Genomic DNA, 207,723 nt, shown 5'->3' with positions numbered 1-207,723 from the left:
TCTTCTGGCAGCACCATGAACAGCAATATGCAGCCCAAGTTTATATGTGTAAACTCCACCTACTATCGGGTAAGTGTGTAGAAGACTGAAGTATTAGGTGGAATAATCTTAACAGTTTTCTACTTGCTCCAAAAACCGGGTTGATTATACAAGTACAGCAATAGAAACCAATGTCATTACAATAATTTGACATTATTGGCCAGGGATCATGGGAACTGTATATGCATATCCTGCAAGCTGTAGCCCAAACAAAGCAAAGGGAGAAAGAAACTCAAGGTTGCCTTCCTGAGTTTTGAATTAAATACATGTCAGGCACTGATTGTGTTAGGAACAACATATCTACAAGGACAACACATTTGTCTGGTGCTGCAGAATGAAGAGAAAGGGCAATATGCTCCTTTTCAACTGGAGAAGGGAGAAAATCTGACCAAACAGTGATTAGTGTGAATATAACTTCTAGAACAAAAGTATGCAGGTACTGCATGCTTTTGAGTACCCCCAGAAAAAAAAAAGCACAGAATATAACAAATGCTAATTTTATTAGATTCATATCAACAGACGTCTATTAGCAGCAAATAGTGTCTTTTGATTGGTGCGTGAAACACCCCTTGACAGGTAAACGTTGCAAATTGTTTTAGGACAGCATTGCTGCGAGCCTAGTTGTGCAACAGCAAACGACCCTCAGTGATGTCACACATATGACTTTGGCCATCGGTATGGGCTTGTGCTGAGGCCCATATACACATGCCCAACGCTGCTGTGTTTTTAGAGATGTCACATTGATTTAGCAATACTTGGATTTTAAAAAAAAAGCCTTACGCAATAGCAGACAGCAGGGTAGTAGGGTTGTGAGGCTGCTTCATAGAGGCAGAGGGTCACAGCAGTGGTCAGATCTGCATGGTGCAAACACTGGTAGGGGTGCCCGATTAGCTCTCCTGGACAACATGACAAACTCGTTGCTGCCTCACCCCTTTCCATTCCAGTGTGCAGCAGCGACATGGGTGATGGGTGTGTGTTACGATCTGCCAGTGAAATGTAGCATTCTGAGATAGTGTGTGTTGTAGCTTATTTGAGTGCAAATTAACTTCTGCTGACGTCACCTTGTGTTACTTCCACACTGTTATAAACTATTGCGATGCTCTGATGACAAGATACAAATTACCAGTTCTGTTGTAATTCAGTAATTGCTTCGAGGTGAGATCAGAATGAATTGTCAGTTTTCACAATATCAGGGGGCAGGGTAGATGAAGGTTGTCCGCCTCCAAATCTACATTAGTACCTTTTCATAACAAGATTAATGAATTGTCTAGAGGCTAAGTGGGGGAGTGAAATGGCAAAATTACGACAGCAACTGCTTTAGGTCAATTAAGTCTAAGTTGGCTGTGAATAGGAACAAATGGATGCCAGAGAGCTAGGTGAATGGGAAACAAAATGGCAGATGAATTTTCATGTTGAAAAATTATAATGGTGCACATTGGAAAAAATAATATTACAGTATATTGCTCACACCGAACAAACTCTTAGGGAAGTGAGTTTGTCCTCATTGTGGGTACCATCGTAAAATGGCAGTCCATTTTCACATTTCGTCCCCGTTCACTTCCAGTTTGGTTTATTACTGCTACATTATCAAACAACATTATTTTCTGATTTACAGATAAGTGGTCTTTAGCTTACCCACAAGTAAGCCGAGCCCCCTCCTTTAAAATGTAATATTTTAAAGACGAGAAAGGTCTGTGAAAGGAGGAGAAAGAAATACAGAGAAAGAGGAAAGACTGACATATAACATTCCAGGAGGTTGGACTAGATGATCCTCATGGTCCCAACTTTACAATTCTATGAGTCTATGATTCTATATGTATAAAATAAAGACTGAGGATAAAAATAGATTCCATTGTACCAACTGACATTACAAAAAGTCCATTATGCTTCTTTATAAAATTGGGTGTGTGTGTGTGTGTGTGAATTTAATGGACCTATGCATTCTGATCCAAACTGCATATTTTTTGTGCCTTATTGCATTTCTTGAGGGATTTTAGCGTAAACTACCTTTGACTGAAATGAATATACCAATATATCAAAAAGATGGAACGGAGCATATTCATTTGTAAACGGTGCTATCACTAAGCTATGCTGTATCACTGTCACAAACGAAACAAACAGGAAGAAGTATATATTCACAATACGTGAAATAGGTTGTCATTAAATATGCCATGCATTAAACATTCCATTAATGAGCAAGCAATTGATTAAGGCTTAAATATATTCATTGGTCCATTCACATAAGACTCACATTAAAAAGAAAATGCAATTAAGCATGGGTGCCCATTTTGTGTATTTTTTACATATAATTTCTTACACCTCTAAGCTTAGATTGTGACAAATACTTGTTTGATTCCAGAATTGCAAAAGCATATCCACTTTTCCAGTGCTATCTTTCTAGAAAAAGAGGCGCCGGAACTCACCATGAACTTCTAGCTCCGGTGAGCTCCAGCTGAAAAAAAGCCCTACACTTTCCTAAGAAATAGAACATCCCTCCCAAAACTTCTTTGAAACATCAGGTCTTCAACATCACTATATATATATATCATCACTATAATACAGGTTGGTTTTTTTTTTTAAAAAAAACCTTTCCAGAAGGAAATTAAAAAGAAGCAGTAGATTCTCACCTTATTTCTACGTGTTTGCACTTCCCCTAGGATCATGTTTGCAGCTTGTAGCTGATCCGATAATCAGAAGCCCTCAGGGACACAAAGTTTACCAGTTATAGCTGGTGTGCTATCTGCAAACTGTCCTGGACAGATATACGTAACCTTGCCACAGTTATCCTGCCATGCTCTGTTGTCACATTATTGGAACACTTTATTGTTGCATCCAGTAGCACCAGTAACTTCAGTTAGTACAAAATACGGCAGCTGGATTGCTAACCGGGACTGGACTCGGGGAATATATCTCACCAGTTTTGAAATACTGTAACTTACCAGCACCAGTCAATTTCCTAGCACATTTAAAAATAGGAGTGTTTTTTTCCTAACCTAAAGCCCTAAAGGGCTCAAGTCTTGGATACCTGAAGGAGCAATTCCTCTCTTTTGCAGCCGCCCAATTATTAAGGTAATAGTTAGAGGCCTTTCTCCAAATTCCTATATTCAGAAATAAGGTGAGTTTGAGAAAGGCTTGCCTTTTCTGCCGGGTTGCCCTGGTTATTGAATGCTCCTCCTTGGAAGGCTCTCTTGACACCAGGTTTCTTGTCTTTTCTTTACCACCTGAAGACCTTGTGATTTCTCCAGATGTTTAAAGGTCACTGGATATTTTAAATCTTTTTGGCGCTATGTTGGTTTTGTTTTAATTTCTGCCATTGTCTACGTTAAGTCAGAAAATTAAGTCAAAAGCATGCAGCCTTTAATGATTTGAATTTAATTTGTTTTGGTTGTTGGGTTCACTAATTAAACAAATGTCTGTTTCCTGATCTATGCTCAAGCTCAGTGGATGTTACACCTCACATCTGTGCATTCCCTCCAACATCTTGAAGCCAAAATCCAGGATACCATCTTTCTGGGTGCCATCTTCCTGTATTTTTTATCACCAGAGCACAGGAGCCATTTTGGTTGCCATGATCTCGCGTGATTTCGTGTGATAGTTCCCCCCCAAGTGCTTTTCTTGGGCATGGCACCCATAAATATGTGTTTTGGGGTGGCATGCCATATCATGACTTTATTTGGGGGGAGAGGGGGAATTGCTTTGCAAAATTGCATGAGATCATGGCAACCAAAATTGTTGCCGTTCTCTCACAATGAAAAAATGGGATGTCCAAGTTCTGGGACACTTGTGGTGTATGTCTATGGAGTAAACATATGAGTGTAATATTTTAGAAGCGGGGCGGTGGGGGGGAGTCCTGCTGCTCTCTAAGTCAGCAGATATCTTAAGCGCAAGTCAAGACTTAGCGTAGCTGGAAGATTGACCAATCCAGAGACAGGCTCCAGAGAGGGATGCTAGAAATGTGGGTTTCAGGTGATCACCTGTGCAAGCATTGACCAGACCAAGGCTTCAGCAAGGTGATGATCTCATATACCTCACCCAAAGATGGACATTGTAATCCTGATTGTTTGTTCATTCTGACTTGTCAGCTGCCCAGATCAAGATGGCTACTGGTGATACATAAATATAAATAACGTGTTTTCCTGTCCTGGAGTGCCAGGGTCTGTGGGAACTGGGGAGCCCACCATGACTAATGCTAGCCTCTCCGTCATCAACATCATCAGCATTTGATTTTTTAAAGAGCATGCCACTCTGATGAAGAGGACCATCCACACCATACGTTTAAAGGACACTTTACCCTGCACAGAGCTACAGTTGAAGAAGAGGGAGGAGGAGGAGGAGGAGGAGTTTGGATTTGATATCCCGCTCTATCACTACCCTAAGGAGTCTCAAAGCAGCTAACATTCTCCTTAAGCTGTGCGCTTTAAATTTGTTGAAATGCCTCTGGGCCCACCCCTGATGCTTCCCACCACATGAGCACCATCCAACTTGCTACCCCTGTTAAATTTGCTGGAGTGGGTAGGCAGGAGCTCGTGGTGGGGGCACCTTACCCAGGGCTCTCTCCCACTTGCTGAGAGCCCTGGCGTGTGTCATAATTTCTGGTGCATGCTGAGGTCAGCTCGTAGCCTTTGACATCAACAGAAATTCAGAGCATTGAAACTGATTTGATTCCAAGGGTCATTCTATGGTGAAGAACAGTCTGATTTGGCAGCCCAATAAAGGGAAGGCTCCAGGATCCGGCTGCTCCTTGAGAGCAACATTAACCTTTGCTGAGTGAATGTTCTACGGATAAAAGCTAGAGGGCGATCTTGTTTCTGAAAAGCTTCCTCTTGCCTGATCTCAACGCTATTTTTCAAAGCAGCTGTTAAACTCTTTCAAAGTACACCACCTTTCAAAGCTGCAAAGGACCAAAGAGTGAAGGTTCTGGCCATGCTCTCTGACGTCCAGCAGCATTGGTAAATGGTTTTTCACCTTGTGACAGAACGCGATAATGGGTAATGTGCTAAAGTATTTTTACTCTTGACACACCAACCACTGTGCAGTATCACGTAAGCAGTGCATTTCTTATTGAAAGAAAACACCATGAGGTTGTTACAGTAAGTGCCACATTTTTAAACAGAGCTTTTCTTCTAGAAAAAGGTGCCATTACTTCATATCCTTGAGTACCCCCAGAAAAAAAGCTCTGCATGTAAGGTAAGGTAAAGGTAAAGGACTCCTGGATGGTTGAGTCCTGTCAAAGGTGACTATGGGGTGCGACGCTCATCTCGCTACAGGCCGAGGGAGCCGACATTTGTCCACAGACAGCTTTCCAGAACATGTGGCCAGCATGGCGCAATGGGACACCGTGATGGAAGCCAGATCGCACGGAAACGCCATTTACCTTCCTGTCGCAGCAGTACCTATTTATGTACTTGCACTGGTGTACTTTCGAAATGCTGGGTTGGCAGAAGCTGGGACAGAAATCTGTACTGCTTAAAATGACTGCATATGATTGTTTTATTCTTTTTATGTCAGCCACCTTGTGAGGGCTTTGCTCTAAAAGTTGGCAAAGATATATAAAATAAAATAAATGAAACAATATTCTGAAACTTTCTGATCATGGGTAACTTCCGTACGAAAGTCCCAAGTACCACTGATCTGATCCTTCCATGCAGCCTCTTGTTGTGAGTAAAGATATTTTGACCGGGCTACTAATTGAATTCAGACCTTTAAAATGGAAATAGAAAAGCTCTCATAACTCTCATAAAAGTAGAATCATAGAACTGTAGAGTTGGGAAGGGACCCTTAAGACCATGAAGTTCAACCCCCTGCAATTTAGGAATATATAGCTGTCCCATGCGGGGATTGAACCTGCAACCTTGGCATTATCAGCACCACACTCTAACCAACTGAACTATCCAGTGCACAAATAAAACCTGATGAGAAGAAAGCAACAGCTCTCCCCAAGTCACCCTGGGATAATACGGCAATGCTGGATGGTGGTGGTGGTGGAACAGTTACATCTCCCATCCCATATGAATCATTGTGAGTGAGGTGATGAATACTGCATCTGCCTAAAGATCCTATCATTTCCTGGAACTTCACCAGCTACAGCGAGTTTAGGCTAACCAAACTAATTCCACCTTTTCCTGGGCGTATTTTACTCATCATTGTAGTCTACAGACTGCAAGAACAAATACCCACCAGTAAATTGGCTAAAGGTAAGATATTACATGCCCTTTATTATTTATGATAGCAATTTCCCCAGTACCTCCAGAAATGTCCAACATTTTTTCCCCTTTCATGTTCATGCATCATATCTGCAGTAATTTTACAGCCTTGGGTGTTTTATTCTCAATTATAGGCGCCAAATAGAAAGAAACCTTGAACACTGTGTGGATTCTGGGGATATGTACTTTATACCAAATTGCATCTAACTGTGAACTGAAAAAGAAATAAAACTGTCATTTCGGATCATACTCTTCCTCTTTCGTTAACTAAGTTATGTTTGGCAGTAACCAGCATCACTGAAAATGCATTTGCTATTGTATGTTTTACAATACTGAAGGCGGGACCTATAGTAAAGTGTGATATGTGGCCACAGGATACAGGGTCTATTCAGTGGTGGCTCCCTGGCTGTGGAACACCAGCGCCTTTTTCCAAGCGGACATTCTTTGAGGCTGTTTTGGTGCCAGGAAATGTTACCTTTCTAATTTCAACACCCTTTAAAACGTGTGTTCCTTTTTATCTTTTGGCAACTTGAGTTTTTATGCTGTTATTATATTTGAAATCATTATGGGTTGTTATGCTGTTATTATATTTGAAATCGGTAGTGATTTTGGCCTCGAGATCTCTTATAGGGCTGAATGATTAAATATGTGGTTACTTTTTGAGAAAGGAGACATAAAACTGGGCTGTAATCATTGGTTACCTGCATGGGGATGGGATTGGTGGTATTATTATTATTATTATTATTTATTTATTAATTAAATATATTTCTATACCGCCCTTCCTGCGAGGATCACAGGGCAGTTTACAAAACCACAGCAAACAAACCCAACAGACCCCTACCACACACACAACTTTAAAGGTCACAGGCTGCTTCATTAGCCAAAGGCCTAGATAGCCCTCCAACCCCGTACATTCCCGCCCCGTCGAAACCCCTCCGGCTTGGCTCTTCTGCTCCCCTCGGGGAACCTAGCGATCTCCATAAGGGAGCGCGTCCCGCTCGCTCTGGGCCTTCCCGGCCCCGCCCCCTCCGCGCGGCGATTGGCCGAGCGGAGCGCTTCCCCTAGGCGGAGTGGTCGGGGCTGCTGCCCGTCAGCCTCCGCCTGTCAAAACACACAAGCCCCGGCCCTGTCACAACAGAAAGAAAGAGAGCGCGAGTGAGAGTGTGTGAGAGAGGGGAGTGAAATCGGCGGCACTTCCTGCCGGTTGGCGGGCTCGCGGCTGGCAGCCCGGAGATGTGCGCGCCTAATGCGGCTTCTGAGGGGGGGGGAATAGGGGGCGCCTCCTGGCCGTGACCGGCGCCCCCCGCGCGAGTGAATGGGTGTGAGGGAAAGAGAGAGAGAGGAGGAAGAGCGCGCGCAGCAGCAGCGGCAGGAGGCGGAGTGCGCCTCTCTCTCCTCGCCTCACGATTCTCCTCAGCTGCAAAACTCCCTCATTGTCCCAAGTTTAGCGCCTCCCCGCCCTGCCCTTCCCCGCCGCCGCCCGCTTGCAACGGAGCCCCGGCGGCTGCGGAGGGGCGGCTGAGCCCGAGCGAGCGAGCGGGGCGGCTTTTCTCCTCATTTCCACGGAAAATGCAGCAGGCGAGCGCGGCGTCTCCTTCGCAGAAACTTGCCTCTGCGGCGCTTTAGGAGGGGAAAGAGGAGGAAAGGAAAGGGTTTTGTTTTTTCCTTTTCTATCCAGCCTGGCGCCCCTCGAAGTTGACGCGGCTCCGCTTCGCGATGGCAGAAGCAACCCCGGCGCCCGCGGCTGCCCCCTTGGCGGGCGAAGGCGATTCGGAGCCTTTCCCGGAGCCCGAGGCGCCCCGGAGGAGGGAGCGCAGGAGCGGGGTGTCTCTGGCGGCCGCCCCCGCCGACCCTGAAGCGATCCTCCTCGAAGCGGCCAGGGCGACCCCTCGCAGGAGCAGCATCATTAAGGTAAGGATTGGCCGCCTGAGGGTGGGTGGGTGGGTTCACACGTGACGCCCGGCGCCGCGCGTGTTCAGCAGCCGGGGAGCTCTGGAGCGTTCGGCTCGCTCGCTGCACCCGGGTTGCTGCTGCGAGCTTGCAATAAATAAATAAATTAATTAAATAAATATCGCTCCCCTCGTTTTCCATCCCTCTACGACACGTGTAGCGCAGCTCCGACGAGCGCCACCCCCTTAAAAAAAAACCGAAAACATGAACCCACACAGTTTGGGGGCGCCTGTCTAGGCCACTTAAGCTGTGGCGGTGTTCACGGAAGGGTAGGAGAAATCCGGCGTGTATTTAGGTGCATGCCGAAGAGGGAGGTTTCTTTTTTTGTGTGGTGGTGGAGGTAGAGATATTTCAGACTTGCTTCCTTTAAAAGTTTCTTTTCTGAGGTTCGGCTGCAAGTGGAACATGCAGAGAGGAAGGGGCCTCGGTAGTTTCTGAAAAGGAAGAGGATTGTCACAGGTGATGGAGAGAGCCACCACCACCACCTCCTTTTGCTGAGGACTGGCTCACCACGCGGTCTGTTCTCTTTGTTGCAAGCAGGGAAATAGTTGAAATATAGAAGAAGCAGAAAAGAGAGGAAATTTCCCTATACAGTAGCGAGATCTACCGCTACCTGTACCCGCTCTTGCTGTGACTATTTATTGTACCAGAATAATGTGTAATCCTCTGGAATGCCTTTGGCGGGTAAGGATGATGTTGGATGACTGGTTCTTATGAACGCCATGTAAACATGTGCTGTGGTTGTTTGCTTTTCCTAACTTAGGCTTGGAAATAACAGCCAAGAGAGGAGTTCGTACTTTCCCTTTTTCCATGGAGTAGGCAGCTATACTTTGCTTCAGTCTTATGTCATGTGCCTGCATTTCATCCTTTGCACTGGCTTGGCAGTGGTGCTTTAAAGGGTTCTTGGGGGAGGCTGCATCTCAGAAGGTTGCATTAAGCTAATTGGTTCTATCCAGGATAGCAGGAGTTATCCAAATCAGACATCCCTTCATGTACTGCTGCCACCCTTTTTATTGCTTATTCCTGGAAGTGTTTGGAGCAACTGCTGCGCTCCATAGTTTGATTTCAGATCTGCTTTAACTTTAATCTGCTGCTAGTGAAGCAGGTAAAATCATACAGAAACAGTACAGTAAGCCCTGACAGTTTAACTAGGAAACTGTCAGTGAGTGTTACATTTTTTTTACTCAGCAGAAAAACTTTTAGATGATGCAACACATATGGGGAATAATCAAGTGGGAGTAGCTTCTTCATTTGGTTAAATGAAGTCTGATCAAGAGGATATTTGTAGAAAAAGAATTATGGGATAAGATGCCCACAGCTTTGGCCCTGGAGTTATCCTTGATGTTGCGATTATTGCTGTGTGTCCAGTTTTCACTGGGTACAAGAAAGGATGCTTAAGGAGCGGTAAACTAGGCTCCCAGTTTTGTCCAATCAGTTGTGTAAATTTGCAAAGCAGAGACGTTCAGGTGCTTCTTCCCATCCCTGAATTACTGAAGATTCTTCTGTTGGTTGGCTGTCCAGCCTGGGCTAGGAGCTGAACTGGCTTGGGCAGGAAATTCAGCTTACATTTTCAATAAGTTACCATCAACAAGGGCTCCCCCTCCATTTATGTTTTAGGCTATGTTTTTTTTAATGTAGAAACATATGTACACATTCAAGGTTCAGCCATGTATCACAGGACTGGATAGCTGTTGGTTAGTGTATGGTGCTGATAACACCAAGGTTGTGAATTCAATCCCCGTATGGGATAGCTGCATATTCCTGCATTGCAGGGGGTTGGACTAGATGATCCTCAGGATCGCTTCCAATGTGGTCGGGACTGCATCAAATTCTTTCATGCAGAGTTTACCACCAGCGCTTTAAGTTTTCCTTCATTAAAATAATTAAAGTGCTTAATTTTAAAAGATCTCTAATGGATGTGTGTAAAAATAATATAAAATCAAGAATGCACAAATAAATTAGGCAAAATGTTAAGAACCAGGGTACATAAATAAATTTATATGTCTGGCTAAGCTTGCTGAAATAAACAGGCATCTAAAACAGTAGAGGGAGGGTGCCAAACTACTAAACATAACCTTGTGTTATCTTCTGAACAGCATAGGAGATAAGACTGGGGAGTACTGTATAAAGTATAAAGATTGGGGTGCACAAGTGTAGTTATTATGAATTGAAGATTATACGTAGAGTGATTTTTCCTGTTTTTGTTTTTTTGGGGGGAGGGGGTGACCGTACAAAGAATAGTTGCTGTGAATACTTTAAAAACAGAGTTTGATAAAAGGGAAGTATTATATGTACCTGTTTTTGAGAGACAGGCTTTATTAAGATACTGGGGCACAGCATACAGATTGCTAAGCATTTAGTAATTGTGTTACTAAACACAAATTGTTATTTGACAGTGGACATATTATGAAATTATATTAAAAGCAGGAGTTCAGTTCCATAGCTTTCCCTTGCTGTAGCTATCTTGCCAGCCTGCCACAACCATGTAAAAATCATTTGTATTTTATTTTTAAAGAGCTAGAGATCTGTATGTAAAAGAAAAAATGAAAGTGATGTATTATGAGAATGCTGTTTGTGTATGTGACCAGTGATGAACCTTGCTTCTTTGGGGTGACTCTGAAAACCACAGAAATATATTTTTACATTACCAAACATACCTAGTGGAGGGAATAATAAGCGATGGTGTGCTGATTGGGGAGATTCTGAATTGCTAAGACTGAAATCCTGTATATTCTGACTAGGGAGTAAGTACCAATGAAAATTGGACTTCTGGGTAAACAAAGAAATAGATTTGCCCTATATGTGGCCTGTTCTTGAGATGTGAAGTAGGGTATCAGCAGACAGGTCATTACTGGTATTGGAGTTCAGTGGAGCATTATATTTAGAAGTTGGAAAAAATACTTTATACTCAGATGGAAGATGATCATCTCCCCACCCATTTTCCTGCATGGGTTATGGTTTGTCTGCATGCGGCATGGTACTGTATATTCCGGCGTATAAGATAACTGGGCGTATAAGACAACCCCCAACTTTTCCAGTTAAAATATAGAGTTTGGTATATAAGAAATACGACCCGGCGTATAAGACGACCCCCGACTTTTGAGAAGATTTCCCTGGTTAAAAAGTAGTCTTATACGCAGGAATATACAGGTATGTCTCCTCATTGATTCTACATGCTAGTATGATGACTAGAGTCCTCAGTTATGGATGTGGTTCATATCCTTGCTCAGCCCTGCTGTGGCTGACCATTCAGTGGTCTTGTAAATCTCTCTCCCTCTAACAACCCTCTAGGGTTGTGATTGTAAGGTGCCTTGGTAGGTTGAATACACAAGACAAGAGCATTCCTGGCTGCTGCCTGCTAATTTTCTGATACTTGCTATAATTGCTAATCTGGTCGATTGTTTCCTGAAATATGTAGATAATATAGTCTGAGCCAGTTGTTAATATTTTATCAAAAGTATTTAAGGGCTGCCTTTCTGAGCAGAACTGTCTCAGTGTAACACACATAATAAAAATGCAAAAATGCAACAGTAATGTAAAAACCTAAAATTCAGGTTAATTTCTTCTTGAACCAGGAATAATAAAACACTCACTAAGCCCAAACTATGAAAACACAACTCTCCTAGTTATTTCACTGCAAAGGACAGAGCCATGGGGCCACCATGGAAAAGGCCATCTCACTTCTGCCCACTAATTTCACCTAGCTAGGTGGCAAGCAACCAAGAAAGACATCTATTAGCTTCAGTTTTTTGTTTGGACCTTCAGAGCCATGTCACTGATCTTGGTGTTTATCATAATTATTGAACAAAATTTAAAACAACAACCCAATCAGAATGCTTGTTGCTGTTAGTCAGCTTAAAGAGTACAGAGTAAGTCTGCAAACTTAACCCTACTTATCTGGGAGTAACGCCCACTGAATGACATTTGACATATTTAGATATGGTAAGGCCTGCACTGTAAGGCTCAAAAATGCTATTCTGCATGGGACATTTTATTATTATTATTATTAATCATATAAGAGGTATTTGAAGCTTTTTATTACGTCTTACTCTGATATAGTGCTACAAATGAATGGAAATGATAGAAGATGTGTCTTGCTGATTGCCATCTGCTTTGTTTCAGTAAGCTCCCCCACCCAACATGCAGGACAGAACAAACTTTGATCTGGAATTCCTTGAGTATCTTTCTGCTGCCATCTGGTTACAATGTTTCTTCTGCTTGCTTGATCTTTTGTTATCTGTAGTTCTCTCTCTCTCTTTGTGCCTCCCAGTCAGATTAGAAGAAACAACCATAGGAAAGAAGGCTATTGGTTGACTTGCTGACGGTGAACGTCTTGTAGATCAGTTTTTCCTTTATTAATTTCAACATTCATGGAGGAAGTTGTCAGTCTCTATTAGTTGTGGAGTAAATAGCGCCCTCAAAGTGACCCTCTGGCATAATCCTCATTCGCTTTCATGGGCCTTGTGCTGCTGTGGTTGTTTCTGAAGACCTTACAAGACTGAGGCATGTTTAGCGATTTTACATTTGCTCAGTTCAGCATAGTGGATTGTGCCACTTAAGGCTGCAAGAGGGAGATTGTAAATGGAAATACTTCTCTTTGACTAGTTTTACAAGTGCAGGGAGGTGGTTTTTTATTTTTTCATTTCATTTTGTTTTTAAGTGGGCTTTTAAAGCATGCTACCTTGTGTAGTGTGCAGCTTTGTAAGCATGCACCTGGCACTTCATGGGAGTTGGAGAAGCAGCTTGTGGGGGGCGGGGAGAGGGGGATTGGCAATTTGTTCCATTAATGTTTAGTGTGTAGTTTGTCTCTGTCAGCGCTTGTGAATGATGCAACATCCTTTGGATGATGGACTGAGGAAGGGGTGAGACACATGGAGCTCTTAAACTTGAACAGCTATGAGTGGCAGGAAAGCTGTTCTAACTTTCGGTAGCTGGAAGGCATGTCTTGCCTAGGAAAGTGATTTGAGTGCCTTGTTAATGGGCTGTTTTTTTGTTTTGTTTTTTTTGCTTCAGGAACTTCTATTCATCTCACTGACATCTTTACCCTTTAAAAGCCACCGATAACAGAGAATTTAATGCTTAATTTCATTCAGCTTATGCTCTTATAAGATACTGTGGGTCAGGCAGTTAAGATATTTCAGATGTCTGGTTTGCAATACAAGGATGCCAGAAGGAGGGTACACGTCTGTCTTTTTCTTTTAATAAAGCAAACATGGAATGAAGCACTGTGCACACCTCCTTGAACTAAATAAGACTTCAGAGGAAACGTTACTTTTATAGAGTGAATTAAATAAAAGTGGAGGGGGCGGGAGGCTATCTAACATATTGAGAACATGTCATGAACTTCCAACTTGAAACACCGAAATGTCTCAAGAGGGACAGCCTCTCATGAATCCTTGCTCCCTTGTTCTTTTTGCGAAGTTAATATTTTCGCTGGCAGATGCTGGTGGGACTGGATATGGTAAGAACACAAGAAGAGCCCTGCTGGATCAGGCCAAAGTCCAGCATCCAGTTCCCACAGTGGCCAGCCAGATGCCCATGGGAAGCCTGCACTCTCCCCACCTACAATTATCAGCAACTGGGCCTCCAACAGTGGAGATAGAACATAGACATTGTGGCTAGTAGTCACTCACCTATGAATTTGTCTCATCGTATTTTAAAGCAATCCAAGTTGTTGGTCATCACTGCATCTTGTGGAAGATAAATCCATAGTTTAAATATGCCCAGAATCTCATGGCCTGTATGTTGATATTGCTAAATAATCTTTCTCTATCTTACATATTGATGGTAGTTGTGGAGACGGCATAGTCCAACTTGAATGTGGTCTGAGTTTGGGTGAATTAATTTGGGCCCTATATTTTTTAAAGGTCCACCTTACACTTTGAATCGGGCGCACTCTGAATTGCCCATTATTAATAGAGCTGTCCATGGCTTGGCCATCCTTGCCTCTCTATCCTTATTGCCCTTTCACTCCTCCTCCTCGCCTTATTAACTCAGTTGTCTCCTTCCCTCTGAAACAACAGGTCAGTGTGGTGTAGTGGTTAGAGTATCAGTCTAGGACCTGGGAGACCAGGGTTCAAATCCCAAATGAAGATCAGTGGGTGAACTTGGGCCAGTCACCACCTCTTGGCTTAACCCTACTTCACAGGGTTGTTGTATGGAGGGGGAGTGGAGAAGCATGTGTGTCCCCTTAAACTCTTTGAAGGAAAGGTTGGGATACCATTGCAGTGATTAATATAAATAAGATACCTGAAGGAGTGTCTCCACCCCCATCATTTAGCCTGAACACTGAGGTCCAGCTCCAACGGCCTTCTGGCGGTCCCCTCACTGCGAGAAGCGAAGTTACAGGGAACCAGGCAGAGGGCCTTCTCGGTAGTGGCGCCCACCCTATGGAACACCCTCCCATCAGATGTTAAGGAAATAAATAACTATCTGACTTTTAGAAGACATCTGAAGGCAGCCCTGTTTAGGGAAGTTTTAAATGTTTGATGTTTTACTGTAGTTTTAATATTTTGTTGGAAGCCACCCAGAGTGGCTGGGGAAACCCAGCCAGATGGGTGGGGTGTAAATAATAATAATAATAATAATAATAATAATAATAAGTTAATAAGATAAAACTCTGCCTTTTCTGCCTTTCATACAGAAACTGCTTTAGTTGCCCTGATGATCTCTGTTGGGAGAGAGCGAGACCGTGGAAATGTGTCCATCTTAATTCTTCCCAACCTCTCAGTGATTTTTGATATCGTTGACCATGGTATCCTTCTGGACCGGCTGTCTGAGTTAGTGGTGGGTGGCACTATTTTTCAGTGCTTCTGATCCTATTTGGATAGTCACTTTCAGAGGATGATGTTTCAAATGTGATCTTCGGTTCTGTGGAGCCTTTATTGTGGGGTTCCTCAGGGTTTGATTTTATCCCTATGCTGTTTAACATCTACATGAAACTGCTGAATGTTAGCAAATATATATTTTTAGGAGATACATTTAGGACAAAAATATATTCAGTGTTACTTGTGAAAACACCCTCATGAAATGAATATGGTTCAAATGTTAATTGTACTGCAGTGAAGAAAGTAAAAGGTATATCATTTTTAACACAGTTTCTGTGTAACGTTGCTAGTAATCTGTGCCAGATTTCACAATAAAGGTATGGAGGTTTGGGTGTGTTTTTTCTGCATGTTTTGGGTTTTCCTTTTAGCATAGAACCGAGGGGTAACTAACATGTAGCACTAAACACCCAAAGTAAAGGTTGAGGAACTGTGGTCCTCCAGATATTGTTGCACTACAGCTATCACCCCAGTGATTGGTCATGCTGGCTGGTCTGATGGGAGCTGGAATCGAAAAGTATCTAGAGGCCATAGGTTCCCTATTCTGCTGTAATTTATCTATAGTCAGTAAATTTAATTGTTTATAGCCAATGACCATCACATTACAGTATGAGCACAAATCACAAAACTACAAAACGAAAGACATTGCCTGCACCAGACCAGGACAAATCTACAATGTCCAAAATTTAGAAACATTCCTTCTAATCCGCTTCCCTGCAAATAGTGCCACCCTATAGCTGATGCACTTATTGACATCTGCCAACAACCATTTAATTTTCAGATTTTCAAATCATCTGGTTGACCTAAGGCAATCTGAAAAGGGGAGATAAATTTAGTTCTGGGTGAATCATACAAAGGGCAATATAAAATGTAATGTACAAGGTTCTTGATAGGTCCTGATCCACATACACAAAGGTGCTTTTTTACGGATTTGTTAGTATATCCCCAACCAGATATTAATCTATAGATAAATTAGAATTGGGAAGCCATAATAATAATAATAATAATAATAATAATAATAATAATAATTTAATACCCTGCCCTCCCCGGCCAGGGCCAGGCTCAGGGCAGCTAACACCAAATATGAATTACAATAAAAGGTAATAGAAACAACAACCAACCAACCAAAAAAACAAACAATTAAAATACAGTTTAAAATGCAGCTTAAAATGCACCCCCATTTTAGTAGTAGCCCATAAATCAAGACCATAAAGGGAGGAAACATCAGATATTCACCCAAGCTAGCTATCCATGCTGGTCCTACATGGGCCAGCAAAAAAGCCAAGGGGAAATTTATATACCAAATCCCATATAAGGGGTCAGAGTGAGTCTAAGCCAAAGGCCAGGCGGAACAGCTCCATCTTGCAGGCCCTGTGGAAAGATGTCAAATCCCACAGGGCCCTCGTCTCTTGTGACAGAGTGTTCCACCACGTTTTATTTAACAAAATCTATATACTGCTTGATCTTTTTAATAAATAAAAATGCTCTAAATGGTTTACAAAAATAATACCTGTTGGATGTTACTGCATTATTGTGGAGAAAGATGTAGATAGGGCCATTATAGAAAATTTGATATTTGCCTAAGCTATTCAAATATTTCATCATAAAAGAAGAATGTGGCTTCTTTCTATAGGAAATCTAATGTGCTTTTCCTACAGAAAGAAACCACATATTTCTTTTATGATTAAATATTTGGACAGCCTCTGCAAATTAATGTGATGATACAATGGTTGTCTAGAGAATAGTAATGAACTAAAGCAAAATTGGTCATTGTGTTCAAGTAACATTATTCTCAGTAATGAAGCATCTTAATTATGAAAATGTGGAAATACTGATGCTCCTTTCAGGAAAGTTTATAATCTAAATAATAAATATGCAATTGAAATTGATGTAAAAATTGGAATTGATTTTCAATGATGCTGATGGTAAACAGGATAGCACTGGGATTTGGGAGTTGGTGGGAGGCTGTGGAAGGGGCAGGATTGCCATAGATTCTCACAATCCACCTAAAAGCAAAACAGAATATTGGAAAATGCAGCATGTCATTCATAAAGAGGGATTATACTTCCCTCAAAGATTACAGTTTTTAGGACTTATTTTGACTGACTGAGATTAAAGGTCAAAAGAGTCCTGCGGGATCAGGCCAAAGGTTTCTCTAACCAGTTTCCTGCTTCTATTTGGTGAACTGGGATATTGCCATCACCAGCTGCTATAAAACATAACAGATGTACATATTTTTCAAGGTGTCTAACCATGGAAGTTAAGAAATTGTTTTCTGTAGGATATGTGCCTGTTTGCCAATCTTTGATGCCATTCTTCTTAGGTTGCCTTGAACAGGGAAGTAAAACAATGGTTTCCAACTGTATGTCTTTTGCACAGGGGTCATCTCTGTAGCATTCTTTATGCGAAGTGTCAGGGAACTCCCAGCGGGTCCCCAGCCCCTCCTCTTCTCCACCACTTCTTCCAGCCGGGAAGCTGTCCAATGGGGAGGAAGTAGGGATACTCACAAGGGTGGAGATGGTGCCAGAAAGCCGTCACACTGCCTGCAACAGGAGATCTCAGAGGAGGAGACGATGCTGCCGTACTACGCAGGGGGGTCAAGCACAAAGAACGTAAGAGGCGCTTGGGGGGGTGTCTCCAAGTTCTTATGCTGGGGGAGGAGCAGGAAGGGGGCACTCCCAGATTCTGGAAGTGACTGAGATGGACATGTTTTAGTTAGCTCTGCATTGTACATAGTATGCACAATAAACCTGTAAAAAGGCAGGTTGGAGTCCAGCGTTGTTACTCGTGAGTAACCACCTCACGCTCATTACACAAAGCAAATTGGTTTTTCTCCCCATTAGAGACCATATTAGCATGGCCTCTGATTTGTGATTTAGTTCGTTACATATTCCACAGAAATTATTATGCTTCGGTAGAGCAATTACTGGGTAAATGCAGATTTGAGGCAGCCAGCCAAGCATGATGCCAAAGGAGCATTGCAGAACAGGGCTGACACATGCATAATACAGTATTTCAAAATCTGAATAATCACACCTGCCCAATATGTAACTAAGATGTACTACCTAAGTGCATCTGTTACTTCCTCGGTAAGTTTAAACTGAAGTTTACAAGGATGCTTCTGCAAATATGCCTTTGTTTTGGCTGGATAATCTGAATCTGAATTCTTGATATTATTATTATTACTGTATTATTATTAATAATAATAATAATAATAATAATAATAATAATAATAATAAATAAATAATTTATACCCCACCCATCTGGCTGGGTTTCTCCAGACACTACACTAGCACAGAGGCTACACCAGTCTTCCTGAGCTGCCCCCCCCCCCCCGGTTTGTTTGTTTTTTAGAGTACAGTTCCCATCACCCAGCATTAACTGTGGGGCTGATGGAAGCTGTGGCCTAAAAACATCTGGAGACAACAAGCCCATGGAAACAAAAAATGGGAAAGAAGAACCAGATTTTTACAATGGTGTTTTAGCTGCTGGAGGAGGAGAGGACAGAGGGTGAAGAAAGAGCTGTGAATACTTTGGACCCATGGGAAGTTCAACAAACCTGTTGCGTGCATGCGCGTGCGTGTGTCCACACACACACACACACACACACACAGTGTTTGTCTTTGTGTGTGTAACTTTGTATTAATGTAACATTTTAATATCTAACAGTATTTTTGGAATATTTGTTTCAAGTTGTCTGTTGTTGCTTAGAGATATTTTTAATACATCAAGTGGTATAGAAATAATAAAATAAAATGTTTTAACATAAATTGAGTTATTGTTGGATTTGTCATGTCATATTTAGATATGATTTAGTATAGTATATTCTGTATGTTTGATTTTTTTTTGTTTTTATATATGCTGTAAGACTCTCAGAATGGCTGGGGAAACCCAGCCAGATGGGCAGGATATCAATTAAAATGTTGTTGTTATGATGTATGGCTCTCCATTTTTTGTTGTTTTATTATGAGCAATTTCAAGCAGATTTATATGGAAAAGCAGCATACAAATTTAAATAATAAATATTATTTTATGCAGTAGGGCACAGTAGAGTAGAAAATTTCTATACTGTCAAATCATTGAATGTCAGGGCCATGTACAATTTTAACATCCCTACAGCCATAAGGTTTTGGGTATCTGAAGTGATTCTCTTGTCAAAACTCTGGGCTACATCCAGTGGATATTATATCTCAGATTGAGTTTTACATACCACGTATGTATTGTTCACTTTCTTTGGTGGAGGAATTTATGTCTGACATTTTCCATGTGTGCAGTTCCCTCTTACCACAGATGCAGAGATTGTGTAGTTACTCTATATACTCTGACACCATGTAGAGTTAAGAGAGACTCCATGGTGATGTGGTGATGTTCCATCTTCCCATACTCCCTGGACAGTGTCACCTCATGGCTCTTGTTTGTCCATATATAGAGGTAATACCACAAATAATGGAGAGAGAGGTCATTTTAAAGAGACCATTTTACCTTGGGAAGCTTTTTGAAGATGTGTCCAATTTGAATGTAACTCCAAATGCTTTGGATTGGCATTTATTCCACTTCAGAAATGCATATTTCCTACCTATGGACAAGTGCAGGTGCAGCTAGTGATGTGGGTGTTCTGGAAAATTTTGAATTGGAAAATGTTCAGCTTGCATTGGAAAATTTTCACATGCCCTGGGGAGCGATCATATTTAGCTTGTATTTAGTGAACAAAGCTTTTAAAAAGTACTCTTCTTCATATTTTAATCCAGCACACCACAAACATTTGACCTGAAATATTTGGGAGGGAAAATTTAAGCACATTTAATGTGCTTTAAGTCTTATAGTATGTAAATATTTGTTTGCTGGAATGCTAGCATGCATTTCCTTTCCATTGTTTAAATTTTAAGAATAAAAGGCACTGAGTACTATTGACATACTAATAAATTTTAGCGGTCTGAAGAACTGTGCATGATATGTTGACTGGCATACTTGCTAAGGATAATCATCTGAAAAACATTACTGAAAACCATTAATTACAATTTTGAAACTCCCCAGCTTGCCTATTATTGTAGTTCCAGTTGGCATTCATTCATTGTTCCTAATAAACTGGTAAAATGAAAGAAAATTCACACACACACACACACACACACACACACACACACTGGAAAGTGTTCTGTCTTGAAAACAATTCTGCAGAAAAGTTTCCATCCCACATCAATGGGTGCATCCAAATGGAGTTGTTTTGATACTTTGAATACTTGAATTCAGATGTGTGTGGATAGCAATATCCTAACTTGTGTTTACCCTGTCACATGGCATATTCTATTTCAAGCTAAGTCAGTATTTCATCTAAGCTAACAATGTGTTTGTGGCGGTGGTCTTAAACCCATCACTTTATGTGTTTTCCGTTGCCCATGAACAACTTCTTTTTTCCTTTTTTTAAAGCCTATCCGTTTTGCTCTGGGCATTTCAGCAGCTCTGTCCTAAATCCACATAAGCCTTCAACTACAGTACCTAAAATATAGCCTTAGGGGAGTAGATGGTGAGGATTGGTTGCTCCCTGGCTTGGCTAAGAAAGATATGCATGACCTTCTTCATGCATTTTTTTTCCAGATAGAAAAAAAAGGAAAAGAAAGAAAAGAAAAGAAAAGAAAGAAAGAAAGAGAAAGAAAGAAAGAAACACTTTCATATTAGCAATAAAAACAGTACACCAATCCTGTCCTAAATATACATACATGCCGGCCCGTATTTTCCTTATCCAAAGAGTCACTTATCTGCACATAAAGAATTATGCATAAACCTTGCAGATTCTTTTCTTTTTTTAAAGTCAGTCTGATAAGAGGGAACAAACTTACTTTCTCTTTCCATGAGCCTGGAAAGATACACTTTCCAGAGTCCTTGCAGGTTCACAGAGCCAGGGACTTGAAATAACTGTTCCCTTTTTGCCACAGTCCAATTCTTTTTCACCTCATCAATTTAAGTGCCAGAACATTTGTTTTCATGCTGCAATGGGGGCACTATTTTTGGACTCCTCCAAATCTTTTGGCAGATAGTTAGAGATGATGGGAGTTGTGATCCAACATAATCTGGAGGATAATAGGTTTTCCATTCCTGTTTCAGATGATTTAAAATACATGTTATTCATCACATGAAGTTTGTACAACCTCCAGTAGTGTGATCTGTCGTCTCTAGGCAATAGATGGGGGAAGTCTTGGAAAAAATGGCTAAAAACACTGCTTGTATTCTCTACCCCACCATATTGATTTATTTCAGATGTGCAGAGATGGGCATGCAGTGTAAGAGAGTGAATAAAAAGCCAGAATGGTTTGCTAGTTGGACTGAAAAGAACCACAATATGGGGAAGAGCATTGGACCAATCAATCTCTGAGGGGGCTTTGCTAACTGTGCATAGGTATACATTTTGGGATCTCCATGGGGTTTGAGGGGAAGATTGTACTGTAGATGGAGCAACAGAGCCCCCCCCCCCCAGGACAGTTAAAAATAATGGGGGAAGTTTACTGAGAGCAGAGAGGTTTATAACAGGACGATCTTGAATTTCTACTTTTTACTGGCTAGATACTGAATCTACCATTAGCTGAGGTTTACATTGCATCCTGTCACTAGGATGGTGTTTTTTTTTTAATATCAATATTTCTATAGCCACTAATGGCTTCTTTCAGTAATTTGTCCTGTTGCCTTCACATCTAACATTAAAGCGCTTAAAAATGAGCAAACACTTTTCAGCCATAAACTTAATGTCTAGCAATTAATTATATATATATTTAAAGGCAAGTCACATTGTTTCCCCCTTCAGCGTCTCTCCCTCAGAATGTTGTTCATTTGCTCAGTGTTGCTGCTATTCAGATGGCCAAGGCTGCAATCCTATTTGTCATTGTTTCGACCATAGGTAATGTCCCTTGAGCATGGTTGATATGGGTGTGCCTGAGGTTAACTGCTCAATTAGCAGTCTCCCCCTCTTCCTGTCTTTGTGCTTCAGGCAGCATGAGAGAGAGAGAGAGAGAGAGAGAGAGAGAGAGAGAGACTAAAACTTACATAGCAGCAGTGAGGTACTTGTGGTGGCCCTCTAAATGATGTTGGATTCCAGCTCCCATCAGCTCAAGCCAGCATGGCTAATGACCCAGGGATGCTGGGAGCTGTCATTCAACAACAGTCTGGAAGAGCACAAGTTCCCTATCCCTGCTATAATACATACAAGCTCCACCGTGAGCAATATGGAGTCTTGCAGAGGGCATTGGATCATCCCCATCTAGACAGATGTCTGTGCTTCCTACCCTGGTGTCCATTAAGGAAACACCTGTTGTTCACCTATGTACTATGAGGCTATACAAAAACCTAGAGAGAGGGAGGTTTTGTATAACATGACTGCATAACTGTAATCCATGTGACGCCGTTAGGCTAATTTGAATGTAGTGTTCAAGGTGTTTCCCCTGCTCTTTCTGAGCACAAAGTCCTCTCCTCACCCCTAACAGTCTGTGCACTGTTCATTCAGCTGTGCTCCGGTGCCTCCTTGATTAAAATGACAGTTTAGCTAATGGAGTACAATGACTTCCCCTTGAATTTGTTCACTGCTGATAACCTTGGCCTTTGCAGGGCAGCGGAAACCAATGGGCCGAAGTTGACTCATTATGTTCTTTTTCCTATAACATTTGAAAATACTTTCTGCCTGTTCTGTTTATTTTGCAGCTCAACAAACCAATATGTTAAAGCATTCATGGCCTATAACATCACTTACATTCCTGTAGTGCCAGCTGAATGTTAGATGGGCTATATACTCTCTTAAGCATTTATTTGCCTGTGGGACATGGAGTTAAGGGTGGATGGATCCATCTCTTATGAATTTATTCTGACCCAAAATATTATTTCAATGTACTTTGGCATATTTTTTTGAGCTGAGAGTTGTGTAATAAAATTTGAAGAGTACAACATATGGAGGAAATTACCTTCCAATCTGCACATTAATTGAGGAAGTGCTGATCAGAGCAGTGCACAGCAGAATTATAGGAACCATATCTCTAAAATATCCCACATGACTCTGAGCTAAAGCCATGAATTCATGTGCTCCACCACTACCAGGACTATGGTATAGCTGGTGCCCCCCTCCACTTTCAAGGAGAAGGGCCATGGCACAGTAGTAGAACACTTGCTTTGTATGCAAAAAGTCCTATTTTCAATACTTGGCATCTTCAAGTAGGCTCAGGAATGTTTTCTGCCTGGAGAGTCGCAGTAAAGGTAAAAGACTCCTGGATGGTTTAGTCCAGTCAAATTTGACTATGGGTTGTGGCGCTCATCTCCGCTTTCAGGCCAAGGGAGCCATTGTTTGTCTGCAGACAGCTTTCCGGGTCATGTGGCCAGCATGATTAAACTGCTTCTGGAACAATGGGACACTGTGCCAGAGCGCACAGAAATGCCATTACCTTCCCACCGCAGCAGTACCTATTTATCTACTTGCGCTGGTGTGCTTTCAAACTGCTAGGTTGGTAGGAGCTGGGACAAAGCAACGGGAGCTCACCCCATTGCAGGGATTCGAACTGCCAACCTTATGATTGGCAAGCCCAAGAGGCTCGGTGGTTTGGACTACAGCACCACCTGCGTCCCTGGAAGAGTCACAGTAGATCATTCTGAGCTTAGATGGACCAGTGATCTGGTGGTATAAGGCAATTTCCTATGTTCTTATGAATGGGCTCAACTTCCCACCTGTGTCACTGCTGCCCATTCACTTGCTCATTCCTGCTTGGGCCAATCTCTGCAACCACAGAGGAAGAGGGCAAGGCAAGTGGAGGATGTTGCTCTTTTGTCATGCTTGGGGGAGGGTAAGGAGTTAGAAAGTGACAGCTAGGAGGCTCTGCAGGTCACCCATAGGCCCCCTGTGGAGGTGTGGGCCTCAGCAGGAGCCTGATGTTGCCAACCCTCACTGTAGAAACCCACTAATTTTTCGCTCCACAATTTTAGTGAGTAGTGGAAGAGGAAAATTCTTGCCAATTGGGCACAAACAGTAAGATCTTTCCGGCATTTCAATCCTTGATCCTGTTTGTATTAAAAAGGACTTTGCGACAACTAAAGCTTCAGTCATGAAGTATTGATTTAAAAAGACAGGTCAGTTGACTGAATGCGTTTAGGAAATGCTTTGGAAATGTCATTATGTGTTTTCAGCAGAGCTAAATCACAGGTCGGGTTTAAAGGATTACATTTGCTGGCAGTAGACAAACACAAGTGAGATGTAAAAATTTTCCACAGTTAGAATTTTATTATGGGAAGTTAGTGTTAGTTGGCAGCAGGAATAACTGTCGTTGCAATCCTGTGCCCAGTTTTGCCTGTTTAATTCCACTGAAGCAAGGGAGTTTCTGCAGATGTAACTGATGAAGGATTGTAACCTGAATTTGCATCATCTTACAATAGGTTATTTCTTCTCTACTCAAACAATATTGCTGATACAAAATAAGTTTTAAAATGTTTATTGCTCTTGCTTGCCTAAGTTGTTGAGATGCACATGACTCCTTGTCTGGCAAAGCGCAAGGGAAACTACTTCTCATGTAGGCATGCCCACTTTTGCTGGGTTTTCACCATCATGAAAGCTGGCATTCTCACTATGGGACAAGCAAGAGCAACTCTCTTGTCCCAGTACATTCCTCTTCTACTCTGTGCACACAGGCACATTTTAAAAAGTAAAGCAAATGCTCCAGCCTGTTGTCTCAAAAACCAGTGTGGGTGACTAGTGAAGATTGCTACAAAAAGCAGCTTTGACAGGAATTCCTGTGTATATGTTCAGTGTGAGTCGGAAAGTTTCCTTTTCAGACAATAAGATGAGTTATTCAAATATTTTCATATTGTTAGGTTCTCAATTTTTTGAAGGTTCTGGAAGCTCACAGGGCTGTTTCATTTGTGTGTGTATGTTTCAGTCCTTTTCATTTACAAATGTTCACTTCTCCAAACCTTGGGTTGCCCACCCCATATGTATCAGCAACTTTGTTCTTGAATGCTTTTGTTTTGTTTCCAAACTCAAACCACCTGACTTTGCTATTAGAGGGAACATGATAATGGCTCTGCTTGTTGACAAGACAAATAATAGACTGCAGCTCAGTTGTTGTTTTAAATAATAAGTTTCCTGTATAGAAAATGATCAAGGTGAAGCCTGGGGATATGTAAATGTTAACCTCCCAAAGCTGTATTTAGCATAGCAAAGCATAAGCCACCTGCACACAAGAATCGGCAGGTACCACCCACCGTTTCAGAATTATTTTTTCCTCTGGGGGAAATATAAGTGTTGTCAACTTGGAGTGTGTCATTTTTGGCTGCTCCATCACTGTGAGGAGAAAAATATTGTTGACAACATTGAATGGTGCTGATCTATAAGCACAGGGCTCTATGAAATTATTTTGTTGGGACCTTTGCTTGTGCTGATATTCTTTGTTGTTCTTGTCTCAGCTAAACTGTTTGTATATGACAAATGGACGGTTAACCTGCTCAATACATAATAACAAGGTGTGCTGGAAATTTTAAAAAGAATGGGATCCCACCCCCGTCTTGGATGTGGAGGCCAGTCATGATAATGGATTTTGAAAGACATGTGGCTTGTCCTCAGCAACACCTTGCAAGCTGTGCTCTGTGTTAAGTGTAAATCAACGTACACAAAATGAGATGGAGCAATCAGCCATTTCACTTCTTCTAGTACAGGGTTCCTAGTGTGATCACCTGTTGCAACAACAACAAAATGGAGTGGTTCAGAAAGTTGATTGACTTCACTCATGACTCTGCCCTGAAGAGTTTGTAGTTTGTTGGTCTGGGACCTGGGAAACCCAGGGTTCAATGCCTGCTCAGCCTTGAAACTCACAGGGTTACCTTGGCACAGTCTCTCAGCCTAACTTCCCTCACGAGGTTGTTGTGAGGATAGCATGTACATACCACTTTGAACTCCTTGGAGGAACGGTGGGATATAAATGTAATAAACAAACAAATACATGTCAAACTTTTGCTCGCCTGGATTTGTGTTCTGCTGTTTGGATTCTCCTTCATTGGAGATTGGGAGCCACCAGCCCAGGATATTGTGATGGTGTGATTTCCTACATTCATAGGAGGTTGATGACCTTTGATGTCCTTGCCAACTCTGTGATTCAACTTCTATCTTTATCCTTGCTCAGGGAAATCCATTTGACTCTTACCCTTACAATGTTTTGATAACTCCTGGAAGCTTTTAAAAATTTTAGGCAAGTTGTTTGGTTGGTTTTCCTCTACTCTCCCTGGACCTTTTTGCCTGCTGCATTGTGTGTTATTTATTATTATTTTATTTTGGTTTGATCTTACTGTTTTAGTTGTACAGTATGTCATCTGCTTTTGAGTAGTTTACTTGTGAGCTGAGAAAAATGGGACATAAATATTTTAGAAAAATAAATAAGGATCCAGATATAGCCTGGCTTATACTGATACTTCTCAATGTCATTTTCTTAGCAGGAGAGAGAGAGAGGAGATAATGTGTGAAGAAAAAAAGCAGCCAGCTTGCTAAATGTGAACTGGCCCCTGTGGTTAGAAATACCCATCACTTCTGCTAGAGGTTGAAAAATCAGCATGCAAAGATGAAACAAAGTAGGGATGGAGGAACATTTTGTTTAGACTGCATTTTTAAATTAATTGACCTAATTTGCACATACCATACATTGAAAACACATTCACCCCCCTCCAAAAAAGAATCACAGGAACTCTAGTTTTCCCACAGCTTAACAAATTACAGTTCCCAGGAATCTTTGGGGGAAGTCATGTGCTTTAAATGCATGGTGTGTGTGCACAGATCAAGATCCAATTATCCTTTGGATTTCACAGTTCTGCCAATACAGCTATCAATACAGGCAACACACATACAATATAAACCACGGTCACAACTACTACGGTAAGATTGTTTGTTGCATAAAATAGAATAGCAGAAGATTCTCTAGTAAAATGTGCCAAATTAGATATCCGAATCCCCTTTGCAGTTGACCGCTGTTTTATCTAGTTCTTTCCTCCTGATATTCTTAGCTGCCAACGCATAGAGTGCTACTTTATAAGTTACAAAGTCATCAGTATCACTCAGCAGCCATTTCACCCTTTCCACCCTATTCAAGTGAGTTCCATTCGGAAACAGGGGTTTTATGAATCTGTCTCTTGGGCACTGCAATAAATAGTGGCACAGGTCCTCCACACAGGGTTGCCCACACAGACGAAGTCTTTCTTCATAATGTACTTTGTCGTAGTGTCCATCCAACACCGCCAAGGGCATCAATTGTAATTGTAATTCTGTGAAAGCAATTCTAAGCACGGCAAGTGGGAGCTTTGACAGGTAACTGGCCCGGGTATGCTCCGTTTTAATAAGTGGGAACCATGGCGAACTCTTGGTAGTAGCTATCATGGTTAGATCCCTTTCTGCCTCAGACTTAAAGAGACAATCACTTAAGTGCCTCTTGTCCATTTTCATAGTCACCTGAAAATCTTGTAATTGGTATTGGGACAAGAGGCGTTGGATACCATCCTTCCAACATTTGGTCTGTTTCTGTTCTGTTTTTGACATAGCGGGGAACCTCTCCTCCAAAAGAAATTGAAGTCTTTTCACATAATTTATGCACAGGTATTCAATTCTAGCCTGTATTGTTGTCACGTCAGCTTCAACGCAGAGAAGAGCAGCTGGAGTCCCGTTGGGGAGCGAGAGCACTTTCCTGAGGAATTTGTTCTGCACTATTTTTAAGGCTTTGTTGGCGTTTGGGTCCTTGCCCCATATCGCTACTTCGTAAAACATCTGGGAGGCCACTTTACTGGCAAAGATTTTCAACGCAGGTTCCAATAGCTGACCACCCGCCGTAAAATAGAATTAACAAGCTTTCTACGCTTTAAGTTTCATAGCCTTGATGTGACCCTTCCATGATAGTGTATCAGTGAAAAGGATTCCCAGATATCTGAAGGAGCGTCTTTGCTCCAAGTTCTGCTGATCTATTTTCCATTTGTATCTGGGAGCGTGTTAGGAGCACCACATCATTGGCGTACAGCAGGCAAGATATCTTCCTATTACTAATTGATGGGGTGGGGGATTGCACCTGTGCTAGTTGTGGCACCATATCATTTATATAAAAGCTATCAATACAGAAAACATAAAAAATTGTACTTTTGGATAAACTGCACTGCACTGTTATGTATTCAAATATATGTAACAGACTTATGAATGAATACATACAAAATTTACAATATAGTCTGTTCCTAAAAGGAACAATTGCCTGGTTTAAAATCCATTAATGAATTTTACCACACCCCCTTTTAAAAATCTGTAGCTTTAGCAATGTTTCTGTCAAAATAAAGTGTCAAAATGTTACCCAGTCTGCCTTCAGTTGATTTTGCATTTGATGAAACACTACCCCACAGGACAAAATATTTTGGAGATAGTAGAAGCAGGCGGATTCCTAATTCAAATAAACAGTAGCTTTGTGTTATTACCTCATTGCCTCATTCACTAGAGGGTCATATGAAACCTCAATATTTATAAACATATCATACTTGAGTATTTGCTTTTCCAACCTGGTAAAATGTGAGCATGATGCCTAAGGACGAGAGCATGAATTCATCACTATGATGAATCATTCCATTAACTTGCACATTACAATTGTGTATTTTTAAAAGCAGGTTTTAGTTAGGGCTTCAGCTTCTTTGTATAAGTCTGTGTGTCAGAAGCTGGTTTCGATGACTATAAAAGGAAAACCTTCTTCAAGATAGTAATAAGTGAGCATTTGAATCGAACTAGCAGGCAATAACTGCTGAGTCCAAAGGAAGGTTAAATCTTTATGAATGGCTGGCATGATACAAAAGAGGCAAGTCTCTGAAGCTGTTTAATTACTGAGCATCTAGTTAATTCTTATAGTTGTGTCCCTCAGGCTAGGTTTCCTACAATACCATCTGGGATGATAAATTAATTTCAGCCGTTAACATACAGAGCAGAGAATGCCTTGTGTCATCCTCTGGTGAGAAAATCTGTGAGTTTGTTCTCTCTTCTCCAGCTCAATATGCAAGCACTTTAAAAAGATCCCAAGAGTTTTATTCAAACAAGAAGTTTGACTCCCCTTGCCTTGGATCTCCTTGCCTTGGATCTACATAAAGACTGCAAGGCTAATCAAACTGATTTTACCTTTTGAAGGCATATTCTAGTATCTCTCCCTTCTTGTTCTTCCTTTGCTTCTTTGCCGCCATCTTCTCCTTACTCCTTTTTGTTGTTAATTTGTATTACAGTATATACCACTTTTCTGGCAATGTTGTTGATCCTTTCGGTTATTAAAATGGCAAAGACCTGTGTTCCCGTCAGTTTTGTAATGTGTATGGGAGGGTGCTGAAGCTCAAAGGGAAGTTTTCATTTAGCATAGATACTTTGCTTCCTTGCATTCCTCACTTCACAACTAGAATATGGGACACAGACATTCTCAAAGTGGCTAGCGAGATTAGAATAGCAATATAAGAACAGGAATACTTGTCAAAACATCATTGCAATAAACAGACTAATGCGCTCTTCCCCAACTCCCATTCCCTGGCCATTTCTCATGCTGTTTGTGGCTGATGTGAAGTGGAATACAGCACCATCTAGAAGGCTAAAGGTAAAGGGACCCCTAACCATTAGGTCCAGTTGTGACCGACTCTGGGGTTGCGGTGCTCATCTCATGTTATTGGCCGAGGGAGCTGGTGTACAGCTTCCAGGTCATGTGGCCAGCATGACAAAGCCGCTTCTGGCGAACCAGAGCAGCACACGGAAATGCCGTTTACCTTCCCGCTGTAGCGGTACCTATTTATCTACTTGCACTTTGATGTGCTTTCAGACTGCTAGGTTGGCAGGAGCTGGGACTGAGCAACAGGAGCTTTCCCCGTCGCAGCAAGCCCTAGGCTCAGTGGTTTAACCCCTGATTTAATACGCAGGAAGCTTAGGTCATTCCCACATGACACTTCATAGCCTTCCTGTTCAAAAAGCTGGATTACAAGTGAGCATTACTGGCCCTGCTGCCCATATTTGATAAAGTTCTTGGAATCAAGGTTTCATTCCATGGCTTAGGAATAGAAACAATTTTTCATATGACCAAAGACTGCCATTGAAATTGATATCTTTGGATGAAGTTACATATAACTTGCAGCAACTTACATATAACTTGCAGCAACAATTTTTCTTAGATGTGAAGTTTCCATCCCTTCAGCCTGCATCACATCACTATCCAGTAATGGATGACCAAAGGACCAGTCATTTCCCATGCTTTAGTGGTGAGATGGAGAAGTTGACACAGGGGTGCCATTTTCCAATAGAACTCCATGTGTGCGCAAAATATTTTGCTTATGAAATATTTGTGTGAAATCAGTGGTTAAAATCAGTGCAGTTTTGAACAGTTTAGTCTGTCATCTTGATTCAAAATAGCATCCAGTTGTATCCCAACAGAGATAAGAGTGTGCTCCTTGATATAGGGAACCATCATCAAAATTTGGTTATGATGTCTTTAGTGGTGTCCAAATGCATAAAAACAACTTTACAAAGTTTACTGTAGGACAATATTATTATAAGCAATAATATATTAGCATTTGGCTAACCAATTGGAATGGACTACAAAAGTGTGTGTCGTTCTGTGTTCTTATGTTATACTACCTCATGGAAATCCTTTTTCTTGGTAGTGGCCACGTCCAACAGGATCTCTTAAGGGGTGTCACCTGTGGCTGATGCTGTTAACAGGTTTAATTCCTGGTAATTGTTTAGAAATGAGAGAGAATGGATGTTATGCCTTAAAACCTAGAATGGATGTGTAAGTTCTATAACTTACTGCTGGACACATAAGAAACAACAAGAACTGGATATTGCAAAGGAAAGCATTGTATGTCTGAAGGTGCACAGCATTGCATACGGTACCTTCTTGTATTCCCCAACTACATGTGGTTGAGTCTGAACTCTATTCAGAATAAGATACCTCTGCCAGTACTGATACTTGCTTTCATGTGATACAAGGGGCAAGGGCAGTTCCATTTTTCATAACTATAAAAGTGATTTTACTTTGATGATGCAAAGTTAAAATATGGCAGAATTTGCTGCTTTCTTGAACAGCAGGGGTTGAATTCTGAGTCAGATAGATTATAATGAGCTGTTTTTGTTCAGCTCAGCATGTAGATGCTCCTGGATATCTGTCTTGGGAGAGAGCAAGTGGCTTCAGACATTATCAATGGTGGAAATAAATTATGTGGGCTTCCACTTTTGCTGGCTGTACTAATGTCCAGAGCTGCTGAAAAAGAGGTAGTCTTTTTGGCTGGAAAGAAATGGAGATGGCCAAACCAAAGTATCTTTCTGCTTTGTTTCAGACTGGGAAACCAATGTACAAGCAAGAATCTAATGAAATACTATGTGAATCAGCTAGTCTTTCTGCAATCTTTCTTTAATAAGTGTGTGTGCTGAGACTGTTTTGTTGCTCAGCATAGCAAATGTTTAGGAATAAAAACTGATAGTACAAATTAAATACTGGTATGTTTTGGGAAGCTGATGCTTGGGGTGGAAATACTGGAAGAAAATGAGTATATTGATCTGCACACCTATTACTGTATTTTTCCATGTATAAGACTAGGTTTTTCCCCTAAAAAAATAATGTCCAAAATTTGGGGGCATCTTATACACAGAGAGATCTTCCCCCATTTTCTTAAACCAGAGTCCCCCAAAATAGGGGGAGTCTTATACATGGGGGAGTCTTATAGATGGAAAAACATGGTACTTGCTAATACCAAGTTGTGCCCAAATAAGCTTTTACCATAGTTTCTCTGCATCACAACAATGCTGAGCCTGATTCCATTGGTAGCCTTATTTGGTGTTAAGTTGAATTTTAGTGCATATGTTGTTTATTCAGGATTTCATCAATTATATATGCATTGAGTTGGATGCCATGATGGAGCTGCTTCAGGTTTGAGTTAGCGATACATGCAAATAAATGCAAAAGTTAACTATATGCCACCAGTTGAGAGAGGTTGTTTTATGTCACAAACCACTCTGTGCTAGCAACCCATGAATGAAAAAATATCTTGTCGGTAGAAAAGTTACAAAAAGAGAGATCTCTGTCTTACATAAAATTTGTTAGTTAATCACGATTCACTTATCTTAAAAGTAAAACCTCTCTCTGGCAAGATAATGATCCCCATAGTTTATAAGCATGTAAGACAAATAGCTTGTTTACCAAAGGAGCACATTCAAACAGCATTTAGTAATTCAACTTTTAATTAAGTAAATTTTTATTAGATTGCCTAAGCTCTGTAGGATTCCATTTCAGAACTCTGTTTACCAATAGACGTCTTACTCTTTGGTTTAGTATTGCTAATTAGGTGGTGGTTAGGCACATAATTTTAAAAGTGGAATTAGTTTTTTGAAGCTTGAGAATCCTGGTTCTAAAGCAGTATCAAAGGGAAAGAATGGTTCCCTAAGGAACTGGCTAAGATTTATTTATTTTTTAGTTTTGTGCTACAATCTGTGTGTCTTGATTGGTTTACTTGACCCTGAACAGATGGAGTTGCTTTATATTGAGTCATATCACTGGCCCATCTTGCTTGGTATTGTCTTCCAAACTGGTAGCAGCTCCAAACTTTAGCAGGATGCACTGGGGATTCAGCCTGGGACCTTTATATATGCAAAGCATGTGCTCTCTCTTACTGAGCTCTGCTCCCTCTTATCAGTGTTGTATTGCATTTGTGGCAGTGAAGCCTTGGGCAGCTGCTGCAATGTCATGGAATGTTCACAAAAATTCCAAGTGCTCAGGGAACAAAACTGTTGGAATGTTTCCAGTTCTGTTTATTAACAGAGGGGAAAGCTTTCATTTTAGCTAGTATTAAAATGCCACACAGATCCTAGGGACAGCAGGTTTTTAGAGCAGCCTGAGGACTGGAAAGTCTGAGATCCGTGGTGGTGGGGTAACTAAGCAGCCGGAAGCCCAGAGGCAATGTGGGTGCAGGAAAGATTGGAACTGGGAAATAAGGGTAGGTGAAGGAGACTTGAAGAAAAGAGCAGAACAGCTGCGAAACTGAGACAAGGGGATGGGAGGAGGCTGAATTTTACATATTTATTTGAAATAAGTAATTATTTGGCCGCAGGCTTCTAGGCAACAGTGGTGGACTTCAGATGATAGGATTTAGGTACAATTGACAATATTTGAACTGGTCTTGTGTCAGCCCATTGTAACTGCAGTTTGAGCTACCGGTACTACGGTGATTAGCAAATAATGGTGTTAACTGCTTAGCTCCATGTCAGGAAAAGCTTCACCTGCTGATCAACCCTCTGTTGAAGACAAAGGAATCTAACGGCAGTTTTAATGTTAACAAACAATAATGCACTATGTTCAGGTCTGATTCCTAAAATAGCTGGGTACATTTAGGTACCATGGGTGCCCAAGTGGAACAGCACAGATAGTGGAGACTGTTTCAAAATTGCTGTGATACTTTATGATGCAAGATAATTGTTGGAATCCATCAAAAACCTTTCTAGTGACACTGAATCTGTTTAAGAGATGACATGAAAGGTGGACACCTAAAACTACAAGCTGGATCTTCTAAAATACTCTCCAAAAAAAGCTGACATTAAGTAAAACTTTGTTTTGTGGGAGGAAAAATATGGTGAAAGGTTTTGGAGGGGAAAAAATAGACACTGTATTCTAAAGTATCACAATCATTGTAATTAGTGTAATTCAATGAGGCATTCATTGTAGTGGATCAAATACACTGGAGGCACAAGACTAATCCAGAATTTCTCCTCCCAAGTCTGAAACAGAAAGAATACAGGGGGGGGGGGGAAGCATTAGCAGTCACTCAGGATTGTCTGATAATTATAAAAAGGATCTGGTATTTCTGGCTCAAAAAGAAGCAATGATTGATATAGTTTATTTCAAGAAGTAAATGCAGCTTGATTATATTATCTTTTGGAGGGCCACAGTGCAAGCACATAGCACAAAAAGTACATAAGACAGGGGTCGTCAACCTTTTGGGAGCAGTGGGCTGATTTGGAATTTGTGTGGGTGCCCATCACCTAATGGTTGCCACATCTAAACATATACAGAATGACAAAATGGTGTAGACATGCTGCTTCTGATCCCCATCAAGAGGAAAAAGGCACCCATATCAGTCACTATCATGCTTGCTCAAAGAGTGAAGCTTTTCATACCTGTCCTCTGTTCAGAGCACAGGGTAGGATGAGTGTCTAGTCTTAGAATCTAACAAAATGTGGGACTGTGCAAGGGGTCATGTTCAATGTAGGAGAATCCAAACTGGTGCAAACAGTAACTGAGCAGGAAGGGCACACAGCCTTGTGGATTTTTGAGGAAATATTTATTGAGAACTTTTGCCTTTTTATATTTTTATTGTGTTAACAACAACAACAACAACAAAAATACACACCAGGCTGGTGCAATAAAAACAGTGTATCTTTCCATGTATAGGACGCCCCCATGTATAAGACTACCCTTATTTTTTTGAACCCCAAATTAAGAAAACAAAATCCTAAAATAGAAGTAAAAATCTGGATGATCTGCGGTGGCAAGTTTATCTCTTTTGGGGCATGAGGTGCATGCAGTGCACCATGGTGCAGAAGCAAAGGCAGCTGCTGCTGCTGCTGCGGGGAAGCAAGGGGAAGGAGGCTCCCAAGCAGGATACCGAGGAAGAGCTGGGGGAAGGCAGCGTACACTCTGTGCCGGGCCATGCCTGAGAGGGGGGTGGTGAGTGGGACAGGGCGGGAGTTTGAGAGGGGAAGAGGGAAAAAATGAAAGAAGGGCAAGGAGAGGTAGCTGAGGCAGCTCTCAGCAGCGGCGGTGGCAACTGCTCTCGCTCCAGTGGTCGAGCCAGCAGGGGCTTCAGGAGGTGAGCCAGTGTCCAGCATGCAGCCCAGAGGGGGAGGAGAAAGTGGGGACGGCAGCAGGAGGGACCGCCTCAGCCCGCCCAAGCCAAAATCCCGGACATATGCTTAAATATTAAAAAAAAAAACTCTGGATGCCCATGTTCCATGTACAAGACAACCCCCATTTTTTTTAACTAATCTTTTAAAGCAAAAAACGTCATCTTATACACGGAAAAATACAGTAAGCTGAGTATACTTTTTAAGCATAGAATAAAATGGGTAGGATGAATCTTAAAGAGGAATAATATCATATATTATTGAATCAACCTACTACTGAGAACTTTTGTGAATACATTGGTGCTTGTGGGTTAGAGAGGGCAATCTACAATGTACTATCATTTTAAAAGCTTTTATTTTTAAAATCTGTTCCATTCCAGACATTCAGTGCATTAATGCAATTCTTTAAGGTCTGGACTTGGTGTACTACAGATAATGAAGCACAGATTTCTCCATTTGCTGACATGTTTAGGTTTGCTCTATACGGATCAACATAGTGATGACAGCTTATTCTAAGAGCCTGTTCAAACCCAGTTACTTCCAACAAGCTCTTGTCTATGTTGATGATTCATTTTTGTGGGGCAACATTTACTGGATCAGTCAGATGCCACATGGTAGACCAGTCTGCACTGTTTCCTGGGGCATGTAGTGCCATACGTATTAAAAACTGAGGGTTAAATTTCATGTGTATTGGATCCATGCATGCTGTAGGGTATGCACTATTTAGATATTACGTCAGATGACATGGATGCAGTGCCAGAAGTCTTATATTCCCATACATATAAACAGGCCAATTGATTACTAGTTGGGCTGTCACAACATATATATAATATTTATGTTACTACTGGCCATAACAAATGCTCTGCGATATCAAATTCTTATGAGTTCAAAATGTTAGTGTACTGTACATAAAATGATGTGGCATTCTCTTGATAGCATTAGACATGTATTATGCAATAAATAAAGCTGGGTTACATGCATGCCGTGGACTATGCAAACTTCATTTTCCCAGCAGATGGGAGAAGTGAAAGATGTTGCCAGAGGGGTTCAGGGGAAAATCTTTGTAGACTGAGCATAAGTTCTTTGTTCAATTTAAGCTCAGTCTTTTTTTCCTTTGGCTGAACCAGAAGTTACAGTGCTAGGCTGCATGGACTTCTTCATTCCATTTCCTTTTATTTGTTGCACTTTCTAGAAATTATTGACATGCAATTTTTCTGAAGCCTTGTTGGCAGTTAGAGTACAGCATAAATGATTAAGCGACTAATATTAAACTTGGCAAAGAATGTCTTGACCTAAATTACATGGACAGGTTGCCACTGTCTGCTTGACAAACAGAAACAATTGTGCTACAGTTAAGATTTATCCACTTGAACATATGAAGTGTCCTATCCTTTTGGCTGTTCACAAATATTCATCACCACTTCTTGCTGTTGATGTGGCTGACAAAGTGGGGGGTTTTGGTATCATTTTAGGATGTTACTACCGTAATTTATTTTCATCTTCCTCTGCAAATACTTGATCACCACAAAGAACAGAAGATCTTAAAGAGATGTCTCTTGAACTACATATAGCCAATAGTACACCAATAGTAAAGAAATGATAATACTGATGAATTATACCCATAGTTAATGTTACAGGTAGGTAGCCATGTTGGTCTGCCATAGTTGAAACAGAATAAAAAAATTCCTTCCAGTAGCACCTTAAAAAGGGGACCCCTGACCATTAAGTCTAGTCATGACCGACTCTGGGGTTGCGGCACTCATTTCGCGTTATTGGCCGAGGGAGCCGGTGTACAGCTTCTAGGTCATGTGGCTAGCATGACAAAGCCACTTCTGGCGAACCAGAGCAGCACACGGAAACGCCGTTTACCTTCTCGCTGGAGTGGTGCCTATTTATCTACTTGCACTTTGACGTGCTTTTGAACTGCTAGGTTGGCAGGAGCTGGGACCAAGCAACGGGAGCTCACCTCGTCGCGGAGATTCGAACCGCCGACCTTCTGATCGGCAAGCCCTAGGCTCTGTGGTTTAACCCACAGCGCCACCCGCATCCCTTAGAGACCAACCAAGTTTGTTATTGGTATGAGCTTTTGTGTGCATGCACACTTCTTCAGATACCATAATGTTAACCCATAGGTCTCGCATGGTAGTAATGGTGTGGGATCTTGCATATGAAAGGACTGATCTATGTGGACAGTTGCTGACATATTTTATAACAGATGCATGGAACTTTTTTTTAATAGGAACTACATACCGTGTGAAATAGCCCTAAGGGAACAGTTGTCAAAAGCAAATGATATGTGGCATTTTATGTACTGTAGCTGGAAATACGCCATCTTCCAAACTCCATATTTTCAACAGGACAGTGTAGTTTGATGAGCATTGTACAGCGGAGGTGATGTATTTGCATAATTTATCTGTGTAATTTACTTAAACTGGCAGATGCTGACTTCCTTCACTTCCTCTCATAATGACACCCATCTGAATATGCTTGTTGCCTTAGCATCAGTATTGTCAACAGTGCCCTAAAAGTGCATGCCAAAGTATTGTCTTTTTCAAGAGAGATTTGCAAGGCTGAGCTACCTTAGGGGTTGCCCTCCAGATGTTGCTGGACTACTACTCTTAACAAACCCTTCCCATTGGCTGTGCTAGCTGGGGGCTACCTTGGGGCACCACATTGGCTACCCTGAGCTGGATGAAAACATTGATTTTCAGGCAAAACAATAAGATTTGTCCCCCAAGTACCAATGCAATCCATTCCCTCATGTCTTGCACAATCATGCACACAGCTTTTGGAAGCATTGAGCATCGCTTGCTGAACATGCTTTGAAGAGCCCCTTTTGAGCCGTGTTTGACTCTGCTAAGTTTCATTATATTGTTCCCAGCAGGAAGGCCGCTTGCAGGATGAAAATAACCATTGCTCTGTTTTTGTGCTTTCCTTGGGAAGCTGAAACTAGTCATCAATCACAGTTGTGTATACAGGAAGATGAAAGCAAACCAGACTTTTGCAGCCACTGATCCTAAAGATATTTTTATACAAGAAAAGCTCAGGATCCCTTGGCAGTACTTCTGTTGCAATACCAAGTCAGCAAAGCTCAGAAGCATGTTTCCAAGTGTCCCCAAATAAGGGTACACTAGACAAAGCTGGTGCATTAATTTGTTTATGTATAGGACTTGGCAAAACTGCTTGACTTTGAACATATTCATTCAAGTCCTGTTGACATTCCAGTGTCAACTAAATATTGAGAGACCAGATAAGTATTTTTATTCCTTATGTATTAGCCATTCCACCTGGTTGAAGCAGAGGGAGAGGTGAGACAGTGTGGCTTGCTTCATTGCCCTGACTGGGACTAAAACTACCTTTTAGCTCATCTCTCTGGAAGTATCTCCATCTGCTACTATTCCATTTGGTTATGAAACTATTTGGAATTATGAAGAATAAGTGCCCAAATGTGCTTGTTTTCCTGTTCTCTACTTTGGCCCTTTGTCCATTTGGTGTCTGAGAGGAATTCAGTGTTGGGCTATGACCAACGTTCTGTCCGTGCAGGGATATCAAAGTGCCAGACAGAATGATCTCCCCTCTCCTCCATCCTCATGCTGTTTTGGTTTTCCCCAGAACCAATTTTGGGGGCACAAGGGTGCACTGGGGTAAGAGAGGGGGAAAGCCCATTATTCAAGCAGAATTGCTTGCTCAGGGCTTTCACTGATGGCGTTCATTAGGGGAAATAATCCTTTGAGAATGTAAACCTTTGAAGAATGGTTTTACTTAATATTTGCCCAACTCTTAGAAAACTAGAAAACTTTTATCATGCTGGGTCTGATGGGAGATGTCCAAAATGCCTGGAGGGGCAAAGCTCGACTGTTGTGAAGCCTTATGCTGAGCCATACAGGAAGGTAAAGAACTGGTTTCCACCCCAGCAGCTGTCAAAGCTCTACCCTTGCCATCTTGTATGGAAGCTGATTACAGCTGACCCTGTACTGAGCATTAGGAAAGGTTCAAAGCTCCCACAAACTATGTTTTCTCATCCTTCCCCCTTACTGTCCCACCCTCCAAGTTGTGGTGGGTGTTACTGAAACTTTAATTAGAGTTTAATTGGACCTTCCCAAGCACCATGGATTGAAGCTTGAGACGTTCTACACACGCAAGATATGTGTTCTACGGTCCTACAGTCCTTCCAAGGACTTTAAAAATGTGATGCATTTTTAATTCTTGCTAGTGTTGTTCCTGTCCTTTCCTTGTTAGGCCTTAGTATTCTAATCCCCTTGCAAAATATAAAATTACAGGTTGATGCTAAAGTTGCTTTATTTATAAATGAATAAAAGTCTTTGGAGCACCAAATGCTTATGAGTGGAGTTCATTAACAACGAAGTGGAAATGTTAAAATAAACTCTAAGCATTTCCATCCATTCTCTTTCTCCACAGCTCCATTTAATCTATGTCACAATATTAAGCATGACTTTGAGAAAAGCAACGAAGGGTTGATGATTAATGGATCAGCTCCAAGGGGAGTGCTGACATTTTTATTTTCATGTCAGTACAAAGCCAGGACACTAAATTTACGTTTCCCCCTCAGTGCTGGGTTGCTGTTGTGTTAATCAGTTGTTGCCTGTATAAATTAAACTTAACACGTGTTTGAATGATACACGATCGTGCACAAGCAAAAATGCCACTAAATGTGTCACTAAAAAGGCATGGGGTGGTACGCTTATATGCACTCCGCTGATGCACTTGGGGTTGGGAACAGAACCCAATGAGAAATGGTCGTTGACTGTATTAAACATTTAGCGCGTGGATCCTTTATGTGCTATGGCCAACTGGCTAATGCAATAAAATTTTGTTGTTGTTTTTGTATTAAACATTTATTGTTACACTGCATGGAAACTAAACAGATTTGTATCAGGTTTTTTCAATGGCTTAAGGATAACTGAATATTTAAGTACGATGGGGTGGCTAACCTTTGGCCATCTAGATTTTGCTGGACTACAGCTCTCATTACCCCTGACTGTTGGCCTCGCTGCCTGTGGCTGATGGGAATTGGAGTGGATCTGGAGAACCACAGGTTCCCATATCCTTATTCATGGGGTTTTGTGACAATCCTTGCTGGCACTTCTGTTGTTGTTGTTGTTGTTGTTGTTGTTGTTGTTGTTGTTGTTGTTGTTGTTGTTGCTGCTGCTGCTGCTGCTGCTTTCATGTGACAGTCTCTTTTGCTGGCACCCATGGCACTTTCCTACTGGCACCTCATTTTTTAAATTATAAAAAGCACTGGCGTTACTATAGCACAAGGGTTCTCATAGCCTCCACAGGCATTTGAAACATTCTAAAGGAAAGCTAAGTACAGTAATGGCAGTCGGACGGGTAGTACCCATTTGCCTGCTGTGAGCACAGTTATTCACCAGTTCGATTCTACTGCTGCAACATTCTGGTCATTCTGGACAGATAGTATGTTTGGTAGGAGTGGAGCTGCTAGGAACTGATATACGGTAGCTATACCTTAAATGAACAGACAGTTGTCACACTGCCCATGCCCCTTCCCAGGCTTTGTTCGGTACCATAAATTTTCATGTCAAAAGTTGGAAAATTTATTTGCTGTGTTCTGCCCAAGGTTCACCAGAATGCCACCTTTGTAATAAATGTGCTGTCCTTTCCTGCTTTCTTTCAATGTGATGACATGCTGCATGGATGGTCTGTCTAATCTCCACTTCATCCAATTCAGTATTGTCTCCTGAGCATTGAAGAGCTGTTATTTGCTACCATGATTTTAACATAATATCTGCAGACATAGGGACTAGAAGCTTGATGCAAAAACAAAGCCACAAACTCCTGATGGTTGAAATCTACAATGTTTTAAGAAGGTATTGCTGGCTAAACAACACCGTCTGGTCCCGTTTTATTCTTGTACTAGGACAGCCTTCTCTAACCCAAGTCCCTCCAGGTGTTTTGGGCTACAGCTCCTGTCTATCCCAGTCAGCATAGCAAATGATAAGAGATGGTTGGAGTCATAGCCCAGAGCATCTGAAGAGCATCAGACTGGGGAAGCCTGCAGTAGAAAAAAGTGTTTTTACATTATGCCGGAGGTAAAGGATTATACTGGAACCCGAGTAATCCTGGTAAGGTATACTGGGAAAATTATGAGATGTTAATTTTCCTATTCCCCAGTAGACATTATCTTCCTTCCTCTCTGTTCCTGAACACTTATAAATTACTGATGATGAACAGTAATTTAAAAACTCTCCCATGGCTGTTCATAATATCTGACACTTGAAGCACCTAGCAATTAGCATTGGTAATATGTGAGAGCATATTTCTGCATTGTGGGAGCTACCAGTTTCCCTGCCTCCTGTCTCTGAGTGGCTCTCCCTCTTATACTGGGATTCAAAAGCAAAAGAGCTGCCACATTTGTGATGCTAATCTTAAGTGAATGGCTTAATACAGTAGGTGTTCTTGTCATAATACATAAGCATTGTCATAACAATCCTGCTTAATATTTGCAAAGTACTGTGTTGAAGCAGGAGGTGGTTTTGGAGAAGTGGATGTAAATTTTACCTCAATGGTTGGATTATGCCAGCCAGTGACCTCACTCCTCTGTTTCTCTTTATAAAGCAAAATGTGGTGTGCCTGGATAGTTGTGGCACTGGATCCCAAGGTAGTTTGGTTTAATGGAGATATTCAGGATGGGCACAACACCTAGTTTTCTTTTTCTCTCTGGAACCAAGGGCTGTTCACTACTTTACAGCAAGTGATCCTGTTACTCAGACAGGAAAGTGTGTGCCATCATTTTCAATTAAAAGATGCAATAGGATTGGTTAGTCTTCTGAAGCTTTTTAATTTTTTTATTTTAAAAATATTAATCTGCTTGGTTTTCCAGTGTATTCAACACAGCTATTTCTTTCCCCATTCATCACTGTCTTGAAATGCCATTTGATTGATCATTGTACTCTTGACCTGGCTATTGCTGCTGGTAATTATTTCTGAAATTTCCAAGGAACCAAGAGCTCTTGCTTCCTACAGAGTCGGTAACTGCAGCTAATTCTGGTTTAAGCTGAATTTGCAATTTCTGCAACAAAAGATCTATGCGAGTTTGAATTGCCCCGCCTTTTTGAAAACCTGATTCTTAGTATATGATTGTCACCTGAACAAAGATGAAATCTAAGCGTGCATGTTTATTATATAGTACATGCTTCTTGAGTGTAATGTATTTTCTTCTCTGGGTATCAGCTGGGTGCAACAATAAAAATAGCAAACCTGGAGGTGAGTTTGCTGGAGTGGAGCGGCTAAGTGGAATAATACACCCATTAGAAATGTGGGAGCCATCAACAAACTATTCAGTGTTATTAACAGTGTGAGTATTCAAATGGTAATCTTGTGTCGTTAATTCAGCAGGAATGTGAAAGCGTATATTATATTCATATCTTTGTCAGACTTTTTTGAAACCTGATAAATGAAATAGGCAGCTCTCATTCATACATTCATGCAAATACAATTGGATAAATCCTGATTTGAGAGGTCTCTTAGATTACTAGTGCCTTTTCTCCTTCATTTGGGCTGGTTCACACATGCATTCATTCCTTGGTGACTGTAACATACGTCAGGTGTTGATATGGTTGTCTGAATCAGCCACCACAGTTCAAAATGGAATATGATTATTTCCAAAGCAAGAGGGACGGCTTCCTTGCATCAGGCATGGGGAACATTGGCCCTCCAGCTGTTGCTGAACTACAGCCCCCATCGCGTCTGGCCATTGGCTATGTTTGCTTGGGTTGCTGGGAGTTGTAGTCCAGCAACATCCAGCAGGCCAAAGGTTACCTACACCTGCTTTGCATTGTTATGAATGGCAGCAAAAGGCTTTGAAGTCTCGCCTCTGTTATAGCTGTACGTGTGAATGTGCAATAAGCAGAAGGGAAACACTTTTTAAAGCAAATGTACATTTTACGTTTACCTTTACATTTTGGGGACGCGGGTGGCGCTGTAGTCTAAACCACTGAGCCTAGGGCTTGCTGATCGGAAAGTCGTTGGTTCGAATCCCCTTGACGGGGTGAGCTCCCGTTGCTCGGTCCCAGCTCCTGCCAACCTAGCAGTTTGAAAGCACATCAAAGTGCAAGTACCCCTTTTGTGTGTGATATTTCTCCCTATGGCTGTAATTGATCCTCCCTTATTGTGCCCCTCTTTGCCTGCCACCCAAAGCATTCCTATATTACAACCTGGAGTTTTCTTTCAAGGCTGCAGAGGCACTGTCAGCATCTGTTGCTGCTTAGGCACCAGGGATGGGGCACCTTCCAATGCTGGAGAAAGAAAATGTCAGGGTTGACCTCCTATGCTGGTACTGGGAGCTGAGTACCAGCTCTTGCTCAGCAGAGCCTGGAATTGGTTCTTCAGTCTTGGATTTATTTGGTTGGATGATTTATTTCTTTTGCTTGGTGCCTGTTTTGCTTTAGTGGCTTTCTTCAGATTGATACTATTAGTAATGTTTCTGAACTGATTAAAAAAAAGTGTTTGAAGCCCTTTGTCCATCATGCTTAGAAAGAAAAGTGCAGCTTTTATTAAAATAGGGAAAGACTCAGAAAGCTGAGATAAGATAATAGGAAATTTGGAATCCACTCCCCCTCCCAGTTGTTGGGAGGGAAGAAAGGAAAAATGCACACCAGTTTCTTGATGTTCAGAGTTGCAGTTGCTGCCAACCATATGTGGCACAGGTTTAATCAGGAATAATATATTGTCCTTGACAAAAGTGGACTTTGCTTTTCAGATGTAGCAGTCTTAATCTGTAACCTCATTATGCAACAATTGTTTGTTTTTTGGGTTGTAGTCCTAAGAACAATAGATCCCCCTAAAATGTCCAAAATCTCTTTTATGGGACTGTAGCCCTTAAATACAACATTTCATTTATTAATTTTAACAGGGATGGTAAATCATTGTCCTTCCAAATGTTGTAGGACTCCAGCTCCCATCAGCCCCACCTAGCATAACTGCATTGGTCAGGAATAATGGGAGTTGTAGTCCAACAACATCTGGAGGGGCACAGACTCCCTTCCCTTCTTTAGCTTTTAATGTATAGTTGTCCAGTACTCAGAGCCTAGTGGCTGCTTCATCATCTTAAGGTCCGTTCTTGTTTGATGGTTTGCATGAATGCATGGACCGAACTGGACAAATTCATTGTTCATTAAGGGGAGGGGGGAATATTCAGAACAAATATGCATAGGACTGTGGTGTGAGACAGGAAATTTATCAAATGATTTGCAGGTTTATTGTCTGTTCATGTGCCTTACATTCTAATTATACTCTAAACATAGTTTTCTGAATTTTTCTAAGTTCAATGGTACTTGTGTCCAAGCAAATGTGCTCAGGATAGCAATCTAAATTTGTCTGCTGAATTTATTTTCTGCTGTTGAGGACAAACATTACTGTTTGAGACTATTTTGTTTTTTAAAGTTGGACAAGGTTCCCTACCCACCACATTTTGCTAGTGCTTTCCTTGAAGTCAACTGTAAATGAGCTAGGTTTTTCTCAGGAACTGCAAGGTGTTAAAGATAACAATGATATCCTTTGAAATTTAAATGCAAAACATGATAGTGTTGCACTGTGTGGGAACAGAAGGCAAATATGCTGGCAACATTGGATTTCTCTTTAAAAAGGCATTTATGAGAATGGCTACATTTCCACAGCCCTTCGTTCAACCTGCCCTTGGAGATGTACAACCCTTTCGCCTCCTCCTGTTTTTATCTCTGTCTGCAGGTGGACTGTGGGGGAGATGAAGCAATGATTGATAATATTAACTCTGTGTGCATTTGAGAAGGCCTGTATGGTAACATTGTTTCATGCTGGGAATATTTATTCCCCTTCTTCCATTTGTGCAGTGCTTGGTGGTGATTACGGCTCTGTCTGCACCTTACATTTAAAGCACTATTATACCACATTAATACAGGTAGTGGTATAAACCACAGAGCCTAGGGCTTGCCGATCAGAAGGTTGGTGGTTCGAACCGTTTCCATGCGCTGCTCTGGTTCGCAGAAGTGGCTTAGTCATCCTGGCCACATGACCTGGAAGCTGTACGCTGGCTCCCTCGGCCAGTAAAGCAAGATGAACGTCACAACCCCAGAGTCGTCTGCAACTGGACCTAATGGTAAGGGATCCCTTTACCTTTATACCACATTAAACAGTAATGGCTTCCCCCAAAGAATTCTGGGAACTGTAGTTTAAGAGTGCTGAGAGTTCTTAGGAGACCCCTATGACCCCCGGAGAGATATAATTCCCAGAATTCCCTGGGAAAGGGGGATTGACTGCTAAACCACTGTGGAAACTTATTTATCTATTGCATTTATACCCCACATTTTCCTCCAAGGAGCTCAAAGTGGTATACATGGTTCTCGCCTTCCTCATTAAATTGTAGCTCTGTGAGGGAAGGGCACCAGTGTGAGCGTTACAAGTCTGGAGGCCCTTGTTAAAACCACAGCTTAGCCATTAACTCACTAAGTCCCCCCCCCCCCTTCAAGCCCCTATTTCTCATAATTATTTCCCTCTTTTCTAATGCAGGAAAAATGGTTTAGAGCTGCTTTACAAGTTGTAAAGTGTACAGAGGTAAACTAAAGTTTACTGAGGTTTACTAAAGTTTACTGTAAAGTTTATTGCTATACATATCCAATGTGGCGCCCTCCAGATGTTGTGTGCTACAACTCCCATCATCCCTGACCTTTGGCTATGCTGACTGGAGTTGATGGGAATTGTAGTACAGAACATCTGGAATACTAAGCTCAAGCCCTGAAGCTGTGTGCACAAACTAGAACTTTCTGAATGGTCTCTCCCCTTAGGCCTCTGCAGATTCTGAAAAGCTACTCGTGAGAATCAGGGAGTGTACCATGTACCGTGCATCTCCATGATTTGCATGCAAAAGGTCACGTGTTCATTCTCTGGCATCTCTTGCCTAGGGACAGGGAAAGACCCCTAAAACCCCGGAAAGCTCCTGTTAGTCAGTGTAGACAAAGTGAGCTAGATGGATCAATAGTCTGGTGGTGCTGAGAATAGAACTAACAAAAACAACAACAAAGCACAAGGGTTTTCCTTGGATCGCTAGTGTGGTTTCTCTGCTGTTCTGTCAGAGAAACTGGCAAAACAATTGCACATAGCTTTAGGTAAATGGAAATATGGTACCTGTTGATTATGCATGTTAAGCACAATAGAGTGCATTCAGTATCTCCAAAGACTTGTGAAACACTGTGGAGATGATTCAGGCTTAGTAATTTTACTATGCTGGCTTTCTTGATAGTGACTAATGTTTGTGGTATACAGCTTTTAAAACAACAGTTGAATGATCTGACACGGTATAAAGCAACTTTCTATGTTCCTGCCTGTACACGGTGTTTGGGGACTGCAGATAGAAGTTAAATTCTGCGAAGTCCTGGCCACATGCTGGAGTATTTTAGGCCCATGCGGAGGGCTTCTTGCATACCAGTGAAATTTTACTTTTTAACCTCCAAATGTCTAAGAATGATGATGCATGCGTTTTCTGTAGAAATTCTCACTCCCAGAATTTCCAGGGAATTATGATTAAGCGATTGAAGTGCAGATGTTTCTCACATTCCATTCTTGTATATCAGAATGGGATATAAATCTATGGTAGGGTTGTATTTGAAATATAGTTCTGGCTGACGCATTGCAAAAACCATTCCCTGTCATACACAACAACCGTCACACAGATCACCAAAATTATCTTATCTTTTAAAGCGTGACAATAATTAATACTGTGTGCAGGTGCAGGGCTGGCTTTTCACTAGCAATAAAATCTAAAAAGTATTCTCCAAACACCACCCACTTGTGACATAAAACTGAGAATGGGCTTTTATTCGGGGAGGGGGTGGGGACAAACCTATAAAAACAGATTAGATTTTCTAAGCTATTTTTTAAAATTAAATTTAATCAGAAGTAGCTCAGCTGATTTCTTAGCCACTCTGACATTTTCACCCACAGTAACACAGCTAGTTCAAGTTCACTTCAGTCAATGGTAGGTGCAAACAACTGATACTTTAAATAATTGAGTCTGATTGTTTGAAATATTTCTGAACTCATAATTTGTTTATATCCTGTGAGGGGCAAGGGATATCGCGAAGCCCCTCCCCTCCTGAGTTCCAGCCCAGACCCGAGCGAGGCTGAAAAGAAGGAAAGCTCCAGCTCAAGTGGGGAAACAGGAAGTGGGTTCCAAGGCTCTGGCAGGGAAAGAGAGCCATCGTCCCAGGTGGGACAGGAAGGGGAAAGGAAGGGGGGCAGGCCAGTCCCCCCAACTCCGGAACTTCGCAAAAGGCGTCGGGGGAAGAGGATGGGTCTCCCCAAGTTATTATGTTGGCGCAAAACGCGCCAAAAGCCACTGGGAGGTTCTGATTCAAGCTAAACAGATGGGTCTTTGTAAATAGCACTGCCATTAGCACTGTAAATACTCAGCACCAATAAAACCATAAAATGCAGAACTGTGTAGAGTCGTTACTCTGAAGTAGCCTTCTCCAGCCACCGTGACAGCAACCTCCCAGTCTTTCTGGCTACTTTGGAGCGGCAGCGATGAGTGCGCAAGAAGCTGAGCAGTGGAGGCTGGAAGCCGAGGCCACAGCACAGGAATTGCGGAACATACAGACCCTGGCAACGCAGGCACACCAGCAATTACTTGCAGCTCAGGAAGAAGCACAAGCAACGCGGGAGGAGCTGAACAAACTGGCAGAGCAGGTGAGAGCGAAAGATGAGACTGAGAAGCAACTCAGGGTGATGGTGGCGGAGTTACAGAAAAAACTGGATGAGGAAAAGGCTGCAAGAGGTGTGGGGGGGTGCCCCAGCCCCAGCTAGTCCAAGTGAGGAGGGGACAGAGCCTAGTCACCAAGTTTAGCGGCGACCTGAGAGAGTACCTAGGCTTTGAGACGGAAATAAATTATGCGCTGGAACTGCATGCGGCAGAGTTCCCAGATGACGCGCACAGAGTCTCCTTTATCATAGAGCATTTGACGGGGGCTGCCAGAGAATGGGTCAGACCGCTCATCGCGCAAAAAAATAATTGCATAAAGAATGCAAAACTCTTCTTAGAAGCGTTAAAAATCATGTATGCTAGTGATTCGGAGATGGAAGCCACAAAAGAGCAGCTTCACAACTTAACACAAGGGAAATCGACAGTTCGAGACTACTGGGCGAGATTCACCATGCTAGTGCACAAACTGGGGTGGGATTTGCACAGTGAGCCAGTGAAATCAGCCTTCTACCTGGGGTTGCACTCAGACGTTAAGGATGAACTAGCGAGAGGTCCGAAACCGCGGACGATGGATGAGTTAAGCAAAGCGGCGCTAGCGGTGGGGGTGAGACAGGAATCCAGATGGAATGACAAACAAACAACGCGCGCAGCAAAGCCTTGGTTCCCACGCTCCCAGGACAGACCACATTACCAAACCCCACCCCAGGGACCACCCCTAGTCCCGCCCAGACCGAGCTCAGAGCCGGAACCGATGGAGATCGGTGGAGCGCGCGCGCGGGCTTTTCAAACCCCGGCGGCGCCAAGACGCAAGGAGGGAAGAGGCGGAAATTGCTTTCTCTGCAACTCCCCCCAGCATCGCGTCAGGGACTGCCCTCATCGCAGGGAGTGGCAAGGAAGGGCGGGAACGGTTGTGCCTTCCCCCACTGAAGCAGCACCACAGCAGGGAAACGAGACAGCCTGGCTGCAGGAGACAAGGGGCAGCAGCCAGGCACAGTTAGCACAAACCGGCCCCAACCCGCCCACCCGCACAGCGAGGAGCAGCGACAGCCCACCCCCCCAGAGCAGGGGTGGTTCTAGAAGTGACGCTAACGCTCCCAAATGGCTATCCCCTGACGGTACTCGCGTTAATTGACAGTGGTGCCTCAGCGAACTTCTTCTCGAGAAACTTTGCAGAAGAGCACCAAATCCAACTTCTGCAGCTGGATTTCCCCCTGCACGTCTCCACCATAGACGGCAGGGAGTTGCTGGGGGGGGGGCATCACCCACCAGACCCCCCCCCCATGAGAATGGCGGTGGGGCGACACTCAGAGACACTGGCATTCAACGTCACCACCATTTCCGACCCCCCCATCGTCTTGGGCATGAGCTGGCTGGCGCGCCATGACCCCTCCATCAGTTGGCACCAGAGATGCATCACGTTTGGATCGGACTTTTGTCTGGAACATTGCATGCAGCGCCAACCAGGGGAGGGGCCTCCCATCGCCACAGTGGCCACCATGCACATCAAAGGGGGTGAGGCAATACCCAAACCGTACTGGGACCTACAGGAGGTCTTCAGCGAAGCGGAGTCCGACCACCTACCCCCACACAGGTCCTTTGACTGTCAGATCAACCTGGTGCCAGGGGCCACGCTACCCCCAGCCAAGCTGTACTCCATGTCAGATCAGGAACTGGAGGATCTGAGGGAGTTCATCGACAAGAACCTCAAGCGGGGGTTCATCAGAGAAAGCAAGGCAGCAGGGGGCAGCCCGGTCTTCTGGGTGGACAAGAAGGACACGCAACAGCGCCGTCTTGTGGTGGATTTTAGACGCCTGAACTCCATGACAGAACCAGTGGCTTTCCCAATGCCCAGAGTGGATGATCTGCTGACAGCGGCACGCAGGGGCAAGATTTTCACCAAGCTCGACCTGAGGGGGGCGTACAACTTGATCAGAATCCGGGAAGGCGATGAGTGGAAGACCACGATGTTCACGCCGCTGGGCTCTTTTGAATATCTGGTGATGCCCTTCGGTTTGCAAGGGGGCTCAGCATGCTTCCAGGCCTTCATGCACCACGTCCTGGGGTCCCTCCTCTTCAAGAAATGCCTGGTCTTCCTGGATGACATCCTTATATACTCCAATGACCCCGAGCAGCATGTGAAGGATGTCAGGGAGGTGTTGCAGCGCCTGAAGGAGAACCACCTGTATGTGAAGCTGGAGAAATGCAAGTTTCACACCAGGGAGGTGGACTTCCTGGGCTACAAGCTGTCAGACGAGGGCCTAGCGATGGACAAGGACAAGGTGCAGGCCATCCTGGACTGGCACAGCCCCAGGACGCGCAAAGATGCCCAACGCCTCCTAGGCTTCGCCAACTTCTACAGGAAGTTCATCAAGAACTTCTCTCGCGTTACGGCTCCCATCACGGACTGCCTGAGAGGCAAGCAGAAGTTCAGGTGGACACCAGAGGCGCAAGCAGCGTTCGAAAGCCTCAAGAGGGTGTTCGCTTCCGACCAGAACCTGTTCCACGTGGTGCAGGATGCGCCCCTACGCGTTGAAACCGATGCTTCCGACAGAGCTTTGGGCGCCATTTTGCTGCAACTGGATGCCAACAGAGAGTGGAGACCCTGTGCCTTCTTCTCCAGAAAGCTGACCCAGCCAGAGCGCAACTACACGGTGTTTGATAAGGAGCTTCTCGCGATCCACGCTGCGTTCCAGCATTGGAGACACTTCCTTGTGGGCGCTAAGCATCCCATTCAAGTGTGCACGGACCACAAGAACTTGGAGTTCTGGAGAACAGCCAGGGTGCTCAACCAGCGGCAAATACGGTGGGCAGAGTTCTTCTCGCACTTCAACTTCTCCATCCACTACATACCGGGGGAGCAGAACGTCAGGGCGGATGCCCTCTCCCGCAAGCCAGAGTACATGGAGGAGGAGTTGCCACCAGCACCCCGGCACATTTTCCCCCCATCAGCATGGTCCTGCGGAGCAGCAGTGGTGAGCGAGGCAGAACTCACAGCACTGACGGCAGCAGATGAGTTTGCCACCCGCATCTTCAGAGAGCCTCGAGGGGGGAGGGAGCAGGCAAGAGACTTTGAGGAAAGGAGGGGGTTGCTTTTTTACAGGGGAGCCCTGTACCTGCCCACCAACCAGCTCAGAGGTAAGGTCCTCAAGCAGATGCACGACAACCCGACGGCGGGTCATTTTGGAAGGGACAAAACCGCTCACCTAGTCATGAGACACTTCTGGTGGCCAGGGGTGCGGGAGGATGTTCGGGACTATGTAAGGGGCTGTGACACCTGCCAGCGAGCAAAGGTGGTCAGAGCACCACCAGCAGGGTTGCTGGAGCCATTAGCCACACCGCACAGGCCGTGGGAAGTAGTGTCCATGGACTTCATCACCGACCTGCCGTCGTCCAGAGGCAAGACCGCAGTGTTGGTGGTAGTGGACCTCATGTCCAAAATGTGCCATTTTATACCGTGTGACAGGGCGGTCTCTGCAGAAGAGACAGCCAAACTGTTTGTTGACCACGTATTCAGACTGCATGGATTACCTTTAAGAGTTATTTCGGATAGAGGCCGCCAATTTGTTTCCAGGTTCTGGCGGCGGCTCATGAACCTCCTGCAGGTGGAGGTCAGCTTGTCGACGGCTCGGCACCCGCAGACCAATGGACAGGCGGAGCGGGTCAACGCCATTCTGCAGCAGTACCTGAGATGTTACGTCAGCCAGAGGCAAACGGACTGGGTGGATTGCCTGCCACTGGCAGAATTTGCCTACAACAATGCGGTGCACGTCTCCACAGGGGTGTCGCCCTTTAAGGCCAACTACGGGCGCGACCTCAGATCTTTCCCGGAGAGGGAGGGGGAGGAGGAGGAGGAGGGCCCACAGGCAGAGGATTGGGCAGAGGAACTGGAGACGGTGCACCAGCAGCTCAGAGAACACTTGGAGAGGGCCAAGGAAGTGTACAAGAAGGGGGCAGATCGCCACAGGCGACCGGGGGAGGTCATCAGGGTGGGGGACAAGGTTTGGTTGTCCTCGGAGGGCCTGCCCACCAGAGGGAGGTGCAAAAAGCTGGCACCCAGAAGGTTGGGCCCCTTCACGGTCACGCAGCAGGTAAACCCGGTGGCATTCAGGCTGGCACTGCCAGAGGACATGAGGGTACACCCAGTGTTTCATAGATCGCTGCTGTCTCCGTACAGGGAAAGTAGCAGGTTCCGAGACAGCGCACAGATCCCCGAGGGAGGGGGGGAGGGTGGAGGCAGGGAGCCACTCAATGAAGCAACGGCCATCCTTGATTCACGAAGGGAGGTGGGGGGCCTGGAGTACCTCATGGCATGGGAGGACGCCCCGCCATCCCAAAATGAGTGGGTCCCAGCCACTCAGATACAGGAGGAATTCTTAGTGGAAGAATTCCACGCCCTCTTCCCACACAGGCCCAAGCCCTGGCACATGGAACGGGAATGGGAGGAGGAGGAAACACAGGAGGGGGAAAGCAGTTCACCATGGAGATGGGAAGCAGAGTTTGAGGACACGGAGGAAGAGATATGGGCAGTTCCGAGGTCCACTCAGTCAGAGGACGAGGTGGACTGGCAGCAGATTTTCACCCCCACCAGTTCTGAGGCCACAGACTTTTTGGGATTTTCCTCTTCACAGGAGGAAGGAGGGAGACAGAGGGACTGGGGGGAGGTGTTCACACCAACCGGATCGGACAGCACGGAGTTTCTAGGTTTTCAGTCACCACTGACACCCGAGCAGCCTCTAGGGAGGGGAGAAGGGGGGCCTGGGAGGGGAATGGATGTGAGGGGCAAGGGATATCGCGAAGCCCCTCCCCTCCTGAGTTCCAGCCCAGACCCGAGCGAGGCTGAAAAGAAGGAAAGCTCCAGCTCAAGTGGGGAAACAGGAAGTGGGTTCCAAGGCTCTGGCAGGGAAAGAGAGCCATCGTCCCAGGTGGGACAGGAAGGGGAAAGGAAGGGGGGCAGGCCAGTCCCCCCAACTCCGGAACTTCGCAAAAGGCGTCGGGGGAAGAGGATGGGTCTCCCCAAGTTATTATGTTGGCGCAAAACGCGCCAAAAGCCACTGGGAGGTTCTGATTCAAGCTAAACAGATGGGTCTTTGTAAATAGCACTGCCATTAGCACTGTAAATACTCAGCACCAATAAAACCATAAAATGCAGAGCTGTGTAGAGTCGTTACTCTGAAGTAGCCTTCTCCAGCCACCGTGACATATCCCAAATAGCGTATGTACAGTATGTACTTCCATTGAGGAAGTGGCCACTGAGGAAGATGTGTTTTGATTGAAACATGTTTGGATTTATTGTATTATGTGCAGATAAGATATTTTAGGTTATCTGTGTTAGTCATTTTTTTGCATTTGTGTAAAATGTAAATTTACATGATCAAATCAGCATTATATCATTTTAATTTTCTTATCCCGATTTAAAAAATATCATTCAGCAAGCAATACACTGCTCATTTCTTCACGTATAGCAGCACACACAGTGTCTGGTGTTGGTGTTGGTGTGGAATTTGCAATATAAAATACGTGTTAAAAGGTGTTTTGCATATTTTAAAAACTGCTGCATACTTTTGCTGCCTCCCCCGCTTTGTGAAAGCCATGTAATTTGGCCAGAGTTAATCGACCGCTTAGCTTTGGTAGTATGTACACAGAGCTGATCTGGCGTGACTTCCCTAATATCTGGCGGAGTATCTTGTAGTACATCAGAAATGCTCTAAGTGAAGCCAAGTGTGTGTGTGTGAGATGCCAAGATACACATGCTCAATTAATAATTTAACTTGCGGTGTTAGGTAAGTAATGTAAGGAAGAACTGCAAGTGGTAATGAGAGTGTGTACTTTGAATGCTGCTGCTTTGTTTATTAATTTCCTTTTGACACAGTAATGCCGCTAGTGCATTACTGTGGGCACAGGCAGACCTGGGACGCCTCAAACCTTGTCCTTCTCTCCATCCCAGCATATGCACATTCTTTGTATTGTCTGAGAAGAACTCTGCATATAAAACTGTATGATGCGTAGAGGACTATTTATGTCTTTGGGAACCCTACTTTACCAGGACTCTGAAACATACACAACTGCACACAAGAAGATATTTTCACACTGGATGTGCATATGTTGGAGGCAGTGCCATCTCCCCATGTTCAGAATCTAGAGTAGGGATGGGGAACCTTTTACAGACAAAGGACAATATTTCTTTCTGGTCAACCTTTCAAGAGGCAACATGCTGGTGTTGTTGTTGGGTTGTTTTTTTTTTGCAGAGGTAAAAATAGGCAGATCAATTGATAAACGTGTGATCTTCGTGCAATAGGGTAGTTTCTACATGCACTCATGTACCCCTTTCTAACCTCTGTTCAGGTAAGCCAGACACAAATGCATTCCAGCCCCTGGCAGAAACAGGGAAGGAGAGTGAACAGCAGGGCTGGGGAAGAGTGGTAAGGTTTGTGGCCTGGAGAGAATCCTTAATGCTAGATAGAGAGACCTGGAGGGCTGGCATGAGATTGTTGCTTTGATTCTGGATGGAGCATAAGAACTCATCTAGGGGCCTTCTATAAGTATTCTGAGCTACCGGTATATAACAAAATCAGTGGAATGAAAGACTGCTCTGGATTAATGTCGCTGGCTATGAAGCTGAAGATCATGCCTGCATCCAAAAAGATGTGAAGGGGTGTGTGTGTGTGTGTGTGTGTGTGTGTGAGAGAGAGAGAGAGAGAGAGAGATGGGGTTACTGTTCTTTCCACTGCTTTCACTCAGCCTGCTCCCTACCTGCTTTCCACAGCAGGTGTGTCAAATGCCTCTGTCTATTTGTAGGTGGATAAAGGCTGTGTTTCTCCTATTGAAATGCCACCCATTCATCCCACCCAAAATATTGTTGTCTTTGTTCAGGCCTGTGGATGTTATGCTGTTAGTGTGAAATGGAAATTTCCATTGGTTTGCCATCATGATACATTTCATATTTGTTAGTTGGTTGTAAATGCCCATTCGTACGTAAATCTCTAAGGAGGTTACAGACTTAAAAACCTCATTGGATATTGCTTGGTTTAAATGCAGTGGTATAATCAGATTTTGCTCTGCTGCTGTTAAAAAAACTTTAAATCCAAAAGCAGTTTTTCTTTTAAAACAACCTATTCTCTCCTTGCCATCTCCTTTCTAAAGCCTGTAGTTCAGGCATCCCCAAACTGCGGCCCTCCAGATGTTTTGGCATACAACTCCCATGATCCCTAGCTAACAGGACCAGTGGTCAGGGATGATGGGAATTGTAGTCCAAAACATCTGGAGGGCCGAAGTTTGGGGATGCCTGTTGTAGTTGATCCTTGGAGTAATGTGATAGCTAATGCCTATGATTCACCCCAGTGCATCTTAATTTCATATCTGACAAGGGGATTCAAGGCATTTAAATGATTTAACAGCTAATGACGCTGAGAAAAGAGAATAGAGATATTTTTCCATACTGTTGTGGTCCCTAGCTGTGCATTTGCTGTATAATGTTTGTGGGTTGTTGTTTTTCTTTTGGAAAGCTGTACTGAGTGATTTGCCAGGCTAGCACAATCAATTTTAGATGTCATAGGGTATGTTTATTGCATCTGTTTTGCCCTGAGGTTTGTTTCCCTATAGTATTTATTCCAGAGTATCTATGCAAAATTCTCTGGAATAGAACCAAAGCTTTGCATTAGGCACCTTATTTATTTATTTTTATAATGCGTTAGCCTTCCCAGTCAATATTAAGAAGTGAGATGGAGGCATTATTGTGCAAAGGGAAAGAAAATGTTTGCCTTGGATCTTTACTGACCTAGGCCTATATGCGTACCCATTCAAGAAAAAGAAAAAGCAGAACTTAATTAGGCCAAAATTGATTTACAATACTTGTGATATAACTAAGAAACAATTCATTGGATAGCCTTAAGTGAATCTGGAGACTTTATAGCTGCAGATCTTACAGACCTCTGGCAATTTAAGGCAACAACTTCCAGAGGGAAGTCATGTTAGGGTTCATCCACACTTCCTCTTGTCCCATTACACCCCTCCCCTGCGGAAACAGCTTTTTAGCACTCAATCAGAGCAAACATGAATTCAGGTTTTCTCCTGGTTGATATTTTCCTCTGATGCAACAATAAAGAGTGGGTTTCCCCTGGGAAAAAAGTGGGGCAAGCGGGAAACTGCTTTCACCTATGCCTGGAATGTGCAGGTGAAGCAGAAAACTGTTCGGACCTGTGCTTTCTAGGCATGGGATAAGTGGAAAAGTGGATGAGCCCTTACCTTAATCTGTTGCAGCAAAAATGAACAAAGAAACAAAAAAAATTCAGTGAGTGCTTCTTTGAAGGCTCAGAAACGTGTTCTTGATTAATCTGGAAACATTTCTAGACCACCTAATATTAGAAAATACCTAAGCACTGAACAAATGTAGTCCAAAAACATAACAGTCCCCTCCTGAAGCTTGTGGGCTCCCAACTCATCATGTGGGCTCCCAACTCATCATGGCAAAAGGTCAAGGATGTTGAGAGGTTGAGTCTAGAAATATGTGGAGGGGCATCACATTGGCTAGGTTTTCATGGACTAGAATTCACTTCATCAGATTCTGCTGAAAAGGTGAGGACCTTGAAATGCATTCTTCACTTTAAAAAACACCACATACTGCAATTTTGAATGCTGGTTAACCTATCATGAAGTTCAACTAAGCATTCAGAGGAGGGTGGTTGAACACGCAGCCTGCATGTGGCCCCTGTGGCCATTTTTGGCGGTCCTCAGCAACATTCAGAACTTCTTAAAGCAACTTGAGTATCCAGCTTTTTGTGTGTGTGTGTGTGTTGTTGCTGTTGTTGTTGTTCTGTGAACAACTGGCTTCCTTTGTTTGACTAGGTGATTTGTACTTCCTGGATTTTGCTTACCATGGAATTGTCCAAAAGGCAAATGGAGTGCAAGGCTCCAAGGCAAAAGACTGCCATTTTAAGGTTCTCCTTTTTTCAGTTAGTTTGGGGATGCCTGAGTTAGAAGGTATGGCCTTCTAACTGAAGGTCTGCCCAAGAAGGATATAAGGTCTGAGATAAGCTTTTGAAGACATCATTGGAGGAAATTTCCTGCTTGGAACTGTCCAAGGTCCTGCAACTTTTACCTGCTTGGCTAAGCCACCCACAGGCACCCATCTTAAGCTGTGGGGTGCCACTTCTGGTCAGGACAACGTGAGTCCTGCATCACACAAAATTGTTGGGCAAGGGGCATACTCACAAGTGTGGTTGAGCTCTGTACTAGCACTTCAGACCACGCCGCATTTCATTTCTATACCGATTTAGGGCTTTCGGTCAAATTGCTTGTTGGTGCTCGATTGTGCTGAAAACGAATGCATGCAAGGTATAATGCCACTCACCAATCAAAACCGCAGTCTTGGTTTTAAAAATATTCCCTTGCCTCTTTGGAATGAATAACGAAAGTTTAAGAGCCAGCAGGCTTCATGTGTCCCAGTGTGGTTACTATACAGTGCTACTTGAAGACCGTTATCCACATACTGCTGTGGCTTCTGCTTTATAGAATTCTCCCTCTCTCCTTACCTCCCCTTGAACTTTTGGATTGAAAGCAGAGTAACCAAGGAGTCAATACACTAATCCTATTCCACTTTTACTTAGCTGCAACAACAGTTTGTCTTTCATTTTTCATTTTTGAAAAAGGCCCTGTTGTGCAGGGTTATGCAACTAAGCTTGGCTGAAGAATTAGATTATGATGAAGGGGGAAAGCAGGGACCTGCTGTTCACATTAAATTGTAAGAGCTTGGAATGGATTTATATCCTCAGCTTTTCTAGTTTTGTCCCCCCTCCCTCGTATTGCTCTCTGCATGTCCGTCGCTCTCATGGTTCAGTTAGGGAATTTAACTGAATGAAGTTCTAAGAAAAATTTGGTGCGCCTTCCCACAGGCAGTATTTGTCCAGCATTAGCCCAGTTGGCAAAGCAGCTGAGCTTGTGCCGTATGCATTCTGAATTGCCATGCTAGAGCTGAGTTTATACAATGTATTCATTCTAATTTCTTATTGCTGAGCAATATCTCTATTTGAAGACTACTGCAGTGCGCTTCACACAGGGCTGCCCTTGAAAACTGTCTGGTAATTTACCACTGGTTTAGAATGTGGCGAATGTTAATGCAGAAGGCTATCTGGAAATATGACACTGGTGTTAAAATTTCACTGGCTTCCACATGGTTTCTGGGTCCATCTGTAAGTGACAACCTTTTTGAAGACGTAGTTCAGAGGTGTAGCCCTCCGGGTGCTGTGGAGCTACAGCTCCTCACCGTTGGCCAGGCTGGTTGGGAACTGGAATCCAGCAACATTTGGAAGGTATCAAAATGACTACCTAAGCACTAAATGGTCTGTGCTCAGAATACCTAAGGACCAATATGAACCTATCTGAATGTTGAGCTTCTCCTAAGAGAATCTGTCTCTCCCCAGTTACTTAATAACGTGTATCTCTGTGTAGGACTATATATAGTGGGTGGGTGTGGAACCTTTCATGAAGGAAGTCTGATAGGTCTTTAAGGTACGAAACCAAGATGGTTCTTTTCTAGAAATCTTGCATTTTGCATTGATAAGTGAACACTGTTTCTGCTAACTCTATGACTTGGCTTTTATTGTTTCTATTGGTTTGAGATGTTTCCTGTTTTAAAATGAAGGTTTTAAACTTGTGTTACATTTAGTATATATGGCAAACAGCCTTGGAGATTTTACATTGAAAGGAGCATGTGGGGTTTCCCCACCACCACCCAAAATAAATGTGATTTTCTTCAAAACATTTTTGAAGGCTGCTTTCTCCTCAGGTTGTGCTTTTATTGGCGCCATAACAATTTCCTAGGAAACAGACTGGTTTGCATCACTTTCCCTTTGGTGCATCCTCCTCCATGAGGCATCCAAAGGTGATCGAAAAGAAATCAATAACTATTAGCCCTTGACAGACAAGACAAACAGAAACACTTGGATTCAAATGCCATTTGTTTTGATGAGGCTTACAGTTGCTGTTGTATTTTTATAACCTAAGGAGAATCAGGTGTGGTGTACTATCGATATTCCAGTTTCCCATGAGGAAAATTGCCAGAGCTGGACACCTCTTCCATGCTGTTTTCTACAGGCAGTAGGGGAAGAATGCTGCACTTGCATTAGGAACAGAGCCAGCTCCTAAGGCATGGGATGGCAAACTAAGGCCCACGGGCTGGATCAGGCCCAATTGCCTTCTGAATCTGGCCCGCGGATGGTCCGGGAATCGCTGTGTGGATCACCACGCATGTTCTTTCTCTCTCCCTCACATGGCATGTTCCTTTTCTCTCCCTCACACGGCGGCGGCAGCGGCGCCTCCTCCCTCCCTCCTCCTGGCTTCTCCCTTCCCTGCCTAGAGGAGGAAGGGGGCTGGGCTTTGTTGGTGCCAGCAGCAGCAGCACTCGAGAGGCCGCCATTTTAAGCAGCCTCTCTCCAGAGCCCTTTTGCATGCTGCTCATCGTCCCACCGCTGCCGCCAGCCCCTGCTGCTTACAAGACACAGGTAAGCAGCCATCTGGGCTCATGGTGCTCTTGCATCATTTCTTTTTCCAAAATATAGTCCTGTTCCCCACAAGATCTGAGAGACAGTGGACCGGCCCCCTGCTGGAAAAGTTTGCTGACCCCTGTCCTAAGGCCTCCCCTACCCAGGCATGATATAGGAATGAACAAACATGTCAATTTTGGTTTTTCTCAGTTTCTTGTTTTTCTAGTCCTTAAGTTCATTTTTTTTTACATTATTCCATCAAAAAGTCACCCCCTGCAAAAAATAAACCCTCATGAAAATTCCTCAGCACTTTAGTGGAGATTTCTCCTAATACACACACTTTTGCACAGTCTTTCCCTATATAATGTATTTTGTATCTTTACTAATACAGTGGAACCTCGGTTTATGAACGCCACGGACCCATCTGGAACGGATTAATTCATTTTCCATTACTTTCAATGGGAAAGTTCGCTTCAGTTTATGAACGCTTCAGTTTATGAACAGACTTCCGGAACCAATTACACCCATGCTTCAGTTTATGAACGCTTCAGTTTAAGTACTCCGCGGACCCATCTGGAACGGATTAATCCACTTTCCATTACTTTCAATGGGAAAGTTCGCTTCAGTTTATGAACGCTTCAGTTTAAGTACTCCGCGGACTGTCTGGAACGGATTAATCCACTTTCCATTACTTTCAATGGGAAAGTTTGCTTCAGTTTATGAACGCTTCAGTTTATGAACAGACTTCTGGAACCAATTGTGTTCATAAACCGAGGTACCACTGTACATGCATTTTAAATGTACACCTTTTGTACACACTGCTTGACTGGAGAATAGAATTTTGAAATTAGGGGAAGGGCGGGTACATTTTAGTTTGAGTATTGTTTTGGGAACTGTAAATTAAGTAAAAAGGTAAAGGGACCCCTGAGCATGAAGTCCAGTCGTGACTGACTCTGGGGTTGCGGTGCTCATCTCACGTTATTGGCCGAGGGAGCTGGTGTACAGCTTCCAGGTCATGTGGCCAGCATGACAAAGCCACTTCTGGTGAACCAGAGCAGCACATAGAAACGGTGTTTACCTTCCCGCTGTAGCGGTATCTATTTATCTACTTGCACTTTGATGTGCTTTTGAACTGCTAGGTTGGCAGGAGCTGGGACCAAACAATGGGAGCTCACCCCATCGCGGGGATTCGAACCGCCAACCTTCTGATCGGCAAGCCCTAGGGCCTAGGCTCTGTGGTTTAACCCACAGCGTCACCTGTGTCACCCGTAAATTAGGTAAGTTCACCTTTAAATGCAAGCTGAACTGAATTCCTCCCCTCCCTCATCTTTTGTGTGCAATGATCAGTTATCTACTGCTACTATAACAGGATCAGAGGATATTGTTGCTATGGAACATGGATTGGGCCTAGTTTGCATGTTGCCACATATACATTCTCCTTTTTACTCTTTAAAACCTATTCTTGAATTGGGAAATAAAACTGAGTGTCTACTGCCATTTCCCCACTCCTACCCTTTGGTTCACCTTTCTCCTTTGTTGTGCTTACTAAAGTCCCTGGGGCTGGGAGGACAAAAACAGCCTCCTTCTCCACTTAAAAGTTACTTTAGTAATAAATTCAATAGGGTGTTGTTTTTTTAAAAAAAGCTTTATAAGATAAAAGTATCACCTGAGGTGCATGTTGTTGTTGTTGTTGTTGAATGAATGAATTTATTAATACGGTCGCAGACCAGCATCAACACGCACAATATCACAGATCATAAAACATATCAAAAATACAAAGGACAGTGTGAATATAACAAGGATTTAAATATGAAAATTAAAATTAATTATTAGCGTACCCCCTGTAGTTAACATTTAGGGGTTTGATATTAAGGTGCATGTTGTTGTTGTGGGGGGAAGGGAATGCTTCACTAGTCCAGTCTACATGTAAATATATCATTACACCAAAAAACATGTTCAGTTGAAACTGCTGAATCAAGACACTGTCTACAGTGTAACTGCTGACAAAGAAGAAATGATGTACATTGTAGAGTGAAAGTGGCTGTAAAATAGTCATGTCAAACAGGCTAGAAACAGTGAAAGTGAAATGATACTGCCTTAAATATATAGCAGAGAGCTGGTCTGAGAGAGGGCTTCTGAGGGTAGATCGCCCTCTCCATCCATGGAGAGGGAGATTTGCAAATCCTATTCCCCTGGGATGGCCTGTGTCCCAATTTTCTAGCATGCTTTGCTCAATGTGCGATGTCCATTGCGAAACTTTCATAAAGAACAACAACAGTAATCCCATTTTTTAATATGGCAGGATTTGGGATTAGAAAAAGTATTCTTTTTACTTATTTAGAATTCTTATATCCTCCTCTGTAGCCCAGTGAGTCTCTCAAAGCAACTTACAAAATCCTCACGGTGAAAATGACACGAGCGTTATCAGGAACAGGAATGACAGAAAAGTTCTTTTTATTTTTCAGGAATAATAATAATAATAATAATAATAATAATAATAATTTATTATTTATACCCCGCCCATCTGGCCGGGTTCCCCCAGCTACTCTGGGCGCCTTCCAAAAAAACAGAAATTCTAAAATACAGAAATCCATCAAACATTAAAAGCTTCCCTAAACAGGGCTGCCTTGAGATGCCTTCTAAAGGTCTGGTAATTGTTCTCTTTGACCTCTAGTGGGAGGGCATTCCACAGGGTGGGTGCCACTACCGAGAAGGCCCTCTGCCTGGTTCCCTATAACTTGGCTTCTCGTAATGAGGGAACCGCCAGAAGGCCCTCGGAGCTGGACCTCAGTGTCCGGGCAGAACGATGGGGGTGGAGACGCTCCTTCAGGTATACCGGACCGAGGCCGTTTAGGTTAAGTTAAGTTTCAAGTGTACAATAAAGGTTATTTACAACAAGAATGTTTAAAAATCTAGTACGAATAACCTTTCCCAGCCAATTCTAATGCCAGTACAATCTTTGCATAGCATTACCCTAGATACAGATCAATGCTTCTGTTTTTATCTTTTGGGAAATCATGCACAATTCTCCTCATAGTCTCCCATGAGCATTTTCTAGCAGCTAGTTCAGTGGCGATTCCTTGGGGGAAGTGTGCTTTTGATGTAGTTGCATAAAAGCCACATAACCTCATTAAAGCCAATGTCTCATGAGTAAGCACTTAGCATTTTTTTTATAGCAGAAACATGAGCTTCCCTGCTTCTTTTATTGGGCACACACACACATTTTAATCTACATAGGTAGAAGTGCTTTGAATTGTAAATATTGCCACTAATATAGCCCCCTTCTGCCTTCATGACATTGATATTAATGCACAGGTGTGCATGTTTCTACTGATAATGAGTGCAAAGGGTTGCTTGCAAATGATGCAAATACCCAGTACTCCCTATGCAAGGGAAATGTAATGGTGTAGATACACAGAAGAGCTGCCAAACCAGCAAACAGCATGCATAGACATACTGAAAACACTGAGATTTAAGAAACTCACAAGAGGAGATACGCAGAGGAGATCACACTGAGCACCTGGAGGGGTTAGGGCTGCACCGTTTTAGGTCCATTTCCAGAGTGTTCCCCAATATTCAGTTACTTGCTACATCCTTCAGCATAGGCAAAATATAAAAGAATTATGAAGAACCCTTTCATTGAGTCTTCTGAGAATGATTGCATTTGGATCTGAACAGTTGCACCAAATATTTAAAGCATACGGTACCCCCACAAAGAATCCTAAGAAACATAGATTGTTAAAAGTGCTGGGAATTGTAGCTCTGTGAGGGGTGTGCTACAGTTCCCATGATTCTTTTGGGGAACCAATGCGCTTTAAATGCATGGATATATAGGAGTGCATAGAGAATTTGCTGAGTGAAGATCTTCTGAAGCGAAGACCCCAAAAACATATAAAGGTGTTAGTTTGATCATGTTTAGTAGCAGATTAAAGTTCTAGCGAAACCACTGCAAACAAACAGTTTTGGGGGATGTTAAAGCAGCTTTGCATCGGCTTATACTGTTGAAAGTGCTTTGCTCCTGTCCAAGGGCCTGATAATTCCATTTAAGCCTTAAAAAGCAATCTCTCCTTCACTATAGTCACTAGAAAGTACTTAAGATATTGAGCTGTATTCCTCATGGTTGATTCCAGGTTATGGGCAGAGAGACTTAAAATCCCCCATAGGACCAAGATTTGTCAAATTTAACATCCTTTGTGAAATCTTTTACATCCCTTCAAATCCTGGGTATTTCATGTGGAATGGGTGTGAGCTTTCTCTGCTTTGCACGTAGACACGCTGTGTCAATATTTTATGTCAACAACACACTTACTTTTTGTGTTGTAATGGATGAGGGTGTCATCCCGCTATATGATGGGTAAACATGTGAACTGACTCCTACTAGGCTGTGTACACACCATACACTGGAATCACATTTTGCGGGTTCAATGTAGTACTGCTCAGAATGTTTGCCCACAAAAAATTGCAAGGCAGAAAGTAGATAAAATGTTTTTCAGAACCCACCTATTCACCTTTTTCTCTGGTGTCTGGTTTGTCCCTTTATTGGTTGCTGCTTTGGTAACATTTCAAAAAAACAAACAAAAACAAAAACAAAACAAACTCTTCTTCCTTCTGGCAACAATGATGCTATCATGTAGCCAACGAGAATGGAATGGAATGGAATGTGAATGGAATGCTTTTTGTATCCCATTGCTTTCACTTTGGATGTGTGAACCTGTTGCATCCTTTGAAATATTTTGAACATTGTTTAAATAGTGGTGGTGTTACTTTCAGGGGGTGAAGGTGAGATAGTATCCCTTATTTGACTTAAACTTAATTTATTTTTTAAGTTTATGCTGATAAATAGAAAAGTAACCACTGAAAAAAGGGAAAGCTAATGGTGGGCTGCACAAGTGAAATATCAATTTTTGGTTATTTAGCTGCTATTTAGGAGATTTTATCTTGTTGTTTTATCTCTTCTCATGTCTGTGTAATAAACTCAACCATGTTTTTTGCTGATCCATCTCAATGGGCATTATCCCGCCCCCACCCCCCAAAAAATTGTTTTGCTGCTGGTTTTGATCATACCGTCAGAGAAGCATAATTCTTTTGCTGTAGTAAAGATCCTTGTTTATTTCCTAATTATGTTCTCTTCCCCCAATTTTGTAATTCTCGGCATTTTGTTCTCAAAAGAACTGGGTATGTTGTGAATCTGTCTGTCAATTTAAGATTTTGATGGTGACTTTTTTCTGATCGGAAACAAGGACATCAAAGACAGCATGCCAATTAGCTAAAGCTCATGAGACCTGATATTTAGATGTTATTATTTTTTACAAAAAGATTATGCCCCCCTTTCGCCCAGTATATTATCTCATTTAAATAATCAGTTACCATATTAAAAACAGCACTGAATTGAAGTAACTTTAAACCATTTAAAATCACCAGAGAGGAAACCAAACAACACCCACCATTAAAAGTCCATAGCAGCCAGTTAGTGGCCAAAGGTCTATGTAAACCAAAAAGTGTTTGCATGTTAGCAAAAGGAAAGCAGGGAGGGGTCTAGCCTAGCCTCCCATGAAGGGATCTCCTGCAGTCTGAGAGCAGCCACTGAGAATGCCCTCTCTTGTGTCCTTACCAAATGTGCCTTTGAGGATGCAGGACCAAGATAAATACTGAAGATATCAAAACCTGGGCAGGCTTATATAGGGAGATATGGTCCTTCAGATAATCTGGACCAAAGCCATATAAGACTTCATACATTTTCCAGAGCAACAGTCTGATGTCTGCCTATTTGTATGACATAACTATTTTTGCCACTTGGATTCACTTACCAGGTATTATGAAAAAACTACTTAGCTTGTAAATCTGTATCTCCATCATGGTTTTTCTCCATGGTGGCTGGGAAGATGCACCAACCTCAATTCCTGCTACACAATACATTCCCTTCAGGCAGTTTTGGATGGAGCTGAAGGCTGGGAATGATTGTACCGCAGATATATCATACTTCCTGATCAATGCCAGACTATTTAGAGGGAGCATGGTGGAAGGTGAAGAGGAGAGGTGGCCTTAACCAGTGGGGAAGGGGGAGGCAGAGGAAATCTGTGGGCCATGAATTGAGCTATATCAAACATGTTGCCCTTGCCCATTTATAAAGATTGAATTGTAGTTTTTGCTTCCTGTAATATAAGTAAAATGTTCTCAAAATAACAATAATGTTGGGATTAAGGAGACATCTGAAATAAACAATGAAAATGTTGGTCAACATCAGGATAGCATCATTAGTTAAATCACTTTGATTTTCAAGGTACTTTACTACAATTTGTAAATGGGATGTTTGGAAGCAATGTTTGCAGAAATGAGCAACGGTACATAGTTTCTGTTATTTTTTGAGGAACCATATGATTCAACTCATTAGCCCAGGAACTATGTGTAACAGAAAAGGAGGATTGTGTAAGGGTTCAACATGTTGTATCTCAAAATAAGCTGCAAGCCGGCTTTGTTCCTTTGCATTCTGTAACATTATTGAGTAAATAAATTCTGTTTCCCCCCCTTGAAGTGATACGTATGAGAAAGCAGGTATGAATCTGATATCATTGTGTTCAAGGTTGTGGAACAAGTCATGCAGAACCCACCTTCAACTGTGCAGGTTCTGTTTTCTATTCTTTGGGTGAGGTGCTTCCTAAAATCCCAGCAGCAAAACTGCTCTTCTTTTCTTTTCAATGAGGAATTATATTCCATAGCACACCTCATTGCCAAGAGAAACAGCTGAAACTAATGAAATGATTGTATAACACAGTAGTATTGTGCATTGTGACTACCTCTTGGAGATGGCAGAACATAGCCTTTTTAAAAAAATGTCCTTTATCAATTGTACAACACTTAGTTGTTCAGGTACATAATAAATATTGGCTGGGATTAAAAGAACTGCATCACTAGTTCTCCATGCCCAAAGAATCTTTGTGCTGTTTCTTGAATGGTGTCACATAACAAAACTGCTTTTGAAATGGATAGGGCTTTCAAAAACAGTGTGTAATGTAATTTTCCAACCTGCTGGACTCTAGATGTTTTGGACTTCAACTCCTTTCAACCTCAGCCAGCATGGAGGGATGTGTGTGCCTTACATGTAGTCAAAAATCCCACTTGTTGTGCCTAAGGTATCTCTTTGAAGCCCACTCATTAGTACTTTGTAGTGGAAGCCAATGACTATGAAATTCTAAAGTGTTGCAATACTCCAAGATAACAAGGACTAAGAGAAACTAGAAATGGTAATTAAACATGGTTTTTGTTTCATTTTAGACTGTGGTTTAAACCCACAGCTACAGAAGAATAAAAGAGGTCCACGTAGAAGTTTTGAACTTGCAGGTTAATATTCTCAGGCATAAGCTTTTACATTTATAATTTACCACTTAGACTTTGGGGAACAAAATTTGTTTCCTTTAGAGTGCTGATCTTTGCTGTAACTTTAGACAAGTTAGCAAGATCCATGCTTAGAAGTGTACTAGCTTTGGAAAAACGATCCGTCAATCTGGCATTCTATCGCACATTTTAAATTTTTTTACTTCTGGTTATAGAGTGCCATGTGGAATTGTGTTTTTGGATGGGGCCAACACTCACTTTGAGATTGTGAGCAAAGCTTGAGAACAAAATTTTCATAAATCTTCGGGCACAATTGGCCCACAACCCTGACCTAAATCAAAACACCTGTGGCAAATCAGTACATATGTTCATTTCTTCTTACTTATACTCAGCTAAGGACCGTAGTTCAATGGTAGAGAATCTGCAAAAGGTCCTATGTTCAATCCTTGATATCTCCAGATAGGGCTGTCCCAAACTCCTGGGAGCCGCTGCCGGACAGTGTTGTCAATACTGAGCTAGGTGGACTAAGCTAGGTGGTATAAGGCAGGTTCCTATGCTCCTATGATCTGAAATTTACCATGTGCTAAAGTGGTGTTGCAGTGGACTTTTAGGGCTGGTAAGAACATGCAAGGCAATGCACCTTTTCTTTCCCAACCCGTATTTTTAAACCATGAGAAAAGAGTTGAAGATGCATACAACTACACTATGCACATTTAGGGAAACTTTGAAAACATCTTGGGTAGACAGCTAGGATTGTAATGTATGAATTAGCCCTTAGATCTTCCCATTGGGGAAATGTTTCAGAAAGTCACTGTGGTGCAAGTAAAAAAAAGGTTGTGTGAAAGCTGGCTACAGACTCTTGAATCAGATTTTATGCAAGTGATGACAGCCTTTAGAGGAATCGGCAGGAGTGTACAGTATCCCACTTCCTTTCACTTGGCTATTTCCATGCTGTGACTTCGATCATCTTGAAAGTATGAGGTTTTGCTAATAAAGGCTGAAGCAGTGACACCGGCAGGTAAAGGGTAATTTCCATGAATTATAAGGGACAATTCTTCCAAGTTCAGACCCAGTCCTTAAAAGGATATTATGCATGCTTAAGAAGGTAATTGCTTCGTGCTGGAGGTAAAACAAATGCCATGTGCAAAACGGATTTGCTTTGGATAAAGTAAGGCTTCAAAAAACAAATGTTGATGGCAGCCTGTACTTTCAGAAAAGAACAAAAGCTGCTCAGGCCAGCTTGTCTGCATACATCTGTGTGTCACAGGACAGCTCGAAAGGTGCTTATGGCCTGCTAACTTGGCTGGAAGACTATGTATAAAACTGGCTCATGGAGTGGCCAGTCTTCAGGCTTATTGCCAGCCAGGCATTATGCTGTGTGATTCCAAGATCTGTTTCTCCAGACTGGATAGTAAGCTGGCACTTCTTTAGCAAAGTTTCAAAATATTAAGGAGCCAATCCAATTTTAAAATTGATGAGCATTTGGGCGAAAACAATATAATAACAGACTTTCCAAGAGAGAAAAAATCTTAGGGATAATGATATTCCTGTAAGGGTGCTTTCATTTGCACACAGGTAAAGGGACCCTAACCATTAGGTCCAGTCATGACTGACTCTGGGGTTGCGGTGCTCTTCTCGCGTTATTGGCCGAGGGAGCCGGCGTACAGCTTCCAGGTCATGTGGCCAGCATGACAAAGTCGCTTCTGGCGAACCAGAGCAGCACACGGAAATGCCGTTTACCTTCCTGTTGTAGCGGTACCTATTTATCTACTTGCACTTTGACGTGCTTTCGAATTGCTAGGTTGGCAGGAGCTGGGACCAAGCAACGGGAGCTCACTGCATCGCAGGGATTCGAACCGCCGACCTTCTGATTGGCAAGCCCTAACCCAAGGTATGACTGTACACACGTCTTCCACACTTGACCAGTATTTTTTTAAGGCATTGTCTTGTTTAAAAGGAAACATGATCCCTCTGCTGTGTCCGGAGGAGATCCACACCTGTTTTCTGTCATTGGGAACCACACCTAGATATGCTGCAGAAGCTGTTTTGTGAATTGTTCCCCAACATTTTTGTTTGTGGAACACCCACTCTGGTTCTGCATGCTTGGCATCTACATTCAACGTCCTTCTGGAGCCAGCTAAAAGCATATATTTTCCTCTGGTTTTCAGTTCAGTAAATATACTCGACTTTTATTGCTCCTGAGCTATTTCCTAGTTTTATTGGCATTTTTATCTGGATCTTTCGGCTGCTGCAATGTATTTTGAGTTTTCATATGATTTATTTATTTAGATTTATTTAGTTTGCTGCTTTGGGTTTTTTGGTGTGTGTATGGAAAATTGTGGGATATAAACCCAATAAATAAATAAATAGATGCACGCAGGCTTAGTTTTATTGTATAAATATGGCCTTTTGGTTGCTTCCACTGGATAAACTTTTTTTTTTTTAAAAAAAGATTTTTATTGATTTTCAAACAAGACAGACACACACAAGACATATAATATAACACTGTCCCTTCGTTTTCCCTCCACACACCGGTCCACTTCTGCCACCAGTGGGACCCGTGTGCTTTAAGAATCAAAGGGGTCCAATTGTGAATTGAGTTCTGCTTCCCCCCTCCCTCCTCCCTCCATATCCCCCCCCTGCCACTGAAAGAACAGGGAGGAAGGAGTTATGGGGATCTGCATCCCCCAACTCTTTCATAATCATATTTACAAACCTACAACACATACGAAAAAAAAAACATAGAAAAAAAAAAGAAAAAGAAAACAAAAGGAAAATTGGGAAAAGTTCAAACTTCCCAGTTCTTATTATTGTAACATCTTAATTGCGACTCCCTCGATAGTCTTCCTGATGGTTTTCCTGACAAATTCTGATTACTTGTGGCGAATTTTCCAACTCAGTTTCAAATCTTAATCTTATAATATTAACTCAATCCTCCTCCTTTTTCATGCTGCCCTCCCACAGGTCCCCTCCTGCCACAAGAGGAACCTGCAGGGCACAGCACTTCCAAGGTTCCATTTCCTCCTCACCCATCTGAGCACCCCCTGCCACTGAGTGCCTCAGAATAGGGAGAGGGGGGTAGGCAGCTTTCTGCCTAAACACCTCACTTAACTTACAATAATTTACAGTAACTTAAAAATTCTTTTCCAAACCATTCTTATACTCCCTTAAGGAAACATAACTTTTTTTTCCCTTTCTTTTTTACATTCCATCTCCCCTCCCTAAGTCTTTCCCCCCCAATTGGTTCAGCATTTCCATTGTCATGCCAAGATTTCGAAAACCGTCTTTCAGAAACCAAAACAATACCTTTTAACTAGAGTTTTTACCCCACACCCATTCTTTCCCAGATCCATCTCCAGACCTTTGCCCCCCCCCGCCCCTGTCCTTCCCATCCCACAAAAACACCACTCCACATTTTAACCCCTCCAGGATCTTCAATTCCATTAGTCTTTAAGTCACTTTGTCTCTCATCTTCTTGTTCTGCTTGTTTTTCTTCCTTTTGAAAATCATATTTTGCTTCATCCCAAACAAATTTGTCATAGTCCAAGTCCTCTTCCAGTTGTTTCTCCTCACACACAGTCTCAGAGTCAGCAGTCTCCAAATTTAAATTATCCTCTAAGTCCTGGACTTGGACTTCAATCTCGACTGGTGGTAAATTGGGATGTTGCCGTTCCTTATAAAAATCTTCCCATGACAGCAAGTAGTTCAGCACAGTCTCCTGGAAGGCTCGAGACAGCCTTGTTTTCATATTTCTCGTAACCGCAGATAAACAGGGGGTAGGGAACAATGGGTACTGGAAAATTCCTTTCTCAGACGATCAACTCCATTTTGGCTGTTCTTTTCCTTAGTTCTTAACTCAGTCCCAAATCCGTTCTTACTTCCAATTTAAATAGTTCTTTCACATTTTCAAACAATTTTTTTCTGTTCACAGCAGTGCAATCAATCCACCCGGTCTTTTGGCAGTTTGACAGCTTTTGACAGCTGTCAAAACGTTCTTCCCCTTAATACCGCTGTACCTCAAGGGGTGCCGGACTCAGGGGCTGAGATGGTTCCAAAAAGTCTTTTTTCCCTCTCGGGTCTACAATTTCAAATTCTTTCGTTATTCGGCTTGGGTTTTTTTTTTCCAAACGCCTCCCAGTTTCCCATTAGGAAGAGACCGGCTTCCGTTTCTTTAAAGTCTCTCCTATTTTTCCAATCGGCAAATTTAGGATCCAGATCAAAGTTCCACTTACTTCTTTAGGAATCTTTAGTTCAAATCGGAAGAATCCGCCGCTTGCCGGGTCAGGACTCGGAGCTTCGCTTCCCGGAGGTAAGATGTGGCCCAAAATGGCTCCCACGGTTCAACCCCGCCGGCTCACGATCGCTCTATTGAGCTCTCGGGCGGCGGGGGATCCGCCAAACGGAGCAGCCGCTGGACGCCTGAGTCATCGGAACTCTCGATCCGATGCTTTTACGGGGAGTCCGCTCGCTCTGCGGACTTCCCCCCCCCTCCGAGAAGCCAGGGACCTCGGCACGCGAAGTCCCTGCGTCCTTCTCACCGCCGCGACGAACCGGAAGTCCCTCCACTGGATAAACTTGAGGTTGTGCGAAACTGCTGTGAATTAGGGCCAGACTAGATGAGCAGGGCCACCACGTTATATGTTGAACATGTGTTTGCTTGGTTCATATGCAAAGCAGGGCTGGGCGGGTCTAAAAAAAAGGAGTGTACAAAGGAGGAGAGCAAAATCTGGTCCACTGCTTTGTGTTGCCTTGCTATGCTCTATTGTTAAACAGTTCCCCCCTAGCCTGGATTGGATACCAGAAGTGAGGAATCACATACCTCCTCTGTATGTTCCATTGTGCAAAATAGAGGGTAGACGAGGAATGGGAAACCTGTGACCTTCCAGATGTTATTGGACTCCACCTCCCATCACCCTTGACTACGAAGCATGCTAACTGGGGCTGATGGGAGTTAGGGTCCAGCAACATCTGGAGAGATAACCCTGGCACACACCTCCCACACCCTTGCATTTTGGGTGTCTGGGGCAAACATGCGTTGATCAAGTCGTATGTGGTCACCCTGCATGACTCTTTTGGCTCTCAAAGGGTCTCAAACTTGGGTATTGCTGTTTTATTGCTTGCACTCGTGGTGTGTTTATGTCCTGAATGAAGCGAACCCACATCCTAACAGCAGTTTTCTGCTTTTGCAATTTCAATAGTGTCTTTCTTTTCCCTGTAGTTTAGTGACAACTCTGAAAGCAGTGTGTGCCAAAGCCTTAGAATCCAGGACCAGGAGGCATATCAAAAGAAACCTCATTCAGTAAACCTCCTCCCCCAAATCTCCTTATTTCTAACATAATGTGTTGGGCTATTTTTTTGGCCATTGAAGCTAACTATGCCACAAGAATCCACGCAAAAACACTTCCCCAGGTTTTGGCAAATGCTGCAGCCATAGTGATGAACGGCCATGTCTCTGAAATATGCAAATAAGAATCAGCCGCCGCCTCTGGCACAAGAGACACTTCCAATGCATTTTCTGGATTTTATTTTATTTTATTGTCTGTATACTGGGCGGCCGGATAGGCATAAAAAATGACCCTGCTCCTTCGTAGTTCAAATAAGCATTTTGCTTTAAATTACATTGTCACTTACTAAACTTCCTGTAGCACTCTTGGCAGGCTGAGCTGTCTTTTTCTTGGGTTGTGTGCTCAGATTTTACTGTATACAGTTGCCTGGGCTTTCTTTTCTTTTCTTTTCTTTTCTTTTCTTTTCTTTTCTTTTCTTTTCTTTTCTTCCCTTCCTTTTTAGCCCAACAGTCACTGTGAGGAAAAGTACTGAGTTGTGCTTCCCGCGGTTAATACAAACTATTATTGGCGTGGAGTATCCTTTCCTGACCTCATTAATCAGGAAGAGAGGAGAGAAAAAGAGGGGGGGGGGGATAAAGAAACCTAAACATGCTACTAAACTGAGTCTGAGAAATGGGTGTCCTTAATTAGTTGGAAAGTGCTGTGCATACATGCTGATATTACTGCCACACAGGCAATTTGCAGTACTGTTAACATGCTTAATGGATAATATTATTATTTTTTACTTGTTTCAAGTCAAAGACTGTTGCAGTCCCCACCCACCCAAAGACACTGTTATTCTTTTCGTACATGAATTATAATATCTGTCAACATTGGAAGCAGAGTTTTGTGTCTAGGGAATAGAGCTGATTCTATGTTTTGGACAGACGTGTTATAGTCCTGCACGCAGCTATACTACTGCAGAATGTTGGAGGAGGATTGCTTGTTTGAAAGTGTTTCTAGTGACAATCTTTCATTGAACTGTAACATTTTCATATGGAGGGGGTGCAGGCAATTATTTTTGCTCATTAGATGCTTTCCTGATGGCATCTAAGGCAATGCACATATTAAAATTACATAGAGCCAGGTAATACATTAATTAGGTACAACAAATTCAATAGTAACACGGGCATTAAAAGAAAAATGATAAACACGCAGTTTATCCATAAACACAAACACAACATGACAACAACACAAACAACATGAAAAATTCTTTCAAAAGTACAGGAAAAGCTTTTAAGATACAAAGGGGTAATCCCATCTTGATAAATACGGCAAAAATGGGGTAAGATGTTTTGGGAGTGTTCCATAAAATGGGTGCCAACAGAGAAGTTACCTGCTTCTCAGTAATTTAAAACTGTCAGATTTCCATGGGACTGTATCACATCAGAAAGTGAATGTTTAAAATATAAACATTGTAAGTTATTCAAATGTGCACTTTCTGCTATGGCACCTCACAGAGGTGGGGGACTGCAAGCCTGGACGTTTGAAATCACTGAGAAGCAGAAATTTTGCAAGAGTCTTTCTAGATGTTGTGGGGCATTGTATAATGTCATGCCCCCCCCCCCAAACAACAGAAATAGTAAAAGCCAGAATGTGTCATCTTTTAGATCCGGAGTTTTATGGTATGTGTTTCTTTTATAATGGTCTTTATGGTTTGAGCAATTTCATAAGCTAGTCTTTTTAAATACATCAGGCATTTCTGCTTGAAAGCGTTTTGTTTTGGAATTGTGGCAATTGCAATTACCAGACTTGTCCTTCACGGAGAAATACGTACCCGGCAGGAATGGCAATAATCCAACTTTAAATATGGCATGAATATGTTCTCTGTTCCGCAGGCTCAACTGTTGCACTGAGAACCAGGATGCATATTCAGCCTTTGAAGTAAATAAGCAACATTCACCCTCCCAGCTCTACTATAATTCTTGCAAACATGACCGATGTATATAGGAAAACTGATCTGTGATTATTGATAAGATCAGGTTTGTACTTTTCAAAGTGCTTAGAAGTGGTAAAGTCTGTGGTAAATTGTGCTAAGCACAGGCAGAAAAGAACCAGTTCAGTTTTTTAAAAAAAATAAAATAAAGGAAGTTCAGGCTTCAAAAAAGAATCTCTGAAGGATACTGCTTAATATGCTTGTTGTTGTTTAGTCGTTTAGTCGTGTCCGACTCTTCGTGACCCCATGGACCAGAGCACGCCAGGCTCTCTTGTCTTTCACTGCCTCCTGCAGTTTGGTCAAACTCATGTCCTCTGTTGTCCTCTTCTCCTTGTGCCCTCAATCTTTCCCAGCATCAGGGTCTTTTCCAGGGAGTCTTCTCTTCTCATGAGAAGAGAATATATATACCGTAATATTAATATATGGGTAGGCAAACTAAGGCCCGGGGGCCGGATCAGGCCCAATTGCCTTCTAAATCCGGCCCATGGACGGTCTGGGAATCAGTATGTTTTTACACGAGTTGAATGTGTCCTTTTATTGAAAATGCGTCTCTGGGTTATTTGTGGGGTATAGGAATTTGTTCATTTTTCTCTCTCCAAAATATAGTCCGGCTCCCCACATGGTCTGAGGGACAGTGGTTTGCTGACCCCTGGCTTAATACTTCAGGACATAATTTTGGAACTGACCTTGGGTATAGCTTGTGGTGTGTCCAGACCAGTGAGACAAGCCATGAGCCTATGTCTGTGTTTGGATATAATGCTAAGGCAAACCATGTCTTGGTGCTGGATTTCACCACAGCAGGAGCACCAAATCCAGGGGAGAGTGTCTGACAGGCTTGCACATTCATGCTTACCCATGCTTTGGCTTAGTGTTTTGCGCAAACTGGGCAGTAGTGTTCTTCTAGCTTCTCAGCATCTTTTTTTTTTTTGAATGACAAGGAAGGTGATATTCTGGCCAAGGGTAGCCAGTAAAATTCAGTTGGTTTGGCAACCCTATTAAGTGCTCACATTTAAAATTAAAACTTCCTTTGGGGTCCTCAGGTAACTATGGATGCCGTTCTCTGACAAATGGCTCTGCTAAAAAAAGATGGTGACAAGATGAAGGTGGCTTTTAAAGTCTCTACCCTCTGAGAGACTTTCTAAATAACCCCCTTTAGTTCTAGTTACAGGTAGGTAGCCGTGTTGGTCTGAGTCAAAGCAAAATACTACTGAAGTATTTTGTACTTCAAAATACTGAAGTGCTACTGAAGGAATTTTTTTATTTTAAATAACCCCCTGTTAACTTTTGAAGGCCAGCAAAGAGATTTAGGAGGGCCCTTAGAGAACAAGTTCTCTGTTGCATTTAAATGTATATTTGTAATGGTATGAGTGTTTATTTTTTAAATGATTGCATGTGGAGACGTTTTAACCACCCCCAAGAAATAAATTCAGACAGGACTCAAATTTTGGGTTGGTTTTTGGCAGAATATAGGCCACAACTTTATTGATTACAATCAAGTGAGTAGTTGCATAGGCTCTGGCTTGACTAGCTCCCTGCACCCTTGCAGGCAGTGCTGACTCTGGGCACCAACCATAAGTCAGCCTTGGTTGAACACCTGGGACAGTGGCAAGCAGGAGCCCTGCTAGCGCTTCACCCAGAGGAGCCCTGGACTCAGGCTCCGGGCACAACCCCTCACAGGGAAGACCAACCATGAGTCTGTGGATTCCTTTTAGAGGAATACCCAACGCATAGGGATGGCTAGGCATCCTGCCACCCTTATCCACCTGAACCAGAGCCTATCTGCAACCTTAGAAGTTGTGACGGTTTGCTACGCGGCAGGCGAAACCCAAGTGGCACCAGCCAATCAGCTAAGTGGGGGAAATTCCTGTCGTGCCCCTGTCCCAACGACAGGTGACACACAATGGCATGCAAGGTCAAGCACAAGCCCTAAATATAGGGAGAGGAGAAATGTGTTCCAATGCACAGAGTCCAAAAGAGGAAGCTCAGGGACACGTGCATTGGCTTAAATAGGGTCCCTCGATTGCTTTGACTGACGTCCCTCTGGCCCAATTGCACCCAGGTCGAGGGACCACCAATAGGGTGTTGTGGCTATCCAAATGTGGCCACCCACAACACAGGCTCTGGTTGCCAGGTCACACCGCAACACATGCCCTCTTGTTAGGGAGGACCCAATTTATAGTTGAGTTTTTGAAATGTGACATTATCTTGACCAACTTGTTTGTTAGCTGCCTCGGGGACCTAATTAGCTGTGGTATATGTTTAGTAGTTTAAAAATAAATAGTGATTTATTTATTTTTTAATATAACTGGTAGTTTTCCAGCTTAGTCATTTAGTTTTGAGCAGTTGGCTTGCTTGCTTTTTTTTTTTAGGATCTTGTGATTATCTAATTGAGCATTCAAAGTATTAAAGTATATTCATATGTTGTTACCCTTTGACATTTTCTCCCCCCCCCCAATCCTGATTACCTGTCGGCAATATGACGAAAATCACCAATTATATCTGAGTCAAAAAGGGCAACAAATCTTGGACAAATTTAGAGAGAACTGAACACATTTTTGTGGAAATCCTGGAATAATACATACTACAAGTATATATTACTTCCCCCACTATTTATAAGTTCAGTTTGGTACTTAGTTTGCTATTATTATGTTTACCTTTTCAAAACGTTGGTGATGGTGTGCGCCTTTGCATATATAACTAGCTGGCCCTGCCACGCGTTGCTGTGGGTTATTTGTGTGACTTCCCCTACCCTGTGTCGATCCATGATGTATCTCTGTGATTCCCCCACTCCTCCCTTCACCCCCCCGGCTCATCCCTGTGAATCCCCCAACTCTGTACTGATCCATAACCTATTATGCCCCCTGTTCCCCCCACCCCGGCTAATCCCAGTGATTTCCCCCCTCTCCTCCCCCTAACCCCCTCACTTACCTCTGTGATTTCCCTCCTCTCCTCCGTCCAACACCCTCCCGGGTTATCCCTGTGAACCGTTCATTTTGCACACAATCATTCCCCCAATGCGTGTGTTCTGAAATTTTTTGCCCTGTCCCAACCCTGACTCCCCTACCCACGTGTGTTATGTGAAATAACATTTATTCTACCTAAAGGCCCTGTAAAAGTGTAAAAGGCCCATATTCAGTTGATTCTATGCTGCGGCCTATTCGGCCCCCCCATCCCCCACCCAGGCAGGCCCCTAAATCCACTCAGCCTAGTCTGCAAAGCCGAGGCGAGATACTGTGGAGAGGGCAGGTTTCATCCCTGTGTCTCGCCCCCACCCTGTTCTGACCCATTACCTATCCCTGCCCCCTATTCGGCCCCCACAACCCCCCCCAGGCAGGCCCCTACCTCCACTTGGCAATGTTGGGCCTTGTTGCTGCAAAAGGCCTGCTTTCAGTTGTTTGGGCCTTGTTGCTGCAAAAGGCCTGTTTTCAGTTGGTTGCTGTGGAATTTTGTGATGTCATCTGGTGACGGGGCTTTGCAGGCAGCAGTGGGAGATCTCCCTTTCTTTTGGATGCTGCTGGAGTCTTCAGAGCTTCTGCTGGTGACATTTAATTTGGGCACCACTTTTTGTGTTTAATCATTATTTTAGGTATGAAAGGTTTGCTTTTTTGGAAATTATTTTATGCCAGATCCCTCACTGATGGGCATGGAATGTTGTGGCCAAATTTGTTAAATTGCAGTTCAGCGGTTACGGAGAAAGGCTGTTACATCTGCGTGCGCAATGCCTACATTTTTATATATATAGAAGAAGACAAAAGCAACCTTTTGTCCCCCAGTTTATTTATTTGTTAAAAGGTGGGGGTGAGGCATAACAATATTTCCCCTTCTTGTAAATTGGCTTCTTTTAAGAAAGAAATTTAATGTGAACAATGCCCTCTCTGAAGTTATTTGAACTGTCACTTTCTACAGTCTCGTCATCTGTCCCTTCAGCAGTAATGAGCATGAATGCAGTTTGATAACATTTTCAGGGAAACATTATGCAAACTGTGAAGGCAGGAAATATCTTCTCCAGACAGAATTGAAGAGAGAGAGAGAGAGAAGGGAGAAACTCTATTTTGCTTTATAGATCTGTTGCTGAAAACAGGAGGGGAGAGTGTTCTTGTGCTCGTGTCCTGCTTGCAAGCTTCCTTCCCACAGGCTGGTTGACCACTGTGAGACCAGATGGACCATTGGCCTGATCCAGACAGGTCTTCCTAAGCGATCAACAAATATTATTGGAATCAAAAGTTGACAATTCTGCTTTATTAGACCAGCTGTTGAGTAGGTTCCTCTTGTTACAAATCTGATCTCCAAAGGTTGATGTTCAGAGCTGCTGATGAATGGGACAGTGTTTATTTTCTAAGAACAAATCTTTGTTTGCCCAACAGTAGCACCACAAAAGTGGCAATGTGGTCCTGGTTTTTTCCAGTGTGATGTTTTGTACTCATTTGTGCCCTTCATATGAAATCTGACAAGACTGTATTTGACATTGAGAAATGCTTGAATGGTAGGTTTAGTTTAGAGAGGCTGGTTATAATTTTAGTTTAATAAAAGAAAACTTATGGAAAGAGTTGAACTCTCAGGAACTATTGACATGGATATTGGTGACTGCCAGAACTTCCAGTTGCCACCAAATGGAAAAATGTACAGGACTTGTGACTCTTGCTGTGGTATAAAATATGCGGAGTTTAGCACTAGCTGAAAAAAAACAACTCATAAATTATGTGTTTCCAAAGGCTTCGAGGATCGTGAAACATTCTGTGCTGTGTTTTGTGGGATTTTATCATATATACAACAAATGCAGACACATGGGACTCTCTCTCCATGGTACAACGTGAAATTCCGCTTTCCTAATTATTTTAGGTACGGTACTATGCTTACCTGATTTAAGTCTCTTTCAGGTATACTGCCCTGGTTGTTGTTGTTTTGGTATTTGTTCTTCTATAATTTTCATTGTTTTGTTCAACTTACTTCAGTGATTGGTTGTTGTTGTTTTTTTTAAAATCCCAATTTATTAGTGTGATTGTTTGCTTTGAGATAGCCCCATTATGTTCAGCATTGCATTCTGTTAAGTGCATTATGATACAGTGATAATTAACTGGTGTCCCAAGCCTTACATGAATTGAGGACCAAGTACTTAAAAGTTCAATTTTTCCAATACTTGCTCCAGTTCTGCCATCAGTGGGCATGGCTTGTGGGGTGGGGCAAGGTGTTTTTGGTGGCAGCCCCCTGTGTCCAGAATTCTCTCCCTAGTGAAATCTGGTTGTCACTCATGCTGGTAATAATCTGGCTAAAATTAAAAACGGATTTATTCCAGACATTTGGTAGACTGTTGCATTGGAATTTTAGTTAAGGTTTTATCGCTTGCTGCTTGGTTTTATTACTTTAGGATGAGGAACAGGATATAAGAAAATTAGCAAGAAAGAAAACAGTAGATAACTTCATGCAAGATAAAGGTGAAGCACATGCAGTCTTCACACACCATTTGGTAATCTTACAGCAACAAATTGGCAAAACAAATTGGCAATTTTTTAAAAAAATGACCTGGGCCTGTTGATGGCTGCATTTTTGCTACATCGGGAGGAGTAAATAGTAAGGTTCTTTAGTTCTTTTTCTTTAAGTTGCGAAATGAGAAGCTAAAATCCAGGCATGTGATTTTTCTTCTGTTTTTATTTTTATTATTTTTGGCAATTATCTTTTCTGCTTTTCCGGCTTTAATTTCCTTCTGTGTGCACACTGTACCGGTTTATCCTATAAATCCACTTTGAGGATGGATTTATAACCTCTGAAATCTTGCTCAGCAGCTGCTGTCAAGGAAATTTTGAGTAAATCTCTTTTTGAACATATTGGCATTCACTTAGGCCCCAGAGTTGAATATTTGTCCTCACTAAGGTGCAGAAGCAAAGAGTAGCAGATGTCACGTCAAGTAGAAGAAATGTGTACTGTAGTTTAAAATTATCTGTTTTGCCAGACTCATTAGAGAGGTCATTTGTGTGCTTAGAATAATAATACGGATTGCGTTTGCACTCTTTGTTTCCAGGGATGACAAAGAAATTACTGCAGTGATACTCAAATGCATCTGTTTGTTGTGATCCCCTCCTCACAGTAGCCTTAAGGGAACATTGCTACACCTTGGGCATTGGAACTGATCTTTTCTGCATTATTGTGTGGGTCCTAACAAGAACTGAAAGCCTAAGGTGGCTATGAGACAATTCTGCAGATCACCTTCTCATTCCATGTGTTTTTTCTTGCCCAGAGGCAACACAGGTGACTGGCGATGGTGGGTTCATATGCTAGCCTACCTTATTTAGTTCCAGGTTGGGAGATTTGATATTGGGGTTGTGTGATTTTATTATTTATTTATTTAGAACTTCTAGAAACATATAATAATAATAATAATAATAATAATAATAATAATAATAATTAAGAAACAATTAAACATTGATAGAATTAAAACTATATAAATATAAAAATCTGTTTAAAACATACAAATAATTACAATAAAAACAGTAAAAAGCAGATTTTAGATTAGGCATTCCTTGCATGTAGAGTCTCTAACCCTGCTTTCCTGACCAATCTGTTTTATACTTTAATTTTTGCATATTTTGTAATACTATCTGCTTTCCTTTTCAGCATTGGGGTTTTAGGCCATAATCAAACATATTCCTGTTTAAGGCAGGTGGGAAAGTGAACCACTTTTTGCACCATAACTTCTTTCTGTGCTACTCTGTAATGCCAGACATTGTCTAAAGGAGCAACTGCATGGTTCCTTCCATTACTGGGGAAGTTCATTAAAAAAATATGTGAGGTATATTACTCTCAAATATTCTAGATACTGAAAGATTGGCAGATATGTGCTGGTGAGGCTTGCAAAACATAGGTAGAGATGCTAGCAGTGTACAACGGTAAACCTTTATCCATACATTGTTTTGCAAGGACTAAGATGGAGATGGAGAACATAAGGTCCTCTAGATGTTTCTGGACTACAATTTCCCTTGTCTCTGTTGGTTATGGTGCTTGAGCTGAAGTCCAACAACATCTGGAGGGCCTCAGGTCCCCACTCCCAGATTAAGATCTAGCATTGACACTGGGAGGATCAAAATTAGGAGTGTATCTCCTTCCAGAATTGCTTGATAATGGAAGTCTGTGGTCATATGGAAGAACTCCACATGGTGACTTTTTCCCCACAGCAGTGCTCCTCTTGATTCCAGAGGGGGCAGTGGGGGCTCTGCCCATGTGCACTAGGCTTCTGATATTACTGAGTGGTACAGAAGGAGCCCAAGCTGCAGTAGTTCCCATGCCATTGAAAGTAATGTGAAGATTAAGTACTAGATTAAGTCACAATCTAGTCTTTACCTCCAAACTGCAGGAGTGAAATGTTAGTTGCTAGAAACCTCTGGCTCGCCAACTGTGAGAGCCACATATGTGACATGAATATCCCCTCTTTACGTCGAAGAAATATTTTTCTTTAAACTCTGCTTTTGTGTCATTTCTCCCGTAATGGAATATTTTGAATATTGGGAGTAAGAATGCTCAGAAGAATGCAGATTTCAAGAAAGATAACATTTCACTGCTCCCACTAGAGCCTGAATTTGGTAAAGAAATGCAAGGTTTTAGAGTCTTTCCTTTTCTCTCCTCAATAAGTTGTGTAAGCATGTTTGGGAAGTACTTTCTTTGGAGTTTAGATATTAGGGAAGCTTACTCTTTCATCTGCACAGCGCAGAACATGATTCAGAGGCTGCATCTGTCAGTGTCTAATCTAGCATCAAACTTGATGTTACAGTAAATGCGAGGCTGTCATTAGAGATTATCATTGCATATGTAGTGCCTCCTTTCTGTAATGTCTAGTACAACTTGTGTTGTGATGTGGTTTTGTTTTCCTGCTTCCAGCCACTGGCAGCCGAACTCATGATGCCAGAGGGGGGAAGTTTCAATTTTCTGCTGATTCTCGATCAGCTCCACTTTGCCCCTATTCTTATAGGGCCGAGTGATTTTTGTTTGTGCTTCCTTTAGAGTAGCTCTTTTAGAGAGAGGTCTTACATCACTCCGAGGAAGGCCCGAGGTTTTACAGCCACTCCGGGTCGTCACCATTATTTATTTGGTAAAAATCAGGTTGGTAAAAGTCTCACTTCAGTTCATTTGCTTGGTTAGTAGAATGGTGGAGCAGGGAGTAAATGCAGGGAGATAACGATAAGAGCAGTCACAACTTGAAAGGTTTCTTCTTTTTAAAAAAAACGCTGAGGCCCAGACGCTCCCCCAAGTGAAGGTCAGGAAGACTTTAAACAACTCCCTGCTGTACTTTAATTCCTTAAAACCTATGACTAAAACTTAAAACTTAAAACTGAGCTAAATTAAGTAGATAAAAATAAAACGAAAATAAAATATAAACACTGTATAAAACAGTAAAAAACTTAAAACAAACCAGTAAAGTACGGAGGTCAGAAGGGAGGATGTTGATACTCCGCCATCTTAGATCCTCCCACATAAAACTGGGATCGGTAACAAAAGTGCCAGCCTATACCTATTTCATGATGCTCCATTTTATGCTCCATGATGCTCCATTTTATGCCCCTCTCTAAAACAAATTCAGTATTCTGTGGTCACTGAACATGCTCAGTCCTCATAGATTTTTGTGGGTGGGGAGGGGAGGTCTCCTTTTTCCCCCCTGCAAACTTTGGGGTTCCAACCAACATGCTGATTCTTACGACTTGTTTCCCAGTGGCCGTGATTTGGCTGCACTTACCAGCTCAGCTTGCTAATAGAAATACCAGCTAATTTTGCCCTGGGATCCAGCATGTCCTCCATTTCTTAAAAAATGGATACATCAATACCACCCCATTTTCTTGGGTGGGTAAAAGAAGTACATAATTTTCATTTATTGCCATCTTTTAAAAGTCCAGAGTCACCCTTTTGACTTCTAGCGACAAAACAATTATAATATTCATACTATTCAGCTTCATATCTATTGATTATTATGTTTTTACAGTTCAATTTGTTTTTGTGAATTGGAGGCAGTTATGGTAGGATTGTGTATTACAGGATTGTCACTTTTTGGTCCAAAATCAGTGACTGCATCTGTGTCTCTCTCTCTCTGCCACCAACCTGCCACCAATTAGAAAGTATTATCAGATGTCTGTTATTGTCACTGGGATATTTTAAAGAATAAAGGTTAAAAAAAATACCCTGTTGACGTCAGTGTAGTGTACATTTTCAGGCTGTAAAGATTCTAAGTTATGACCTTCAATGCCTTAAAAGTTGGAGGTGCACAGAGCATAGAGGCAGCTGGTAAAAAAGACCAGTAAGGCTGCCTTGCTGTGTATCTAATATTTGTTAGATGCTATAAATATAAGTAAGGTTTATTAAAATGATTGAACATTGTGTTGACACTCCTACATAGATCAAAAGCATAATGTGATTCTAGCTCCTTTAAGCAGCACATGTTTGAATGTTTAATTTGGCTGCTCTGAGGCTTCTTTTAAATTAATCTATTGAAAAATGAAATAATGCAGAGATCACCTGGTTTGACCCCGCCTTCACCAACTACCTTTGCACCCAGGCACACTGCTGCTTTTGCAAGTATGCTTTGCATAGATATTGGCTTGTATCCAAAGTACAGTGGTACCTCAGGTTACAGACACTTCAGGTTACAGACTCCTCTAACCCAGAAATAGTACCTTGGGTTAAGAACTTTGCTTCAGGATGAGAACAGAAATCGTGTGGTGGCGGTGCGGTGGCAGCGGGAGGCCCCATTAGCTAAAGTGGTACCTCAGGTTAAGAACAGTTTCAGGTTAAGAACGGACCTCCAGAACGAATTAAGTTATTAACCCGAGGTACCACTGTAGTGCTAATGCTCTCCTGTTAGCACAAGGATCTTTGCTTGAACAACGGAACTTTCTGCACTCTCCTCCTCTCATACCCTTCCTAAATTTCCCCCCAACCCTCCAGAGCAGTTTGGGTTGTGGTGGTGAAACTCATTTGTTCCAGCAGAAATCATTGGACTAATGGAATTAGGGAACTGGGTACTGCCATAGGAATTTCATAGGCATCTAAGGCCCACCATGCTTTACCCTATGAAGCATCCTGGTGTTTGCATTTTCAGAGGTCCATGGTATATTGGTTATCCCCTATGTGAGAGTTTGGGTAAGAGTGGTTGCTGCGACACTTGAAAGTCAGGCACAGGAGAGCCTTATACAGTTGATTTTTCTTAAGTCAATATTTCTCAATGGACTCTGAAATCTCCATAGTTGGGGAAGAAATAAAGGCCAACTTGAAGAGAAAAATGAATGGCTAAGCCCTTGCTGACTAACTTTGTGAATGATCTTCTTAAAATGTTTGAAATGTCTTGGCTATGGATTTCATGGATCAAAGGTTCAGCTTACAGTGACCTGGTTTTCACGTCACATTTAAACCATAGTTAAAAGCAAAGTCTGGTTTAATATGAGCATGCATTGTGCTGGTGGCACGCTGACCAAAAGTTCTTGCTTTGTTCCTCCCTTGTTCCTACTGCTGTCACACCGCTGGGGAACGGACCAGTGTGAGAACTTTTGAGCAGTGTACACCAGCATGCTGTGTGTTCATATTAATCCATAGCTGTTCACTATGGCTTAGTGTGATGTCTGAACTGGGCCAGTAATTTGGAAATGTCTTTCCCTCCTGTAAATGATAAATGATGATGAATGGTATAACGACAGCATGACTCAGGTTTTTATAAATTACATCCATATGGTTGGATTGTTTGGAAAAGCAATTTGGAAAAAATATAAGTGAGAACATATGTTTCCTTCTCCCTCTCAATATCTTGTTTCTCAATGCAGAGAGCAGTTTGCAAGCTTTATGGGTGGGATTTTCTTTTTAAGCGTGCATTCAAAATCTGAAAGTACAAAAGGAAATATGGATTCTTTCCAGTATTATTATACAGTACTGAGACCTGAAGCTGAGAACACTTGTATACCCTGGAGCTATAAGTTGGTAACTGTAGCTAACTCTTGATAGAAGAGGCAGATCACTGCATTTATATCATAAGATAACAGCATCATAAAGAAGGGGCAAGGGTGGCCCAAGAGGTTTGGTAAAATAACATTGTTTAGAGAGAAAGCATCACTCATAGTAAATTCAGGTAGCTAGTGCTGACAGAAATGAAGTGGGAGCGAGACCGTTGAGAAACAAGAGAGATTGGCATGCTCTGGTGAAACTGGTTTGTGGAGTTACAATTAAAGAAGTGCCCAAGGAGGACTGAGTGTGCTCAGGAGCCATGAAATATTGTTGGAAAAGAAAACCAGGGAATGGAATGGAATGGAGTATCTGAGATCAGTGAATGGGCAGTTGGCTGAAACTCTGAACAGAAGCACTCCTGTTACAAAGTGAGGTTATAGTGCAGTGTTCTGTTGAAACATACACACACACACACACACCAATTTACAAAATACTTCCATAACTGTTCAACTGAAAACAAAATATGATGTTCCCCACTTTACACAATTTCAGTTATGTGCCAGGGCCTGGAACATAACACCTGTGTAAGTGGGGGGATTCCTGTATTCCTTTCCAGGCTCAGCCATGAGCCCATTTTTGGCTTTCCAGTCCTGAGGAAAGGAAGGAATACAAAAGGAAATGAATCCCTAATTTGTCAGGTGTTTAAGCACGGGAAGAATCATAGCTGATGGAATGTTGCTGCTTTGGTGCCCCTACTTCACATTAAAATTAATATTCAGGAGGACACTGCCATGTAGTGATAATAAAATAATGCATACATCTCCACTTACTGTACATCCCTCCTCACTGCAGAGAATGCTACTCAGAACCTACGTGGGTCAGCATTGACCTCTGTTTCCTGCATATTCTAATTATGGACGTGGAAGGCTAAGTCACCTTCTGGAATCCTTGAGATTTTCATCTTATCGTAGCTCGTGCAGGCAATACGAAATGTTCTACTGCAGCCATTTCCAGACATTTTGGGCTGTGGTTCCCATTAGCCCTAGCCAGCATGGCCCTTCATTAGGGATGATAGGAGTTGTTGTCCAAAACATCTGAATGGCACTAGGTTGGGGAAGCCTCTTCTAGAGACATTATTCAAAAGCATTTTCCACACCTAGAAATTCCACCTGCATTGCTTCGAAGATGGCATTTGTGCTTTGTTGTAAAGAGAGTCTGCAGAGGGAAAGGGAGTATTTTATGCAGGTACATGAAAAGGCAGTGGATTGGAACAAAGCTTGTGATAAGTATTGTTTGGCTCACAGTGGAGGCAGGGGACAAGGAGGTTGTTTTAACCAATTCTTCTTTCCCAACTGAAGCCTCTTGTGCCTTTTGCAAAGCTGCTCTGGAGAGGCCCTCCAGAATAGCGTGGATGGGGTGTAATAAAAGAAAATTGCATCTCCTCCAGTCTCCACTGGATTCTAGTCCAGTGCTTCCATTTGCAAAGGAGTGGGTCTGGACCCTGATCAGCAACCAGTCATGACTGTGAGGAGTGCCAGAAAGTCTACAAGGTTAGTCTGGCTTCCAACAGAGACAGTTGCTTAGGAACAGGGGACTAAGGAAGCCTACCTGCAGCTGCAGACCTCAGGTAGACATGCTGATAAGGGCACTTCAAAACTTATGTGGAATCATGCCTGTCTTCTATGTGAGGCATTAGTTCATGTCCTCAAACAGATTGCATCATTAGCCAGATCCTTCCAGGATGATCAACTTATGCCAGGTAAAGAGGAATAATGCTTTGTCTCTGGAAAAGTAAAGCAAATGTGCATTCAGCCAAGGGGCTGTGGGGAAAATAAGCAAAGAATAACAATGGACTAATTCTGAGAAAACCCAAATGACACTTTTGCTATGCATGATAAATTAAATCATTTTGCCAGCAAAAAAAGAAGAAGAACAGTAATTATTTCTATTGTTTTGAGGTTCTGACAGTAGTCATCACATTTGCCAAAGGGATGTTCTTGAATAATGAATTTTATGATGAGCCACCCCATCCTACCTGAAATAGGTACCAATGAAACTTGGCCATGAGGTTGTGAATATGGATGAATACATCAGTCTAACAGTTTCACATGTGTCCTTTTTGTGAGTCTGTTCTGTCCCATTTCTGTACTTATCCTAAAGTTGTTTAAATCCACACAAAAAATTGTATTTAAAATACATATTTTATCTCACTGTATGCATTTCTCCATATTCTATCCTAAAACACATGTAGAATCATAGAATTGTAGAGTTGGAAGGAACTCCAAGGATCATCTAGTCCAACCCTCTGCAATGCAGGTATCTCAACTAAATCATACATGATAGGTGGCCATACTACCTTTGTTTAAAAACCTCCAGGGAAGAAGAGCCCACCACCTCTTATGGTAGTCTGTTCCACTGTGGAGCAGCTTTTACTGTCAGAAAGTTCTTCTTGATGTTTAGTGGGAATCTGCTTTCTTTTAACTTGAATTCATTGGTTTGGGTCCTAGCCTCTGGAGCAGGAGAAAAAAAAGCTTGCTCCATCCACCATGTGACAACTCTTTAGATATTTGAAGATGTCTACCATATCTCGTCTCGGTCTCCTCTTTATCTGACCAAACATATCCAATTCCCTCAACCATTCCTCACCAGGCTTGGCTTCTAGACCCTTGATCACCTTGGTTACCCTCCTCTGCACACGTTCCAGATAATCAATATTCTTCTTAAACTGAGGTGCCCAGAACTGGACATTTGACTCCAGGTGTGGTCTGAATAGAGTGGTACTATTACTTCATTTGATTGGGACACTTTTCTTCTGTTGATGCAACTTTGAATAGCATTAGCTTTTTTTGCTGCTGCATCACACTGTTGACTCACATTAAGCTTGCGGTATACTAAGACCCCTGGATCATTTTCACATGTACTACTGGCAATCCAGGTGTCCCCCATCTTATATTTGTGCAGCTGGTTCTTCTTGCCTAAGTGCAGAACCTTACATTTGTCCCTATTGAAATTAAGTTTGTTAGTTTAATGCATTTTGGTATGATTTTTGCTAGCTGAGCTGTACTGTGAAATTCAGAGAAGTGTGAAATCTGAAGAATAATTACCTTTGGATCAGCACATTACTCCAGGAGGTCAGTTCAGTTTGCATAAGAATTCACAGAAACTGAAATCCTCAAGCATTGCTACAGCAGCTGCAAGAAACACAGATTGGGGCATGGAAGCTGACTCTGTAGAATTCTCCCATCCCATTATTAGTACTAATATGTATTATGGTTAGCTTGGTGTTCTCTCACCCAGGAGAGGCTGTTTTTGGCGGCATTCCCCATAACAAACGCAGGGGTCTTAAGTCAATAGCCTATTCAAAATCTGCCTTTGTATCTTCATTACCCCTGTATATTTTGCTTGTTTTTGTTGCTTTTGTGATGAGAACATTGTTCTTGGCTCAAGTGACCTAGAGATAAACATGCCACTGTTCAGTCCCTGTCATCAAAGTGCTCTATAGAGGCATACATCATACTGGCAGATTTCCAGAAGTATGACTCAAAAAGAAAAAGAAAAAATGCTTTCATGAAAGCACTGTGGTTCAAAACATCTATACAACTTGCTTTTGTTCCGGCCCCAATATCCAAGAAACACATTGTGATCTTGGAAACTGGTAAACACTCTGCAAAAACAACCCCCTAACTCCCACCCTTTCTGGGAAACACATTGAAGGGCTGATTCTCACATGACTAATATGCATGTATGAATGAATGAACTGTCACTGATGTAATGTTACAGGAAGAACTCTTTCTGTTGCTTCAGATGCAAAACTTTTCAATAGACTCAGTTCATACATTCACCTGAGGGTAATCGAGTGATACCTCTAGCGAGTGATACCTCTAGTTCCCCCAAACCTGCAGCGTTATTGTAAGTGAGCAAAACTTCTGCACAGAGTCCTGTGAGATAATAAACCGTAGTATGTATATTGTGAGCATTACTAAGGGGGTATAATGGCTCTGTACTTTATCTTATACAGTTATGGACTCTTGCACGCCGCCTCAAAGCATCTTAATAATCTCACTACCCACCAATATAGTCTGGTATGCCTCAAAAGGAAATTGTTTCAATGAGACCATGATGCTTCTGTGAGCTGCACTGGTGATAACAGGATGGGAGTGTACTTCTGCCTTCTGACAACTTAATACGAATAACTTCCTCAGAATGGAAACAGCCTGTTGATCACAACATGAAAACAAAGTCATGCCACTCCCCACCCCCGCCCCACAGTGCGTCTTTGCCTTCTGTTGTCTCCTCTATTCCGTGATTGTTATCTAACCTTGGCTGTGATCCTCTAACACATTTTGTTCCAGCTGAAGCTACAGCTTGTATATTGTAAACAACATGGATCAAGCAACAATGTCTTTGATTAGCCCTTAAAGTGCTATGCACGCCAGCGTTACCCTTGAGGCTATTTTCTGTAAAGAGTGCAGGAGCTTCTGCAGAGTGCCAGTGGCTTCCAAGAGACCCGGGTTTTTGGAGGTCACAGCCAAAATCCTTACTCAGCTATGCTTGGTCAACTTTGGGGTACATCACTGTCTCTTGGCTTCAGTTCCCCATCCCTCATTGGTGGATATAATTGTGGGGGCTGGGCACCCACAAAGTCAGTGTGCAAAGCTGGAGACAGCCAGCCTCTGTGGCAATGCCTCCAAGAGAGAAGCAGTTCAGCTTCGCCCTCCGCAGCCAGCCAGTGAGTCACCCTTTTTTGGGGGGTGGCCTCAGATGTGGTCTCTCTGCCTTTATGTCCAAGCACCTCCCCTTGGAAAAGGGTGCCTCACTGGTTGTGGAAAGGAGGAGGAAGAGGAGCTGCTGCCGGCCACCACAACACAAATGTGCAATGTCACATGCACACGCCAGCACAGAGCCCCCCCTTCCAAAAATGTGACGCGATGTTGCACGTGTGTGAGAGGTCGTATGTCCGTGTTATGGTGGCAGGCACCCACAATCCTGAGGGAGAGATGGTGCATCCTTAAGTAGGGATGCTGCAGAATTATTATGAACATGGAAATGGGAAAGGAAATTTCTGGTGTTCACTTGCTGGTGTTCACTTTCTGGTGTTCACTTGTCTCTAACAGAAGTAAACTTGGTTAACGGTGTTTGCTGCTGCTTTCAGTCCACAAACAAAACATAATTGATTTTATCCCCCAGCAACTTTGTACTGCATTTCCTTTCCATTGAAATGAATTAGGTGGAATAATATAATGTCAGTGTAATTTGCATAAGTTATTGTGTAAATTACATAAGATGGAATTTAATTCCATTGGACAGGGAGACAAATGACATAGCTGTTGATGGAAGATGAACTGCAGTGGAATGGAAACAATGCCAGGACAGAGTAGAAAATGATGCCTTCTTACCAATGTTTGAAATTTGCCAGGCACCAGGCTATTGGCCACTTGCTACCGAGTGAAGACACCAGGATGGCACCCAATGTCTCCATCACCTGGAGGTGCATGCCCGGGGATCCTTGGATCGTGACTGTTTTCACACACTAGGGACACTTCCTGAATAATTCTATCTGTTATATTTTATCTGCACAATCAGAATGAATTTCAGGAACCAAAAGGATTTGTTGAAAAATACAACTTTCGATCCACCTGGCCCCCAAATGGCAACTAGGCATTCCGTTTTGACAACAGTAACCCTGGGTTAAGGAGCCATTTGCTACCTAGCTTATATGTTGGAGTTTCTAGCACTGCTTCGTACATCTCTATCATTAAGAACAGCAATAGCTTGTCTCATAGAAATCAGTGGTAACCACTGAGAACAAAGTCTCTCTCTCTTCCCTGTATAGGGAAGATTTTTAAACCAACCAGAGTGGTTGGGGCTGCCCAGTCAGATGGGTGGGGTAAATATTATCATTATCATCATCATCATCATTAATCCCCCCACTCCCTCACTCCATAGTCCTGCCTGGCTCCCTCATGTGTCAAAAGTGCACATAAAGAGGCTGTAGGGCCACATGTCTGTGGTAGGTGGGACCAGAGGTAAAAGTGGACAGACCATTGATTGTGACTCTTAGTATCTTTTGTACAGTAGACTATGTTCCAGTCATGCAAAAGTCAGTAGGTTTCTGTACCTTGCCTCACATCTCTCTGTCCTCCAACCATGCAAGTAAGAGACAGTATTTCAGAACACATTACAGCCGGCCAAAAGCACTGAAGGAGTATGTGGGGCAGGGCTGAGAATGTGTGTGGGGCATGGCCTATAGAGTGTCTTGAGAGCCAAATAAGGAGACTTGGAGGACCACATTCAGCCATGGGCCTGAATTTCACCTCTCCTGGTAATTGAGTAAAAGCAATGTGCACATAGGACTCTGCTGAATGACATAACCAAAGGACAGTTCCTTGATCTCATCCAGTTTGATTACCGGTAGTTAAGGAAAGCCTGGTTTTTTGTTTGTTTGTTTTTTATAAAAAAGAACTAAGGGAACAGGTCAAACATGGATTCCCGAGGGAGTGCTATGTGGGCAGTAAAATCTGTGATCATAGCTCAAGATTGTAATTTCTGCATGTGGCTTTGTTTGTTTGTTTGCTTGCTTGAATTTCAAAAATATCTCCCTTCACTTACTGCTATTTCATATGGCAAGCAACTAAGAAGACAAAGAACTGTGGCTCAGAAAACAACAACAAAAGATTAGCTCAAATCAAATTGCTTGCACCACTTCACAACACTGTTCTGAATGTTGTTGGGTGTTACTTCCATCCCACCATGTGCTAATAAGGTTAAAAAAAATGCTTTGGTAGCATTTTGAGGCATGGCACACCAGGATATTTTCTCTCTCTCAAAGTAATGTCAGCATGGCATGATTTAGGAAAGTTCTGAGAGAAGCAGTGGGTGAGGTGAGTCAGATTTTGTAAGTGATGGTTTGCAAGCTTCTGACCTTCACTCTAGAGAGAGAAGGTAGACATGCTTGAGGATTTTGTTCAGTACACATTTAGAAGCAATCTTGTTAGGCTAGTTATTGACTTTATGAATCACTTCCCACAACAAGAAGTCTTGAAGTGACTTACAACAAACAGGCCTGATTTGCACTTTCTGGATTAATATAGAAATTGGAATGCTATGGCCCTTCCGTTTCTGCATTTCACAGAATTTTGTGGTATAGCTGTTAGCTAAAAAAAGGACCAAATGTGTCTAAAATGCTTACAATATTAGGGTAAAATACCTTACAAAAATGTGAATTTTCTATTTCTTTTTTATTTGCAGAATGATGTGGAAATGCATTGGAATGAGTTTATGAATGGGCACATAATATGCTGACATGAACCAGAAACAGACTGCTCTGTCCATCTCTAATGGAATGGCAGGGTATTTCTCTGACAGCTGTAAATAGTGTCATTCTCATTTTTGCACTAAATTAGGCTGCAGAATTATGAGCCACGAAACTGACTGCCACTCACATGCCATGTCGCGAGGCCTGCTAGATCTTTGACGATCCCTTTATTACTGCTGTTTAAGACTGGCCTTGGAAGCAGGAGGTTCGCTGAACTCCTGATAGGACACCATACATAAATGGCTGGGCTGTGTTCAGCTTCGTGGTTACAAGTTACACAAACCTGATCTAAATGATTGGTGTCAGATTTTCATTCAGCATGGAATTAACCCAGTGTGACATAATTCAGCTAAACCATGGGCCAGTTCCGATCTGATTTGGGATTATGTGCATTCTCCTACCACATCATACCCTCCCCGCTGACATCCAAGCATTTTGCGGCTACATTCAAATAGGGAAAATGCAATTTCTCTTGCCTTCCAGACTATTATATATATATATATATATATATATATATATATATATATATATCAGTATTTTGCCAGTGAATTTAAGTCCATTAAAATTGCAGACCATGATAAAGTTGCAATTCTATATACCAGGGATGGGGAACGTGGGACCCTCCAGGTGTTGTTGAACTATAGCTCCCATCATCCCTGACATGTAGGCTGTGGGCTCATGTGAGTTGCAGTGCAACAATTTCCGGATGGTCGCAGGTTCCCCACCCCTGCTATACACACACACTACACAATAAACTCAAGATAAATGCACAGGATTCCACTGCCAATTACCTTTACGTCCTGCCTTTCTTCAATGATAAAACTCAAGGTGGCATCATTAGGGTTCCCAGGTGATCTCAATTTTGGCACTTACAGTACCAGACCAAACTTGCAAGGTTGCTGCATTGTAAGATATGGGGTACTCAGTGCTTAGAACTGCAATTGTCATCAGTCCCACTTGGCATATCCAGTAGTCAGGGAAGATGGGAGTTGTAGTCCAAATCGTTTTGAGAGCACCATGTTGGTTACTTATTTTAGTTTGCTGTTCTGGTTTGGAGCACAAATGATAATTTGTCACTTTGGATATAACATGTCGTGGTTTGCTGTAAAAGATAGGGAATTGGAGTTTGTGGAGGCAGTGGGGTGGGGTGGGGGGGATTTTGCATGCCTAAATCTAACCCTAACACACGTAATGCCAAACTGAGTCAAAGTGTTTTGTGTGATTGCCAAAGATTGCTGAAAACTTGGATAAAACATGATGGCACCAATATTTATAGTAAAGAAGTCACATGGGAAACTGAACTGTTCAATCTATACAAGGGAAGTCACATGCTAATCGTTAGGATTTGGCTAGAGGTGATGTTAATGGAAGCTTCCCTCCTGGGGCTGATAGTAGCTCAGAATGGAATGTGTGTGCACTTCGATTTATCCTACAATAACTAGAAATGCTAGTTGCATCCTTCCAATTAGTGTCACATCTATTGTGGTTCTGTTATGTTTCTGATATTTATTTTCCGTGCATGACAGTGGCTGCTCCATTAGGATGCCATTGGTTGCCTTTGGGCCCCTCTTAGGCACATTTGAAAGTATCTATGTCGTGATTGTGTAGAATTGGTGGGTTACGTATTGTGCCCACACATGGGAATGCCAGTGTGGAATGCCATGACCTCCACATGGCAAGTCTCATGTATTTAGTGTTTTTATGTTACATATCACCCATATTAATCCCCTAGAGCTTTGGATGAAGGATGGTATATAAATTTAATAAATCAGCATCATCATATGGCCGATGCCTGTGCCTGATCTTAAATTACATGCATCCTGCTTGCAGAATAACTGAATAACTGCTGATTTTGTTTTATGAGCACACTGAAAATAGAAAGCAACAATGGCCATTTAGTTGATTCTGTTCTGGATCTAATTACATCGAAATGCAGGCTCTGTCCCATGATGCTTACTAACATTCTGATCCTTAAGCAGTCACTTGGGAGCAACTAGAATTTCTTTCCAACTCAATAGCTTTGGATGTCTGGCTGATTCTTCCGCACAATTGCTCTAAATCAAGCTGGGGTTTGTCACATCCAGTACATATTGGAGAATTGTGCTTATGAACGACTACATCTGAGCTTGTCATTAAGGTGCGATGTAATTTTCATGCAGGGCTCATCCAAGGAAAAGTACAACCTCACACTGGCTGCTATGTCTTGAAATCACATGTCACCACGGAATGTGAATCTGGAGGGAGTGAATAAAATGATATTTCAGCATTGCCTTGTAGGAAGATACATAAAGGTTTTATTTTTTATTTTGTACTGCAGGGGTCAGCAAACTTTTTCAGCAGGGGGCTGGTCCACTGTCCCTCAGACCTTGGGGGGGGGGGACTATATTTTTTTTTGGGGGGGAAATATGAATGAATTCCAATGCCCCACAAATAACCCAGAGATGCATTTTAAATAAAAGCACACATTCTACTCATGTAAAAACACCACGCAGGCCCCACAAATAACCCAGAGATGCATTTTAAATAAAAGGGCACATTCTACTCGTAAAAACACGCTGATTCCCGGACCATCCACGGGCCGGATTTAGAAGGCGATTGGGCCGGATCCGGTCCCCGGGCCTTAGTTTGCCTACCCATGTACTAGGGTAGTACATCCCTGCTCACTTTGTTCACCAAGCCCCATGCCATTTCCCCCATATTAATCCCCTAGAGTTTACCATTCCGACCCTATGTAGTGAGTGACTAAGCTCGCTTTTCACCTTCCCTACCCATTTCTGAAGCAATTTCTCCATTCTATTCTGCAGCTCCACTTTGCACTCCTGTTTTCAAGGAAAGGGTTTTTGTCTAAATCAAAATAGACAATATTTTCTCTCTGGAAATAATTGAGCTTTCTTTCTTGCATATTAACCATCACACAAATCCAATGAAGACTGAGCAGAGTACTTATCTATATGACAGGGCCATAGCTCAGTAGCAGAGCATTTGCTTGCATGTGAAATATCTGAGGTTCAGTCATTGAGATCTCAGCTTTAAAAAAATCTTGGATTGCAGGCTCAGCGAATCCTTCCCTGAGACTCTGGTCAGACTCAATGGTACTGAGCTAGATAGACTAAAGCTGTAATTCTAAACACTCCTACTAGGAAGTAAGGCCCACTGAGCACAGCAGGGTTTAAAAGAAAACAAGTGTAGGATTGGGCTGCAGATTGCCTGACTTGGTATAAAGTGGCTTCATATGTTTTGTAATCCATAGTCAGTAGATTAATTATAAACTGAAATTTGTTGAAATTGAGAAGAAAGAAGTTCTGAATTATTCAAGGCACAGGCTTTGCTTGTTTACCATCTGGTAATTCTCTGGTATGCAGAAGAAGTGGGTGAAGTTTAGAATTCAGTGATAGTGACCAAACTTCTCACAAGTGTTAGCCAGATGAAACCTGAATTTCTGGGAACAAATGCAAGAACTGAGCAAAGGAAAAAGAAAACAGTTGACCTTTTGGAAGCTGGATTTTTTAAAAAAAGATCCTGTGTGATACTCTTGAATCAATACCAAATTACTCTGAAGCATTATTTGAACATAAATTACAGGCTACTAGATTAAGCAAGATACGGAGAAATTGTTTAAGTAAAGCCAGCTCCAATAGGGTAGGTACAATAAGGACAACTGTGATATCATGCTTTTTAAAATTTAGCTACAAGCTATTTCATTTCAAGCACCAGCTAAAAATATCAAGGAGCAGGAAAATGTTATTGAAATGTAATATGGAAGGGGGATGTAAGCAAATGTAATGAAATTCATCCTTTGGGTCTCAACAGATAAAGACTTTGTTTACAGGGAAACAAACAGCTATGTCAGGAAAGGTGGTATTGAAGAAAACTTTTTCAAGAGAAATTATCTTTGGGTGGAATCCGGTTGGTGACAGGCTTTTGATCCAGCAGAGGTGTCTGCTAATCAGAGGGCAGGGATGGGATTTTTCCTGATGCCCCTGCAGCTTCCAGCATACTCCCTTCCCCCCCCACAAAAAAAAAACCAGCCCCTTGAAATCATTTGGGGGAATTGGTGAAAATCACCTCCCCCTTATGTTAATTGACACCTCTGCTGAATCAAAACTCGCACTGTAAGTGAAAGGACACCATTTGGATGCCATTGTATACCAAAAGGTTAGGCAGTTGGTCATACTGTTTTTAAGTAGGTTGGAGCAGGCATAGCATTGCTTCCCTTATTGATAAAGGCAACATTCCCTTAAAAAGGAATGTGAAACATGTTGGAAATACAGTAATAGATCATGGGTGTTATATACAACCAAGTTATGCTCAAAAGTACCATTGGAATCAATGGATCTAAAGATTCACCCATAGTCATTTGTCCCTTGCCTAAAAAGCAGGAGTCTCTGAGCAGTTTTCCATTTGCTCCACTGCTTTCTCTTGGGAAAACCCACTCTTTACTGCTGAATTGGAACAAACGTCTACCCAGGGAGAACCCAATTGAGGTTTGCTCAGATTCAACTGTAAAGAGCAGGTTTTCCTGGAGGAAAGCAGTACAAGTAGAAGTGTACATTCACACTATACTTTTAAAGCATATTAAAAGCACATTTTCTCCCTCAAAGAATTCTGGACACCCTTCACAGAGTTCTAATTCTCAGAAACCCTTCACAAGCTACAGTGTCCAGAATTCTTTGAGGGGGGAAAAGGGCTTTAAAGGTATCATGTGTATGCAGAACATCACTGAATATCACTCAGTGTTTTCTTATGCAGCCACAATAGCTGCTGCAAAGCAAAGATGTTTATTCGGCTGTACGCCCATCATAAAACACAACACAACACAACAAATCAAATAAAATAGCTGCTGCCTTTTCTGTACCTTTTTTGCCTCTCTTAAGATTTCCTTTGTCCTTTCCAATCTTGATGTGGTTAACCTAGAATAGCTGTTTTCCTGGAGGCTACATGAGTGTGGGCAGAAGAGATGAAAGATCATCTCCGAGTTTGGAGCTTGCTGGAAAAGGTTGCTAAGAGATTTCTGGATGGAAAGAACAATCCACTTTGGGGGCTACAAGATATGCTGTTCGTCTACTGGGCAGGGGGCAGGGTCAACAACAAGGACTGTTGCTTTTTTGTTGTGCTGTATTGTCAGCACAAGTGCTTCCTTGATTCACATCTGCTTTGCCTGTGCATTTGTAAATAAACAGTTTATTATGTAAAGGCACCCAAAGCGCCCCTCCCTCTCCTCCCTTGGAGCCACCTGTTGCTCAGGAAAGTGCAAAACAATATTGATCACTTCTTAATGGTGTTATCTTGATGTGTTAATGGGATGAAAGCAGTTAGATTGATGTGAATAATGTCATTAGGGGTGATTTCTCTTCTTCACTGAGTGAGAGAATGAAAAAAAGGCATTGGATATATGTATATGCCATGCTTAGAAAGTTTGTTTTTTTTAGAAAAAGATTTCAGTCCAGGTTCAATTCACCCCTTCCGAAAAGACATTAGTTCCAGTTCAAGTTTGTCCCCTCCAAAAAGGAACTAATAATATTTTGGTTCAATTCACAATTCTATTCACTGTGCATTTCCATCCCCGCCCCGCAAGCCTTCAGAGTCTTACAAGCTGCTTTGCTGAAGTATGAAATATGCATAAGAAGACGAAGAAAACAGAGTGCACACATGCCGTATTGTTAACATTTGTTTCATTTATTTTTCTCAGCAATTATGATTTTTAAGCTTGAATATCAAACAGCATCACTTTACCGATAGGTAAATGCAGTGGCTCCAATTAAATACAGAGTTTAGTGAGTTGAAACCCTTATACATTTAAATTATCAAATAAATTAAATTAAAATTGAATTGAATTAAAAAATCATCCAAAGTTCTGCTATAAAAGCAACTTAATTCATATTCAGTTCACCTAGAAATTAAAGGAACTATTTTCAGGTGGAATCCGGAGATTGTTTAATTAATTTGGTGTGTTTGTTTACCTGAAATAGTTTATTCCAATATCTGTGTATATGTGTTGTGATTTGGATTTGCTTTTCTTATATGTGCCTCCCTATCCACACTACAACTATGTCTTCCTTTAGGGGAAAAACCCATCTGCCCTTATGCGGCTCCCAGTGGTCTCCCATCCAAAGGACCAACACAAGTTTAGCTTGCTCAAGTATTGGTTCCTTCCCCTCCACACGCCAGAGCCTACAACTGTGTCTGTCTGTCATAGCCCAATCACTTAGGTAGATGGATGTTTGGTGGAAACACTCATAGAATCATAGAGTTTGAAGGGTTCCCAAGGGTCATCTAGTCCAACCCCCTGCAATGCAGGAATCTTGCCCACAGCCATCCCTGGGTGGGCTTGAATCACTAACTTTCTGACCACTGAGCCACTGCACCACTGGTGCTTCCAGATAACCTATTTATTGAGCATTCATCATGATCTGCTTGTGGGGAGGCTAGATGACATTATATCAAAGCAAATGTCATTTCACACTTTCCACAGTGAATATTTCTCTTACTTTCCTTAATCTGATCTTTTGCTGGTATGGGATTGAATCCCAGTCTAAAGGTGCTTTTTGACTTTCAGGGAGTGAACCCACAGGTGCCTATCCTTAAAGCTGCCTCTTTCCCTTTACTTAGCCTTTACAGGCATGGCCAGGCATCCCCAAACTGCGGCCCTCCAGATGTTTTGGCCTACAACTCCCATGATCCCTAGCTAACAGGACCAGTGGTTGGGGAAGATGGGAATTGTAGTCCAAAACATCTGAGGGCCGAAGTTTGGGGATGCCTGGGCATGGCTAAACTTGGCCTTCCTTTGTGGAAGCTGTGGGAAAGGGTGGGAGTGGGTTAATAGATCTTAAATGTGAATAGAGATGGATGACTGAAATGACCCTACACTGGTATGTTATACGGACTTCGCTGTAAGCTTCTGGAAAATCTGGACTTGGTGGAAGAGGGGGAGTAATGTTATAATGGATGTGGAAAATTTTTGATTTAAGGGTTAATGTTAGAATGATGATTCGTTGTTAATAAAAATTATAGGCAGAAGGGAAAAAGTTATAGAATGAAGAAAGGAAATTAGAAATATTTGATTTGAAATATTAGATAAAGGTGATTGCAATAAGATATGAAAGATGGGTTGAAAATAAGAACAAAGAATTGATAAAATAATGTGTAAGATTAGTAAAATTACAATGAATACTGTTTAAGTAATATTTTAACAGGGACCCAAGGGGGGGAGGTTGAGGGAGTCCAAAAGGTGTTGATTAAGATTTAAGTTAGAGATTTTGTTTTTGATATTTTTTTTGTTTTTTTTGTTTTTTGTATTTTTGCTTTTGTATTGTGTATGTGTGTGTGTTGGAAAATGTTCAATAAATACATTTTTTAAAAAATAAACTTGGCCTTCCAGCTGTTTTGGGACTACGATTCCCATTATCCCCGACCACTGGTCCTGTTAGCTAGCCTCAAAACAGGTGGAGGGCCAAGTTAGGCCATGGCTGCTTTAGGAAGAGATGCTGGGCAGGATCTGGAAAGGCAGGACTGTCAGACTGCATCTGCCCCCATGCCCTTGCTCCCCATTGCAAGTTCTGGTTTGGGGAGCATGAAGTACTTTTTATATTTATTAGATTTGTAGCCAACAACAGCCCGTGGGGCTCTGAACAAGTTACAGCAGTTTTCACATAAACATCCTCCCTCCCTGGGAGGTAATATAAGCAATTTTTATTTGAGCATAAAAAGCAGCTAAATAACTTTAAATTTAAGAGAAGCCAACATTAAAAGTGACCAAAAGATTAATTTCACTCATGTTTCCTTGGAAGCAATTCCTATGGTGTTCAAGTGGGCCTTACTCCCCAGTAAGGCAGTTAGGATCTACTGTTGAAGTACCTTATTTCTGTTCAGCACTTTACTTGGCTGCTGTCAGGTACTCTTGCTTACCTGTTCAGAGCCAGAAAAGCCATACATTGAAGAGGGAGGTCAGTCCTGGTTCTAACTGGAGACCTTCAACTCACAGGAAGGCAGATCTGGCTGGGGCCAGGGCCAGGCTCTGCCTATAGCAGCAAAATGTTAACTCAGCCAAAGTTATTTGTAGATATTCCCTTCTTCAGTAGCACTGCCTAGAAATCCAAACATAACATAAAAAGGAACCAGTTAAATGGCAAATACAGACGGATTAAATGCACATGTTCACTCTGGAAGAAGAAGTACCACTTTTTCATCCTTGCTACATTTTCCAGCTGGATTTTGCCTTTACCAGTGGAAAGAATTAAAACATTGTAGCAATTTTCTAAATGAAAAAACCCAGTAAAGTATAAACGATGTAATGCCTCCATGTGTTCAGTTAGAAGGAAATGGGGAAGGGTCCATATCTTTTGGATCATATATAAAGAAAAATAGTTAAGTGTAGCTCAAAAATGTTAATTGAGAAGGGCAGATTATATTACTTGTTTGTACAAGCATACATTGCCTATAAGTGGAGGTGGATATTTTGTTATTTATTTTATTTATTTTTAATAGTATATATTGTCCTATTGTAAAATAGCAGTGTGCTGTAGAGCAATATAAAAACAATTAAAAGCATTGAAGGGACTGGCTACTTGAGAAACTATGTCGGCTTGTTAGCTTAAATAATTCTTCAAGAGATGCCTGAAAGTTAAAAGTGGGGTTCCTGCTGAATCTCTTCTGGAAGAGTGCTCCACAGTATGAGATTGGCAAATGCTAAATGCCCAACTTCTGGCTGAGGCTGTTGTCCACAAATGGACATACCTTATGAAAAGCAATAGAAGCTAATAGTTTGCATGTCTGTGATATCTGTTTTTTCTCAGGATGCAACGGTGTAAATATTAGTCCTGGGAGCAGACTATTCTACAGGTGCTTTGGGGGAATTTGTTACACCAAGAGTTATGGCGCCGCCACAATGATGCAAGAACTGTTCCCTAAGAACAACAATAACATATTGTTACAACTACACTATTTTTTCATATTGAACATATTATTGTCTGGGTTCTTGTATCACCTTATTGCCCACAGCAAACAAAATGAGTTTTTTACTGGCTATTCATGACTTATTAGAGAAGATCCCCTCTATATGTTCTCAAACCTCAGTTCCTCTTGGCCCCCATTCTGGGTGACTGATGGTCAGGCATAATGGGAGTTGTAATCCAACATCAGGTAAGCTACTCCTGCATTAGGCTATTTAGAAAGATTCCAGAAGCTACATATGCCAGCTTGGTGGGGTTTACTTACATGCCTACTTGCTACTACCTTTCCCACCTATAATGAAGCAGTTTATTGCACAAGGCATCATCCCACTCTTGTGCACTCTAATCCAATATGAAAGGCTTCCCTGCAGCTTACTTGCCTTTTGAAACCATGACAAACATCAAACCACCTTTTTGTGGGAAACAAAAGGCCGCTGCTGTTTCATGCTGCGTGAAGTTAAGTGGTATATATAAATTTAAGTACTTCTGAAAATGAAGCTGGGTTGTGGGGTGAGGGAAGGGATCATTGCCTCTTTCCCCAGATTACAAGAGGCAGAAAAACACCGCCACTGTTTTATTTTTTTCCATTGGTGAGTTTGAACTGCTTCGCAAGGCATAGTAAAGGCAATAATAATGAAAGGAAGCCACCAGTTGCATGCATGGAAATTCCCCATGTGTTGCTTCCACCTTGAAAGGAGCTATCCTTATACCTGTATATTGAAAGATTTTGTTCCCCAGCCAAGATCAATGCCGTCTCTCATTGATTAGCACGTGTCTGGCTCATTCCTTAGCATATTTTGTACTTCTTCTAAAGTAACCTACTTACGAGGCTTTGTTTGAGTCAAGGCTCACCAAAACTTAGCACCAGAGTTGGATTTCAGTGCTAGGGCTCAGGTCTAGTTTACTGGAGTATTGCATAGTGATTTCCCCCACACCTCTGAGTAACTGTAAACATACAACTGAGATCAGGAGGGAAAGAGTTTCCCTGTCAGAATTGGATCATTTATAGGCAGTCTTCCATATTTTAGGAATGAAATGATGTTGAGTGGGTAAAAAGCCTGCAGTTTTTGTATGGGGGATTGTGATTTTTAACCACTTTCATTTTTCTGAGGGACCTCTGGAAAATGTAGCTCTGTGAGGGGAATAGCAGTCTTCTAATAACTCTAAGCACCTTTAACAAATTACAGTTTCCAGGATTCCTTGGAGGAAGCCATAGCTGTTTAAAGTGGCATGATAACTCTCGAACTGTATTGGTTTGGTTATGGTCAATGTGGAAGGTGGATTGGGGGGGCAGAAATATAGCACCCACTATGCTCCTCCAAAGGTTTTGATCTTGATAGAGTTGTTACCAGATAGATGCTAGGCTACTGGGGATTTATTTTTATTTTTTTGGAAAACATGCGGAGCAGAGTAAATGCCAAGAAAATGTTTAGTTTTCTGAAATGCTCACCTGATTATGGAGTTATTTCCATCCTATTCCGTTCTGTTTTGGGCAAAGTTTCCAAGTATCATCTCCCTCGATGCTTCCAGTATGGCTGCATGAATTCTGAAGATGTGCCCTTTTTATTTTTTTGGTCCTTATTTAACTAAATGTAAATTAATAACATTGCTGAATAATTAAAAACTCTATTTTGAGCCAAACAAACCATTTTTCAGCCTCCTGCTGCTGAAGGGAAATGAGCTCATCAAGGTTCTTTTGTTGCAACCTTTCATGAATAAAGATCTAAGTTACTTTTCTGGTTTGGGCTCATCATCAGAGATGCCTAATCCTTTTTAAATGCCAGGGCAATTTATTCCAAGGTGGATGGGTACAGAACTGCAGCCTTAATGCACTTATCCCATGAGGACAGTGTTTTTAAAACCCTGCACTTTATACTGCGTGGCCCTTTCCCACAATGCTTAAAGACCATTTGTGGTAAAATCCAGTCTATTGTGAGCACTAGTAAATCCCATTGAGCTCAGGTGGAGAAGTAGGCAATGTGTTTTTAAAGGATCCCCTCATTTTAAATACATTGCTCAACTTTGGCTGGATCACATCTCTGGATTTTAATGTTTGCTCCAACGGGACACTTGCTAGGATACAGTGGGAAAGATGATAGTGGATTCAGTGGAGATTACAATACAGCTGGAATGCTGCTCTTGTGGTGTTTTATGGAAAAAGAAAGTTAGGTCTAGCACTCTGAACAATATTGTTAATCTCTTTAGAATGATGAATATGGGGAGGATTTACTATGCAGCAGAACGTAGCACAAGAAAAGAAAGTGGACAACTTGGAATGTGTCTCTTTATGGCAATTTGGCCTATTACAGAAAGAAGAGTTTATTGCAATAATATTTTAGATTTTCTCAGTTATCACAAATTTCAGTCTGAGTAGGTGCCAGGTTTTATATTGCTTATAAATAATTGTATACAAGCCTTTCAGCTTCACTACAAATTTCTTATTTTTATTTTATTTTAAAATAAAAAATAATGACCCTAAAGGGATTGCAGATTGGACAAGCATTTCACATAAGAGCTTAGTTTTATCTTTTATCTATATGCATTCACAAATGTCACCAGTTCAAACAGTGTGGCAGAAATACTTATAGTTCATTGGCCTGAAAAATAGTGATAAGAGTGTGGCTTTGGGTTACACTTTGGGTTACTACTTTGTAGTTATGCTACACACTAGGAAGAGGAGATTCCAGGGCTCAAGGATGAATTTTGTTGTCCCCTGCCTCTCCATCACTTAGTCCATTACAGATAGACAAGCTGCTTCCTTCCCTAAAACCCTCTTGTGATTGCTTGGCTCAGTCAAGAATATTGTGATAAGAAACTTCCTATTCCTTTGGGTACATGTTGCCCTGGCATTTACTAGAGTGATAGGAATGGTGTGGGAGGGATGAAATGGCAAAAAGGAAAAAAGATAGAGACAATATCAGTTGCAGGGAACTATGTATGGGTTATGCAAAGGAAGGCATTCTGAGGCTGTGTACATACCATACATATAAAGCACATGAGTTCTCCCAAAGAATCATGGGAACTGTAGTTGAGTCCTCACAGAGGTACAATTCGCAGCCCCCTTAACAAACTATAGTTCCCAGGATGTGTGTGTGGGGTGTGTGTGTGTTTTAATGTATGGTGTGTACACAGCTTGAGTGTCTGTCAGTAGAGCTTCAGCTGAACAGGTCTTCCTGAGGGCACCTTTCCATAAAGGAATTCCTCAATTACATTACCATCATCATCATTACTATTATTATTAATTGATATAATACAGTCTATATACATGGCACATTGTAAAGGACAGGTTTGACAGGTCCTTGCCATCGTACAAGTTCACAAGAGGAAAATGGAGGCAGGGAAAGACTATGTGGTTATATATGTAACACATACTTTTGCAGACCCTCCAAGTGTCCCTGTTTTCCAGGGACAGTCCTGGATTTACAGAAGCTAGATCAGTTGCTGATTTGATCCCGGAATGTCCCGCATTTCCTTAAGATGTCCCTATTTTCACTGAAGAAATGTTGGAGGGTATGGAGTTATCTGAAGGAAGCCCCGTACAGGGAAATTTTTAAATGTTTTATTATGTCTTTTATATATGTTGGAAGCTGCCCAGAGTGGCTGCGGCAACCCAGTCAGATGGGTGGGGTATAAATTGTAAAATTATTATTAAGGAACAGGGCGGCTCTGTTTTCATCGGAGGAATGTTGGAGGGTATGGTTTTTGTTTAAATACAGTAACCTTCCAAGGGGCACATGCCAGGGGTGGATGTGGTCCGAGGGGAAAGTAGGTGGAGACAAAAGTAGGTAGAGCAGCAGATATGATGTTTCCAGAATGCTACATTCCAGCCATCCCAAAACGAAGTTTTTTTTCCCTCTCGCCCACTCCCCTGACACCCATGTTCTTCCTCCATCCAGGCAAGCAAGAGGTATTATCCTAGACCCAAGGATACAATTTAGCCAGGCAAAATCACTTCAGGGCAGGAATGGAACAGAGCTGGTGTGGGGTGTCACCTTTAGAGAGGCCAGGAGGGCTACATTTGTCTTTGCAAAGTGGACCAGGAGTGGAGCATCCCTTGCCACAGGATAACCCCTCTGAACTGGAGCAGAGTAAAGGGTCTGTGCAGTGCACTGGAACTGGTTTGTTGGAGTCCTTTTTCCTTAGCCTAGGAATGGGGGGTCTGTGGTCCTCCAGATATTGTTGGATTCCAGTTCCACAGCCAGCATGACTACTGTTCAGGGGATGATGGGAAAATGTGGTCTAATAACTTCTGAAGAGTCATGGATTCCCCATCCCTGGCTTAGTCTCTCTCAAAGATTTTAAGAATCAGTAGAATTCTCAGAATGTCCTGTTGGTTGTTTCATCCGTGTGACAAATTTAAAGAGCAAGTGCACATTCCCATTGCTGTGAAGAATCCTTGCAGGGAGACTCTGCTCAAGTCTGAACATTTTCCAGAAGGAAATTGTCAGCCTTTGATCCCTTCTGACTTTGCTGTCCAGGGAAGGGTATGATGTTCTCTAAAAAGAGAGAGAGAGAAAGAGGGAATTCTGCCAAATTCCAGACCACAAAAAGCAAATGCCCCATTCACTATGACCATAGCCATTTGAGTAGTCAGCCTTTTGATATTACAAGGACTACTTAAAGGATGATTGGATGATCATGAATGAACGGGATTGGCTGAAAAAGCAAAAAAAGAATAAAGTACTGTACTTTCATTCCTATTTTAACATTACCTTTACAAGTGGGTGCATTAGATTGCACTGAAAGTGGGCATCAGAACAACAAGTACAGATGAAGATAACAAGGCAGTACGTTTTGAAAAGAACAGATTTACATTAATGATGTTAGTAGGTGTAACTCGATTGCCATTTTGTAAATGGCAGTCACAAATATATCTAAACTCGTAGGTGGGAAATGGAAGACTTGGAGGAAGTGAACAGTGCTTACTTTTTTACTTATTTAAAATAATTTATTCCCCTTTTCTTAAACTGTAGGATGCTGTGTGTGTATGTTTATATAAAGTATGTGCGTGTGCTTGTGTGCATGAGTGCATGTACACCAATAGCATATGCACCACTTAAATGCCATGCTGGTTGCTTACCACCTTTTTCAAGAAGCCTTTTAAAGTGTAACTGTGTTGGATTTGAAGTAGTTTTTTTATTGTGGTTTTTTTTTTAATTGTTGATCACTTAGATATGTTTCCATGGTAGGCGATTTATAAACTAAATTAATGTTGATGTTAAATTAATGTTTATAATAATCCTACCGGTAATACGATAGGAGGATAGTGAGGCAAATGTGGACAAATGAGTTGGGACTGAGAACTATAGGGATAAAGCTGAAGTCCTTACAAAAAAGGGATTGGGTGAGGTGGGACCAACTCTCTATGAACGTTATCATGTGGGAGAAGTGACTATTTTGATTTCTTTCTATCTTACACAATTCCTAATATTATCACTGAATGGGCTGGGCATTGAATCTATTTGCTTTCAACCCAATATGCTTTCCGGAGGGTGATCCTCCAAATGGTCGATTAATCTGAGAAGTTAGGGCAAAGGATTTTCAGAAATGGTACAAGGCAGCAGCATTCATAAGTTCTTAGATATTTATATTCTACCCTATTGTTCAATATCCAAGTTCAGAATCTTAATGATGGCAAATTTACTATTTCTAAACAAAAGCTACATAGCTTTGTCTATGAAATATGGCAAACTTCCATCTATTTATTATTTTGGAGATGATGCTTAACTGTGATGCTTTATAGCTGGCTGCTATGTGTACAAATTGCTTTGTGGGGCATAAACATGAGTGACCTGCAGGTCAACACTGTCTCATGCAGAAGAAATTGTGCATGATAAGATTCTTGGAAAAAATATTAATTAAAACATCACTTTAGCAATTGGGTCATTTATAACATTAGTTCTCTTTTGGATTGTATGAATAGTTATGAATTGTATTAATGACCATATTATTTTAATAGGACACCAAGAGACTCTAGTTAGACTGGGGCTTCATTATGTTAGATTTTGCAACTAATGAGCTGTAAAAATGAGTATATGAAAATATTAGATGAAACTGGGAACAAAGAGACATGCTTCCAAATAACCCGTTTTAGAGCATCATAAATCCACAGAGATGTCCTTTCATTCTTTCCCATAAAAATTGCCATCTGGTTTCAACAATGCCTGTCCATTATACCAGGGCAAGATCAATCAGTCTGAGGAGTACAATCAGTTTCTGATTATGGTTTGTGGGCTTTTTGATGCTTTCCTACTGGACACCCCTTATATATGTACCTTTACCAATGTGGCTGCTGTCGCCTCCACAGTTACACTCATGGAGGTTCAAGTGATTTCTCTCCCTTGTCACAGAACATAACATGTAAGCAATGTGGCTCCTGCAGGCTGATTTAGTACCATCATATGTCTCCTTGCAGACATGCTGGCTTTTGTTTCTCAATGCAATAGGCTGATAAGAAAAATCTGGGAAGGATCAACCGTATATTCCTTCGCAACCCTTTGCATTCAGTCCATGGGTTCTATGTAATCCAAAGGTGGCATAATCTGGCAGGGTGGCAGATGTCATGCTCCTGCCAGAATTTGTTATCTCTATCCAGTGTTACCAATCCCTTGCTCTGAAAACTGAGGTTAGGAAGGACAACAGCTTTAGGAGCATGAGGATCACTAGCAGCAAAATGCACCTATAAGTGAAAATTTGAGGGAAGAAAGCAAAGACGCTCAGAACATAGACTTTTGGTTTTTTCTATTTTCCCCATTTTTGTGTACAGTACATCTGGGATATAGGCCCTAAGCAGAGTTTGGTTCTTTTACAAGTGCACTGCATCACAATAGTAGTGCATGCAGTGAGATTTCTAAAATACAGAAACAGAAAGGGAGAGAAAATCTTGACTGAGCAACATGTAGATAATATCTCCCTGTGCTGCATTTCATGGAATGTAGGAGATTGGACATAAGCCTCATGGGAGGAGTCATTTCATCCAGGTGTCATTTTGACAGGGGAGAATGCATTGTTTTCAATAGCCCTGTGAAATGCTCACCAATATATTTGATGGTGTGCATTCTTGGGCCTTAATTAGAAACTGTGAGTAGCCATTGTTCAGAAGGACAGTTGAAAGGCCCATTCACATTTTTATTGTTGCTAAAACCACAATCTGTTAATAATTAAACATCTAGTTGGTTCATCCCAGATGTCCTTAAATCTAACAGTAATTTCAATTTGAGCTTTGCACAAAATGGATACTATAGTAAGATATTAAAAGACTCATGCTCTCTAATCCCATGAGGACATGAATGTTCCTTGTAGTAGTACAGAGGGTAAAACATTGAACCTAGCTAATGAATCACTGATTAACATCCTACAAGCTCACCAAGAAACTTGAAAATTGCCAACAGTGCCCTTCAGCTCTCTATATTGGACAAACAGGCCAAACCCTACGCCAAAGGATAAATGGACATAAATCTGACATCAGGAACCAGAAGACAGAAAAACCAGTAGGAGAACACTTCAATCTCCCAGGACATTCTATACAAGATCTCAAAGTAGCTGTCTTACTACAAAAGAATTTCAGAAATAGACTGGAAAGAGAAGTTGCTGAATTACAACTTATCACCAAGCTCAAAACCATGGAGGGACCTGGTTTGAACAGAGATATCGGATTCTTATCTCATTATACATGATAAGCGATCTTCAGCCATCTCAACCCTTGCTTTTTCATGCAAAACCATTTGCAGTCGTTTTCGGTCATCAACAGCTATCAGTCAGTCAATCACCCACTTCCACCACCCTTCTGAGTGATCTCCCCTCCCCTCCCCCTCCCCACCCCCTCCCCACCCCTTCTCTACATAAGTGCCTGGGGACTTCTATTTCACTGTATCTGAAGAAGTGTGCATGCACACGAAAGCTCATACCAAAATAAAAACTTAGTTGGTCTTTAAGGTGCTACTGAAGGAATTTTTTTATTTTAATCCTACACTTCAATTAGTTATAACAAACATCAGCAACCCATGGCAAGATTAGAAGTTCTTGATGTGCCCTATCTCCTACCCCCCTCCCCAGTGGCAAGGAGTTTATCTCTTATGGGTGGAGTTCACCAGTCCACAGAGAAACTCAGTTCACACTTTGCAGCAGTAGCTTCAGGGGAACACCATGTGAATTTTCATTAGTTTGTGAAAAAGTCTCTACATTAGAACAGTCCCTTCCAGGGATTCTATTGGAATAGAGATTTCCTTCATGATGGTATCCGGAATTGCAAGTCTGACTATATAAGCACATTGTTCCTCTACAGGGGATCTATAGCAGTTTGATCAATTGCCACCTGTGGTTCCTGAACAAGCCTTTCCCCAGGGGCGTAGGAAGTGGGGACTGTCCGCCCCAGGTGTCATCCCAGAGGTTTTCTCCCCCCCCAAATCCCCCTGGGTGGATTGCCGCTGTGCCAATCGCCTCTCGGGTGGATCGCCGCTGTGCCGATTAGCTCCCCCGGGCAGATCGCTGTTGCACCGTCTGCCCCCCTGCAGCGGCGGAGCTAGCTGCTTGGGCACCTGGAGTGATGCACAAAGGAGGGCAGGCGATCTGGCCCGGAGATGGGGCGATCCGCCCAGACAGGCGATTGGCCATGGGGGTGTTTGGCATGGCGGCGATCCGCCGAGGGGGATTTTGTCACCCGCCTCTGGGATCACACAAGGGCGGACCACCCCCATCGTCCCCCTTCCTACGCCCCTGCCACCCTGGATGGATCACCGCTGCGCCAAACACTCCCTGGGCGGATCGCCACCAGGCCAATCACTCTCCTGGGCCGATCTCCCCACCCCTGGGTGCACAGCATGTGCGGCGCTCCGGGTGCCCGAGCGGCTAGCTCTGCCACTGCCTTTCCCAGCCTTGGGTCCCCAGTTGTTATAGGACTATACCCTCCATAATCCCCTGCCAGTGTGGCCAATGTTCAAAGATTATGAGGGTTGTAGGCAAACTACATCTAGGAACCCTGAGTCACAGAATGCTGTTTTGACAGAAAAAGAGGATATGCAGCGGAAGTCATAAAAGTGCAAGTGATTCATTAGTCAAAAAGTACGCAGCTTATTACATGCTTGAAATTCAAGCTAGGTTATCATAGCTGTCTTCTGGTTCTGAAACCTACAGTTCCATATCCATTAACAGCTTTGAACATAAAGAGCACTCTGTAACTGAGAAGTGTTGCTACTTTAACAGCACTGTGAAAAAAGAGAGGAAAAGCTGTAGTAAAAACTCCTTGAAAAGAATTCCATATGGCACCGTTTTTAGCAGCACAAGATTAAACAGCATCTGTGGGATGGAGAGCCATAAAAAGGAATAGGCTAAAAATATGTTTTTAAACCTTTGCAGCCTCTTTAGGTCTGTGATTTTTACTAACCACTTCATTCTAACTCCTTAGCCTTTCATGCTGTTAAAAACACTATTGCATTTATTATTGTCCCCCCCCCCTTACTTATATAAGTATATTCTACAAGGCTTATCTACATCCATGGCAGTATTGTTCAGAAACGAGTTTAGATTTGTATAGATCTGTACATGTTAATGCATGTGAAGTAAATGTTAGCATGGCCACCGCCCATGCTGATGGGAACTGTAGTTCAGGAGTTTCTGGAGAGCCACAGGCCCCTTACCTCTCGTGTATTACATTTTAATATGGAAGACACCTGCTTAGCTGTAATGCCTAATGCCACAGGTATTGGTGGATGAATACTTCTTACCAGTTTGGTACTTTTAGAAAATCCTTTAAACTGGTGGCTGTCTTAACATTTTGTGGGAATCAACTTAATTTCTGGGGTGGTTTCAGGAGGATTGGAATTCTGGTTTTATATAAGAGCCCTTGGTGGCCTTTCTTTCTTTTTCTACACCTACTCCCCCTGGGCCTAGGATTTTTTGTGTGGTCTGCTTTCCTTTCACTTAAAATGTTAACAGGTATGTCTTACTAAGATTGCAACAAAATGCCAGCAAATAGATTAAATGCCGATAAAGATCAGGCTGCCTCTTCGAGGCACTGAAGGCTCAAGCCTGGGATTTCAGGGGACTTAGTAACAGACTGTTAACACCCCCCCCCCCAGAAGAGCTTGAAGTTGTACCAGTGTTGCTAAGTGTTAAAATAGCATCTCATTTAGGAGATGAGATGGCACAGGCCAGATTGGTTGTCTTAATTAGCATTTCAGGGTTAGAAGCAAAATGAGATTTTTTAACACAGCAGTCTTCACACTCCTTTGTTTCCCACTTAGTATCCTGATGTTAGTGGGACGCGGGTGGTGCTGTGGTTTAAAACACAGAGCCTAGGGCTTGCTGATCGAAAGGTTGGCGGTTCGAATCCCCGCAATGGAGTGAGCTCCTGTTGCTCGGTCCCAACTACTGCCCACCTAGCAGTTCGAAAACATATCAAAGTGCAAGTAGATAAATAGTTACCGCTCCGGCGGGAAGGTAAACAGTGTTTCCATGCGCTGCTCTGGTTCGCCAGAAGCGTCATGCTGTACGCCGGCTCCCTCGGCCAGTAAAGCAAGATGAGCGCCGCAACCCCAGAGTCGTCCGCGACTGAACCTAACGATCAGGGGTACCTTCACCTTTCTTCTGGTGTTAATAGTTTGTTTTAGTTAAGGTTTGAACACAGGCGCAAGCAAACCTGGAGTGTAGTGCACTGGTCCTCACTTATTTTTCTTGTAGACTGTTTGAGAATTCCTGAGGGTCACAGTGGCCCACTTTGTAAATGTTTTGATTGTTTTACAAATCATTTTTTGTAATTTTTTTTATTTTTTCCAAAAATAATGAAATAAAGATAAAAAAACCAAACCACCACCTAACATTTATACTTCTAATTAAAAATCCTACTATTTTACAAACCTTGTTTTGAGGTTCTTTAAACCTCAAGACTTCCTTCCACCCCCTTCTACTGGTTCTTTACATCTTACATCATTCTCTGCATTTTGTTATCATCTTTATCCACTTGTTACGCCTTTACATTCTCTAATTCCTTACTAACAAGTGCTTAATCTAAATCTGCCAATGTACCAACTTGTTTACAGTATTTCTCCACGTACACAATAAATTCCCCCCATTCTTTTTTAAACTTCTCATTGTCAGAGTCTCTGAGTTTTGCCTTCAGTTTTGCCATTTCTGCATAGTCCATACGTTTTATTTGCCATTCTTCTATTGTTGGCAGCTGTTGTTCTTTCCATCTTTGGGGTAACAGGATCCAGGCTGTTGTTGTGGTGTACATAAATAATTTCTTCTATTCTTTGGGAATTACTGTTCCTATTACACCTAGTAGAAAAGCTTCTGGTTTCTTTGCAAAAGGTTAGTTTAAACATTTTCTTCAATTCATTATATATCATTTCCCAGAATGGGAAATGTTTACAAATCAAAGCACATCTGTAACTCATATTTTAACAACATTTCCCCCTTCAATGCTGGCATCACCATCAAAACCAGCACTGTATTATGGGAATCACAGGCCTAGGCCTTGATCTCTATCATCAGAAACAATAAATAGATAAGGGGCAAGGTCAAGTACAGATTTTCTTAGTTCCATAACATTTATGTGGATCACCTACCAGAGGGAGAGATTTGGAAAAGAGATTCCTTATTCTCCTGCAGAACTAAGCACAATGGTGAATGTACCAAGCACACTAAAACTTGACTAGATTTGCATCTACCATCTTTAAGCCAATGTTCTCCACAAAAATACTTACACTAGAATGAATCACAGACACTTAGCTTTGCAAATAAGTGAATGTTTTACATACCCGAGTTTCCAGAAGTTGCATCAAACAAATCCATCTGTTGGCAGTAAAAAAAACCAGTTCCAAACTACTTTAAAAAGAAAGTTCTTGGTCCCGTACAAAAAGGACAGCCCAATCCTTGGGTTAGCAAAGATGCAGGGTATAAAATCTCCTTTTAGAGAGATTCAGTTCACTTGCAGGAGCCCATGGCCTCATAGCTTGTTGTTTGCTCCGGGAAGCACAAAGAGAAAAAACTGAGAGAATGGGAGGGAGGAAGCAAAAGCCTGCTGGGAGCCTAAGCTGCACCTCCACTGGCAACCTTAACTCAGGCTAACTCCTTTAAGCATGCAAGTGTGAGTCAGAAACCATATATTACAACACACTGGAATGCGGCTCATGGGCCACTAATGTTCCACAGGCCACAGGTGGAAAATCTCAGGCAAAGTGGTTGGTTCAGCCTCCCACAACTTCATGTCCTGCAGATGGTTTGGACTACAACTCCAAATAGCTGATGAAGAGTTTTAGTCCAAAACATCCAGAGGACAGCAGGTTGGGGAAAGCTGGGTTACAGTGTCAGCTTCAAGCAGGGGGTGGCAAACCTGTGGCCCTTCTGATGTTCCTGAACTGCAGTTCCAATCAGCCCCAGACAACATAGCCCAATGGTCAGGGATGATGGGAGTTGTAGTCCAATGACATCTAGAAAGCTGCAGATTCCCCACCCCTAGCCTTAATAAAGGGAGGGTAAATTCAATTACCCTCAACATGAGTCTGACCAAACTGCGGGAGGCAGTGGAAGACAGGAGTGCCTGGCATGCTCTGGTCCATGGAGTCACAAAGAGTCAGACACGACTAAACGACTAAACAACAACAAAGTTCAATTACCCGCTTGGCTGAATGGAATAAGAGCATCAAGGAGTAAAAATTCATTGGAAAACGTCCCATAAGACTTTGGCCATATCATTTCCTCTCAGCCTAATCTACCTAACAGGGCCGTTTTGAAGATAAAGTTGGGTTGGGAGAGAACCTCGTATTCCTGGGTGTGTGGGGAGAGGGATCCCTTTTCAGTCTGAAGACCATATTTCATCTGGGCAACCTTCAGAGGGCCCCAATGCTAGTGGTGACTGGGGCCAGAGACAAACATGAATTTTACTTTCAGTGTCTACAAACCCTCTCACACCCCTCTGTGTTCTTCATCCAGACAAGTGAGAGGCATTATCATAGTTCCCGGGCACACCCTAGCCAGGCGTGGTCTGGGGAGAGTTGCAAAATGTGACAACCATAAAACAAAAACAATCTCCTGCTGAAATATTATGGGTGATGCTGCAACAACTTGAGAGCACTTCGTTTTATTGATGATTACCTGTTGCCTCCTACTTCCCTGCCCAGCAATGTGTTTGAAAGGCAGAAATAGGCAAGAACATGCTGATCTGCAAGCTGGTTAGCTACAAATAATCACTGTGTCTTTTTGGAGAGAGAGAATAAGAAAGCACATTGGAACGTAAGAGTTTGAAATGCTGCATATATATTAACTCTCCAGTCTCAAGAAGGCAAGGAGTTCCTGGCTCACCACTATAATTTAAGCTATTTAGCTGCACCAACTCCCCAGACATATTGATGAAGGCATTGAGCATAAAAGTAAGATGGCATATCCTTCCTTACGAACTGGAGAATCGACTCAAGATAACAAAGGACATGATTCAGTGGAAGTTAAGCAGTTAAATCATGTTGATTTCAGCTGGAAAGGATAATTTTCCTATCTATCACCTCAAAATGCCCCAAATTAGTTTTAGAACCTCTTCACTTCACTTTGTGCTAGGACACAGTCAATGGAATTGGCACATTTCATGAGTCTCAATGATTTCAGCAGAAGTTAGCTCTGACTCTCTTTTGCTGCACATTAGATCTTTTAATTCATCATTTGGGTGTTTATTATTTCTTTTTTAAAAAAATTGCTTGAGCATTTGGCTTTGTAGCATTTGGCTTGCATTTTTATTGCATTTGAGAATTGCTACGGCAGGTTTATAAGGCTATAAATTTGAATTATACTGGTAAGCATGTTTGATGCCTGTTTTTTCTGGTGTTGATTTATTTATTTACCCAATGTGGTATACAGTGGTACCTCTACTTACAAATAACTCGACTTACGAATGTTTCTACTTACGAATGGAGCCCTATCCGCCATCTTGGATGCGGTTTAGATAGGATTTTTTTCTACTTACGAATTTTTAGATAGGGTTGCTTCTACTTACGAATTTTTTCTCCCAATGCATTCCTATGGGATTCGACTTACAATTTTTTTCGACTTATGAATGTGTGTTCGGAACGCATTAAATTCGTAAGCAGAGGTACCACTGTATAGAAGATTTTATATAAGGGAAGCAGATCACAAAGCTGGCTATTTGATAAAGGTTTTGAGAAATCCACTTTCTCTATCATACAGACTCTGGATCATGAAATAGGCTCTGAAATACCCTGTAAAATCAAAGGCTATTTTGTTTAATTCTTCTGCTTTGGGAATCCTCTACTGCACCAGTGCACTCTCTGAACCTGGTGCCCTCCAGATGTTATTGGATTAAAACTTCGATCATCTCTGACTATTGTCTATACTGGTTGGGTCTGATGGGAGTTGGAGTCCAATAACATTTGGAGAGCAGCAGGTTTGGGAAGGCTGCTTTAGACATAGGCCAGGGCTGGCCACCCAGCATCCCTTCAGATACTGTTGGACTCCAAGGCCCATCAGTCCCAACGGTCAGATTTGCTGAGAGTTGCAGTCAAGCAACATCTTTAGGGCTCTTCTTACCTTTGTATAGTAAGCTACATTCTAGCCACGCAAAAGTCTGCATGTACACACCCACAGCCACACACTCTTCCATTCTCTCACTTGGTAAGCAGGTGGCGTGATCACAGTTCAATGACACATTTCAGCCGGGCAAAAACACCTGGGTGTGTGGAGCAGGGCTGATGAGGGGTGTGGCCTTAGGAGAAGAGCTTGGCCTTGGTAAAGTCCTACAGACTACACATCCAGTGCCTGACATTCTGCACCCCTGAATTATAGCCTTAATTTCCACTAGGGAACTGAATTCAAAAGTCTGTAGTACATGATTTTATGATGGGAAGAAGGTTCTCCCAGAGTCTAGTAACTACGTAAAGTTCAAAGGGCAAGAGTAGAAAGCAGCCTTGGAAGTGCATTCGTTTGGGGGGGGGGGAATAGATTTTCAAGAAGAATGCATTCTTTGCCTGTATTTGGTTGGGCGACATTCAGTAGCATGTAGATACTTGGCTCCCCAGAGAACTGCATATTCAAGTGTTCACAGTGGCTGAAATGAATCCTGCACAAATGAGCCAGGCCGCTTAAATCTCATTGAACTGAATGGCTTGGGAGCAGCTTCTGTGTAGGATTTCTGCCCATGGAAGTTTACTAGAAAGAGGAGGTAGAGATTCTTTGGAAGGGAACTGAGTACACATCAGCCGCTTAAAATGCAATAAGGTTGTTTCTCGGCACATTTTTATTATTATTAATTATTATTATTATTATTATTATTATTAATACCCCGCCCCTCTGGCTGGGTTTCCCCAGTCACTCTGGGTGGCTTCCAATAAAATATTAAAAATACAATAAAACATCAAACATTTAAAACCTCCCTAAACAGGGCTGCCTTCAGATGTCTTCTAAAAGTCAGATAGTTCTTTATTTCCTTAACATCTGATGGGAGGGTGTTCCATAGGGTGGGCGCCACTACCGAGAAGGCCCTCTGCCTGGTTCCCTGTAACTTTGCTTCTCGCAGTGAGGGAACCGCTGGAAGGCCCTCGGAGCTGGACCTCAGTGTCTGGGCTGAACGATGGGGGTGGAGACACTTCTTCAGGTATATTATTTATATTAATCACTGCAATGATATCCCAACCTTTCTGTTGCTGTACACATAAGAAAGCAGGTGGGAATGTCTTCATCCAATGCGTTTGGTTTCCTGTCCCTGCAATCTTCCCAACTCCTGTTCCTAAAGATGCCAGCTGAGCATGTATCCACTTCAACTTAACAGTTTGGGGATGTCTGGAGTATATGCTTGCAGCTGTGCTTTTTGTTTTTTCCTTTAATGTAGGCTTAAAGAACTGCAGTGCAGCCCTTGTTTATACTTTCAAGCATCAGCATATCTGCTTTTCAACCTGTGGTATTTGTACAAAGCTTTCCATGAAAAGCTTGCAGGGTAGACAGCTCTTTAAGAACATAAGAAGAGCTCTGGTGGATCAGGCCAAAAGTTCATTTAGTCCAGCATCCTGTTCCGACAGTAACCAACCAGATGAGCATAGGAAGCCTGCAAGCAGGGTCTGATTGCAGCTGCAGTTTCCTGCGGTTTGCAGTAATTGGTATTGGGGGTGTTTGGGTCTCCTCCCCAGATTGTCTCTCTCACCTAAAAGCTGTAGAGAGGAAGGGAAGGGCACCTAGCTGCGTGGCGGTTGCTGTGGTTATTCCTCTCCGGAGATCCTGAGAAGTGTTGCTTGGGTCTTCTTTAATTAGCGTGGTGTGACTTCTAAAGCCCATTGGTGATGACGATGGTAAGCGGCATAGCTATAGCCAGAGACTGGAATATTTTGAACAATAGGATGTATAACCATTGCTTAGAGGAGACAGAAGAGATGCGGGAATTCCTGACAAGGAAGGTCAAGCAAGTGAGAAAGACAAAGGATAATACTGACAAGTGAAATAAAGGGCACTATTTTCTTTTAGTAAGGAGATATGCAGAGGAAAGCAAGGTATGAGAGATCTCTGTAAGGCTGAATGCCGTTTGCAGGAAACTTGGCACTGCAACCCTACCTACTCAGAAGTAGGCCTCATTGAGTTTAGTAGGACTTACTCCCAGGCAAGTGTGCATAGGATTGCAGCCTAAAGCTTTAACTTGCTGTTCAGTTATGGGATGATGATGATGCTTATTATTATCATTACTGTGTTACTATTTTTTACAAATCCAGGTAGGGCTGTGAAAGAATCCTGTCTGAAATCCCGGAGAGCCATTACCAGTCAATGTAGGTTGTACTGAGCTAGATGGATCAATGGTCTGCCTTGGAATGAGGCAGGTTTTCCCCAGCTGTCTTCCCTTGGGATGCAAAATGGAAATTTAAAATCTACTGTACTTTGATGGGATCCAAGGAAACCTTTATTCCGTTGTTTGTGCAATCCGTGTGCTTTTCTAGGAGGAGTTTTTCACTTCACCCAGTCAGCATGCAGAGTAGATTTTGAAGCAAGGCTAACACCCTTTACAGGTGAGACTGAATAGAGGATTCTGTGGCACCACACCTGGGCACTCAACTGAATCTGAAGCAAATCAGCCTACTTAACCTGCAGGGAACTTCTTCTACTTGCCACAGACAATCAGTTAATTTGAAGCCTGGACCAATGCTTGTCAGCCATATACATGTGACATTAAGCGATGTGTAATGTGCCGTTCTACAACATACGTTTTGAACGGCCCACTTGAGATATTTTTACCCATGCTTTAAAAAGCTCAGCTGCACATGGGAATACTTTTCTGGGTACAAGAGACAGGGCTGTAAGAATACTCATCTGCAGTAGTCTTTCCTCTATCAGCTCCTTGCTAACTGACCCCCCTCCCACATCCCCAGGAAGTCCAGGACTTCCTCGGTTGTTTGAGTAGTACCTGTCATTTTTAGAGCACATGGCCACAGGAAGCCCAATTGGGACCCACCTTGGCATTAAGATTTCTAGCACTAGTTCCGTGGGTCAGGTTGAAACTGTCCCTGTAATCTTATCCTATTTTGAAGACTCCCATTTATACCAAATGCAGCCTATTTTTGTTGTAGCAGAGGCTGTATTTCCTACCCCAGTGGTTTCTAAGATGAGATCTCTAAACCACCAGACCCAGCTTCTCCTCCAGATGCTCCATTGCATTAAAAAAAATAAAATCTAAAAATATATGTAATGTCTTTTTAAAAACAAAAAAACTCAGTTTGTGGTAAATGCAGTTCCTGAAGGAGGAATCCTGGGAATGCTTAAACTTGTATGTCTTTATATCAGGGAAGGGGAACCTGTGGCCCTCCAGATGTTGTTGGATTACAATTGCCACCATACCTGACTATTGACTGTGACGGCTGGGGCTGATGTTTACCTATATCTGCAGGTTTCACATCCCTGCTTTATATAAAATATGTGATATGTGCTCAGAATATGTTTTGAATCACAGAACAAGAGGTTAGGAATGGATGGCTTGGTCTGTCTCTGGTCTACATCATTTTCATCTGTGAGCTGTAGGTCCATTCTGTCCCATCTTCACATTTAATAATAACGATAATCATCTGCATGAAAATGTGCATTTCAGTAAGTATTTTTAAACTATTTTCTCAAAATTTAGCATTTCTAAAACTATTTTCTCTCTCTCAAAAAAAGCCACTGTTAAAAATATATTTTCTTCCCCCCCCCCCAACCTGAGAACTGCACTGCAACTTTTTGGGAAGTGAGAAAAGCAGCAAATCACCATGTTCCAGTCCGCACAATGGTCTGCGGGGTGGGGATCAGATCAGTTTGTAAAATAATTTGCAAAGATCAAGTATTGTTAGAAGAGAGGTGAGAAGACAGGCATGTAGAAATAGATGAAGAGAAAGAGAAAACGTTCCTGAATAAATAAGGGATAAAGACGTCGTTCACAGGAGCTGCTAAGCTTTAGCTGGTTTCTTTCCTCCCTCCCTCCTGGGGTCACTCTCTGCACATTTCGTTGGTCATGAGCAGCCTCAGGATTGCAGTCCCTCCAAATGCTCCTATTTTCCAGGACAGTCCCAGATTTACAGAAGCTGTCCCAGTTTCTGATTTGATCCTGGAATGTCCCGCTTTCCCCTAGGACATCCTTATTTTCATCAGAGAAATGTTGGAGGATATGGGATTGTGTAAATTAGGACCCAGTGGTGAAAGCGAGTTGGCATAGGCAGGTACAAAAGAAAAGCCCAGCTGAATTAGACAAGGGCCCATCTACCGGTAGTTCCACATTCTGTTCTCATCTGGTAACAAAAGGCACAAAGTTCTGGTCTAAGTCACACTTGTAGCATGGGAGCATTGCTGTAAGATTTACAATGTTCATTTCACACTCTGCTATTGCCTCTGCTGGGCTGGCTCCCTGACACAATAGGTGGGCCAGGCAGAGCACTTACACTATTTTCTTCTTTCTTGAAATGTATTATATTAGAGTTAAATTGTCTGTTTCTTTAAGAAAAGGGGCTGACCAAAGATATAGGTGAGGCTAGGGCTAGATGGGCAAGGCAGATGGAACTACAATGAAGTACCATCATGAGACTTTTAAAACAAAACCTTATACCTCTGGCGGGACCCAATAGAGGTGGCAGGCAAGAAAATTCAGAGGTGCAAAGCGGTATGTCTCTGTAAAAAATTGGATGGCTGTTTTGGCCAGTTAGTCTGTACCACTTCACTTAATGGTTTTTTCATGTTAGTAAATATTGTTTTACAACAACAGCATACAATCAATGAAAAGTTAGCTGGTGCGGCTTGTCTGCTAAGATAAAGGTAAAGGTAAAGGTAAAGGGACCCCTGACCATTAGGTCCAGTCGTGACTGACTCTGGGGTTGCACGCTCATCTTGCATTATTGGCCGAGGGAGACGGCGTATAGCTTCCAGGTCATGTGGCCAGCATGACAAAGCCGCTTCTGGCAAACCAGAGCAGCACACGGAAATGCCGTTTACCTTCCCGCTTCCTATTTATCTACTTGCACTTTGACGTGCTTTTGAAATGCTAGGTTGGCAGGAGCTGGGACCAAGCAACGGGAGCTCACCCTGTCACAGGGATTCAAACCGCCGACCTTCTGATCAGCAAGCCCTAGGCTCAGTGGTTTAACCCACAGCGCCACCTGGGTCCCTGTCTGCTAAGATACTGAGCTACAAATCAGGAAGCCTCTGGTTTTAATCTTGCCTCTGCTGTGAATTCAGTAGGTGGCCTCAGGGCAAACCACTCTGTTGCAGCTTCAGATATGCTGCCTCCATCTGCAATAGAAAGGACTGTAATACCAATTTATCTTGTCTGTGTCCCTCCAAATGTTGCTGAACATTGGGACGTGCTGTCTGAGGCTGATGGGAGCTGGAGTTCAGTTCAGCAACGTCTGAAGGGCCAGATTTTAACCATTCCCTTCTCTTCCTTTCAAGACTGGTTACAGTTACAAAGTGAATTGTTTTGATTGCTTGAAAGCATCACCACCACCTTCATGTAATTAATATTTTCAGAAGACAATTCTGTTTGACCTACGTAATTGAGATTTGACCATGGAAAATTTAGTCACACCCATAAATAAGTTTTCATTTCTTCTTCCCCTTAATACACTGTACTGGCAACAATTAGCAAATCTGGCAGGGCAGCAAGAGAGGCTTGTTGTGAATAAGACAGAGACTCCACTTCAAACTTTCAAGTAGGTGAATCGAGTGTGACATCCTGTGGGGCACACAGAACGTGAGGGGAAATGGGGACAAAGCAGCAGGGGAATCCGTCATTCTTGGAGCAGTGCTAAAATAACAAGCAAAACAATAGCCCTTCCCTTCCTTTGTAAAATGCAATGTTTGCAGGGAGAGAAACACAGTTAAAGAACTGGAGTTGTACTGCTTTGTTTGCTGGAACAAAACAGAGAGAAAATAATGCTGCTGGTTAGCAGTTGTAATGGGCTCCAGTCCCTCCATACAAAGGAAGGGGAGTGTATGGAAACTCTGTAATTGAGAGGAACCTGGTCCAAATAAAACAACACTTTGGGAAAGGCAGTTGTTTGCTGGAATGTACATTAGCAGGAACTTTATGTGTTTGGTGAAACTTGCTTTTCCTGGGTTCCTGATTGCACAGAGAAAGCCCTACATGCATGCACATACAGTAATGGGATCTACATGGGCTCCACGGAGACCTTTTTACTGAGCTGGGGGCAGGACCTGCCTTTGCAATCCCGCTTTCACCTCTATACATTTTTCCTTGCCCTGATTACATTATGGGTCAAGGGCCCATCTTGAGGCTAATTCATTGCCTTACATGCCTGTGTATCTCATTTGTTTCCCCGTTGTTTAATGACTTTTTATGAAAGGTTTCTCAGCAGAATGCATGTTGAAAATGTGTTTGCATTGATAGTGTGTAATACGAATGTTCCGGCTGTGGCAGTCCAGCTGCAGTGACTCATTTGCACAGACAGAACCATTTCTTGATGTGACAGTCAGCAAGCAATACTTGCACACATGCATAAAAGCCTATGTTTCCCTATAGAGGTATGAACTCCAGGTAACAAAAATGAGAAACCCTGATGATTTAAAATGAATGTGTTTTAACATTTACTTGGTCCCAAAATGAACAGCCTTTTGATTTTTCTCATTGCTCTCAAATCACTGCGTCATGTGAACAAATTAGTGGCTGGAGCAAGTTCAGGGCCTTAGGTAACCTCAGAATTGGAGGTTGGTAGCCCCTGAGGCATGAGTTCCTTTCATTTGAGAACTGAGCCAGCTGTATGAGGCTTTCAAGAACCAGCCTTCAGCGGCTTCACCTCACAAGGGTTAAGTTTCTTTGAGACTAAGAATTCCATACCGATAATTGCATGGCCAGATGCAATGGGTGCTTCAACAGCCTCGCTTCATTTACAGACGCTTCCTCGTGTAGCTAATATTCTCTCTGTCCCTTTGTTTTTCATTTGAGATTTTGGCTGCCACATAAACAGCAAAAAGCCCTCTTGTTCGCATGATTTGGCTTTGATATCTTCACACACAGCCCTCTTCCCCAGCCCTTCCCTTCTCATCTTCATCTTCAGAACAACTTACTCCAGACTCCCGGAATCTGGGTGTGTATTGCACGGTGCATTGTAGCCTTCACTTGAAACATGCAAACTAAATACCACTAGGAAAGATGTAGATGTGTGGAAAGCTTTTTATTTGTTAAAAAGAAAAAGGGAAGCAGGGGACAGGGAACCCTCCCTTCCCCCAGCCTGGCAGGGTTTTGTGGAAGGCCAGACATGACTTTTCTTGGCAGCTGCTCGGTGCTGCTCCTAACTTAGACTTCGAGGAGGAGGATTGGGCTCTTCGATCACATGAGGTTCTTGCTGGCTGGATAGAAGGGAAAGGAGGAGCCTGGGAACAATGGCATGCCAAGGCAATATGTTCCTGTTAGGTTGTCACTGAAGATGCCAGATAAAACATTTTCTTTTTCACATGGATACAAGAGACACAAAAATTTGCCTTTTTCATGGTGGGCTATAGTTCTTGAGATAAGGCGCAGCCACTGTGTTCTACTAAAGTTTATTAACAAGGATCCTGCCAGCTATTAAAATGGATTTATTTATTTTTTGGTTTTTTTTTTTAAAAAAGTTGATTGCCTTCCTCTTGGAAAGACTAACCAATTAGCAGTGTCAGAATGGTTCCAGGATGTCTCGACAAACTTTCTTTTCATGAGAATTGCTGCTGCAGCTGCCTATCCCCTCCATGATTACTCTGGCATCTTATTTTAGTTTCTACCTCTTGATGAGCACAATCTTTGATTAGGGGAGGGATTTAGGTAAGTATAGTGAAGAGAGGGATGGGGAATAGGAGTTCTTAATTGTTTAATTTTTTTTTAAAAAAAGTGGTTTGATTTTGACAACAAAAAGCTTAAGCAATCAGCACATTTTTAAATGGTTTCTAATTCCAATGTAGGGGACATGTGGATGGAATTTAATGGGGAAATTCACACAACCCCATCCCCCCAAGAGCAGTGCTTTTTTTTCTAAAAAAATGTTTAGGGGTACTCTCATTTTGACTCAAGAAAACCATCATTTTATAGTTCAAATCGGGAAAAATAAATACAGTAAGTGGACAAAAGTACAAAGATTCACAAAATGTTTAGGGGTATGCATACCCCTGCGTCCCCCAGAAAAAAGCACTGCTCAAGAGCATAACCAAAAGAAAAAGGTGTTTTTAAAAGGAATAATCTTAAGTAGCGATAGCCAATGAGGTGCCCTTCAATTGTCTTTGGACTGCAACTCCCTTCATCCCAGTGCTCTATGGTCAGGGATGATGGGAGTTGTAGTCCAGCAACATCTGGAGGGCCTCATGTCCTCTACCTCTGCTTTAGCATGGACCTCTGTTTATCATGTGACAGAATGGTAGGGAAATTGCAGAGGAATATGAATAAATAACGTTGATTTCAGAAGATTAAAAACAAACCGGCTGTCAGGATGATGGAAAGGAGCACACACATCATGCTCTCTCCACCTCTGTGCTCCTGTCGTGTGACAATGAATAGCATATTGAGCAATCTCTCAGCCTGAAGTACTGACTAATTTGGGAACACAGGAAATGAATGATCCTTCGAGTACTATTAAAAGTAGGAGAAAGGGAAATTTTAATCAGACACACGAAGCACAGAAAATGTACAACCTGCTAAGCTCTTCAAGCGACAGAGATAGGCTGGCTGTGAGGGTCTTAGGCCAGAATGGAACCTACAGCAATCAAATGCTAAGCTTCCATTTGCTTCAGTGAGAGGGGAGAGATGTGAAATTGCTCACTTTCCCCATCTACCCAAGTCCTATAATTTTTCTTTCTGAGAAAATGGTCTGAACAGGGGCCAAAGGAGCTGAAGTAGCATTGAATGTGTTTATTCTGCAATAACAAGTCACCACCTATTTCCCCAGCCTGTAATTTTCAGCAATTAGTTGTTTTGTTGTACACAAATTGGTTTAAATTTTATTTTCATTCAGGGTCTTGTTCGAGTAAACATAATTCCCCAGGGATCTCTTAAATGTTAGGAAGGAGACCTTCTAAAAGAGGCATTTTTTTATTTCCATTTCGTGCGAGAACATTTAGGACTCCAAGAATCGTAATGTGCATATTAGGCTCATTATGAATGAATAAAACATCAGGAAAACAAAATGGCATCGGGGCTTTTCGTGGAGCCAGAGAAATAGACGCTGTTTAGTGAACAAACCTCAAGGGACGTGGTCGTTTTAACATCACTGATTAAAACTGAATCAGAATGTCTGGAGTTGTACAGGGAGTGGTTAAACAACAGGCTTTCAGCTTTCCAGTATCTCAACTGGAGATCTCTTTATGAGATGTGTCATAAAACAGCATATTTAGCTTTGAAAAAGACACAAGCTTCTTCACGGAGAGGAACTGTGGCAATTTGGAAGAATACCACAGCACCAACAGACCCAGACTCCAAGCCTACTCAGGCAGTCATTTTACCATGCATTCATATCAGATATGTGGCAAAAATACTCCTTTCCATTGGCAGGATGGTACAGATGACCAAACTTCCACAGATAGTTTGATCATCCAAATGGGTTCATGCCTTTTGGGAAATTTGTGGGTATGTTCACTCAAATCTAAGTTCCGTATTGTGCATACTTTTGCTGTTTTCTTTTCTTCTTCTTTTGCAAGGAGCAAAGAGGGTAGGGATTAGGGGCAGGTAGGCAGCTGAAACAGGAAATTGGAGTGTGGTAAGTTTAGGAAGGAGAAGACAAGGCAAATGGTATTAGCTGTGTGGTAAATTAAGAGGGACACGGGTGGCGCTGTGGGTTAAACTACAGAGCCTAGGGCTTGCCGATCAGAAGGTCGGTGGTTCGAATCCCCGCGACGGGGTGAGCTCCTGTTGCTCAGTCCCAGCTCCTGCCAACCTAGCAGTTTGAAAGCACGTCAAAGTGCAAGTAGATAAATAGGTACCACTCCGGCGGGAAGGTAAATGGCGTTTCCGTGTGCCACTCTGGTTCGCCAGAAGCGGCTTTGTCATGCTGGCCACATGACATGGAAGCTGTACGCCGGCTCCCTTGGCCAATAATGTGAGATGAGCGTCGCAACCCCAGAGTCGGTCACGACTAGATGTAATGGTAAGGGGTCCCTTTACCTTTTTAAATTAAGAGGATACCCATTACTAAGATTACTAACACTATGCCATTTAGGCCAGGTCTATTGCATTTCATTAATTGAGTTTTCTTGGTTGAATAGCTCATTCTTCTAATCTCTTTGAAGCACCTTACTATTAATCATCACTTTTCACTTGGATGCTCCTAATCCTGTGCAGACTTGGTTTAAGTTCTGCACATTTCACACAATCTCTGAATGACATGGATTCACTTTCCATTTTCATTACTGCTCTTGGGATAATGTGTGATATACATCTCCATGGCAGCTTGTAAAGGTTTTCAGTATGTTTCAAATACTTAGAAATTGCTGATGTTTTCATTGGTGATGTCTCTCGTTCACCCTGCTCATTTTCTCTGAGCTTTTCATGCTTTTGGTAGCCATTCAGTCTTGCCCTTCCTTCTTCCACAGGCATGTCTATCAATTGATTGCAATATTTATATCTGCCTTCAAAATGGCAGATAGACAAGTGATAATTCTATAAAATCAACATATATAAAATCCATAGGAACCATACAATTTATGTAGTAAGTTGTAGTAGCACCTGAATTTACCTTTATTCAAAAGGAGGTGAGACAGTCATAGATATGGGAATTAGCAGGAAATGTCTGGAGTGGATTGTGACACTTGTGAACAGTTATGAAAGAGATGCAACTGGGCTGCTTGGCAAAAATACCCCTTCCAGGTGGGAAAGAAATTAATCAGAGATGTGGGTCACACCCACAGCTTCATTTAAATCACTCTTATGCCACTTTAACAGTCATGGTTTCCACCAATGAGTACTGGGAACTGTAGTTTGTTAGGTGCTTGGAACTGTAGCTCTTTAAGAGGTCTCTTAATGACTCTCAGCACCCTTAACAAACCATGGTTCCCATGATTCTTTAATAGAAGCAATGAGTGTTAAAGTGGTATAAGGATGCTTTAAATGCATTATATTATATGGGTTGTTGGAAAGACCATACAATTAGAGCTCTGAACCTACCTGAGGTGGGGAGGGAGGGAGCTAAAGAGTGAGCGAGCGGGGGACTAAATTCATAAGCCGGGGACATACATTCAAATAATTTTGTATAATAATAATAATAATAATAATAATAATAATAATAAATAATTTATTTATACCCCGCCCATCTGGCTGGGTTTCCCCAGCCACTCTGGGCGACTTCCAACAGAAACATTAAAATACACTAATTTCTTAAATATTGAAAGCCTCCCTAAACAGGGCTGCTGTTTTCCTTTTTTACAGAGGGCGTTCCTCAGGGCAGGCGCCACCACCGAGAAGGCCCTCTGCCTGGTTCCCTGCAACTTGGCTTCTTGCAATGGGGGAACCGCCAGAAGGCCTTCGGAGCTGGACCTCAGTTTCCGGGCAGAACGATGGGGGTGGAGACGCTCCTTTAGGTATACTGGACCGAGGCCGTTTAGGGCTTTAAAGGTCAGCACCAACACTTTGAACTGTGCTCGGAAACGTACTGGGAGCCAATGTAGATCTTTCAAGACCGGTGTTCTCGGCGGTCCCGGCGGTCGCTCCCAGTCACCACTCTAGCTGCCGCATTCTGGATTAGTTGTAGTTTCCAGGTCACCTTCAAAGGTAGCCCCACGTAGAGTGCATTGCAGTAGTCCAAGCGAGAGATAACTAGAGCATGCACCACTCTGGTGAGACAATCTGCAGGCAGGTAGGGTCTTAGCCTGTGTACCAGGTGGAGCTGATAGACAGCTGCCCTGGACACAGAATTAACCTGTGCCTCCATGGACAGCTGTGAGTCCAGAATGACTCCCAGGCTGCGCACCTGGTCCTTCAGGGGCACAGTTACCCCATTCAGGACCAGGGAGTCCTCCACACCTGCCCGCCTCCTGTCCCCCACAAACAGTACTTCTGTCTTGTCAGGATTCAACCTCAATCTGTCAGCCGCCATCCATCCTCCAACCACCTCCAGGTTCTGCTATTTTGTCTTAAGAGCCAGTGCAACATAATGACTGTGCTATAAATCTAGGAGTTCCTGGTTGCTGTGCCATGAACTCAATAGAGGCAAACCTGTCAGTCTCTCATCTGCTAACATTTTTTTTGTTTGCTTATTTATCCTGTAAAACATGCCAAAGCAACCACACTGGAAAAACATCAACAAGAAAAAACAATTAAAATACAATTCCATACGTAAAAGCAACTCCATATAGAAAAACAATTTAAAATGATTTCATATCCTGTACAGATGCATACTGGGATCTCCATTTAAAAGGCTTGTTGGCTTTTCTGAACGTGGAGATGATAATACTGACCTACCTTATAGGTTGAATGTAAAGATTCCAACAATATAATTGGGATAACATACCACTGAATATTGCAGGATTTTGTTAATACGTTCTCACTGAAGAATTTGTGTTTGTGACCCTATGACATGCTCTGAACCCAAGTCACAGTTGTCACAGGTATGCCCCATTTTGTGATAGATATATGGTCCTCTCCCACTCCCCCATGTGTTGTTCCTGGTGTGAAAGCCAGGTCTGGTTATGATAACATTCTGCTTTGAGAGCGTCAGATCGAATTGGTATTCACACAAGCGTGATAACATCCCTTATCAAGATCAGGCTCTGAGCAAATGCACCGCTGATTCTGAATGGTCTGTTAACAGGATTTTGGAAAGATTCCAGAGGACAAAAGCAAGAGCAAACGTCTCAAGATACTTTGAAAAAGAACTCACTTGTCTTGTGTTCCCATTGTTTTGGATGGTGTTGGATTGTGAAGTGCATGTTGGCTTGTGGAAGTGTGTGCCTTTCCTTCTTTGTAACACCCCCCCCCCATGTGCTAAGCATATGAAGGGATAATCATTAAACTACTGAGGAGTGGTGCCAGGTTGCTGACCCCAGCTCCACCCTTGGGTGCTCCACTGGTCCCACCCCAGGAAGAAATATGCACTGTTAAAGGCAACACACAGAGCTGTTCACATGTTGGCTTCCATGCAGTAGGGCCATCGTATGTGACTAAACAAGGATGAGTAAAATTAATTGGACTGAATGCCATGTTGGCCCTACCTACAGTAGACCCACTGAAATTAATGCATATGGCTAATCCATTATTTTCAATGGGTCTTCTCTAAGTAAAAGTTATAGTAGTTGGATATTAGAATGTAAGGAGGCACCATTTCATGTTTTGCCCTATGCTCAATTTATGCCCTGTGCTCACTGTTTCTGTTCCTCTGATGTTCAACTTCTTCCAAAAACTATAATATGTACCATTGCCCGCTGTCATGAAATTACATAATTCATGTAACTAATTACGTCAGTTATATATAATGAGATTGTCATCGCACTATTCCACCCCATTCATTTCAATGCAAAAGGAAATGTGTATGGAGGGGGACGACGACACAATCAATTATGTGTTCTTTGCACACCAAAAGGAACAAAAAGAAACCTCAAACTGCTTTGAAGTTTTTTCTTAGAGTCAAGTGGTAGATCAGTTTTATTGAATGAAAAACGCTGGCAACAAACCCCAACATACCAATTGTATTTGCTGAATTGATTCCCCTTCTGGGCTTGGGACGAATAAGTGAACACTGACAGTTTCCACTCCTGTTCTGTCAGAATTTTCTGACATTCCTATTGGATACAACCCACTCCTTTGGAAAGTTGACTCTAGTAAGTTCATAGTCTTGGAAAATGTGCCTGGAGGATCTTTTTTGTTGTTGTTGTTTTGGAGATTGCTGTACATTTACTTTTTTGGCTGAATGTTTGAACCTGCAAGTTCACTCTGTGCCCTTGAGGTTCTGACTACACATCCAGCCTTCAGCAAACACATTTCTTGGTTTGCACCAACTTCACCTGAAGCATGTGGCCAGCTGACCTCCCAGGATGCTCCCCAAAATCTCAGCCTAGAAGCAAAGGCTGTTCAAAGAAGCTGCAGGATGCTAATCAACACCTCAGAGAGCCATTTTACACAGAGCAGATTGCCCTGGAAATGATTTCTATGTGCTTGCCGTATGATGTAACCGTTTGAAACGCAGCCTCAGTGAGGTGTGAACTTTGGGGTCATGAAAAGTCAAAAGAAAATAGATTTCACAAAGCATTCCCACAATCTATGAATGTTTTATTGTTTGAACTCTGGAAACCTGAAACTAAATTGCTGAATGTACAAATGTATTCAGCTGCATGCTGTTGAAGGTACATAATGGATGTGAAATGGAGTTAAATGTGTAGGCAACAAATGGTCGGAACTGAGCAATAGATAATATTAGGGCTAAACTATATGTGACACTAAACACATCACTGCAAGTACCACAAACTTTTCAGGAAAAAATATAACTGGCAGATGTGTTGGAAGTCTTATTTAGGAAGAAGATTGCTGGGATATTTTGTGCTTTCCTCTTGTTGCAGTCATCCCCCCCCCCTGCAAAAACCAAACCCACTTAGAGTCTAATATGAACTTTTTGGGGGTGAGTGGCCGTGCTAGGACTAGAGATGCAAAATTTCTGGACATTTTGAAGCCCTGATGGTTTTGCAGTAGCAGAATAATATCCTCATATCAATCCTTAGCTTAGAACAGTAAATGAGGACTCATTCACACTTCTTGCCCTGCTGCTCTCTCCTGGGAAAACGCATTGCGTACCAGTGAATTGGAGCAAACATCTATGGGTTTTCTCCAGATGGACATTTGCTGTATTTAGTGTTAAAGAGTGGGTTTTTCTGGGGAAAAGTGGTGGGGCAAAGGCAAAACAACTCAGACATGTGGAAAACCTCTAGGACAGGCATAGGCAAACTCCGGCCCTCCAGATGTTTGGGACTACAATTTCCATCATCCCTAGCTAACAGGACCAGTGGTCAGGGATGATGGGAATTGAAGTCCCAAACATCTGGAGGGCTGAAGTTTGCCTATGCCTGCTCTAGGACCTGTGCACAGGACAAGTGGAAGTGTGGACGAGCCCTGAAATAGCATTGATTCTTTTTCGGAGGCTGAATAAAGCATCGAAATGATGGAGCCAAAAGGTTTTCAGCACAATGGGAATAGGGATGGAAAATGGGTTCCATGGGGAATCCCTTGGGAACCCATTGATCTCACTCCCCCACTCCTTTTAAAGGCACAAAGTTGAAGGGGTTTGTGCAAAAAGCTAATAATCCAGCATTTTGTTCATTTACTGACTGCATCTAATTTATGTGAATACTGTTATTTCATTTCCTGTTCTTTGAGATTAGCAAGCATCTTGTGGTTAAAAGATGTGTTTACCAAGTGACTTCATGAAATAACAGGGATAAGGAATAAAGTTTCTGTTGTTGTTGTTGTTGCTGCTCTTTTGAGTTAATTGGCTTTAGAGATTGAAAGTAGAGATGGTCTACATTGCAATGCCCCCTCCCATCCCCTCGCCTTCAATATTTAGAATCATAGAATCATAGAATCATAGAATCATAGAGTTGGAAGAGACCACAAGGGCCATCCAGTCCAACCCCCTGCCAAGCAGGAAACACCATCAAAGCATTCCTGACAGATGGCTGTCAAGCCTCTGCTTAAAGACCTCCAAAGAAGGAGACTCCACCACACTCCTTGGCAGCAAATTCCACTGCCGAACAGCTCTTACTGTCAGGAAGTTCTTCCTAATGTTTAGGTGGAATTTTCTTTCTTGTAGTTTGAATCCGTTGCTCCGTGTCCGCTTCTCTGGAGCAGCAGAAAACAACCTTTCTCCCTCCTTTATATGACATCCTTTTATATATTTGAACATGGTTATCATATCACCCCTTAACCTTCTCTTCTCCAGGCTAAACATACCCAGCTCCCTAAGCCGTTCCTCATAAGGCATCGTTTCCAGGCCTTTGACCATTTTGGTTGCCCTCTTCTGGACACGTTCCAGCTTATCAGTATCCTTCTTGAACTGTGGTGCCCAGAACTGGACACAATACTCCAGGTGAGGTCTGACCAGAGCAGAATACAGTGGTACTATTACTTCCCTTGATCTAGATGCTATACTCCTATTGATGCAGCCCAGAATTGCATTGGCTTTTTTAGCTGCTGCATCACACTGCTGACTCATGTCAAGTTTGTGGTCAACCAAAACTCCTAGATCCTTTTCACATGTACTGCTCTCAAGCCAGGTGTCTCCCATCCTGTATCTGTGCCTTTCATTTTTTTTGCCCAAGTGTAGTACTTTACATTTCTCCTTGTTAAAATTCATCTTGTTTGCTTTGGCCCAGTTGTCTAATCTGTTAAGGTCATTCTGAAGTGTGATCCTGTCCTCTGGGGTGTTAGCCACCCCTCCCAACTTGGTGTCATCTGCAAACTTGCTCAGGATTCCCTCAAGCCCATCATCCAAGTCATTGATAAAGATGTTGAACAAGACTGGGCCCAAGACAGAACCCTGTGGCACCCCACTAGTCACTACTCTCCAGGATGAGAAGGAGCCATTGATGAGCACCCTTTGGGTTCGGTCAGTAAGCCAGCTACAAATCCACTGAATGGTAGCATTGTCTAGCCCACATTTTACCAGCTTCTTTACAAGAATATCATGGGGCACCTTGTCAAAGGCCTTGCTGAAATCAAGATAGGCTACATCCACAGCGTTCCCTTCATCTACCAGGCTTGTAATTCTGTCAAAAAATGAGATCAGATTAGTCTGACATGACTTATTTTTCAGGAACCCATGCTGACTTTTAGTGATCACAGAGTTTCTTTCTAGGTGCTCACAGACTGTTTGCTTAATGATCTGCTCTAGAATCTTTCCTGGTATTGATGTCAGGCTGACTGGGCGGTAATTGTTTGGGTCCTCTCTTTTCCCCTTTTTGAAAATAGGGACAACATTTGCCCTCCTCCAGTCTGCTGGAACTTCGCCTGTTCTCCAGGAATTTTCAAAGATTATTGCCAGTGGTTCTGAAATCACCTCTGCCAGTTCTTTTAATACTCTTGGATGTAGTTCATCTGGCCCTGGAGACTTGAATACATCTAAACTAGCCAAGTATTCTTGTACTACCTCCTTACTTATTCTGGGCTGTGTTTCCCCTGCTGAATCATCTGCTCCATATTCTTCAGGTCGGGCGTTGTTTTCTTTCTTGGAGAAGACTGAGGCAAAGAAGGCATTGAGGAGTTCTGCCCTTTCTCTGTCCCCTGTTTGCATTTCACCATCTTCTCCTCTGAGTGACCCCACTGTTTCCTTGTTTTTCCTTTTGCTACGGACATACCCATAAAAGCCCTTTTTGTTGCTTTTAACCTCTCTGGCGAGCCTGAGTTCATTCTGTGCTTTAGCTTTTCTGACCTTGTCTCTACACGTGCTGGCTATATGTTTGAATTCCTCTCTGGAGATTTCCCCCCTTTTCCATTTTTTGTACATATCCCTTTTAAATCTTAACTCAGTCAAAAGTTCTTTAGATAGCCAGCCTGGCTTCTTTAGGCACCTTCCATGTTTCCGTCTCATTGGTATTGCCTGAAGTTGTGCTTTTAATATCTCCCTTTTAACAAACTCCCAACCATCATGAACTCCCTTCCCTTTTAGTATTACTGTCCATGGGATTTCACCCAGCGTTTCCCTAAGTTTTCTGAAGTCGGCTTTCTTAAAGTCTAGAATTTGGACCTTAGTATGCTTGGTTGCTCCTTTCCGCTGGATAATAAACTCCAGAAGAGCATGGTCACTCCCACCTAATGATCCTGCCACTTCTACCCCACTAACCAAGTCATCACTATTGGTTAGGACCAGATCTAAAATGGCTGATCCTCTTGTTGCTTCTCCCACTTTCTGGACAATGAAGTTGTCTGCAAGGCCAGTGAGGAATCTGTTCGACCTTATGCTCTTGGCTGAGTTTGACATCCAACAAATATCAGGATAGTTGAAATCCCCCATTACTACTATCTCACTTCCTTTGGAATGCTTGGCCATCTGTTCCAGGAAGGCATCATCTGTGTCCTCAGTTTGGCTTGGGGATCTATAGTAAACTCCCACAATGAGGTCACTGTTGTTTTTCTCTCCCTTAATTTTGACCCAGATACTCTCAATTTGGCTTTGAAGTTTTAAATCCTGGATCTCTTCACAGGTATACATATCCCTAACATATAAAGCTACTCCTCCTCCTTTCTTGTTTGGTCTATTTCTCTTAAATAGATTGTATCCCTCTATTACTACATTCCAGTCATGAGACTCATCCCACCAGGTTTCAGTGATGCCTGAAATAGGCCTAATGTGGATTTTCAACTTTTTTCATAGTTGCTTGTACTTATTTGGTTTTCTTTTGTGCAAAGGATGTGGTGGAAGCTCCAGGGAATTGGATGCAAAGGCCACTAAGTCCTAAAAACATGGCCAAAAATAAAGAGAAGCTTGAATTGATCCTCTTCCTAACAAAGAGTCAAAGCAAAGGGCAGCAGACATTAGAGTCAACATCAGTGTGGTGTAATAGTTAGAGCCTTGCATTAGGATCAGGGAGGCCTGGGTTTATTTCATTTCATTTTTTATTTATTTGACAAGGTATAAGTCTGCCCTTCATCTAAGGTTCCCAGGATGGGCTGCACTTAAAAATAACCATAAAAAACAATGCGATGTAAACATAAATATAAACAATATAAACATAACCATGTGTTATGAAACATATAAATATGCAGCATAAATAAGGCAGTTACATATTCCCCACTAAAAGCTTTGGCAAAGATATATTGTCTTTGTTGCACTTGGAGGCAAAGACAGGGCACCACCACAGAGAAGGCCCTCTCCCACACTACCATGCCACACAGCCCGCCTGGTGATGGGTAAAACATCCATATTCTGCTGCAAACAGTGCTTTAAAGGGTTGCTTATATTCACAATCTGGCCTAAAATGTGATCAAAAATATGTAAAATACAATCAAAATACTGCACAAGCGTGATTTTTTTTTAAAGGATGTGGAAACAATACATAACAGAACAGTCAATGAAAACTATGCAGAAATAAATGGGATTGAAGTAAACCAATCCATCCACCCCTGCCACTGTCTCTCATTGGCTGGGCTGTGGAATACGTGGTCATCCTAGCCCTATTTCCCCCTCCCCTTACACTCACTCACACCCACACACCCCTTCCACTACTGCCCCTTTAAGGGAGCAGACCAAAGCTGTCCTCACACGCACTCCGTACAACAGACAAAGGATTGGAGCTGTTATGAATATTATGTCAGAAAGTGATCCTTAGTGGACAGGAGCTATAAATGTTTATTCTTAGAATATCTTGTTCACTCTGTTGCATAGCCATAGCCACCCCTAACAGTTAGTTATTGTGGAGTTAAGTTGACAATGCCTTTTGGATATTTGCAGCATAGTCCTTGCTTTGCAGGTTCTAATCGATAGCACTGATCTTTTTATGCTTTTGAGTATGGGAAGGTAGTTGGTGGGGGAAAAAAACCCTCTTCCTGTTTTGACTGATGGCTTCTTAGATTTTTTTTTCATTGTTACTGCTGAATAGCAAAAAACGCCCTTTCAGGAAAAGCTCTGTCAGAGTTCATTTCAGTTTCTATGTATCTTCAAGAGTTATTGTATTTATATTGTTGTCAATCTTATAAAGAATGGCCATGCAGCTTCTGAAATACCTCATTCCTTGCCTGATTTCTTAACATATTTGAGCATGGAAGCAGTTTCTCATCCCCATTACCAGGCATGAGAAAGAAAGATGGTTGAATCATCTTCAGACAAATCTGAGAGGCTGTTTATAGCCTTTACCTTTGAGAGAATCAAAAGAGATAAATTCACTGAAGAATATATTGCCATTCATTTTTCCCTTGTAGGCACTGAATATCCTGTTGCTTGCTTGAGTGTTGTAGTTCAACAGAGGGAAAGGGAGAAAGAGATTTTTGAAAAATAGTGGCTGAGATATATGGGGCCTTTCATATCCATGATTCTTTGGGCATCCATTTTGAGCTGAAGGGCTTGGCTTTTCCTGAGAGGACCTCCCTTACCAGTCACTAAAGTTCCTAGATTGTAATTGTAAGAATGAAGGAGTTTGGCTTGGTGGCATTCAGTCAATGGGATTGTGTGTTGTTGCATTTTGAGACAGATAAAGCTCATAATTCCTAGAACTATGAATTTATGGGAGAAGATCCCACTTAAAATAAGAGGCTATCTAGCAATGCTGCATTTTAAAAATGTGTTTGCATCATTTTGAAGTTGACATGGTTCTGTGGACATCAGTGGAAATTCCCATGTTGGGTAATCAACATCGAGGATCAGCCAGGACTCGGGCCAAATTTAATATGTGGCAGCTCTGTGTGATGTGCTCCAATCACATAGATTGGGAGGGGATGATTTACTGTGTATCTGTATTAATTACAGCAAAGGGGTGTTCAGGAGAGGAGCACAGGACCTCTTCCCTGCAGCTCTTCTGCTTGAGAACCTTTCATCCAGATGAGGTCACTTCTAGAATCAAAGTTTGGCTGAAGAAAGAAGCACTTGGGGAAAAAGAAGCCATGAGGAAGAATGCTGCACTCCTTACCAGCACATTCCTCTTTGCAGTGAACATCAGGTCCTCATCCCACCTCCACCCCCCCCCTTTCTACCTAGCTTGAAAACACACAGTTGCTACTCCCTGGGCTGTGCTTTGCTGCTCTTGATGGTGAGCTACTTGAGCCCATAGAGTTGAGGAAAAAAGGGGGTGGTATTGTTAGCATGGGGCACAGCTTCTAGGCATCCCATTGGTTTCTCGTGTGGTCTAGATCAGGCATAGGCAAACTCGGCCATCTCTGACCATTGATCCTGTTAGCTAGGGATGGTGGGAGTTGTAGTCCCAAAACATCTGGAGGGCCGAGTTTGCCTATGCCTGGTCTAGATGTTTCTGAATGAGGAATATATAGCATAGGAAGTTGCTTTACACCAAGCTTAGACCATTGGTCCATCTAGCTTAGTATTGGTAGCATCTGTCTAAGACAGGCATCCCAAACTTCAGCCCTCCAGATGTTTTAGACTACAATTCCCATCTTCCCCGACCACTGGTCCTGTTAGCTAGGGTTCATGGGAGTTGTAGGCCAAAACATCTGGAGGGCCGCAGTTTGGGGATGCCTGGTCTAAGATTTTAGGTGGGGTTTCTCCTTGCCTTCTCTAGAGATGTTGGGGATTGAACCTAGGAACATCTGCATGTTATGAATAATGGCAAATTCAGGCAGATGCTCTACCACTCAGTTATGACACTTCCCTGTGTCTCTGCTTTCCTCCTCCTTCTGCCTACCTGTCAGTTTCTCCACAGCTGATTGCTTCCCTTGCATGTTGACTTCAGCACTGCTCTGGGTTGTCTTCTGAGTTCAGACACTGCTTTATGCTGACTGCCTTTGGATTGGCCCTCCTATGGATCTGCTCCAGCTCTGGCGCCAACTCTTCTAGGACATCCACTTTAGCTTTTCGAATGCTCAGCTGCTGCAGTACAGCACTGATGACCACATACAGGACTTCTCTGTATTTGTTGTCATCACTTAATGTCAAGCTGAATTATTGGCCACCAGTTTGCTGAAACGATTGAATAAAGCTCAAAATACCTTCCAATGGTAACTTTGATGTTTAAATTTATATATAGAAATAAAAGTTTTGATGAGTTGCCGCTAAATCTTGGGTGCCATGGTGGCAATAAACAAAAACGACAGTAATATATTGATACAAGAGAAAAGTTGTTTGGAGGATTGCATTTACAGTAAATGTAAAGCAAATAACAGATACTGAAGTGAAGACTCTGGTCTAGTAAAAGCAATAGCAGTTACAGTAAAAAAGAATAAGTTGTAAATCCTTTTTCTACCAGTTCCCTTGAGGATGGTTGTGATGGAGATGATAGAGTTAGGCATAGTCCCTCTTCTGTGGAGCTACTGTTGCCTGTGATTGCTTTCTCTTTGCTAGTATCAATTCACATGCCAATTTTGTTAAGCTAGGAAACAGAGAAGCACCTTGGGTCACTTTTCTTAGGCCAATAACTGGAAGCCTTTTCCAACTGGTGAGCTTCAAATAAGAATAAATTTTAATGAAGTGAACATAAAAGACATCCAACATTTGTGGGAATAGGCACATTGCATGAAAATAAAGCCAGTTTCAAAAAGCTTAAGGAGCCACTGGGTGAGATCCCATGATCGGAAATACTCAATGAGAAAGGAGTCCAAGATGGATGGGAATTTCTTAAAGGTGAAATATTGAATGCAGGGGCACCATATGGGGTGCCTCCCCCCAAAATTTCAAGAAGCGGGTTGGCCCCTCCAAATTCCACGGTGGCCCTGCACACATGCTGTGTGATGTGCTCGCATCACTTGCAGTTTGCAAGCAATTTCCCCTGATGGAATGCATTTTTGTATGTTATTTTCATTAATAATTTCATTTTTCTGCACACGTCCCCTAACAGATGCATTTTCATAAGCACTGTTTGGTAGGAGAATAGCATTGCAAAATTCAGAGAAGTGCGAATTTTGGATGGCTGAGTTTCAGTTCTTGTATGGTTTCAGAAAGTGCTAATTAAGTAGGTTTGTCTTCAAATGCAAACTGAATTGAATTTAACCCCGCCCCCCATTCCTACTCATTTCTTATAAGAAAGACCCATTCTGGATCAGATTATAGGTCCACCTGGTCCAGAATTCAGTTTCCAGAATGCCAGACATCTCTTGAAGTTCATAAGCAGGGGCTTCTTTTCCTGTCTTTCTCTGGTGGATGGTATTCAGAGGCATACAGTTTCTATACATGCACCCTGCTTTCCAACCTACTATGAGAGGGGAGCGAGTCTCCATGTGTCCTTTTGCTGCCCAGGTAGAAAGTAACACCTGACCTAACCCAGTTCAGTACTGGATTCTTCCTGAACCCATCTTTCTACTTTGAGAGGTAATTGCGTTCAGAAAGTTCTCAAACAAATTACATTTGGGACATGTGCTTCCAAAAATACTGGGCAAGATGGAACAACAGTACATATAGTAGAAGAAACACACACAGGAATGTGTATGAATATTCATGCAGACTTTTTATTTTTATTTTAAACCACAAACTGGTGGAGAAATGGGGCAAACTGAATTTAAGGTTGGAAAACATTAGAATATAGAAATACAGAAAGATATAAAATATTAGAAGCTGAGATGGGCCAATCCCTTCCCTCCATAAATTACCTTGAGCGCCATTGTGACTAGGAGATTTAAGAACACTCTATAAGTGTTTTATCTTGTGAATTAATGCAAATGGTGGCTGACATTTTAAAAGGTTTCTGGATAATCCACTGCTGATCTGAACTTTAGCACAGATGTTGAGCACTGTGTACAGAGACTGCTGAGAATGACAATGTTAATAAACACACTCCTACACAAATAAGCTGCTTGCTGCGAGACGGTCTCAACTGCGCAGCCCTCCTGAGTTTCAGCGGTAGCCTTGCAAGGACATTTCGCTCCCACAGATGATCTTCGTGAGGCCAGTGTGTAGGAAATGATGGGAAGGGTTCATGGGAAAAATGTGTGATGCACTCCCATTGACTCCTAGTGGGATTGTTACTTTTTGCACAGGAACTTTGAACCTTTTGTTTAAAGAATGCAAGGATGGAAAGGCTTAAGGAACTGCCGGGGGGTGGGGTGATTTAAAAGGAAGAAATTAACTCTCTTTACAGGAGAGATTGCAGTGGCATAGCAATAGCATGAGGAGCAGGCTGTTTATGTTAAATGCTCATTTCCACGTTTTACTTTTCCTGCTGCTTTTAAATTGAGCAGTGACGAAACTTAGAGAACAATGTGAATTGTAAGTAGTAGATATACACAAATAGCATTGGTTGAATGGCAAGTGAGGGATAGGCGGGAGAGGCTTTGGGCAGATAAAGTTAGTGGCTGAGAAATTGGGCACCAGATGATACAGATCTTAATTCCATCTGTTTTGAGTTCATTTAAAATTATGGCCGGGGTGGAAACAGAAGCACCAACTCATATGCTCAGTCCATTTGCACTTTTATTTATTTATTTATTCTAGAGACTTTTGAGATCAGACTTACATTTTGTGGATATGTAGAACATCTTGCCTCCAAGGGTGTTTTTTTGTACATTATTTATTTATTTATTTATTCATTATTATTAATAATATAAAAATGTAATAAAGCCCTTTGTAATAAAGCACAGCCTAGGCCAGCCTTCCTCAACCTAGTACCCTCTAAATGTTTTGGACTACAACTCCCATCAGCCTTAGACAAAAAAAATCTGGAGGGCACCATGTTGAGGGAAGGCTGGCCTAGGTTAAAGCTGGAATAGCCAACATGGCCTCCTTCAAATGTTGTTGAACTACAGCTCCCATCAGCCCCAGCCAGCCTGGCCAATGGTAAAGAAAAACTGGAGTTGTTGTTCATGGACATCTGGAGAATACCATGTTGGCTACTGAATGCCTGTCTTCTGTAATTAAACTCATGGGTGTCCTGTAGACTTTGATTTCCAAGATTTGATTTCCAAGATTCAAGACAGTAGAATTCAAGACAGTAGAATTGGATTGAATGGTATACTATTGCACAGTACTAAATTGAATGATTGATCCCTTCATGGATCAATGCCTTGTCGTGGCGAAGGGGCTTGAATAACTCAGAGAAGCTATGAGCTATGCCATGCAGGGCCACCCAAGATGGACAGGTCATAGTGGAGAGTTTTGACTAAACGTGATCCACCTGGAGAAGGAACTGGCAAGCCACTCCAGTATCCCTGCCAAGAAAACTCCATGGACAAAGACAACAGGCATATAAAAGTTATGACGCTGGAAGATGAGCCCCTCAGGTCGGAAGGCGTCCAACATGCTACTGAGGAAGAGCGGAGGACAAGTACAAGTAGATTCAGAGCTGATGAAGCGGCTGGGCCAAAGCCGAAAGGACGCTCAGTTGCGGATATGCCTGCAAGCGAAAGGAAAGTCCGATGCTGTAAAGAAAAATATTGCATAGGAACCTGGAATGTAAGAACCATGAGTGGAGGTAAGCTGGATGTGGTCAAAAATGAGATGACAAGAATAAATATCGACATCCTGGGCATCAGTGAACTAAAATGGAAGGGAATGGGCGAATTCAGTTCGGATGACTATCATATCTACTACTGTGGGCAAGAATCCTGTAGCAGAAATGGAGTGGCCCTCATAGTCAACAAAAGAGTGGCAAAAGCTGTAATGGGATGCAATCTCAAAAATGACAGAATGATCTCGATACGAATCCAAGGCAGACCTTTTAACATCACAGTAATCCAAGTTTATGCACCAACTACCGGTGCTGAAGAAAGTGAAATTGACCAATTCTATGAAGACCTACAACACCTTCTAGAAATGACACCAAAGAAGGATGTTCTTCTCATTACAGGGGACTGGAATGCTAAAGTAGGGAATCAAGAGATAAAAGGAACAACTGGCAAGTTTGGCCTTGGAGTTCAAAATGAAGCAGGGCAAAGGCTAATAGAGTTCTGTCAAGAGAACAAGCTGGTCATCACAAACACTCTATTCCAACAACACAAGAGACGACTCTACACATGGATATCACCGAATGGACAGCATCGAAATCAGATTGATTATATTCTCTGCAGCCAAAGATGGAGAAGCTCTATACAGTCAGCAAAAACAAGACCTGGAGCTGACTGTAACTCAGATCATCAGCTTCTTATAGCAAAATTCCAGCTTAAACTGAAGAAAGTAGGAAAAACCACTGGGCCAGTAAGATACAATCTGAATCAAATCCCTTATGAATACACAGTGGAAGTGAGGAACAGGTTTAAGGATTTAGATTTGGTGGACAGAGTGCCTGAAGAACTATGGATGGAGGCTCGTAACATTATACAGGAGGCAGCAATGAAAACCATCCCAAGGAAAAGGAAATGCAAGAAAGCAAAATGGCTGTCCAACGAGGCCTTACAAATAGCGGAGGAGAGGAGGCAAGCAAAATGCAAGGGAGATAGGGAAAGATACAGGAAACTGAATGCAGATTTCCAAAAAACAGCAAGGAGAGACAAGAGGGTCTTCTTAAATGAGCAATGCAAAGAAATAGAGGAAAACAATAGAATGGGGAAAACCAGAGATCTGTTCAAGAAAATTGGAGATATGAAAGGAACATTTCGTACAAAGATTACCATAATCAAGGACAAAAGTGGTAAGGACCTAACAGAAGCAGAAGACATCAAGAAGAGGTGGCAAGAATACACAGAGGAATTATACCAGAAAGATATGGAGGTCTCGTACACCTCAGGTAGTGTGGTTGCTGACCTTGAGCCAGACATCTTGGAGAGTGAAGTCAAATGGGCCTTAGAAAGCATTGCTAATAACAAGGCCAGTGGAAGTGATGATATTCCAGCTGAACTGTTTAAAATTTTAAAAGATGATGCTGTTAAGGTGCTACACCCAATATGCCAGCAAGTTTGGAAAACTCAGCAATGGCCAGAGGATTGGAGAAGATCAGTCTACATCCCAATTCCAAAGAAGGGCAGTGCCAAAGAATGCTGCAACTACCGCACAATTGCGCTCATTTCACACGCTAGCAAGGTTATGCTTAAAATTCTACAAGGCAGGCTTAGGCAGTATGTGGACCGAGAACTCCCAGAAGTGCAAGCTGGATTTCGAAAGGGCAGAGGAACCAGAGACCAAATAGCAAACATGCGCTGGATTATGGAGAAAGCTAGAGAGTTCCAGAAAAACGTCTACTTCTGCTTCATTGACTATGCAAAAGCCTTTGACTGTGTCGACCACAGCAAACTATGGCAAGTTCTTAAAGAAATGGGAGTGCCTGATCACCTCATCTGTCTCCTGAGAAATCTCTATGTGGGACAAGAAGCTACAGTTAGAACTGGATATGGAACAACTGATTGGTTCAAAATTGGGAAAGGAGTACGACAAGGTTGTATATTGTCTCCCTGCTTATTTAACTTATATGCAGAATTCATCATGCGAAAGGCTGGACTAGATGAATCCCAAGCCGGAATTAAGATTGCTGGAAGAAATATCAACAACCTCAGATATGCAGATGACACAACCTTGATGGCAGAAAGCGAGGAGGAATTAAAGAACCTTTTAATGAGGGTGAAAGAGGAGAGCGCAAAATATGGTCTGAAGCTCAACATCAAAAAAACCAAGATCATGGCCACTGGTCCCATCACCTCCTGGCAAATAGAAGGGGAAGAAATGGAGGCAGTGAGAGATTTTACTTTCTTGGGCTCCTTGATCACTGCAGATGGTGACAGCAGTCACGAAATTAAAAGACGCCTGCTTCTTGGGAGAAAAGCAATGACAAACCTAGACAGAATCTTAAAAAGCAGAGACATCACCTTGCCGACAAAGGTCCGTATAGTTAAAGCTATGGTTTTCCCAGTAGTGATGTATGGAAGTGAGAGTTGGACCATAAAGAAGGCTGATCGCCGAAGAATTGATGCTTTTGAATTATGGTGCTGGAGGAGACTCTTGAGAGTCCCATGGACTGCAAGAAGATCAAACCTATCCATTCTTAAGGAAATCAGCCCTGAGTGCTCCCTGGAAGGACAGATCGTGAAGCTGAGGCTCCAATACTTTGGCCACCTCATGAGAAGAGAAGAATCCTTGGAAAAGACCCTGATGTTGGGAAAGATTGAGGGCACTAGGAGAAGGGGACGACAGAGGACAAGATGGTTGGACAGTGTTCTCGAAGCTACGAACATGAGTTTGACCAAACTGCGGGAGGCAGTGCAAGACAGGAGTGCCTGGCGTGCTCTGGTCCATGGGGTCACGAAGAGTCGGACACGACTAAACGACTAAACAACAACAAATTGAATGTCAGTTGACAACCTTTAAAGATACAGACAAAATAAATAAATGCTTAAGCATATTTTTCATTTTTCTCCCCTGTTGGGGTTGAATTTTGATTTATTGCTGTAAAATTCATAATAATCCATATGGGACTATACGAAAGCAAAATAGTCTGGTACATGTTTGTGCCAGCACATAATCTAATATTTGAATTTGGTTGAATACTGTTTGGTATGGAATATGCTGGTCAGTTGACATGGAAAATATAATACCACTCTTCTCCTATCTGGTGTTTTCTAGATGTTTGGAACTCCATGATGGTCATGGCTGAAGGAGTTGTAGTTCAAAATTTGTGGCGAGCACCAGGTTGAGGGAATTATAGATATACAGTGGTACTTCAGGTTACAAATGCTTCAGGTTACAGACTCCGCTAGTAGTACCTCGGGTTAAGAACTTTACTTCAGGATGAGAACAGAACTTGCGCGGCAGTGGCGTGGCAGCAGCAGGAGGCCCCATTAGCTAAAGTGATACCTCAGGTTAAAAACAGTTTCAGGTTAAGAATGGACCTCCGGAATGAATTAAGTTTTTAACCAGAGGTACCACTGTATATAGACATATAATACCTACATGCATATCTCTTACACACACACAGAGAGAGATAGAGAGTGCAGTGTTGTTGTGAGGAAGCTTATTCTGGCCTTACGTTGATGTAGGTGAATGTATGCTCTTGAGGTCTATGACCTAAACCTATGACCTAGGTATATGTATTTGATTAATTATGATTTCATGAGCCTTCTGTCAAGGATAACAGTTATTGCTGAGCTGACAAAACATAATTTTGATTTATGAGCAAATTATTTCTGTTAATAGGCTCATTCTGTTTTGTCTGTCTAGGACCTTGATGCAGAACTGTTTACATACTTCATTATAACAAATATTGCATTTTAGAGCAATCTCAAAGCACATCTGATAGTAGAAACTTTCCCAAAGTAATCAGGGCTTGCAGCAAGAAGCTCTTGGGGCAGGGATCAGAGATTAGAGGAGATACACTATGGTCATAATTCTGCCAATAAAAGTCTTCTTAAAACTTGTCATTCTTCCCATAATGTTTTTTTGAAAAATAGAATTCAACATATTTGATTTTTTCCGCATTAGGGGTTCCCTCCTTCTTCTGACATTTTTACAAATCTGTAGTAGAGTACAGCTCTTTCCCCCTGAAAATTACCTAAGTTTCCATATTGACTATCCTAGGAGTGAATAGAGACATTTTGAAGTGTTGCAGCCCAGGGAATTAACAGCACCAGGTGATTTTCCTGGTGGGATGTAACAGCTCCCATTAATATCCCAGCAAGTAAAATGAGAGTTTCCTACATCTGTGTTCCAAAATCCATTTGAAAAAACAGTTCTGCCATAAATTGAGATAGTGTGGTGTGGTGTGGTGGTTAGAGTTGGACTAGGACTTCTTTAGGACAGAAGGGTCCTGTGTTGAAATCCCCACTCCGCCATGAAGCTCACTGGGTGACCATGGGCTAGTCACTATCAGCATAACCTACCTCAAAGGGTGGTTGTGACTGTAAATGGAGGGGGGAAGATCATTGAATGACACGGGCCATATGTTAAAAAATATTAATACGTAAACAAGCAATGTTGGTAAATGCATTCCAGAGTAAGGACTGTATATTCAAGATAGCCAACATGGTTCCTTCAGATGTTTTGGAATACAATTCCCATCATTCCTGGCTATTGGCCATGTTAGCTGAGGCTGATGGGAGTTGTAGTCTGCAACATCTGGAAGATCACTCCAACTCTGGTATAATCTGTGCCAGGCATCCCCAAACTTCGGTCCTCCAGATGTTTTGGACTACACTTCCCATCTTCCCCGACCACTGGTCCTGTTAGCTAGGGATCATGGGAGTTGTAGGCCATAACATCGGGAGGGCTGCAGTTTGGGGATGCCTGATCTGTGCTATGCCTTGTGGGCAGTAAATTACTGTTCTAGAGTAATAGATGTGTGTAATTGAGGAGGATTTTAAAATTGTTATATTTTTTTTAAGTGCAAGGTTTGTTAGACTTTAAAGGAAACTTGGGAAACCAGCTCTGGATCATGTTCAAACTGCTCAACATGTTCAAATGTTAGGGTGCATTCAATGTAGAATCTCTGGCACGTTAGATCTTTTCCGCTCCTTTCTCATTCAGAAAATGCTCCTGCAAGTAAATTTATCCTGCCATTGATTAGTCAGTTCTCTTGGGATGGTGGTTAATGGCACATAAGTAATGCACTTGTAGTAGAGCTGTGTTAATTTGGTGTGAATCACTAACCTTTGCTTCTAATCAGTGTCAAGTAAATTATATGGCTTTTTATTACAGAAGGTCAGAGAGTAGCTATATTCTGTCTGTGGTTCACCCCCCCCCTTTATTCCTTTGCTCAAAGAGTAATAACAAAAGCACAGTGCTAATTTCCTAACGAGTTAAGCATGAACTTTCTGCAGCCTCTACTAGACAGAAGCACAGTTAATGTTTAGAGATCATTTCGCTACCCATCTATATTAAGGTTTTATTATGTTATTTGTTGTTGTAGCTAAAGCGCATTAAATGAAGATTCCCATCATCCCTGACCATTAGCCATGCTGGCTGGGACTGATGGGAGATGGAAGTCCAACAACATCTGATGAGCCACACGTTCCCCATCTCTGTCCTATACCACTGCAAGCATCTTAAATAGCAGGATGAGGTTGGTGGAGGCAATTCTGTGGGTCCTTCCCACACAATTGCTCCCTAACACAGGAGGGATGTTGTTGACTGTGCAACACATGTTTTTGGACACACCCATGTGGTCGATGTTTTGCAGCAGTGGAACAATATCAGCAAGTTGTGAAGTACTGTATTTGCCTGAATCACATTCATGTGTGAGTCTGCTTACAGTAAGGTCAAGAAGAAAAGTTGCCCTTGCCAAATGAGGTGAGACAGACAAGAGTTTATTTTGGTTTCTGGTACCCCATTTATGGAACTCCCTTCCCATAGAGTCTTGCCTGGCACCTGTACTGGGGCCTTTTCATTGACAGTGCATCTCGGAGTTACTCGTGCTTAGTGCATCATTGATCTTTGACACTAATTAATTCCGTTGCTGGTTTTTTTGGCTAGTTTTATACTGATGTAATGTTGGTTTCTGATAGGTTTACATTGCCTGTACTGATACCGTAATTGTTTTTAGCATACGTCTTGATGTTATCTGATTGTACATTTGTATTTTATTGATTCATGGCTTTTGAAAACTATCCAAAGGACTTCGTTGATAGACAGAATTAAAAAATGAGAAATGAATAAATATCTCATCAAGGAGTAAACAATTCACTCTCAATTTCTTCCCTCCACTTCCTGCATACTTGATCTATGAAAGGGTTATGTAGCCTGTGGAACACGGTGCAGGAAATATAGTATAGCATGGTTATAACAATAGCTAAAGGAAGCCAACAAGATATGCCATAGGCCAGATCCTGATCAAGAGGATCTTGCTTTGTGAGTCATATTTGATAGGTAGGTGGGGCCACTCAGCTGCCAAAATGTGAAGCCATTATGACATCACATGATTGACAGATGGGCAGGGCAGCTCGCCAGTCAAAATCCTATTCACTCCAGTATTAGAGCAGAAGGGTGGGGGCGGCTTGCAAAAGCCCTTGTGAGCCTCTTCCCCATAAGATTGTAGCAGTATTGGTAAAGTGGTGAGGGAATGACTTGCAATCTGTATATGTTCTGGGTCTTCGAGATCTCTCCTCCTTTGCATTAACTATCCCATTTTTCAACAATGTTTCTAACATCCTCTAGGGAACTTGCCGATTTCGGGATTGTAGTTATAGGCAAATTATTTTAACAGACTATTTACCATATTTTCCATGTATAAGGCTAGTTTTTTAAAAAAACCAAAAAATTAGGTTTAAAATTGGGGCTCGTCTTATACATGGGTAGTGCTGGGGATGTTTTCTTAATTTGGAGTCCTCAAAAATAGGGGGTGTCTTATACATGGAAAAAGATGATAGTTCATTATATTATTAATCCAAGGCATGTCTATGTAAAAATAATTTTGGAAGGTTGAGCGGCTTTCCAAATGCAAGCCTAATGGGTAATTTCAAGGGATACAAAACATTGGTTTAGCTTTTATAAACCACCCACTGTGGCTTGATTGCGTGAGGCTTTCTTTGTTTTCGTGATCCATCCCCCCACCCTTTAAAATGAGCCTGGTAAAAGGCAATTTGGAGTGTGTCCTTCATTTTCTATGAGGCTTCCCCCTGAAAAGCTTATTTATTTTAGTGAATAAAACACCTTCTTCCTTCTGCAGGAGATCATTAGTGCTGATGAGATTAGAGATTTATATCTATGGCTCCAAGTCATTAGTCATAATTTAATCAACACATTTGAAAATGTTTCCCCTTGTAAAACTCCAATGGCTTTATGTAATCTGTCAGGCTTATCGAGAAACATGTCTTTAGTATTTTTCTAGTTTAAGCATAATGAACTGCAGAGCAGGATACATCATCAGCACAATCTGTGGGATATTTTATTTCCATCTGCACCAAGATAAATTGGGGAGGCAGATACAGTTGACAGAGGGTCCCTGGGTCTAAAGTCACTTTCCATTTCTCTTGTGCAAGGTGAGGAAGCTGACGCTACCCAGATGTTGGTGGACTGCAACTTCCGTTATCCCAAATCAACCACAATCTCCGTGGTTGCTGGCCCATGCGAAGCCTTCTGCCGTATGGCAGCCTGTTTGGAATGTGATGCAAATGACTCCCACAGTATCCCAGATTCAGGCTTCAGCATGATTCCACAATATATCTTTGCAGATGCTCAGCGTTTGTGCATCTTCAATGTGTGGCATGGGGATCTCAATCCAAGCTCCATACAGTAATTCACAGTAAACCTCGTGTATGAAGTTGAATGTGTGTATGAAGGAATGCCCCATGTTACACAAAGAGATTCAGTGTTCAGGGAGCTGATGAATGGACGGAAGTCAGGGGTGGGTAGGACAGGTGGAGTCCTCCTTCTTAGAATGGTGTACAGTACACACTGTCTGATGAGGCCTCAATACCACTACTGCTTTCTTCCTCCTGCAACAAACAAAACCAACTTTACCAGTGGAGGAATGGGTGCAATTGCTCAAAATCCATCCAATTCTTTTAAAACAACATTTAATTGGTTTTTCAAACAAATACAATAAGCATTTTGAAAGGTGACAAGTTTTAGAATAACAAGCAAATGTAATCCATGACCTATATGTTCTAGTCAGAGACTGGAAGATGTTGAAGTCAATCAAGTAAGGTTCTTTTTTCCAAGGCTGATTGTTATGTGCGTGCAGAGGTTAAGCAATGACCCAGCTGAGTTCAGATTGTTAGATTTGAGCAGATATAGAGTCACACTGACATCCACATGACACAACTGGCATGTGTCCAAGTGCTTCATCTGAACAGGGTTGTGGACTGGAGAACAAGGTCTGTTGCGAGCCCAGTGGAATGTACAATTTTATATTTCAACTTTAACTGGCATTTTTACAACCTGTGAGCTTCAGAATTCAAATCAAATTATCAGGTTGGCTTGTTAGGAATATCTATTTTTGTAGATGAAATAAATCATACCTGTTCTTGGCAAATGACAAGTATGGGAAGGTTCCCATATCTCAGCAACAATGTGAAAGGTTATCAGTTCTCATTCTTCAGGACCCTGAAACACATTCTTAGGACATTTTGCTTGAATAATTCATTCTTGGGCATTAGAATTTCCATCCATCAAAGGGCATCCCAAAGTTCTCTTTGGTGCTCTTTAACGTTAGTTAAGCAAATGCCACCTTTTTGAATCTTCTTTAGATTGCAATTTAAAGCTAGTTCAAAATGTGTGTGTCTGCTAAGGATGTGCACTCCTCCAGGCCTGGAAGGACTGTTGCATACCTCATAATATAGCATCTGCTTCACACACCCCTGATGAAGATATGGGTTCATGGGAAAAAAGTGAAACTAAATCCAAAGATGTTCTCCTGCTTGTGCAGAAGCATAATAATGCCTCTAGTTCAGGGTTTGGGAACCTGTGGCAGTCCAGATGCTGGTAGATTTTAGATCCCATCATGCCTGGTTCTTGGACTTGCTGGCTGGGGGCTGATGGGAGTTAGAGTCTGGCAGCATCTGGAGGTGTCCATGTTAAATGTTCAGTAAACACACAAGCAGGGCAGGGCACGGAGGGACAAACATAATAGCACTGCCCCTTTTGCTGTTCCCATTGCACTCCAGATTGTGGGTGATGTTCTTCTGAAACAGGGACCTTTTGACCTCATGGAGGCTCCACACATGATTTAGAACAGGCATCCCCAAACTTCAGCCCTCCAGATGTTTTGGCCTACAACTCCCATGATCCCTAGCTGAGAGGACCAGTGGTCAGGGATGACGGGAATTCTAGTCCAAAACATCTGGAGGGCCGAAGTTTGGGGATGCCTGATTTAGAATCCTGATTGTCACTAGCACAGGAGGCTGTCACCCTCCAACCCATGGAAGGTGATGAGAACATTGACAGGGGGCTAGAGGGTAGAGCTAGTGCATTCCCCCCCCTCAGCCCCCACTTGTCCTTACTTAATACTTAAACAGCTAAAGATGGCAGAAATCTGGTCCTGCCTGTGTTGTGACATTGCACACCCTGTAGGAACTTTTGATCTGTGAGATGGCGAGATGCATCAACTTTACCTTGAACTCCACCTGCGCGTTTAATTTTGTGCACTGTTAAGCAATAACCCTATACACACTTACCTAGGAGTGCAGCCTCAATGAATAAACTAGGTCTTAGCATCTAAGCATCTGGCATGTTTTTTTTAGTAGCTAACAGCTTGGGAATGTATTAATGGGGTATATCACAGCTGTAGGTTTTTTCCCCTCTAAACCACAGCAGTCTTGGTTCAGGCCTGGTGCACATAGATACCAAAGGGCTTTGTGTTAAAGATTCAGAAAACCAAGCCTGGGCTGCAGAAATGGCATATAAAGGGTGGGTTGCCTCTAGAAGGCAGATGCTGGAAACCTTTGGGGAAAAAAATATGGAACCCATTCCTAGATTATTTGGATCAGCTCTCAGCATTCTTTATTGTCGCCATCAATCAGCACACAGACCCTGTCTACTCCTCCCAGGCTCTTTTAATAAGATAAAATGTAGCTTACCTATATTCGAACAAAACAGTCATCTGGGTTTTCAGATGTGAGAAACCTGTAGGGCAGAACAACAAAGAGGAAATTAGTCCATGGCTGCTAATAAACAAATACGTACAGATTTGAGGGCTGCAAGAGGAAATGGACAGACATGTCCTTAGAGAACAATTTGCTGATGGTGCCTGCAGGGTTTGATCTTAGCGGAGCAAGTTCTAAGCTTCTGAAAATCCCTACTGCATAGGTTGCTCATCAGATTTAATGATGAGCCTTCCTTGAGAAATTAAATGTATAACAATAAAAAAATACACTTTGTGCATCCCTTGCAAATCAAAATGGAATGATAATCAGTGTGTACTGTATTCTAGAACAACATCTCTTTAAAAGAAAGAATTGTTTAATTTTTTTGGCTATGAACGTTAAATGGAATGTTACAATGTCTAGATCTTTATCTTTGATTAGCTGTTTATTGGATGGTCAGCAAAACACATTCCAGAAGCATGCATGCATTAATAATAGCTACTCTCCAGTGGGGTACATAAAGTTAAAGCAGAAAACAATTTCTGGCAAGTAATAATAACCAGTGTTTCTTTCCTAGAAAAATAGGTGCCGGTACTCATCATGAAGTTGTTACAGTAAGTGTCATGCTTTTTAAGCAAAAAGAGAGAGAAGTGCTGAAAAGAAGCACTCATAATAATGATCATGGTTGAAGCAACTGATCCTTTTTAATAAAAAAAATTAGCTTCCAACAAAAAGTAGGTAAAGGGGATATTTCTAGAAAAGCACCCCTCCTGCAATAATTAATGCAGTTCTTACTGTGCCATTGAGCATGATCCAGATGTTTTCCCTCAAGATAATGCTGCACACATTGAATGTGCCCAGCCACACTCAAACAACGATATTTTCTTGCTGGGAAAATATAACTTCCTTTCCACATAAAACTGTGTGGGTACTGTTGTTGTCTGAGTATCATAGTTAGCTAGGTCAGTGCTTGCTGTGTGAATCATCCTTCAGACATTACCTGGTTGGAATCAAGGAAGGATAATGTGCTGATCACCCACCTACAGTATCTATAATGCTTGAAGCCATTCTTTGACCCAATTAGCATTGTATATATGGACAAGTGAGTTGCTTTTACAGACGGTTTTGTCTTCTTACTCGCCCTTGTTGCCTCCCCAGGTAGAGCTGGGAATGTTTACTTGCCTGAAACCCTGGTAATGTGTCCCACATGTTCCTTTCCTTCATGTTCACCTCACCAAGGAGAGCAGATACTATATAAAAGCCCATAATTACCCTTCTTATATCCTTCTCTTTCACACTGTTCCTCCGTTGCTCCATTATCATTATTTTTAGCCACGTGCTGCCTTCTTTGCTTCTTTTTAAAATGTCTGCTACTTATTTGATACACCCCTTTAACAGCAACTCTGCATCACTGCTGGCATTTAATTTTCAGCTAAAGCGTTTTAATTAAAATCTGACATCACTTGGCGAGGTAAATGAAAGTGGACTAGAATTACACTTGCAGATTGGACTGGCGTGAATTTATGTATCGGTTTCAGGGAAATTGACATCACATTAATTCTAATAGTAGCAATAAACTGGATAGGAAATAGGCATTCAAAGTGGGGATGGGGGGGGGAGTTTAATGGATTTCTGAGAACATTATAGACCTATTATATTACAACCTGATCACTACACCTAGGGTTGCCATGCATCCTTAGGTTACAGAGGACAGTTGTCTGTATGAAGACCTGCCAGAGAAAGTATTCTCTTTGAAGGCACCCTGCTTTTGGAGGCATCTGGTATCTGAAGGGCTGTCAAGTCTAAGTATGCTTTAGAGATGAAGAACCACAAGAAAGGAGAGCAAGAGAGGCTTTGATGGTGCCTGCCAACATCTTCATACCTGGACAGTAGATTGAATAGGCACACAGGCAACCCATCTTAGCCTTCACCCCTTCATCACTTTGGTGAATGGTCTTGGATTTCTGTTTCAATAGTCATGATTTATAAATTTGCAGCAATACATATCAATACATTTATAAATTTGCAGCAATACTAATTAGTATCTGCATTTTTTTGTAATTAAAAAAATAGCAAATTTGTGTCTTCTTTTGGTCCCTTTTCTAGTGAAGCTTTTCCTTTTTTTAGAAAGATGTTGCTGGACTACAGTTCCCGTCGTCCCTGATTGTCCAAAAACATCTGGAGGGAACCATGTTTGCCATCCCTGCCCCACTGCATGAGAGCCATTTGTTTTTAAGCAGGTCCTGTAAGTCTGGATCGGCATTTAAATGAGCCAGTGGGTGGGGGGCTAAGAGTCTTTCTCCTCTCTCCTTCTGGGCAAGATGCTTCTTCCACAGTTGGGATTCCCTACATACGACTCTCCACACATTTACTTTGGGTTCATTGAATGCTGACCCAGTCATGCTGGATCTGCTTACAGAAGAGGGGCCTCTCCACACAGCTAGGGTAACATTTAATGGGGTGCTGAGTCATTGCTTTATCATAACTGATAAAAGTGCTGAGGAATCTGTAGGAGATCTATGTTGCATTAGGAAAATGAATTTTTAAAAGACCGATCTGCTTACAAAATTTCCCATTTGAAATACTCCCCAGATGTCAGGGTTCAAAATGACTTGTTCTTTTGTATTGAGCAGCAGCAACAAATGAGTAATTTATCCTTCACCTATTTGCAATCTCCAGACTTTGTTCAGGCTATAACTTGCTACAGTTTTTAGCCCCTTTCCCACCCTCCCTTACAGGTCTACTACCAGTGTGCAATTTTCATCACAATTGCTTTTGGTGCCATGATTTAATCAATGTGCACCATGTTGTAATGTGTTGGTAACTGGCACAAAAGGGAAAAAGTGACCTTATGCCTCATTTTGGAGGCAGAAACCTCTCCTGCTGTTGCTGTTCTGCCGCCAGAAATCAGGGGAAGCTTTGGATCCACTAGATGCAAAGTCATAACTTTCTCTGGACCCCCTGCCCACCCACCAGCAAACAGGAGGGACCATGTATTCCTGCGAAGGAGAGAACGTGGGATGCCTCTTCTAAGATGGTCCCTTCTGTTTACAGGTTTCCTTGAAGGACAGTGACCGTAGCTCAATGCTGAGCATGTAGAACAGGCATCCCCAAACTGCAGCCCTCCAGATGTTTTGGCCTACAACTCCCATGATCCCTAGCTAACAGGACCAGTGGTTGGGGAAGATGGGAATTGTAGTCCAAAACATCTGGAGGGCCGAAGTTTGGGGATGCCTGATGTAGAAGGTCCCAAGTTCAACCCCCAGGATCTCCAGGGAGGGTAGGGAGGGACACCTTTTTGAAACCCTGGAGAGTCACAGCTACCCAGTGCAGACATTACTGAGTTAGTTGGAGCAATTGTTTGACTCCTACTGTATTTTCACTAAAGTCAAGAGACTGAAATGTGTGCAGCAGCACTGCAATCCTATACAGTGGTACCTTGGTTTAAGAACAGTCCTGTTTACGAAGGATTCGGTTTACGAACTCCATAAAAATGGAGGGTTCCGGTTTGCAAACTTTAGCTTGGTCCACAAATGGAAACCGAACGGTGGTGGGAGGCCTCATTAGGGAAAGCACATTTCAGTTTAAGAACGGTTTTGGTTTAAGAATGGACTTCAGGAACGGATTAAGTTCGTAAACCGAGGTACCACTGTACTGATTTACCTGGAATGAAGTTCCTTAGAGCTCTATGAGATTTTTATTTCTTTAGGCACATGTACATTGTACATTTGAAGCGAAGACCCATACCTGTAGTTTCTCTTCAGGTTGTAAGCCGATAGAAACTCGGAGAGAAAAATAAGTCTTGAATTTATTCTGTATTTTTACTGGAAATTGTTGTGGCAGCAGAACTTCTTCAAGGGCTTACATTTAAACCATGTGTTGAAAGGATCTTTGAGAGCCACCCTATAATCAGCTGCATTCAATTATACTTGGCATCTAGACTTTTGTATTAGCGTTGTGATAAATTACAATATGAAAATCTTGGAACAAATAAAATGTGTCTCTGAGCTGTAGGGATAATGGCAGGGTTGACCTAATGTCCTGGTTTAATTGGCTTTCTCCTTATCCTAATTGTCATTGAGCTGTAACAGATTGATGGGTGAAGCAAATTATCCTGCTGTAAAAATATCCATTGATACTGTAGCAGGGGACCTTTTTAAGTATTGGAAGCTTAGAAGTCTGTTTTTTGTTTGCTTTGCCTTTTCCAGACTGCTTGGTGACTCTGCCTCTTCTTTACTTATGTCAGAGTTCATCTATACACCATATAACATTGTGCTGAGGAATACACGGGAGGGTGAAAATAGAACATAATGACATTGGCCTCATCATTTAGAGGAACTTTTGGTGCTCCAGATGTTGCTGTACTAGAACTACCACCAGCCCAGCAAGCATGGCCAGTGACCAGGGGTGATGGGAGTTTGTAGTACAGCTGCATCTGGAGGGCCAAAAGATCCCCTTGCCTGATCTAGAATAATAGAAATGAATGTTTTTGTTTGTTTCCTAAGAGCGTAGATACAGAGCAGTATTGAAGAGTCTTCTCAGTGGGTACCACTTCACTCCCATTATTTCCGATGTTCAGCTGTGAGTGCTGTTGCTTATGTTTCCAAAATGTCATCACCCACGCTCAAGCCTAATGAGAACTGGGCATGCTCAGTCGTCACAGAATGCTGACTGCATATGGAGAGAATGAGCAGAAAACAGGGTGACATGTGTAAAGAATGCAAAGTAAAATGTGGTTCGGGATTTTTTTTTTACTTTTTATTTCGTTTTGTAGTGATATTTTTAGCCCCATCATTTCGGCATATAGCCAAACACATTATCTCCTCCCCTCCTTCACCTCTCCTTGCTTCCTTCACACCAGGTGTGGAGGTTTAAGTGGTACTTGAAGCCTACAATTGTGTCCTGAATGTACTATAGATCATTCTAATATTTCAGTATCCAAGGGGGATAACAATATTTACAAATAGAGGGTGTGAAAGAGCAAGCTTAAGGTTTTAATTTGCTCAAGGAGCTAGGGCAGAAATGTATTTAAAAATTTTTAAAAGCTCCCAAATTGTTATGCCTTTACCCAATATTTGATATTTTTAATAGATGTTTTTGTCCAAAAATAATCATGCCAACTATTTTCACAGTAAAGTTGTTTATTTTTTGTTCCTGTATTACATTCATCACCAATAAAAGGACAAAAGAGAGCATAGGCTTGCATAAAATTTGCATATGGAAATAATTGCTAAAAATTAAATAGAAATACAATACATCTCACCATAGTGAAGAAAATTGTAACCAGGTGCATAGTTAGCACAGTTCTGGGTGCTAACTGTTAACAGGCAACTTCAAGGCTCCTGTTTTCCCTTCTGTAAAGCAGACTTGGGTTGGAGAGCTCTTCAAGAAGATGACCGTCCTCTGCAGAGTAGGACATACGGACACACTTTTAAAGAATGTCTCCATGATTACCATTGGACTTGATTGTGAGCTGAAAAGAAGATGAGGTGTGTTGTAACAAATACAGCATTTATCACATTAGAAAAGGTCATGAGGCCAGGACTTCCTCTAACTACAATATGATTGGGCTACTGTAATGAATTTTACATGGGACTGCTAGTAAGGATGATTTGGAAGCGCCAATTAATTCAGAATTCAGCTGCAAAAGTTCTGTCTGGTATGGGTTAATGAAGCCATTATACACCAGTTCCATGTATTTTAAAAGGAAGCTCCTTTCACATTCACATCCATCCATTCATAGTCTCCTATCTTCCTCTAATTCAGTGCTCAAATAATTACAAATGAAAGGGTGGAGGATAATGATGTCTGTTCTCTGATTCCAAAATAGTGCTCCCTTCCCCAATAGTAGCCAAAGCGGGCAGGGCATTCTCTGTATTTCAAACATTTATCTAGTTTCATCTCAGAATCTACTAAGTAAGAATTCTTTCCACTAGAATGTACAGTCTAGGATAAAATCCAATTCTAATTTTCAGTTTGGCACTCTGTTTAGTTATTGTTTTAACTGGGTTTTGTAAGTTATCTTGAGGGGTGCCCGCAAGGTGCTGAAGTGTGGGTTACAAATATTTAAACAAATTACCTAGCTGCATTAAAGCTGCAGTCATGAATTCTATCAGCTTCTGGCTGGGTACCGAGTGTTCTTTTTGTGCTTGATTGGCTGGCCTTAAGTTCTGACCAATAGGAAGGCAAGGTAGATATGCCATTTTGCCCACCCAGGTTGCCAGGGAACACAACAACAAGGTGCTTAAATGTTGAGCCCTCTGAAAGCGTTGACTGCTTGTATCCATTCTAGCAGCTCATCGTCACAGTCTGAGGCCTCTCCTACCTCACCCGGGGGCTCATCGTCAGAGTCTGTGGCTGCTCCTAACCCGTCCGAAGGCTCATCATCACAGTCTATAGCTGCTACTACCCTGTCTGGAGGCTCGTCCTCACAGTCTGTAGCTGCTTGCAGCCAATCTCAGAGCTCATTGACGCAGTCTGTGGCTGTTCCTACTTCATCTAGAGGCGAATCCTCAGAGCCTGTGACTGCTCATACCCAATCTCAGGGCTCACTGCCACAGCCCGTTGCCACTCCTATCCCACCTGGAGGTGCACCGTCACAATCCTTGGCTGCTGCTGCTGCCCCATATGGAGGCACATCGTCACAAGTTTTGACCGTTCCTTCCACATCGGGAAACACATCGTCACAATTTTTGACCGTTCCATCCACAACGGGAAGCACATCGTCACAATTTTTGACCGTTCCATCCACATCGGGAAGCACATCGTCACAATTTTTGACTGTTCCTGGCGAAGGCATATCATCGGAGAAAGAGGCAAGGCAGGAACTGAGGGGTTGGGAAACAGTAATGAGTATATGGGCTCAGGATGCACATAAGGGAATTGATGAGTGGAGTGAGACGACTTGGAGTTTGAGCACACAGCTGTTTTGCCCCTTGGATCTGTTCCTGTTTGCCTCTGCTCTTTCTGTCTCATTCACACTTAGGTCTTCAAGCTCTGTGTGTACTTCTACGCATTCATTTTACTCTCACTGACTGGTTCTCTCTCTCCTTCTCTAATCTGTCTGTGCCATTCTGTCTGAGGCCTTGCACATCGTGAAACTCCTGTGTCAAAGTCAGTGGATTCTCATAATGCTTTAGCATTTCTAAGGTGTTTAGTTTCTGGTGAACCATTTGAACACGGGAAAATTTTACATTGGGGGAGCAGGATTGTAAGCCTCCAGATGTTTTGGAGCTGCAGCCCCTATCCTCGCTGACCATTGGCCATGTGCTGCAGTTGATGGGAGTTGGGAGTCCAGCAACATCTTCAGGCAAACCACTACCTCTGAAGGTTCCACATCTTCTGAGCATTCTCAAAACTCTGTTACTCAGAGACTGTTAATAGATGAGTTCTAAAGCAGGGATTTGCCTGGTTTTTCACAGTAGACTTATATGCCACCCAGTGCCTACATAGAAGTCATATTTAATGGGGGCCATTGTGTGTTTCAAGGGGGCATTTGTTGTGGGTCATTGACGCCCACATTTCTGGATTTTGAAATGACAACTAGACTCTATTTACTCTTACTTTATATTATTATTGTTAGTTAGTTCAGTAGCATTGCTTTGATTCTATTTAAAAATCCTTGTAACTTAAAAAAATGCTTTGCATGTCAATGGAGGTTAGAGTTGTGGGTCAGTAGTGCCCCCCCCCCTTAAAAATGTTTAGGAGTACTCTCAATTTGACTCAAGAAAATCACCATTTTATAGTTCAAATCAGGAAAAATAAATACAGTAAATGAACAAAAGTACAAAGATTCACAAAATGTTTAGGGGTATGCGTACCCCTGCGTCCCGCCCACCCACCCCGAGAAAAGCACTGCTATGGTTAAACTTTTGTGTAGAATGGATTGTAGCTGGGTCACATAAATGAGAATATTTCTATGTCATGTAACAAATATGAACCAGCTTTTTAGACAGGGGTTATAATTTTGTGGTTTTCTTTTGTTCATCCTTCAGGGTGCAGAGCAGAATTAAAGTGGTTTGATAATGTTGGTTTTTTGTCTTGATCACCTTCGTTTAACTCTGCCCCTTTGATTGCTGTTATGCTGATAGTTATGCTACAAAAAACCTGTTAGTCTTTAAATTGCCCCACGACTCTTTGTTTTTTATGTACTTGACAGCAGCCATGCCACAGCCCTGTTGGTCAGAGTGAGGTAGCTGCTTGAGGCAGAAAATGTGAAGAGTGTAGGGAGAGTAATATCAAGGTGTTAAAAGCGCTGGGCTGTGTGTGCCCTGCACACATCCCTCAAACCGGTGTGGTGAAGAACACTGTCCAATTGCCAGTGTTGAAGTAGGAGCATGTGCCAGACTAGGGTTTCCATATTTCAAAACAGTGAATCTGGACAGAAAAAGTTGTTGAGCTTTTCTTTTTTCTGCCAAAGTTGTTGAGCTTCTTTTAGTTTTGACCAAAGTTGTTGAGCTTTTTGGGTAAAATTGCTGTTTTTGAGCTATTTTTATGGAAATACAGCAAAAATGGCACTGCCAACATGGGTTGCCATAGGTCTGGATTTTCCCGGACATTTGCCCAATTTCTGCCCAGACACTGCTGCTGACTGCAGTATTCCAGATATATTCAGGGAAATCTGGACGTATGGCAATCCTATATGAGCTTCTGTTGAGGGGTAAAGGATCATCTTGTCATTCACCTCTTCCAAAATAGTTTATACCAGCCCTTGTGCAGTTTAATGGATGTTATTTAGTCAGTCACTTGTTGAGTGTGGTAATGACCATGTCATTTCTCTACCTACCATTTGAGCCAAAGGGCATTAATTGTGTTTTGTTTTGTTTTAATTGTGTTGCAGGACCCTGCAAATCAAAAATGTGGACGCAAGAAAACAGTGTCCTTCAGCAGCATGCCATCGGAAAAGAAAATAAGCAGCGCCAACGACTGCATCAGCTTCATGCAGGCTGGTTGTGAACTGAAGAAAGTCCGGCCAAACTCCCGTATTTATAATCGTTTTTTTACCCTGGACACTGACTCACAAGTGCTTCGCTGGGAACCATCTAAGAAAGATCCTGACAAGGCCATACTCGAAATTTCCGCTGTGAAAGAGGTCCGGTTAGGGAAAAACACAGAAACATTCAGAAACAATGGGCTAGCAGATCAAATTTCCGAAGACTGTGCCTTCTCTATAATTCATGGGGAGAATTATGAGTCACTGGACCTTGTTGCCAATTCAGCAGACGTGACCAACATTTGGGTGTCGGGTTTGAGGTACCTGGTTTCCCGTGCCAAACAGTGCCTGGATTTGATAGAAGGTAGCCAGGATACTCCACGTTTTGCATGGCTAAAGTCTGTGTTTGAAGCCGCGGATGTCGATGGTAATGGGATCATGTTGGAAGACACAGCTGTAGAACTAATAAAGCGGCTGAACCCTGCCTTAAAGGAGTCAAAGATCAGGTTAAAATTTAAGGAAATCCAGAGAAGCAAAGAGAAGCTAACGACCCGTGTAACAAAAGAGGAATTTTGCGAAGCATACATTGAGCTTTGCACTAGACCCGAAGTTTATTTTTTGCTGGTGCAAATATCTAAAAACAAAGAATACTTAGATGCCAACGATCTCATGCTTTTTTTAGAAGCTGAGCAAGGACTGGCACAAGCAACGGAAGAAATGTGTCTTGATATTATTCAAAGGTATGAATTTTCTGAGGAAGGGCGGTTGCAGGGTTTTCTGGCAATTGATGGATTTACTCAGTATTTGCTGTCCCTGGAATGTGATATTTTTGATCCTGCACATAAAAATGTTGTCCAAGATATGACCCAGCCTTTATCACATTACTATATTAATTCATCTCACAATACTTACCTAATAGAAGACCAGGTGCGAGGGCCAGCTGATATTAATGGTTATGTCAGGGCACTGAAGATGAGCTGTCGATGTATTGAACTGGATGTGTGTGATGGTCCAGATAAGGAGCCCATCATCTGCAATCGTAACAGCATGACGTCACCTCTACCTTTTCAATGTGTCATTGAGGTGATCAACAAATTTGCCTTTGTTTCATCACAGTACCCTCTTATTCTTTGCTTGGGAAACTACTGCTCCATACAGCAGCAGAAGGTTATGGTTGAACAGATGAAGAAGATTTTTAGAAACAGGCTCTATAACGATATGCCACTGCAGTCAGAAGCATACCTCCCATCTCCAGAGAAACTGAAAATGAAGATTATCATCAAAGGGAAGAAGCTGCCTGAAAATGAGGATTTATTAGAGGGAGAAGTCAGTGATGAAGACGAAGAAGCTGAAATATCTCGAAGAATATCTGAAGGGTCGGTGGAGGCGCCCAAGATGACTTGGTTATGCAAGGAGCTGTCTGACCTGGTATCTATATGCAGAGCTGTCAGATTCAAAAACTTTGAGCACTCCATGAAAAGTCAGAATTACTGGGAAATCTGTTCCTTTAGTGAAGCAGAGGCTAGCAGAATCGCAAATGAGTGTCCGGAGAACTTTGTAAATTACAATAAGAAATTTCTGTCTCGAATATACCCTAGTGCCATGAGAATAGATTCCAGTAACTTAAATCCGCAGGATTTTTGGAACTGTGGTTGCCAGATAGTGGCCATGAATTATCAAACACCAGGGCCAATGATGGATTTGCATACTGGTTGGTTTCTACAAAACGGAGGATGCGGTTATGTTCTTAGACCTTCTGTTATGCGAGAAGAAGTTTCGTATTTCAGTGCGAATACAAAGGGCATAGTTCCAGGGGCCTCTCCTCAAGTTCTGCATGTCAAAATCATCAGTGGGCAGAATTTTCCAAAGCCAAAAGGAGCCTGCGCCAAGGGGGATGTCATAGATCCTTATGTGTTCCTAGAAGTCCATGGTATTCCTGCAGACTGTACAGAACAGCGAACTAAAACCGTTCAGCAAAACAGTGATAACCCCATTTTTGATGAGAGCTTTGAGTTTGAGATAAACCTACCAGAGCTTGCAATGGTCCGTTTTGTTGTGCTGGATGATGATTACATTGGAGATGAGTTCATAGGCCAATGCGCTATGCCCCTAGAATGTATACAGCCAGGCTATCGGCACATACCTTTGCGCTCCTTTGTTGGAGAACTTATGGAGCATGTTACGCTTTTTGTGCACATTGCAATAACTAACCGAAGTGGTGGAGGGAAGGCCCATAAACGCAGCCTGACTGAAAGAATAGGGATGAAAACAAGAGACTATACCATGCTGCGGAACACAAGTCTTAAGATTGTAGATGACATCTTCAAACCAGCGATACATCCATTAAGAGAGGCAACTGATATGCGGGAAAATATGCAGGTAATGAAACGTACCATTTCATTCTTTTCATTTGTTTTAGAACTTGATTTAACCAACTATTTAAAATCAACAGAACTGCTAATGATATTTTCATAATATGGGGGGGGGGGTCTTATCGCAAATAATGCAACACCCCATTAGTAAATAATGTTGTAGCTCACTTATATTATATTCTTTCGATGTTGTTGAATGCCACAGTCCCCAAGACCCTACCTCTCAAGTGTCAATGAGCTGAACCTTGTGTTAGGATGTCCTCTGCATTCCTTGTAACCTGAAATTCCCAACTTCCACCATGCTATCCTTGTTCTTCTGGACTTCTCTTCAACAGCCTTTTGGTCTACTACAGCTCCCAACATCCCTGATTGTTGGCCATGCTTGTTGAGGTTGAAGGGAGTTGTAGCTGAAACATCTGTAGGACAGCAGATTGAGGAAGGTGGCTTCAAGAGGGATCTTCTGGAGGTTGCAGGGCAGTCAGATTGCATGCCTGCCCCCACTGCACATACTGTCATCACCTGTGACCCAGGCCATGCATCTGTACACATAAATGCCAGATTCCTATGGTCTTCTCTTCACTGCCCCCCCCCCCCGAAGAAGGTTTGAAGAAACCAGATGCAAGTGCAAACAAATGCATATGTGTATGCAGTAATTAATACACGACCACATACTCTCACTGTATGTTTATATGTCTATCTCTGTGTTACACAGACTTGATGACACAGCCCAGTACCAAAAACATGCTAAAATCCATTATAGTCCCTGCACGCACACTAAGAACAGCATTCTTGTGTACACCAGATTTGGCACTGAAAGAAGTTAGAAGTCAGAGTTTAAATGTCTGTTTCATGAAACGTTACAGGACTAGTAGTCTTTCTTCTGTTAATAGGAATGTTCTTCAATAAATTAAAAATTTCCACCAAGAAAAATAAAGTACCATATATACTTGAGTACTGTATAAGCCTACTTTTTCAGCACCAAGAATGTGCTGAAAAAGTCGCCCTTGGCTTAAATTCGAGTGAGGTGGGCGGCGGCGGAGAAAGGCACAGGGCCGGGGGTTCGGAGAAGCGCTGCGCTGTGACTCTCCGAACCCCCGTCCTATGCCTGCTCTGTGCGAGGCGGCAGGGAGGGAGAAGCGGCAAGGAAGGGATCCTTCCTCGCCGATTCTCCCCCCACCCCGCTGCTGACAGCTGGGAAAGGCATAGGATGGTATTTATTTTTATTTTTGAAATTTACCAGTAGCTGCTGCATTTCCCACCCTCGGCTTATACTCGAGTCAATAAGTTTTCTCAGTTTTTTGAGGTAAAATTAGGTGCCTTGGCTTATATTCGGGTCGGCTTATACTATACAATTGATGCAGGTCCTACACAAGGGTTTAAAGTTCAAGGATTAATTCATTTGTTCTATAAAACTTCGCAGACATGGAACTTTTTTAATCAAGGGAAAGTACATGTCTACAATTCCTGCAAACAGTTTTACCCTTTGTTGTTTAGTCGTTTAGTCGTGTCCAACTCTTCGTGACCCCATGGACCATAGCACGCCAGGCACTCCTGTCTTGCACCGCCTCCCGCAGTTTGGTCAGACTCATGTTGGTAGCTTCGAGAACACTGTCCAACCATCTCGTCCTCTGTCGTCCCCTTCTCCTAGTGCCCTCAATCTTTCCCAACATCAAAGTCTTTTCCAGGGAGTCTTCTCTTCTCATGATGTGGCCAAAGTATTGGAGCCTCAGCTTCACGATCTGTCCTTCCAGTGAGCACTCAGGGCTGATTTCCTTCAGAATTGATAGGTTTGATCTTCTTGCAGTCCATGGGACTCTCAAGAGTCTCCTCCAGCACCACAATTCAAAAGCATCAATTCTTTGGCGATCAGCCTTCTTTATGGTCCAGCTCTCACTTCCATACATCACTACTGGGAAAACCATAGCTTTAACTATACGGACCTTTGTAGGCAAGGTGATGTCTCTGCTTTTTAAGATGCTGTCTAGGTTTGTCACTGCTTTTCTCCCAAGAAGCAGGCGTCTTTTAATTTCGGGACTGCTGTCACCATCTGCAGTGATCAAGGAGCCCAAGAAAGTAAAATCTCTCACTGCCTCCATTTCTTCCCCTTCCATTTGCCAGGAGGTGATGGGACCAGTGGCCATGATCTTGGTTTTTTTGATGTTGAGCTTCAGACCATATTTTGTGCTCTCCTCTTTCACCCTCATTAAAAGGTTCTTTAATTCCTCCTCACTTTCTGCCATCAAGGTTGTGTCATCTGCATACCTGAGGTTGTTGATATTTCTTCCGGCAATCTTAATTCCGGCTTGGGATTCATCTAGTCCGGCCTTTCGCATGATGAATTCTGCATATAAGTTAAATAAGCAGGGAGACAATATACAACCTTGTCGTACTCCTTTCCCAATTTTGAACCAATCAGTTGTTCCATATCCAGGTAGTGAGAAAATAAAGATCTTGCTATTGAAACACCTTAAAGACAAATTACATTTAGCACAAAAATAAATGAGGTTGCAATATGCATTTAGATGACAACACTCTTTGCTGTCTGTCAGAAGATGGAGAGAGCAGCTGATTTAATTATATCTAAAAGTGGTGTTTTTGTAAATTCCTGTTGGGAACTGGTTTGTAAATATGCTTGTACAGAAAAAGAGAGAAAAAAGCCCTACTCAAAACAAAAAAATGTTAGTATAGCGATAGCCAAATGATGGAGAGTTGCTCTTTCACTTTTATAGACTATAATTACTTTCATACACACAGATGTTCCATTCATTTTCTGTCCTACTTGGATTACAATGGTATGCAGGTTCAGTGCCAATTTGTATAATTTGGGATTGATGGGATTCAGGTGGCCTTTGGAGCAATGCAGTGTCTGTAATGGAATTTTGTACTCTCTCCAAATCTGCTACTGCTGAACTTGATAAGCAACAAAATGGTTTGTGGCAGCCGAAGAGGTTTAGGCGGCGACTAAACACGTGTGTAATGGATAACAATTTAAATGAGGTTGCTACAAGGCTCATAATGCATCACACACCATCCTTCAGTTCCCTTGTACTTGGGAGAGAGTCCACTGCTGTAATGTTGAACATTTGGGAGCGGCCGCCGAGACCACATAACACCGGTCTTGAAAGATCTACATTGGCTCCCAGTATGTTTCCGAGCACAATTCAAAGTGTTGTTGCTGACCTTTATAGCCCTAAATGGCCTCGGTCCAGTATACCTGAAGGAGCGTCTCCACCCCCATCATTCAGCCCGGACTCTGAGGGCCTTCTGGCAGTTCCCTCGTTGCGAGAAGCCAAGTTGTAGGGAACCAGGCAGAGGGCCTTCTTGGTAGTGGCGCCTACCCTGTGGAACGCCCTCCCATCAGATGTCAAAGAGAAAAACAGCTACCAGATTTTTAGAAGACATCTGAAGGCAGTCCTGTTTAGGGAGGCTTTTAATGTTTAATTGATTATTTTATTTTATTTTTCTGTTGGAAGCCGCCCAGAGTGGCTGGGGAAACCCAGCCAGATGGGCGGTGTATACATCATAAATTATTATTATTATTATTATTATTATTATTATTATTTATTTGATTGGTTTGTTCATTCCCTTGCTTCCTGGGAGTGAGGTGCTGCTGCTTATTTGGGGGGGGGGGTTAAGAGGCAAGGTGGATGCAGTGCTGGGGCAACTCACCTCTGTCTCTCCTGGTAAGTGGAAGCAACCCCACTTCCAGAAAGCTAGTGTTGTGGCTACATGCCCAGTAGGGGTGAGCTAGATCTGGGAGGGAGTTGCTCCTCTTTTCCACAGTGCTTTTTAGATGCTGTCTTTCTCAGTGTATGGAAAGGAACTGATGGGGGCATATATAATGTCTAGCTTTCTGGAAGAGTTCCCTGAAGGAAATAAATGGCTTATCCTATAGGCTTCTTGGGTGCTAGCATACCAACATGTATATACCCCAGGTTTCCTTAAAAGGTAAAGGACCCCTGACAGTTATGTCCAGTCACAGACGACTCTGGGGTTGTGGTGCTCATCTCGCTTTACAGGCCGAGGGAGCCGGCAGTTTTTCCGGGTTATGTGGCCAGCATAACTAAGCTGCTTCTGGCACAATGGAACACCAAAACCGGAGCATCGCATGGAAATGGTTTTTACCTTACTGCCGGAGCGATGCCTATTTATTTACTTGCACTTTGGGGGCATGCTTTCGAACTGCTAGGTTGGCATGAGCTGGGACCGAGCAACAGGAGCTGAGCCCGTCGCGGGGATTCGAACCGCTGACCTTCTGATCGGAAAGCCCAAGAGGCTCAGTGGTTTAGACCACAGCGCCACCCATGTCCGCCAAGTTTCCTTAATGCCTGCTTAAAATGAAAAATTGTTTTTTCGGTTGTGTCAGTAGTCTCCTGGTATGACTTGTAAACTGACTCCTAATGCAATGTGTCAGTCAGAGGATGCAGCTGTGCCATGATGGAAGCTTGCATCCTTTATTGAATGCTGACAAGTCTTCTGCCTTTAACTATAGCCTGAAAATATAGGTTAAAAATACTGGGCACACATTACTTACTCTTCCGTGAGACATTAAATACACCCTGACTCTAGTTTTGAGTATTTCAGGAAAATCAAGCAGATACCTTTCTATTTTTGGCTTAAAAGGAAACTCAGAGAAATATTTTAAGGCTCATGCATATGAGCACACATTTTAGGAGACAGTTCATTAAGAAAACAAGCAAACCTGAATGCTGATAAAAATAGAATAAAATACAGCTCAGTCTATTGCATGTTCTTGAAGAAAATTAAGCCTCAGAATCTTCTGAAGATCCCTAAGCAGACTTGGCGTCAGCATTTGATAAGTTGACAGAAATGGTGGAGCCCATGGTTCTCAGAGGGCCCTCAGCTCCTGCTTGTGGCTTCCTTTTGAAAAAGTTTCCAGCATTCAAAAGAGAAGCACCAAGTGATTAAGCTGAAGTCAGTGGTTTTCGTTTCCCTGGAATGCCTCTGGGGCTCTGATGTCGGACTGAGGGGCATCCTGGGGAAATTAAGATGGCAGCTTCTCGCCTGGCATTCTTTTGGCAAGCTGGGTAGCATGTTGCTGCCCCACTCAGCAGTGTATTGGGGGGGGGGGTGCTTACTAGGACACCATAGCAGCATACCTGCCAAGTGGCTGTCAGAGAAATAAGGGACCGGGCAGAAGTAGCAGACCGGAAGTAGCGCTGCCGCCATTTTGGAACTGGGCGGAGCATGCTCAGAAGTGACTTTTGATGCTGCTTTGCCCAGTTCCAAAATAGCCGCTGTGCCAGAAGTCGCACTGCAGCCATTTTGGAACTGGGCAAAGCAGCATCAAAAGTTGCTTCTGAGCATGCTCCGCCCAGTTCCAAAATGGCCGCCGCGCCAGAATAAACCGGGGAAAAACCAAAACATCCATTTTTTCAGCTAGGAACAGCTGGAAAAACAGGGATTTCCCGGGGAATACGGGAGACTAGGCAGCTATGCAGGTCTCCTCAAACCTGGCATCAGCCCTGTCTCTAAGGACCACTTCACATATTTACAGAAATACACTTCTACGAGAAGCTTATAAAGCTGCTGTGATGTACAAAACTTGATACCCCCTGGCCCTTGTGCCGCCTTTCCAAAACTGGGTGAGTGAGGTGCTGGTCTTTGGGAAGAAGGCGCAAGGCTTTGGCACTGTCCTTGAGCCCTCCCTGTGTCCTTCCCAAAACTGGGCAAGCACTTACTAGGCTTTGGGAAAGAGGTGGGTGGACTCTAGGACCCTGTCAGAGCCCTCAGGCTTCCTTCTCAAAGCAAGTAGTTACTAAATCCGCTTCTGACACACCCACCACTAGCATGTGGTCCTCAAATAGGTGGTGAACCTTCAGTGTAATCCTCAGGCCAAAGAAGTTGGCCATTGCTGTTCTAAAGAGTCCAGTGTTCCTCATTACAGTTACAGTTAGTTCTATAAAATAAATTGGGATGATTCCCTGCCGTAAGTATAAACTGATGCTTTTATTTTCCTCAACAGAATGCAATTGTGTCTCTTAAAGAGCTTTGTGGACTCCCACCAATTACCAATCTGAAGCAGTGCATTTTGATCTTGTCCTCACGCCTTATGAACAGCGACAATGTTCCCTCAGTGGCCCTCTGTATGAAAGACAACTTCCCCTACCTAGAACCTTTGGGGACATTGACGGATGTGCAGAAGAAGGTTCTAGCAGCATATGACCTGGTATGGTGTTTTTGTTTGTTTGTTATCTGGTTTATATTAGAAATAACATTTGAATTCTGAAGAAATGAGCCAACTCTGTTTCTCGCAGACTTTCATATTGGCTTATGCCCTGTGTTTTCCCAAACTCATCTCTCTCTCTCTCTCTCTCTCTCTCTCTCTCTCTCTCTCTCTCTCTCTTTCTTTCTTTCTTTTTCTATTGAATTTATATAAAAATAAACATCAGCACTAAGCCTTTTAAGAAGATCAATGCCTTTCTCTGTGTAGCAATATCTACCTTTCCCAAATAGGATAGAGGAGCCTCTTGACAACCACTGGTCTGTATTGGTATCTGTCCTGTTATATATTATAGGACACAAAATGGATTTACTGTTTTTCCCCAGTTGCCAGAAGCATCAGCTAACCATGTTAGTACACAAATGGGGCAATAGATGTGTGATAGGGAGATGTGAGAAGAGAGCATAATTAATTAATTAAACTTATTAATCACTTTTTTAACAAAACAAACTCAAAGTGAATTACAACAATAAATCAATTAAACATAATTTTAAGTTAATACACAAATGGGGCAATAGATGTATGATAGGGAGATGTGAGAAGAGAGCACAATTAATTAATTAATTAAACTTATTAATCACTTTTTTAACAAAACAAACTCAAAGTGACTTACAACAATAAATCAATTAAACATAAATTTAACCAGGATAATAATACTAAAAAAACAGAGGAAAATCTAAAACACATTCATCTTTTCAAAAGGCAGGACTAAAAGGTCCCACTCACTGAGGGAGGCCACGGATAATTAAAAGTGATTCTGGAATTAGGAAATAAAAAAAACCAGATAAATAGAAAATGGAGATTAAATGAGACATTGTTAAATGATGAGAACATAGTAAGAAAAGCACAGGTGCCTTCACTTCAGCCAAGCAGTTTTGCGGAGCCCCCACCTTGCCACTGGCTCGCACTGATTCTTGAAACAGGTAGGTAGCTGTGTTGGTCTGGTGTAGTTGAAACAAAATAAAAAAAATCCTTCCAGTAGCACCTTAGAGATCAACTAAGAGACTGACTCTTGAAGTTAGCTATGTAGTTCTTAGGCTTAGGAACTTGAGCCAGTATATGGTAGGATTTTAGTGGGTATTATTATTATTATTATTATTATTATTATTTGTATACCATCCTACATCCACAGATCTCAGGGTGGTTCACAGGATAAAATCACAATATAAGAACACAAAATACATAATTAAAATAAAAACAAGAACCTAATAATCCTTATTCCTGAATTTAAGAGATATGTACCTGAATATGGAAATGATGGTATTGATACCTGGGTTAGGGTGTAAATCTTTTAATAGGTGTCCTTTAAAATCAGTGACCCACGGATCTTGCAGCTTGATTCAATGCATGTTTAGTCAGAAGTTAGCCCCATTTTGTTCAATGGGGTCAACTGACTAGTAAATAACACGTAGAGAACTATAGCCTAATGATGTATTTGCTTGAAAGTAAACCACACCAACAGAAATTGGTTTTGTTTCTGAGCAAAAGTCATATTGGATTGGATTGCAAGTGTGTGTGTGTGTGTGTGTGTGTGTGTGTGTGTGTGTAATTTCTCATTAAATTCATTATTATACACTTTCTGAGTGATTGAGATTCATGTGTATTTGTAAAGTAGTCATGTGAATAAATTTTTGAAGGAAATTCGTCTACGTGGCAGTGCGTGTTCAGTGGTGCATGAAATGCTCTGATATTTCACACAAAGCAGATGCAGTTGCTCAGAGACCCTTAGTAATTATCTTTCTAACAATTAACTGCCTGTGTTATTGGCTTTACCCCATATAAACAGACAAAGAGCATTTGTGTGATTCTCATTTTTCTTTCTCTTGACAACTATATGCCCCACCACTGATGGCTGCCGTGCCGCCTTTAGAACTGGATATACAAGTCACCTTAAGTCAAAATGCTTGAACTGTAAACTGTGATCTTTGTTTTTCTTTTAATAATCCCATATGCAGTCTTGCCCACAGACCATTGGATTAAATGGTCTACAGGTGTGGCAAATCTGTTTTGGAGTGAGGGCCAACTTTTGGGGGCCAAAGTGTGAAAGTTAGGTATGGCATTTTTTAGAGGGACACATTATTGGTGAGGTGGGGGGGGGTCACAAAAACCCTTTGACATCACAGAATCACATCAAGGGGCATGTGGGAGTTATCAATAAATAAATAAATATATGGGCCGGATTCAACTAACACAGTGCACTAGTGAAAGCTAGCCTAATGGGGCTTCCCCCCTCTCCTTCTGCCCCCTGTACTAGGGCGATTGTTTTGTCTGGCAAGCAGAAATGCTTGCAGTGATGTAACAATCAAATTAGTGTGACATTGAATTCCACCCTGTAAAAGAGAGAGAGGGAGAGAGAGAGAGAGAGAGAGAGAGTCTATATCTATATCTATATCTAAGCTAGGTAAAGGTAAAGGGTAAAGGGACCCCTGACCATTAGGTCCAGTCGTGACCGACTCTGGGGCTGCGCGCTCATCTCGCATTATTGGCCGAGGGAGCCGGCGTATAGCTTCCAGGTCATGTGGCCAGCATGACAAAGCCGCTTCTGGCAAACCAGAGCAGCACATGGAAACGCCGTTTACCTTCCCGCTGTAGCGGTTCCTATTTATCTACTTGCATTTTGACTTGCTTTTGAACTGCTAGGTTGGCAGGAGCTGGGACCAAGCAACGGGAGCTCACCCCGTCACAGGGATTCGAACCGCCGACCTTCTGATCAGCAAGTCCTAGGCTCAGTGGTTTAACCACAGCGCCACCTACACACACACAAAAATATGTACCGGTCGTCAAATTTTGGGTGCCACAGATAAACCTTTCAGTAGGTCTGCTCTGGGTAAAAGTCTCTCATTATGAAAGTGTTGGGTTTTTGGTTGTAAAACTTCTCACAATGCACATTGCTTTTGCTTTGATGTCTGCTGGATTGTGTTTGCATGGCATGTCACTAAGCAAGAAGCAGGGGTGCCTTTTAGATGTTTAAAGCAGTGCACTGTCCACCCTCCCTCCCAATAACTGCATAATTCTGTAAACATTCTTTAAGGGTTACTTTTGTTTTGTTTTTTTGGTATTCACAGTTATTTGAGATCCTGTGCCTCCCCACTGTGCAAACTCAGTAAGGGTGCTTCCATTCAGCATTATTTAAAAAGGAGACAAAGTGTAGCATGACTTCCCCTCCTCCATGAAATATTGTGAAGCTTGATATATATATATATTAACTTTAACTATGATTAATTCTTTGGAGGCTCTGCACTCCTGTTCTTCTCAGTGAAAAAAATCACAGTTGTCCCTGCTTTTAAATGAGAGCTGGGTGGAAACAGCATCATGTCGGCTCGCCCCTTATTCCTCATCTGTTGTGTGGGAATGGGAAATGGTGGGCCCTAGACTCTTACCTCACACTTGATGCTCACAAATGCATCACCTAACAGTTGGATGAAACATTTGGCAGCATCATGAATGAGATAAGGTGCAGTTGATTGCTGAATACCATGGAGGTTCATGTGGACGTCCTGCTGATTTCAGTGAAACAACTCCAAAGTTAAGTACCGTATGTGCATGATTGCAACTGGAGAGACAGCTTTGCTCATTTGGAAGTACCCAAGGCACTGATGTCCTTAAACTTGTAATTGCCTGTCTCTTGCCTTCATTTCCTCCTGACACTGTATCTTGCATTTCCCCCGTCTGTCAAGATAATGCCTAATTGACACAAACTGTTCGTTGAATCTCCCTTATCATTTTCTCTGTTACAAAATGGGGAGCATTTTAGAGGAGTGAATGAATAAGGGCTTTTCGACATGAGGATTCTGGCCTGAGAGGCAAAGCTGGTAAAAGCAACTTTTCTTGTTTTATTTTCCCTGACAGATGATTCAAGAAAGCAGATTCCTTATAGAAACATCAGATGCTGTTTACGACAAGATAGTTCAATGCCAGAAAGCAGGTAACCCTCTTTCAGTTTTAAATATACCCAAGAGACTTCCTTGGCAATAATCATCCCAAATATTTTTTCCGGTCTAGCTCTTGCCCAGATAAAGCATTAAGGATACAATATCCCTCCTTGCTGCAGGACGTGGGAACAGGGTTGTGCTGCTGGGGACTGGTGGGAGTTGTAGTCCAAAGATTAGGGTCCAACTGCACTGGCTATCAATTAGTTTCCAGGCCCAATTCAAAGTGCTGGGTATGACCTATAAAGCCTTAAACAGCTCAGGACCGCCTCTTTCCATATGAACCTCACCGAACCCTGAGATCATCTTCTGAGGCCCTTCTTCGTTTGCCTCCTCCTTGAGAGGTCCGGAGGGTGGCAACATGAGAATGGCCTTCTCTGCAGTGGCTCCCCATCTGTGGAATGCTCTCCCCAGGGAAGTTCGCCTCGCACCTTCATTATACACCTTTAGGTGCCAGGCAAAAATGCTCCTTTTTAACCAGGCCTTTGGTTGATCTGATTGACATCCTATGCCCTTTTAAAATGTGGCTATTTTTTTGGGGGGGAGGGGTGTTATTGGATTGTTGTTTTTATTTTGATTATATATACTGTTGTTTTTATGTTGATTTTTTCTGTGAACACACCCTGAGACCTCCAGGTATAGGGCGGTATATAAATTCTATTATTATTATTATTATTATTATTATTATTATTATTATTATTATTACTAGCTGACCCGGCCACGCGTTGCTGTGGTTCTTTCCTGTGATCCCCCCCCCACCCTGTCACGATCCATGATGTATCCTGCCCCTCCTCCCTGTGTTTTGGTAGGATACCCTTCCCTCTGTTGTCCCTGGGGAGTGTTAGCCCCTCCCCCATGTATCTCCATACCTTGGCCCCCACCCTTGGAGAAGGAACTGTTAGGTTCTGGGTTTTATTTCCCAGCATGCACTTCTGTCTGAGCCTTCTGTTGTCCCTGGGGAGTGTTGGCCCCTACCCCCGGTATCTTCCTACATTGGCCCCCACCCTTGGCGAAGGAAATGTCAGTTTCTGGGTTGCATTTCACAGTATTTACTTTTGTCTGAGCCCTCTGTTGTCCCCTCCCCCCTTTATCTCCATACATTGGCCCATGCGAACGAATCGTGAACATTTCTATATATTTAGATTAAGGATAGGGGATGATGATGTGCCCTGGGACCCAGAGAACTACTTAAAGAATCCCAACCCGGGGGGGGGGGAATCAAATAGCGAAGCCCCATAGCCCCGTAGCAACAGACGGGCCCAGACAGAAGGAGGGGGGGTCATATGGGCCACTTGGGGCGGGCCTCCGAATCTAAAGGGGGCCTCGGTCAGCATATTCACAATCAGTAAAATTAGAAAAGTAACAAAAGGGTTAAAAAAGGGCCACATTATCTACCTGGCCCGGGCAAGGGGAAGGTAGGGGATTGTAAATGGGGTGGGGGGGTGGCCACTGCAAATATCTGAGGACTTAAACTGGGGAGAGAAAGTGAATAGTTTTTTATATAAAAGAAACACAGATGCTTACAATCAGTTGTTTCTCCTAAAATAAGACATACCCATAAAATAAGCCATAGCAGGATGTCTAAGCATTTGTGCAATATAAGTCATACCCCAAAAATAAGACATAGTTATAGGCGCAGTTCTGGAGGGCCCCAAGGAAGAGGCAAGGCTGGACGCGTAATAAAAAATAAGACACCCCTTGAAAATAAGCCAATGTGGGTTTTTTTTTAAGGAATAATAAATATAAGACGGTGTCTTATTTTTGGAGAAACAAGGTAAAGCCTAAGTTAAAAGGGGCACGACTGCCCTTACTTAAAATGGCCGCCGGAGCCTCATATGTGACACAACGCCCACTAAATTATAAAGCGAAAACCCAAGTGCGTGTTAGGAGAAATGATGAACGACTGCCTAATGCTGCCAGGCGTTTATTAATGCAGCCGCCGGGAGAGGCTTTGGGCTTGGGGTGGAATAGCTGTTTTGGTGGTTGCAAGGCCTCCTGTTTTACAGGATCTCGTGGCAGAGGCGGGGTTTGTGGGTGTGGTGTGTTGTGACTGGCCCCATGTGTCCCGATCCATGATCTATTCAGTTTGTCCCCCCCCCCCATGACCGGCGTATCTCAGGACGTTTTGAAGGATGGTATTTATTTTTGTCTTGTGGATTTTTTTGGGGGGGTAGTGGTGCTAAATTGTAAAGTAAAAACCCCTTGCTCTGCCCCCAAGTGCGTTGATGTGGGTTATCTACCCCCCCACACCCTACGTCAGCCCATGACCTATTTGGGCTCCTCCTCCCCCCCACCTCCCACCCAGGGCTCCATTTGGGATAGTATTTAATGGGCTGTAGACCTGAGGCCTAGTATGTAAAATGGAGCCAAGGCCTCCTGTTTTACAGGATCTCGTGGCAGAGGCGGGGTTTGTGGGTGTGGTGTGTTGTTGTGCCTTATCCCTGTGACTGGCCCCAGTTTTTTGGGGGGGGGGGTTTAGTGGTGCTAAATGGTAAAGTAAAAACCCCTTGCCATGCCCCCAAGTGTGTTGTTGTGGGTCCCCCCCCGGGCCTGTCAGGGGCCTACATTAAACAAAGGCCTAATGGCCGCATTGGGGGATTTTCACTTGCTTGGTTGATGATGATGTCATTTGGTTTGTGGGTGTGGCTTAGATTTCACAGGAAGGGAGGGGGTGGAGGAGGGTACTACGCCACTTGAGGGCGCTGTTTGACTTGGTGGAAAAGCAGGTCTGCACCTGGGCAGGTGTGCGATTTGAGGGATTTTTGCCCCCAACAACGCTCTAGGAGTGGCCTGGATCGTTGTGTCAAAATTTCAGGATGATCGGTCAAGCGGTTACAGAGAAAAGTGTCAAACGGAATTTCACGATTTTTACATTTATATATATATAGATTATTAATGATGGAGGCTGTTATTGGGGAGCTAGTCCAACATCATCTTCTCACAGTGACCAACCAGAATGCCCAGGGGATTGTCCATTCATAGCACTGTCCCCACTCTCATTGAACAGGTCAGATATGGTCTGTAATGCTGGAGAGGGGACACAGAGGATTCATGAAATTAAATTTCAAAGGAGTTCAAAAAGGAACGTTCGGAAAATGGCAGGGCAGTTTTTTTCACATCATGAAAGGTGGCAGGAGTGCTCCCATACCCCAGTGCTCCTGTGATAACATTAGCGACCCATGTAGTGGTGTAGTGGGGGGACCAGCATTGTCCTTGTTTCAGAACACATCACATCACTGGAGCTTCGCAGAGGGAAAGTGCTAAGGCATGGAGAGCTCGGGACTGTGCTGGCAGGGCATGGCCGAGCCTATCTGATACTCTTGCCATTGCCCAGCTGGACAACCCTGAGCAACTCACGCCTCCCTGCTCCCCCTCTCCCTCTACGACAGGCATCCCCAAACTGCAGCCCTCCAGATGTTTTGGCCTACAACTCCCATGATCCCTAGCTAAGAGGACAAGTGGTCAGGGATGATGGGAATTGTAGTCCAAAACATCTGGAGGGCCGAAGTTTGGGGATGCCTGCTCTACGAAGTGCCAGCAATGGGCTGCGTTCAGAAGCCGGGAGAGAAGCAGTTCCCCAACTACTACTGTGTTGCACAGGAGGAAAAACCTCTGAAACAGTATCCGTGTGTAAAAGCTGCTACTTAAGCTGTGCATTTTAAGCCCCCGCCCTCCCTACAAGCATGCACTAAGGTCTCTTTCACTGAAATCAATGAGACGGGAGCATTTAACTACGGTTGTTTGATCCATTATCCTGCATTGAACTAATTGTCCGGAAAGGTACAGCTTTTTATGATGGGAGAGAATACAGCCATAAAATAAGTGGGCAGGGTGCGGGATTACTTTTGTCAGACAGGCATCCTAGGATTGGTAAATGGTTATGGTGGTTGTCACTTTGTCTACAAATGGAAGGGCTTACAAAGCAAGGCTTTTAACTAATGCCACAAGTTCTGGGCAAATTTACAATAAAAAAGAAAGCAGCAAAATTACTTCCAGTAAACTCCATACATCCTGACGTGTTAATATTTGATGTATGATATTCTTTCTGGAAGGGGGTGACTTGCGATTACGCTGGGATGAACACCCCATAGTTGCCAAGTTATCCCTTTTTAAAAGGGAAATTCCCTTATGCTGAATAGGCTTCCTCATGAGAAAAGGGAAAACTTGGCAGCTATGGAACACCCTGCTGTTTTTCATAAGCACAAGCTCCACTTGCGCATGATGGGCCAGTTCTGGATCCAGCTCTCTGTCGGGAATAAGTACCCACCCCTGCCTTAATATGGCCACCAGTGCAAACTTTCCCAGGGCAGCTCATAACCTACATCTCCCAGACAAGTTTATCGTCTTGCTCCTAACTCAAAGCCCCTGGAGCAAAGCAGAGCACAAGAAGATGTAGATCAGGCATCCCCAAACTTCGGCCCTCCAGATGTTTTGGACTACAATTCACATCTTCCCCGACCACTGTTCCTGTTAGCTAGGGATCATCGGAGTTGTAGGCCAAAACATCTGGAGGGCCGCAGTTTGGGGATGCCTGATGTAGGTTATATGATCTGTCTTGGGGAAGTTTGTATTGATGGTTGTGTTCAAGAATAACAGCAGTCCAAGATGAAACATGCGCACAATAATCTTATACAGTAGCCCATAGAACATCTTATAATTTCAAAGTATATCCTAGAGAGCATCTTCCGGCCTTAAAGCATCCTATCCATATCACAGCACCTTATTCAATCTGTTTAAAGTTTCATTGTCAAAATCATTGATTGTAAGAAGAAGAAATAGAACAAGGTCAGCTGTGTGATCCATAAATTTCAAACATATGAGCATCATAAGAATAAAACGAATTTAATTGGCTATTTTTCCAGCTGGAAGAAAATGTGTTTATTTTCATTGTTTCTAAACCTATTTTCAATTTTTGTGTTTGTGTGCGGGGTGTTTGTATTGTTTTTGAAACAATTTTTCTCCATTTTTATGATATGACTGAAAATCGCCTTGAGACATGTGTTAAAGGTGATTCATAAATTAATAATAAATTTGGTGGGTGGGATAACAGTCTGATTGGTATTTAACAGCTGGTGTAGTACACATTCACTTCATGCGTTCTGAGTTATAGAGGAAAATCCAAAGGGTTCTGTGGATTGTTCTCTAATCCAGGCATCCCTAAACTTGGCCCTCCAGCTGTTTTGGGACTACAACTCCCATCATCCCTGACCACTGGTCCTGTTAGCTAGGGATGATGGGAGTTGTAGTCCCAAAACAGCTGGAGGGCCACAGTTTGGGGATGCCTGCTCTAATCCCTCAGCCTCACAGCCAATGCCTTAGGTCACAAGCAATACTATTCATTCATTTGAAATGTTTATAGCCCACTCTTTACTTGAAGGTCCCAGGGTGGGACTAAAGTACCTTCCCTGTACACCTGCAGAAGGCATTTGCTGAAGTCTTAAGGATAGGAGGCGTTTTGCTTAGCATGGACTGGTTAAATAATTTTTTGAAACCTGTTGTTATTTAAATACAGCGAATCATGGTGCTACTGTGGTATAAGCCAAACAGGCTAAGTACCGGTAATAGCTCTGCTTTTGAATTTGACAACAAAGATTCTCACTTGGGGGGAGGGAGTCAACTGCCAAACCAAAGTGTTGAATGATTTGTTCTGCCCTCTGAAATCAAAAGATGCGACTATTGTATCTAGATGACCCAAAGCCTTCCTCCTTCTCTGAGTGTGTGCGTGCGCATGTCATCTGTTTTAGAGATTACCTCAATTAGAAAGTATCATCAGCTTAATTAAATCGATTTTAGAATTAATCTAGTTAAAGCAGCACAAACCTCAGTAACAGTCTTGCTTACTTCGTTAAAACCTTGTTTAAACGGAGCTTATTCAATTTAGTAACTGGATTAATATTACTAAAGCAACTGAATGAGATGAAGCCCATATAACTAAGGCTTGAATTGGTTTAACTGCATTCAATATTTTTTCCACTGACGCAGCCGAATTAAGGTAATTGTGTTACAGTAGTTTGCTACAGCCTATCTGCATTTAATTCTTTGCAGCTAGGTCCAAGGTCCTCTATTTGTGCAAAAACATACAAATAAATAAATAAATATTTCTTTCTCTGAGCAGAACAATCACATTACTGTGCACAGGGGAATTGCCGACAGCACAGCTAACTGGAGCTATACGTCTTCATCATGATAATTCTGGTGCCTTTTTACCAGTGTGTCCTGTTTTACCAGATACACTGCATGTGCCTATGGATGCAAGCCAGAGTTGGTTGCCCTATTCAAAGATGCTCATATTCCCTACCTGGAGCGCTCCCATGGCAGCATACCTTTGCCTACCAGTCGCTGGGAATCTCAGGTGGGCAGGGTGCTGTTCTGTGAGAGCAGAGTGCTGGACTAGGTGGGCCTTTGATCTGATTCAACATGGCTCATCTTATGGCAGAGGGAAATACGGTATTTTGCCATGTATAACACACCCCTTTGTATAAGACACCCCTATTTTTGGGGGGGACTCCAAATTAATAAAATGGGGGGATTGCCCAGAGTTGTTGAGCTTTTTTGGGGGGGATTGCAGAAAATCACCCACCCACCTGACCTATGCTGACACTCGCACGCGTCACAAGAGCCACTTATCGTCTGTCCCCTCGACAGCAGAAGCCACCAATCGCCAGCCCAATTGCTGCCACGACATCCAATCAACACCAGCCCTTGCCACAGCCACCAATAAAATGCCCAATAACACTGACAGTCTCCAGCTTGTCTTATACACAGGAAAATACAGTAACAAACAGGGGGTCTATAGGAGTACACATTGGACTGAGACCAATTTCCTCAACAGTGCAGCCTCTTATGAGGAACTTAACATATGAACTGATGGGCGGCCATAGCTTCCTCGGCCAGATAATAAATTTGTTAGTCGCTTTAGCTTGCCTGAGACAACCCAATGTGGCAGACAGGCAGACAAAAAACTCCACATAGGTACATTAAAAACGGGGGGGGGGGAGGGAATACAATAAAAACCTCCCACCCACTTCTAAAAGGCCACATATAAATGCCAAAGGCTTGGTTTTAGAGAAAGTTTTTTGCCTGGTGCCTAAAGATATATAATGATGATACCAGGCGAGCCTCCCTGGGGTGAGCATTCCACAAACGGGGCCACTGCAGAAAAGACCGCTTTTTTGTATTGCCACCCTCAAGACCTCTTGTGGAAGGGGAACATGAAGAAGGGTCTCAGATGATTCTTGCAGAGTCTGGGTTGGCTCATATGGGGAGAGGCAGTGCTTGAGGTATTGATGTCCTGAGCCATTTAAAGCTTTATAGGTCAAAACCAGCACTTTGAATTGGATCCGGAAACTAACTGGCAACCAGTGCAGTCAGTCATGGATTGGTGTTATATGCTCAAACCATCTTGCCCCGACAAGCATCCTGGCTACTGAATTCTGCACCAGCTGAAGTTTCCGAGCCATCTTCATAAGTAGCCCCACGTTGCAATAATCATTTGTATGTGTGTGTAGTTTTGCCCACTGTGCTCACCTAAATTGCCTCAATGAGCCTGCCTCTTCCATGCAATAGTGGCCCAGATACTGCTTTGAGCTGCATGCTTTAGTGAGCATGAAGCAGAACTGAATGTTAAGCTACTGCTGATGGTTAACAGTAAGCATCTCTGGGATATCCTTCCTCAAATTCCCTTTGGAGGAGGATTTGAGAAGAGGCATGGAGAAACATTGCCTGCCGTGGTTATGTTTGTTTGTTGTTTTTGCCACTATTCCATTGCTACCTTATTGACCATGTGGGATGCGGGTGGCGCTGTGGTCCAAACCACTGAGCCTCTTGGCTTGCCGATCAGAAGGTTGGAGGTTCGAATCCGCACAATGGGGTGAGCTCCCGTTGCTGTCTCCCAGCTCCTGCCAACTTAGCAGTTCGAAAGCACACCAGTGCAAGTAGATAAATAGGTACCCCTGTGGCAGGAAGGTAAACGGCATTTCCGTGCGCTCTGGTTTCTGTCACGGTGTCCCGTTGTGTCAGAAGCGGTTTAGTCCTGCTGGCCACATGACCCAGAAAGCTGTCTGTGGACAAACACTGGCTCCCTCGGCCTGAAAGCGAGATGAGCGCCACAACCCTATAATCACCTTTGACTGGACTTAACCGTCCAGGGGTCCTTTACCTTTATACCTTCATTGACCATGTGGATATAGTATGATTCATGGATGCTTTGTTGCTATAATTAATTATATATTTCGCTAGCATGCAAGGCTGCACACTTCCCCTGGTAAGAGCTCCATTGAATGCAGTGGAAATTGTTTCTGAGTAAATATACATAGGATTGCATAACTATCCCTGTTTCGACACGCAGCCTGGGGGAAATGTCTTGGATTACATCTTCCCTGAACTTTGACCAACTTTGCTGACTGGGTCTGATGAGAGTTGTAGCCCCAAACATCTGGATGGCATGAGGAGGATGGTGTACATATACTGTGTATATAAAGCCTCGTGGGGCACAGTGAACCCATAAATGTGGGTTGTTGTTTAATTATGTAACTGCATTTCCTTCAATGGCTTGTCTTTTGTTCATGTGCCACATATATTGTTAGGAATGGAACTGCACGAAGAGCTCCATGACCTGGGAACAAAGGAAGGCTTGAAAGGAAGGAAGCTCAGCAAAGCCATTGAGAGTTTTGCATGGGATATCACTGTGTTAAAGGTAAGTACAAAAGCGACACATTTCCTTCTCTAGAGAACCCAGGTCTGAAACTTCTGCTTACATCTAACAGGAAAAGAATATTGAATATTAACATAATGGCAGGAAAATGCTGATGTATGGCAATCATAAAGAAGAGGAGCATTTCATTACATTAGGAGATTAAAGCAATCCTTAGTCAAATGAAATTTAATAAGATTGGTTGTAAGCATTTTATAGTTTGTGGGGTTCTTTGGTTTTTCTTTGGCTTCAGGAGACAGCCAAAAGCAGATTTGTCCTTTCTGTGAGACAGAATTTATTCCAGTTGCTGGGGATTGCTGGTAGGCAGACTGCTGTTGTGTTCATGTCCTGCTTACAAGCTTCCCTTAGGCTGGACTAGATGGGCCATTGGACTGATCCAGCAGGCTAGTCTTATGTTCTTAAAATGACTACAGGTTATATCCAAAGTAGCACTATGTCATGGTCCTTTCGGCATAAGGTTGTCTACTAGCACAGTGCGACTTGTTGTTGCTCATCGAAAGAGTGCATGTTTTGCATGAAGAAAAGATCCAGCCTAAGGCTTTGTCCCTATGCACATTTACCTGATAGTAAGCCCATGGGGACATGGGTGGTACTGTGGTCTAAACCACAGAGTTTAGGGCTTGCCGATCAGAAGGTTGGCGGTTTGAATCCCCACGACGGAGTGAGCTCCCGTTGCTTAGTCCCAGTTCCTGCCAACGTAGCAGTTCGAAAGCATGTCAAAGTGCAAGTAGATAAATGGGTACTGCTCTGGCAGGTGTTTCCGTGTGGTGCTCTGGTTCGCAAGAAGCGGCTTAGTCATGCTGGCCACATGACCTGGAAGTTATACGCCGGCTCCCTTGGCCAGTAAAGCGAGATGATGCCACAACCCCAGAGTCGTTTGCGACTGGACCTAACGGTCAGGGGTCCCTTTACCTTTACCTTTAAGCCCAATTGAAAACCAGTGGGACTTACTTTTGAGTTGACATGACTAGGATTGTTCTGTAAGTTAGTTGTACAGTACTTTAGCTCTGTTAAAGTCCAATACGGCTTAAATTAAGCTCAATTAACTTGTTCCATTGGTTTCAGTTGGATTAAATCTTGAGTAACCTAATCTAGATTCAGAGCATCATATTTAATTCTAGGTGTCTCCCAGTTAGAAAAGTTCTCTGGGAGCAGGATCCGAAAAGATCTGTGCTTGTGAGAGCTGTTGTCAGTTGGTGTATAAGCCAACTTGGTTTCATTCAACATAAGGCGGTGTTGTATAAATGCCAGAGCATATTAAAATAATTTGATTAAGATTTTTAAAAACAACAATAACAAAGTAGCATTTTATTTCCAGAAATCTAGTGACAGATTTGGAAGTGAGTTGGGAACATGAAGTGTGTAGGCTGTCTTGTGGAAATGCCAACAAAGGGGATCTGAACATAGGGATGGATGAATCTGCCAATTTTTCTTTCTCTTGGATTTTCGTTTTTCCCCAGTCTTCACCAATTTCCTCATCAGTTTGCAGTTAATGTCCCTCCCTAAAATAACCGTCCCCATGAAAATCCAGCATTTTAATCCACATTTATCCTAATGTACATATACTTGTATGCAATTTTGCAAAATATATACATTTTTGCAAGCCGTTTCCCCTAATAAAATGCATATTTGCATGCTATTAAGCACTCTTTCCCCAAATATACATATTTGGCCAGAGAACTGCATCGTAACATTCAGGGAAGTTTCAATTCCAAAAGCAGTTGCATTTCGGTTTCTGTATTGTTTTGTGATGTTTGACGAAGGAAGGTTCCATTAAAATGTGAACCAAACTAGACTCTCTCCCTCCCATCCCTCTTTGAGAGTGAAAATGAATGTGGGGGTATCTTTTTATTCAGACTTAAATCCAGTTCAGCTAATCAGATTAATACATTGAATGATCTGGCCACATTCCACCATGTGGGAGATGTCAGATTCTAGGTAATCTCTACTGAGCACCAGGAATGGTTGACTCCACAGATAACAAACCTCTTCACTCATTGCAGGAGGTATCTTGTTGTTCAGTCCTGACTCATTATTTCATGAATCACTTAAAAATCCATGCCTCCGCCCATATTGGCAGCCAGCTGTATCTTTTCTGTAGTGCTCCCTGAGCAAGATAAAGGTTTGCGAGATAGAAAGATTGAATTTTGAAACTGTAGGATAAATAGAAAAATTGCAAACTAGTCCCTGGTTTGACAATTAACGTTTTCAACTTTAATATAGAACTAGAAAAATTGAAGCAAGGCAAGAAGAACTATCTAGTTCTATGAACTAGGAAAGTACTATATGAGCAGCTTCTAGTTCTAAACAAAAGGCAAGCAGAGATGGAGAGTACAGGACAAGCTATTCTATGGACAACCATTTTAGAGATAGAATATATCCAATAGTTTGTTTTTTTTTAAGTTTCTCCCCTCTCCCAACAAGTCCATGTACTGTAGATCAGTGTTTCCCAGCCTTGTGCCTCCAGATGTTTTGGGACTACAACTCCCATCATCCCTAGCTAGCAAGACCAGTGGTCAGGAATGATGGGAATTGTAGTCCGAAAACAGCTGGAGGCACAAGGTTGGGAAACACTGCTGTAGATGATTAGGATTGCATTCTAACACCCTGTGAGCACAATTCTGCTGATAAAAAGAATATGCGGTGTGAAGAAATGCTTTATTTTGCCTGTCCTGAATCTATCAACATCCATCTTCATTGGTATTCCCCGAGTTCTAGGGTTATGAGAAAGGGAGAAATACAATATTGAGGTAAGGCGACTCAAACTGTCCACAGTATTCCAAGTATGACTGCACCATAGATTTGTATAATGGCATTATGTCATTGGCAGTTTTGTTTTCAACTGTTTCCTAATGATCCCCAGCATGCGTGGCATTTGTCTTTTTCACAGCTGCCATATATTAGGTCGGCATCTTCACTGAGCTATCCACTGCAACCACAAGGTCAAGTCACGGCCACTTCAGACCTCATGAGTGTAGATGTGAAATCAGGGTTTGTTTGCCCAGTGTGCATACCTTTACACTTGGCTGCATTGACTTATATAGAAACCAGCTCTGTGGTATTGAAACAAGCAGATTACTTACAAACTATTTTATTACTACGCTCTGTCATTCCTGGCAGAGCAGGGTTGTGGCACCCAAATATCCACCTTTGGCAGTGATACGCCAGTGGAGCAAAAACACTGCTCTAGGATGTGTTGGTTTTCTTCATTTCAGAAATATTCCAGAACCGCAGTGAGTTATCTATTCACCCTGTCTTCATTTACACTAAAGTTAGCATCTCTCTGAAGTGCAATTTCCCCCCCCTTTTAGGCAAAAAAAGGCCACAACTGACAATGTTATTTGAATTATTCATAAGCAGAGAGATCCTAATGAAGAGCTCATTTCATACAAGCAGAAGGCTTTGCTGCTCTCTGTACTGTAATAAACAAATTTTTACAATAATAATGCAGAAGCTACCAGACCATATTAAATATGATTATGTTCACACACACACACACACACACACACACACCCGCTCCATGGATGATTTAGATCTAGTGGTTTTTGACTCTAGTGTCCCCAACACTAGACTAGGCTAGATTCTGGTAGTGGATTTTAAGTTGTCTCTTTTAAAGGTTTGTAAAACCAAGTCAAATGTTATTAGTTTTGTAGAGCCCTATTGTATCCTGGTTTTCTGCTGACGTGCTTTATCAACGCCCCCATGAGAGTTGCTTTTTGCTTGTTGACAGCACTAGGTTTTGCATTTCTTATACGAGGCTAAAAATAGCTAAGTTCCTGCACGATCCTATTCATGTACAAGACAGTGTTCTTAATGGGCTTTGACTTGATTGTTATTTAGCAATGGAAACTTCTCAGTGAACTCTACCATAATTTCAGGGTAGCATCATTGTAATCCCAATCTCTCCCAGGTGGTAGTTAATCAACCCACTTTCCCCATGTCTCCTGGCTGCCAGCTTTTGTGTTGGAAAACAGCCACCCCGGGGGATGATGTAGTAAGTGTTGTCAAGCAAGTAGGATCTGCTTCCAGTTGTTTCAAAGAATGTGAGATCTTCAGGCCAGTGTTTCTTTTTTATTCACTGCTTTGTTTCCAAGCATTTCACAACAGGAATATCTCCTCCCCACTCAATTTTTCAAAGCATTTTCTTTAAGCAGAAATTTTATCATTAAGTTGTAAGCTGATTTTTTTTTTTGGCAGAAATCTTTTCTTCTTTGTAATAAATACTTGTTTTGCAGAACCCTGCTTTAGAAAGTAGGTAGCTTTGGTCTTAGACACTGAGAGTTCTGATAATTGGAAATAGATGCATTATACCAGTGATCACTGCCAGTTTTTAACTCTGTGAGTAGATCGCAGTCTCTTGGGAGTTGGCCACCCCTGGTGTATGACAAACTGAGGTTGCACAATTAAAGTTTATTTGCAGTTCTTGTGCAACAAGGCTGCTTCAAAAAAATTGACTTTTTATGATAACGAACGTGACAGGCAAATGCACTTGCAAGTACCAGATAACATTTGCTGGATACAAAGTCATCTAATCTCTTCGCAATCAAATCAGATTAGAGTGCTCGATAAACAGGTCGTGTACAAGTGACCCCAAGTTCATTCCCCACTTACTGGGTGACCTTGGGCCAGTCACCAAAATCTGCCAACCTGTCTCATGAGGATTCTTCTGAGGACAAAATGAAGTTTTACCTCAAGCTCCTTGGAGGAAATATTGGATGTAAATGTAGTAAATACAGTGGAACCTCGGTTTATGAACACCTCGGTTTATGAATTTTCGGTTTATGAACGCCGTGGACCCATCTGGAACAGATTAATTCACTTTCCATTACTTTTAATGGGAAAGTTCGCTTCAGTTTATGAACGCTTCAGTTTATGAACAGACTTCCGGAACCAATTACACCCATGTTTCAGTTTATGAACGCTTCAGTTTAAGTACTTCGCGGACCCGTCTGGAACGGATTAATCCACTTTCCATTACTTTCAATGGAAAAGTTCGCTTCAGTTTATGAACAGTTACTCCGCGGACCGTCTGGAACGTATTAATTCACTTTCCATTACTTTCAATGGGAAAGCTCGCTTCAGTTTATGAACGCTTCAGTTTATGAACAGACTTCCGGAACCAATTGTGTTCATAAACCGAGGTACCACTGTAAAACAAAATAAATAAAAATTGATGCTAGTTAAACAACAACAGTAGCAGTTACATTTTATTTGCCCAGGCAATAAATAATAATAATAATTATTTTATAAAAAAAATTAGGAATCACCTGAAGGAAGCCCTGGATAGGGAAGCTTTTTAAGGTTTAATGTTTTACTGTGTTTTTGTATATTCTGGAAGCCGCCTATAGTGGCTGGGGCAACCCAGTCAGATGGGCGGGGTACAAATAATAAATTATTACTGTTATTATTTTAAACTCCGTGTTTTCACAGGTTGCTTGTTTTCTGCTTTTAGAATTTTAACTAGACTTTTTTATTTGCAGCTGTGGGTTTTTCCTAGTGCTTTCCCCCCTCTGTTGTTGCTATGATATATGTATTTGTCACTTTCACACATAACCCTTTTAGACGTACACACTTAAACTATATTGGGTGTACTCTTGGAAGCAAATTGCTCTTGAGATCCATAGGAGATAACTTCCAAGTTAAATGGGTTAAGGATTGGAATATAGGCAACATCTGTCTCAGAATCAGTTGCACTGTTGACTTTCCGGTGGTAACAAGGATTTATGTTAGCCATTAATTTCAGTAGCTATGACTTTGTACACAGAACAGAGCTGTTGAGTGTAAAAGGAATACTGTTTACATAGAAAGTTCTCAGAGGGGTGCTTCAGATTATTTAATCTCCTAGTAGAAAATGAGGCAGCTGCAGCCTTCTCAGTAGAAGAGGACTGCTTCCCTAAGAGCACGGGGCTGGCATTTTTATACTTCCAGTCCTCTTGAATATACTACCTGTATACCTTGGGAGTGTATCCTGCACATGGTTGTCCTTCTATTTGAAATGATGACATTTTAAACTAGGGCATGAACATCAAAGCTTTGCTCCTGCAGAGCACTAATTAAAGGAAGCAAGGCAAGGTGGCAGGAAGGAATGTTGTTCATTTACATCACTTTAAAGGATACAGTTGGCATAGAAAATCCAAATTATAATTTAAAAGTATGTAGGGAATCTCAGAATATGATGGCCAATATTATGAGGGGCACTAGTGAGTAAGCTCCTTCACCCATCAACATGACTGGAAAGGTAAATGGTGCAGAATGGGCAGTCATACAGATTTGCCCAAATTGCATCATTTATATATTCGAGAAAAGACTTTTTAAAAAAAAATATTGTGATTTCTTCCTGAATGTGGAGTAGATTTAACCTTGATGAACAATATTTGATAACGCTTCCAAGGTGCGTGAGCAGTGAAGAGGAAGAAACCGTTCTTTTTTCCATGTGCCTAATGTTATTTCAGCCCCTTCTAAACATGAGAAGCCACCTCTTGAGGAGCAAAAGAGGATAGGAGTGCCAGTGGGGTGTGTGTATACAGAATCCATTTCCCAATCTAAATTGCCTACCTGATGGCTCCTGATCCTGCATTTGCCAGTACAGTCATACCTTGGTTCTCAAACAATATCCGTTCTGGAACTTCCAGAAAACGTTCGCAATCCAAGGCGCGGCTTCCAATTGGCTGCGGGAGCTTCCTGCACTCAATCGGAAGCCTCGGAAGCCGCAGAGGACATTTGGCTTCCAAAAAAGGTTCACAAACTGGAACACTCACTTCCGGGTTTGTGGTGTTTGGGAGCCAAAATGTTCGAGATATAAGCTGTTCAAAAATCAAGGTACGACTGTACTGTATCTCAAAGTCCAGAGGTGGAGTGTTTTGGAACAAGGAAACAGCAGGCATGGAATTGTTGAAGCCCCTACCCGCAACATATGATCTTCCGTATCAGGTTACTCCTCCAAAGGCAGCTTTTCCTGTTTAAAAGGGTTGCCAAGGTAATGTTATCCGAATCTGTCCCTTTTTGTACAGCTTTATCTTTATAATATATTTGTGGTCATTTGGCGCTTATAAATATCCTGTTGTCCATTAGTAATGGTTTTATCTCTGAAGAGCTGGGTTTAATCACACAGATGCATTATTGCAAAAACACGTAATGCAATTTTAAATTTCATGATTATTTGCCTTAAAAGCTAAAAATACTTCTCTGGGAGTACTGGTTTTATCTTCTCATCTCTAATGGTCCTTCTTTTCTCCAGTTAGAAACGAAAATTAACTTAACATGAATTACTGTACTTTTAAATAGATCCTATAAAAAAAAGCAATTGATGTTCTGAGATCCCATGCTAGCATAAACAGTACTGAATAAACAAATGTATTTTTATGCTGGCGTGGCTTCCTGAGCAGGCCTTAAAAATAAGAGTCATCATGCTGCCCCAATAAAATAACATCCTGGGTTTAAATAAAATCAATACTACTATACTGTGTTAAATTGATGGGAGACTTCCTTCCTTGTGGAAGGATACTTTCTCCGGAAATCATCTGACAGCTTAGAAATCATTTCACGTGAATGTAGTAGGTAGGTTGTAGGTAGGTAGGTAAGGTGGTAAAATGTTCCTGGACTGTATTAGGAACATTTGACAGATAGGAATCGAGCTGTCACATGACTGAATAATGCCCATGTAAAACAAAATTATGTGCACAACAAAATTATGTGCACTTAGAAAACTAGCATCTCAGGAAGACAGCTGGGCTGGAACATTTCTTCCCAATTACAAGCTCTCCATGTGCAGGGAGCTTTTTGTATCACCAAGCATTTGGTAATAAGACAGGTGGGATATAAACCTTGTAAATAAGTAAGATTCTCCCTTCTGAAGTGGTACAGTCCTGTAGAAGTTTTGCCACCTCAACTCTGCTGTTTGTATAAACTTGGCTTTAGTTTCCTGGATATGAAAGTGGGCTGCGTTCGCAAAACTGCTATGACTGACTGCTTGATGTACTCTAGACTGTCCACCCCCACCCCAAATCACTGGTCTAGTCCAGCCTCTTTTGTACTGGCTTAAAACAAGGTGCTTTCAGGCATCTCTTTGTGAAGCCATAGATAATGCAACCACAATACTTCATCTCCTGACAATCACTTGAATCTATCTTTTAACGTAACATAGGAGTGCCCTGATGTTTACTGTTACAACCAGAAGAGATCTCCCATACTTGGCCTCCCAAGAACTGTATGTCAAGCTGAGAATTGCTTTGTGCCAAGAAGGAAATGTCCCTGTAATTGGGTTAGATATCATAGGAGTCACTTCAAAGCCATAGCAGTCACTTTAGAAGTGTAGAGAAGGAAAGCTTCCTAACTGTTTATCCAACAAGGAGAAAGCATTGGAGGAAAGAGTGTAATGCTCCAGTGCGTATTACCAAATTGGCCAGGACCTTACAAGATTTTCCTGGATTCCACAGGTATCAAACAACTTTCCTGCTGCCCATACCAACCTATATCTTGACTCTGCAGGGATAATTTTTCACCTTTGAGTCTTGATCCTGGACAAAATCTTTATTTTCGTTTGCTTCTTACTGCTTCCTGGCCATTTGGGATGCTTAGCTGTGGCATGTGAGCGGCAGGTGGGGATTGGTTTACACAGATAAAACAAAAGCCTTGTAATATTGTATTGAATTCATATGTCTCAATACCAAAGAGCAGCTGTTTTACTGCTGCTGCTTCTCCAGCTACGGTGAGACTGGCAGCTTTTATGAGCTCTTAAGGTAGAAGTTGTTGAAGAGGATTTGTACCAGAGCTGTCAGAGTCGCTAAACTGATCAAAGGATTACAGTGCTCTCGATAAAAAGGAGGCTTTACAGTAAAAACAATGCTAGAAAACGCCAGTCATTTGAATTTGTATCCTTCACAGCTTACAGCTAGCTTTAAATAGGTCAAGTGAACCAGAGAATGTCAAGAAGAGCATGTTCATTCCTTCTACTAACTACGGTAATAGGGTTTTTTTTTGTTTTGCTTTTTAAAGAAGTGCTGCTTGCCCACACTTCACAGAGAGGCAATCCCTGAAGGCTTCAATTTATTTTTGGACAACAATAGGAAAAAGGTGACAACGCCTACGTCAGATGTGCTGTGAGAGAGTCATCTGAGTGTATAACAGAGAAGCATCAGACACACTGATCCCAGGAGGGGCTGAAGCCGAATCGCAGGCTAGGCTGTCATATTCTCATCTTTAGGTTCACCGTGCAATTCTCTGGTGAGAGCGGAGATAGTTGTTTCTGGATTCACATTATTGGATGGATAAAACCTTGAAAGTTGTGTATACAGGCACAATAGCAGGCACCTTTCAAGTCTCTTTCTATATGATCCCTCCTCTTCAGAGAGGGGGGAATTTGCGGGCGGGACCCGCTCTACGCTGCGAGCAGGGGGCGGGTCCGGCCCCCTGCTCCACCTTTACCTGCCGCGCTCAGGGCTGGCCAATAGGGCCAGCTGGGGGGCGGGGCTACCAGGTCTTTAAAAAAGCGTGGCAGGCTCCATATCACCCCTTTTCGCCCCTGCACCTCATCGGATCTCCCACCCACCCGCCCTTTAGGTCTTCCCTTAGTTAGGATGTTCACTTTGACCTTGCTATGGACTTCGGTTGGTCGCCTTTGGTTGCCCAAAGGGTCCTGGTAGGAGTTTTTTATCCAATTGGCTAATTGGCACCGGCCTCTTGGTTTTTTTCACCTACCTCGTAGCAATTCGTCACAACTTCTTTGGTATTTGGCGGTAGGCATGGGAATATGGAGTTGTCTGGTGTGTTCGAGGACTGGTTGTGGCCATCATCCAACCCTCCTCTTATAGGGGTATCCCCTTAAGGGATCCGGCGGTCGTGGACCCCGTCCTACGCCCTGCGGGTGGCTAGGGCCATGGCACGACCCCGGTGGCACCAGGGGGAGCTTTCAGTTGTATTTGCATCAACAGGCTCCTCCCTTGGGGTGTTAACCTGATATGACCCCCCCCCCCCCGCTGAGCGGGGTGGAGTCACGCTTGCTAGCGAGTCCAATGCCTAAGCCAATACCTCTCACTTGCTTTAACCAATAAAGTTGTGGCCTTATTCTACCCATTAACCCTATTACCATGTGTCACTGTGTCTTCATTTATCGCCGGGGGGGGGGGGGGTGTCCTCGAACCGCAAAAGGCAGCCTTTCTCAATCTGGTGCCCTTCAGATTATTATGGACCACAACTTCCAGTATTCATGGCCACTAACCCAGCTGTCTGGGGGTGACGGGACTTGAAGGGCAAAACATCTGGTGGGACTAGATTGAAGAAGGGACGAGGTTTGTTCCAGGATGAGAAAAGAGAGGCAGACAAAACAAATAAACTCATTTGCATTTCACACAATCTTTCCCCCCTATAAAATAAGAAGAAGTGTGCACGCACACGAAAGCTCATACCAATGACAAACTTAGTTGGTCTCTAAGGTGCTACTGGAAGGAATTTTTTATTTTGTTTCGACTACGGCTGACCAACACGGCTGCCTTCCTGTAACTCCCCCCCCCCCTATGCTTTGCATGTTACACCTGTGGGAATCTGGGTAACATCAAGGAGTTGAGGTCAATCACAGCTTCTAGATGAATGTTGTCTATGCTATAGTTAGTGATCTCAACACTCTGTGTGCTGTCTTTGTGTAGCCAAAATGGCACCATCCATGGATAAGAGGGGTGGTATCAGCAGACTCAGAGTTCCTCTGAGGTTTGGAGAAGTACAAAAAAACCTTCAGGGGAAAAAAAAAACCTGTGGGGTGGTGGGAAGGGATTTCAAAACAGCCCAGTGAGGACTGAACCTGCTTGGTAGCCACTGAATGGAGCGTCAGGATTGGCAAAAGGAACAGAGAACCAGAATGGGCAGGTGTGGTGAAATAGAATGGAGCACCTGGAATCCCAAACAGAAGTACCTCATCATTATCTTGTAGACCCCACAGGTACCTGTATGATATATGTTCTTGTTATGGTCACATTTCACATTTAAAACCTCTGTCAGTATTCAGCTAAAATAATCTGTGAGCTGAACAAGTTTTCTGCCTTGCTGATATGGTGATATCAGCATTTCTGTCTTCTTGTAATGATCTAGGAAAGAACTACCGTGTTTCTCCAAAAATAAGACACCGCCTTATATTTATTTTTCCTCAAAAAAACAAACACACACTATGGCTTATTTTCAGGGGATGCTTTATTTTTTCCCTCCTCCTCCTCCTCCTGCCGCGGCCAGCATTGCAGCTGCGCCTATCACTATGTCTTATTTTCAGGGTATGGCTTATATTCCTTGAATGCTTAAAAATCCTGCTGCGGCTTATTTTATGGCTACATCTTATTTTCGGAGAAGCAGGCTATATTAGAAACACAGCAGGATTCAGTTATTACGTCCAGCGGAGATCCTGAGGATTTAGACATGTTGTAGACATCAAATTCACTTCTACTTTTCTTGAAAAACAGATATTCCAATATCACAATTTTTCAGGTACAGATTGTCATTTTTAATTACATTTGACAGGCTAATACACAATAATTTAGCTTGCATAACCAGGTGACAGAAAAAAAATCTTTTGCATTTAAGCCAGTTCTCATTTTGGCTGTAAAAATCTTGCTTGACATAGCAAAACAAGAACCTTTCACTGTACCACTGATCTCTAAGAACTCACCATAGGTTCTGGCACATTATTTTGTTAAAAGCACAGTGGCGTAATATAGCATGATGTTTTAATTCGCTTTTATTACTGAGGTCCAAAATCTTTGGTGGTCAGCCAAGCCATCTTACATTACTCTGAAGTGAGAATAAATTGGTAGCATATTGTTGATGATGGCTGCTCTGAAGACCTTTAGTCTAGCTTGATGATTTCTACATGTTAATATCAAAACTTTCCATTTCAGTTATCTTTTTAAAATAATAATAATAATAATATACAGACTGAGGACTTACCTTGTAGGCTTATTTTTCTGATTTTACCCTCACCATCTATCAGACATCTAGTCATTTGGCGTTGTTTGTTTGTTTCAGAACCAAAATTGTGATCAAAATCTTGCCTTGGTGATACATACATCCCGTTGGGAAATAAACTCTTTCATTGGCTGCTCTGTGACTTTGAGATATTCAGTTTACAGGTGGTTATCTTCCCATAAGGACGCAGGTGGCGCTGTGGTCTAAACCACTGAGCCTCTTGGGCTTGCCGATCAGAAGGTTGGTGGTTCAAATCCCTGTGACAGGGTGAGCTCCCATTGCTCTGTCCCATGTTTAGTATCGATGATTTTAAACTGCCTTCTTCCAACATCTGGGAAAAAAGCTGAGATACACCATGTCTTAATTAACTGAAGGTGTTGCAGCAGGCAAGACAGCTGCTCTCTCTCTCTCTCTCTCCCTCTTCAGTTGCTCAGATTTTTGCCTTGGAACAGCCAGTTAGCAGTACAGCGAATTCTCTGCAGACTATTAGCCAAACTAATCTTCTCTGCTTTAATAGGCCTGTTTAATCATAATCCACTGTCCAGGCCTTTCAGAACTGAGGAAAGCATAAAGCCTCATAATTAACTTGTTTAAGATTCTTTTGTTGTAGGATGTCTGATTTTGCACTTTGAATAAAGTGAAGGGGCTATTTAATATACAGCTCTCAGTGAAAGCTTAAGTTTAGGCACTGGAAGTCTTTGCTATGTTTAACAATGTTAAGGACTGTATAGATACAATTACATGTGGCAACCATTGATTCAGGAAATTGTGTAACACAGCCTTTTACTTGTGATGTAGTTCCAAATATGTTCAGTGTCAAGGAAATAAAATCTGACGGTAATCGACATGTATGTATATTACAGGTTGGTTTCATCTTGCTAGCTGTTTTGTACCTTTAGCTTTGTGACAGCTTCATAATAGTTATTGTCTACGCGGGTGGCACTGTGGGTTAAACTGCTGAGCCTAGGGCTTGCCGATCAGAAGGTTGGCGGTTCGAATCCCCGCGATGGGGTAAGCTCCTGTTGCTCGGGCCCATCTCCTGCCAATCTAGCAGTTTGAAAGCACACCAAAGTGCAAGTTGATAAATAGATACCGCTACAGCAAGAAGGTAAATGGCGTTTCCGTGTGCTGCTCTGGTTCGCCAGAAGCGGCGTAGTCATGGTGGCCATATGCCGGCTCCCTCGGCCAATAATGCAAGATGAGCGCCGCAACCCCAGAGTCAGTCACAACTGGACCTAATGGTCAGGGGTCCCTTTACCTTTAAGCGCTTATCAAAATTGTGTAAATACATATTCCAGTGTGGAGAATAGTTAAGCAGGAATTCACTTGACCCATTGAGTGCCAGAGTTCGCTTCTTAAACATGCAAATAGAACCCCTGTGGCTCAGATCAGTGGGCTGGAAACTGTTAAAGGAGTCAGATGCTATGAAATGACTTCTAGCCTCTGGCTGCTAATATTTTTCTTGATTTGAATGGGTTCTCTGTTGCCCCTCACTGATGGCCCAAAGGTTAAATCCCATGCGTTGTCTCTCTTGTTCACAGCCTGCTTTTGTTTTGACAGGGGATACTAATGAATGAGTCCTATCTTACGTGGGAAGGATGGAAAAATGGGTGGGGGTTGTTAATTCCAGCTGTTAGGTGCTATAAGCCCTGCCTCTGGCAAGTCATTTCACCTGTTTTTGAAATGTAAGCAACCCTCCTAAACATCTACTCTTTCACTGTCTCTGTTCTTTTCTCCTGTTGTCACTTTTGAAAAGCACACAAATCTGCTACAGATAGTAAAAATATTTAGAAATAGTTGACATGGCTGAGGTATGGGAATTTGGGGGGGGGGATATATAAAAACAATGTTGTTGTTGTTGTTTGTTGTTGGCATCTGTCTTGAGAGGTGAAGTCAAACAACTGCATTAGGTGAAGTCAAACAACTGCATTAGCATCACCAAAGTGACCTCCCTGTATGGAGGTCCTGGGCTGTGCAGGTGACAATACACCCCTCTCAAACCTTGTTGATATGGTCCAAAGGAAAGCAGAGATGTTTGGCACCAGTTTGGCAACAATTTTAGGTACTCCATTCCAGATTTGTGGAGTTTAATCCTTACTTTAGATACAATATTTAAAAACAATATTTAACGTATCATTGCACCTACCATACATTAGCTAAGTCCCTTCATGTATATTATCTTTGTAAAATCTTTCTAGTTACTCATTTATTGTGAACCTTCTGTACAGAGATTATGAAAGTACAGTATGCCTTCAGATTTCCAGCTGACATGCATCCTAGATTTTACTGCTCAGGCCTTAAAAGGAATGGAGCAACAGATTTTCTTACTTCCCAGTTCTGAATACATAACTTACTGTCTTGGCTACTGTAACTAGTGATGGGTGAACCACCCTCAGGTTGCGTAAGCTCTGGCTTTGAAATCAGCCAAGTTACTTTTCCCCAATGAAATAGCTAGACTGATTTCTGAGCCAATGCAGAACCCTTGACCCAAGCACCCTGTTCTCTGACACTTTAACACTACCTACTGGTCAATCCAGTGACAGAACTGCCAGTGGCACTCCAGCCATAAGAAAACGAGGCCTCTACACCAATGTGCCAGGACAAAAGCTTACATGGGTCTGTGGGAAAGTGATTTCCCCAGGGCTACTTCAGCACCGCCTTCCTTATCTCTCGAGCATCCGTCTTATTGCTGCCAGGCTGGTGGTCAGGAAAAAGTGTTTTAAAAGGCGTGGGTGGGAAATTGGTGGGGGAGGGAGGCTGAGTGGGTGGGAAGGGGTAAACCAAGAATTCTGATTTAGATGGTAATCTGAGCTGGGGAATAATCCAGGGCCCTTAATGTCCATTGAAACAAACATTACAAGCAACTCTATCTGGTACTCCTTTGTGGTGTGCTTACAGATGGTTGCTTTGGCAAGTTCTTTGAAGTAAAGTCTGGAAGAGCATGAGTCACCACTAGGCAAAGCAGTGGCTCACCAGGGAGCAAATAAATGCCAAACACAACCTCCTGAACAGCATCTCAACTGAAGTAATCATAAGGGACGGGCTGAGAAATATCACCAGCGATTCCTCTTCTATCCCTAGCTTTACATATCCCCACAAATGTGTATATGTAAGAGGCTGATTGTCATCTCTGTGCCTGCGGAAGCACAGATCTGTGAGTCAGCTGCACGTCAGACGTGTCCCCCGGTGCAGGTGAAACCAACCTGTGTGTGATTTGTGTGGAACACTGGTGCTCTCATGATCGCATAGTAGGATGAAGGCACATGTTGCATTTCTGCTTTCCATCCCTTAGCAGGGCCATAGCTCACCAGATGCCCTCAGCAAAACCATGTTGCTTATATTTATAGATGGCGGGGACTTCAACATCTTCTTCTTTGAAAAAATAGCCCTCCTTCTTCCTAGTAACAGTGACATAATCCCCCACCCAATCAGATTTGACTACTGTGATCATGTTTGCCCTCGGTTTTGTTGTCATGTAACCCAGTAGGATTGGCTGTGCAATGATGTCGCTGTGATTAGGAGGGTTAGTTTCCAAACCAAAATGGTTCTGAAATAAAATGATGTATGGATGTATGATGAGCCTTCTGGACTGGAACCATAGAGAAGCTGCTAGTGAAGTACAGTTACTTTGAGCAACCTGATCAGGTATCGCCCACCTAAATGTGTGTTGGAGGATGTTGCCTCTGTTGGGGTGATGGCCTTCTTGAAAAATTGATGAAAGGCGGAGTGTATTTTGTTGAAGGGAATGATGTTTGCCAAATGTTCCCACCTTTTATATAAGCCCTTTACTATTTTATTAAAATAATAATAATAATAATAATAATAATAATAATAATAATAATTTATTTGTACCCCGCCCATCTGCCTGGTTTTTCCCAGCCACTCTGGGCAGCTCCCAATCGACTATTAAGAACACTACAGCATTAAAGGTCCTACTGTATCATCCTACCAGACACTGTCTTTAACCTTTTCTTATGGTTTGATACTTATTTCCAGAGTCTATGATAACATCAATAGCTAAAGAAGCAGGAGCCTCGGAAGGCTAGGTTAGAGGAATGTGATTTTTCTTTGTCTGACAAAAATAATGAGTTCTTTATGTGTGTGTGTGTGCCAAGAAAATGGTTCTGTGCTCTCAGGTTATTGCAGTGACTTATTTCCAGGGGTTACTTTGGCTTAACCAGATTTTTGGAACTAACCCCACATTCTTTCTAGTATCGTACATTTAGTTTTGCTAAGGTGTTGACATTGGCACCTCCCCCTTTTAAGTAGATTATATTCACAAACCAATTTTCTCAAAGCAAACAGATGGCTTCTCAACAAGAGCATGTCCGCAGAAATTATCCCTTGCAGAAGTATAACAGTATTGCCACAAGAGGCCTATGTTTGTCATTCATTTTCTTGTGAGATGTTACTCAGAACCATTATTTGGTTTCTTACCTTGCTCACATGAAGCAGGTGTGTGTGTGTGTGTGTGTGTGTGTGTTTTCCTCAAAGGCCAAAAAAACTTTAATGAAAATTGGGGAGTGGGGATGTACATATCGAATTGCAATATACATTGTCATTGCAATTTGAATAGAGGAATGTTTTTCTTTCTCTCTCCTAAAATTAAAACGCATAAAACTAAAAGCAGGATGTTGGAGGATTCAGGACAGACAAAAAAAAGTGCTTCTTCACACAGTGCATAGCTGAACTATGGCATTTGCTCTCACAAGAGTCAGAGATGCCCACCAACATGGATGGTTTATTTACGGAGGATGTGGCTCCTATTCTTGAGGGTTATGTTCTGCCTCCACTGAATGAGTCAGTGGGCCTCTGAATACCAGTGGCTGGAAATAGCAGGAGAGGAGAGTGCTTGCAGGATTCATGCAGCCATCTGTCTGAACTAGCATGACTCTTCTTATGTTCTTGATGTTATATTTTTTAATTGGTGAAGCGGTAGGTATAATAAATAATAATAATAATAATAATAATAATAATAATAATAATGTGTATGCCAAGGTAAAGTGTACACACTACTTGGCTGGAGAACTGCATTGCAAAATTTGGAGAAGTGCAACTTTTAAAGAATGGTTGTCCTTCACTTCACAAACTGTTTTATGAACTGCAAATTAGGTAGATTCATGAATGTGAGCTGAATCAAATTTTTCTCACATCCCTAGGCAAAATCTGTAGAAAACAGACTATAAAGCAATGTTAACTTAAGCAGGAAAACGCTTGCCAAATTTCATTCAGAAATTCTATACATGCCACTCTAAGAACAAGTGACTTAAATAGAAGAAAATCTATGTAGCGGCAATGTGAGGGATTATAAATATACTTTAGATTTGTGGTGATATTTTTTTTTAGTGCTCAAACTGAATTGCTTTACATTCCTATGTCGTGACTGAACTCTGAGAACAGTCTTGTTAGAGCCATCAGTTGACAAGAAATCACTGCATTTCATCAATGATGTAATGCCAATCCATCTGTCTACCCATGGTATTTAGCTTTGATCAACATGGGAGTATATGAATGATTCACAAACATTTATGATTGCCAGTTAGTTTATTGCTTGATCCCCAGGTAATCCAGTGATACAATCTGTTGCTGGCAGCTTCAAAACAGGAAATCGTAGGGTGATTTTCTGGGATGATCATTCAACACAACAATAACGAATGCAAGAATAGTGGCCCTTACAACTTTCATCCCTGCTCCTGGGTCTCAATGAAAGATTTGGATTCTATCCATCCTAGAGACTATTTTACATCTATCTAACTAACTATCTATCTATCTATCTATCGATCTATCTATCTATCTATCTATCTATCTATCTATCTATCCACACACATTCACATATCTGCTCTTTCTCCATAACTGAAGCAGATCTGCAGATCATAATGTCTGATTGTCTCTTACATGAGTATTTTCACTTCATGTGCACCTATTCAGTGTGCATGGATGGAACAGAAACACGGTGTGCAGTTACACTGTGTTATAAGCTACCTATAGGTTTTGTGCTCATCCCTACATGCCAATGCTCTCTTTGTAGGAGTCGTGAAGCAGTTGACCAATTAAAGCTGTGATGATATTTAAAAGAAGCCTGGCATAAAGGGCTGGATGGGCACAGAAATCACACTAGAGCCGTCCTGTTGAACAGGGGCTCCTTTGTATCACTAAGTTGTTTAGCAGAATGACTGAATGACCCCGGACGTTATCAGTTTGTGATGCAATCTTAGCTCACGCTGGTATATCCAGTTGCTATTGTTCCCAAGCATTGTTTACTGGTTCTGAACCTTGCCAGCTACCATTGTCTCTCTAAACTTGTTTGCCAGGACTGGAGTAATGGGGTGAATGCAGAATCACATGGCATGTGTCAGTGCATCATCGAGTCACAACAGGTCCTCACCAAGCACCAAACTTTGCTGAAAGGGGGGGATTGTGCATGAGCTGAGTGATGGCAGGTTTGAACTGAATGTATTTCTCATGCTTCTTGAGATTGTCCCCTTTGGTCATTTGCAGGTTCGTATTCTACACAACGCTGGGATCATTCTCTGTGGGGAGAAAAAGGTGAATTGTAATGATTGTAAGAAATATGGTGGTTACAGTGCACAGATGCACAGTATCAACAGGATATTTCCTCTCTTGTATTCCTGTTCTATCCTTTGACGAGAATGTGGTGACGGACTGAGATTTCTAGGCTATGCGAATACTGGCTTCATTGCATTGTGCTGCTTCCTTGCCTGCTGCACATCACTGGCTAGGCAGGTGTGGGCATGGAGCTTCTGTTTTTGGAATCAATCCTGTGTTTCCTGGAAAGGTGTAAGCCCTAAGCTTCATTTATTTGATTTGTTCTCTTCTGCCCTTCAGCTAGAACTCAAAGCTTACAGCTACGTCTGTGGGAGTTGTGCTTGACAGATTTCTCCATTCTATTTTTATGGCTAGTGTTTTTAAAGACCTGCATGCCTTTGATCTTCGGTGGCTGCAGTGCTCTTCTAAAATGTCCCCAAAGAGGAGCGTTTCTGTAGGGATGCTTACAAATTCCTTCCCATGTGAATTTCTCATGCAATTTTGTGGTTCCTGCTGACCTGGTCTCCAAAGCAGCGTCATTACTCTCATGATCTGTCCAGCACAGTGGTTCCCAACAGGTGGTCCGGAGACCCCCAGGGGTCCGCGAGCTATGTCAGAGGGGTCCGCAAGATGCTATTAGAATAAAAAATATATTAAATATATTTTGTATGATAGCAGATTTTTTGTTTTGGCCGCTTCCTGCATGAGCAGAGTCTAGCGCAAAACTAGAATTAGATAGAGGCAGTAGTTCTGCTGTATGCTGTTAGGTGGCGCTTTACAGACACTGTTGTTTAGTCGTTTAGTCGTGTCCGACTCTTCGTGACCCCATGGACCATAGCACGCCAGGCACTCCTGTCTTCCACTGCCTCCCGCAGTTTGGCCAAACTCATGTTCGTAGCTTCGAGAACACTGTCCAACCAACACTACTGTTTTGCAAAGAGGCAGTGCGCACATTCTACTAACGCTCACCTCCTCAAGATGCTTTGCGCGCGTTGGCTTAATTTGTGCGCTACTGCGCAGGTACCCTGTCTTCTCCATTCCCCTCCCTCCTCCCTGGCATGCGCTGCCTCTTTGCAAAACAGTAGTGTTTGTAAACAAAGCGTTGTTTTTCGCGGAAGCTACAGTTCGCATAGTTAAAAATGGACCGTTGGTTAAAAAGTGGTTCGTTAAAACGACAAAGGCCTACGGATGAAGAGGAAGATAATGCATTTGATGTTCAAGCAAGTAAGTCAGTGACTCTTGAACCGATCTTGTCAGTGTCCATTGAACCTAAATCGTAACTGTAAAAAACGTATAAATATAAAATATAAAAAGACTCTTAATTTGGCTCTCACTTTTTAATTTTAGGATTAGGAATTAATGGGGGTCCTTGTCACAATAGCGGCTCGATGAGGGGTCCTCGAGAAAATTTTGTTGGGAACCCCTGGTCCAGCAAATGCCAAAAATCGAATCTAAAAGCTGGTGGAACTCTGTCAAAGTGCTGGGATCTGGTTTTGATTTCCAGACTTAAGTTCAGATGGCTGTACATGCACAGTTTGCCATGCAGTAGTTTGGTTTGCATTTTCCTGCCTTATAAGATTGCTGACATGCACCAGTACACATATTCATTGATTAAATAACCACAGCAGAGAAATTAAGTCTTTCTGGTTCACAAGACCATCTCCTTCATGTGCTGAACGTAGCAGAGTTACCCCCACTGGAGATACATTAAGCAGTTGTGTGAAGGGACCCCATATGGTTACTGACACATGAAAGTCTCCTCCCTGAGGCCCTTTACATAGCCACCAAAGTGCTTACATGTACTTTCTCTGTGTGGAGGTTTGGGGTGGTGATGGTGGACCTTTCTGGTGTGATTGCATCATTGCATGGAAATGCTTTTTTTAAAATAGTTTTGCACTGTGATATAGTTTATTAATGTGTTTATTCCTTGGTGCGCGCCAGTAACCTGTACTACAGTAAACTGTATGTGCCAATTCCAAAATTAATTTTGGAAACTTTGCAAGTTGAACTAGAAGGCAAGGGGAATTGGGAATGCAGGACAGAGTGAGCCTACAGACTAAAAACGGAATGGAACAGGGAAAATATGTTCATTACAGCTTTTCTGTAGTATGTTCCGCCACTCCAGTAAGCCCTTTAGTTGAAATGTTTTCTTAAAAAAATCTGATTATAAATAGTTCTATAAAACTATTGAATAATTATACCATGGATACTATTACGATGGTACCTCGGGTTACAAACGCTTCAGGTTACAAACGCTTCAGATTACAAACTCCGCTAACCCAGAAATAGAACCTCGGGTTAAGAACTTTGCTTCAGGATGAGAACAGAAATCGTGCTCCGGCGGTGCAGCAGCAGCAGACCCCATTAGCTAAAGTGGTGCTTCAGGTTAAGAACAGTTTCAGGTTAAGAACAGACCTCCGGAACGAATTAAGTTCTTAACCAGAGGTACCACTGTACAACTAAAATATTTACAAGAATGGAGGATGTAAATGTTCGTTCTGTTGCTGGCTCAGTGTTTAAGCTGATTAACAAATGTCTACTGTGGTTTGATTCTTAGGTTCTTCAATGCTGCTTCCCCCCCTTAAGCATTTGCTCTCAGCAACATTTTCCACACAGGAGTCAACTTCATCAGTCCAAAGCGTGGGTGTACATCATTAAGAACTGTTATTTCCAATAGGATTTAAGGCACCTATTTGCTAGTTGGATTTTGGCCATTTTCTCTAGTGTCTGGAGATGGGTTAAAGAGGCGTTAATAACTCACTTGAATTGCTAACAGCTCATAATGTATTAAACCTGAGAGACCAGCTGCATCCACTATAGTTCACTCTTCGGTGAGACTAGTTGTCTGTGCATGTTATGGTGTGACAAAGCGTATGTGTTTGTGTGAGAGAGAGAGAGAGAAAGAGAGAAAGGAAAGACAGCCCTTCTTTATCTTTTTAAGGACGTGCATTATTCACAACTCATCTTCTTTCTGTGTGTTTGTTGTGTATTTGTAGGGACAAGGTGATCTACTGAAGAACGCCAAGAACGAAGCCATAGAGAACATGAAGCAGGTCCAACTGGCTTGTTTGTCATGTGGACTGAGCAGAACCGGGATTGTGGATGCCAAGTCCAAACGGTGCCTGGAGGCAATAGAAGAAAAGGAGACTGGCGATGAGAATGGGAGGCTGTGAAAGAAGACCATCGCTGTCTGGCATGGCATATATTTCAATAGTCCGAAATTATTTTTTTAACACATTTAAAAAGAAGAAAGAGAAAAGACCGCACTTGATTGCCCTCTACCGGATATCAGAAGTATTAAAATACTCACAATGCCAGTGTTTTATTTGAGTTCATTTATCCAAGTTTAAACTCTTGAAGTAGTGATATTTCTAATAAATCCAAGCTCTGTGTGTGTGTGTGTGTGTGTGTGTGTGTGTGTGTGTTTGTGTGGGGAGATCTAGTAAATGCTCTGTCATGAAGTTACATTGTTAGCCCTTTTCCTTATTTATTTTGGCATCTTTGATCAGAGTTTTATCCAGTGCTTTTTTTCTTTAAAAAAAATGTTTAGGGGTACTCTCATTTTCCTACTCGTATTGAAATACTGCTCCCTAATGAGGAATCTACTTACCAGTAGATTCACAAAATGTTTAGAGGTATGCGTACCCCTGCATACCCCCAGAAAAAAAGCACTGGTTTTATCATTCTGAAGATCTTGGTGGATAGAGAGAATGCTAACACATTAGTTTTAATGCTTCTTTGTACCCTACTGTTGTTTTAGTGGCAGCTTCTAATAAACTGTGCTGTTCCAACTATGTAATACAGATTTTACCAGCAGAAGAAAGCACACACATGAACCTAATCTTTTATTGGCATGGATGAATAATGGATTCCTCAGCATAGTGGGAATGATAAATAATTAATTTACCTATTAAATTTAGTTGATGAAATATTAAACAATCAGATTTTTTTTTGATAGATCTCAATGGGACTTCTGATGAACATTCCACTAACTTTTTATTTATTTATTTTGGCTAATCATGATTTGAAATGCACTCATATTAATAGAATAAATTGGCCATTTTGTTTCATGCAATGAAGTCAGGGTTATATTTCAGCTCTGCAAAATTAGGGGATGGAGTAATTTCCAAGCTTTGGTTATGAAATGTGAGATATCAAATATTCCTTAGACATAATAGAATATGAAGGTGCTTCTTAGTAGCTCTGGAATTGTTTCCCAGCGTCATTACCTGAAGGAAGTTTATACAAACTGTGAGCTTGAGATAAAGCTCAAAGAACTTAATTCTGCTTACTTTATTCCTGTGAACACTCCCACATAGAATCAGAGCAAGGGCCATTTCTCACGATACATGTCAAACATAGGCCTGAATTCAAATGGAAGTTACACCTCTGGCTAGGAATACAAGTAGAGGTAACATCACGGAATGATGCTACTCAGAAGGACTTGCTGATCTGCAGTTGCTCTGCTGTTCTCAAGCCTTTTCTCCCTAGCGCTAGTTGCGTGTGGGGTTATTCTCTCAGTGTCTTTTCATGGAGAGTTGTGAGAATAAACTCACACATTTAACGTGAGAAGCGGGCCTAAGGCAAACACATAATAGCCTTATTTTGCTATGTCCAATGAAAATAGAGCTGGTGGAAGAGAGGGATGATCTGATGAGAGCTGAGTGGTTGAATGAAACTTTAACCTGACCAGCTATTGAAAAATCACATGATCAAACTTGCCATGTTACTATGTGGAGTGTTATGCGCATTGATGTCATTATATAAATAAATACACTAATTTGCTGGGCTGTGACAAATCTGACAGTGCGTCAACAGTGATGCATGAGTCACATGACTATGCCAACGCAAACATGGCTCCTCCCCAGTCTACTCAAGTCACATTTCCACTACGCCAGTGTGATTCGGTGAACGTGATGTGAAGGAATTTGACAGAAGGCATAGGAGCAGAAATAAATAGCTTGGGAAATTTAATGATTGCCAGTGATTCTCAACATCATGCCGAAACTGTTGTCTGCTAGGGTTCTGTCTCATGGTGAAGCTGGAGGACATAGGCAAACCAAAAACAAAAAGTCTTCATTTTACCATCCTTCATAGTGTCTGGCTCAAACATTCTTAATGGTGTTCCTATATTTCAATCTTTTCAGTGCTTCGGTATGTATCTGCATTACCTCTATTAGAAAGTAGTGTTCTATTGATATAAGAGTCTATATTTATTTAAGCATTGCTTTTATTTTGAAAAGCTTTTTAAATTAATTTGATTAACAAATGTGCTGATTTTACTCAACAAAAAGGCCAATTGTTGAAATTTTGACAGTCTGAAAATCTTGTATGCATTAAGTTATTTTGTTTTATTTTTCTGATTCCTTAACACTATTATGTTCATGTTGCACATTTCTGAGAGAGTAAAGCTATGGAAAAAAATGACCCATGTTTTAAGTCAATTACTGCACACTGATGAAATACATGTTCAGAATTTCGCCTTCAATAGCATGTGAACAGTAGGAAAAATATATTCATTTCACTTTAGATCAATCACTTACTAAACAGAGATACATGGAATATTATAAGGCTTAACAGACCTACTCATAAAACTACACCACAATCTGAGAACAATTACTGAGAATGGATCAGCCCAGGCTTAGTCCTGGCAAACATGCTGCCGGTTAACTGCTGGTTGATATGGTTAAATCCAACTAAAGCATCACTTGATCTTTCTAAATGATGAAATTAGAGCTCATATTTTTATTGGGAGCAAAGTCTTCAGAGCTTTTCTGTCCTCACATGGAGATCTTTAAAGGTGGCAAAAGGTCTCTCCATCTTCCAGACGTGCTAGGATTTAGGTCAGGACCAGAATATTCCGATTGACAGTTTCAGAACGTGGCTGGGATAAAGCTATATAGGGTAATGCAGAGCCCTCCTCCTTTGCTAAGGAGTCCACATGCCTGAGTTGGATGTAAGCAGGACCCCATATGATGGCATGGTTTGCATCCCAAGGGCTGCAGAGCTCTGCACAGGGAGCTAAAAGAACCAAGAGAAGTGAGAACTGCAATTGCTACTGCTCTTCACTGTAGGGAACAACCCCGAGAGCTGAATTTGGTGGCTGTAACAATTCTAGGGTGGCCATATCTCCCACTTGACAGAGAACACCCTTCTAGTTGAAGGTGTCCTTTGAAGCATGGGCGTAGGCAGGTGGGGCAGTTGCCCCCCTAAAAGCAGGGCCTCTGGCCAGCCTGCCCCGCTGCCCACCACCACCCCTTTTCTTTTACGTCTCCCTTCTCCCTGGCTGGCTGTGGGGCGGGTGGAGGGAAAGCCAGCCAAACGCTTTGCGCGGCTCTGGGGCTTTCCCTCCACCCGCCCCACAGCCAGCCAGGGAGAAGGGAGACGTCCCTTCTAGCCGGCTGGCTGTGGGGCGGGTGGAGGGAAAGCCAGCCAAACGCTTTGCGCGGCTCTGGGGCTTTCCCTCCACCCGCCCCACAGCCAGGGGGCGGGCTGAGGGAAAGCCCCAGAGCCGTGCAAAGCGTTTGACTGGCTTTCCCTCCACCCGCCCCGGCGATCGCGGAGGGGGAGGAGGGGATCGGAGCAGCCCGATTTCGGGCTGATCCTGGCGCCCCCTCGCCCCTGAACGACCATGGCTTGCCTTGCCCCACTGTGGCCCCTCCCCTCCCACCCCTTGGCCCCGCCCCTTGCCCCCCTAATTTTGATCCTGGGTACGCCCCTGCTTTGAAGGTCTCCTTTTCAGCAATATCCAGTCCAAGTCTAGTTTAAAGATAAGCAGCCTATATAAGAGAAGGGGGAGAGTTCACCTGCACGGCCCCAAACCCTTGCGCTATTTAGCTGAATAGCACCCAATATATAAAGTGGCCGCCCTCCTCCCAAATCAATCAAAGTAATCATAATCAAGCTAACATTGTCTTCTGTGGCATTCAAGTGATGTGCTGGCGGAAGATATTGAAAACTCAGCAGGATCGTGATGACCCTGCCAACTGATCTCCAGGATGACTCCTAGGACCTGAGCTCCATTGGTATCTGTGAAGCTTCTGGGACAGCTGCAGATCCATCAGCATGTGGTCATCTGGCTGGAAATTTTTGACAAAGTTCAAGAACCCACAAGGTCCAATGAAGTAGAGCATTCGACTGTAAGGAAAGCCGTGCTGTTGGAGGCAATTGATTTAATCATCCACCATGAAAGTGAGCCAAGCCTGCTTGTTTGCGCCTTCAATCACTAGGTCCCATTTGTGCAGCACTGCAAAACGAATCTTTGTTTGTTAGCACTGGGAAGTAAATGCATACAGTACTTGGTAGCTGTGAGTTTTCACACGAGGCCATGGAAATGCACCTAGGAACAGTTACCAGTGTGTTGACACAAGAGCAGGCATAGGCAAACTTGGCCCTCCAGATGTTTTGGGACTACAACTCCCATCATCCCTAGCTAGCAGGACCAGTGGTCAGGGATGATGGGAATTGTAGTCCCAAAACATCTGGAGGGCCGAGTTTGCCTATGCCTGATAGAGAGAAGTGTTTGGCAAAGAGTGGTGAATTTCCTCCGTGGCAGGTGCGATGAAAGCTACATTCAGCAAGCCATAGCTAAAATGCTGAATTACATTCAAACTACTGGTTATTCCTTTAGAGAAGAAACTGGATTGATGCTGCAATTTCAGCTGAGAAATCAGCAGTGCAGGACAGCTCCAATGGGGATACGATCTTGAATTTGATGCGCGTTGCTAGAGACTATGTCATGAGGAAGACACAGCCATTCAGATTGTAACAGAGGTTTCTATATTTTCTGTATTTTAGAATTTCTGTTTTGTTGGAAGCCGCCCAGAGTGGCTGGGGGAACCCGGCCAGATGGGCAGGGTATAAATAATAAATTATTATTATTATTATAACATTATTTTTTGATGAAAACAGCAACAGCTTTCTCTCTTTTTCAGCCAATGATACAAAACCATTCCCAAATTCGTTCCCCCTAAAAATATTTATGACCTATTTTTCCAATTAAATTTCAGAATTCTCTCCATTAAAAAAGTTCTTGTGTATTTTCTTCTTTTAATTACAGAATTCAGCCATTTTACGTCCAGAGTAAAACCTTCAGAAAACCCTATAGCTAACCTCTGTTTCCTTTTACTTTTTCATACGATCGTGAATTGTAGAGTTGGAAGGGACCCGTGGAAAAATAGGTCATAAATATTTTTAGGGGAGGAAATACCTTTGGGAACGGTTTTGTATCATCAGGAACGCTTGCTGTTACTCTACCACCACTCTCACCGTCACTCCTGAAATATGGGCAGCTGGCTGGTAGATATGCCATGCCATTGGGTTTAAACATGGGCTTTTTAAGGAGCAGCTGTACTGCTGCCTCTCTACGGGTGGCTGCCAGCTCCCCATCACAACACTCTAGATTCGCCCAGCCACCCCCACTCTGGCTGACTTTAATCAGCCATGAAGAGCAGGCCTCCAGAGGGTATATGGTTGGATATATCACAGACAGCAAGCTGGTGGTCCACATCAACTGGCTCCATCAACTGAAAATGATCCCATAATCCTAGGCAAGCTGTAGCATTGGAAGCCTCAACTGGATTGATAGCAAAGTCTCTATGAAGTCAAATGGCATTGCTTTTTTTTAATTGTTGCATTAATGTTAATCTCTCCGAGACAATTTTTGATGGATTTTGATGAGAGTAGAAATACAGTAGCTAAGGCAATTTTGTAACTAAAACAAACAAATAGTGAGGATGGGGCAAATTTAAATTTTGGCTTGGGTGCTCTGCTCATTG

The 207,723-nt window shown here is 42.4% G+C and overlaps 1 protein-coding gene across 7 annotated transcripts; it reads left to right on the top strand.

Annotated features, from left to right (window-relative positions):
* The first annotated feature begins 7,378 nt into the window (after nucleotides 1–7,378).
* Nucleotides 7,379–204,373, top strand: PLCL1 (phospholipase C like 1 (inactive)). Of its 7 annotated transcripts, none has more exons than XM_088676796.1 (7): nucleotides 7,379–8,153; nucleotides 159,107–161,578; nucleotides 167,558–167,761; nucleotides 171,665–171,740; nucleotides 180,330–180,439; nucleotides 198,899–198,946; nucleotides 201,943–204,373. In XM_088676796.1, exons 1-7 carry the CDS (start codon nucleotides 7,959–7,961, stop codon nucleotides 202,117–202,119), a joined length of 3,282 nt encoding a protein of 1,093 aa, XP_088532922.1. In that variant the 5' UTR covers nucleotides 7,379–7,958; the 3' UTR covers nucleotides 202,120–204,373. The 7 variants fall into 7 exon arrangements, with proteins under 7 accessions (XP_088532922.1, XP_034992656.1, XP_088507883.1 ...); XM_088651757.1 differs by lacking the exon at nucleotides 198,899–198,946 and adding an exon at nucleotides 117,767–117,835 and having other exon boundaries at nucleotides 7,720–8,153; XM_088676936.1 differs by lacking the exon at nucleotides 7,379–8,153 and adding an exon at nucleotides 73,343–73,365.
* The last annotated feature ends 3,350 nt before the right edge of the window (nucleotides 204,374–207,723 follow it).

Source organism: Zootoca vivipara, chromosome 1, assembly GCF_965207765.1.
Source record: "Zootoca vivipara chromosome 1, rZooViv2.hap1.1, whole genome shotgun sequence".
NCBI classification, from domain to species: domain Eukaryota; kingdom Metazoa; phylum Chordata; class Lepidosauria; order Squamata; family Lacertidae; genus Zootoca; species Zootoca vivipara.
Note: the sequence above shows the minus strand (reverse complement) of the source record. Positions and strands in the feature narration are given on the sequence as shown.

Bases quoted from the DNA above. Each gene is read 5' to 3' on its own strand.
- PLCL1 (XM_088676796.1), top strand. From the start codon at position 7,959: ATGGCAGAAGCAACCCCGGCGCCCGCGGCTGCCCCCTTGGCGGGCGAA. The intron at 171,741-180,329 runs GTAACCCTCTTT...ATATATTGTTAG, and splicing joins AGTTCAATGCCAGAAAGCAG to GAATGGAACTGCACGAAGAG. The intron at 180,440-198,898 runs GTAAGTACAAAA...GGTCATTTGCAG, and splicing joins GGGATATCACTGTGTTAAAG to GTTCGTATTCTACACAACGC.